The following is a 288358-nucleotide window of genomic DNA, read 5'->3' as shown; positions in this document are numbered from 1 at the left end:
GGAACTCCACGAAAACGAATTTTTCGCTACATCTTAAACGAAATTCTCGCCTCTTCGGTCGACGAGTATTTGCGTTCAACTTGTCTAATAAATTGGTCGATAATGGGTCGATTTTTAATTAATGCATCGAACAAGTACGAAAAATCAACCAGTTTGCCAAGTAAATTTTCATGCATTAAAAAGAATGACAACCACCAATGAATTACAAGCTTGAGACATAAAAAGAGACATTCCAAAAACGGATCTAGCGATTTGGAAAAAAACAAAAAAAAGAGACAGACGAAGGTCAGCCTGCTTACAGACCTTCTCTCTTTGCCGTTGCAATTTTTCATCAATCCTCTTCTATCTGATAAGCATTATTTCGCTTTTAACACTGGGAAAACGAACCATTCTTTAAGCAAGCGAAAATTATACTAGATATATTTTGGTTTGTTATATAACGTGAATTTTTGAATAATAGATAATTTGAATTTTTTTCGCAGCTTGTGCGTGGAACTTGAACATTTTGTGCTGTTTATTCAATGTTCAATGAAAACCGCGAAAATAATCGGACCCAGACTGCTATATTAATTCAAACAAAATGCTGTTTAAAAAAAAATTAAAGACTATAATATCCAGCAACAATATACTCTCAGGCTCACAGCGGCCACTAACTGTTTCACTTGTGTGACCTATGATTAACACCATCGTTTAAATGTTCAATATTACGCAAAGGTAATATCAAAAATACAAGGCTTCAAGTTGTCTTATACCAAAAATTATGAATAAAAAGACATGTAAAATCAGATAAAAGTGTACTATCTAATTAAGCAATTGACCCTACAGTAGATGGTCATGTCTACAAGTCATGTCAGGCTCGGCACAGGGCGATGTATTGCCCAACAATGAACGACGTACATGTCTTGAGCTGATTGATATGCCACTGCAGAAGCTGTCTGACATTACCACCGATCAGACATTGGGGAAGGCAATGATATCTAATATATGTGATATCAATATCTTTAAGGTAACTTAACTAGCTTCACTGTTAAATCAGATCTACTGAATATAATACCAACTGAAGGATGAACAACAGATGAGAATAACTAAAGCCGATTGACATGCATTGTAGAAGCTGTCTGCAATAACCACTGATTGGGTATAAGCAATACGATGGTGATAAAAATGTATTTTTGGTTTCATTAGTGACTTGGGTGTAAAATAGGGTGCACGGAAAATATTAACCAAAAATGAAAAGCGAGGGTAGTTACAGCTATTGATATTCCTCTGCGGAAGCTGTCTGATGGCACACTGGGGGAGCGATGGTTTGTGTCATCAATAGATTTATTGTAACGTAACTAACTATACTGTTAAATAAAATCGACTGAATATACTACAAATCGAAGGACAAACAACAGGCAAGAACAAATAAAGCTCAGATATCTGCCTCTTCAAAAACCATCTTAGATAACCACTAATGAAGCTCCAACAATCATTGGTGTTGTAAACAAACTATCGGTACAGTAACTTTACTGTAAAAGAAGATAAACTGAGGATATTACCCATAGACGGTCGAATCTATAGCGAATTTAGAACAGACCAAAAATGGACAGATATACCTCTGTACCATCTATCTACGATAACCAATAATGGAATACCAGCAACGATTATTAATATAAATCAATTTATGGTATGTTTACTGAAAATGTTATTAATGAAAGGATGAGAAACCTGTGGGGATATTATAAGTAAATGCAAAGAAGATAAGTCATACCTCTGCAGAAGTTGCACACAATACCCAATGATGGTGCACAAGCCAAGTTTTATGATCAACGTTATAAACTTTACTAAAGATCTACTAAAAATATTATCCATGAAAAGACCCAAATTCGTGAGATTATCTGCACCACATTTGCAGCAGATGGTAAGTGGAGAAATATGCCACAATTTTTAAAATAATTTTCGTCTACTTCGGGACTTCTTCAAAATGTAGGAAGAAATGAAAACAGGAGAAACATATTGGCGTTTGCTATTGTCTATAATGCTGGCCAAAATAGTAACAAAGTCAGACTATGATATTGACTGCTGAAGAAAATGAAAACGAAGAAAAATCCACAAAACGTTTTTCTGTACTTTTGAGCAGATCTCGATTGTAAATGTCCCATTTGGCCAGACACATTGGCCGTAATGGTGCCCTGCTGTTCTAAAAACATCTATTTTTCCAAATTACAGCTTAGAGAAAAACACCGGTGCCCCCGAGGACGTACCACCGGATGTGGATAAATCGTGTTACGGCTACCCATCTTCTCCCCCTCCGTTTATTATAAATAAAATTGACCCAATAATCCATCCGCGTACAACGCGACACGTGTTGTGACGCAATAGGTGCAGGTTGTTCACCGGAGTCAAGGGCAGTCAGCCGGACAGAAATACGACCGGCCGTCCTATTCATAGATAGGGCTACGCTCCAGCTGTTTGCCCCACCAACCTGTTTTTACCTCGACTACCACGCCCAAATCCAAAAACAATCATTTGGAATTACCAAAAAACTGGTCGAAATTGAATGTTCTTTGGACTACTCGAAAAAATTTGAATGACATTGAACACGAACTGACGAAAGACCAAATATTCTCCTGACTAGAAGGAGATTCCAAAACTAGTTGGGGATTTTCATTTGAATTATTTAAAGATATTTATTATTCGGATGCACGTTTAACTTCCTTGAATAAAAATAATTGTAATATATATTAAAGGAAGATTGAATAAACCTGGAGGAACGAAATGGGAAATATCAAAATTTCATGACGGCGGTGGTCGAGACATTCGGCTATCCTATTCCGGTGTTCGACAGGTCTATTACACCCCCGGGTCCCAGCCATATGTAGTAAGGTAAGTAGTAAGTGGTTTAGGCCATCAAATATAATCCATAAAAATGAATGTAAAACCACAATACTGGGGGGGGGATGCACCAGCAGTTTGAGGTTTTGTTTATTTGGTGGTTTGTCTGTTGTTTCTTGTGATTTAGACCTTTCAGATTCACAAAAACCAGCATTTAAGGTGGTGAAGAGCCAAAACGACCAAACAACAGATATTTCTTGTTACGGTTCGTCGTAACTTTTAATTCGTAGGCTGGCCGCTTATGTAATACTGGTCCGCACGTCCTCGTTAAATCCTGTCTGTCAGTCAGATTTCTGTATTTTTTTTATTATCTGTTCTCATTTATCAGGTTTTAGATTTGGGTCTACCATTACGGATTATTGCAGTACAATTCTTGGTATGTATTGATATATATAATTTTAACTAATTATATTTTTAGCATTAGGTCTTTGTTGAAATGAAAAAGCTGCTGTAATGAGCAGGATTCGAACCGAGGACGTTTGGCTATACACCCCTACTCTAACCACTTGAGCTATCGTGTCTTCGATCCAGCCGAATGTCCTGGGTTCGAATCCCGATCGTGACAGCTTTTCATCACAATAAAACTCAAATTAAAAGTGTAGTTAATTAAAATAATTAATAGGTCAATTATGACTGCTAAATACATGTATAGCTCTATATAATATTCCACTCCTTTTGAATCAGGAACTGAGAAAACTAGTTTTATTCTGCCAACCTTTTAATCGTAACCTTTTAATAAATATATTTTTTCGGGACTAATTAACGAATGTAATAAACTATTCTGTATTTATGTGTCATAGTTATAAAAATAGTAAATCGTTTCAGGAAAAATGCAAAATCGACCTTTGTATTTTAACCAAACGACACACTAACCGTTTAAGTTTTTTGGTAGACTTGTACACATATTAATCCTGTCGGCGACTATAAATTCGAAAGCAAACGTGGCAAATAAATGCAGAAGGATAATCAAATAAATTATTTATATTTATGTCGATCCAGTGCCCTACCGGCACAGTAGCAGGGATAAAAATGTCAGTCCCAAGAATAGCCATCGGGCTCGGTGACAGGAAGGACGGGATAAAAGGAAGTTGCGCAGGAGAGCCTCATTTGAAATTCCGATGCGATAAAGCTCAGAGGGAATATTGATGGCATAATCCAACCGGATTGTCCGACGGTCCTTCGACCTCCTTCAATGGTGCATCCGACGCACGTCGGAGAACAGGCTTCCAGCAAATGTTCTTTTCTACCTAACAATCTGGGTATTGGCCATTGACAAATTTTACACCCCGAAATATACTCGAAATATATCTATTACATTTCATATAATTCTGATAAATTATAAAAATAATATTACAAGTGGAATCATTAATCTCATCCAGATAATGTTTCTAAAGAGTGTTTACATTTTTTTTAAATCTCTTTGGATTTATGACGTTCTAGATCTTTTATAATATATACATGACTAATCGATAATTCTCAAAATAAATTTTCAATTTCAACTTTTTACTTTGTTTGGGTCCTTACCGATCATTTTCTTTGCTAGGTCGGACTGTCAAACGTGTTCCGGCATTTCAACATCTTCCGTGTGAACAGGCAACAAAAAGTACAACCAAGTGAGAATATGCAGACCAAAGTGAAAAGTAACAAATTTCAGCTTCTCTCACAATTTTTCTTTTATTATACTAATGGATTGTCCAATCAAAATTTGAAAACTAACACTTTTGGATCCACTTTGTAGTTATCTCGAATCCACTTGAGATAACAAGGGAAATGATCCAGTTATTAAAACTTTAGAACTTAACTAACAGGCTACATTCGCTAACTCGCAACTCTCGACTCAACCGGGGGTTCAAATTCGAAAATCGGAACAAAACATACGATGTTTTTTAGACTTTTGATATTTCCTTAGTTTTAGTCCCCCGAATTAGAATTAAATTTTACAATATAAATCGTCATTTTTAAATCTTGATGTCGTTTTGATTATTAATTAAACAAACTAGGATCCACATTTAATTTAGATTCATTTCTGAACAGCTAATTGTTGTTCAAATTTACCGTTTTAGGTTTTATTACATTTGAACTTTCTTGCTCGTTTCTATGATCACTGGTGTAATGACGAGAAAATTAATTCTTTCTAGAGAAGTTCCGAGAATTGGAAACGCGCCGTCTGAATTGAAAATTTATTTTTTCCTTTACTCCTTTCTACCCTTTATGTCATTCTTTTTTGATAAAAGATATCTAGGACAAAGAGAAGTTTTGTCATATTACATGTGACAACTGGGCTTGAACTTTCTGAGAAAATTCCGAGCAACGAGGAGGAATTGGATTGATACGTGAAAAATCGACTCGATTTTTTTAAGAAAATCGTCATCACGTTTTAGAGCACTTTAGTCGTAGCTAATAAGTCGTCTGTTTCAAAAAAGTAGCTAAAATAGCACAAAGTGAAGAACGTTATCCAAGATTATCTAATTGATCAGCAAAATACTGTCAATGATACGACATGGATTGGTATTTTATGCCCAGGAACCTACAAAAACATAATAGTGATGAAGGCTGTGTAGATGCTATCATCGAGGGGGTAAGACAAAATATCGATTGTTACTTTTATTCTCATAACCTAAACATAAGACTGAACGAGAGTAATGAGATAAATGATGGTTATCTATTATGATCCAGCCTAAACTATCAGAACAGTGTAGAAGGTTATAACATTAGTGTGAAAAACGTCGATTATACTTATTTAGGTCACCTAGCCAAAAGTACCATTATAACGAAAAAATCAATTAATTAAGGTTTTAAGTTAAGATAAAAAAGTCAGTGTCACGAGCGGGATTCGGGATTGAAAAAATGGCAAAAAGGAGGGACAATTCAAAAGGTTGGGAAGTTAGTGCCCGAGTGGATCGATGTCACGATAGCTCAAGTGATAGAGTAGCGGCGTATCTAGCCGAAGGTCGTGGGTTCGAATCCCGCTCGTGACACTGACTTTTTTATCTCAACTTAAAACCTTAATTAATTGAATGGTATTAATTGGTCAAGCGGACCACGAAAAATAGTGAATATAACGAAAAAAGTTATGCTGGACTACTTATCGATTGAAATTATGCTGAGTTGAATGTAGTTTGTCACCTAGTCTACACTATCAAAGCAGTGCAAAAGCTATGCAGGTCGATAATCGATGTCGATTAAAATATCGATTATACATAATCGATTATGACTACGGCACCCAGAATAAATTATAGCTTAGTTAGCAGTAAATTATGTTAGGCAGAGTTGGTTATCAATTGGTAATACAAAATATCGATTATCCTTACTCGATTGTGACTTTATGTAACCTAACCTAAACTATAATAGTGTTATTTAGCAATGAATGAGGTTATAAGATCGATTACATTAGTGTTAGAAATATCGATTATACTTAGATAATTATACTTCGTAGAATGTGACTTCATTGTATCCAGCAAAACCTAGTTAGACAGAAAAGTTGACGCACGATAGATTTTAGATTGTTAGCAGCTAAAAACTAGCATGACAGTATAGATGCACCGATAATCGATTGTCATTAAAATATCGATTAAATCCGATTGTGGCTTTATGTTATCTAGACGAGACTAGCGTAGAAATGGTGAAAACAGAACTGAGTATCGATATGGAGTAAAAATATAGATTATTCCAAATTAGTTGCTAGAGACTGTCACCTATCTTAAACTACTATAGCAATGTAAAAGGTTATGCAGGACCAATATTCAATTGAAGCTAAAATATCGATTGTAATTGATTGATTATATTTTATGCCACCTAGCCAAAACTAGCGTAAAAATGAAGACTTTTGGCACGACTGATATCTCAGTTTAGAAAAATATCGATTATAATTAATTAATTGTGCCTTTATCTCACCCAGCCGAAACTATAATACTACAGCTGTGGAGAAGGCTAGGAAGATTTTAGCTAGCATCGATGACCGACTGGGGTTAAAATATCGATTATACTTAATCGATTGTAACTTCATGTCACCTAGTGGAAAATTTTGTAAGACTGATAATCTTTTGATAGTAAAACAAATGTCCATTATACCAAATCGATTGTTACTTTATTACACCTAGCCTAACATTCAGGGGTTTCAGTAAATTCAACATTTTGACTATAATTGCTAGAAATAAGCGATGTTATTTCAATATAACGACTCGCACAGGAAAAGAAATAGACGAAAGCAAGTCTGTTTCTCTGTTGCCAATTATAATTTTAAATCTCCCTCTGCCTCACAAGGGTAGAAAGTTGAGTTCGCTTTCAGCCTGTGTCAAGAGCTGCCACTAAACAACCGGTTTTGTCGTTGATCCGATTCAAAATTGAGCACCGGATGTGAACGACCTCAGCAAAAGTGTTCTCACTTCGCTCGAGTGACTTTTTCTTCTGTCCCACTCAAACAGAAGAACCTTATATTAAATTATAATAAAAAACCTCAAATTATGGAAGAATAATGGTTTATATTATGGTTGCTACTTATAAAAGTCTTAATATTGGTAAACAAAATCTCATGGTGGAGATCTCGTTGCACTTTCTAACCATAAAAATTTTGAAAAGCTTACGAAAGAAGCACATAGAATGCGTAAAGAAGCGGTTTAATCTAGCTAGCAATAAAAAGATGTTAACTAAATAAAAATTTAACACCGGTAGTACCTTCGAAAACAGGAGAGATTTAATAGAACAAAATGAAATATTTTTTTATATTTTTTTTAAAGTTTTTCCAAAAGATAAAATACCAATCGGTGTTGTTATGTACACCAATGAACAAAATAAAGGCACCACCCTTATATTTTAATATATTTTGGTTTATTCATATTTTGCATACAAAAAAAAAGGTTTGGTTGGAAAACTAAGACATTTGAAAAGAAAATACCTAACTCTAAAAAACAATTATTGAGTAAAGAAAAAAAAATCAAAAACGAATAAAAATTTAAGAAAAAAAAATTGTTGTCCCCTTTAATACCGGTCACGACCGTTAAACGCTTTTGCATTCCTGACAAATTTCCATTTCTGATCAAATTCTGAGGAAATCTTTCCCATTCATCATGAACAGACGTTTCCCATTCTTCTAGGGTGTTAGGACCTGTGGTTTCGCCGTCGAACTCGTCGCTTAAGTCGGTGTTCGATTGGCTTCAAATCTGGTCTTCAAGCAGGCCACACCAAGCACTCAATTCCTAGCTCATTCAGGTATTCCTCTAAAATACGTGACCAAATGGCACTACATCTTTGATTATGACTTGTTAGTACCTCTGAAAGTTAAAGGGCTTCCTCGCACAACAACCATTCGGTGCGTGCGTCTTAGGAAATGCCAGTGTACCACTATGGAATACCAGCTGGGAACCATACAGCATGAGGCGAACCTTTCTTCTGTGCGTCTCTATGTCAAATTTCGCCCATCCTAGATTTGAAGCCAACTCTCACCTCATCTGTAAAAAGAACTCGTCCCCAATCTTCCAATTTTCACGTGCGAATTGAGGCCATTTTCTGATGGTATTTTCCTGATTTTCTGGTAAGAAGAAGTCCACAAGCCGGGTGCCAGGCTCTGGGATTATTTTCATTGAGCCTTCTTCTTACAGTCCTGGAGGAAATCGAAATATTTCGGACTTGTCTTATCAGATTTCTTATCTCATTTCCCGTAATGATGCGGTTTTGTAGAGCCTGATGACGGATGAATCTATTCTCTAGTCAGTAGACCTGATCGATTCTATCCTGGCCTTCTAGTGTTAAGCCCTGTGTCCTTGAAAGGCCGAACAACCCTTCCTATTGTAGAGAGATTTACACTCAGTCACCTGGCGACTTCGTCCTGGCTGTATCCTTCCTCTAATAATGTTATGACCCTGACACTGCCATACGAACTCAAATGCCTGACTGTAGACATTGAAAAAGCTTTAAGAATAAAAATATTATCAATTGTTGAGATTTCATTTGATATTATTCTTATTAAAAATGATTAACTGAAAGCGATCTTTAGGCGTAACAAAATGGAAGGGCACCATAATGCTGCTTTTTGTGCAAATGGAATGAATCAATGCAAAAGTAAATAAAGGAAGTAGAAAAAGCATTATTTACTGTTTATTTTCACTAGCTCCTAATTACGTGTAACTAAAGGAGAAGGATAATGGACTTAATTTTAAACTAAATAAATTGGGCGGTGCTTTAAATTGTGAGTTTTATTTAGCCAAAACAATATTATCCGCTTACAGAATGGCCGAAACCTGTTGAGCTGCTGCCAGCAGGGCTGACAAATAGCGGGAGCCGTGTCAGTGACCCACTATCTTATCTGAGGCACAACCTCTACCTACTAACTCTGATGATAACCGATGTTTACTCGCATCGTCTCGCTCTCTCGCTCTCTCCTCTTCATATTACAATTCTGGCCGCTTATCTGTCAAGTGCGGGGTGAAAGGATCCGACAAATTCCAAACGGTACGATGCTAAAAGAAGAACGCGCAGAAAAATAATCTTGGACTTGGATCTCATGAAAATCGGCCTTTTGGTAAATCGAAATCTGAATGATTCTGTTTACACCCCGAGGTGTCGCTGGGCGGATCTTTCGGATGGTTATGAATTTCATATGAACTTTGTACAGCAACTTCCTAATTGTTTTTGTTTTTCCTTCCGCCCGGACTCGGAGCCAGAAGGTACCTTAAAGTCGATTCACACACCAGTAATGTCACAGTGCCGTGACCGGCATTTTGTTCGACCGTCATGTTTGAAAATATTCTTTTTTGAAACTGAACGGCTTTGTTCACTCTCGCCCGGCGAGCGAGCGTGGCGCTGCAGTTGTCACTGGACCGAGATCGTAGTTTTTCTTGTTGACGACATTTTATAGTTTCAAGGCCATACAACATGAATGACGATAAATTCTTGAGTTTGACCACGAAAGCGATGCAGCATTAGGATTGGAATAATCAGTGAATATTTCTTCTACGCGGAATGCATCTGTCGTTGTTTCCTCCCTGTAAATGTAAATTTTGTAATGTTAGACGTTTACTCCTCCTGGGGAAATAATGTAATTTTACGTATGTATTTCTTAATGTGTTAAAAAGTTATGCAGCAAGCAAAATTTTGCCGTCCACTATTTTTGTCTAAAGTGTAGCAAATTCCCCCTTCGTCTATACCTTGTCCCATGCTTGATGGCCCCACTTCCGTTTTCTCGCTTGTGGTTCCTCTACTTCTTCCCAATCAGTGCAATAATCAAAAGTTCATCATCTGTAAACATTGCCATTTTGGCCATTCAAGGCACAGATGAAACACTGACCAGTGTGAACAGAGAGCACTGTATGATCACGGCGGCCGGGAATAAGGGCCGTCACGGCACTGTCACGGCACTGTCACGGCACTGTCACGTCACTGAAGTTGAGAATCGACTTTTATTCTTCCTTCCTTCCGTTTCCTTATTATTGTTTACCGTTCCGTTAATTTATTTTTGATATTGAAGTAAAAATATCAGGGATGTAGGTGATCCCTACATCAATATTTATCATGAATGTCGATATTACACTCAACGATATTTAATTTTTTTTTCTTTCATTTTTCAACTTTTTAAAAAATATATTAATTGTTTTAATTCGGCACCCCGCCGAAATGGATTCATGTAAATAACTTGTTATAATTTTAATTTGGGTTATTAACTTTATTGTTATCATACGTAAAAAAATTGAAATTCGTTAAATGAAAAGTTTTGAAAATCTGAACATCATAATACTAATAACTTGAAATCGTTTTTATTGTGATTAATGATTAACTTTTGATTGCAAAAATCTCAGTCACGAAAAATGCTTTGCTGATATCAACATAAATTATACAATGATGTTGGTAGACAAAATTAAGAACCAGCAAACTTCAAGTTACTTCTTCACCCAAATTACCGATGTTTTAATAAATATTCTCGTTTAACTTCACACCATCTTTTATGAATCGAATCATATTTTATTTTACGCCCATTGTCTATCTCGAATGTTTTATGCCTATATCTCCAACGTTTAACCTTTCCACACAATAATAAAATATACTGAATCAATTAAAATACATATTCAGACTATTAAGACGATAACGTCAGCAAAGTTTACTGGGACTCGAGGGTTATACAGCTGAGACCCAACTCCTACATCTAAAATTATATACAACCTAAACCTATGTTTATTTGGAAATCGTGAGATGCGGTCTGGTGTGATGTAGGTTTCAGAAAAACATTTTCTTTATCGTGCCAACGTTTCGATCTTTATTGAGATCATCTTCAGGGCTGAAATGGACACTCTCAACACGACACGCAAGAATGGCACACTTACGCAGAAAACAAACACTTTGAGCCTTGAAGATCATCTCAATAAAGATCGAAACGTTGGCACGATAGAGAAAATGTTTTTCTGAAACCTACATCACACCAGACCGCATCTCACGATTTCTGACTAATTTATTAATTATGCAAATATGGTCGTATTCTGCGTACTTTTTCAAGTTTGCTTTTGAAAGAGCTTTTGAGATCATCTTCAAGGCCTGGGATTTACAAACATTGTTTACATATAACAATTACATTTTGGATGTGGAAAAGTGCATTTATACAATGCAAAATATATTTTTTATATATTCAATCAAAGTATTTCTACTCACTCAAAGTGTTTGTCTTCTGTGTAATTGTGCCATTCTTGGTGTCTTGTCGAGAGTGCCAGTCAGATTTTGTGTTTATATACGTTGGATTTGAAAGGGGTGGGGAAGGATGTCGGTATAGAACCTATGGTTGGGAGGCCGGCAATTTCACGCCAATAAATACATTCACACATTCTCACACATTAACACATTCAGAGCAACTCACGCATTTGCTCTACTAGTTAACCTAATTAGGGTGGCAGACATTTTGGTTTCCCCATTATTCGTACGCAAATTAATAAATTCACATAACTGGGTAGTGAACAAGGATTTTGATATTACGCCAGTTTCGCCGCTATCACAATGCCATATATACCATCACAACCACCCCATATATACGCCAACGTTCGTGCTAATAAATAATTACTTCAACCAACGTTGAAGGTACCCAATCAACTTATTGTAATCACACTGTTTAAAAGTTTTTTAAACTCTGTAGACAGGCGATATCTCATTCTGTCGGCACTAATTGCTCCCACTCTGATATTATTTGCCAGCTTTATGTGGCCTATCCGCAGGCAAGTCCATATGACTCTTTCTTTTATTCACATTCTCTCCATGGCCCACGATTCACGATAGCTTGTTATGTAACATTATTTTTGTATATTTACATTTATGTACTCGAATCTTTTTAGATATCTAGAGAAAACCGTGTTATTCTTTGGAATTCTGTGAACCAATTGAAATATTCGTGAACGGATGGAATAACAATGATAATTGTTAGATTAAGTAAGGGTAAATTGTTTATGAAAAAAGCACGGTAAACTGTCTTCAATGTCTTCAAGTCTTGTTGAAAACCGCAGAATTTTTCCGATCAATGCACATTCTATACCAGTTTTGAAGTGAAAAGCACGTCGTTTGGCTTCTATCGCTCCAGGAGACTTTATAAAATAATATTTTGACGTGAAATTCAAATGTGAAACTTTTAATTTCAATAGTTAATAAATATGGCTTTAGTGAAGAAAATTGTTTGTGTAGGAGATTGTATTTACAAGTTAAGAAAAAATTGTACTGTGCACCTCATGTGTTCTTAAACAATTGACAAATCCAAACAATGCGTGAACAATCTGCACACTGGAAGTGTATACAGGCACAAAACAACTAGTAAACTGATATAAAATACGTTTCCTATCGATCACGTACGCGGGATCATCGATGAAACTTTGTTAGTGATAGCTAATAGTAGAAAAATATTATACTCGTGTTCAATCCCAGTGGCCCCCAGTGCCAAAGGACCTTAGAAGTCGAGAAAAAGATACTTTAAGATATTTGCCTATTTGTTAAAATATGGTTTTCTGCCTTCGTTATTAAGTGAGCTTGGGTATAATTTTTCACCTCCCAGTCACGTCCCCAAATCCCTCCCCACTAACAAGAACCATTCCATTTCCTTCTGCTCCACTGTTAAAAACCTCGTTACCGTCGACCAAAGCCATTCCAAAACCACAAATTTCCCATATTTCCTGTGCTACATTGCATATCTCATTCAATTCTAACGATCCTGGATCCTGGTATCATTTCTCACGCATAAACTCCTTGTCTCCTCCCACTTCAATTACAGACTCGCATATTTGGACTTTTGGAGGAACGTGATAAGTGTCTGAAAAGAGTGATGAATTAATGGGTGAAATTTATTTTCAGCACCCTGGCATCGTTCAATATTCCAAATGTGATCATGAAACATTTTTTACAAGGTCATATCACTAACACTAATGCAAGCGTTGCACCCGGAGGACAAATGCCATGGGAAACCAGCCAACGCAGGCACTCAGTGTGAAGTGGGGCAACGAGGTCTAGAGGCCATCGTCGATTAAGGCGACTTGGCGGGTTCTCGGTATGGGAAATACGAACAGTAGGGTTAGAATGGATCGAGAAGACGGGGTAAAACTTTTGGAATCGCGAACGGGCAAAAGGAATGTCGAGATCGTTGTGGATTGTGTAGATAGTGAGGTTAATGTCATAGTCAGGACTTTTGATCAGAAGGATTGGATGCGCTGGATGTTGGATGGCTTGGCAGAACCCCACAGTTCTACTCTGCCTGTCCAAGGTAGTCGCAGTAGTCTTGTATAAGGTATGTTTAGTGTTGACGATCAAGCCGGATTTCGCTTCTGGAAGTCTTCGTAGTTGCCCAAGTCTTCTGTTAAATTGTTGTCTCTTAAGTCTTGTGTGAGGATTCAACGTCAGGCTATTGGCTAAATTTAGTAGGCTAAGAATCTGACTTGAATAGAAATCGTTATCTTTTTGTTGTTGAAGTACTGTGAAGGGCAAGACTGCTTTAGCAATGTGAATAAACTCTGTAAATGAATATATTTTTCGTCATTCAGACTTGTTCTTCACTTTTTGCACCAGTCTTCGATTTTGGACGTTGGAGGTACCTTGCATAGGATTCGAGTTCGAAAAATATTACCGGATCTGCGTAGGTGCTGATGATGGAATTAGGGTGTATAATAGGTCAGCATTATAAATGATAAAAGGATGGGGCAAAGAATGGTCCCTTATGGGATTCAAAATTAGGTTTATTTCTCACCCATGACTCGAATTTTTTATTTTAAATCGTTAAGCAGTTTTATATAAAGCATTTTTTTAATCGAATCCTTTTTAATCCTTCACGAAAGGATAGATGAATATTGCATATATTGAATATTGGATATATGAATATATTGAATGATATTTAACAAGGAAAAAACAATCAAATTTGGATTATTTGTTAATTAATTCAAATTAAAGTGCTGTTTATACTATTTTTAAAAGCGAAATCGCCCTCATCAGGACAGCGGCTCTTTTTTTCGATTATTGATGCCGTACTCATCTCTTGTTGTTTTTTTTTATTAGAGACGGTGTGTAGTGAGATTAGAGTGAAAGTGGACGATTTACCGAATTGGGTTAGTTGTATGTTTCACTCTCGTCAAGGGCAAGAGGCAGCATCACTTTCTACACATGGCCGTTTTCACTTTTGAATAAAACCCCCTCGTTAAAAGTCTTAAAAAGCAGGATCAGGACTTGAAACAATTCGGGTACACAAGAATAATTAAAAAAACGTAGACACCCATTTTTAGAAATGGAGGCTGACTGCAAGATTCCGGAAGCAGTCTTTACATCATATCGCCCATACATGGCCAACCATACTTATTAGGAAAGTACTCGGTCTTTAAAGCTGAAATACGCTGCCAACTACGATGGTTCCTTAGAAAATCTTGAAAGGATATACTAGCAAAACATCCTCATAAGATAAAGAGCACATATTAAGCAAATCATATCAAAATTAGTTTGTGAATGCATTCAAAATCTCCAAAACCTGGGCAACATAACAATCTTTGGTACCACGACATGAACATATTCACATATGCCCTGAACCAAAAGAAAATGATAAATTAGAGGTGCTAGATACAGAAAGCTTATGCTAAAATAACCCTAACCAAAACCGGCACATTGCTACAGTTAAACAAGGTAAAACTCAGGGGAGTGATATTACTATGAACCTATCCCTGGCTTATGAGAAATCATCTACAAAACTTGGGTATATTCTATGATGACCCTCATATGTTGATTATGCAATGAGGAGGTAAAAGAATTTAACAGGTACAGTCAAGGACGTAGGTTTCCTTAGGAGAAGGATCGAGTCGATTGCACTGAAATAACGTACCAGAAAAGTGCGATAACCCAGAAGGCTCTAATACTCGGGGAACGAAATACTTCCACTTCTTAGCAGCCATCATCAACAACAAAAAAGCAAATGCTGGTTTACATTTGTATCCGTGATCATCATTACATTTTTACACCGCGTAACACATTCAACAATGAACCCAAACCGATTCGCAAACATCATTTAAATAAAAGAAGAAGTTGTACAGTGTTTAAGGAAAACGAACCAATAAATCTAATAAATAAACCCCTACTCCCTTACGTACAATACATGAGCAAAATATATTTTTAAAAATACGCACAGAACTCGGTGGACTAAGACAGTGGAATCGTGGTGTACTGCGAAAACAGGACGAAATTTGAACAATATTTAATTAACTTAATTTAAAACAGACAAGTTAAAAGTTAGTTAAATTGACTTTGTTGTCTCATACAAAATGTTAACAGTCGTGTTGTCCACTGTATGCGTCGACAGTCTAACGCTTTTCTCGCCAAAATTGTATGGTTTAACGAGTGTTCTGAACCCTTGTTTCTCTTTTGTTACAACTCGTTAATGTTTAAATTTTAAAGACTGTTTAATTAATAATCAGTCAAATGTTTTAATTTTTTACGAGGGTATTTCAACTACTAGGATATTTGAACCCTCGAGGTGCCGGTGTTTTTGAAAGAAAAGCCCATTTGTAAGTACGTCAGGTTCGAATGCAGGGCAACTGGATTCGATCCCAGGACCTTTACCTTACAATGATGAGGGCCTTGTCAACGCCTAAACAGTTGCGGCCACCGACGCCTCTGTTAAATTTTTCTATGAATACTTTCTGAATGTTACAAATCTAGGTAGTTTTAGTAAAGATATTTTAACAAAAATTCACGTTACAAATGACAAATTTTACGTTGGGCCTATGGAAACGGCGTGAACAAACAGTTTGGGCATTGACGCAATTAATAAATACACCTTTAACCCAATTAAGCGTGGCACCTTCTCACCTGTTATTTTCGATACAATCCCTTTAATTATATTCATTAATTCCAGCCGTTCAAACTAATAAAATATTCAATTAACACAACCGCTCTTTGATCCTAGTTCAGCTTTCTTTAGAAACGTCTTGGCTATTAACGTACTGTCTTTTTTAAATAACGGTACCTTTTTTTCCTTTTAAGGATGAAAAAGATTCAACATGAAAGATAAATTTTGGAGATGACAGAAAGGAGGATCGTCAGTGAATAAACGAGATATAACGCGACTGGGGAAAAATCCGCCTAGGTTAAACGCACCTTTCAGTTAAAAAGGAAAATAAAATCCTCAAGGAAGATTTACAAAATCACCTGATTTATTCCCCTCCATCGCCAAAAAACTTGTTTTTTTCATTCTTCTTTTTGACAACAATTGCGACAGTAACAATACTGTAAGAAAAAAACAGATGACAAACGTTGAAAAAAATGCCAGGAGAACTCACCCTCTGGTGAACCTCTTATATAATAATGAGGTATTCATGTTCTTTCTATTAATCCTGTTAACTCTGTTAAGTCGTATTAGATCGAGAAAAATTATGAGATCGCACCATCTTAGGGAGTTGGACTTTTGTTAGCTATAATTCGAATCGAATATCAATGCAGCCAGACTGTTAGTCGTTAGGACTTAAGTAATAAAGCTGGTTATAATTTTTTTTATACACGAGGGTTTGCAGAGATCCTATAACCCTCCGTATGCCGTAAGTATGTCGGGTTCGAATACAGGGCTGCTGGATTCGAACCCCGGACCTTTACCTTACAGTGATGGGCACCCAAACCGTTGCGACCAACGACGCCCCGATTAATTGTTGTTATTACAATATAAATACGAATTACTAAATTAATACAATGTAAATAAAATTAAGTATATAAATCATTGAAAACGAACAAACTATAGGTTCATCATCCTGCAGACCATATAAGAATATAGAATCAAATATGTACTAATAATAATTATTGATCAGGCTAGACCTCAAACAGTCATCAGGACGTGTCTAATGACTCTCTTGGCAGATTCTACATTTATCCTTCTGAGCTGTGTCCATTTTTTAAGGTGGCAAAATCATAAATATATATTGTATAAGTATATTAATAAATCGTGAGCTTGTGAAAGTCCTCCTATCATTATAATTACAATTGTCGTTGTTTATACGGAATATTCTGAGCCTCAATCATACAATAAAACGATTCAGAAACAAACAAATTTATAGAGGAATCGCAAGGGACAAATTGTGACATAAATAATAATCACTTGTTTTCAAATAACATGCAACAATGTTTTATTTTTAGCTAATAACCAAGTATGTAAAAGGGAAAAAATTAACCTCAGTCTCACTCTTGGCCTCAAGGTGACAGGAACAATAGTATTGGTTGACGAGAACGAAATTGAATACTTTCTAACTTTCGACCTTGGCAGCATACCCGATATGCAAGACCGACAGGCAGATGAGAGATGGAATTGTCATTTTACACCCGGGGGTTTGTAAACAGGTTTGACCTAGTGTAACATGTCGCCATCATCGATTTTATGATTAAAGGAAAGGTTGAATATAAATTTGAAAGATTCTAGTTGTTCTTTCCACATGAAGTTTCTCTGGTTTTCCTTGCAGATGTTTCGTAATTGCGCAAATTTTGCTTTTTCCCGGGCTGGATGCTGGTGGTGGATGGTGCATCGAATAGCCGGGGTTCGAAAAGGGTCAAGGCCTGCCAAGGTCGGTGCTGGAATATTGATAGCCTGCCTTCTGGGAAAACGGGTACAAACGGCCAAATTGGATTCTCGCCAAAGCGGCACCCCTCGTCATCTGCCCAATTCACTTTCCCGGAAATGAGTGAATTACAGGGTTTTGAATTTGGTCGGTTGATTTATTTTTTCTACCCGTTTTGTTTAAGTTTACTCAGCATCCAGCATATGCTCATTAATAGTCAAGCAATGACAATTGCTTCGTGTACATTATTCAAATACTAGCGGTTCATGGAAATAGTCACACATGCGTCTAACACATGACGCTCCATTACCAAATATTGAAAATGCATAAATGAACCATTTATAAGATGTGAAATGGTTTTATTTATTATTTCTATTCATCTTTGAATAACTATGCATTTTTAGTTTAAAAAACATGGAATTTTCAGAATTCTTAAGATACCGGTGTTTTAGCCTCAGTACATCGACCAATACCATTTCTAGTAGGAAATTATTTTTAAATGTATTATTATTAAATATAAAAAGGTTTAAGAGATTGTTGCAGGTTAAAAAGGATTAAAAATGCTTGAAGAAGTCTAGACATTATTTTAGATTGTTGGGAATGATTATAGATGCTTGGAGCTGGTTTGGACAGTTGGTGATGGAGGTGATTATGGATGACACCAATTGATGATCTATTGAGATGATTATTTTAAACATTATTATTATCAAATACGTTTGTAAGATTGTTTTTGAGGTTTGCAGGGTGATGAATCAGTAATTTGGTCGTTTGTAATCATTCTGGTCTGACTATCCTCACTGTGTTGGTATATCGGATCAGTTTCACCTTTTGTCATCGTTGGAGATTATTCGTAATTGGATAAAATAGTTAGAAATGCTTGAAGAAGGCTAGGAATGTTTGGAGATAATGAATGACATCACGTTTTACCATTGTTGATCTAGTGATACAAGTATTTGTAGAAATCGCACTGAGTATTGGTAATTGAGAGGCATCCTCTCCGAGGGTAACTACTCTAAAAGGTAAGAAGAATAGCAGATTTTTTGCAGTCGTGTCGGACAGAAGTGACTGCTTGCTCTGTTCCTTAAGAGCTAAGGATTGGGATTTATGCTCTGGTCGGAAAAAATGATGGAGGGGACACCTCTTAAATCTAACAATTTCGCCTAAGGAACCTTACTTCCAGCACCTCGCAGTTGTAATGTGATCACAAAAAATAGACAAAGCTGAGAAAGAAACGTGCCATACCTGTCACAAAAAGCAGAGGCCCCAGAACACGTTTTTGAAACGATAATCTAAGAAATTAGGCAAGAGGCACTTGGAAAAGAAGTTAAGCTGCTTGTTTTGGCACTTAGGAGTCTCGGTTCTTGAAAAAAAAAAAAATCCACCTAAGGCCTGTTACAACCACTACTGCACACGAGCGTACTTTTGTTGGAGGCGAAAGGCCCATCGCTCATCCCAAGTGATACATCGAATGCTTCAATTGCTCAGGGTGTCGAGCTGTTAGGAGCCTACAACCCAGGACGTATGTGGATGCCTTATCGAAGACGGCCGCAGATTCGCCGATTCGAACGCAATGATCTCCTTGTAGGTACACCGACATAGAGTGCAGAAACAAAGGGTAGCACTAGATGGACCAGGTGTTGTGTATAAGTGTAGGTTGTTACGGATTCGATTGAACAAATGCCAGGTCGGATAATTCCTCCACCATAAACTTCGATAAATTGGTACGACCGATAGCCTTTCTAGATCCCGCCAAATATTTGATGTAGGTCGGGTCATTAATTGTGTATGCGTATAAATTGCACAGATTTCGGTTAAATTTCCTCGGCAAATAAAGAATATTGTAAGGCATGCATTTGAAGCTTTTTCTTAGCTAACGTACTTAAGTATGCAGAATAAGGTATGGATTTTCAGCGTTTGCTAGTACGGTTTTGAATAGGCGGTGTTGGAAAATGGTTATTGGAATAGTTGAACAATTGTCTAACGACAAAAGTTTAGAAATATTATTTAGTAATATAATATGGTAGGATAGTGCTATATAGTATAGAATATTAAGTTTAGAATATTAGTATATAAATATACTAGTTATAAAATTAGTAATTATAAAATTCTCAATATATATATTTGTTAACTGAGCTAAGCCGGGTATATTTCTATGACTCCTCAAAATGTATGGAGAATCGGTCACTACTTTTGACGATTTTACATGTTATTTGTGTCTACTACTACTATATTTTTTTTTCTTTAATATATATACAAAGTTTAAAAATCGGCAGTATGTACTACAGAGCAAGAAAGACGTTCCTCGTGGTTTAAAACTGTCTGAGGGTATTTGTGTCTATCTTGTGTAATCTGTCAACGGTAAGTCTTGTTGTTAGAAACTATAGACAAATAATATTTTTTATCATTATCACACTCCTAAATGCCGGGCTTTAAAGACACCCGCATTAGACAGTAGACCAGTAGTGTCCTGAAGGTGAAGTTGACGATTATGAAGGTCCGACTGAACCCTGAAGTCTACGTATAACGTTTCGTTTTTGATTTCGTAACCGATTTAGGAGTGGGACCATAAACGGTTGGTCAAGGCTGGTCCTGTTGTGGGCCTTGGCCGCCGTCGTCCATTTCCCCGGGTACGTTCTTCCTGTTTCACTATCACGTCCTTCACCTTATAGCTTGGCCACACATTAAGCCGTGTTTTTTTACACCCAGATACGGCCACGCGTTAAATGGGTCAAAATCGATTTCCTCTGCACGGAGATAGTTAGTGCGGGGTGATTCTATATTCGGAAGTTGCCGAACGGGTTCTATAAATCGACCTCCTTCAGATATTCCTCAATAAGTCATGTCCAAAAGTAAGGGTATAAATTTTACTTTTGGTGAGACACTAAACCAAGGATCATAATAAAACATTCACCGATCATTCAGGCAGATACTACTCAGTGTTAACTTATGAATGAAGACATTATTCATGAAAGTGGCCAGAAAAAAATTAACTTTCGCTGATTTGTTGAATGGAAAGTACTTCAAACGAGAACATTAAAAATATAAATTCACTAGTTTTCGTGGTCCGCTTGACTAATTAATATCCTTCGATTAATTAAGGTTTTTGGTCGAGATAAAAAAGTCAGTGTCACGAGCGGGATTCGAACCCAAGATCTTCGGCTAGAAAAGCCGCTGCTCTACCACTTGAGCTATCATGACCTCGATCCACTCGGACACTAACTTCCCATCTCAACCCCACCTTTTGAATTTTCCCTCCTTTTTGCCATTTTTCAAATGTCGTGTAATCTATTTGATTCTCGGCGACAAATGAAATGGCCACGGAGAGTTTTAGTGAAGGTATACTTCATTTTAACTTATTAAATTCACTAGTTTTCGTGGTCCGCTTGACCAATTAATATCTTTCAATCAATTAAGATTTTTAGTTGAGCTAAAAAAGTCAGTGTCACGAGCGGGATCCCGAATTTAATTTAAATTAAATCGAATCAGACTACACGACATTTGAAAAATGGCAAAAAGGATGGAAAATTCAAAAGGTGGGGGTGAGGGAGTTATGAAGTGGCCACGAGGAGCTATTAGTGAAGTGATATTCCTTTACTTATTACATGTTAATCCATTTATGTTTAGTGGTCTAATTGACCATTTTAATTATTTCAATTAATTATTCTTTTTATGTAAGGTCTTGGTTGAGATGATGTGTCGGGTGTCCGAGTGGATCGAGGTCACGATAGCTCAAGTGGTAGAGCAGCGGCGTATCTAGCCGAAGATTGTGGGTTCGAATCCCGCTCGTGACACTGACTTTTTTATCTCAACTAAAAACCTAAATTAATTAAAAATATAATTCAAGCGGCATACCCGTTAAGCTCTTTGTGCTTTGTCTTAACTTTTTTCTGTTCAAGATAATCACAGAGACAGCATAACAGTTTATAGCTCGTTACAGACTCGTCTTACTACAAACCCAACAAAGATTTTGTTTTATATTGAAATTAGGATGTAGATTGTAAATTAATTATTGTAACATTTTTTCGTTTAAGTCAACTAAACTGAACATTCCAGAGTCGGACCGATTCGACCAAATGTGTTTCCATTCTCCGTTGGAACCTCACCAAGGTCAAATAGTTACCCAAATGTTTACAGTTTAAAAAAAAACGACTAGACCACCACGGTAAGTCAGTTTATTTCCATAGTTAAACCCCTTTTCCATATGCTGTTTGGACAGGAGGCCTAATTAAACCAAATGCCTTTTTGAACGAATTGACGTACACGTGCCACCGACTTCTAACGTCTTTTCATCACTATCCACCATTTGAGCAAACCGTCAAAAATCCTACTTACATAATCCAATTTGACAATAGGCTGTCCATGTTTTGAGATTTACGGGTTTCCGAGCGTCGGTAAATCCTGAACCTCCTTGGCCCCCAAAATGGCAATTGCATCATCATTAGATCACGCCTATTCGTTTACTAATTCAGAAAGAATTCAAAGGCCTTTTGAAAAAAAGCCAAAGACTGGCTCGGAAGCGTAGAACAAAAGCAGATAATATCGAATGGAGAAACGCGAACGTGCTCGAATTAATGAAACAAGACTTGGCACCGGTGCTACATCGGAGCCATTAAACATCCATTAATTAAATTGCTTTACTACAGATCGGACACGGCTAATTTTTAAATCTTTTTGTCGCCAAATGGACTATAAACTGTACATATATTGAGGATAGGACTATATACAGGTCACTGGCATCTAAGAAAACACCTAAACGAAATTGGACAGACATCAGATTAATGCAAGAAGAGGACAGAAAATTTCAACCGTATTATCTTTCAATACGAAACAACCTCTCAATGGAAACGTGTCAAGTTGGCCCTGTGAAAATGATACTAACAACAATTGATTTCCACTCAGCCTTTCTTCAAAGGAGAATCAAATGTGAAGAAATGAACCCCAGAGCTTGGGGAATACCAAACCCGTTCTTCCTAATACACCCATCATCATCAACTTACCCCAATATCTAAAGAAATTTCTATATCACCTGAGACACATACTTACACAGTTTCGAAAAATGCACTGATGAATTTCGCTATGGAACCATTAGAAAATTCACCTCCTGTCTCAGGAGTGAAAGTAAAACTAAGGGAATAGGTGAAAACCTAAAAATATACAAACAAACGAAAACAGTTATAAATAAACAAATCTACAGCTCATAATTCACTTGATCTAAATGGACAAGGAACTGAACTACTAGCTAAAACTCAAAGACTAACGATTCAAGATGGCGAAAAGTTGGACTTATTCGTTTCTTATGTTTTGTAATCTTTCTTCCCAAATCATATTTGGACTTTTTCATTTCATATGTAGAATAGCGACTTGTAGAAGTTCGGCGAGCCCAGTTTCACTACTTTAGACCAAAGAACGAATTGTCCTCTTCTATAGTTATTTTGCAAAGAAATCAACGCAATTTTTTTAATATACGAAGAAGCCAGATTGGAAACGACCAAACTAAAACTGAATTTCGAAAAGACAAATGACAAATCTTGACAAACTAATCTGCCAAGTCCACTGCCAAACGTCAAAGTACATAGTAATCACTGCGCAACCCTTAAGAAGAACCGAATAATGTAGGTCCGTCAATTCTCGCTGTTTGCATCAGATAGACAAATATTTTTCATTGTACATTCAGAGAAACTGATGATTTCCTAAATGATCATAAACCCAGTCACCTTTCCGTTATTTGTTCTCTTCAAATACATGACGGACAGAATAAAGAGTTCCACTAGCCCATGAGATATATAAAAACTTCAAACAACACTCGTGAATACTTTCAGCTCAACATACCTTTTTTTGCGTGAATGAACTACAAGACCCGACTCAACACACAGAACCAATGAAGATGATGAAAAGAAGATGAAATCGATTTCGTTTTTGCGAATTTCGAATTTTTCTTTTCAATTCAAATTCGGACTTTTCCGTTTATGTATAGAATATAAACTTGTAATTCGGCACGCCCATTCTTGCTGCTTCGGTCTGAAGAATGAAATCTGCGTATCTATCTACGCTGTCTTCTACAGTAGATTTATAAAGAAATCAGCTCATGAGCTGAAAACCACCGAGAAATCATGATCGGAAATGGACAAACTAGAAACGAATATTACCTAGTCTGGCAGAGCCAAAAAGCGAATACGGGCGGACCAAAATGATCGGAAACGTTCAACATACAGGTTTATGTTGTACCACAGACCTCATGAAGAAGCTCACAAAATATCAGCAAAAAATATCATTTTGGGCCCGTTTATTCTCGCTGGTTGCTTTAATGAGACACGGTTTATGCAGGATTTGCCGAATGATCATCAACTTGTCATCTTTCTTGAGTAACCAATCACTTCTCATTATTTCCTGATGTGATTTTCGTTCTATTCATGTAAATCTCAATGTCAAGGTGGAGGAATTAGATTTCTAGGAATCACCATTTTGGGACCGGCTCAGGTCTACGTGACATGACTCGAGAGTCAAGCAAGTTTTCTGAAATATTCCCGCCGCCTTTTGGCCTATAAATTTTTTTTCCAAACACAATTTTCACATTTGATAATTTGTCCGAGTGCGTGCCCGTTTGTTAGCGAGGCCACCCGACCTTCGTTGTTTACCGATTCTGGTCTTTATTTTAAGATAAAATTGTCCAGTAGACACTATTTTCTCGGAATAAGTAAATAAGGAATTTTATCTAAAAACCCAATTTCTCTTTATCGACCGATCACGTGTAATTATTGGAAACATTCCTTTTTTTAAACCAATGTCTGTAAAATGTTAGATTATATATTTGTAAATATTGAATAATTAAATTTATAGAGTTTGTTTAATTTGTATCATTTGTTCTCTTAATTAATGATCATAAATTTAAATAATTTATCCATATACGTTTAGCGGTCGTAATTGACAATTCACTAGTTTTCGTGGTCCGCTTGACCAATTAATATCTTTCTACTAACTAACTAATCCACTAACTTCCTAAAGCAAAAAGGAGGGAAAATTCAAAAGGTGGGGTTGAGATAGGAAGTTGGTGTCCGAGTGGATCGAAGTAACGATAGCTCAGGTGGTAGAGCAGCGGCGTATCTAGCCGAAGGTCGTGGGTTCGAATCCCGCCCGTAACATTGACTTTTTTATCTCAACTAAAAACCTTAATTAATTGAAATATAATTGAGAATATTAATTATTTCAATTAATTATTCTTGTTACCTAAGATCTTGGTTGAAATGAAAATTTTAGTGTCACGAGCGGGATTCGAGCCCACGACCTTCGGCTAAGATCTTAGATAAAAGGAATAGTTAATTTATTTCATTGAGGTACTTATTTAATTTTTTAAGTTATATAGTATTAAACAGATTTTTTAGACAATTGTAGTTGTGTTTTAAGCAAAGTTGTGTTTAGGAAAATATCAAATATAGGGGATCAATTATTACGTTATGCAAATTGTAAGTGGAATACTTTTTATAGACGTTGTTGTTGTGTTATTCAATTGTGTAGACAAATAACAATGTACAGGTTAATCGTTAATTCAGGTCAACTAATCGAAACTAACGTACTAGTGAACTAGTTGCTCTACCATACATACCCGCGAAATAGGTGGAGCAGGACTAGTTAACGAATTGTTTAGACAAATATCGATTAAACTTAATCAATTGTTACTTTAAGACTACAATGGGAAATTAGCATGTCGTTGGTAAACGTTTTGCAGTCATGATTATTGAACCATTTAGAAAAAGAACGGTTATACCGAATCAATTGTATATACATTGTCATAACAATGACGAAAGTTAAGAAGACTTGATTTTCGAATTTGACAAAAATCGACTATACCGGATTGATGCTACCTCTGAGTTAGCTAACCTGAATTTTCAGATCGGTGTAGTATGTTAAGCAGAGCTGATTATAGAATTATTTAGAAAAATATCGATAACCGTATTGAAGCTATCGCTAAGTCACCTAACCTTAACTAGCATAACATTGAAATAGGTTAAGGAAGACCGATTATTTAGTTATCGGGTTGTCCGGAAAATAATGCAGGATTTTAAGTTTTCATTAAAAAAAATCTATATAAAATATTCTGTTTACGTTTACAGGATTACTCATTTGTATGAATGTCAACACTTATTAATCCTCTTCCAAATGATATTGTTTGTTTACCTCTGTAGCATTCCGCTACTTGGAAATAATTCAGTCATCCTTATAATGTCAAAGCGAGAATTTCGTACGATTTTCTTTTACGAGTTTAAACTCGGCCGAAGCGGAGCCCAAACGGCTAGAAACATTAACCAAGTCTGGGGCGAGGGTTGTGTTAATGAGTGCACTGTGCAAAGGTGGTTTAAAAAATTTCGGGAGGGAGATTTCAGCCTTGAAGATGAAGAAGGTCGTGGAAGGCCTTCCTCTCTTAATGATGATGTTCTGCGATCAGTGGTGGAAGAAAACCCCAAAACAACTGTTCGAGAACTTGCAGAGCAACTCAAAGTCAGTAAAACGACCGTCGCTGACCACCTCAAGGCGATTGGAAAAGTGAAAAAACTCGAAAATTGGGTTCCACACTCATTAAACGATCGCCAAAAAATCAGCGCTTTGATGTTTGTGCATCACTTCTTTGTCGAAACAAAAATGACCCATTTCTGGCCAGAATTGTTACATGTGACGAAAAGTGGATTCTCTACGATAACACTAGACGTTCTGGACAGTGGCTCGACAAAGGAGAAGCTCCAATACATTTTCCAAAGCCCCCAACTCATCAAAAAAAGGTAATGGTTACGGTATGGTGGGCTTCATTTGGTTTAATACACTACAGCTTCTTAAATCCTGGCGAAACCATCAATGCTGAATCATACTGTAACCAAATTAATACCATGCATCAGAAATTGGCAGTAATGAAGCCCTCTTTGGTCAATCGGAAAGGGCCCATTTTGTTGCATGACAACGCTCGACCACATGTGTCACGTGTAACGTCACAAAAATTATTGGAGCTTGGCTATGAAACTTTGCCTCACCCACCCTACTCTCCGGACCTCTCGCCTACTGACTACCATTTTTTTAGACACCTGGACCACTACTTACAACACATAATATTCAAAAATCAAACGGAACTGGAAAATGCATTTATTGACTTTATCAATTCTAAAAATTCTGAATTCTACTCAGACGGAATTAATAAGTTACCAACACGTTGGGAGAAATGTATTGAGAGTATGGGAAATTATTTTGATTAAAGAACATTGCTTTAAAGTAACTAGTTTCTTTTTTTTTGTTTAATACCAAAATCCTGCATTATTTTCCGGACAACCCAATAGTTAGACAAATATCGATCAAATATCGGAGACTGCATCTAAGCCTATTAACTTACGCTAGCGAAACAGTTAAAAGGTAAAACAAGAATAATTTTCGAATTACTTAGACGAATATCGATTATATTGGATTGAGGCTAACTCTGAGTCAGCTAACCTAAAGTAGTATAAGAGTGAAGAAGATTCAGTAGAACTTATTATCGAATTGTATTAACAAACGTCGATTAAACCGAACTTAAGGTTACTTCTAAGTCAACTAACCTAAAATAGCATCACACTGAAGAAAGTTATGCAGGCCTATTATAGAATCGTTTTAACAAATATCGGTTATAAAGGATTGAGACAAGTTCTATGTCAGCTAACCTAAACCTCATAACAATGTAGGAGGTTAAGCAATACTGATTATCGAATTGTTTTGATAAATATCGATTATACTGCATTGAGGCAATTCAACGTCAGATCTTTGAATATATCCCGGTGTAAACGTTTTACAGTCTTGATTGTCTTATGATTTAGAAAAATATCGATTACTTAATTTGTATCAACTAGTTAAACTGACAAAGTATAATGGCAGACTTTCGAGTTGAGTAGAAAAATTCCGATTTTACTGAATCGGTTGTTGTTCTGTTTACATATATTAAAATTCAAAAACTATTTTATCTGAGTTGTGAGTTTGTTGTATTAGTTGTTTTTGTCATCAATATGTTTTGTATACAAATAGATAATAATTTTGATGATTTTTCAGAAAATGATTTTACGTAGTTTTCAGGTTTGGCCTCAAAATTTGAGGAATGTGTCATATTGTACTTTTTTCCAGGCAAATTGCGATCCTTTGTTCCTTGAGTGTTAATCTAACTAATTCATTTCAGTTGTGTACTTATTTATTTTATTTATTTATTTATTTATTTATTTTTTATTTTTAGAATAATACCATTTCTAATTATTTTTTTTCGTTTTAACACCTCTGTCCATTATAACCTGCCGCCTAAGTGCATTTCTTATTATTTGAATTTACATTTTTGTACTTGCCTGCAGTCATTCTAGTTATGAGATTTCAGAAGTTCTAATTTCAGCGACGAATGCCATCCCCCGCCGGAAGACACGGTACAAATGGAAAAACGGCACAGCTAACAGACTTACCCTCCAACCCTTTACCAGTAAAAAAATGGAAATTTGGGCTGAGACGAGGTATGAATACTGAACAGGAAATAATTATGCAAATATAAACATATTACTTGATTTTTATGTGTAATATGTTTGTAAAACATTTTTTTTAAATATTAAGCAGATTCTATTTGTTAAAATGATTTATTTCAGCACATTTGTAAACATGTAGAGTTGTTCTAGTTGATATTCATCGACCTCCGTAGTTTAAATTGATGTATTGGATCTTCTTGAGGACCTCAAGAAGATCCAATACATCAATGTAGAGTTGTTTTTTTTAAGCTAAAAACTGCCCCAATATCAAAAGCTTTGATATTGAAAAGTTAATTTGGGGCGTAGGTGGCCGCAACGGTTTAGGCGTTGACAAGGCGCTCATCACTGTAAGGTAAAGGTCCCGGGTTCGAAACCAGCGGCCATTCGAACACGACATACTTACAAATGGGATTTTTTTCAAAACACAGGCACCCCGAGGGTTGATATAATCTCTGCCGTTGCGAACCCTTATTAAAAAAAAAGTTAATTTAATTTTAAACAATTTATTTGAAAAAAAATCAAAAATAAAACGTACGACATGGCATTTTTAGCACACTGAAAGTATATAAGATTAATAAAGGCATAAATTATTAACATAATGTATGTAATAAACAAAGTTGAAGTATTTAGACCTCCCTCTACTAAACACAGGACCAAGGTCGATACCTTCCAATTCTAAATAACCTATTACGTGACTTGGAAGATGTCCACAAACCGGTCAGCGACAATTCAAATGTTATTTTAAAAAAATTGCATGTTATTTTTATTTGCTTTGTTATTTTCTAGAGAAGAAGACATGCTAGTCTGTATAAATAACAATTCATGCAGTGAAAACGTTTAAAACATAATATGCCGAAAACGTCTATACTTATGCTAAAAAAAAGAAAGTAATGTCGGTATTTGTAAAAACTGGAAAAATAACACAGATATACCACTAAAGATGGAAAAATATTAAAATAAACAATCGATGAGCAATACTTTGTGAAAAGTGATCAGCAGTTCAATTAGAATAATTCGACTCATTAACTTTGTCCTATTATGTGCACGAACCATATTCTGGTACGCATATTCCTATTCTGCAGAAAATGATTCTCCTGACTGTTTGATTCGCTTAATTTTATTCGTGATACCTTTAGAGAAATTCCATCTCTCAGTCCATTCCGTTTTATCATCGCTTTAACACGAGGTTATTCGGACTGAGAGGGAGTCAGTGGAACACGCTCAAAATGTTAGAATCATCAATTCTTTTTCAGAAATGGTGGATTTATGGAAAAATTGGTAAATCTACTGGCCTAAAGTACCATAACATTGGAGAAGGATAAGTTGATTATTGAATTTTTTAAACAACTATCGACTGTAACGTATTTATGCAGGCTATAAGTGAAGTAATTTAAACTTGCATTAGAATGAAGAATGTGAAGGACTGATTATCGAATTGTTTTGACAAATATCTATTACCTCTAAGTTAACTAACCTAAACTAGTATAAGAATGAAGAAGGTTAAGACGAACTGATTATCGAAGGATTTTAACATATATAAATTTCATCATATTAATGCTACCTCTTAGTCACCAACCTAAACTAGCGCAAGAGTGGAGAAGATTAAGCAGACTTAATATTAAATATTTTGTCAAATATCGATTATATAAGATTGGGGATGGATCTATTATCTTGGAATACAATCACATAGTTACAACCCTGTTATCAAATGATTTAGAAAAATATCGAATCGATCTTAATCAATCTATGACAACTAACCTAAACTAGCACAACAATGACGAAGGTTAAAACGCACTGATTATCGAATTCTTTTGCCATATATCGATTTTACCGTATTGATGCTGGTTCTAAGTGAACCAACCTAAACTAACATACCAGTGAAGAAACTGAAGCAGAAATTATTATTGAATTGTTTACACAAATACCTGATTGGGGCTACCCTGTCATCTAAAGGCGGCTCCAGACATGCGGTATTCATCGGGTGCCGCGCAAATTTTCCCCGAATTCCGACTAGTTTGGATGGACGCTCGGCTATTCGCCGAATAACAACATACGGTGCTCGCCGTGCTCGGCTTTTTGTCGGTTTCTTGTCCGCTCAAAGGGCACGAATATTCGTGAAGTAACCGCACTTAAATCATTCACACATCAAATATAACTGTACTTACCTTTAACGTACTGTAAACTGTTATCAAAATCAACAGTAAGCGTATTCTTCTATTTAATACTATTTATTTTTCATTAATAAACGATTGTTGACTAGTATAGAAGTTAATTACACAATAACAATTGTTTTTTCTTATTAGGAATGGATTGACCCAAATCAACTGTTTTGGAGTTCCTCGATGTTTACGAAAGAGAACCAATAATTTGGAAAGCTTCTCACACAAATCAAAAATTGTTTTATAAATAATGCAATAATTAAAAATATAAAAAATATAATTAAATGTGCAATTAGTTTATTGCCACTGAACAAACTAGTAACCGCAGCTGCAGCAATGACAGTTTCACTGTTGTCCATCACGACTTGTAGTAAGTTGAGGACGCCCACGGCATTTGGAAAACGTACTACCTGTTTCCGCAACAACTAGGAGGTTATACAAAACTTGCATGTGTGTATACGTAGGAACGCTATTTGCCGATGCAAAGACTAGCAACTCGGGAATTGGCCGCATTTCCGGAATATTCGGCGGCAATCGACATTCGGCTAATACCCGCATGTCTGGAGCCGCCTTAACCTAAACTCTGGTAACAGTGAGGAAGGTTAAGCAGGGCTGATTATCGAATTGATTTAATAAATATCGATTATACAGGATTAAGACAGGTTCTATGTCACCTAACCTAAACTCTCATAATTGTGAACAATGTTAAGTAGGACTAATTACCAAACTGTTTGCAAAAATGTCGGATTGAAGGCTACTTCTGTGTTAACTAACTTATATTCCCATAACAGTGAAGAAATTTAAGCAGGACACGGAACTGTTCTGACGATATCGATTATACAAGATTGGGTTATTGTCTAATTGTTATCGAGTGATTTAAAAAATATCAAATCGATCGAAATCGATACTGAATCAATTTGATTCTATTGTCTAACTAGGACATGAGTAAGAATAATATCAATTATACTTAATTTAATAGTTAATTGGTATAGACTAACTTGAATTGACATAATCATGAAAAATATGACAAGAACAAACTATAAAGTGACTAGAAAAATTTTGAATTTACGAATCGACAGATACTTTATTTCTACATATTTTAAGGTTCAAAAACTTAATTTTTCTGACAATGGGTTTTGAACGTGTTCCATTAGTTTTTGTTACCAATATCTCTGGGGTTTCCCCCCCCCCCAAAAAAAAATATCAATTTTGATGGACAGTTTTTTCGGAAATGTTTTAATCTGACGTCGTTTTAGGTTAGCCAGCAAATTTGACCAACCAGTCTTCAAAAGGGTCTTTGTCTTATTGCACCGCCCTGTCGGACGACGGACGGGTGTCCAGGTCTGGCGAGTTTCAAAGGGGCCGCTGCACAAAAACGAAATTCACCTTTGTTCGAATTGAGGATGTCGGTTAATATGTGGGGATTTGAATATTCGGCCCGCTCGGTTTTTAGAGGACAAGGCTAAACCGAAGGACGACGCGCGGGCCTCGTCTTTTTGCGTCGGCCAAAGTCAGAAACGCAACATTTCGACCTGCTGACGGACAATGAAACAAAACATTCGCTCAATAACAAATCGTACTTGAAAAAGTACTACAATATTTTTGACAAACAAACTACTCAAAATTTTACTTTTTTGAAAATATCGTAAATGAAATGAATAGTTTCGTGTTTTTCTCGTCTGCTTTATGCTTTAATTTAATATATAAATTTAAAGTTTCGCTAAACATGTAATTATTTGAAACAAATTACCCCTTTATTTTCATCAAAAAAATTAAAATTAGTTTTATTAAGTAAAGTAATAGGTAACCGCAGTATTTTATAACCAATCCAAAAATATTTCATTAGAGGTTCTTTTAAGTCTTAGAATCTCTTTACCTACACGGTAATGTTGCAAGTATCTGCCTATTATTTTGGATGAAATCGATTGTTTAAAAAAATCAATTATAGTGAATCGATAACGTCAATTAACATAACAGTGATAAAGGTTATACAGGACCGAATACTTTTTGTTAGTAGAAAACAACGATTACATGGGACAAACGTCTTACGTGACTGGTTATCGAACTGTTTACAAAATATCGATTATACCTGATCGATTGCAAATATATATCACCCATTTTGAGCTACAATAGCAGTTATGAAGGTTATGAATATTCCATTATAGATTTGTAGCAAAAATATCGATTATAGTGGGCAAACTTAACAGTCCCGATAGAATTGTTTACGAAAGATCGAACATACCGAATCGATTGTTACTACAAGGCAACCAACTTGCATTATCATAGTCATAAGGGTTGTGCCGGATTCATTATCTGTTGTTCTTTAAAAAACATCGATTAAAAAGACCATTTACACCTGTCCATCAAACTGTTAGTAGAAACATTAAAAATATCGATTATACGGGATCGATTTTTACTTAGACTCAACTATTGTAAATTACCGTAACAGTAATAAAAGTTATGCAGGACTGATTATCGAATTGTTTAGTTAGATATCGATTATACGGGATGAATTTTTACTTACGGTCAACTAACCTAAACTAGCGTAAGAATAAAGCAGGTTGAGCAGGGCTGATTTTTGAATTTATTAAATATTGATATCGATCATTTTGGATTGAGGTTAGATTCAAATAACGGAAACTTCCATAACATGATTGATTAGCGAGTAGTATGTTAAAAATATTGATTAGGCTGAATCGATCCGGGGAATATAAACGAGCGTAAGTTTACATTTCGCTGGCGAAGGTTATGCATGACTTATGCGGCATATTGATTATGCGGCATACCATAAAATCAAGAAGATTATTCAAGTTTATTTATTGTTGGTAAAATTTCAAAAGGTTGCGCATCGGTTGTAGGTAAGGAAAACATAAATTGCTGTTAACCTTTTGTTAATTTGCTTTATACAGCTATGAAATGGTTAGAAAAATATCGATTATAACTGATTGATCGTGATTGCCTCTAACTTATTGTAACTAATGGAGTTTAATTGTAATGCGTTATTTTAAACCCTGTGGTTTAAAAAAAAGAAAAGTGGAAAATCTTTTGCGGTATGTGGTAAAGACATCGATTCATTTCTGTCATCGATATTTCGATTTTAGTAGTTTCGATACTTTCTGAGAAATACCCAACTAAAAGATTCGCTTTATACACATATATATTCGTTAATAATTAGCAATAAAGGCTTTGACAACAGTGATCCTTCCTCAAAAATGCGCTACGGAAACTTTAAAGAATTTCGGCTTTCTTGTGCCGTTTTGTGCGACGTTAGCCAATGCACGTCTCCCTTTGTTTTAAGCCCGTTCATTTCGATGTTAACGCCAAAAGAAAAAACATAAAACAACCATCTCAACAAGGCCAAGGCTGTTTATTGTCCGCGGCCGTTCCGTGACATTAGAATGCCGAGTGTAATTTTCGAGCAAAACGCTTCGATCGGCCACGCAATTTAGGACTTTTCCATGAGCTTTTTGAAATGAATACTTAATATATCAGAAGAATATTCGGGTATTTTTAATTAATTAATTATTGGAGTCTTCATTTAAACATTATATTCAAATATTAATATATGTTTTTAGTTGGTCATAGTTAACCAAAGTGATTAGTTAAATTGAATTATAATGTTTATGTAAAGTATGATTGAGATGAAAAATTAGTGTCACGAGCTGGACTCGAACCCACGACCTCCCGGACTATACCCCGGCGCTCAAACCACTCGAGATATCGTGACTTCGGTCCGCCGAGGCATCAACTCATCATTCTACATTCAAATTTAGGTAGATCATGTTTGGAGATAGCCGCATATCACGAACAGAAGTATTTCAGTGAAAGTGTCTGGTTTAAAATCCCCACTGGAAAAAGAGATCGACAAGGGATAACCAAAGACATATTCAAATAAAACAGCCTTCAAAATTTTCGTAATTATGTTCCATACTTTTTTTATTGTTTTAAGTTAATCTTTAGCGATAACGAGATCGATAACGAGGATTCCAATACTAAAAAAAACCTTTGTGGCACAGTATCTTTTTTTCTTTTACAATTAATTACATAACGCAGTCAAGGCGAGGTGGAACTATTTCAAGCCGTGATAAACAAAGACCGTTAATTTCCTCCTATAACGACTGACCTTTTTCGCGTTCACACCGGCCAAAACAATTCTCCGGATGACCCAAGCTGCGATGAAAACCTGTCCCATGGTTCTGCATTTAATATTTTTGGTCGAACTTGTAGAATTTTGGGGAATCCTTTTCAAGGATTTCATCTGTCAGTTTCGGTCGCAGTGGGTTTACAGGGCTTCGTAGGGGGCTTATCGGGTCGAAACGATCCGCGCTTCGTACACGGCTTTCATTGCACTTTCACTTGCAGAAAGTGCAAAGAAAAAAATTCAAACCGCGTCCCTCTTGTTACCCAATCCATTTAAACAGAAATTAAAATTAAATAAACTCAATCGGGTATAAATAGTTTCAAGTTTTTTCTAAATTAACTGAAACGTAATTTTATGTAACGATTTTAGCGCATATCATGTTCTTACAAGATCAGTTGACAACTTAAAAAATAACTTTATGCCAGCTAAATGCTTTATGTAAAATGAGATGACTTAAATTAGAGGTAAGGTCTGTCAGATCAAAATGTTCGACAACCACCAAACGCTTTATCATAAAACCGCGAAGAGAAATCTCAAAATTTTTAATTTGAAGTAATTTATCTTAACTAGAAAAATAGAGAATTTGATAGGCCATTTCGTAGCCAACAGGCCATCTCTCGATCACGATAATATGCTTTTTGTTTTCGGAAAAGCTTTATGGAATCTGTGGAAGCTGTGCAGTTCCAGATCAGTCGTCCATCTTTCATCCAGGACAATTCAAGAATTGCTACTCAGGAAGCACAGTAATTTATGGGAATCACGAAGTTTAACCCTTACATTGACACATTTTAAGTCATATTTTACCAATAAAATCGGTCTCAAATTATTGATATTTTTCAATTAATTAAGGTTTTTAGTTGCGATAAAAAAAGTCAATGTCACGAGCGGGATTCGAACCCACGACCTTCGGCTAGATACATTTATCTAGGCTTTTTATCTCAACTAAAAACCTTAATTAATTGAAAGGTATTATTGGTCAAGCGGACCACGCAAACTAGTGAATTATTGTTATTGCTTAAAGATAAATCAAAATTAAAACAAAAGGAAATTTTTTTAATGTGTGTTAAAATCTAAAAAACAAGCCAGTTTTTCGCGGGGTCTAGGATATCAAGGGTTCTGGCAAATTATCACACAGAGATATTTTGGGCTATTATATATATATTTTTTTAATTTGCCAACATTTTTCTTACAATCTTTGCCTCTTAGAGTTTTAATATCCTGATCACGACATCAGAAAATGTTTGAAATTGAAGCTTCTTAAATTAAAAATTCCATTAAAAAACGTTTTATCTTAAAACACAATAACATATTTAACACGATGCAACGAAATTCTGTTAATACTATGATAGGTGGCTTAGTAAGTGTTGTGTTGTAAAAACGTCTAGGATATTAGTTGGTTTATTTATATAGTAAAGTCACCTTTTCTACAAGATTTCAATACAGATTCGTAGGATTTACATATTTTTGATATTTGGTAATGATGAAATTGTTTATTTTAAAAAATCGCTTAAGGCTTCATATATTCTTCTGGGTAGAGAAGATAAATTTCTATAAAACTGATACAATTGAAAGGGTGGGTGGTTTTTTAATTAAAATTCTATTCCAGCACAATTTCATCTTAATAGCACAATTTCACATTCATACGTTCCACATTTGCGCGAATACCGTGTTAGTGACTAAGAAATTATTTTGTTGTAAAAAAACGTTGTGACAACGACATTTGTACATGTTTGAAATTGTTTATGTTATAAAATTGTTTTAATCTTAAAAAAAAGACTTCTAGCCTCACACTTCAGACCTTATTACATATTTTAGAGAAGTTCTAAAACATCGATAATGGCCATAAAAATTAAGTTTGATAGTTATTCAGATATCGTGAGATGCGGTCGGGTGTGATGTAGGTTTCAGAAAAGCATTTTCTTTATCTTGCCAACGTTTCGATCTTTTATTGAGATCATCATCAGGGCCTGGGATTTACAAACAATGTTTACATTTAACAAATACATTTAGGATGTGGAAAAGTGAATTTATACAATGCAAAATATATTTTATATTCAAGCAAAGTATTTCTACTCACTCAAAGCGTTTGTCTTCTGTGTAATTGTGCCATCCTTGCGTGTCGTGTTGAGAGTGCCAGTGAGATTTTGCTGTTTTATTTTTATATATGTTGTTTTTTACATTATATATATATTTATATATTAAGGTTTGACTTTTCAAATTAAAATTCCATTTCAACTAATTCAGTTTTACCTTAATAGAAAAATAAAGCTTTTAACAGGATACAACGTTTGCTTGAATGCCTTGTTTGTGGCTTAGGGGTTTAGAAAGTGCATTGTCGAAAAAAATGCCGAGTGATATCACTATGATATTTATGTAGTGATATAAAATATTTGTATTCTTTACTTATATGGCAAAATTACCTTTTATACCAGATTTTAGGGAAGATTTGGCTCTTTGGCTTCGGACATTTTCGAATTAGTTAATGACAAAAAATTGTTGGAGTCGTTGAAAATTCTCCTGCGAGAAATTTGTGAAATCTTCCCTATCTAAAACTAAAATTAAATTCCACCCAATAAATTATACTAATAGCAGTATTGCGTGAATATTCATTTGTGAATATTCAGAATATGTTTCATTGTGAAAAATGTCCAGTGATACGTGTTTGATGAATTTAAAGTTTTGGCTTTGGAATTTTTGATGTTGTTTATGTTAAAACAAAAAAAATAATTGAAGACTAAAAAAATCTTTAAAAATTTTCTTAGTTCGGACTTTCATCCAGAAGAATTTTTATTTTCATGCCGATGTGCTGCCCCCAGTGCGGATACATCAGGGACTTCGTCCACTCCGTTATATAGGCGGGTCGCTGTATCCCCCAAAAGCCAGATGCCCAGGAGATCGTCGTTTCCCTACCAACGGGGTGCTCCGAAGGGGGCTATCGTCACCTAGGTCATTTCAGTCCCAAACGCACGCAACCTATAATCTAGCCTAATACTAATTAAATTACTTAACTAAGTCGCACAAATGAATACAATCATACATATAAATTCATGTTTTGCCCTCAGTCTGATTAGTAGGTGGAGTATTACTGGATACTCCATTGACGTACGTAATAGTATGTATTAATAATCTAACGTAAATTAGGGCCAATGGTACTTTTATATTCAGCCATCCCTAAACACTCACACTGCTGAAGGGACGATGGTGATGCTATATTTACCATCACCCCGCATCATTCGCAATAATAAATACACGAATTCAAACCAAACATATAATGACAAAACATAGAATATAATTTAATTCAGTGAAAAAACGCCACTTCCTCTAAAAAGCGGACATGGAATCTAGGAACCGACTGCTGTGGTCGAGAACTATTCTTAAATCCGGTGTACACGCTCTCTATATGGAACCAAGGCATGAAACGCATCTATTATGTGGGACATATCTAGCAACCTTTCCCTGCGTAAGGGCACTTGCGCAGACTTTGGCCCAGTAGCAGTCCATGTGTCAACCGCGTTAGTTGCTTAGTAGCTTAGAGAGTGTTTTGTTGAAAAAATGCACAGTACCAACTATAATTTTTTTGGGTGATCTAAATTATAAAATTAAATTGTATACAAAATTTTACAGAAGATTCCAGATATTCATTACGACCAATAGTGTTTTAATATTTATATTTATGTGTGGTGATTAGTGACCGTTAATCGATAATTATTCAGAAATCGTGAGATGCGGTCTGGTGTGATGTAGGTTTCAGAAAAACATGACATGAAAAAATACCTAACCAACATACTGAACATCACAGATAACACATATAATGTAAATGATTCATTTAATTTCATTAACAAAATTAATAATATCCACATCCCCTCACACTACTCTCTCATATCCCTAGATGTTTCATCATTGTTTACCAACATTTCAATAGACACAACACTGAACATTATTAAAGATAAATAGCCCAACATAACACCACACACAACACTATCAAAGAACACGTTCGTAACAATGATCCGACACTGCTGTGTTACGGGATATTTTACATACGACAATCAATTTTACAAACAACTATTTGGTATAACCATGGGTAGCAACCTCGGCCCGATACTGGCAGACATAATCATGACACATCTACTAAATACAATCACATCACAACTTCCATTCACATAACCCTTCCTCACTAAATACGTAGATGATATATTGACAGCAGTTCCCACACATAAAAATTCAAACTACTTTAGATACATTTAATAGATTTCACCCACGCCTACAATTTACACATGAAATCGAAAACAACAAAACAATACCATTTTTAGATACACTCGTAATAAAACAACCAAATGGCATATTCATCACAGATTGATATCAAAAACCAAGAAACACAGATCGCTACCTCAACTTTACAACTCACCATCCTCTTCATACAATAATAAACACGGCCAAAGGGTTACTTCAACCCTAAGCCATGAATCATTTCACCACAAGAACATAAAGATATACAAACAGATCCTCCATAACAATCTCTACCCTAAACACATTATTAACAGAATAATCAACAATTACAACTCAACACTAACACCATCCACTATTACTAATAATACTACATTAAGTCTATCAAATACAAACAAACCAGCACACATTTCCATGCCATTTATTCAAGGCCTATCACATAAATTAAACACATTTCTCTCGTCCGATAACTTCAAAATAGCTTTCAAAAATTATAAAACAATCCAAACACTTTTTTCCAAAATTAAAGATCCCACACCAATAACAAATAAATCTGATGTAATCTACAAGATCAACTGTTTAAACTGTCCGGCAACGTACATCGGCCTTACATCCCAATATCTGGACAAGAGAGTAAAGCAACATATCTATGATTGCAAAAAACCCAAGCAAAATCCTACAGCACTCGCTACCCACCATTTTGAACACCAACACAATTTCGACTTCAAAAATCCAAAAATATTACATACAGAACAAAACAAATATAAACGTAATTTCTTAGAAATGGTTTATATCAACAGAGATAAACACAGCATCAATTACAGACCAGATACATGTAAACTCAGTCGCAGCTACGCCAATATCATTAATCAAATTCAACATAGATAACATACATATATCATTACATTACATTCCACACATCAAATATTTTTCACATAGTCTAATTGTCCAACAATTTAGCTTTTCTTTTCATATTTATCCTTTTCTATATAATCCTGAAAGGATTATCTGGCCGAACCATTATCAACACATTGTTTCCCTTCGTCAGCTCTTTTCACCTCAAAGAAGCCGACGCCTTATACAAAAATGTCTTTTCTATACCGACTTCCTTCCCCACCCCTTCAAAACCAAACATATATAAACATAAAACAGCAAAATCTCACTGGCACTCTCCACACGACTTGCAACAATGGCACAATTACACAGAAGACAAACACTTTGAATGAGTAGAAATACTATGATTGAATATAAAAAAAATTTTTTTGCATTGTATAAATTCAATTTTTCCCACATCCTACATGTATTTGTTAAATTTAAACAATGCTTGTAAATCTCAGGCCCTGAAGATGATCTCAATAAAGATCGAAACGTCGGCACGATAAAGAAAATGTTTTTCTGAAACCTACATCACACCAGACCGTATCTCACGATTTCTGAATAATGATTTATATTTATAAAATTTGTTTATATATGAAATTTTGTTTAATATTTCACAACCTTTCAGTTAAAATTTTCAATTTCAACAAATTGAGCCTTGAATGTCTTAAATTATGCTTAACAAGCTGGCATTTTGTTTTAAAGAAAGTAAAACTCACTACAGACATGTGCCGGCGATAAACATTCTAGTCTCTTCCTTGCCATTCTATACAACTGGGGTTTTGATAGAGACGGCCTTATTCTTTTATTAATTGAAGGCCGAATCTTGTATTCACTGAGATAAAAATAAGCAAATGGGCATGACAGACTTGACAAAAAAAGAAGACATTTCCAGAGAATGTAATACAAAAATATCTGTCGGCTGTCGAAAGAAAGTTATAATAAACAATATGTTACAATTTGGGAATTTATCGAAATAGGGCACAGGTTGAAATTATATTATCTTATATTCAAGCCTGAATAGTTTTTGTGTCGTCTTTCCCTGTCGGAATTAGATTAAATGATAATCATCCCTTCGGCTCGAAACGTTTGTATTCAAAAGTCAGAATTAGTTAGTGGTCGCGTTGATTCATCAACAGGAGAGAAAAAAAAGTCTGGAAGAAGTGTTTATCCCGACTAATCCATATAGGATCTGTTACGTAAAACGGCGCGTTATGCAATGTAGAGACAGGCGTAAACATAAAACTTCTATCTCTTTATCACATCTTTTCCTCTCTCGTCCTTCGTCTTGTATCCCACCTGGAGAGGATCCTCGGGGGAGGGGGCTTCACCGGCAGTAGAAAAAATCGCCAAACGGTTAAATAAATAAAATAATATTATACAAAATTGAAGCAATGTTTAATTGACTGAAAAGATCTGTGTAATCTAGGTTTACTATATCATAGTATATTACCTTGTCAAGTTTTCTTGATAATTGTTGTGTACACTAAACATGCGATAGGAAATAATTTATGAATCTAAAGAAACAATGATAGTATCAATTAATTTTTTGTCGATAAGGTTGAAAAGGGGCGACCTTGTGATCAAGGTTTTTCATAATACTTCACACGACTTCGTTTATGTCTGTTGATTATTGACCATGTCTATGTCAATTATGTTTATTGATTTTTTCGACATGTCTTACAGTAAATAATAAATTACAATTAATTAAAGTTTTTAGTTGAGATAAAAAAGTCAGTGTCACGAGCGGGATTCGAACCCACAATCTTCGGCTAGATACGCCGCTGCACTACCACTTGAGCTATCGTGACCTCGATCCACTCGGACACTAACTTCCCATCTCAACCCCACCTTTTGAATATTCTCTCCTTTTTGCCATTTTTCAAAAGTCGTGTAATCGGATTGGATTCTCGAGGACAAATGAAATGGCCACGGAAAGCTTTAGTGAAGTATACTTCTTTTAAATTCATTAAATTCACTAATTTCGTGGTCCGCTTGACCAATTAATATATTACAATTAATTAAGGTTTTTAGTTGAGATAAATGAAAAATGGCAAAAAGGAGGGAAAATTCAAAAGGTGGGGTTGAGACGGGAAGTTGGTGTCCGAGTGGATCGAAGTCACGACAGCTCAAGGGGCAGAGCAGCGGCGTATCAAGCCGAAGATCGTGGGTTCGAATCCCGCTCGTGACATTGACTTTTTTATCTCAACTGAAAACCTTAATTAATTGTAAGTAAATAATTATTATTATTATTATAAGTGGGAAGTTTATGGGCCGACAAACAGCTGAGGTCATCGCCGGCCCTCTGTGTGTTTTCCATATTTTTCGTTTCTTTCACGCATATTTTGTTTTAAACTGCAGCCATTTGAGCGTCTCGATCTGGTTACTGACTCTCTGATTTCAGATGTATACTACGTTGATATTCTAGAATGCCATTCTCTCGTTTGTAACTCAGGTTGTCAAATACAGAATAAAAACAAAACATACAATACATATATATATACATCACCACAAACATAGATGTCTGGTCACATTCATTCCCCAGAGTACTCGATATTCCTCGGGGCGGGGTTATAAGCCACCCCTTCCATTCACGCTAATAAATTACTTTTACTCTCCAGACGTCATACCCTCACCCAGAGTACTTGATATTCCTCGGGGCGGGGTTATAAGCAACCCCTTCCTTTCACGCTAATAAATAACATTCATTCCGATAAATTAACACAAACAAAACACTCGATAGAAACATAGAGGTCTGGTCACTTTCACTCCCCCAGAGTACTCGATATTCCTCGGGGCGGGGTTGAACCCTCTTCACTCTCGCTAATAACTTACTTTTACTCTCCAGAGGTCACACACACTCACCCCAGAGTACTCGATATTCCTCGGGGCGGAAGTAAATAATAAAATTCAGTTTCAGAAGTATTTTCTTTATTAATAATTCTGACCGAGTCATTATTAAGCCTGACAAAAACTCTCGTTTTTAAAGTGAAACTTGACCAGAGTTGGCTTCGCTGGTTGATATTTAATAGATAATAGTGAAACGCGTTGCTTAGGGTGTGATTAAAGAGAACTCCCGGTTTCACTAGTTCTGATGATGATTTCTCTTTATTTCCAACTTTATTAAACCGCATTTTTAACTGAACTTTATTTAACCATACGAAATATAAAGAAGAAACATTTATTAACGAAAATGCAGTCGTAAAAGCTTGATGTAAGACAAATATATAAATAAGATTGTAAAAAGAAATGCTAAAATACACGAGAAAAAACTTTGCTATTGATTTTACATGTCAGTTCAAGACAAATGATACACCACATGAACTGGTTCAAGGTTAAAAGGGAAAGGATAAAAATAAAACTGGGTGAAGTAGCAAAAAAAAATTTGTGTAAAAAGATGAAAAATTGTACTAGATAAATTTGATTTGATGCTTTCCCGTAAAATAAGATATCTTTTTGTTTAAAGTTTGAAATTACGTACTCTATAAGAAAACACGATTTCAAAAATATATGATTCAACAAACAATGTAAAGTTGAAGGAACTGCTTCTGAAAATAGGGACAAAACTCACGTGTTAACAGAAAAAACTCCAAATTTTTCTCTTCTACAATTCATTTTGGTTACAATTCGATCGGGGTTGAAAATTCTTAAATATTCAAAACGAATACTATTGTTTAGATTAATTAAGGTTTTTAGTTGAGATAAAAAAGTAGTGTCACGAGCTGGATTCTAGCCCACGACCTTCGGCTAGATACGCCGCTACTCTACCACTTGAGCTATCGTTACTTCGATCCACTCGGACACTAACTTCCCATCTCAACCCCACTTTTTTAAAATTTTCCCTCCTTTTTGCCATTTTTCTTTCATGCCTTTCACCTTTGCGGTGAAATTACATTTTTTCTATTGTTATCGGGCAATAGTTAATTTATATACGCATAAAAATATAATTTTCTTTAAAACATTTATTTAATACTATGTGTACAAAAATATTTATTGAGCAACTAGTACACGTACTTGAAAACTAAATAAATATTTTTCACATAACTCTGTTTGATATTGATATACTAAATATATTGTGTGACAGGAATTTCTTGGCCGTACAAAAAATTTATTTCGTCTGGATTTTCATGCGAAATGTAAATTATTTCATTCCGTTAGCCTGTCGGGTTTTATATAATCCAATAAGATCAATAAGTAGTAGGCAAAAACACCTATTTTTATAGCAAGAAATTGATAAGCATTCCAATTTTTAACCCCCTTTCTCTACCGTTCCCCTTGGTTCCACAAGCAATAAAAATTATCTGCGAGTACAAGATTATAAAATTCCAGTTCATTAACTTCCCCAGGAAGTTTCTTATCTTAAATTGTTTTTTCGTTATTATAATGTCGTCGCCACCGAGTGCAGCGGCTATCGTTACAACCTTGTTAATTGAAGGACGAGTCCGGGGATTTAATCGGAATTTTTTTTTTTTTTGCTTTCGCCTTCACAAATGACTTTGAGATGGATGCATTTTTATTGGTCTGTCTGTTCTTCTGTGCTTCCAAAATAACGGGTACAACGTCCGAAAAGCGGGAATTATAACACAAGTAAATATTATTATATAAATCAATTGAATTAAAATGAAGTATACTTCACTAAAGCTCTCCGTGGCCATTTCATTTGTCGTCGAGAATCCAATCCGATTACACGACATTTGAAAAATGGCAAAAGGAGGGAAAACTCAAAAGGTGGGGTTGAGATGGGAAGTTGGTGTCCGAGTGGATCGAGGTCACGACAGCTCAAGTGGTAGAGCAGCGGCGTATCAAGCGGAAGATCGTGGGTTCGAATCCCGCTCGTGCCATTGACTTTTTTATCTCAACTAAAAACCTTAATTAATTGTAATAAAATCTATTATATTATTAATGCATTTATTTCCATGTTCAATTTTACATTTTTTAATTTCAAATTTCTCAAACCAATCAAGTTCTCTCCCTTTGCTGAAATTATGAAAGTATTTACCATTATAATATTTACTTGTGTTATAATGTTCAAATTGAGCGCCCATTAAAAAACCAGCTTTTCATTGGAACGTCGCGTTGGCGGGGGTATCGGCGGGTTCACTTTTGCAATTCATGTCGAGGTGGTTTTAGAAATCTTTTAACCTGATGATGAGCTAAATGCTCAAAATCAGGATCTTTGGAAAACAACTTACTATGAGTAGGAACTATCTTTTTTAAAAAAGACAAAGTAAACCTGTCTATTCGGATGTTGTTGGATTGCTTATTTAGCTAAGAGAAGAATGGAGTGTTAGACAATATTGAGGTGTCGTCCGCGTAGATTGTGAGTTGTGTGTTTGGATGTGTAGGTATATCAGCGGTGTAGAGGATTGAACGAAGGATATTTTCTTGTGGAACGCCAGCTTTTATTGGTGAGATGGGTGAAAACTAAAAAACTACTAAGACAAAATATTGGCAAAACCAATAAAACACCTTTGACATAAATTGCTTAAACGAATCCTTTTGAAAATAAAAATATGTTTTAATTGAAGATCGTATGAAGTAGATTAAATACTCCTTATCACATTCTTTTTTAATAATAACCTTATGCTATGATCGGAAATCTTTCAACTGCTGAAATATTTTCGCGTGGTAGTCTTAAAACACGATATTCGAAACATAGGCAATAAAATGTGACCCAAGAAGGTTGTGCAGTTCATAAAGATTTCCATAACTGGCTAAAATTATTGTAGCACTTAAAATATCTAAAAATTAAGCAAATTTGTCTAAGATCCGTTCCATATTTGATTGGTAACATGGTTCGGCTGTACCTAACCAATTGGAAGCTGGAATTTCTTACAAATACAGGCCATTTTGGTTTGAATTTTTAACGTTACCAGTTGCCTAACTTTTCGCGATAAACGAACTATCGTAAAGGTTAATAATAAATAAACGATTACCTAATTGAATCGCACCCGTGGCGATTTCAAATCGAGGCACAATCTGTCTGTTTGACTACGATACACGAACTGTCCTTGTAGATATCTGGAGCAAATATTGTCCGAGTAAATCATGTCCAAATATCAACCGTTCGGACGTTGCGTGGTTCGTTTTGAAAACGCTGTAAGAATTTTTTTGGACCTTTGGCGGTTTCGCAGAAGGTGGCAGCTTTCGAGACGGAACGGCATAAAATTGCGCAATCAGGAATTTCGTCGTAACAGAAGCAATCACTTATGAGGTGTCCCTTTACGCCAATCCCGGCTATAAAACAATAATAATTTTTTTCAGACCGATTTAGTAATACTGGTAAACCATTTGGGTATGATTGCATTATCGGTTGGAAAACAACATACTGCGCCAGTCGCTTCGACACCTGACAAACGAATTGATTGCTGGAACATGAAATGGAATGATCGCTGAAACGTTCAAATCCACAAATGTACTTTATTTAAAGACAAAATTGAGCTATTCAAAATCTAACCGAATCTACGATGGGATGTATGAAAGTACGATGTCTTCAAAATTATGGTGCACGCAGATAACAAAAATTTACCAGAGTGCATAATCATTTCAAATCTCACCAACACCGGTGCTCAGCCCCACACTACTTCATCCTTTTGATAGATCGGGGGGATTTTGAAGATATCCGACATCTATTCAGAAGGAGATCCTAGCTGGAGAGCCACAAGCAGTGTATAGTAAGCTGCACCGAACCACTGGAAAGCGTGTAAAATACGACGGCAACATTTGCGTATATGCGCATGGGTGGTGTCCGATTGGTATTGCTAAACTAACGGTCCTGCGTTCGGATCTCGTCATGGAATTTTAATTCTGAATAATATGTTAAAAGTATTATAAAATAGTTTGACTCCTCATCCGCAACACCCGACGGGTAGGTGAACTTTTGCCCCATGTAAAAGAGGAATTACTTCCCTTTTTCATGACTTGTGGGAAGCAAAGCTGAATCTGAAACCTGTTTCTTGGAGTTTTCCTATCATAATGACCGTTCTATCGTCTCTATTTAATAAATATTAAGTGATTGAACCAGGCAAGAGACGGTCTGATATGGTTTGGTCGGTTCAAGATCGTCAGGGATGGTTGGATAAGATAAGAGACAGGTTGAGAGTTTTTTTCCATCGTTTTGGTATTTTGAAGGTACCAATCGACTATTCTGAAGCCGTCTACAAGGCAGCGGATTAAGTCCTGTTCTGTACATGAACATCACTACCGAATAACCAAAACCAAAGAAAATCTCTCGACAACATTTGCTGTACAATTATAGCAGTTTGAGATACCCATGATAAATAGAAACCTGAATCTTGGTATTTTCCTGTCTATTTTCCTGTTAGGCTAGAAAAGTTGATTAGTTTGAAAATGGTTAGAGACGATTCTATAGGAATATGGACGGTTGAAAATTGTAGAGAGGTTTAAGGAAGGTTGGGTTTGGTAAAACAGGTTGGATATAGTTGTGAACGGTTTAAGATGGGTTTAAAGAGATTTTCGAAATGTTGGATATGGCGAATGAAGTTTCACATGTTTACAGAAGGTATGGGTAGGTTACAAAATTATAGTTTAGTATCTGAAACCTGAATCTTCCGAATCCATAAATGACCGCAAAGGGAAACTGAACAGAATGAATAAAAAATCTATTTGTGTCGACTTCTCCAACAGAACATAGAAAAGTTCAATGAATATAACCAATAGTTCGCTAGTTTTTGTGGTCCGCTTGACCAATTAATATCTTTCAATTAATTAAGGTTTTTAGTTGAGATAAAAAGTCAGTGTCACGAGCGGGATTCGAACCCACGATCTTCGGCTAGATACGCCGCTACTCTACCACCTGTGAGCTATCTTGACTTCGATCCACTCGGACACTAACATCCCATCTCAACCCCACCTTTTTGAATTTTCCCTCTTTTTTGCATTTTTCAAATGTCGAGTAATCTATTTGATTCTCAAAAATCAAATTTGATTCAAATGAAATGACCACGGAGAGCTTTAGTGAAGATATACTTCATTTAAATTATTAAATTCACTAGTTTTCGTGGTCCATAACCAATAGTCTTTAAATCTCGTACGCCAATAAGGCAAGTACCTTGCCATGGCTTTAAAAACACGCTAAAACAAACACGACAAAAAAAAGTGTATCGAAGTGTACCAACCATGGAAGGCATAAAAGCCTTGCCAACAAAGAATCGAGAAACTAAACACAGAAGACCTAAATAGACCAATCAAACCCGTCAAACCACATGATTTACCTCTCGCACAGTGATTGTGGCGAAGGTGTCATTAATTAAAAGCTAAACAAAATAAAACTTCATTATTTACAAAGTTTTGTTCTTTAGGTACCAATTATCAAGTAAAAAAACATTTTTTCAAACAAAAATTAAAATAATATATAAATAATATCAATAATTAAATGCTAAATTTAACGAAATTACGTTAGAATCTTTATTCAAATCAGTATATTTTGAACTTGGTATAGCGTGAATGAATTGTCTTAATAAACAGCCCGTTTATTTGCCGGAGTTCTTTGTCAACTGGAGAAAGTTGCCACCCGCATCGTTCAATGCCCTTTGAACTTGAACTGAGTATTGTCGATTTCCATTGAGAAAACATTTTGAAGATCAAAAAATAAACGTCTAAGTCAATAATGAGATCAATACGCACTCGTGGGTGAAAGTCATTTCCGAGCCTCTTTCCAATAGAGGCGTTCAAAAAGATGCAACTTGCATAAATAAAAGAAAATACCGTACGATGTTTAGGTTTTTTTAAATCAACAAAGCTTTTTCTTGACGCATACTCTTGTGCCAACTTACCAACGTGATTGATTAAATGATTTGATAGATCTTTATAAAAAGAAATCTCGGAAATTAAGATGCATTTAAAACAAATAAGCCTTGGTGCTTTGATATGAACCATGGTGTTTAAATTGGATAGGAAATAAGCCAAACATTTGATAAAGTTAGGTCGATTACGGATAGGTCCAATTCAATTCGCAGTTTTCCCAAATCAGGCCACCAGGGCCATTTTACGTCCGCTTCTAGACCATTGCCTCCGGATTTATTTTTGAACTGATTTCCTCGGCTAATATTTACCTCAGATACCACCAAGGTTGGCGGAGTATCGAAGACAAACAGTCAGATTATGAATCTATTTCCAAACTTCTTCGAGGCCGTCTCAATATGCAGAAACAATTTGTCGATTTATTGAGAAACACGTGCCCATTGCTTAAACAATGCGCTTTCTTGGTTAACAGCTTTAAAATATATCTTAACTATGTATATCTAAACATTCCTAACCACCTTCAACTATCCCTATCTTAATAATCTAAATATGTCTATATAGCAAGGTGTAGAAAAATTCCAAGCTATGTGTTCCTCTCTCCACTAACGTTAAGAAGTATACATATTGTAGATATAGTTAGGCAGGTTGGTTACGGACATATAAAGTTGTTTGCCTCCAATAATTCAATAATGATGGCGATTAAACTTTTTATATCATTTGCCAAAGTGACGATGGTTAGGGAATGGTTAAGACCTTAAATGGTAGAGAAGATTACAAATGGTTACCGAAAGTTAGAGAAGGTTAGGAACGAGAGACTCTGCCTACGGAAGGGTACAGTTACGGAAAGTTAGATGTTTAATGTTTTAAGAACATTTGCCTATTCCTAAACACAGTAGGAGAGGTTAGGAATGGTTGTAGAACTTATTGCTAATTATTTGAAATAGATGTAGATTGTTAAGGGAAATTTGATGTGCTTAGGAAATATTGGAGATTGCTGTGAAGAATTGGAATAGATTATGTAGGGTTGGAGGTATTAGGGAAAGTTGATGATGGTTACGGACAGTTAGCAATTGTTTGGGATTGTATTAACGGGTCAGAGATAGATGTCTATGGTTAGGGCAAGTTGGAGAAAGTTACGACAGGTTGGAGATGGTTAAGAATGTTTGGCTATGGCGCTAAGGAGGGTTGGAGTTACGTTAAGGTGGAGATAGTTAGGAATGAGTAGAGCTCTTAAGAACCTTTCTTGTTAATGATTAGAGATACACGACGAACAATTTTGAATATAGTGTCAAAACCAGTCAAAACAATTGCTCAAAGATACATAAAATACGTAAAGAGGATGCCAGAGGAGGAAAATGAAACGGTTCACTGCTAAATAAGTTTCATAAAAGACGCCATAAACAGTTCGCCCATGACCTTAATATCCTGGAAGTAGGGATAGAAAAAAATGTAAACGTTCAGATGTAACAAAAATTCACCAGCCCTGATGGTCGTGATATATACGCAATATTTTCACTACCGACTGAAAAAAATGCTATTTTCGAAAAGGCAGTAAGTAGGAGGAGGAAGTGGCTTAGTGTGGCATGACATCGGTTAGAAAACAAAAGCAGAAATTCTTTTTGTTTCTGCTAGAATGAACAGTATGAAATATCTAGAATTAATAGAAAATAAATTAACAAAGTTCTCAGAGGCAATACAATTTGTTTCCAGCAGGACAATGCTCCAGTTCATAAAACGAAAATGGGAAAAGGCTTTAAAAAAAATCAAGTTTTGGAATGGCTAGAACCCCACATTTTAATTTTTTTGTAGTATTACGACCAGCAAATTACATTGGTAATTTTGCCAGCCCTCTCTTTCATAGCATTGCATTAGTTTTCTTATCTTCCTCGCGTTTTAAACCTACTAATTGTTTCTCCAGCCATGTTATGATACTTGATGGTATAACGTTAACCATTCTTTTCTTTAACCTATTGCTAACCTCTATGTATTTGTGTATACATTTACACAATTAACAACAAATACACAGAGACGAGAGATAAAAGCAAGATAGTCAGGCACACCGGAGTACCCGATATTCCTCGTGATAATTGGGGATATTCCTCCCCCTAGTCACTCTAATAAATTACTTTTCAAATAATTAAGGTTTTTGTTGAAATAAAAAGGTCAGTGTCACAAGCGGGATTCGAACCCACGACCTTCGGCTAGATACGCCGCTACTCTACCACTTTAGCTATCGTGACTTCTATCGACTCGGACACTAACTTCCCATCTCAACCCCACCTTTTGAATTGTCCCTCCTTTTTGCCATTTTTAAAATGTCGCGTAATCTACTTGAATCAAATAAGCAAAGTAGAAAGCAAAATGAAGTATACTTCACTAAAGCTCTCCGTGGCCTTTTCATTTGTCGCCGAGAGTCAAATAGATTACGCGGCATTTGAAAAGTGGCAAAAAGGAGGGAAGGTGGGGTTGAGATGGGAAGTTAGTGTCCGAGTGGATCGAGGTCACGATAGCTCAAGTGGTAGAGCAGCGGCGTATCTCGCCGAAGGTCGTGGGGTTCGAATCCCGCTTGTGACACTGACTTTTTTATTTCAACCAAAACCATAATTAATTGAAAAGAATTTATTTTGGTCAAGCGGATCACGAAACCTAATAAAATCTAATAAATTACGTTCACACACCTCAGAGTACTCAATATTCTTCGGGGGAATTGAGGACAAACTGCGCTATTCACGCTAGAAAATTAGTTAGTTGTCTAGGCTCATAAGAGATGAAACGCACGATCCATGAGAAATGGAAAGAAACAATTTTCACAAAATGTTCGTTGCTTCTACGATTCCATATCGAATGGTAATTGGGCTGGATAAAAGTGGACCCTTTATTTGAGGTTATTAGAATTATTTTGCCATTTGTTTTGTTTTTAAATATTAATTTTATGTCAGTTTTAGTAGAAACATTCTAAAGATAAGCTTTTTCTTGTCACACCTCAAAAATAATATGCATTATTATTTGAAGGGTGTAATATTTTACTGGCATAGATACAAGATACTTTCAAAATGTGACAAAAATAGTTATGATTAAAACAATTAACGAAAACAATTAAAATTTAACAGAATATAGGGAAAATATTGGGGTGAGCTAGTTTTGCTGTAGGACGCTAGTTGCTTATTTATAAATTTTATAATTGTTTGGGATTTATCCTGACTTAAATTTATTTTCCGATTTATCAAGAAGTTCTATTTCATAATTTGGTAAAACATTATTTTGTTAATCAGCTATTATGATATAATAATTTATTATAAGATTTTAAAATGTGTATTCTTTGTGTAGTACACCGTTTCTCAGGTTACCAGTTATATCCGTAAGGGTCTAAAATAATTATTAGGTGCAAAAACGCTTAATAAATTTGTATAGGAAACGATTATTTAGATTGCAAGTAATTGTGAAATTTCAACTTTTTGTCCGTTTACAACTCATTCAAATTGTAATTAGCGCGTGTAGAAATAGCCGTTAAATCGTTGTTTTCGTTGTATTTTAATCTTTTTTGCCAATTATCTCGGCCCAGTGTTAAATTTGAAATAATGAGAGCCCATTTCGGGACTGAGGGCCGGATCGAGTGAGAGTGAGAGCGGGGGCGGCAGTGAAAGGGGGTGGTCTCCGTATCCGAACCCGGAGTGGGTCAAGGTCAGAATCCCAGCTAAACCAACCCTCAACCCCGAAAATAGCCTTGCCAATCCATACTTGGTTCACCTTCAATGTCAACCCAGTTAGCAACCCCCGGGCCGAAATACTCGCCTTGAATTATTGGCGAACAACAAATTACCTTACAAAATTCAAATACTAACCCATTTCCTAGGATTACATGAAGAAAAGAGTGGAAGACATCGCTCACGTATAAACCCAAATTGATATTACTTTATTTATTACAAACCCGAGATTTTCTTCAGTTTCCTATAAAATAAGTAATAATAATATCAATAATACACCCAAGTATTTACCCAATTTCTCGAGATGTGTAGATGATGAGCAAGTGGCTTGGTCGTTGTCGATCATACTGGTCCGCCTGACTCGTTGCTTTGATAGCTGACGTATGTCGGCATTTAGTCATATTCATTGGCTGTTCTGTGCTTTTCTTATTTTGTCCATTTTAACGTTTGAGTAAAGATAAAGGGGTTATAGTTGTCTATCCGCACCTTCAAGTGATTAAGTCTGGGCATATTCGATTAATGATGTCTGTTAGGTGGTGGTGTTTTGTGTATTTACATGAATCATTGTGTTTCTATACTTTTTCTGTCTTCATATTGTTTATATTTATTTTCATAGAAAATTATTGTGAAATCGATTGTTTGTAGTGCTTGTCTAAACGATATGTTTTAGCCGTTCTGATGTATTTCTCTGCATATTCCTACGTTATTATGTATTCTCTTTTTTATCAATTATCTAATTGTTTTTACTTCAAATTAACCTTTTAAATTTAAAATTAACCCTTCTTAACTTCAAATTAACAATATATTTCCATAATATATTTCAAGTTAACCCTTTATAATTTCAAAGTACTTATAAATAACCCTTTTCAACTTGAAATTACGTTTTTATTAATTTTTAATTAACCGTCTTTTACTTCAAATTCAATTTTCTATATTTCAAATTAACCCTTTTCAACTTCGAATTACATTTTTTATTTCAAATTAACCTATTTAACTCCAAATTACCTTTTAATTTCTAATTTAGCCTTTTATTGTTTCAAATTCACCACTTTTTAATTTCACATTAAACATTTTTGATTTTAAAACAACTTTTTTTAACATTAAAAACTTTTCATTGACTTGATTAATATTGATATCTAGATTACTATCTAATTAAACTGTTTAAATAATTAGGGCTCTTCGAATTCCATATGAAAATTAATTACAAATGAAAAATTAAATAAAAAGTAGTTCTTTTTAAAAATATAAAATCAGTTCTAATATAAAATATAATATATATTCTAATAAATATAAAAATTGATGATAATTAAAATTAAAAGTTAAAGTTTAAAATTAAGTATAAAAACAAATTATACTTGTTTTAATTGGGGATGTTTTAAAATATGTAAATATATTTTATAGACCAATTATTTTATTTAAAAAATAAATAAATAAAAATCTGTTCAATAGAAAAATCATTTGTTTTTATATTTGATTTTATATCACATTATCTCAAATTAAAATCAGAATTCTTTTTTATATTTAATTTTATACAATTTAATTTCAATAGTTAATTATTTTCATATCGTCTTCTAAAAACCCCACTATTTTAAATTTAACAAAAAAAGCTCACAGAAAAAGGAATTTAACTTTAAATGATTATATTTTTATTTTTTATTGCTTTAAAGAAAAGGATCATTTGAAATTAATCATAGTTAACTTCATGTTATTTTATGTTAAAAAGGGCTAAGTTGAAATTTGCCAAGCTTAGTTTTTAAATTAAAAAGGTTTAATTTCTCGGTAAAAGGTATATAAAGTTAGTTTGTTTTGCTTTAATTATTTTAGTAAATTTGGATTTTTTAATGCTGTAAAGAAAGGGTTAATTTGACATTTAAAAAGGTTAATTTTAAGTTAATACAGGTCAATTAGCCCGAAAATTGCTATATAACGCAATTTTGTTATTATATTTTTATTTATATTATGTCATGTGCCTGTATTTATGTCGTATTTTTATTATGTAATATATATTAATTATATTTTATTTATATTATTTATGTGCGATGTAATAGAAGAGAGCAATAAGTTCTCAAGTGAAACTTTTACCTTTCACTCACACAATGGAATAAAATATTACGGTCGGGAGTATTGCTTTTAAGTGAGAGACTTTAAAAAAATTACAGTAATATTTTTTACTTTCAATAAGGAATTATCTACCTATCAAATATAGATAAAAGATATCTATATTTGCTTTACAAAGAAAAAGTAATATTATAACTTTAGTTTCAGACATAACGCTAAAGTTTGATCGACTAGGAACTATTTTACCGTTGTATTCAAGAATAATTATTCTTCCAGAAATATAAATATCAATACTTAATTGCATTCACAGAAGATATTTTATGAATAAATAAGTTTGCCTGCTAAATGTAATAATCATCACTGGTTAGTTATCACATTTAGGACCTGTTCTAGCTTATTGGAATCTTTAAGGACAGTACTTTTTTTTATGGAGAGAAGGTTTTTACAAAATCCAATCGTTAATCCACCAAAGGTTCGGCTCGTGACGTGAAGTCCAGTATTTACTTTCTTCCCAATTATCAGAGGACACTGAAGCCGACAGCGGCGGGGTAAACAGAACCAGGGATGGGCTCACTTTCACTCCGTCCTCCCACGGCCGATGCCGGTGAGAGTGAATGCAGTTGCATCATGCACTTTCCTAACCCAGTTTTCTCCCCGGGATCATCCAGGCGAGTAGAATTCTGTCTAGGATCACATAATCTTTTGTCTGACTTTACGAAGCCCGACGGACCAAAGTTTTGATCCGCGACGCACGTCAAACTCAAACAAAGCGGTGGCGTGTCGACTTCGTCCGAATCGGGTTCCCGATCTCTAAGCCCATTCCTGCTTCGATCCGGGTAATATTTTGGTCATGAAATGGCCTTGCGCGCTATTTGACGATTTGGAATGTATTTCGTTGTAATGAAAAATGGCAAAAAGGAGGGAAAATTCAAAAAGGTGGGGTTGAGATGGAAGTCGGTGTCTGAGTGGATCGAAGTCACGATAGCTCAAGTGGTAGAGCAGCGGCGTATTTAGCTAAAGGTCGTGGGTTCGAATCCCGCTTGTGACACTGATTTTTTTATCTCAACCAAAACCTTAATTAATTGAAAAAGAATTTATTTGGTCAAGCGGACCACGAAACTTAATAAATGTAATTTCGCTATAATATTTGACCATAGTTTCATCTCCATACATAACATTAAGACTAAACTATGCCAGAAGATGAAATTCTAGACATAAAAGGGGAAAAAGACCTGCCTTTATATCTAGATTCTTCTACCTAGGAAACATTTTATACGAAGTAACTCCAAGGCCTTCATCAAACTGAAACTACATGAAGCTACATGACTATATGTTATGTCTTCTCTAGTCCTTCTTGGCTGACCTGTCTTTCCAACCATGCCCGCTACAAGCTTATACTGTTTTGAAGAGGTACAGGGACATATGTAGAAAAAAGAACTGATTTGGATTCCTAGAAAATAATCTTTGAAAAAATTCTGAAATTATTATTATTCTAATTACTAAACAGCATCATATTTAGTTAGTGTTTGGTAGAATTAGTGTTTTGTTCATGCAAAGGTAGTATACTTCTGTTTAAATGAACACATAAAGAATATAAAAAAAATATGTCTAGGGTAATTTTCATAAATCATACTTAGTTACGTGTTTAGGTAAAGGTGCGACCCCGCCCATTGCGTATTTTAGTACACACCCGTCTCCATATACTACTTATGTTGAACTGCGGGTTTACGACCCGGAAAGTCGTGCCGGTTTTCTCAGAAAGGTCGCGACCTTTCACCGTCGGGAAAAGTGAAAGTGTCCCTTGAAAGACCCTTTCCATTTCAAGAGAGCTCGGTTTACTGTAAACGGGATTCTCCTTTATGTTTTTTAAGCGTTTAACGTAATTTCCAAAAATCCTCGGCTGAAAGGAATGCACAATGGTAAAGAGATGTAAATCCAAAAACAATTCCAACATGAATAAAACATTTCGCCTGCTTCCTTCAAAAAGATTTTAAACTTTTTTTTTATTATATAAACTTTATTTCATATCACAAATATTTGATAAACATAAATGTTCTTTGAAAAAACACAAAACTATTAAAATCTAATGTAACAATTAATTAATGTGACTTAAATTAAATCCAATATAAGCTAACCTATAAAAAAGTTTATTGCCTAGTAAAAACATATCAAAGCTTATGATTTTATCGATTTCTTGTTCACTTTACAACCAAAATTTTTATTCTGTGTATCATCTCTTTTTATATCGTTAATTATATTATTGGCCTTCATGATAAATATTGAAGTAATGTGATCAGGGATGAAGCCATGTAGGTGAAAAAAATCAACTTGTTTTTCTGCTGTCGATTTTTCGGCTGTATTTGACGACTTCCTCAGGACTTTGAAAAACTATTTAAAAAACTTTACTTTCAGTTCGGACATGTGCCATATAAAACCATTTATCCAACCATCTCTGACCTTCTCTAATCATTACTAATTTTTTGCAAGTATCCCTGTTTATCTCTGACCATTTCTTAACCTTTAACTTCAATCTTAAACCATTCGTTATCATCGCCGGCCTAACTTTCTCCAATCGTTCTGAACAATTTCAATTTTTTTAAATAAATACTATTAATCATTGTCAACTGACATTAACCATCAACATCCATCCCTATCCATTTCCAATCGTTTTTAACCCCCTCTCAGATTTTCTAAATATCTTTAACCATTGCCAACTCTCATACACATCACAAACCATTCCAAACCGACTACAATTGTCTTTAACCAACTCAAATATTTCCTAAATATCACTAACATAGCCAACTGTTAACTTAACCATCATCAACCTCTTTCCTTACCATCTTCTACCTTCCCACACCATATCCAATCATTCTTATCTATCTCAAATTTTTTCTAAATATCACTAACCATTGCGAAGTAATCTTAACGTTTCTAACCCTATAGAAATGATGAAAATGGGGTGAATACGTAGATTCATTTTTTTAAAAGATGGTTCTACTTACATATTTATTAGATTTATTGTTTACAACTATCCGGGTTTCAAGCATTAACGGTCATCATCAGCCTACTGATCTGTGAGTAGAACCATCTTTTACAAAAAGTGAAAAAGAAAGTATCTGCAATCCTTCTTTACCTTCTCCAATCGTTCTTTGCCATCCCAAATATCCCAAAAATACCAAGGTTTTTTCATTGAAAATATGAGTATGAAAAAGGGCACAGAGCGTAATTTGGTAAACTTCATTTTCATGGAGTGCCAAATATTATCTCATACTTTGGACCATTAATGAAACTTTTTTGGTGGTACTAGGTACTCCGATCGTTATTGCCAATAGGCTCTAGGAGAAATTAAATTAAGTACATATATTGAATGTATTTAAGAGTGTGAGTGTGAATGTATATGTAATGTCGAATATATTTTAAAAACTGTTTTTGGGCTGAAACGACCTGCTGTTGATACCCGAGGATACTAAATGCGCAGGACGGATAATGCCTAGGTCTGTCATTAAACAGGAGTAGGTAATTCCAGGTTGTGAGAATTATATTATCAATAATGTGTTGTTCTAGGACGCGTTCGTAAATGAGCTGGAGTGTGAATAGAGACCTTTCATCTTCCTCGTATCAAGTTCCTATTTTGGAAAGTTATATTAATTATCCTCAAATCAAACGTAGGTAGTTGTTTCTTAGTACGAGAGAAGAGTCCATGGACGTATGGAGTTACGGCATGACGGACGCCCTGTCATAGTTCACAGAGGAGAAAGTCAAAGAAGCCGTTGAAGAAAAGTAAAATTCGGAGCCCAGGAGGGGAGACCACGTGGATGAGATCTGGGTCATCCGAGGCCTCCTCGTCTTTCGAGAGCCCACTTTCGCTTTCTTAGCATTCCTCTGTTTTTAACTTTTACTTCGGCCGAAGACTTTTTTTATTTTACTCTGTTAAATTCTGATCAGCCATTTCAGATTAAACGTATAAAAAATAAGAGTAAATAAGAGTAAAACAAGATAAAATAAGACAAAAGTATAAGTATGTAAGCGGGTTGGATATGTGATGAGATCACCAGAAGAAACGTGAAGACAGCAACAAAATTCACCCAAGCAGAAAACGCTCGAATCGAGTAAGATCAAGGGCTAAATAGGAAAACGATTAAACCAAATTTTCTTGATCAAATTGGCTTGTAAATCCAAGGAATTGGAATTTTTCGTATTCAGTAGTTGATCGGGGTTTGAAGCAGGGTGTGACATGCATTAAATTTATGCTAATTTTAACTATTTCCCCTATCTGATTAATTTTCGCTTTAGAATCCTTGCTAATTTTGTCTATCATTCAATCCCTCTTCAGTTCTTATTTCTTTTAGACTTTTCATGTTCAAATTTTTATCAGGGTAATAAGCAGGGTGAGGTAAGCATTTAAGCTCATTTTAAATCCGTATCCGATTACTTATGGCCAGCATAATTTTTGTCTACCAAACGATCACTTTTCGGTTTCTGCTTCTTTTCGACCTTTAATTTTCAGCGGTTGATCAGAGTTTTAAGCAAGACGAGTCAAACATTATATTTTTGATAATTTTAAATAGTATGGCCTTTTTGATAATTTTTGGCCTTAGAATCCTTGCAGTTTTGTTTAACCAACAATCACTTTTCGGTTTCCGCTTTTATTCGACATTTAATATTCAGTGGTTTATCAGGGTTTTAAAAAGGGTGAGGCACGCATTCCATTTATGCTAAATTTTAAATAAGTTGGCCGCAACTCATCATTTTTGGCTGCCTACCATTGCTGTTTTCATCTATCAGACGATCACTTTTTAGTTTCTGCTTCTTTTCGACTTTTCATGTTTGGAGGTTGATCCGGGTGATAAGCAGGTGCTGGGGAACAAGCAACCATTCTATTTGTGCTCATTTTAAATAGTTTGGTCGGGTCTTATAACTTTTGGGTTGGCTATCCTTTTCTTATCATCAGACGATTTTCAGTTTTTGCTCTCCTACGACCTTTCATATTTAATGGTTGAACAGGGTTGCAAGCATTTATGTATGGTTATTTCAAAAGTTTGGCCATAACAGATCCCTTTTGCTTTCAAATTTTCATCTGTGGTACGTATTTCGGAATTTCGACATCATCAGTGAGATTCCGAATTTACCGGATTTACATATTTTCTTCATTGAAAAGATATAAAAACCCATCTCGAAATATGGCTCAAATCCAAAACTCGTCTATTAGACCAAAACAACGATGATCGGCAAAGTTATCCGGATCGGACACGACCAATCTACAAAAATTATTGTTTTATTTATTGATTTTGTAAAATATTTATAACGTGAAAACTTATGAAATGTAAAACCGTTCAAAAATAGTGGTAAATCGGAGGTGTATACTTTTTTTATTTTGCATACTGGTTCAAATGTAAATTTGTAGTATAAAATAGTGAGATAAAAACAACCCGAAAAAGTAAAACATATAGACCAAGCATTGTAAAATGCTGAAAATACACCTGACAGAACAAGAAAGCGAGGGCAGGCGGACCAGGATCTTCGCGGAAACGATAAGTAGAACTAATTTAATGTTCGTCTCGTTCTAGACTTTATTATTTTATCATGAGGTTTAAAATATTAAGAAAATAATTCTAATTGTTATAGATGTAACTAAGTTGCTTTCTTGAACCTCTGAACCCAAATCTCCTTGTGACACACTGATCTGTCATCTGAAGCGAAGAGCGTTGAAAGGATTTAGGGTTGGGGGGTCCTTCGGCTTGCACCTTAGCTGACGCAATCGCCCCCCGGATCCCTTTGTCTCCGGATGGAACGAGGAAAGAGGATCTGTTCCGGAAAGAAGAGTGAATGGGCGAGGAAGCGGGTGAATGGGGGCCGTCGGTAGCCGTGGCGAAGGGGCTATGCAGCACGTGCCGCACACAAACAAATGGGGCAGAAAAACACCCACGGCCACGGCCCCCTGCTTCCTTCCAGGAGTGCACCTTGTCGGGACACGTGTACCCGTTTCAGCTGCTTTCAATCACCTCACCCATCTTCCTGTAACAACTGTTGTCTTTATCTGGGCCAGGTTATTACGTGACTTCCTAAAATTTACCGGATTTGATTAAATCAATCTTTCCAAGGTCGAGGTGGAAAAATTGGGGTGAACCATTCACAATAAAGCGGAACAAAGTGAGGGGGAGGAAATTATTTGCCATATTCAATCCCCTGTTCAAACATCAAACAAGGTACCGCATAAACGTGAGATAATCGATTTTCCTTCTAAAACCTGGATTGGTCAATAATGACAATAATAAAAAGTCAGGTAAATGATGTTAGTAGTGATAACGAGAACGGAAGATTTTGTTAGGAGGGTTAGTACTAACCAAACACTGAAGCATATTGGCGTATTGTTCTGTTTAGTTCCCATTGGCGCAATTCTTTTTACCTGAATTTCATGGTAGATTATGTCTCCAATGCATTACGTTTGAAGATAGAATGGATATAAATATACTTGTATCCTCTAATTACATGTTATAATTTTAAATTGCACATTGCAATAAAATTATTATAAATTACTTCAGAAGATGGGGAACACTATAGATAAAAGTACAATATAATCATTCTCTCAACAAGCACAGTAGGATTTGTCCAAATAATCTATGATGGAAAACTATGAAATAGTACAATTAATTAAGGTTTTTAGTTGAGATAAAAAAGTCAATGGCACGAGCGGGATTCGAACCCACGATCTTCGGCTAGATACGCCGCTGCTCTACCACTTCAGCTATCGTGACCTCGATCCACTCGGGCTCTAACTTCCCATCTCAATCCCACCATTTGAATATTCCCTCCTTTTTGCCATTTTTCAAATGTCGTGCAATCGGATAGGATTCTCGGCGACAAATTAAATGGCCACGGAGAGCTTTAGTGAACCATACTTCATTTAAATTCATTAAATTCACTAATTTCGTGGTCCACTTGACCATTAATATATTACAATTAATTAAGGTTTTTTAGTTGAGATAAAAAAGTCAATGGCACGAGCGGGATTCGAACCCACGATCTTCGGCTAGATACGCCGCTACTCTACCACTTGAGCTATCGTGACCTCGATCCACTCGGATACCAACTTCCCATCTCAACCCCACCTTTTGAATATACCCTCCTTTTTGCCATTTTTCAAGAAGGATTTTCACTAAGGGCGAAACTACATGGAGTACTCTGATATGACAGCCTACGACGTGTCTGGTCTTGAGGGCGAGGGGTGAATTACTTCAACTGAACTGCCAACCGTGGAGACGGGACCGGGCCATCATTTGCTCCTTATGTAACCTCAACGTCCCGGAAGACACTCTCCACTTCATGGGAGTGTGCCCCGTTCTGAGAGAGTACCGCCAAAAGTACTTTGGGAAACTGAAGCTGGATGTAGAAGAAGTCATTGCAATCCTCAACGGAAGGGATAACTGGAGGAAGATTGTGGTGTACCTCACTCACGCCCTGCGGTACCGAAAATACCTGGTTGACCAATTCAATTTTTAAAATCAAAGGTCATTCTAAAGATACAAAAATAGGGATTTATTCACGATTCAAAAATTGATAAAGCAACTCGACAGACGGCTAAGGCCATTGTCAATTTAGCTTTTTCTTTGAAAATGTAAAGTTAATGTAAATACTTTGTGTAAATAAAGCCTTTATTCATTCATATAAGCACAGAAGTATTTGTCCAAATAATCTTTGAAGGAAAACTATAAAATTGTTTAGATAAACTAGGAACTGATTCAACCTAGGGTTATATCAACCTTGGGTTATCGGTGTGAAATAAGCCAATTTGTAAGTTTGTCGGGTTCCAGTGCAGGATTCGAACCCCGTACCTTTACCTTAGAGTTATCTGTTGCGACCTTCGCACCAACCGCTTAAACCGCGTTTAGACCTAGGTGAATTAATAATATTTAATAAAAATGTAGACAAAACGTTTCAAATTTGTATACGTAAAGTGAATTTTTTAAATTAAGTAAAGGTAAAAATAATCTAACCTATTTGAAACTAGATTCGTTTAAGTATTTAAAAAAATGGATCTATAAATTTCTAGACCGTTTTATGTCCATATGAAAAGTTTTTGAAGGTTGCATATTACGAGCGAAATCGATTAGAAGACCTCGGGAGTTTCTAAATAGATTTCAAGATCACAAAACTCTCCCTACTGTCTATTTAGTAACTTGACTTTCCATATTTTAGCAATTTTGGGTGTTTTGACCGGTTTCACCTACACAAAGGACTTAAAAAAGTAAATTCCATCGATATGAATAAAACCGTTGATATTTGCATAAAAGATGTTTTCTCTCAGTTAAGGATGAAAATAAAAGAAAAAACACTGAAACTTGAAGATAATGGAAATTGCTGGAGGCGTCCGGTGAAAAGACCGAGAATAATCGTTGGAGGTTCGATCCCTTTCCCACACTTTCCATCTTTTCGCGTGAGTCCGCGACCCGACCTACGTCCGAATCCGCATTGAAACTGGCCAGAAACATACTGCATAAAAAACGGTACAAAAGACTTCAGACTGAGACAAAACCAGCATAATTAATCGGCACACGTTGTGTACATAGAGACACGGTCTAACAACCCAAGCAACACCTGTGAAATTATCCCCAAGTAACTACTGGCGCAGATGCCCGTGTGAACCAGACACGACTCGGTCGAAAATCGTATACTAGAAACAGCTGTATAAACATTTCCTTCGACCAACAACATACAATTTAATTAATTTAAGGTTAATTTAACCTATAAGATTAAATTTCAAAACGAAAACATTCTATATGTTTTTAGACCAAACTAAAGAGTAAACCAACTGGCAAACAAAAACGATCGGGAACGTCTCTATGGCCTACGGTTAGGCAAGAAGTACGCTCCTGAAAAAATTAGGAACTATGTTCATGCAAGGACTGAGATCAGTGACAGGCGCGTTTTGGTCAAGCTCTATAGCATATGAGTAGAGATAAAATAAATAATGATGAAGTATAATGTGACCAAATGGGCAAGGCCGGATCATTGCTTAAATAAGACCCTTTTCAATCCTAGCTCGACCGCTGGACAAAAGAGCCAAGGAGACGTTAGCAGGGCGACGGTATAATCAGATGGAGGCAGGTAACCTACACCGCCGCCCTGGTTACTTCATTGTACAGTGGGATATGGCAAAGTTAAAGAAAAACACTCCACTATGCATACAAAATAATGTTTGAAGCGGTTAAAAATATAGAGTTGCCAGAGAGGCAGCCAAAAAAGCAGCCAGAAAACCTCACGAAGCTTGTCAACTTGAATGCACAGTGGTTTTAAAACTATTAATAGGACTAATAAAGAGTAATAGGAGAGTGAAAAAAACTGCTGGGTTCGTAAATTTAGAAATAACCCTACCAGACGAGGAAAAGAAGTACAAACGCGTTCAGGGCCGGCGATGACCTCAGCTGTTAACGATCCCTAAAATCCCACGTGGAGTATTGACCGATACGTGCAGATTAGGTAATAGAGTAAATTATTTTTCCTGGTGTACGCTTGTATGATTTGTCTATCCCCACTCATTAATCCAATTTACATATAAAATATAATCTAACTTGTAATGAACTAGTTTTCAATGTACACACAAGACAGTTAAATAGCGAGAGAGAAGGAAGTCTAAATCCAGTTTATATCACATCAAACTCGCAGATATAAATTCCAGACTGGAACGAGTATTGAGTAAAAAAGGTTCCGACTGTACAGCCAAGCATACTACGCAGCGTATCAAGGTTTAAGGTTCCAAATAAAAAGTGCCCTTGAGTGAGTCGGGACGTCAATAAAGCGTGGTCAACCGTCGGTAGCGTTTGCTCGGGAAAAGCAGATTAATTGACAAGAACGGCAATTCGGCATTCTCCCTTCTAATGTTAGGGAGGCGTAGAACATTTTTTTATCTGTTTCTCTCTCCCATCTTCCCATGTTAATCCCACGAGTGAGTGGGCCGGGGATAGAGAGTTTCACGCTTCTGGGGCAAGCGGGTCAGCACTTTCTAAGCCGGCGGATGAAAGTGAAGCCGAAATTTGATCGTACAAGCAGTACTACAAATCTGGGAAAAATAACGACGAAAACAAACCCTGGCTTTCACCTAACGATTATTTATTATCGAATAATTTCAGGTAGAGGTGAAATATTATAAATATAACGTTAATAATGCCTTTCCCCCTCCATCGAAACAAATATATCATTGTCCACCATTATAATACATGTACACGCATCTAAAAAACCCTGCACAAAGATAACCCATACAAAATACACATAAATACAGTACCAATAATCTATTGACTATAATTAACATAAAATGGCAAATAAAGAGAATTGTCTTATCCCTCGGGAGCATAGAGCAGAAAATGAAGAATTTGACAAAAACTAGCCAAGTTTACTAAGTTTCAAAACTGCCATAAAAGCCGAAATGGTCAAGTTAAATGGTACACCTATAAAATGAAAGCAGAAGTTTGTATGAAAAAAATCTAAGGTTTGAATTCAAAAATGACCCTTTAGCAGTGCACAAGGGTCGTTAGGAAAGGATTATTTTACTGGTTTAAAAAAAACTGCAGTTAGAAAAGTTTCGTAGTGGTATTTAGAGGCTTGCTTAAGGAATGTGTAAGTCATACAAATTACGCCGTGCTAAGTAATCACTATTAGCATTAAAAAATACCTAATAGGTGGTGGAATCCGGATTGGCTATTTATTACCATTACTCCTCGTTTGCTCAGTTATTTTTAATCAAAAGGAGTCAACGAATCAAAGTCAAGGTGCAAAGGGTAGGATGACTTAAACACGAGATAGATGAACTTACACCCCTTCTTTCCTAAAATGTCCATTATCTTAACTAAATTTATCAATAGTGATTCCTAGGTATCTCGTTCTGAGGATATGTGTTTGGGAAGGTCCAGAATGTTAATTCTAATTAACTACATTTCCTTCTTGGTGAAAATCATATTGACCAGTGGACATAAACGGACACCTTCGGTTAATGAAGGCCGACTGAATCGTGATTAGGACTTAGGGCGCTAATGTTGAATTGGGATGTTTGTTTGGATTATCCGAGGGTGCATGGTCCGATATCGGTGGCTTGATCATTTCGGATCATTGGTGACTCGGTGTAGTCATGCCCGTTTCCACCAACATCGTTTATTACGCAGGGGATTGTTTTTGTTCAACTTGAGCATGTTTTAACATTTTTCTTATAAGGGTTTGAAGTAAACAACATACTTAAATGATGAAAAAAATAATAATCAATAAATAAAACTAAATTAAACCAAACTGACGCTTTACAGTAGGATTCGTACAAATCACACGTGTGTATTTTTTATACGAATAAGCACATATTACAGTTATAAAATGACAGTTCAAATAAACATAGTTCTAATTTTACGTAAAAAAACAACTCAAATTTAAAAAAAATCAAACAACAATAATCCATTAAATAACGTGACCTTATCGAACTTATCAGGTAAATAACTCGACAGATAAGAATTGCTTAATTGCGTAAATTGTGGGCATGATAAAAGAAAAGTTGCATCCGAACAAAGATTACAAATAGGACAGCCAGATCCAGTACAAAATGCATAATGGGAGCCAAAGATGCGAACAAACGTTGTTTGTCAGCGGTTTGATCGTCCCTGGTTCTGATACAATCGAACTGCTGACGAATAATAGTCTACAATCGATCTGCTCTATTATATTCTGTATACCTTTTTCAAAAAATAATTTAAAAATAAAGCAGGCAATATATGTTTCCGGTTGTTGCATAACCATCTGGTTGATTAATAACCAATACATTTCATTTTTGTTTTTTCTTTGATGGGTGAGCAGTAAAAAGTATTCTTTAAAGGATTTTTTACGCTAATTTTGAAAATATAATGATTGATTACACTAATTATTTAATAGACTTACAGGCAACAGATCTAAGCTCTCCCTCGATAACAAAATACTCATTACAACTCAATACTGAAACCAGTATGGCCATAGGCTGTACAGCTATGTGGCTCAAACAAACTAACCAATCTCCGCAGAATCCAGATCCTACAATCAAGAATCCAAGATCCATCTACAAAAAATCCCACATTAACCTCAAATCGAATTGTACTCCTCACTTCCCACTCGATCACTTCACAATCAACCTCCTCGACGTCTAAAGAGACAGAGGCCCTGTGATCTGTTTTCAAGGAGTCATAGTAATGATAATTATTTCAAGTTTTAGAAATGGTATCGCTTCTTTCCAACTTGTCTGTTCTATCTCACAGCGACCGATGCACAACAAGCTTTAGTAATTAAAAATAATAACAATCAATTAATTAAGGTTTTTAGTTGAGTTAAAAAAGTCAGTGTCACGAGCGGGATTCGAAACCACGATCTTCGGCATGATACGCCCCTGCTCTACCACTTGAGTTATCGTGACCTCGATCCACTCGGACACTAACTTCCCATCTCAACCCCACCTTTTGAATTTTCCCTCCTTTTTGCCATTTTTTTTTCTCTCAACTAAAAACATTAATTAATTGAAAGATATTAATTGGTCAAACGGACCACGAAAACTAATGAATTTAATAATAACAATAATAAATTGCTAGGTGTGTGGTGGTTAGGGACCGTTAATCGATGATCATTCAGAGATCGTGAGATGCGGTCTGGTGTGATGTAGGTTTTAGAAAAACATTTTCTTTATCGTGCCAACGTTTCGATCTTTATTGAGATCATCTTCAGGCCCTGGGATTTACAAACATTGATTAAATTTAACAAATATATGTAGGATGTGATCTCTGAATAATCATAAATTGCTACATTCAAATGATTTAAAAAAGTAGAACATATTTTTCACAATTTTTAGTATTTGGGATTCTGATTGTTATTCGGCAATTCTACTACTTGACTTTAAGCTCATCTTCGCGTGCTTAGTGAGCCGTTGTTTTATAATGATAAATCCTATTATTACCAAGGGTTCTTATATAATATTTTTGATTCAGGAAAGTGGTTTTCTTTAAGGCGACGTTTCAACAACTAAATTTTTTGCCCTTGCTTGTCTATTCTACTCATAAAAAAACATGAAAATTTTGTGAGCCCAGACAGTTAGTCTAGCAGAAGCCCGATGATCTTAAATTCCCAACATATTCTTCAATTATACAATTTGTACCAAAACAAGCCTTTTAATCAAAAATTTCGATTAAAAAAACGCATGCAATACTGATTAAATTGCAATAATTTGTTTTTTAATTTTGAATCGGTTTTCATTGAAAAATTCAAGGGGCCATTTCTGAGTGTATTTGTCAGTTTTTAATATTTTAATTATTAAAGTGACTCAGTTCATAACAAGAATGTGAAAATTTAAATTTCCCGGAAATGTTAGAGATAAAAAATAATCCACGACTTTTGTTTTACTCCAAATGGCCATGAAGTCGACGTAAAACTTTTTGTCATTTCAATTCATTCGCAAAACAATTAAATATTTCTGTCTGTTGGAATTCAGAGAGTACAGTAAAATTTGGCAATATATTACGTAACAATTAATCTTTTTTTTGTCCGTTGGCCAATATTAAATAAAGTGAAGTAGCGAAACCGGGTCATTGAACGATTTCTGTGGGGTAGGCTCCCATCAATGACTCACTATGACTCAAATCACTTCCCAGCCATCCCTTGAATAAATCAACGTAATTAATCAAAAAGTAGTGTAACCCTTGTTTTTCTGTTCTGTAATAGAAGGTTTTAAATTTTTGAATGATATTATTCGTCTAATAAATCTTGTTTGCAACTTTTTTTTAACTTTAAATTGTTAGTATGATGATACAAATACATTATATGAAAATAACCTGAAAAAACTTTCTTACAATAAATATTTTTTATAGTTATATCAAAATTTATTTGTTTATTGTCAATATGGGTTTATGCTTCATTCAACACCCTTCGTAATTTCTTGGTAGCAATATAAAACCTAAAGCGGTCCATAGACGGTCAATATTATTGTGCAATATAGATTGCACAATAATTTGACGGTTGCCCCTTAACGTCTAATAATATTGTACAAAATTTTGTTTGTGCAATGAACTTGAATAGTTTGAAGGCGATATTGTTTGTTCAATATTTTGTGCACTTGTTGATACTTCACAAACTGACTGATATTGCGCAATAATGCCAACAGACGGTGCAATATTTTCCAGGTTGTACAATATATTTTCAACTTTTCGTCAATCATGCAATGTATTGCACAAACTTTCAATATCGTCTACACACGATCAATTAAATTGCACAACCCAAAATATTGTGCAATAATATTGATCGACTATGGGCCGCTTAACGTATCTACGTTTTATAATAATGCAATATAGTATGTTATGTACAATAACACAATATATATTGTATTTTTATATTATGTTGGAAACCTGAACGTTTCAAAGGAGGTTTTTTCATTTTTAATGAAAAATACTTCTGAACGGTTCATAATTAAATTTTCTAACGATTTTGACCCTGCTGTATTGGACACGTTTATCAAAATACCAGTTTTCCTATTAAAAACATAATAACATCAATTGACTAACATTTTCGTTATAATTATTTTTTGCTAAGCCGTAGTGGGAACATTGTGTCTTAGACCATTTCTATTTTTTCTTTGTACATCTTTTTTATGATGTATTTTATTACAATTAATTAAGGTTTTTAGTTGAGATAAAAAAGTCAATGGCACGAGCGGGATTCGAACCCACGACCTTCGGCTAGATACGCCGCTACTCTACCACTTGAGCTATCGGGACCTCGATCCACTCGGACACCAACTTCCTATCTCAACCCCACCTTTTGAGTTTTCCCTCCTAATTGGTCAAGCGGACCACGAAAGTAGTGAATTTAATGTATTTTATATTGAAAAATGTAGAACATCAAATTATGGTTATGAGTATGGAAATGAAATTAACATTGTCTGGCAAACAATTTGTATTAATAGTCAGCATTAATAGTCACCAAGTATTAATGGCCAATAAACAGTCATTAAGTGTCTAATACGTCGCCATTAACGAAGGCTATAACTACCAGGTAACCGTAAAAGTGCATTTAATTTTTCGTTTGTTATCGGTAATACCGTTAGAGAACATATCTATTCGCATAGAAGTATTAGATGTTTACATCACGAAATACTATGGGGATAGTGGATCAGTTTATGGAGAAAAACTGTCTTGAACAGTTCACTGTAAATTATAAACTATTTTCTTCCTTATGGATCGAAAACCAATAATTCGTACGTGCATATTGTGTTAATTTAAGCTCGGTACTAGGATGATAGAAGCAATTCATAAACCTTCACTGCATTCGGGAATTAACAATAAGTGAGCCCACTGCCCAAAAGTGGTTGAAAAAGTTTGCTTCTTGGAATGAAGAATCGAAAATTAACCTTGGTTGCCCTTCTTGAATTACGACACATTGGGAGATGCTTTAAAACTTGATTCGAGTCAGATATAACAGGAGCTCACCAGAGTTCAACTAGGCTAGGAAACCTTCATCACCATCTTTATTAATCAACCGACGGTATCAACGTTCACCATCTAAACATTTGCTTTTATTGCTGCCATGACACAAAATAGATACTTTTTGACAGGATTGTAGATAGATCGTGTACAAGAACATACTGTCTGTCACCAAAGGACCCCATTAACGCGAAAACTAACTATTCACCAACAAAACGATATGCTTTGTGTTTGATAGATTACGGCAGGCATGACGGACTAGGAACTCCTGCCATATGGCCAGACCATCACCGCAGAAATCTACGTAAGCCACCTGCAACGATTATCTCTTGCCCTGGCCCAGAAACAACCTGCTCTCTTGAACAGGAATGAATTATTTTTCGCCAGACAACACGAGACCTCATACAGCCAAGTGCTACCATACCTTTTCGTTAGCAATGGACAACCACAGGCGCAGTTCGATAATCTCCAAAGCTGGGAAATTATTGTATTTAGTTAAATTATTGTATTATTAAATCCGAACAAACATCTAACAGTGAAAAAACGGTCATGTTCCAGACCACTCCAAAACACTTAGCCTATCAAGGTAATGATATCTACACTGTGACCAAGTCCGTTATTTTATTAATCCACAAACTGAGAAAACTCAAAAGGAAAGATAAAAAAAATCCAGACTCCTTCCAAAAAAAAATGAGCGTATCAAAGTAGTCGTATCTACACTGGGTACGCCATGTGGTATATCAAAATTATCCAAATTTATTTGAACTCTCATGTCTATACGCTTCGAAAATTGTTCGTTCTCTGTATCGATTTATTATTTTAAAAACAGTAGAATTGGTTTACGAAAGAATGTAAAAATTTTTGTTGACGATTTTTGATGTACTAAGGGGTACTCTTTAACATAAACAAATAGAATTTTCCTAATCTCTTATTACCTCTTAAATAAAATTAAGTTGCTTGCCTTTCTTGCCCAAAGTTGCCTCAGCCAAATTTGCTAAATATTAGATAATCCATTGAGTTTGGGGTGGGTGCAGTGTTTTTCCTTCAATGGTTCATTCCGTATATTGGCAACATTGTTTTTTTTCCATTCTCAAATCTCCAATATGGCTCTTCACCACAGCAGTGCATCTTCGATGGATAGTTATATTTGCCAAACATTATTTTCGATACCCAATTTATAATTTAACCTTTCTTGCCCAAAATTGCTTCAGAGCAATGCCAACTTTAGCAATTTTGTTTAAGGTTAATCCCGTGAGTTTATGGCGGGCGCAGTTCCCTTAATTTTTCATCCCATGTTTTCGCAACACTGATTTATTTATATTATAGCACTGTATTATATACGGAATTTCCCGCTAACCTTTTAACCAAATTGTTAATGTTCGTCTTTCTCTAAGACTACATTGTGCCGTAAAGTGGTAAACAGTATTAACTCTATTAATGCCTGAAGCCAATTTTAATAGAGTTTCTATTGAAAAATATAAATTTTAATGAATGACAGAGGTCACCTATTGTTTCTAGTGACAGCTTAATTTCACCCAATTCATGAAAAAAAATTCGTCGTAAATTGAAGCGCATTAAGAAAATCTTCATGGGCACGGAAGGCCACGGTTTTTGACAATTTTATCACAAATCATTGTAAATTTAATGTATGCTTAGACCTCAAGAAATATCAATTTACAAAGGAATTCTAAGCTGGAGATAAATCCAGGTTGATTGTTATTGATCATTTTAAGTGTTAGATATATCGACCATTTTTACTCACGAATCATCTGGATCAGGTATGGTCATGATGAATAAGCAAATTCTATTAGTGCTGCCATGCTTTCGACCTAAGGTCATCATCTGGGAAATCTTAATCATGCCAAAAAGTTGGCATAATTAGACATTGGGATGTGGGATTGAGTCAGTTTTCAGAGAAATTTTAAATTGTCTATTAAAAACCTAATTATGTCAATTTATAAACATATTTAGGATTTTTAGCACTGATGAAGACATTAAACTAGATCGAAACCTTGGCAGTAACTTTCAATTAATTAAGATTTTTAGTTTAGATAAAAAAGTCAGTGCCACGAGCGGGATTCGAACCCACGATCTTCGGCTAGATACGCTGCAGCTCTACCACTTGAGCTACCTCGATCCACTCGGACACTAACTTCCCATCTGAACCCCACCTTTTGAATTTTTCCTCCTTTTTGCCATTTTTTTTAATCTCAACTGAAAACCTTAATTAATTGAAAGATATTGATTGGTCAAGAGGACCTCGAAACTAGTGAATTTAATAAGTTTAAATGAAGTATACTTTCACTAAAGCTCTCTGTGGCCATTTCATTTGTCGCCGAGAGTCAAATAGATTACACGACATTTGAAAAATGGCAAAAAAGGAGGGAAAAGGTGGGGTTGAGATGGGAGTTAGAGCCCGAGTGGATCGAGGTCACGATAGCACAAGTGGTAGAGCAGCGGCGTATCTAGCCGAAGATCGTGGGTTCGAATCCCGCTCGTGACACTGACTGTTTTATCTCTACCAAAAACCTGAATTAATTGAAAGATATTAATTGGTCAAGCAGACCACGAAACTAGTGAACTTGGCAGTAACATTTGAATTTGCCTTTTCATAAGGTCTGTATGGGGATCCAGATTATTCCTGTTTATTTATCATAGCCTTTATAAAAGCAAATAATTTTGAAATATGTACTTTCACGAGACAAAGAATTCCCTGGATTGACGAGAAAAACGTGTTTTCTTTGATTTAATTAAGTTTAATGGTTTTTAATGCGAGTTTTACGGCTCATTTGTATTGATAGGTTTGAAGCAAACTTAGTTCGACCACCGGAACTTTGGTTAATCTACGATTTTTCCACCATTTACAGATGGAGGGTATGAAGGTATAATTCAATGTACCACCTCCTGTGGCCATCGATGGCCAAAAGGCTCAAGGTGTCTTGTTCTGGATTATGTTTCAAACGGTCGGCTGAAAAAGTGGGCTTTTTACCAATGTCAATAATATTAATAGAAAATTTCAATGTGGCTATTGTAAAATATCTCATCTCGCTGTCGATGTAAAGAGGATAATATAATTTAGCCAGCTGGTGCTATTCTTCGGTTTATCAATCAGTCGTGGCGAGTGGATTTCATAAAAAAAGAGGGGGCGACTATTTCGAGACCCCGTACAAGGTTGTGTACTTGAATCTACTTTCCATTTCCTCCCGTCCATTCCACTCTCATTACCCCACATTTAACTTCCAATCGAAAAAGGCCATCTTCATAACGAAACGACATATGCGTTTTCAAAGATAATTATTAACCCGTTATTTTTTTACAACTGGTTACGACGGCTGGACCACCTTGGTTCGCATATTATCGCTGTGCCTTCCGGCTGTTGTGTCTCGGAATGTCGCCAGACACAGTGAATCAGAGTACCAGGTACATATCCAAAATCCCTAACTCGTCTGAGAGGAAGATACAGAATAATAATTGTCGATAATAGCGCGAATCTTGCATGATAACGGTTTATGAAAATGCAGATGTTCAAAATAGAGCGAGTTGAATCAGGCAGACGAGAGTACCAAAGCTTCAAACTTTACATTTTATCAAACGCAGCATACAAACAATTGTCGTTACTAGGTTGTAAATCAGCCATAACTTTGTGTTCTAACAAAATGTCCATCTCTTCAAAATAATTTCGAATTATCTGAAGATTAAGCCGTATGGGACAGACAGAAGGGATCCATCTACTGGCATATGTACATGTCATCCAAACTTCACTCTTCCGTAATCAAACTCAACATGAAAATAGTCGATAGTAACTAGTAACTCCACTAGTTTTCGAAGTCCGCTTGACCAATTAATATATTTCAATTAATTTTCTGGTTGAGGTAAAAAGTCAGTGTCACGAGCGGGATTCGAACCCACGATCTTCGGCTAAATACGCCGCTGCTCTACCGCTTGAGCTATCGTGACTTCGATCCACTCGGACACTAACTTCCCATCTCAACCCCACCTTCTGAATTTTCCATCCTTTTTGCCATTTTTCGAATGTCGTGTAATCTATTTGATTCTCGACGACAAATGAAATGGCCACGGAGAGCTTTAGTGAAGATATACTTCATTTTAACTTATTAAATTCACCAGTTTTCGTGGTCCGCTTGACCAATTAATATCTTTCAATTAATTTTCTGGTTGAGGTAAAATGTCAGTGTCACGAGCGGGATTCAAACCCACAATCTTCCACTAGATACGTAACACAGTGAATGAAAGCAGGCCGAAGAGTACAACTCCTGACAAGTCTGCAACTAGCCACCAAAACTTCATATTTTTCCTTTTTACCACACGCAATTGACAATACTCACTGTATGGCCAAATTTCTGAGTCTTGAGTTTATAATGTGTATTCTTCTTAAGATAGAGCGAGGGTGGCAGACCTAAGACTGACACGTCTTCACCAAACCACCAGAATTTCACACTCCAAACATTCGCAAATATATACACACACCCACATCGCACAACTAATTTTTGAACCTTAATTCTTGACCTGGTTGGTCAATTACGAGAAAAATGAACTGAACAATTCCTAAACTAATCGGAAGCGAGAAGCTGGCATAATTTCCAAGAAACGCGACATCGAGGCGCAACTAACTACATTGGTTCAAAACATACGAAAATAAAAGATCCAACTAGAAACAGATTGTTGTTTTCCTGTCGATGTCCAACTTATTCAAAAAACTTGTTGACAAACTTTAAATTATTATAATAATATTTAACATAATATTTATATATTGTTTTTGGCCAAACAATAAGTTGTAACTTAATAATCGACATTTTATTATTGATGAATTGCTTTTTTTCGTGTTTTTTTTTAAATTGGTTCATGACGACATTTTAGACATTCCAACCTGCCCTACGCGATGTTGAGCTAATGTACCAGCTATCTAAACAGGGCAATTTCAAAGTAAGTCGAGTAAGTCGATGATACTTGATTGATTTTAAACGTCAGCAAATTGCCTGGAGACACCTTCCCTGATGGTTAGATAACTGTTGACTGCCGGGAGGTTAAATCGGAAAATTAGCATTGATTAAAAGGAATTAATGGGGGATTCAACAGGTGACCGCTAATGATGATAGATGAGTTTGTCGCAAACAATCTTCTACCTCTTCTCATATATTATTCGAAATCCCTTTCTAAGAAAGTATTTTCATAAATACATTTAAAATCGTAGAATCAAAATTCGTAATAAAAATATAAAGGGGTTTGAATTAAAATGTGTACAGGCCACACATTTTAATTTGTTTTAACTGGAAAATGCATATTTTGTTCTTCATTTTGCAATGAAAATTACTCAGAGCCACTGTTGATTAATAATTGTTAATTATGAATCATGATCAATTAATAATCATTTGCGGAATTAATAAATCATTCCAGTCAGAATATAGAGCGAGACTAAGAGCTAGGCCAGGCGGACCAGATTTCATCAACTAGCAGACCGCCCAATTTCACAAGTTACACCAATAGGCCGACCTTTGTGGTTTACTCTATTCCGGTTAAGCATTGGATCTGAATCGTATAAAGGAGAGCGAATAATTCCAACTGTCTCGAATGGAAATTTAAGCACACATCGTTTTTAACTGTCAAAACAAAAATAACCGTAATAAAATTTTGAACGTTTAACCGTGAAAACTTTTTTTTGCAGACTTTTTGTTGAAGTAAAAATGAAAAAAGAGTTTATTGTATCATTTCGTTAATACATTCAAAAAAGAAAGATTCATGTTTCAATTTCTGGACGGTTCAAAGCGAAAAAGTTTTCTCTGACCCATTGAAGCTTTGGTTTGAAAACAATAAAAATCATTGCATTCCGTTAAAATAAGGAAATCTTCTTACTAGAAGATAAGTGCGGTGAAAGGAGAAAAATAGTAGAAAGTGAAAAGGCGAAATAAAACGTTGACTTTTCCGGCGGTTTTCTGGCAATGAAAAGAAAGAAAGTGATAAGGCGTTAAAGATCCGAAACAAATGAAATGATGATTTTTATCATTTTTCCCAAGGCGATCAAGGTACGTCTATATTAAAAATAAGAAATAAAGAAAAATAAGGAAATTGGCAATAAAGTATCAAAAAGAAATAACCAAAAAAATTTTTACTTGTAACTCAGATGCCTATTGACACTTGAAAAATTCCGCTAAACTACACCCCTACTGAATTTTAATTTATAAAATATAAATCAGCCTTATTGTTCTTGGTCCAGTTAAAAAGGGTTGAAAATTACACTTACACACTGTAGTGTGTCCGTCATTTTCCTTCTTTCACGAGGAATCCGTGAAAACAGGAAAGGGTTAAACGACTGAAGGTAAAATTCGACGGAAAAACTTTTCTTCGTGGTGGAAATTATCAACGATTCTCGGATGATCCAAAATTCAACATAAAATCAAGAACAACTCCTAAGCCAAAGCTACAAACAAAGAAATAACAAGCAAACTAAATTCTAGGGACTTTCCAGGAGTTGACTTGATAGAGAAAAGTTGACAAAGCTTTAAGCAAAATTGAAAATTTACTAATTTATTTAACGCAGCTACACGACTTAGTCCCTATGCCCCTAATATTTGGAAAGTTACTGAGATCACCATGATGGTAAAACCAGCTAAATCACCAAACGAAGTGTTCTCCTATTTACTTTTATAGGCTTTCCTTTTTGGGAGGGAGTCTGAATTTTTTTACCTTTTTTAGTTCTCTCAGGCTAAGGAGTTAAAAAGAATAGGCACAGTGTAGATATCTTACATTAATAGGTTAATTTTTTTGGATGGGCATGAAACTCGAGCATTTTGTCACGGTTAGATTTGTGTTGGGATTATTACCATCTGTATAACAATAAATTTTGTAATTTTATGGGATATCATACATATTTGCATTACACATTGTCATGAGAAGAGTTAGCAAACATTGTTTTTCTCCCGACTTTACAAGGGGGTAGTCTCCTTTTTAAAAAGATAGTTCCTACTCACAGTAAGTTGTTTTGCAACGATCCGGATTTCGAGCCTTTTAGCTCATCATCAGGTTGAAGGACTTCTACAACCACGTCTCTCGACATGAATTGCCAAAGTGAACCCGCTGATACCTCCGCCAACGCGACGTTCCAATTAGCAGCTGATTTTTTTAATGGCGCTCAATTTGAACGTGCGAAACGCGGAAATTATAACACAAATAAATATTATACTAGTAAATACATATTTGGATGTTTGATATTATTTATGTACATAATTAAAATTGGAGGTAGATCAAAATCTGTTATATTATTAATGCATTTTTCACCATGTTCAATTTTACATTTTTTAATTTCAAATTTCTCAAACCAATCTAAGTTCTTTCCCTATGTTGAAACTATGTAACACTCTTGTATGTAGCTTTGAATTGAAATTATGTTTTGTTTCTTTTAGTTCCGAAAATTTGCTCGATTTAGGCAAATGTTCTTTTACTCTAATTTTTATTTCTCTACCGCTTTGTCCTATATATTTAATATCACAATCATTACAATTGAGTTGGTAAACCCCGCTTTTTGCCAAGTTGTCTACTTTGTCTTTAGGTTTTGAGAGGATGTTTTTAAGTGAACCCGTACTTCTAAAAGCTATTCTAAAACCTTCTTGTTTAAAAATTTTACTAACTTTTTCCGATAATTCACCAATGTATGGCAAACAACGGAAACCTAATGATTCATTTGTGGTGGGGTGGCTGAGTCCTATTGTTGATTCGTTTAAAGTTAATTTTTTTATTCTTTTAACTAGCAACCTATCAATAAATATTTCTTGATACCCGTTGTTTTTTGCTAAGGTTTTAATAGTTTTTAATTCATTTTTATAGTTATCAGGTGTTAGCGGAAGTTTTATCATCTGGTCTATGAGCCAAATAAAACCAGCAGCCTTCTGGTACCATAGGTGGGAAGAATCCGCTGTTATCATAGTGTCTGTAGTTGTGGGTTTTCTATATACGTCTATTTCTATTAGGTTGTTTATTATGGACAGTTTTAGGTCTAAAAAAGGATTGAACACCACACTCACTCCATCATTTATCATTTCTACTAGGGGGTCGTCTCTGCTTTAGTCGTCTGACGGGATTATAGGGATGGATTATGTTGGACATGGATTGGGCTAGTGGGTTGGGGGAGTGGAGAGTTTATCGTGGAACTTGGACGATTGGGTGGGGATTCATTTATTTGCACAATGTATTTTGAATGCGTTGTGGAAGATGGTATTGGAGACGTAGTAGGGAGGATTATCTACGATTCTGAAGACTTTGTATAGGAAAAACTGAATTCGTTGGATATTGGTAGGTTTAACGGCTCCTCACAGTTTTAGTCCATATGTCCAAATCGGTTTCTGTAATGTTTTGTAGTGTCAGTTAATTTTTTGTCAAAATGTTAGACGTTCAGTAACTGTTTTTTATTTGTACGTGTTGGTTCCAATTTAAGTGTGTGTCAAGATAGAACCCATCCCTCATAGTATAAGCGGACGGAAGGATTCCCTTGACAATTGATGACTGATGAGCCTAGCTTGAATTTCCCCCTACTGTCACTAATGTTGCCATTCCGACTATTGCGGGTAATTTAGATACTTATAATTCACGGGGTACCAGGGTGATCACTTTTTTGTGGGTAGCTAATACAAGTACTGACCCCACTCAAGAGAGTACTGTTGGACATTTGAATGGCAGTTGCGATAATTTAATTGATGATCGGAAATAATTTGTTTTAAGATTGATTATTCTTGTTATGTAAGGTATTGGTTTAGATGAAAAAGTTAGTGTCATGAGCGGGATTCGAACCCACGACTTTCGGCTCAATACGCCGCTGCTCTACCACTTGAGCTACCTTGACTTCGATCCACTCGGACACCCGACACACATCTCAACCAAGACCTTGCATAAAAAGAATAATTAATTGAAATAATTAAAATGGTCAATGAGACCGCTAAACATAAAAGGATTAATATGTAATAAGTAATGAAATATCGCTAACACCTCCTCGTGGCCACTTCATAACTCCCTGAGTAACGAATTCTGATTACACGACTTTGGAAAAATGGCAAAAAAGGGAAAATTCGAAAAGCTGTAGGTTGAGATGGGGAGTTGGTGTCCAAGTGGATCGAAGGCACGATAGGTTAAGTGGTTAGAGCAGCGGCGTGTTGAGCCGAAGGTGTGGGTTCCAATCCCGCTCATGACACTAACTTTTTCATCTCAACCAATACCTTACGTAACAAGAATACTCAATACTAAATTTTTAATTATTTTATCAGCTTCTATTTAAATATATAAATACTCAATTAATTATACACAATTTTTTCGAAATGAAAAAATTGAAAAAAATCGGGGAGTCGAGATGAGAAGTTTGTGGCATGGGCGATCGAAGTCACGGTAGCTCAAGTGGTACAGCAGCGGCGTATTTAGCCGAAGGGGTTCGAATCCCGCTCATGACACTAACTTTTTCATCTCAACCAATACCTTACGTAACAAGAATACTCAATACTAAATTTTTATTTATTTTATCAGCTTCTATTTAAATATATAAATACTCAATTAATTATACACAATTTTTTCGAAATGAAAAAAATTTAAAAAATCTGGCAGTCGAGATGAGAAGTTTGTGGCATGGGCGATCGAAGTCACGGTAGCTCAAGTGGTACAGCAGCGGCGTATTTAGCCGAAGGACGTGGGTTCGAATCCCGCTCATGACACTAACTTTTTCATCTCAACCAAGACCTTACATAAAAAGAATAATTAATTGAAATAATAATTATACCACTAAACATAAATAGATTTTTTTTTTAATTGAAAGAATTACAAAATAGTTAAAGTATTAAAATGGTTAAAACAAACCTCTGTGCCTGTAGGTTATTGAGACGATAGCTTATGTAATGGAACGAAATAAGGGTAATGGACAAAATTAACCGTAGGCTTTATCTATTTATACGAAAAAGATGCCAGTTTAAAGGTGAAGAAATTTTTAAAATAAAAATTTAAATATTGACCTAATTCATGGGCGGGGGGCGGTGGTGAGGCCGGGCAATAATTGTTGTTGTTTTTGTGTGTGTTTATGGGGCGGGAGGTAGTGCGGGAGGAGAGCGCGGTGCGTTGCGCGCGCAAGCCCCCACCCGGCCCGATTCGAGAGTTCATGAAACCTTTTCAAGGACAAGGGCAGCAGATCGACGGAGCGGCTGCTAGGCAGAGCACTCTCGAGCCGGCCTCCCTCAGTGTTAGTGCGAGAGAACGAATGTGCTATGCAATCGGGACTTGCTGCGAGTAACTCGGAAGGCGACTTCAGGGTGCCACAGGCTCCTCCGGTCGTCACGTCGACCACCTGCCCCCCGCCCCCGCCGATGCTGCCTCCGCCGCCGCCTCCGCCTCCCAAGTTCAGGACACAGCACGAAGAACCTTCGAGCTCCATGCCCGACCTAGGTGAGTACCAAGCAACGTCAAAACGATATTTAACAGTGAAAGTGTATACTCCGATAGTGCGTCCGTCGCGAGTTTTCACCCGAATCCGAATGTCACCATGGTTACACCTCGACCACCGGAAAAACAGCAAGTTAAATACAAATCATCTTAACTGAAATTGACAAAATCTGGAAAATTCCTGCGCCGGCTGTGTAAACAAAACATCGCATCTTTCAACGGGACTGGCATCTCACAGTTTGTTTTGACCCGCGGAGAGTGACAGTCGTTACCATCGTTACGCCCTCGACCGACCTTACAAAATACCATGCACTCTAATCTTTATTGCTTTAGACCGATGACTTTCCTATGAAATCGATTTCTGGTATTTATTAAATTATCAAGATTACAGTGCTATCGTTTATACACTTTAAGACAAAAAATGAAGCCACCCATTTTTATTTGTTTATTTACTGGATATGTTTAAAGAAAAATATAAGATATAGCTAAATAAAAAATTAAAGTGAGTAAAACAATTTTACCAAAATTTTTGCTAAAGAAACAATAAACGAAATATTAAATTCGGAGTTTTTCCTCCTCTTGCGTTGATCATCGTTACAATCGACGTGGCATTGATTTTATGAGGTTTTGAATTTAGTGATATGGAATATGTTCATACTCCTCCAACAGCGCCATTCTTAATCCTGCAAATTCTCTGGCATCACTGCGCGACGTTTACCATCTTTTGACCACTCGTCTCAAAGGTGTTCGATAGGAATTAAGTCGGGACTACATGCTGGCCACTCCAAACAACGAATTGAAAAGCCTAGTAGTCTCCAACTTTGCTAGCTGTGTTGGGCTTTTCATTGTCATGCAAGGATATAAAACCGACGCCAATTAGTGGCATATAAGGAAAAACTTCTTCTGATAGTGTTATCTTCAACGCGCAGCTGTTAGGGAACCCTCGATGAAGATCAAGTTTTTGTGCGACAGAAATTACTGTCCAACCATCGAACAAATTTGAAACTTATAAATAGTAAAACTTTAAAAAAAAATCAAACCACCGGAACGTTAGAAAGAAGCTTTACAGAAAAACCAACAAAGAAGAGATTTACTATTCAAAGATTTATTTACAAAATCCAATTGTAAACTCAAATGGGAGGTTTTATCTGTGTTTTATTTACCTGCGATCCTTTTTTAAAAGGACCAAATATTGTTGTAAGATGGAGGATTGTCTAAGAGGTAATTAAAAATATTAAGCGTGGGCACTTTTTGCCTCTCAGTGGTCAATTACCGCACTAGAATTTTGTTAAAGGTTCGCCTTGACCTATCGCTTTTGCTTTATAATGTGTTTTGAAAAGAAATTCTAATCCTAGTTCCTCCTGTCGTCGTTACGTCCAAATGACTCAGAGTCGCATAAAAACTATCTGGCCATGGGAACGATTGGAAATTGTTTAAAACTATCCAGTGTGAAAAAATGTAAATAGAAAAACATCAACACTTGACATCATGCCGATGCTTATGTTTTGAACCGAGTTCTTCTGTAATTATTATGAACTAACAAATAAAACAAATAGTGAGTTTTTGTACATGAGCTCGGGGGCGAGATGAACGTCAGTCTTATCAGTCTGTCCTAGCTGTTTTGTTCTATCGCCATCAACAACTAGTCTGCTTGTTATTTGCACAGTGAAACCTCCTGCTAACGGACAGTCATACTTCACTTTTGTCCTCCTTCGCTAGGTGTCCTTTAATTTATGATTATCATCCAATAATACATAGCTGTCTGTACATATACTAGATATTGCATATACTACATTGTACGCATATTAGATACTACATAGTTGTATGTTAGGATGTACATTTTCAATGACTTTACGTTCTTTTAAAATTTTACCTCGTAGCGTTTTTCGAAGCTTTATCAACTAATTTTTTTACACTAGTCTTTCAAATTTTCTATAAGAATCAAATATTTCTTTATTTTGAAGTTAAAATTTGGTGGGTCGGAGAACTTTAAACTTTTCAAATTACGTTGAAATCATGTAAGCAATATCAGATAGAAAATTGATTGTGAAGGGTTGTAACATATTTAAGAAAAGACTCCTATTCAATTAATTAATTATTGTACAGTCGTAACACTGCGATCACTAATGCTTCTCAAGAAAAAAATATAATAAACCCGTGCCCCTCTCACGAATTCCATACTGTTACAGACTGTAGGGCGATACGACAGTGTCCTTGTCTTTTATGTATAATGTCCCCTAAATGGAAGAGTTAAATACAAAGAAAACGAATCTCCTATGCCCGGTGCATTAGTAACTGTCCTGTAAACGAAGTTGTGCTTTATCGGAGGTTTCACTGTAGGTTGTGCCTTTTTTATAGTAGGGACAAAGCCGCCACTTATTACTCCTAGTCTAGACTGATAACATTCAAATGAAATAACAACACCCAAAGGAATTAATGAAATTGATAGTTGGTCAAAGTGTCGTTTATGGATCTACCATGCTGATTTTCTAAGTATTTCGCCTCATGTATTCCTAGTCTGTAGTATGTGGTTTATTGCAAGCTGTATCCTTACCATTTAACGTAACGCAAATGCAATAACAACACTCAAAGAAATCAGTGAAGTGGTTCTGAAGAATGTAATTTTCTCGTTTGATTCAGGTCATTTTCGTCTATTCTTGCTGTTTTTCTATGTCTAATGCGTCACTGCTTTGGAGTCAGTGCTATGTGTTTTACTGTGCAGATTTTGTTGCATCAAAGATAATGCAAATACAATGACACCAAAGAAAGAATGACGTGGATCTCTGGAAAGTAATTGGATCATTCGTTTCAGGTCATTTTGGTATAATTTTCTGTCTGAAGCCTCATCACTTCGTAGTAATTTCTGTGTGTTTTGCACACTGTATCCTTTATTAACATCACCCAAAGAAAATAATGAAGTGAATCTGTAGAAAGTAATTGGTCATTGTGGTTTAACCTTGCTGTTTTGCTTAGTCTTACGCCTCATGGCTTCGTACATTACCGACAATTCTTCACTTTTAAAATGGACTGATAAAACAACGCAAGTCAATCACCATTTTAAAAAAACATTAAGGATGTACGTAGTATTTGGGTCTTTTCCATGTCTGTCGAGCTTCGATGTTTTGGCCTTTCAGAATTTTTTGTAACCAATTTACAAAAGACACTCGATTAATATGGTGAAACGCCAAAGCTTCCCCCAAACCAAAACAAGATCAGACAGTTTAGATTGATTGGAAAAGATCAAAAAACCAAAGCAATAACGTGAACTGGGGACCAAAGTCAATTGTCCCAAATGACTAGTTTTATCGGCTGTTTATCCTGAGTCGTAAAATGGAAAATCCACATGTAAGAATGATGGACTTTTCTGTTCGACAGTTGCCTGGTACCTAATGCCAAAATTCATGTTTAACCTGCGTTTAGCCCGCACCACGGTTACAAACAGTTAGTATGAATATGCGGACCGTTCACGCATTTCAAGTTTAAAAAAATTAATTAATAAAAAAAATATATGTTAATTTATTCGGTTTCATTCAGCTCAGTATCAATGTTTGTTTTGACTCGAGAAAAATTTTATCGGTTCAAATCTAGTCGGTACCAGGGTAACATGCAACATTATTTTATAAACAATCCAACAAAATTTATTAAATGTGTTCATTCAATATTTGAAAAACGAAAGGCATATATCAAAATATATATAAAATATAATATATTTTTACTCTTTCTCTAAAGTTACCAAATTTAAACTTTTAAAATTGCGAATATATTTGAAATAAATTTTTTTGATTTTTTGTGAGACAAAGCCTTGAAACTTGGTTCTTTCACGACTCCTTTATCATCGTACAAACAGCGTCAAGCCTTGACAATACTTCTCTTTAATAAACGAAAATTGAATTTTCTTATTGAATTTTTCATAAGGATCTCAGTTAGAATTCTTAGATTTTAATTAATTAAAGAACAAACAGAAAAAAAACTTCTATAACTGATAACAATTGCAAATAAATAGGAAGTGTATCCGAGCATAAGTTGTTTAAGCCGTTGCCTTGGTTACGCCCTCCGTTTTAACACCCCAACAAAAACGCAAGTACGTTGTGTAAAATTATCTCAAAGAACTTTATGAAAGTGGTTACTTCGTAGTTCTTGCTAATATTTTCAAGAGCTCGACATGCAAGTTGTACCTGTTAAAAGTTTTCAACGATCAAAGGTTGTTCTTGAGAATTTAAGAAGCATTCCTTACAAGTTTTACAAGTTCGATGTACATTATTTCTTAGGACATACACTAAAAAGCAGTTCAAGCGGTTGTTGTTTTTGATTTGGCAATAAACTGGAATTCTGTTGTGTATTCGTTTAAGTACATTCATGCTAGTAATTGTCTCCTGATTTTTAAAGGACAAAACGAGTGTCGGGGTCGTTGTGGATAGTCAGGTTATTGCATGTATTTTTGACGATTTGTCTGACGACTTTTGATTTGAAGGATTGGATGCGCTGGATGTTAGATGTCTTGCAGAACACCTCAGTTCCACTCCGTACGTCCAAAGTGGTCGCAGTAGTATTGTATAAGTTTAGTTTAAGAGTTAATCGCCGTCAGATTTAGGTCCTAGAAGTCTTCGTAAGTGTCCAAGTCTCTGTAAAGTTGTTGCTTTTTAAGTCTTTTGTGGGGATTCCATGTCAGTCTGCTGTCTATGTATAGTAGTTGTTGATGTACAGTGGCGGTCAAGACATACCTTTTTTCAATGTGAACGGACACAAAATGAAAAATTAAAGTCCTCAAAGTTTATTTTTATTTCGAAAAGTTCTAAACAACGATGTTTTCTTTTTCTCAATGTTTGCGGAACGAACTTGCTTTCGCCGTGTTTTATCAGGACATTTTTCCCATTTTGGACCTTAAATATGTTCCTTTCAAATTAAAATTGCCAGTTTATAACCCCACGAGTTTAAAAGTTAAAGATTTCGTTACAAAATCAGGGCGTGTTTTGTCGGTTTGTTTGCCCAAGTTCAAAACTTGACAAAACGAGATATTTGTCCAGCCATCATTTTTTAAAATTTACTTACTCAATGGTTACCACCACTTATGATATCTAGAAACTTGTAATATTTCTGTGAAAGGCAATTAATAAATAAAGTGAATAATTGTCTTTTATTTTGGATATTTTATTTCTAAACGGCTCGGAATGAAAGTCTTGTTTTCGAAAATGTCATTCCTGCTTTGTTACTGGGCGAATGGAGATTGTTTAAAGCTGTTGTTGCCATGGCGACGACCTGCCCTCCAAAATACACTGCAGTCGGAATGCTGTATACAACGCGGCAAAAGAAAGTTTAATGAAAACCAAATAATAGAACTTTTTCAAAACTGTTTTGCTCGAGTACCTGATTGTCAAATATTTTATAAGCAAACTAATGTTATTAAATTAGTTCAAATTTGAAATTGATAGGACAAGAGATTAAGATGCATGAAAACTGTGGTAATCGTATTAAGTTGGTTTAAAGTTGACAGTTTATGTGACGCATTTGTGCTATACACGACACTAGCACGTCTGGTGGGCAGTGTACTACTTTATGATTTTTTTACCTTTTTTCTAGGTTATGCTTTGTTTATTTCGTGTTAGCTTTTTTTTTATTAGAAGCAATAAACATGATAGAATGATTAAAGAAAAACAATATAGCCTTCCTGAGCACATTAAAAAAATCAAAATCAAAAGCTCATTTATGTCACCTTAATAGTTCAACCATTTAACACGATACAATTATTTCTTGAATTATCATAAGTGTGTATTAGTGTGAACAAATAGATTTTCTTGTCACCCGAGTTTCTTTTAAACGATACCCTGCGTTTTAAGCACATACGGAAATGATCGGTTGAGGGCCGGTGACAGGTAGTGTGAAGCCTTGTTTCTGTTCCTATGATTGCTACGTTCTACCAACATAAAAACACGATAAGTGTTGCTCTTTTAAATAGATGAAGTTGTTGTCAGATTATATTTTAAATGTATTCTTTTTTTTATAGCAATGTTCAATTCATTCTTATTTTTGTGATTCGGTGATAGTTTGCTCGAAATTTTGTTTTCATGTGAAACGTCTGTATAAATTCTACAACGAGGCCGTTGAAGAGTGATTAAAACTATGTGACATCTGCTGTGAGTAATTTTTACTAGGTACTCAAATTTACTAAGAACTAAAATAAACGCCGTTGATACTGTAGGTCACAGGTTCAAGATCTTAGAAACAAGCTGATAAGATCTACCCTGCGTGCGTGTCCTTGCAGCCAAAATATATTTCTCTTAAGGTCAGACTCCTTTAAAAAAAGTATGTTTGTCGTTAAAATTGCGATGAAAAAATTCCATACTTATGGTGTTATTATTTTTATGTTTATCAGGCATATTTGAAGGGTTTTAATTTCTTAGAATCCAAGTTGTTAAAAAATTAAAAGTTTCTGGTATGAATGAAAATATTTGTATATATTTCATCTATCTCAGCAACTCGGCCCCGAGATATAAACTGCTTGAGCCATCTTAAAAGAGATATTTGTGAAGGCCGGTTTGGCATTATCGGACGGAATGGTTTACCATTTCTGAAACCTCGTCTTTACGGAGGAGCAATAAGCGTTATCAGAAGAAATAGATTCACAGAGAGATGTAGCGTGACAATAACCGGTCGTTGCCATGGTTATGACCTGAATCTTCGCGTTAATATTATTCCATGGAGTTGAATGAATCTTTGGGTAACAGGGTTGCATTTTTCTCAAATCATATGAGATGCAGGATATATTTTATTAATAAACTAACCGGATGTTTTAATAGTTCGGAAGAGGATTTTCGGAAGGAGGAGGTCCAACAGGTTGCTACATCCAGCAAATTTATATGAACTGTATGAATTATTTCTAACGAACAGTATTCTTTCTGTTACTTTAGTCGTTTCAGACTCATCCCGGTTTCGATGTTTTGGTCTATCAGATTTCCGCCTCTTTACTGTTTAGCTTTCTGAACTATTTACGCCTGACACATACAAACGGAACAACTTTGAAGACTAAACCTTCTTAATCGTTCTAATGAGATATGTAATGAGATGATAATAAAATAAAAAAAGATAAATCGTAATGAGATGTTGGTCGAGCTGGGAAGAATGGTGTCACGCACGTTCTGATTCATTCTGTATGTTTTGACTCGTAGTTGTGGTCGATCGATGAGCCGTTTTTCACGGACCATCCTTCATCAATTATTATGATACTAAAACGATAAACAATGAGTTAACAAAACCTCGTCAAATGAGAACAAAATAATTCGGAATTCGAGATAAACTAAAGAACTATACACAAAAAATAGTTATCCTTTTAAAAGTGAAAGGGAAGGTCGATATTAAAGAACGTTTCACAGGTTGATATTAAACTGGGAAGTAAACATATCTTTCTATGATTCATGCATTTGCCCTGTTTTTCTTTAATTTTTCAGTTAGAACATTCTGCTTCAATCTTAACTGAATTTATCGCCAATAATGATGACACGTGTACACATGACTAGCTTACTTCTTATCACGTTTAAAAATAATGACTATAATTTTTAAGTTAGCACAGATAGAGGATGACTGGATGTAGATAATGAGAATCAATCGGGGGGAAAAAGATCTCTGCCATGGAACACGAGCCAGTTGTAACTATGATATATATCCTGTACTCATGCTAGATTTGGTTCATAATATTATTATGATGGTAAAATTAAATAACATGAACGTGAACCCCTTAAAAATACAAAGAAAGGAGCCGAACTGGTCATAGGACTGATTCAGTAACTCGGGTTATTCTTCAAGCGGTGGAATCCTTCAAATTATGAAGAAAGGTGGTGAAATTGTTCTTTCATCTGACAGTAAGGCAAAGTGAAAACCTATTACGAAGTAAGTCCCTAAACTGCGGAACTGTATTCAACTTTAACATAATAACGAAACCTTGATCCTCCTGGACATGAAGGAGTAGAAAAAAATGGAGCAGCAGACGAACTTACTAAAGAGGGCACCTTATCTATCGTTCATTGGAGCAGAACTTTTCTGTAGGGTAACTTTAATAAAAACGACCTAAAAGCCCCATAAAGAGCATTTATCACTGGCTGAAGAAACCAGGAATGATTCAAGAAAAAATCACTTCTAACGAAAAATGTATAGATTTAAGGATCCTAAGCATAGGCCAGTATCTATCATAATTAGAAGATAAGAATAATTAGTGATGCAAAGGTTTTGTTCATCTAAATAAAGAATTTTTAGGTATAATGCATGATGAACGATGAACTCGAGCTCCTGAGATATAAATGGACGAAGGTGGAACTCAAAGCGAAAAAAATTCAAAATAAAAGAACAAACAGACCAACAATGAGGATTACTGACAAGGGAAAGATTATTTTACAGGCCCCAAATGCAACAAATAATTAATGGAAATACTGTTCACAAAAGAAACTGTAATGAGATAAGAGTTGGCTCATGTACATAATGCTTTCAACTCCTATCACACCGAGGCATTCGAAAAAGGGAGAAGGAAAAGTGAAATTCCCCTCTGACCCAGAAAGGAACTCTTACTCTTCACTTTTACCGCTCAGCCAGCGAGGAGAACTCACTTTCTGAGCTTTTTTCTCTTTCGCTCACTCTCTCTCTCCCTCACTCAATTCTTTCTCTCCCTGTCGTTCTCTCTCTCTCTCTCTAGTCCCCCCTTTTTAAGCTGCGGCCGCTTTTTTGAGCCAGACGGATTTCGAGGACAGGTAACAAGGAAGAGCCTCCGGGGCCGGCAAGGTCAGAAACAAGAGTCACACGCAGCTACGAATGGATTTCTTCCTGATTTCAATACGCGCAAATCTCCTTTCTACGGGGCCTTGACACACTCTTGAACGCCAATACGCTTCGCACTTCCTGGTCGCATATTTATTTTTTCATACATGTATATTCTACCCGCGTGCCACTATACGTATTGGGTCAGAAATTTTAGTGTACAAAACGTCTACTGGTAAAACATTTCCACGAATTCTCAGCACTCGTGCTTTTATTTAAACGCCGTTTCTATTAAACACAAAACAAACCCGAGGGAAATATGTCTAATTAAGTTTTAAACAAATAGAACAAATATCTTGACAGTAACAAATGTATCAGTAATAGAAATGGATGGCTTATTTTGATACATCGTTGGCTCATTGATTTGCTTAGACGACACATTAACTTTTCACGAACGAAAAGGCACTCGCCTGAGAACAATAACAGACAGAATAACCATTGAATATGGCATTTGACTTAACAAGTCAGAGAGGACGGGCGGACCAAGATGATAATAAACAATTAATTATGCTCAAACAATTAATTATGGTCTTTCCTCCAAAACAAATCATGTAGTTTGGCATATTGAAATAATAATGGTAGGAGCTCCTCGTTCATCAGAAACGACTAAAATACAAGGCCCATTTCACCCAATCATTCATGTTTACAACAACAAGCGAACATACATGAGAAACTTATAAACATAAAAAATAATGCGTCTGAATACCAAAACAGCAAAGGCAGGCGGACCAAAATGATCAGGAACGACGAAAATCTAATCACATTGCACACAATCATGTAGACAGTATCAAGTAAACATGCACAAAGAAAGGAATACGCAAAAAATAACGCTTCTGACATACAACAACAGCGATAACAGGCGGACCAGAATAAATAATAACTATGTTTATTAACTAACCATCAACTAACAAACTAACTACAATTCTCAACACATTCAATCAATTTATGTCGGCAATAACAAATCAACAACCCCATTTGCAGGCTATGATTCACTTAATACTGTACTTTTTTCGAACACTTTTGGTTGGTTATTTTGCTTATACAACTATGTCATAATTCGTTTTATAAACATTTTTCAAAAAACGCGTCAAAACAACAAGAGCAGTCGGGCCAGGACCAAAACAGCGAGAGCAGGACAACTGTAATAATTCGTTTACGAAGAACCTCATGAACACACAAATCAACAAGCATTATTACTCATAATTTAGTAAATTTAAAACAATGTAGATAAATTAAAAACACGGTACTACGGTGGCCCCGTGATTAAGTCGGCTGACTTCGTATTTGTCACGTTAGAGATCCTGTGTTCGAATCCCGGCATAGACCTTGGAATTTTATTTGAAATTAATTTGGAAAAAGTATGGTAAAGTGGTTCTGACCCCTGGTCGCGTGACACCCAACGTGTTACGCGACGTAAGCCCTCATGTATGACAGGGGCTGTAATTTGATCACTGTAATTGTGTGAGTTAGTAGTTAGTAGGTAGTTGTATTGTACATGTAAAATCCATTTTGTAAAACTTACGTTGTTTTTGTTATGTATCGTTATTGGTTACACAAATAGTGAAAATTAGTTAAGTTTTTTTTTATTAAACTCTGTTGGGCAATGTTGTGTACCTATGCTGAAGTTTCATTCCACTAATAAAAATGATGTGTTAAAATTCTATAGGGGAATTCGCGACGACAAATTCTGGCAGGTTAAATCTCAACATGGGCATCCGGCCACGTCACCTGTGCCCGGCAGCTGCCGCTTAGAAAGGGAGAGTGGCTAGACCTATTCATCCCTGCACCCGCCCTTTTATGTCGAAAGTAGGCCAGCCGACAACCCCGTCTTTCCCTTTGCGCAACCCTCCTTACATCCCGGCGGAAAGATTTCCTGAGCGTCCGGTGATTGTTCACCCCAAGGAGGGTCGATTTCGCTAATGAGCGGACAGACGTTACGTGGCATTCCGATTCGGGTTTAAAATCGACTCATATACGTTTGACGATATGACGATCCTAGAAAAAGAGAATAATTACGCAGACATTGGGTGGTTTTTATCTCCCCCAAGGGCAAATTTAATGCCCGAGCCACTTTCTCCGAGTGCTGAGATCAAATCGTACAAGACGACCGTCGACCCTGACCGCCGTGCTGTCTAGAATCAGTTTAGGGCTATAAAGAGCTTCCGATTACACAGGGAGATAATCGATAAAGTGTTTATTGTCAGAACACAAAATGAAGTCGAAGGAGGGTGATATATTTTGATGGTTTATTGATGGGTGTCATCAGGATGAACTTTCACCTTCGCGAAGAACACTCAACTACTTTGCCATAAGTTTGTATAATAGCTTTTTTTTCACCACCTGTTTTAATGGCATTTTAACCGAACTTCAAGTTAATTCCTTTCTGTTACGAGAAAACTTAAAGAGGGCTCTGTGATTGAAGATCATTTACGTAATTCTGCATCATCTGGAAAACTGATGTTTTTCAAGTGTCCTTAGGCCTGACAGACTATATAATTGAGTCATTCGAGAAGGAAACCATTTCCTTTTAAACGCAATGTGCCTTTTTAGACATCTACAAATTTACGACGTCATTTCCATAATTTTACTTGTCTATTTGTAAACTGGAATATATTTTATTTGGGTACGACTTGTATTTGCTACACTAGCAGTTCTGGGTTTGAATCCCAGCAGGGATCATGGCTTTTTAAAATTGATATTGGTATAAATAAAGGGTGAATTGCTACTCGTGCTACAAACTTCTCCAGTAGATTCTTCACCCTAAAATGAACAAAAAAGTTCATATTGTCCATGGTCCGATTCTCAACNAATGGTTGAGAATCGGACCATGGACAATATGAACTTTTTTGTTCATTTTAGGGTGAAGAATCTACTGGAGAAGTTTGTAGCACGAGTAGCAATTCACCCTGTATATATCGTAAAGGGTTTGATCCCTCGTGCGCGACAGCCAACTGGTCGTCGGGCGATAAGCCCTCCAAGACGGAAATTACATTACTTTTACTCACTCGATAGAGCCAACATTGAAGATGGCAAAATATCGATGCGAAAAACAAGTCTGACAGACTGACACAACAAGTCGCCAAATTATCTGAGCGCATGGCAGTGCGTTGGCCATGTTCCAGCAAGTTGCCATGTGTACTTACTTCGAACCAATTCACCCAATTTTTCTCACCCTAGTGTTTCTTCTTCCTCGTAAGAATAAAAGAGTTAACTAATCTATTTATGTTATTTTAAACTTACTGAATTTGTGTTAAATGTTGAGAACTATTATAATTAATTAAGGTTTTTAGTTGAGATAAAAAAGTCAATGGCACGAGCGGGATTCGAACTCACGATCTTCGGCTTGATACGCCGCTGCTCTACCACTTGAGCTATCGTGACCTCGATCCAAAACTGGCAAAAAGGAAGGAAAATTCAAAAGGTGCTGTTGAGATGGGAAGTTGGTGTCGGAGTGGATCGAGGTCACGATAGCTCAAGTGGTAGAACAGCGGCGTATCAAGCCGAAGATCGTGGGTTCGAATCTCGCTCGTGCCATTGACTTTTTATCTCAACTAAAAACCTTAATTAATTATAATATATTAATTGGTCAAGCGGACCACGAAATTAGTTAATTTAAGTTGAAAAATAAAGTTATTACAAAAAATGGATTTAACTAAAAGTCTACAGATTAAAATGACAATCCTGAAAAGTTCTGTTTTTTTCCAGTTTTACCCCGAGGGTTCAGAATTGTGTTGTTTAGTCTACTGAATTCTGCCCCGCTAGAAATTCTGGGTTCGAATCGAGACATGGACCAAAGCTTTTCAATTGAGAATATATGAAAACCGCATTGTAAAGTGGTTTGCCCCTTGTTCGCGACACGCAACGGATAGTTTGACATTAAGCCCTCCTGCTTGAATTTACTTTTTTTAATTGACTGGGTATTAGTGTTTTATAGTAGGTAAACATAGTTTGGCAAAAACTACTTTAAAGAGATCAATAATGCCATTAAAAACTAAACATTTTTTATTGTTAAAGTGGCCTACGAGCGGATGACAACTACCACTTTATTTAGTCCGTCTGTTCTCGCTGGGTACCTTCAGTGTGTACATTGTACCAGCAGTAAAATCATTATCAAGCTAAACATTTTTCTCTGTTCGCCCGAAAAATCTATTTACTACGAACTTCTACCAAAAGTCTAAAACTTTAATAATCAGATCCTAACATTTTTGTTTTGCTTATCCAGTTTTGCCCGATGTGCTGAATTAACTGGGTATGAACTACTTGCAAAAGAGTAATAATGCCATTAAATACGGCAATAATCTTTTTTCTGTTAGAGGTTTTTGTTGGCTTACGATTGGATGAACTGATTGATACGTTAATGGTACGTCTGTTCTCGCTGGTTACACTCAATGGGTGCAACGTCAAAAGCAGCAGTTAGAGGATCAGTTAATGTTAAGTCCAAGGGAGTTCGTCGTACACGAACACAAATTTCTTTGTCTGTCACAAGTTTTTTTAATAGTATGTTTGCGTGTAAAAAAGTACATTATTTTAATTTTTTTTGCATTTATCATTAATCAAGTGTACAACCGAAATTACAGTGGCAGTTACACGTATGAGGAATAAAGTTGAAGTATATGTACCTATTATTATAATGTGTATTATTTCCCGATAATCTTGTTTCTCCATTTGAACGATAAACAGTTTATATATGTAAATATGTAATATTTGTGGATGGGTTTTGGACGTAGCGTTTATCGAGACGCCCTTGAGATAAAAACGGGTGATGGACGTGGCTCATTCCTGGGTTGGCCATGTCAAAACTGACACAGTTTTTTCCCAGAAGCCCTCCGAAGCCAAATTACTTCTTGCTCCTCCTTCTCATCACGGCATCTCGGAATCATTCGGGCAGTTTTCGGTTTAAAACTACTTCATCTCCTCTGAGAAGAATCACTCGGCGACCAATTGTCTCCGTCTGAGAATCGGTATGAGCAATTTAGCCTCCTTTTTTTCTTTTTCTTCCGATAGGATCCCCGTAAATAATAAACCTACATTACTATTCGGCGAGCGTATGTTTTGCTTGCACTTTACGAGTTGAGAGAAAAGAAATCCCCGCTTTTGACCTTGTTTGCCCGCCCTTGACTCGATTCGAGGCCTAGCTGTGGAAAAATTTATTCGATCGAATCGCAACCGTTGTAGGCTCACGAAAATTAACTCCTTTTTCTCTTTGTCCCTTACATTCGCCGATCTTAAGGTCAGGACAAAAAATTGGACGGCTGCTCCTGGTTCGGCCGTTTGTCCTCTCCCAGTCGACGAATCGCACTCGATTATATAAAACTCTTTGGGTCAGACGATTCAAGGCGAAACGACCGATTTCAGAGCCAAAAAGAGAAATAAATCTGGTTTTATTTAATCATTCGACATCTTGATTTTGTTGTTATGGGACAACTTCCTCGTTTCTCTTTATCAACGAGTCATTTTTCATTCATAACAAATATACAGGTTGCTAAAAAAAATAAAAGTCGCTTTAGCTCTTATGAAATTTAAGTATATTGTGTGATTTCCGCTTTTGGTCCTGCGGAGGATAAATAAACGTATAGTTTATTATTTACCTATTATCTTGGTCTATCACCCTCATTCATTTTGATGGTTAAAACGCGTCTGAACCAACAAAAATTATTCCAGAAGAACCAAAAGAAAGCAACAGATTAAGTATATTATATTACTATAGTATATATCAAGTTTCGATATAATACAACTAGTTTGTACATTTATTTGCCGAATTATAACCAAACCGATGAAATTTAAAATGAGTTGACAATTCTATTTCACGGATTTCTTTGCTTACAACTAATGACTTCAAAGCTCAAAATCTCTTTTGTTAAGATCATTTTTAATCATGTTTGTAAACCTACTATGTACTTATATGACGAAATGGTTTCGATTTGATTTGAACTAGAGAATTGTTTCAACAAAATCTTATGACTATTCATTGTAAAAATAGCACACATAATAATTAATAAGTAAGGACTGGATTTCTTTGTATTTTTAACCAATATGCAATTAAAAAATAAAAATATGTAAAATAAAAAACATTTAATTACGCATTTTTAGAAAAATATGTTTATAATTTACATACCTTGATTGAGAAATGTATTTAAAAAATAGTATAACAAGTTTTTAAAAAATAAAATAAACCATTAATATTCAAATTTATTTGCAATAAACGTACACTTGTAATTTTCGTAAATAAAAATGTACTTATCCAGTGATAAAAAAATTCTATAAAATAAAACTGCGTTAAAAAAAGATTAAAGAATTATACAACTGTAATTATATATATAATATAATAATGGGAAAAATACAATAAAAATTTAAAACTTTAATCTTCAAAATTATTGGAAACAATGAACATTTTTAAATTTTCTCGAAATTGATTATTTTGGTCTTGAAATATTTTGTTTCCGAAACCTTTTTTCAAGCACATTTACTTCAATTTTCAATAATTTAACAGTGGGCCAAATAAGTAAATTAAGGTAAAAATATGTAATTACATGTAAAATGTAAATTAAAATTACATGTAAAATAAAAAGGTTTATTTTCTTCTGCTGCGCGAAACATGAAATAAAAGTTTCAAAAATAGAGTACGAGGATCAGAAAAAAATGTTATACATATAAATCTGATCATATGATACTATATTCTCACTTTTATGTAAACTGTATTAATTTTTTCCATAAAACCAGGTAAACCAACACACGAACTATCATCTCATTAATATCAAAATTATTCGAAAAAGTTAGGATTCAGAGTCAATCACTTAGCCATATATCGGATACATTGAACCACTGATATTATAGAAAAAGCTCTAGAAGATAAAAATATATGATCAGCTTTATTTCCAGACGTGTCGCATCCTTTGACAAGGTTTGGCATAACGATTTAATACGGAACCTTAAAAAAATATTACCAAAACAATGTCTTGTTTTGACCTCCTACCTTTCGGAAAGATTGCTTTGTTCCATGTTAAACAACAAAACGAATACTCTGAATTGTTTGAAATCAAGACTGGCTACCACAAGGTAGCATCCTAGGCCCCGCGCTGTACTTGCTATATACGAATGACCTACCACAGATGGAAGACATAATTGTCGCATAAGCACTACATCTTAAGTCGACTGTAGAGGACAAAGCCATTCGAGTTAGTTCTGTAAAAAGTTACGAACTGAACTGTAATATATAAATTATGATACTAATAAGTGGTTTAAAGTTAATTTATTACTGAATTAGCCATTGTAAAATCAGTTAGACTGTCTCATTCGACTAGCATTTTAATATATAATAAAATGTATGTACAAAACAACCTTGTATTTTCAGTGCTGTGCACACTTTTTCTAATGTTTTTTTTTTGAAAAATGAAAACTCCGACTGGTAAAAATTGCCTCAATAAAAATAACAGTATTAGCTGATTTTTTCACGAATGGTAACATAAAGCTACTTTCAGAAAATGTTGATTCTTGAGAAGAAACAAGTTTGTGTGTCGGATTTTTTATTCGAGCAATAACATAGAAAGATCAACACACAAATACACACAAAAAATTTGTTAACTGCTAGTAAAAAATACTTGAATGGCCGTGAAAAGGGCGGAACGTGTCGGCCCACAAGTTAAACGATCGTCAAAATATTTACGAGCCTATAAAACCGAACGGTCCTTAAGATTATTTAAAAAAATCTACTCTAAAATATAATTAAATCCGATTGTAAGACCTGTCACGCTTTGCCTAGACATTTGTAAAATTAAATATTGTCCGATCATCCTAAATGGGTCAGGAGAAATAACAGTTTATTAATAATTTGGCATAAAGGGGAAACATTTAAAACTACAAATATGTTCATGATTTTATACATACGCGACCAAGGCATTAATTTTATCTTGATATGATTGATATCAGCCTTAATATTATAATTCTATATAAAAAAAATCAGGGATAAGGCGGAATTTAAAAAAAGAAAAACACTCAGTTCTTTGTCAAGCTTACGAGGAATAAAGCCCCATAATCAGTACTCGACACTATTTCTCATGATTTACACGCTTAACAAAATAATTAGTTGCAATATTAAAAATTATGGCCAATCATAATTAAACTATGAGTTGCGCTTAGCTAGAGGGGATGAGATCTACCACCGTCGATTTTATCATATAAGCATTTGTATTGTGTTAAATGTGTTATTATACTATAATATGTTTATAATAAGTACTAAAGAAATGTCAAATATTTGTTTATAATTTATCTGTTACAAATAGTTCCACGGTACTGAATTTTATCCTAAGGTTATGTGAACCATTATAAGTAATTCATACGTGTTAAGTAAAGCTCAGCCCAAAATTAAAAACGTTTACCAAATAGCACACTGGCTTATTAAAACACCAGATCTTATTAGTTCCAAAATAGCGCAATTGAGTCATGAAACACACTAATCACCATTTAAAATTAGAGATCCTTGAGTTTTGAGGCTTCAATTGTGATCTAGAAATTTCTTCTTAAAACAAACCGACAAAATTTTCTGAGTTGTCTGTAAATTTATAGAAAATTCAAAGACAAAACTCTTTTTTCATATAAACTATTTAATTCATTATTAGGAGCTTAATCTGATTTAAATTTTATTTTCCTTCTTACCAGCTTCTCGTTCGTCGAATATTTTTGTGGATATTAAACTAATATTGTTACTTATAAAATATTTCATTTGGTAGCAGCTTAATCTGATTTAGATTTTCTTTTTCTTTCTCCCAACTTCCAACTTCTTGTTTGTATATTTGTGCAGACATTAAACTGGCATTTTTTCTTATCAAGTCTGTATCTATGTACTTTTCATTTAGATACGAATAATTTGTTTTTACAAGTTTGTTTATGAGCTAATGTTACCAGCAGTATGCTATTAATAGGGACCGATTTCTATGTATTAACATTCTGAGCCACCTACACAGTTTTTAAAACTTATTTCCTGTTTCATTCTATTTAGAAGGAAAAACCGTACTTCATTTTAGATTTTTATAAATATTTACAGGAATTTACTTATTTTGGTCCATATTTAATAAAATAAACAACATGATTATTGAAAATTTAAAATGTAGCAAAAAGTGTGCAAAGGGTTCCAGAGAACTTAAGATTTAAAAACGTCATTTTTGAGAAAATACGTTTTTATTTACGAAAATCTAAAAGTATAAATAAATTTGAAAACTAAACGCTTATTTACTATTGTATGAACTTACTCTTCTTTTTAACACACTATTCAATTAATATGGGTACATCATAATTAAATGTGTTTTGTTTTACATATTTTTTACTTGCATATTTGTTAAAAAAATAAATGCATAATATATACGTACAAATATTAAATGTACAATATATGCACATATAAATCCGGCCCCTATTTATGAGGATGAATAACTACGTAGATGAATTATTTTGGTGAGGATTATATTCGCCTTTTCACCACATTTTTCTCTGTGCAGTGCTTTTCAATTTGAGGGACTAATGCTATCTATGGAACAGTTGCTTATTTAAAAAAAAACAATGGAAGTAGGCATTGGGTGAAAACCGGAAGAGTCGTAAATAAAAAACGTGAATTCTATCGCTTTAGACGAACTTGAACGTTTACTCGCTTCCTGGATTTCTAAACTTTGGAAACGTGTAGGAATCGGTCAAGGTTCCAGTACGTCATCAAAGGCTAAATAGTAGTCTACGTACTAATATCGACAGGTACGATGGAAGCCGGATAAGAAGGCCTCGCGCGGCGTTTCACATGGAAATCCAATGTAAAACGATTATTAAATACGCGTTTATCCATTTTTAATGGTGTTTGTCCGTTGATATCGGCCGAGTTGGTGGGGGATTCGGTTGACATTGAAACGTTCCACTCGGGAGTATTGTTAAGGGGGGAAACGTTTCCGCGTGATCGTTCGACCTTAAAAAGCTCAACTATCGCAGATTGCCTCCTTGTAGGAATGAAAACAGTTGGGTACGGCGAAACCCTCCAGTACTGGGCTTGACCCGCCCGGAGTGAAGCCGGGGTCCGGTGACGCAACCCAGGTTCAAGGTTTCTAGGTCGATAGTTTTTCGGGTGTCGAAAAGGTAGAGGCCGGGGGTAAGGGGGGCAGGTGGCCACCAGCTGACGAGTCTCACATATGCCGCTTTCCTTTTCAGGTAACGAAGACGCACATTCACGTAAGGGGCTGGGAAAAAAGGGCTCCTACCTGGCCCTGATTTCACTTTCGGACTTTCACTACTGGGGCCGATTCGATGTTTCCGGGCCGATTTGCGGTTTCGCGTGCCGAGAAAATAGGGATTTGCCTGCTGAGCCGACTTTTGCTTTTTCCAGACCTTGGTGGTACAAATCGAAAAAGGCCAAGTTCGAATCGGCGAATCGCATTCACCATAAAAAATGCGATTTTGTCTGGAGATTTCATGGATTATCATACTCTAATTGTAAACAAAATCTCAACAGGCCTACAGATATTACTGAAAAGAAAAAAATATATACTATCATTAATAGTGAATGGTCAGTTGTGTTTTACGGTCTTGAACTAGTACTGATACTAGTTCAAACCGTGTTTTTGCACTTAGGTTTTGCTCAATTACACAGATTTGATTATATTTTTGGTTTATTCAAAATTACATTATATACCCGTTGAAATCAGTATTGACTAAAACAGCCAGATGTCATGTTGAATTACTCTTCTCAGTCCGTCACTGGTTTTTACTTTCCACCCAACGCGTTTCGGCTTCATGCCAGAAAGGTTGTTACACTGTACTACATAAATGGCATGAAGCCCAAATGCATACGAGTGAATGGTAAAAACTAGCGAAAACAGTTGAAGTCAGTAAGGTGATCAGGGACGAGGACAGTTCGTCCAATCGCAGAGCAACCGAATTCAACAGCCAAAAGTGGTGTGAAAACATATGGTGGTACCCTCAAATTCACCACGATCGATTTGTCTCATTATAACAATATTTGATAATAATTTGTGATAACAACTTTATCCAGCTTAATCTCGTCCGAAAAATCAGTTCGATCTCTACTGACTAAATGAACCTTTGATCGTAATTACTCTAATTATATGCTGTGATTTTCAGATTTTGAAAACTAAAAATGATTTCATGCTAAACCACCATTACGTCTCTTATTGGGTCCGTCTTGACTCGGGAGTGAAGACAGACCCACCCAAATGACAACAGTTCAGCATGAGCTCACGGGACTCGCACACCAACATCCAGCAACAACGTACAAATGATTTATTTGTTACCATGGCTGAATGCAGCTTTGCTCTGCAAAATAGACATAACTGTACTTACATTAAGGTTAAGTATTAAGCAAATCATAATTTCCTGCAGTCATTCGAGGTTACCAATTTTTACATCAACTGGCACTGTTTTATCTTTTTGCATAGTCTTTTCCTATTTAAGACGTAACATTTATCATGTTATGCTTCGTATTGATCAATTATGAAAAAGATGCACCTACTTCCTTATGAACGACAAACAATATATTCGTTATGGCAAAAACTATCTTTAGTGTTGCTAGTGTTGTGTTGTGCTGCTTTAGTGTTTTGAAGCTGTTTTAGTGTTACCTAAAACCACTGGCAACATTTTTTCCTTTATATAGAGACATTTTACCCCAGTGGCCTATTTGAAATTTACACATCCCTGAAAGTGTCCGTACATATCTGTGCAGACCTTTTCCCACTCAGCTTACTAAAACCCCTCCGATCCTTTAATGCAGTTGGTTATGATTTAGTTTAAATCCATAGCCATTGAGACATAATAATTTTTGCAGTTTGATTGTGGTATGTTTCTGATACCATTGACATAGGTGGACCGAGTAGTTATGCTAGCTGTTTTGGGTTCGAAACCCGGTATAGCCCTTGAAGTCTATTTGAGATTAATTGTGAAAAAGTGATGTAAACATGTCCGCCTCACCCAATAGTTTAAGTTAAGACTTTCTATGACAGGAGCTACTTTGTTTTAAATATTAAGTTCATTTTTTTTAAATATATTTTCTCGGTGGATGGAATAATGTAGAGATTATAGAGCGTCCTCAAAAAGGCTGGCAACGAGGAAGGGCCTTCGGCTCGCTTACGTCCTGGCATCCTTGTAACGGCCTAGAGCCGCCTTTGGACGGATTAGGAATAGTTCCTCGGTGAATATGAAATATATTCGAAGCTGATTAATAAAAACCGACGTGTCAACGAACATGGTACGAATTTAGGATGAGGTAAAGTGTAAAAGATGACCATTTCGCTTTAGATGACCTACTAGATGAAAGTAAATCTGTAATTTTCCGTAAATCTGGGCAAATTTTGAAACAGAACTATTGTTTATGAGACTTACCAATTTATATGGAAAATAGAATAGAAATCTTGTATAGAGAGTATAAAACTTACACAGCAACAACGTCCATGATGACATGCGCCTGTCAACTTGGTCTTCTCACCTACAAAGGCAAAAACATATAAGGATATAAATGTCTATGTCATCTAGATTACAGCCTGGCAAAATAGATTAGAGCTTAGAATTGGTCAATCCTTTTCTATATGCAAAAACCAATATTGACTAAAACGTTTGAAAATATACTTAAACTTAACAAAAAATCTCAAAACAAAACTTGCATTAGAACATTTTCTGTTTAAAATTCATAAAATAATTCACAACATTAGATGGTTTTGATATTTTCATATATAACATCATATACAATAAGTAACATTGATTGTATAAAATTAAATAAATAAAGTGGAGAAGATATCCATTGGGAGTACTCCTACGTGGTGGATATACGCCCAGAAGGGATGCCATTCCCTGATTTGCCGACCCTGCGGCCTATACCTCGCTAGTATTCATTAAGCCAGATCTCCAGGAGATGGTTGCTTCCCTTGGGGTTGGAAGGGAATTCGTCGGGGTGAATGATTTCATATTTGAGGATTTATGATGATTGTGAGGTTTGTATGTAATTGGCGATAGTATGGACTACACTGTGGACAAATATTCCCTTTGGACAAAGGGACTATTTAGGCCTGTATGGGTAGATTCGTTTGACTCATAAAAGGGAGAATCAAGGATTTTTCTGAGTACTGGACTATTTAGATTTGGAGGATATTGGAATGCTCGCTTAACCCCATCCTTCAGTCCGTAAGTCCATATAATAGTAGTGTGAAGTTTAAGAATCCGAGCAGAACTTCAGGATCACAGAACTACAGAGGATCGCTCTGCATCGTTTACAAATATGAGTGTGGCAGTTTAAAGATGTGACGTAATGTCAGCTGTAAACCTGGTATAGTACTGCGGCCAGGTCGCTCCTAAAAAACCCGTTAGTGAGGTACTGTGCAGTTAGTGGATGGAAGTAAGTATGCCTTGGGAATGAACAGCAGATCCGGGTGCCAAATTCGATCAAAACCTTGGCTTACATCAAGAAAGGCCCCAAAACAGTACTATCCCAACTGAAGGGAGGATGGCCGGGGATTATATATATATTNATATATAATATTATATATAATTTTATTGTTTTGTTAATACCAGGACTACGAAAGTGTTCTTGAAGGTTTTTAGTGGAGATAACTGAATTCATGTTGAAGGGGCACAGGTTCACTTAATTAAAATCATAATAAATCGAAAGAATCGTATCTTCTGCAAAGGTGGTGGATTTACAATGGGACGAAGGGTCAGTTGTGTACACCTGGTACAGTATTGGGGCCAAAACGCTGCCATAAGGTACATCGGTAGAGATACGGTAGTTTGTGGATTATACCACCCTTCAATTTGGAAGTACCAGTCCGTGAAGTAGCTTCGAAGGATAAGGTAGTATATAGTGGGAAGAGTGCCCTCGAGGAAGAACAGCAAGCTCGGCTGCCAAACTCGAATCTGGGCCACATCAAGGAAGACTCCTCGAACTATACTGCCCCAATTTACTTGAAATTGAACCTATCGTTCACTTCAAAGCAGGAAGTGTCGAATATTTAAGATAATCTCAATGAAAAGGTGAATGTAATGATAAAATCATGATAAATAATATTGAAACATAATTAAAATTAAGCAGTCAAAGTTTTATGGTATTTATGAAAATTTTTCAGCAATACGATGTTTATGCTTTTCCCGAACGGAAGGACTTTAATACTTCGCTTTTAATTCCAGCCGGTCGAATAACCGTAAATATAATTCGTTAAAATTGCACACTTGGCTTTAGAACTTCTGAAAATAATTATAACTTGTTATATGTTGTTAAATTTATGATTCACGATAAAGACGGATTTATGGAATATAAATTTGCTTGTTAGTCTGCGTTTATCCTCTAGTAATGAATGCAGTTTGATCAAATAAAATTCGAACAGAGTAAAAGCTTGCTGACCGTGAATAAAAAGAAAGATGGCTTTTGAGATTCTGGAATTTTATCAGAACCTTCTCCCTAAAATATATCACTAATTATTTATGAAACCTTCGACCAATATACACACAAACGATTCTCCTGGTGATTATTGATTAAGTTTTACATATTTTATAGAAAAAAAAACTCCTTTTCCAAACAAGAAGACCTTGATAGCGTCTGAAAGGTCTTAATTCGAAGTCAAATTAGATAACGCCGCCCCTGTTTTTCTGATATAAATTTAAATCTTCCTATATTTTTTTAAAATTATGTTTTATCTTGTTTCAGGTGAGCAAATGTTGATTAATGAGCCGTATTACAATATAGTGAGTACAAAACTATTTCAAAAAGTTCCATAAAAAAATCAAGGACCTGATAAAGGCAACAGCCTTGTTATTTTGTTTCATTTTCGATGATAATTTTTTGAAAATATAACATGCCAAAAATTTGCTATAAATTATATTTATCTATTAGAAAGTTTTGAAGTATTTTCTTTGCTGGTTGGCCATGGATCATTTTTTACAGAAGATTTTATGATGAAGATAAAACCTGGGTGAATTTACACTGGTCCAGAACTACTTATCCAGGAATTACAAGTTTAGTTTATTTGTTAGAGAATGTTACCAACTTATGATTATATTTGACGTTTAGGTGAAAGCTAAGTGTAAACTTCGACCTTATTTCGACCGCAATCGCGACCAATATTGGTTTATCATGCAATATCCGTTATTAACTAGAGCTCTTTATCATATCCTAAAGGTTTGTTAACTGCTACCGTGTTTACCTTCAGCCTATGACCTTTCTTCTACTAGGAGTAAGCTTTTCAGCCTGTACATAACCTCGCACGAACAAAGATGGTCTGCAGTTTCTTTTTCTGTATATGCTGCTACTTCTCAGTCTTGTTTTAGCGCCCTAACCAGCCATTGGTTTGGTGGTTTCTGCCTTTGAGAATGAGATATGTCAATTTGATATATTCAATTGGAACCGCTCCCCCTTTAATGAATTTTAGAACCTTTTCAATATATTTGAGGGTCAGGCTTGCTGCAAAATTATTGATCTTCATATCTAGTGAATTCAGTCAGGTGGTAACTGCGATTGTATGACTTCGTAAACATTCGAACCTTTTAATGATATTTAATGATCAGGAAGTGCAATCAAAATTATATTATTGGGTGACACCTCCTGATCTTGAAATATCGCTAATTTATTGGTTAATAACTAAATATTCCTCTTGCAAATTATAATTTTCTTGGATTGGTTTTCCCTGTTAATGAATTATACGTTTTTCGCGTTATTTGTTGCCAAATATGTATTATTACAACCACACCCCTAATCTTCAAATCCAGTGAATTTAAAATTGTTTTGGGTTATTTGGGCTATACTCCATGATATTCAAATATTGTGAACTTAGCTGTCATTTAATATATTTGAAAATCATAATTGAGGTTAAAAACTGGTCAATAATAACTACTCTTCTAGCTTGCACAATCTTTTGGTCTGGTTTTGTAGACATTAAAACCTTGCGAAGATATTTGTTGAGAAAGGATATTGTCAAATCATAGAATTTGGACTTAATCCCCTGAAATTGAAGTCCTGAATTTACTATCTATTTAAATGCTGAATCTCTTTTATTTTATGAAAATTAAAATCTTGTTGCGATATTTAAAGAAAAGAGATTTTGTTCAAATAATTCATTTCGGACCACAACTGTTGATCAGCAAATTTCATTAATTTACACTGGTTGATTACCGATTACTATGTTTTGCCTTCGTTTTTCCACTTAATAAAAAGTTAAATTATTTCGAGTATCCCTTAAATAGAAAGAGAACTACTCTTCTATTCATCCACAATGGTTTGGCTTTTTATGGACATATCCTCGGTTTATTCGGATATCTTTCAATTCATTAAGGTTTTTAGTTGAGATAAAAAGTCAGTGTCACGAGCGGGATTCGAACCCACGATCTTCGGCTAGATACGCCGCTACTCTACCACTTGAGTTATCATGACATCGATCCACTCGGACACTAACTTCCCATTTCAACCCCACCTTTTGAATTTTCTCTCCTTTTTTGCCATTTTTCAAATGTTTTATCTCAACTAAATACCTTAATTAATTGAAATATATTGTCAAGTGAAAACTACTGAATTAAATAAGTAAAAATGAAGTATACCTTCACTAAGCTCTGCGCGGCCATTTCGTTTGTCGCCGAGAATTAAATAGATTACACGACATTTGAAAAATGGCAAAAAGGAGGGACAATTCAAAAGGTGGGGTTGAAATGGGAAGTTAGTGTCCGAGTGGATCGAGGTCACGATAACTCAAGTGGTAGAGCAGCGGTGTATCTAGCCGAAGGTCGTGGGTTCGAATCCCGCTCGTGACACTGACTTTTTTTATCTCAACTAAAAGCCATAATTAGAAGATATTAATTGGTCAAGCGGATGAAAACTAGTGAAGTTATTCGGGTATTTGAGGATCAGAGATTTTATCTATGTATTTCAATTTGGACCACACTAATCCTCAAATATCGTGAATTTACACTGGCTGATTACTACTCGTCTAGTAATAACTATTTTCCAGAATGTGTTTTTATGAAATTGCTACCTTGCTAAGGATTACAATCCTTGCAGGCTCGACGATAAAAAAAAATTATAACAATCATACGGATTTTACGGCTTTTATTGGATTTTTTTCGGCCGTCGACCCATCCGTGGTGGCCAGCTTGCCTTCCCCCCCGAGATCCTGGGAGAAAGTGAGAGCGAGTGAGAGGGGAAAAAGGATTCAATAAAAGGAGGAGTAAACAATGAGCTAATAGCAGGAGAGATACCAGACTTCCTGAAGCAATCTGTTCCGTCGGTTCCGAGATGAATGGAAAGGCCCACGCAACTTGCAGGTAAACCCTCCTAGCCCTCACGAACCCCTTTTGCTACCAACTGCGCCACTTTTTGCCCCTCGGGGTGTCTACAGAGATTCAGAAAGACGAAGAAAGAGGGGCCCCAGTAATCATAAGTGTACTTAAAGAATTGAAATTGTGGGTGTAACATATGATTAAAAAGTTCATGAATCCTATAATCTGAATAATGAAGAAAATCTGGCGAACAAAGAAACATTATTAAAACCAATTAAACACCAGTTTTCGTAGTCCCCTTGACCAATTAATATCTAAATATTAATATATTATTATTAAAACCATTTTTTAACGGCAGCACTAAAATAACACTAAAATCAGCACCATTTATCAATTGGTAATACAAATTGAAAAAATAAATAAATATTACACAACAACGATTACAAAGGAACACAGCAAAAAACTAGTAAACAACCAAATCAGCATATGTTGAAAGAAATACATGCAAGTCAATCTTATGAAAAAAATTAAGCATAAAAACCACAGCAAACACAATTGAAAAATTTTGGAGTCAAACATCGAATATAGTTCACTAGTCAAAGATATAAGATATAGTAGTATTAGCGATCGTGACATAAAACAACCATGAACCCTCAACAGTACAGGCAACCTTAAAACTACATGAAGCATACAACGGTCGAAAGCAGTGCCTTCTTGACAAGCTAGATATATAAATCCTTAACACCACTGAAACTATTAATTTAGAATAGTTTATAATTTACAAAATAAAAAGTAAGAGCCAAAATATGCAGTATAATCGGAAACAGAATAACACCGACTCAAATTTCACCATTGATAAGCACTTAAAAGGGTCTCGACTAAGCAAAACAACACAGACCAACTACTGAAAATCCCAATCTCTTCTATTTACTTCACTATCACGGACCTTCAACAATACGGAAAAGTTAAAACTATTACATATCGTAAAAAAAGACCTAGAAATATACACCATCGAGATCATTTAAACCAGCACTTAAGCACAGTTATATAATTTTCACAAGGAGAAGCCAAATTATGCAGAATTAATCGGAAAAACCAAGGATAACAACGATTTACGTTTAACCGTTCGGGAACCTCGACCAAGCACAAAACAACGCACCAACCACTATAAAGCTCTAACGCTTCCGTAAGAACTGAACAACAACAATAGGCAATCCCAAATTTTAACCTCTTAACCTTTTTCTCTCCAAGAAATGTACTTTTTTCACAAATAAAATAAAAATAATTGTGTTCATCATGTGTAATTTCATTTCATCACATTTTTCTCGTCGTGCATCCTTAATAGTTTTAAAAAATTGACTTCTGGTTTATGTATGAATGCCGAATTAAGCATGCAAGGCCGTTGTTTGTTACTAGTACAAGAATTGCATCGACTATTTGATTTACAAGCATGTAAGAGGAGATTCCCCAAACAATTTAAGAATTTTCTGAGTCCTTTTACAGTTTCCCAACCTTCTTAGATTTAAAAAAAATGTGCACCTATGTAGGTTTTGCCTAGGAATTCTTTTCCGAATCCGATGAGGTTTTATTCTTTTGGATGTTAGAAGTAAACTGTTCAACAGAAAAAGTTCATCCACTCTTTAAAATCCCCCAAAAATATGTTTATATTAATTTTGGGAAGTTCGGGTTTTTTACGTCATCCAAATAGTCTTGCCCAAGCCCTGTCCAATAGAACCTCCGTACAACCCCAAAAGGCGTCTCAAGAGGAAGGATTCTTCTGAATTCTGAGTAAACTGTAAAACAACATAAACAAAGTGATGAGGGAGGATAACATTGATTATTTGCTCCCCTCAATGTACATAGTTGTATATAACATGTATCCGCAAATTACATATTTTATTACGTAATAATTATGGAAATTTGTTTTTTATCTGCTAAGCGTTACAAACGAATTGAAAACTGTACTGTTTATTTGTTTTGTTTTTGTGGATGACTTTCCAGTTGAAATAGAAGGTGGAACAAATAAAGGCCTGTGACGATTGTATTCTGGATAGAATCATTGACTATACGATTCGCCCGCTATCCTAATTGTTGCACAACTCCGTTTCCTATATGGGAATTAACTATTATTTTTTAATGGTCCTTAGGCGGAAATCCCCCTGCCAAATTGGCGTATTCTCAGGGTCGGAACCGAGACAGCCTAAGGACGACTTTACACGGTATAATAGAAGAGAAATAGTTTTCCTACATTCAAAACTAACAAGATTTAGTTTAATCAATTAACTGTATTTTATGATATTCTATTATATCGAAACCTTTGTGGACAATCTGTAAAATAACTCTTAGTCGATAAACTATAGAAACATGCACATTTCAACGGAATTAAAACTCCATACGTGATAAATATGCGACGGGACAAGGAAAATTGACCTAAAGAAGTTCCAGGATTGTAATTCATCCGATGACTTCAAAAGCATACCATATTACATTACGAATTCGATCTGTGGGAAACATTTCACATCTCTAATAAAATAAAAATGTTTAAAAAATATACAAACTAAAATGGTTAGATGTAGATGTGTATTAGTCGGGGTGTTTAATATACTGCGCCCTTTAAGAGCTGTTGAATTCCCCTTCAAGCACACCGGTGAGACCTAATTCATCAATATCATCAAATCAAGGAACTAGAATAGTAGGCCCGGTTTCAGCGGTTCAATTTCTTCTACTGGTACATTAAAGCAGTTCCTTCTGCGGGCAAGTGTAGCGCCACAGAATCTCCACGTGCCGCATTGGGTTATGCCAATCTTCTAGAAGTGTCCATTTAGTTTTCACCGTCCTATTAAGAATTCTTTTAAGATTCGTAGCTTATTCCTGCTTCCCATACATTCTATTACTTCCTCCTTCCGAAAATAATTAGGAGGTCCTTGAATTGTTTGTGTTCAATGTGAGAGTTCCATTGACTAGGTCTTATCATCATCGTGTACATCGAAAGCAGGGTTTCCAGTCTACATCCCCAGTTTTCCCCGCTATTCTTCTGCACATCATCAAAGCTCGTGTCGCCTTCATGATTGTAGAGCCGATAAGTTTCTTAAATTTCAGTGTTTTATCGGTTTGAAGCCCAGATATTTCCTCTTTTTTAATTTCTGTCACAGTATTATTGAGTTTATTTGCTGCATGTGATCAAGTAAAATGGTTAAGGCAAGGTAATTTATTGCGTTTGCATGTGGAAACTGTCGTTTAACTGTATCAGGTCGAATCAGAAAGATCTTTCCGTCTGCTTTCCTTCCTTAATTCTGGTTCTACCGTGACGAGTTTAATAGGTTTCCTTGCAATGCGGCAATAGACGAGTCTTTATGTATGTGAGATTTCTTCTTTAGATTTGCGGGTTGTTGTGCCTATTTGGTCGTTTGTGTTCAACCTGGTCCGTCTATCCTCGTTGTTTTTTTTTGTTTTTTTTTTCATCGACGTATCGCCCTCTTCAGGGATGGTACTGGGTTGTGTGAATTGTTTATTAAAAATGAATGAAAGATGGAAACAATACATAGACATACAGACCCTTTTATAGGAGCTACCTTCAAATTTCTTTGGGTGTTGTTCTTGCTTTTTAAATGCTAGTACCAAATCAGGGCACAGATGGCAGGACTTGTTCTGATGTCTCTGTAACTTCTTGGCCGATTCTACAACTAACTGTATTAGTTTTAGGCTTGCTTTTGAGGTGGTATTAGAATGGGAAATAGTGGTAACGAGGCACATGTTTTTTATTCAATTCGTTCCTCAAGGTTTATAATTTAATTTTTCCCAGCTCGTAGTAAAGTTATATGGACGTACCCTGGTTGTCTATCTATGCAGGTCTATCTATATCTATGCAGGTTACGAGTTCAAATGAGCTTATTGTTTGATTCAGTTCTACTTTCTGCAGCCAAAACGTAGGCTGGTTCATTTCCCGGCAGTTATTAACAAAAAACAAAAAAAAATTAATCCAGGTTGGCTATCTGACTATACCTATGTTGCATGTTCAGAGACCAAATGCATTTCCCCATTGCTTCAGTTCTACTGTCTGAAAACTAAAGAACTGTCAAACGTGCTTCTGGCTCTGTCGGTTTTTTTTATTGTTATTTCTACCGCAAAAAATGTAGGCTATGTACCTGCATTATGGTCAGCTTATTTTTTACTTTCTACAAGCTTTGGAGATTTTCTACACTTCCAAACCAGTCCAAAGCTAAAGTAATAGAACAGGCAGTTTGAGAATACATACATACGTTTCTGCAATTGCCGTGTCCCAAAGTGTATGTTCAATTCTGCCGCCTCAAGCATTGCTGTGCTTCTGGCCCTTATCGGTTTTTCTATTGACCTACAAGTTTGTAGGCTAGTTCGTTTCCTCCCAACTAAAATATAATCATCGGCTTATGATGATTATATTATCATAATCTTCTAAGCTTCTGAGATGTGTTATAATCTCTTGAAGGCTGAATATCTGGGAATATTGATGTATGTCTTTCGACGTTCAAAGTCCAATTACATTCCCATTTTTTCAATTATATTATCTACATATTTTGCAGAATGCTTTCTGGGGTTTGTTAGCCCCATTATTGTTTCTGCTGACCCTCTGGAGCTTATTGGTTTCTAAGTTAAAGCCCAATGTGTAATCATTCCTAGTTTCAATTGTACCTTTTAACATACAGAATATATTCCATTATCTTTTCGCTTTCGTGATCCTTGGGTGTTTGTTTTATTGATAAATACAACCTACAACTTAATGTTGATGTCTTATAGTAAGACCTTAAATGATGTTTTATATAGTGCACATTCTTCATTATAATTACTATTGATAATGAAACATTTTTATTGTTGAAAAAAAAAAAAAAAAAAAAAAAAAACATTTCAAACTGTTTAGACCTATAATTTGTTTACACTACGGGATAGAAGATGGTCGGGACTTGCGAGAACTTCGTCACTTCTCACTTAAAGCACTCCACTTCGATTGACTTTAGCGATATGGACGAGGTTGGAGAACTGGTGGCGAAGTTAACAAGTCCGCGGTGACCTTAGCAGATGAAACGGTGGGGAGGCGGAAGAGCGGAGGGTCAAGGGCCTCGCGGGGGTACTGGCCTCGGAGCATTGCACTCTTAGCCGGATCCGCGAGGTGGGGCGCCGCAAGGCTTCGCTTCATCCCTTCTGACACGAAGGGGTGGCACCCTTATCGGTCCGTAATTTCTCTCGAAACGAATGAATACTCAGAAAATTGAGCTTGGTTCATATTTGTACGAAGTACGCGGTTTTTGCGAAATCTCGACGTTCGGTCGGGGAACTTTTAACTAGAAAAGAGTTTTCCGTTGAGAACCACAGAAATGTTTGAATGTCTGTTTCGAGTGAATGCAGTATTTTAACACTTCCAGAGCCCCTGTTCCTAACTACGTTGGCTTTTTATTTTGGAATTGCTCTCGTTCGAACGGGACAAAAAGGGGCGCATTGACACTCGTCGCCCTGCCCGAAGAGAAATTAACTTGGAGGTCGTCGAGGCGCGTCTACCCCACATTTCGTCTGGTGCATCGCGTTAAAAAAAGAAATGTAAAAGGGGTCTCGGTTCAAACTCCCAACTCGGGAAAAGCCTTTTGTCCTGACTGGAATGAATTATCAGAACGCCTTTTGCCCCTGTATTTTTTTTTAAATACTTTTTTTATTTAGTATGTTCAAAAACCGTGAAAATTAGAATACTAAATAGTATTTACAACAATTATTTGCATAATTAATTAAATTGTAAGAAAAGTTCTGAGCTACCCTGAAGAAACTAATAAACTCAATTATCCCTATTTATTTATTGATGTTTGGCTGTTATGTCACTTCTGACATACCATTTCTGTCGTATGCTATCTACATAATAAAAAATAGTTAAGTTCTTCTTTGCAGCTATAACATATGGAGCGTTTATAGTTACAGGGTAATACGGAAAGAGGCTTATATACGGCTGATAAGACCCGAGCCCTTTTGTGGCATAGGAACCCACACTATCAACGAGTACCTCAGACAGAACGACAAAAAGAAAATGAACAATGGAATTCACTCACTGGACACAAACAATCCGAGAATCTCCTAACAAATTTGGGAAGTAAAGACGTGAAATAATGTGTCAAAGGAAGCAGGAAAAATCGGCGAAATCCTGACAGGATTCTTAAGAGGACACTGAAAGTTAAATGTACATTTAAAGAAGAGTGGAATAATACAAGACGGCACATGCAGATTCTAAAAAGGGACAGAGGAGACACCAACACACCAATTAACAAAACATGGTGCTACACTTGCCCGCAGGAGGAAATGTTTTGGGATGTACGATGTGTCTGTAGAAGAGATTCAGCCACTGAAGCCGGGCCTACTCATCAAGTTCTTTGATGAAATAGGACTCACCGGTATGCTATAGGCACAGAACGTAGGATACAATAGCTCTTAAAGGGCACAGTATATTACATCCATCTATATCTACATCTAGTTCCAGAATTGTTAGAGGTGACAACGTTATATCTTACCTTACTATCCAGAGGATGTAGTGGTGCCCTAAATCTGGAGTGGACAGGTTAAAAAACCACAGTCTGTGATAAATTTTGAGTTTTGGCTTTAGTTTTACTTACCCTATTATTAATTTCTTATCTAAATGACGGGAATCAGTCAAACTATGCATTTATTAAATAATTAAAAGATAACCCAAAATACAGATATATGAATGTCTTTTTTTTTCTAAATTTAGAAATTTAATTTAATTTATTTTTTGTATTCCAATTAGCCTCAATTAGCATTTGGTTTTATTACGATAGAAACAAAATCAGAAGACCCAAATATTTTCAGGAAAATTGGCCAGGCTTATATTAAAAGTTATTCCGTTAAAGATGAAATCCATACATCACCATATGTCATAACAATTGAATGAGAAAGCTGAATTCTGATTGTTGCTTACATCGTAGTACAAATTGTACTATTCCGGACGGAGAGGTTTATTTTTAATGAGGATATAATTATGTCAAAAGGCAAAATTAACTTTAGCGTCGATCCTCCAGGGGGAAATGACCACAGGGGGGTGAAACTGGGTGGAAGAAATACACCCCTTTTTCAATTAAGGCAGACAATGAGTCCGAAGTCGTGAGTCATCGGGTGCTCCCAGGCACATGCTTCATCCACTTGTTCCGAGCATATTTCAAGGGGGTGCGTTGAAAAAAGGGGAAAACAAATGTCGATCCGGTTTTTCCACCCTTGTGGAACGTGGCAAAAAAGGCATGGATGCTTATCGATTTTGTCAATCTCCGGAACGCGGTTTAGGTCAAGGTCTGCAGAGTTCTTCATTTCCAGTTTAATAAGTTACAACGCGCAAGAGGCGACCCCATTCGAGGCTAGCCGGCATTCTTTCGCTCTGAATTAATTAAAAACCCCTGGGACCGAAATAAAACCGAAAATGTTCAGAGAGATATTGGTATGGGGTCGTCTGGATTGGAAAAGCTCAGACTGGGGGAGGAAAGGCGAAAACCAATGCATCACATGATGTAAACCAGCGTAATCCATTCATCAAAATATTCAACTAATAATAAATATTCGCAATTTTTTGCTTGGGTAGAATCAGTCCAATATTTACTGAATAATCTTTCACTGGCATCATGTTTATCATTCGCAAACTGCATAAAAGTGAAAGTACATAAAGCGCTTTAACAAAAGCTCTTAAAACTAAAGACATTCGGAACCTATGTGTTAACTGTGTGGTGATTAGTGACTGTTAATCGATATTTATTTAGAAATCGTGAGATGCGGTCTGGTGTGATGTAGGTTTTAGAAAAACATTTTCTTTATCCAACGTTTCGATCTTTATTGAGATCATCTTCAGGGCTTGGGATTTACAAACATTGTTTACATATTACAATTACATTTTGGATGTGGAAAAGTGAATTTATACAATGCAAAATATATTTTTTATATATTCAATCAAAGTATTTCTACTCACCCAAAGTGTTTGTCTTCTGTGTAATTGTGCCATTCTTGCGTGTCGTGTGTTATCGAAGTCACGATAGCTCAAGTGGTAGAGCAGCGGCGTATTTAGCTGAAGGTCGTGGGTTCGAATCCCGCTTGTGACACTGACTTTTTTATCTCAACCAAAACCTTAATTAATTGAAAAAAATTTTGTGTTCTGTTGGTAAACCCGCATGGCTGCCCCGGCTGGTCGAATCGCTTCGCGCTGTGCCCTCTTGTAATTTTTTTTCACTTTTTCTTCTGTTTTCCACTTTTCCCCTCTACCTCTTTATCACTTTTTCTTTATCATACCGCTTCAACCTCTGTAATGCCGGAACCCGAAACAGATTTAAATTTAATTTTATTCAATTTAAATTTATTTGCTCTGGAAAGTTTATTTTTAAGATTAACTTTGCTTCATTAAATGGCCTGAAGATTAAAGGAACGGGGTTTATTTTACTAATTATGATAAATTCTTTTGTCTTTTAATTAATCAGCGTATTAGAAATGTTTATTTTTTCAGGGTTTATTAGTAATGTCCAGCAGAATCTAGGATCTTTATCTTGTAGAGAAGACTGTTTTATGTTTTTATGGGCGTACACCGATTTATATTTATAAATCGGGTTTCAAGGACCGCTTTCGTTTTCTCCTTAGGTCAGTATCACTCGGCGTGTTCTGGCGTTGGGCCCGTCATCGTCGGGGGATGCTGTGCTATTTACGTCCCTTTAAATCCGACTCAATTCGAACTCTGGAGACGCTTTGAAAAATATGGCCGCGAAAAGCGCAGGGACGCGGTCTCGTTCCACGGATCCGTTGACAACTTCCTACCTCTTTCCTTGTCTCGCATCCTTGAAATGCTTGTTTATTTTTCTATTCCGAGCCGCCCGCGGAGCCGAGTTGTTGCGGAATTATTCATTCTCTTTGGGAATAACGGTACGACTCGGATCGCGGTAAGGAAAAGTACACCGAGTGGGTAAGTTTAAAAAAAGAAATCGATAGCAAAATGAAAGGGATATGATTTCTCACCATTCAACGAGCCCACACTCCTCCGACCTTTTAGAAGTACAGGGAGACAGATAGTTTTTAACAATGTAGCTGTAGTTGCAAATTCATCACATACAATTTTACTGCATCATTCAGACAGAGATGGGACAATTCTTTAAATTTTTGTAGTTTTATAATTATTTTTCGACACCCCTGCACCTGTTGGGCATTCGACCCATTAGTTTAGTTTAAATGTATTATTCGTTATTTAAAACAAATATAAATAAACAATAAAAATAATATAAAAAATGTAATACTTTTCCAAAGTTACATTGCACTGTTTTACGATGTCTCTCTGGATTGAACAAGCTCATTCTTATCTCTTGCCCCCTCCTCAACCCATTACCAAATACTATAATCCTATATTTCTGGCTCATTAGGAAGTAGTAAGGTTCTGGATACTCCGAGCTTCAATTTCTAAACTCGGGTGTTTCCCAAAGTAGCGCCATTGGTCCCATCCTCTTTAATATTTCCGATGACCCAGCCTCTCTCTCTCTCTCTCTCTCTCTCTCTCTCTTCCTCTCTTTCCTCTCTCTCTCTTTCTCTCTCTCTCTCTCACTCAATTTCACTTTCTCTCTTTTTCTTTCTTTCTCTCTCTCTTTCTCTCTTTCTATCTCTCTCTGAAGAATGTTAAGAAACTACAAAACTACTTTATGTAATTTAAAATTGTAGTTGTAATTAGTAAATAAAGTAAATAAATTACTTCGATTAAAACCCTTGGTGTGGTCTTAAGTTAATTGGATTTGGTTTATTCGTTTTCTAAAGTAAAGTAAAGAGCTAGCACACCAAATTGGAAGCAGCCAAATTAACGGCGAGGTTGGAAAAGGGAAAATCGCGAATTAAATAAAGCAAAGGGTATGTAAACTCGGACACAGCACTTTGTCCGGGGTGGTTTCATAGGGGGTAGTTTTCCCCACTCCGTAATTAGTCCACTTAAAATAATTCGTTCGAAAATTCGACGAACATCTAGAATGAGTAGGCCAGTCTGGATTTTTCATTGTGGGGAAATTTGAAAAATTTTAATCTTCAATTTTTCGCTATAATTTACTGCCCTTTAAAACCTACCATGAATCACCCACCGTTACATATTATCATCCGGTGATTATTTTACTTACAATATCATCACTATTTCCAGGACAAAGTGATTTTATTCAAAAAACAATCGAACAAAGTCCTTATCGATTAACAATATAAGCTTTTGTTCGGCAGTTTTTCACTATAAGTTGCAATTCTCAACTTTTTTTGAATCCCTTTAATATATACAACATTATACAATATTGCATTTAAAAATGTATATATCCACATTCCTGGTTCTTCTGCAACTAAGTGATATAAAAGTAAAGCGATATGGATCCTTTCAGTAGCTTCCCGGACTTGATTATCACTTGATAAATACTGAAACATTGTCTGAGGTTATTCAGAAACATTATTTTAAGTTTTTTACTAAGATTAAAAATAATTATTCAGAAATCGTGAGATGCGGTCTGGTGTGATAGGTTTCAGAAAAACATTTTCTTTATCGTGCCAACGTTTCGATCTTTATTGAGTTCATCTTCAGGGATCAAAGTGTTTGTCTTCTGTGTAATTGTGCCATTCTTGCGTGTCGTGTTGAAAGAGTACTCTGAACACAACACGCAAGAATGGCACAATTACACAGAAGACAAACACGTTGAGCCCTGAAGATGATCTCAATAAAGATCGAAACGTTGGCACGATAAAGAAAATGTTTTTCTGAAACCTATCACACCAGACCGCATCTCACGATTTCTGAATAATAATTATCGATTAACGGTCACTAATCACCACACATAAGATTAAAAAGGTTTGTTATTTGGAATTATACAATTATTTTTTTTATGGAATTTTTATGAAATTGAAGTTACGTGACTAACCGCTTTTTTATATCTGTATATCATGAATACAATGATGTATATTTTAAATATTGTTATAAGTAAATTTTTAGAATAGGAACGGGAAGAAACGGGAATCTCTTAGCCTGTCGGACGATTTTTCAAGGGATGACAGAAAACGGACCGATATGTGAGGAAGAAGAGCTTCAGCGGAGCAAAGCTAATTCCGGTTTATTTAAAACCACCCCCGAAATACGCTCTATTTGAACCCCTTGAATTATTTTAAGCCCGTTCAACCCCCGAGCGGGGAGCGCGTTTCCGCCTGCCGGGTTATTTCCGCGCGCGACAAAAACGCCCGCTGGTTAAAAACGTTTCTCCGTCGAAAAGATGGAATAGGCGATCCCGTTTATGCCGGCTCCGAGGACCTTGCACTTGCTCCTGTCACGGAGAACAAAGAAACGCCCGTTATGAATTAAACATACGCTTCCCGTTATCCGTGAGTGGCCCAGTGCCACCTCGAGTGCACTCTTGCGCAATGACATCTTATAAAAACTTTAATTTTACAATTGCAATGAAATACACTCTAACGCTGGGAGATACTTTGGTGTTCTATGAGGTAATCACGGAACAGGCTCTACTTGCATTTTTCATGACTAATAGTTGTATAGTCGAGAATGGTTTTCTTCAACTCCCATGCATGTTTCTGCTGTTCCATTAAAGAGGTATGACTTCCACTTCAAAGCGCTGGTGTTAAAAAACCGTTGTGTTTTCTTTCAGTCATCTTTTGATCAACAAGTCACAAGACAGCAAGCCAAAGCCACCGTACGAAAGGGCCACCATATGGGCTTTAACCATTGAAATGACCCCTCTGGGTACTACAATATAAGTTAGAAGTAAGGTAGGATGAAAATGTAGCATTCAGGAAAGAAAAAGAGTTAAAGGATGGTTGAGTATTACTGGAGCATGAGAACTGCTATCAGAGAAGAAGTTAGTTAGATGCACTTTGGTTCATTAAAGTACGTCCACAACATCAAACAATTAGAATTACAAGGGAATTTTAAGTGGGTGTCCAAATTTTCTTAAAAGAGGCTGGCATTTATTTCATATGTAAAGCATGCCTGTGAAGAACACTGTGCCTCAATCTTTTGATTTATATTTTAGTCATAACTCCTATCGTTTGGTCTGTTATTGCTTTTGTACTGTCTGTGAACACATCAATTAGACTAAGAAATTTCGTTAGTTGTAAATAAATCGTCTAACAAAAGAAATATTTGTTTGAACTGTTTTGAAGGTCTTTCGCGCAAATCACACACTAGCTTTACACTCATAAGCCCCTATATATCCCAAATATAAGCAGCTATAGTACTAACCTTTTTTAGGTATCCATTTCGATTGGCTATTTGACCTGCACCCATCCGGGGACTTGGAATTTGAGCATGCTAGATCCATTATCAACAATGAAATTTCTAGGAAACCGAACAACCATACATTCTAGTCCCGTCCATTCACTTAACTCACCTATTTGCTTACGTGTGCAAAAATAATGTAGTATGAATAAATAATAATAAAAGAACTATTTTTTTTTTTTTTTTTTTTTTTTTTTTTTAAGAGGGTTCGCAACAGCAGAGGTTATATCGGGTTCGAATGCAGGGCCGCTGGATTCGAACCCGGGACCCGTGTCAACGCCTAAACCGTTGCGGCCACCGACGCCCCCCCAAAAAAGAACTATTATTTTCAGTGTTATTATTATTAGTTTTTAATATTATTTATTCATTCTACTTTATTTTTGCAATTATTAATTTTTCTCGAAGGTCGCCGCTTGCAACAGGACCACCATTTGGGAAATAGTCTATGGTAACCAAGCTGTGCTGAAATTACAGGCTTCATCCAATGTAACATCATCCTCCATTGGTGAAATAAGAGAAGAGAACGAACCGCCAGTTTCTCTGGAACCCAGGGCTGAGGGAACTTAAGACAAAAATATAATGAAGAAAATGACAGGATGGGACAGTTCTGTACTATTGGCAACGTGGTGACATCTACACGTCCTAGCTTACTCTAGTTGAAATTTTTTTAATAAAGTTAAATTATGAGATTAGACATCCGTTACTGTATATCGAAAACCCGAAGTCTCAAGTAAGAGTAGAGAAAGTGGCCGTACTTTCACCTCGGCACACGATCGCCTCCTCTGTGATAGACAAGCTTCGCCGCCTCGAAAGGTCGCCGATAGCACGACCTCGGACCAAAAATACAAAGCGAAACGTTTCCGAACGATAAAATCCCAAGTTCGTCGACACAATTTTATCGACGAGGGACTGCTGACTCGTTTGACAGTTACAATTTACCGAACAAATTAATATTGAAAGGTCGATGTTTTGATGTAAATTTATCAACAGATTTCGTAAAACTGTAGATTAGCCGTTTCCGATTCTGGTTCCTGTTTAGCTGTTTTTGACAGGCATAGGCGTTTTCCCTTATTCATAGGATGTCTGCTTGTTACCTCTCGCGCTCGGTCCTGTTGTGAAACAAGGCAAGGTTCTACGTACGAATTGTCAATTTATGTCACTGTTGACATTATTACTTTGTAAGAGCCATGTAAATGTAGATGTAGATGTAATTTTTCAGGGTATGGTATGCTGCGCCCTTTAAGAGCTATTGTATCCCCCGTTCTCTGCCTAAAGCACATCGGTGAGTCCTATTTCATCAAGAAACTTGATTAATAGGCCCGGTTTCAGTGGTTGAAGCTCTTCTATGGTCACATTATACATCCCAAAACATTTCCTCATGTGGGCTAATGTAGCTCCGCAGTTTGTTAGTAAATGTGTTGGTGTCTCTTCTGCCTCCTTGCAGAATCTACATGTGCCATCTTGGATTGTTCCAATTTTCTTTACGTGTCCATTTAATCTGCAGTGTCCTGTTACGAATCCTGTTAGGATTCGCAGTCTGTTCCTGCTTCCTTTGACACATTCTGTGATTCCTTTCTTACTAAAATTGGTTAGAAGATTCTTGGATTGTCTATGTCCAATGAGTGAATTCCATTGTTCCTTCATTTTCTTTTTGTCCTTCTGTCTGAGATATTCGTTAATAGTGTGGATTCCTAGCCACAGAAGGGTTCAGGTCCTATCAGCGGTGTGGCAGCCCCTTTCTCGTTGCCTTCTACTCCCATGTGTCCTGGGACCCAGCAGAGGTTGACTTTATTCTGCATACCTAATATGTTTAATTTGGTTTTGCAGTTCAGCACCATCCTTGAACTAATGATACGTGAGCTTACTGCTTTGATGGCTGCTTGGCTATCTGACATGATAGCTATTTTCTTGTTTTTGTACCCTTTATTCAGATTGAATTGGGTACATCTTTCAATTGCATGAGTCTCAGCTAGGAAGATACTGGTGTGTTTTCCCACGGGTTCTGAGTATTTGGTTCCGGGTCCAAATACTCCTGCCCCCGTACCTTCTTGTGTTCTAGACCCAGATATATTGGGAATTTTTGGTTAAATTCAAATATCCTGTTCATGTCGTCTCTTGCAGTTGTAAGAGCCATTTTAGAAGTTAAATTTATCAAAACGTTTTGATTTTTTGGTCATTTCGATCATCCTGGTCCTGAAAATGCTGGTTTATCCAAATACAGTAACGCACGTACCAACTATTGAATACTGCGAAATGCGTCTGGCAGACAAAATAAATTTAGAAAGAAAATAGTGTTTGGTAAAAGGTCTTGTATGTGTTTTGGCTGATTTTGACATATTTTATGTTGGTTATATTNTATATATATATATATCTTTTAATTAGATGTTCCAATGTATTCATTCATTATGAATTGTATGTAAATATGATTTATGAAATGCTTTGTTAATGTATGCAAGTAGAAAATGGATTTGGAAGTTCGTTGATGTTTGTGTGCTAGTAGACGTGTGTCTTGATCGTCTTAATAAAAGCTCACAAGATGGAATATAAATTAAGAAACGAGTTGACAGACCAAATTTATGAGGACTGCCGGACTAAACTGTAGGTCAGCAGACTTCAAAGAGAAATCTCACGACTGTTGGGGAAGGTTCAACACGATGTGTTTGTTGAACAGATCTTGTTCTGCCAGATTATCTCAGAAGTAGGTACAATGCAAACCACCAGTAGTAAAACGTTGATATAAAATTAATTTTTTTTGGATCCAGCCTCTGTATATTTTGAAATTTAAGCTTTTTATCATAGGTTTCGCTAGTGATGTTCCTGCCCCCTGCTTTCTGTTTACACACTGGATGATTTGTGCGGGCGTGGCCTGGTGGATTTTACGGCCCCTGGTGTGCCTGTGGGGATTTGGAGAAAGAGGGTCGAGGGAGCCGTGGCGAGCGAGGGTTACGTTCAGAAGGGTGTTTCTATGGTGACCGGCGACGCCGTCTAGAGTGCACTGCCCTTGCCTTCTCAATCAATACCATGTGCATAAGCTCACGTTGCACTTGGGTTGAAAAGTCGAAAACGTTTCTGCCTAGAAGAAAAAGTTTCTGGGAGGGAAACGTCAGCTTTCGCCTCTTTTGCGCATAGGAAAGCAGAGGCGAAAGGCGGCTTTCGTGCCGGCAGGCAACGCTGCCCTCTTCAGTTCCTCCCAACGCCTCCTCCGGATTTCAAAGAGCCCATTCAACGTAATGTCACATAAGGAAACAGGCATCTTTGTCCTCTACTAGGTATAAAGAAGAAATGCAATGATTCAGTGAATAAATTACTAAAATAATTATTACATTATGGAGGCATTTTCTAAACCTCTATATACATGCCGCGTCTCATCGTGTTTTCCGGGATCTATTAGGAATTAAACATTATAAATTCATGAAAGCTGTCTAATTTCTCTTATAAACAATTAAAATGGTAAAACCATCATTCCCTCGATTACGTCAGTTTTATCGATTGTTTGGAATTTTTAATAGGTTTTGTAAAATAATACGCAATTGTTAGTGTACAGGTATACGAATTTGATTTTTACGCCGTCCCAATTTGGAAAAAAAAGATACAGATAGAACGCTTTCTAATGGTGTAAATTGCATGAGAGGTTAACTTTTAAAAGTTTTACCTTACTCACTCACCCCAATTCCTTTTAAAATTTGTCATAATGTTTAATGTTGTTTTTAATTGCTTATTTAAAAAAAATGTTTATGAAAATTTCAAGTCTTCATAGTTAACGACCAATCGCCCATTGATGCGACGACACTGGTTTTCCACCATCTCTTCTTTTGACAACACTGAGGGCATCACTGATTTAAAGAAACAAGTCTGTGTTAGTCACTTTAGTGCGTCTTGGTTTTCAGAAGTGGGTTAAAATGTTGTTGAATGTTAATAAAGGCTGTAAAATCCGATTTTCTTAGGTGAGATGCATCACATTTGTTTATATACTATTATGTGCAATTACTGTGTTTTATTTATAATCACAAAATATTTAGGACAAAATTTACTAACGTTTGACCCGAAAATAAACTCCAATTCAAATTTACCTTTGTGAAGAACGGTCATACGTAGACTGCAACTTATTTTTCTCAAGAAGCATTTCTAGCTAGTAATGTACAATGTTTAATTTTTTTATTGCTTCTTAAGAAAATGTATTTATCGAAATTTCAAAATTCTTAATAGTAGCAGAGAAATCGTACTTGCATGCGTTGGCAATGTTTTTCGCTCCATTCTGTGTGTTGGCAACACTGATTTCGAGAAGCAATGTTACATTAGTAACATTACTTCTTCTATGTTTTTATTTAGTAAATTCACTAGTTTTCGTGTGTAACATTGTTGCTTCTATGTTTTTATTTAGTAAAGTCACTAGTTTTTGTGGTCCGCTCAACGAATTTATATCTTTCAATTAATTAAGGTTTTTGGTTAAGATAAAAATGTCAGTGTCACGAGCGGGATTCGAACTCACGATCTTCCGCCTTCACGAGCGGCCGCTGCTCTACCACTTGAGTTATCGTGACTTCGATCCACTCGGACACTAACTTCCCATCTCACCCCACCTTTTTGAATTTTCCCTCCTTTTTGCCATTTTTCAAATGTCGTGTAATCTATTTGATTCTCGGCGACAAATTTAGGACAGAATCTGTTTATAGTTTGGCCAGAAGATGATTAACTTAAAAACAAAATAATCTTTGCGAAGATCCCTAATAACTAGGCTGTTCTCGTATTTTGATCTTGTCATGAACCATTTCTAGGAATTAATGCGAAATTTTTAATGCTATTTTGTTATTGATTGTTAAGAACAAATTAATAAGTTAATAAAACATGCAAACCTCCTCCCCCGGATTTCTTTAGATGCGATACACCACATTTCTTTATATACTGTTATTTATATTTATTTATAATTGCGTTTTATTAATAATCAAACAATATTTAGGACAAAATCTTATTATAGTTTAACGTGAAGTAAATAAAGTAATTAATTCAAAATCAAATTTATCCGTAGACTGTAATCATTTTTTCTCATTAAGCATTTCTAGCAATTAACGCACAATTTTTAATGTTGTTTTTCATTGCGTGTTTTTCCATTTTCTTTTGTTGTTTTACTGTTTTTTTTTTTGTGTGTAAAATTGGGGATAACACTGATTTCGAGTAGTGTTTGAGTTATTTTACATTTTTATTTAGGCCAAAATCTGTTTATATTTTCACCTGCAGAATTTGAATAAAATCAAATTTATCTTTTTGAAGAACGCTCACTTGGCTGTGGGTGTACGTTTCCCTTGACTTACTCATTTCCTAGAAAAATTATAGGACTAACATCGCCTAATTTATTATACTGCTGAGGTAACTTTCATTTTTTATTGTTAATAATATGAAGTGAACGTATTGTGTTTAAAGGATTAATGCAGGTGTTATGTTAATTGGAAAAATAATAATTTTTAAACGTACGAAATGTAATAAAATATAACAAATATTATTACAAGCTCATGAAATATTCATTATAACCTGAATGTGCAAGAGCATGTCTAAAATAATAATCTCAAGTAATAAAAGTTAAATTATTATTCGAAGAACTAATTCTTTCAATATATGAATATAAATTAATTTATGATTGAGAGAGAATCATAATTTTATTGAGTATTCAGTTAGAGTGTATTGTATAAATATGTTGTAAATATATTGTTTTACAAGAAAATTGTTATTTCAATGTGAGTCAGGTCCTGAAAGTAAAATCTGGGATTTTGTCCATAAATAAATATGCTACCTGCTTAGAAATTTCAATGCAATGTAAAAATTAAGGAAACCACATTAAATTAATTGATATGAATAGATTTAACTTGATAATCCCGGTCTGCATTGTCTCGCTGGTTGCCTGTATTTCCAACTTTCGCTGGTATAACAAAAACAAATATACAATCCTCCATCGCAGAATGGATTCAAACAAAACAAAAGGAGAAGTGGATAAAGTCTAGCAGTGCTAGACATAGTAAACTTATGATGAAACAACCCTCACGAAGACTGGCAAAAGCATTGCTGCAATTGGAGAGGGCCAAACTCAGAGGAGTGATAGGACTACCGGTCACTGGCATCTGAGAAAACATATACACAACATGGGCATACACAATGAAGAACCCATCTGTAGATTATGTAATGAGGAGGAGGAAACAGCCACTCATATCATCTTCGACTGCTCAATGGAAATTCAAACTAATATACGAAAAAAAATTCGGGAATGAAATTGTACCAGTGACATTCAATGACCTGATACTTCTAAGGAGAAGGATTGAGTGTATTGCACGGAACTTAGGAACTAGGAAGGTACAGTAAGCCAGAAGGCTGCATGCAGTGCCTGGGGAGCGCAAACCCCGCTTCCTAGTATCCTTTTTTACCATACCATCCAACTTTCGCTATATTTCCTTTGGTGGTCCGATAGTGAGAGGGTGAAATTTATAAATTTCTCCATCGGTTTAACGTTTAATCAATGTGTTTACACCTGACCGTAATTAATTATTGTACATAAAAGGTGGGTTTGAAACGTTTGAGCCGTCACCTTCTGAAAACTGTCACGAATTCCGCCGCCCCCTGTTCTTCGTCCGCGGTTCCAGGTGGTGTTTTCCACGAGAAAGTGCGCCTTTTGGAAAACAATGTTCGCTCACTTTGTGGATAAGGTGAATGTGCGCTTTGGAAGTCCACTCACCTTGTCCCCCCCCCGGCCATCGCGCACCCCCTCGCGCCGCCCCCACTCGAAACCACGAGTCAACGCTCTTCAACGGCTACTGCTTTCCATTAACAAATAATTCCCTAACTTTATTTCATCTGAATTCTTATCTAAATAAACTAAATTGTGTAAAAAAAATCTATATTTTTTATTTAGAAACGAAAGTCTTTTGGCCGTAAATAATTCGATGGTTGTTATATTGAATTTTCAATATAACGAATGTACAAGATGAATTGAATTTTTAATAAAATGCATATACAAGTTTAGAAGATTTTTTGATACCAAAGTGAAAAACACGCTACTAATGATTATTCAGCTTATTTTAAGCTTTTACAAGATCACTTTTATCAGGCATCCAAGACAACTTTTGTTTCTCAGTTAATTCCTATAATTTCTGTTTCATGGTGACGGGGGGAGTAAATTGCAAAATGTATCGAACTTTTTAGAAGCAGACACATTTGCTTAAAGGTTAGGCTGATGGTTGAGATTCATGTTGACAACTAGATTGAGGTAGGGTTAAAACTGTTTGATAGAACATGATTTTGGAGTTGTGCCTCTATTCGTTTCGGTTGTTACCTGTGTGATTGTCGTTTACCTACCTTGTTGTTTGTCTTTTAATAGTTAAATTGCTGGTTGTAGTTATGACTAGTATACCAAATATTCAAATTTGAGTTGAATTTTTTGACAAATTGAAAGAACTGCCAGAGTGTGGCAAGCCAAATCGGAAGTGTGTAAGCATAGACCAGCAGCAGCAGTTTGTACCTGGTTTTTTCCTGGAATCAATTTCATGAAGTATGATTTTTCCATAGAATAGGAGATAAACGCCAGATAGCTGAAGCATTGATCTACTCCAAACACGACTCATTGTGTGCAAAAGAAGAAGCAGATCTTCGATTCTCCCAGAAGGGCTAATATTATTCTGCCTTGCTTAATGTTCGCCATTGGGACATAAAATTTTACACTGTCAAGTCCGACGAGCAGCCCTTTTTGCTGTGACGTCCAGTTGAAGCGTGTGTCATGGGTTAAGCAAATTCTTGGATGTATATAAGATTCCATCGAAAGTGAGGGTGTATTTTAAGTAGAAAGATCTAGAATATTTCCAAGCAAAGTTTAAGACTTGAATCCGTTCTAAAATATTGCTTATGTGGACCACAGACGTAGCGGGCGTATAAGGAGTCCTGAGGATGAGTACTGCAGGCGTATAAGGAGTCCTGAGGATGAGTACTGCAGGCGTATAAGGAGTCCTGAGGATGAGTACTGCAGGCGTATAAGGAGTCCTGAGGATGAGTATTGACAGTAAAGGGATCCACGGCGATGGTGCGTGCCTATGCCTGGGAGTGAAGAATGTCTAGCAAGATTTTGAAATTTCTATTGTCTGCTGTTAAAGTTCACTGTTTTGTGAGTTTTACTAAGTGAACACCATTTATGGTCAGTAATCGAAAAATATATATTGCTAAGAAAACTTTAAAATCCAAAATGACAATATTAATGTATTACTAATAATTACGTAATAACAATAATGAAGCAGAAAATTTAATCTTACGTTAATGCTAGGTTTTTCTTATTTTCCAATTTTCACTCGTTTTAATTTTAGAATATGTATGGACTGTTCGCTTTTCATACTAAATTATCATATTTAATATGAACCTTTATATGAATTCAGCCCGAATCTCAATAAAGGGCAGTCTGGTAGTAAAAGTTTGCGTTTTTTGGTGACAACAGACAAGATCTTTTTTCCAATTTGCATTACAAAAAATTTAAAACTATTAAGTTTGAAAAGAGGTAAATATTTTTAAAAAATAAGTTTGGATGAAGGTTTCCAGCTTTTTATGTTCTCTACGGTTGTTGAAGGAAAAATAGTGCAAATTCACTTTTCTTTTAAGAATTTCAGGAGTGCAGATAATTTTTCGGAAGAAGACCTAATTTTTCTTGTATTACTTTTCTAAAACCACTTACACTCGATAGATTTTCGTCTTGATACCTACGGATTAATATTTCTGCTAAAGCATCAAATTTTTAAAATATTAAAAGTATTTCAGCAATTTTTCAAGTTTATTTAGTTCAAGAAAAAGATATCCAAAAAATTGGCATTTTATTTTTGCTTGTTTTTTTTTTAACTTTTTAATTTTTTTTAAATAGTGTTAAGTTAATTTATTACGTTAACCTGTAGTTGTAACATGTTATACTTTTTTTACAATCAAAACATTTTTCTCAGCTCCTTGGTTTTTGTAAACAATTGCTTCGTAAGAATATTTAAAATATTTTGCTCTACATGATAAAAAATTGATTTCAATATGAAGATTTAAAGTGATAAAAAAGCGAAAAAATTCTACTTTTCAGAGAAGCGATATTCTGATCAAGTTCGAATGTTTGTAAACAAGGTTTCTCTTGTAGTTTTTATTTTATTTTATTGTTTTTAAATAGTGTTAATTTATTACGTTTACCTGGAGTTGTGACATCTTATACTTTTTTTTAAAACCAAAACATTTTTCCCAGCTCCTTGGTTTTTTTTAAACAATTGCTTGCTAAGAATATTGGAAATATTTTGCTCTACAAGATAAAAAATTAATTTCAATATGAAAATTTAAAGTGGTAAACATATGCCATGCCAAGTAGTTAGGAGTTGATAAGGAGGACATAAGGCATAAAAGAAAGGGGGTTCTTTCAATAGAATAGATCAGGCGAGGTAGACAACACTTGATTCCCAACATTAAAAAAATATTTGAAGCACATCTAAAGTTCGAAACACATGAGACCAGTTTTATGATCATAAAAGGTTGTAGTTTAACTTAAAATAAATAATAATAATGAACTTTTTGGGGAAACTTTCTTTTCTTCAACTTTCTTTTCAATTAAATTCACTATTTTTCGTGGTCCGATTGACCAATTAATCACATTCAATTAATTAAGGTTTTAAGTTGAGATAAAAACGGGTTCGAATCCCGCTCGTGACACTGGATTTATTATCTCAACTTAAAACCTTAATTAATTGAATGTTCTTTTCAATGTACCATGATTTCTTTGCAGCCATTAATACTTTTCTATTTACATTCTGATTTTTTCGATTTCTTTTTGTGTGTTTTTTATGAAAAATACGTTAAAAAACGTGCCTACGAGCCTTTACATCCAAAAAAGACAATACATTTTTTTTCCATTTTTTTTTTCGTTTTTCATGAAAAATACGTAAAAAGGTGCCTACGAGCCTTTTATATCCAAAAAAGACAATAAAAAAATTTTCGATTTTTTTTCGTTTTTCATGAAAAATAAGTAAAAAAGACAACAATTTTTTTCGATTTTTTGCGTTTTTCATGAAAAATATGTATAAAAAACGTGCCTACGTTGCCTTTTACATCCAAAATAGTCAATAAATTTTTTTCCTATTTTTTTTTCGTTTTTCATGAAAAGTCCGTAAAAAAACGTGCCTAGAGCCTTTTACATCCAAAATAGACAATAACAATTTTTTCGATTCTTTTTTCGTTTTTCATGAAGAATACGTAAAAAAACGTGCCTACGAGGACGGGTAGGAGAAAAGGTAAAATAGACATGACATCAGAGAGGGGTCGTGAGGTGGTTGCATTGTTTACATTCGTACTTGTGGCAAATCGGAACGTCAGGGAACTTGGTACAGTCGTCGCGATCCTCCCCTACAGCGGGCCCCCACCCTGTAGCGGGCTCTACGCCGTTTTGCACCCGACTGTATAGAGCCCTTGAACTAGGGCGAAGTGCGCCTGCCTACAGAGTTCAATGTCACTACCCCTTCCCCGGGGAACACCTCCTCCCCTGGAATAAATGTATCCAGATCCCCCCGTCCTTCCAGGGGCTCCGCAATTCCAGGCCCCCCTCCAGCAAAGCCGAATAACACCATTCTTTACCCGGTCACCTGTAAATATTTTGGCCGCAGAGTTCTTACCCAAAGAATTGTTTTTACGGTCAGTCCTCTTGTAACTGAATAATTTCATCTTTATATCTTCAGCCCTTCTTTTATTAGACATCTACAAAAAATGCTTTTTTTCCCACTCTTTGTGCCTATTTTGTTATTAATATCTTTCAATTAATTAAGGTTTTTAGTTGAGATAAAAAAGTCAGAGATAAAAAAGGATGGAAAATTCAGAAGGTGGGGTTGAGATAAGAAGTTAGTGTCCGAGTGGACCGAAGTCACGATAGCTCAAGTGGTAGAGCAGCGGCGTATCTACCCGAAGATCGTGGGTTCGAATCCCGCTCGTGACACTGACTTTTTTATCTCAACTAAAAACCTTAATTAATTGAAAGATATTAATTGGTCGAGCGGACCGCTAAAACTGGGGATGATCACGAAATAGGGATGATGTTTATAATCAATAAGTAAAACAACAATGATTTACTCATTAAAGTCGGTTACTGCCCAGTTTCGACAATGTGATCTGGTGATGAAATTGAAATTGAAAAGTAGTTTGTTCTGTAAAAGTAGAGGTTCCGAGGGAGGCATGGAGGATAAGGGTCTGGTTGAGGATCAGGTATGTCATTTTGGGTCGCCCTTGGACAGTGAATTCGATAACGTCAATACCCTAAAAACATCCGTAGTTTGCCAGATGAAAATTTACTGGAAAATATTTCTTTCTATATGCTTCTATTTAAATTTGAGTTTGAAGATATTGACCTTTCATCTACATAGGATACTGATTCACATAGAACGTATTCATCAAGGTTCATTACGGTTTAATAAAAAATGGCTATTGTTATGGTAAAAGTGCCCAAAAATAGTTATTACGAGTAGTGAGAATGCTGACAATACTTTCTGAAAAATCTATACAAATAATAATAAAGAATAAAAAAAAGAAAAATAAGAGTGGACACCGAAAATGTCACCAAATCTTCCACAATAAAAATTATTTAATTTTGTTTCCATTTGTTCTGGAACAGACGCTCACGTGCATAAAATTCCACTTACGTATGTAAATATTTTTCAAAAAATTCATATATAAATTTGTATATATTATAAGTGTGATCTCAGTAGTTTTTGTTATCAGACGAACACAGCATTAGCACTAATGGCTAGCGTTTCAATCGTCGTAGTGCTATGAGAGAAGCCAGCCTATGCTGGTACACAAGAGGAATTAAGGGGCAAGGAAGTCTCGAGGATTAAGGCGACGTGACGGGTTGGTTCTTGGGATGGGGATGTGCAAAGAGTGCTCGAGCAGTAGAATGGTCCTAGAATGGTAGAGGAGGTTGGTATGAAATTTTTGGAATTGGCAACGGATCAGTTCGTTGACAAAAGGAATGTTGAGGTCGCTGTGGATAGGTTAGAGTCCGTAGTAAGGAGCTTTGGCGATTTGTCTGAGGAATTTTGATTGGATGCGCTGCTGGTTGTTGGATGTCTTGGCAGAACCTCACAATTCAACTCCGTATACTAAAAGTGGTAAATGCTGTATAACGTTAGTTGAGTCTTGACGGTTAAGAGGGATTTTGGTCCTAGGAGCTTTGTAGTTGTCCAAGACTTCCGTTAAGTTTTCGCCTCTTAAGTCGTGTGAGATTCCAGTCTGCTGTCTAGGTATAGTCCTAGGTATTTGACTTTGATTCTGCGGTCTTGGGTTCTATTCCCACCGTCGTCTCTGGGTTTTTCTTAGTTAAGGTGGTCGATGGCCGCAATGACACGGCAATTATCAATGGAAGGTCTGGCGCGATCGGGTCTCATAGACCCTAAATTCGGTTTCGACCCTCTTTGAAAATGAGTTTCGCGCTCAATTTACACATGTGTTCCCAAAATGGTAATAGTAAGTACAAAGGTTCAAAGATTTCCCTGAAATTGTGTCGATTTTGAGATCCAAACGGATTCTCAGGTTAAAACATATACGCGCCAAATTTGTATGACTTAATATTTAAAAACCATTCTGAGTAATCTCTTCGATTTCCATGAAAACTCGTGTAACCGAAATTCAAAAATTGAGGGGAGGAGAACAATTTGACATGTTTTTGTTTATGATTAAATTAATCAAATTCTTATTTTTGTTCATGCTTAATAAAAGGTGTTGGTAAGTGATAATTTCAAATTTAAAACCTTTTCTAAGCACATGGACGAGTCAACCCATTTTTTTAGAAACATTGCATGACTCCCATGACTCCCTTACATGTGTCGGATGTTTAATATTTTAACTCAATCTTATAATATTACGTCGCAATGCTTCTCACCGCTGACATCAGCATGGCTTTGGTTATAAAAGTGAATTAAAAATTTTTGTTATTTGTGCAAGCCGACGTCCCACAAGGCAGCATTCTTGGTCCCAACTTTGTGTCATCTGTACTCCTGATCTCCCTGCACACCCCAATTCCATCATCACTATTTACGTGGATTATATCGCAATTTTGTCCTCTAACTTGAATATACATCTAAGATCCCAGAACACCTTGCGTTATCGGTCTGGCACAAAATGTCGAGGTCAAGACTGTGAGTTCACATTAAAAAACAGTTTTTCCCTGCATTGTACAACAACAAAGAGAAACAGATTTTCATTCAAGTCAATACTTAGGACTATACCGAGACAGTAGACGGACGTTGAATCCCCACACAAGAGACAACTTAACAGAAGACTTGGAAACTTCGAAGAATTCTAGAACAGACATCCGTCTTGACCAACGATTGCAACTGCTTTGAAGTACGGAGTACTGCAGGGTTCTTTCTGCCAAGCCATCCAGCATCCAGCGCATCCTGCCAATCAAAAGACCTTACAAAAATCATCAATGCTCCTTACTACGTCACTAAACTCATTATCCACAAGGACCTCAACATTCCTTTGGTCAACGAACTGATTTGTTCACCATAATACATTTCACACTTAGCTCTCCATCCATCCTAACCGTACTGCTTGAGCGCTCTCTACATATTCCCTTCCCGAGAACTTTAATCGGCGATGGTTTAGTGTCCTTGTATCTTAATCCTTCACACTGAGTGCCAGCATTGACCGTCTTCTCATGATAGTGTCCTCCGAGTGGATTTGTGTGCTGTGACCGTGCGAGAAAATGCAGTGTGGTCACATTTGTAATATGTATTAATATGAATAGGTTACAAATAACTAATGGCTTCAGAAACTCATTTAAGTTTATATTCTAGATGGTTTTGGAGTCTGTTTTAAGGATACTAAAAAAACCTCGTAGGATTTTCAATGCTGTTTGTATTGTTGTTCTTTGTAAATCAAATTTACAGTAACACTAAAATTTTATGGGATAAATGGGACATTATGTAATTAATTTGGGATATCTTGAAGAAAGCTGAAAACTGAATAATCTCGAATACGATTGTGTATCAATCTTTTGAACAATAGAGATTGGTTAGTCCAATTTGACAAGGATATCCTCCTGAATTGGTGTATTTTCATAAAACACTAGGTATGTATGATAAGTGGTAAAAAAATGTATAATAATAAATAAAATAACTTGTAAGGAGACTCTTTAATCTAAAAATTTCTAAACGTAACATAACAATTTCTTTTAAAATATCATATATGCCAAAAACTTTGCGACAACTCTGATTTGTACGGATCGTATATGATCATTCATCTTCATCATATTTATGTAAAAGCTTAGAGTAATAATGTCTTACCTTTAAGCCTAATGAATAGCCTCCCCTACCTAATTTTTCCAATATAAACCAGAGTAATAAATTAATTATTTAGTAAATTAAATGAAGTATATCTTCACTAAAGCTCTCCGTGGCCATTTCATTTGTCGCCGAGAATCCAATCCGATTACACGACATTTGAAAAATGGCAAAAAGGAGGGAAAATCCCAAAGGTGTGGTTGAGGAGGGAAGTTAGTGTCCGAGTGGACCGAAGTCACGATAGCTCAAGTGGTAGAGCAGCGGCGTATCTAGCCGAAGATCGTGGGTTCGAATCCCGCTCGTGACACTAATTTTTTTCAACTAAAAACCTTAATTAATTGAAAGTTATTAATTGGTCAAGCGGACCATGAAAACTAGCGAATTTAATAAATTAACGGGTTTGTATATTTGAGTATGATCGTGGCGTTATTCCGATGAAAATTGTTGTATTTTAGCTGCAGAGTTACGTAATAAATTTACAAATTGTCATTACTAATTGAGAAATTTGTTAGACTAAAAAGCTCAGAGATAGGAGGTAAAACCATCATGATACCAGAGAAAGTTATGATACAATGCTCAAATTCAGTCAATAGTTTAAGAAGATTAAGAACGAAAACATTAAAAAAATCAATTGAAACCGAAATAAACAAAAATTAATTATTAACAGATACTATTAAAACCGCCAAAAAATTAATAGTGGATATCTTTTGAATTATTGGCGAGAGAAGTGGTCGGCAGTTTGCCTGGCTTTGCCATCTAGCGTGGAATAGTGGAACCTGACGGGACGTCGGTCGGCTTTTGTGCCGTGGCGCTATCCTGCGACCGAGCGGAGAAACGCGATCGATCTCGACCTTGCGAGGGGGATTCAAGGGCGACCACCATTCATCCCTCTGGAGGGTCCAATCACGTGCTCCACCCTTACAACCCCCTTGCACAACACAAGGCATTAAAAAAAATCTTATTAAAATTTAAATTACAATTTAAATAAACGAATTAGGAATTAAAACAGCACGAAATATCATAAAACATAAAACATTGACGTAAATTGTAAATAAGTATACTATAAAAAAAAAAAAAAAAAAAAAAAAAACGGGAATGTGGAGACAAATTCATCGGACAGTCAAACAAATTAAATAAAATACAGGTAAAAAGAACATTGTGAATAATTCTTTTCAATTAATTAAGGTTTCGGTTGAGATAAAAAAGTGAGTGTGACAAGTGGGATTCGAACCCATGACCTTCGGCTAAATACACAGCTGCTCTACCACTTGAGCTATCGTGACTTCGATCCACTCGGACACTAACTTCCTCCATCTCAACCCCACCTTTGAATTTTAATAGCTTCTTTTGAATAGCTCAAGTGGTAGAGCAGAGGCGTATTTAGCCGAAGGTCGTGGGTTCGAATCCCGCTTGTGGCACTTACTTTTTTATCTCAACCAAAACCTTAAAAAAAGAATTTATTTGGTCAAGCGGACCACGAAACCTAATAAAATTGTGAATAATACAGTAGAGCGTGAAATTTCAATAGGAAGTACAAACAGGAAAAAATGCCGACATATGCAAAAGACACATTTAAAAATAAGAACACAAATAAGCACGCAAATTAAATGTTCACATAGAACATTTATACGAATTAAAATACTGTATTAATTCAAAAGCAAAATGACTGACGATCACAAAGACCAACCAACATTAGACTGAAGGCACCAATAGATAAAGAAAACTTAGACAAAAACCCCACCGCCTGACTATATTAGAAAGATTTGATTTATATAGAATCACAAAGACACCCTGACGATGGCGAAATGCCGAAACATATTAGACTAACTCACGCAAATTTATATTAATACCTTTTAAGAAAGAGAAAAAATATTATTGAAGGATTTACCTTACAAGGTTAAAACTGAAATGGCCACAACCTTGTTTCATTTCTTCACAACATATTATAATAACAGAAACTGCTTTTATTAACTAATATTGAATATAGGAAGAAATAAAAGAACTAATAAATATACGATTTTTTAACATTCCTTATTCTTTATTAAAAAACAAAAACAAAAAACAAGCAATTAGTTAATATTTGCAGAAAGAAAAAAACAAATTGTTGAAGTATTTATCTATACTAAATATATCGTATAAATTCAATACGATAGGCTAAGTATTTATCTATCAATTTATCCTCCTGAACTGGAGTTGTTTTGTTTCCTAACAACAATGTTTAGTGTCAGAAACTCACGTTTATTTGTAAAATTAAAATTGGTTTTAGCCAAAAAAGATTTTTTTTTCAAAAACTTTTTGAGTTTGGATTATGGGTTATTTTGTTTATTTTTTAAATATTTTTTTAAATAATTTGTAGTAAATTGCAACTACTTTCAAGTAGGAAACAAGTAACAGTGAGCAAGGTAATATGTACAAAATTGAAACCAAGAGTGAAGAAAATACCCACTGGTATTACTCCAATGTTACTACAATATTGTCTGTTTAATTGAGTGACATCACTTTCACTGTCATCACCATCATTTGATCATCACCTGGAGATCCCGCGACTGTTGGCTCTTCAGTCGTCGGGGAGGGTTTGAGGGGATTCGTCGATCCACTCGGAAAATTCAAAAGGTGCGGTTGAGATGGGAAGTTAGTGTCAGAGTGGATCGTGGTCACGATAGCTCAAGTGGTAGAGCAGCGGCGTATCTAGCCGAAGATCGTGGGTTCGAATCCCGCTCGTGCCATTGACTTTTTCATCTCAACTAAAAGCCTTAATTAATCGTAATATATTAATTGGTCAAGCGGACAACGAAATTAGTGAAGTTAATAGAAATGATAAATGATGGAGTGAGTGTGGTGTTCAATACTCTTCAAAAGGATAGTTGGGACGTTTTTTTAATGAAATTTACGGTAGCAGGAGCGAATTTCATCTTGTACAAAAGGGATATGTAAATCTGTATGTAGTTTGTTTTACTAACCAAAGTTAGTAGTTTGGTTCGATACATAAAATGGGCATATAGTATTTTTCGTTGTATTAAGGACTGGGCAGTTTGAATGCGGTGGATGTTGGAATGTTTGGCTTACCCCACACTTTCCACTTATTAAGGCGACAAGATGTTAGCTTTTGAGAAAAAAAAACACTTGTTGAAGGATAAACCTTGGCAGTAACTTGTTTCATTTCTTGACAAGAAAGTTTAATGACAGATGTCTCGTGTGGTAAAATTAATACATTATTGGTTTTATCTAACAACGAAAGAACAAATATTGGTTTATAAAATAAGGCCGTACCGTTGCTATAATTTGATTTTATCCCTCTTGTATTTTTAGGCAATGCTTATTTCGCCATTATTGTGTTCACGCATTGAAAAAATACCGTTTTTTTTTTAAATTTAACATCTATTTTGCAAGGTATTTTTCTAATTTGAAATAGAGGGAAAACGTCGCATTTTGTTCATTTAGCGGGGAATTCATTTAATTACCAGAAAGGAAAAATCGCATCTCACCCTGCTAGAAAAATTTGTCATGTTTAAGGAGATAACAAATTAGCAGAAAATACAGTCTAAAGTGGTTTGTTTAAAATGTTGGATGTATGAACCACTTTTAACTCGTGAATAATCTGGATCTCGGTATGGTTTAAAACAATCGTCAACAATATAGTGACAAGGCGATTTTTGAGAATGAATTAAAATTTGATCGACAATTAGCTTCCTTAATGCCGGTTAAAAAGAGATCATTAGTCCATACGCTATAAAAAAAAACTTGAATATGGTCATCATCAACGGCGTCTTCCAAATAAATATTTTTGCTTGACAGAAAGCGCTTGTTTTTTTAAGTATCTTACTTCTTTATCAATTACAACATTAATTTCATTTAATAAATAGTCCTTTTTCTAAGTGATATAAACACTTATCGTATATCAAATGATCAGTTATCAATTGACTGAGTAGAGTATACTGAACCGCATCTCCATTTTGATTCTCTGCTAAAAAGCAACGTAAGCGACCCACTTTAAAAAAATAAAAAAATAATAACATGGTATAGCATGAGTGAGTCCTTTACAACGATGCTCAGAAATAAAAAATCTTGAGAAAATGCAGCGACTCACTAATTAACGGCTCCAAAGGCCGGAGTACACCCCAAAATATTAATATGCATTTCCTGGGATAGGTTGCCGATTCTGTTGATAGGATGCTTTACTATAACTATTCAGAAATCTTGAGATGCGGTCTGGTGTGATGTAGGTTTCAGAAAAACATTTTCTTTATCGTGCCAACGTTTCGATCTTTATTGAGATCATCTTCAGGGCTCAAAGTGTTTGTCTTCTGTGTAATTGTGCCATTCTTGCGTACAAGTGTATTCTTGGCATGATCTCAATAAAGATCGAAACGTTGGCACGATAAAGATAATGTTTTTCTGAAACCAACATCACACCAGACCGCATCTCACATTTCTGAATAATCGATTAACGGTCACTAATCACCACACTTTACTATAACCTTCTTCCGATCAACCAGGATGTAAATTCTAGTATATACTGTACACATTTGGTGTGATCAAAATCAACAATTGACCAAAACAAATGGGTATTGGCTATTCCCGAGGAGACTGTGAGCCGTAGGATAACTCGCTCGCCCCAAGTGCCTTTGCGGACGGGATGTTCTACTCGGTCTGTTGGCCTGGGTTTACCACTTAAAATTTATTTTCAATTATTCCGGGATCTGCAAAACTCAATTTTTGGAAAAATTTCATTCCCATCATTAAGAAACTTGAGACTTTCAGGGAGGATGGAATTGCAAAATCACAAAACAGTAGTGGAATATAATTATTCGAATTTTGTTGATTAAATTTGTTTACAAGTACTTTATGGACTTACCTTAAGATCCGATATACACAAGAGTTCTAATAATGAAAACGTTGGCTATTGCACCGCAAAATAGTAGATACTCTAGGTGGGTAAACTCGACCAGACTTGTGTTTTTATAAGGTGGTGATGTATATATATGTATTGTATGTTTTGTGTCTATTCTGTAGTTAACAACCTGTGGTACTAATGAGGGGCTAATTTTAGGATACTTAGTTTTCATACAAAACCTGAGAGTCAGGAACAGATCGAGACACTCAAATGGCTATACGTTTAAAATATGCTTGTAAGACCAGGAAAAGGTGTAAACACGAAGACCATCTTACTTGTTTGTCTGCCCCTAAACTTCCCCTAGAAAAGAAAACACTTTATTGAAGTTAATTAAGGTTTTTAGTTGAGATAAAAAAAGTCAGTGTCACAAGCGGGATTCGGACCCACGACCTTTGGCTAGATACGCCGCTGGTCTACCTCTCTCAAGTGGTATATCGTGAGCTCGATCCACTCGGACACTAACTGCCCATCTCAACCCCATCTTTTGAATTTTCCCCCTTTTTTCACATTTTTTCTTATTTTTCGGCGTTTCTAGCCGAAGATCGTGGATCCGAATCCCGCTTGTGACACTGACTTTTTCATCTCAACTAAAAACCTTAATTAATTGAAAGATATTAATTGGTCAAGCGGAACACGAAAACTAGTGACTTTATTGAAGGTTGAACTTTTACATAATTCTCAATGTAATGGCACCAGTATTTTTTATTTCTTAAAAACATAATTAAAGAAACTAAATTTGTTATTGTAATTATAACATTTACGTTAACTAAAAATGAAAACAGTACTTGTTATAGATTTTTTCCGTAGGAAGGTATGAAATATAAAACCAGGACCATTGCTTATGCCTTGAATACAACGTCTACTGACAACAATTCTCGTGTTATTGTTCAATTATTATTTCTTTTAGGCAAAAATTAAAGGACAGATAAATACAAGTCTCTTTAATATTGGAATATTGGCAATTATGGAAACAAGTTATTATATGGAAAAGCAACTGCTTGAGCTTTATCCTTAGCAGGCTTTCAACGTAGTTTTATAAATTACTAACAAAGTTTAATAACAGAGACTCATTTTATTGCAAAATTAATATAGATTGCAGAAAGAAATAAAATAATTATAATTCAAAATTCTTTGGGATTTATCCTTAACAGAGTTTAAAAAAAATGGTAGCAACATTGTTTTATTTGTTGATAACAAAATTTAATAATAGAACCTCACCTATTAATAAAAAATTAATATTGCTTTTAGCCAAAAATGAAGAAACAAATAAATTAAAAATTTTTAAGGTTAGGATATTGGTTATTACGGCAAGAATCTATTAGTCAATATTTTAAGAAAGAAAAAAAATTGAAATCTTTAAATAACAAAATCGGCAGAACCAGGTTATAACAAAATTGGCAGCAATGTTGTTCATTTCTTGACAACAAAGTTTGACGGCTTACACTCTTTTACAATTAATATTGACTACAAGAAAAAATAAATTGAAGATGTTTAACGTTAGAATATTATTAGGCAACAAGCTATTAGTGAAAATTTTCAGAAAGAAATTTTTTTTGAAGGCTTACCCTCAATAATAACAAAATCGGGGCAGCAATGTATGTAGTTTATTTCTTGACAACAAAGTTTAATGACCCTTTTTTTATGAAGATTGGTATTGATGCAGAAAAAAGAACAAATAAATTTGTTACAATCGGATGTAAAATATGTTTAAAATGTCTCCTTTTTTTAAAATTGTTATTGGAAGTAATAACACTTCCTGACTTGCTAGGCGATATTTTACGGTTCGTGAGTCTTACTCACCCTTTCTGACTCACTGTAAACCACGTTTAGTCGATGGCATTATTTAATTAAACAACCGCTGGAACGGTCTACGGATAGGATTGCTCGTTCTCTGGAAACAAAAAGTGTGTAAACGACTGATCTCGCTTTCTGGAAAACGTTTTTATGACAATATCAATAATTTATGTTAACCCTTTTACATCATCGGTGAGTGTTGAGTGTGTCTTAAATTTGAGACTCGCTTATTGACACATGATTGAAAGGTGTTCATTGTCGTGATTGGCCAACGTCGACGCAACGGGCAAACATCGTCGCGGTTACGTGAAAGTGCCGTTTGCGACTGCGTCGTCTTTTGTCTAGATGCCCGAAGACCTTTCTTCTCCGAATCCCGTTCTGCGGTTTCTGCGATAAGTCGTCGGCCGTTTTCTCACGCAAATAAATTCCCCCTTCTCAGGTGAACGGTGAACGGTGCAGCAACCGCTCCGACTGGATGACATTGCGTCACCCCTTGGGGAAAGTCAACAGCTACCGCCGCGTGACACGTGAGACTTGCAAAACGTCCGTCCGCACGTGTCGACCTCAAACCGGATATTTCTCGGGAGGCTGCCACATGACAAACGAAAAAAGACAAACGAAACGAACTAGAATTTCATTTAATACGAATTGCTACTTTATTACTTTGACAATTCAAGTTGACGACCTTCCAACTAAACAGATAAAAATTATATAAGAAACACTTAAAAAGCCCAGATTAAAAAATTAGTTATTTATAAATATTACACCCACAGATAACTCTAAACAAATCAAAATTACGTTAATTATTGAGATTTCTTCGGGAGAGATCTGGAAGATAATTAGCCTCTAATGCCTAGTCAGCCAAAAAAAAAGTCTTTTACAATATAATAAATATTATATTATTTAAGTACAGATTCCAGATATGGAACGTTCACTGACCAAAACAGCTAGGCTAGACGGATAAAAATGATAATAAACTATTAAACTACAATGCCAGGATGTCCAAATAGCTTTAACACTTTAACCTAACTTTTGAATATTATATAACATAAATATATAAATCAACCTACAAATAATTCATATTTGATTAGAAATCCCCCTTGAATATTTAAAAACTAGAATATTCAATTCGTTTTAATTTATAATATGGAACTTCCGAGCTGAAAAGTAGCAAAAGTGGTAGATTCCCTTCAAAAGGAAACATATTTTGGTCTATATTTCATGATTCTATTTAAAATCGACATAAATTAACAGATTCGAAAATCAAAACTGAACCCTAGACTGGAATGGTTTCCATCCAGAAGCTGATAACAAACCATTGATTTTCGAATTTAGCCTTAATGTAAAAAACATTCATTGTGGAACATTCTTATTGAGTCAACCAGCGAGAGGAGTTAATTTAAAAAAAAATTAATTTCAACCAGGTACTAAATCCAAACCGAACGTAAAATAGCTAATAAATTGGAACTATTGCTCAGGGATGCTTTGAAAAATAGCTAACAACAAAAATCTTCTTTTTGGCTAAAAACTAAGTTTGAAAAAGTGAAGTTGTAAAACGGGGTGCCCCTTTTCCGGCTAGATCATGAGTAATGTTCATGTGTTGTTCATAATTTATAATTTGGTCGTTTCCGATCAATTTGACCAGGCCATCCTCGATATTTTGATCTGACAGACATATTTCAGCCAAAACAGAAATGAGAATTTGGAAATCATGAGATGCGGTCTGGTGTGACGTAGATTTCAGAAAAACATTTACTTACCGTGCCAACGTTTCGATCTTTATTGAGATCATCTCCAGCGCCTGGAATTTTCAAACATTGTTTAAATTTAACAAATACATGTAGGATGTGGAAAAAAAGTGATATACAATACAAAATTTTTTTTTTATATTCAATCAAAGTATTTCTATACTTTGTCCTTATATTAAAATGTCTTCTATACCGACTTCCATCCCCACCCCTTCAAAATCCAACGTTTATAAACATAAAACAGCAACATCTCACTGGCACTCTCAACACGACACGCAAGAATGGCACAATTTCGCAGAAAACAAACACTTTGAATGAATAAAAATACTTTGATTTAATATAAAAAACTTTTTTTTGCATTGTATAAATTCACTTTTTTCCACATCCTACGTGTATTTCATTAAAGGTCGAAACGTTGGCACGATAAAGAAAATGTTTTTCTAAAACCTACGTCACATCAGACCGCATCCCACTATCTCCGAATAATATTTTTTATATTCAATCAAAGTAGTTCTACTCAATCAAAGTGTTTGTTTTTTGCGTAATTGTGCCATTCTTGTGTGTCGTGTTGAGAGTGCCAGTGAGATATTGATATCTAATAATATTAAATTCAAAAAACGACAGTCATATGGATAGGCTATGTTGTTTTATAGGTTTTGTAGGAATGAAAAGATTTCTGGCAGAAGTAAATTGTTTAAGTATTTCAGTGTGAGGTTTAAATCCTTATATAACAATTACCTTCACAAATATAAATAGTTGGTTAAATTTAACGCTTCGACGTAAATGGTAAACATTTAAAACAGCAATTAAGGTCCTTTTCCAAAATAAGATGTTACATCTTTTCATTTTTTCACTTAATCCTAGGTTTCCTGGAGATCTAATCAAACTACGCACTGACTGAACACTACCTATTTCCAATCGACCATAAATTAGGTGTTATGATATTAAACGATAGTTTTTCTTTAGGAATTTGAACTTTTTCCGAGTGGCCACATCTATTTTTTGTTGTTACTGTCTTGCAGTGTTCATTTCTTTTCATTGTAATGCTAGCTGATGTACTTCTCTAATGTACCCATTTTTCTAACTGGTATTTCAATGAGAAATAGCCAGAGAAAGTTATATCGTATACATGTAGTTCCTTAATTTCTACATTCTTAGCGACGATAGTTTTTGTTACGTTTCACTTAACATAATTTATAAAAAAATTCCTTTGCAGTTTAATCGCGTCAATCCCGTTGTGCCATCATCATCAAGATCATTTGGTTTATCCCTTACATTCGACTTTTAAACACTCCATTGTATTTGTGAACTTTGAGCACTTTCATGAGTAAATCGTGCTCATATTGTGTGGTTCTTTCAACTCGGAGGGTATACATACGCTTCACAGGTTTTCCAACATTTTCTTATTCCTTATTCGGATCCACTATTCCAGGTTAAATAAAGCTCTTCTTTCGTTATCGGCGCAAAGTACTTCTCTTGGCAGTACTTGAAAGACTATCTTCTGCCACTCCAAATATTTTCCAAATGCTGATTGAACACGCAATCTCTAGTAACCAGACCTGCCATGCTAACTTTGTTGACGGTTTTGGTGTTGAAGGTCTGTTGTAAATTTGATAGAAATTTGCTTGTCGAAGTGCTTTACAAGCTATCTCTATCTATCTTGGGATGTTGTTCCACCAAGTATGATCCTTTTTTTTACGTTATGAAAGGTTACAGATTGGTTGAACCTCTTTAGATTGTTGCTTCTATGACCAGATTATCTGCTTCTTCAGCTCAGAACTGTAATGGACTGGATATTATGAAAAATGTTAACTTGTTCTATGTTCTTACTTCTCTCTGCCTATTCACATTGTTCTATCTTGTCCGTATAGTTAGGTGAGGTTAGTACACTGAGCGAGCTTGGCTATCAGAAACGATGTGCCTATCATTTATACTCTTTTATATAAGCTCTACCGACCGGTTTCTGAATCGTGCTTTGGTAATACTTTTCGTTTTTGGCTGGTACGGCTTTATCATACGCTGTTCATTCATTCTATGATTTGTTCAGTTATGCCTTGTAGCTATGGCCTCTTGCTTGTCCAAAATTGCTTTGTTTAGAAGTTCTTTTAGTTTTACTTGTTTGGTGACATGGAGATGGCTTATAGGGATCTTGTCCTTGCATGAGACACTGGCTGTTCAACATATGCTACAAATTCAAAATTTCCGTTTTGTACGAATTTCCCACGACCTTTTTGGCGTTTCGGCCCAATTTTGGATGGAAGAGCCTAGAACGATCGCTGGAGATTTTTCGTGATGAGAGAGAGTGAGTGACGCAACGTATCGTTTCCTAGTTTCACGTCGAGGGTGGGGCGCTCGGCCGGGGGGGTGGTGGGAAAGGTGAACGCACCCTCACTAGGTCATGACGTCACTCATGCGCAATCGCTCCCCGCCACCCCTCGCAGGCCCATGCCGCCTCCACCGCCGCCGCCGTTCGCGAAACGGGGTTTATTCCTGGAAATCCGCGCGCCCCCTTTTCCCACGGCCAGCTTCAATCAAAACCCTTTTTCTTTCCATTTGCCCCTTTTCTCAAACTTGTAACACTGGCCGTTCAACCGTCGAAACGACATCCTTTACACCATAAACCCAACCATTTTATTTTGTAACATCTATGTAAAAAAATCCTACTTTTAATATAACAAAAATTTACAGTTATTACAAATTTGAAATATTGGAACTAAAAAAATTTAATTATATGTGTGGTTATTAGTAGTGACCGTTAGTCTATGATTATTCCGAAATCGTACATTTTCATTATCGTGCCAACGTTTCAGTCTTTGTTGAGATCATCTTCAGGGCCTGGGATTTACAAACATTGTTTAAATTTAAGAAATACATGTAGGATGTGGAAAAAAGTGAATATATACAATGCATTTAATTATATGTATATAATTTTATACCACAAAACAACCTTTTAATTATTGTAATGTAAATTGTAAATTTTTGTCGACAAACCACATAAAAAATAACATTTAATTTGTTATAATTCAACGGTTATTACAATTAATAGGTAATATAAATTTGTATGTTTTGATAATAATTTTATTAGCGTTAAAAGGCCCATATTTGTACCACCGTATAGAAAATCAAGAAAGACAATCTAAACAATGATTTGGGCTTAGAAACTTATATTTAGCACTTCGACGGGTAATACTTGTTGCTACATGATATTTTCAACAAACCCGATTCCCTGGGTTAACCAGCGAGACTGGACGGACCCAGAGAAATGCAATTTGTCGAAATTTTATCAATTCATTGTAGTATAATATTCGAAGATAGTCTGTAAGAATTTATTATTACAAACAAGGTTTGTAAACAGGCTATTTTGCTTCAGAACATTTATTTCAAACTGACTAACCATTTTATTATTATTATTACTAAAGACTACATATTTTTCAAATGGCTACCATACAAACGTTCTACGTTGGCTTTGACATAGAAATCTTAGTTTTATATGCATATTATGTTATTGACCTGAAAAATCTAACCTATCTTGTGTAACAACTAAAATGTTTGTTTTTTAGCAATTGCAGACATTTCTGTCTTTATTTTTTGTAAAATTAATCTTGAAATATTTTAAATTATTCAAAAATGCTTCTTTCGACTATATATTAAGTCAGAACATTGCATAAAACACAATCCTGAGGTGAATTAAAGCGCTCGGGGTCTTTGACCAGGAGAAAGTTGTTCGCTTTCGAAAGATTCTCATCCATCGATAGTGTTGAATATGCTCTGTGGAATTGACGATTTTTAAATGTTTAAATCAACGTATTTTACATAAAAATCTAATTATAAATTAACTTTTGTAAACATTCAACTGAAATTATCAATATGGGATATAATAAGATTAACCAAAATACACTGTCCGGTATTGCAAGGAAAACGAGCTTAATATTTACTGTCAATATTGATAAAATCCGTAAAGAAAGACTAATTTTATTGGCACTTTCTTTCAAAACCCAATTTGGCATCTTCCAATGTTAAAAAAATCATAGTTATTTCCAAGTCCGATTATTAGGACTAAATGATGATTATTTAATACATTAATAAAGTCCGGCTGAAATATGATCATTGCCCTATTTAGATAATTTGTTAGTAATGCTTTTAAAGTTTGTCAAAAATCTACTGTTTTGGTCATCGTCTACTCCAAATTATTTTTTAAGATGAGAATCGAAATTAAAGAGTATTAAATTATGCGCATTTAGAATAACTACAAAATTTTGGCTCCAAGTATATCAGTACTACTGCCCGAACAAAAGATTGAAGAAAATCTGCCTTTGAAAGCAAACTGCAGAAATTAATCGAACGGTACGTTGCAATTTAACTGTTTATGTTTATGAGCTTCTGTTTTCTATTGTCGAGGAAATTATTTCCCAAAATATTCCATATCGACAATGTTCAGTTTATATTTCCCATTATTTATCGTCTTCATTTCAGAAGGATTAACAATCTAGGTCTTGGAGAGCACTACGAACGAGCATTGATCATTTGATATTAATCAGCCTGATGAGAATATGTAACTTAAATAATATAGACATCTAATAAATAAAAGATAAAAATATATAGATAAATAAAATAAATAAATAATAAATATAGATAAATAAAAAATAAATAAAGAATAAAAAATACATCCTCGAACCTCAGATGTTCTGCTCAATTTATAATAGAAAAATGTAATATCATTACACAATTTCCGCTTAATTCGTCATGTTTATAATTACTAGGGAAAACTATTAGGAAAAAATGTTTTTTGTATTTCTTTCATCTATTATGCTCTAAATCATTGAAAGAGGCTAATGATTTGTACAAGTTTGTAATTTCAGGACTAAAACTGAGACCTTTTATTATAGTATAATTAGAGTACCATAAAAGGCTAATTTATTTAGAAATCGTGAGATGCGGTCTGGTGTGATGTAGGTTTCAGAAAAACATTTTCTTTATCGTGCCAACGTTTCGATCTTTATTGAGATCATCTTCAGGGCCTGGGATTTACAAACATTGTTTACATATTACAATTACATTTTGGATGTGGAAAAGTGAATTTATACAATGCAAAATATATTTTATATATTCAATCAAAGTATTTCTACAATAAACAATGTTTGTAAATCCCAGGCCCTGAAGATGATCTCAATAAAGATCGAAACGTTGGCACTATAAAGAAAATGTTTCTCTGAAACCTACATCACACCAGACCGCATCTCACGATTTCTAAACAAATGTCGATTAACGGTCACTATTCACCACACATAAAAGGCTAAGTTTAACATTATTTTCATTTAGTGAAATTTTATTTTATTATTAGTTTTTTACTTTTACTTATTTTTCTCTGAACAGAACCCGGGATAATTTGTGTTTTTCCTGTTATCTTTAAATTCTCTTCACCTATTGCCGGGTTATTCTTCTTTTATATTTATGATTAGCTTTTAATATAGTTATTAGCGTGTGTGCTGATTAGTGACAGTTAGTCGATGATTATTCGGAAATCGTGAGATGCGGTCTGGTGTGATGTAGGTTTCAGAAAAACATTTTCTTTATCGTGCCAACGTTTCGATCTTTATTGAGATCATCTTCAGGGCCTGGGATTTACTAACATTGTTTAAATTGTACAAATATATGTAGGAGGTGAAAAAACTGAATTTTTATGCTAGAAATTTCCTTTTTTCACATCCTGCATGTATTTGTATAATTTAAACAATGTTCATTATTAATTAAAAAATTATATAACATATCGCACACCAACAAGAAAAGTGACACAAGTTGAAAAATTATAAAAACAGGATTATTTAGTTTTTTATTTAGAAATCGATTAACGGTGACTAATCACCAAATTAATTAAGGTTTTTAGTTGAGATAAAAAAGTCAATGGCACGAGCGGGATTCGAACCCACGATCTTCGGCTAGATACGCCGCTACTCTACCACGAGATATCGTGACCTCGATCCACTCGGACACTTATCTCAACTGAAAGCCTCAATTAATTGTAATATATTAATTGGTCAAGCGGACCACGAAATTAGTGATTTTAATGACTTAAAATGAAGTATACTTCACTAAAGCTCTCCGAGGCCATTTCATTTTGTCGCCGAGAATCCAATCTGATTACACGACATTTGAAAAATGGCAAAAAGGAGGGACAATTCAAAAGGTGGGGTTGAGATGGGAAGTTAGTGTCCGAGTGGATCGAGGTGACGATAGCTCAAGTGGTAGAGCAGCGGCGTATCTAGCCGAAGGTCGTGGGTTCGAATCCCGCTCGTGACACTGACTTTTTTATCTCAACTAAAAACCTTAATTAACTGTAATGTACAAATATATTTTTCATAATATGAAATTAATATAGGCCATGATAATGACCTTAAAATAGGTCGAACGCTTTGCAGTAACAACTGAATTTCTTTTTTTCTTCGAGACCAAACCTCGATCTACAGTGTTCGTTTAGTTTCATTTCTTTTATTTTAATAACTTTCTCAATTATAATATTGTTTTTTCATAATTTTTTAACAATGTTGTCTTCCAACCTTTAGATTATTTCAACGATTGTTTTAATTACAATATTTTTAATAATCAATAAAACCTTTTCAATAATTAATTTTGTTTTTTAAATTACTAATTAGACCTGACTCCAGGAGGAAAGCACATTTGGTATATAGATATTTATGCTCGTTTGTTAGGTCTGTATGTTGTCTGTTACCATCACAAAAAAATAAATACCCTTACAGTCATTCATTGACCACCATTATCGTCAGAACAAACAAATTTAAATTACTGAGAGCCAATATATGCAAGAAAAGTGTAACAACTCAAAAATGGGTAGTTTTTGGGGGTAGTACAGTGGATTTTTAAAGTTTTGTGTTTTCGCTTAAGTCTTGGAGAAAGGAAAGACAACACTGATGGATCATGACAGTTTTTATTTCCAACAAACGTAATAAATACTTGATAAGTAAAAAAGAAAACTTCCATTTGCCTCTCCTGTAAAATTTAGTCGAGTTGTGTTACTTTTCTCGTGGGTGTGCGATATATACTACGGTTATATTTATAACTTTTTGATTTTGATATTAATGTACTAATTGATTTTTTTTTCTAGGTGAGTAAAATAAATGAGACAGCACATTGAACATTGAACGAGTCGCGTAAGTAATACATAACTTGCTATAAAAATTCCTGCGCCGGTACGGTTTTTCTCTAGGATCGCCCTGGCCTAGATAAAGGGGGTGAACGACCCGCCCACCCCCGCAAAAACCTCGGTCAACCCTCGCCTCTTATTAGACCGTACTAGACTCACCAACCCGATTTCCACCCCCGCCCACAGATTTATTTCACCCTCACGGAATACTCTTTCTTTTGTGCGTAAACCCAATTTAGGCTTACTCAACTTAATAGGATTATTAATTTTTTTGTTCAATTGTTCCGTAATTTGACATGTAATTGTTTCGCCCTCCACCTTCGGAAAGAAACAATACGACAAAGATCTCTGTTATTAACTTTATTTTATTCTTGAAAGCTTGATGATTTAATATAAATAAATTTTCAGAATAAAGTAATATCCATTGAATTATAAAATTACGAACGGTCATTGATGGGAGGGTAATTTAATTGGTAAAAAAAGAACTAGGCGTGGAATGCAAACGTTTTTGCTAGTCCATTGCATGCCTGTTGAGTTTGTTGAATTAACAGAGGACCCCAAAATCCAGTTTGCTTTCTGATAAAATAGTCGGGAAATGAATGCCATTAATCTTCTCGATAGAGAAAGAAAAAGCGCGTTAAAAAAAGAGAAAAAAGAAGGACGATGAAGTGCATTGTTGAAAAATCACCACTGCTATGATACACTAATCTTCATTTGAACACTAAGACAATTGCTTAGTGCAAAATTCTAATAATATTATCTTTCTTTTATTGCTTACGGTTGCGTTTAATGGCGATATACATCAATTAACTTTCCAAGCCATAGCTGAGAGTTAACAAAAATACAAGCATTATTTAAATTAATCAACAATTTACAAAAAAAAAAGTTAATTTGAAAATCGGACCAATAGGTTTGTAAGTACTTATTATTACGTTCATTTACCGTTATAAGAGCTTTTCTTTGATTGAAAAATCACTTCTATAGCTCTATATATATTCTTTCAATACACTAAGTTTTGATTATTTATTATTTACATTTATTATATTCTTATATTTGATTATTTATCAAAAATATTTCAACGTTCTGTTTTGATGATAAGTTGAAAATCTGAAACTCAGCCTCGAACCGCTAATACTCTCTGTTTTTGTAGTCAGTTGCTTTCGCATGCCGTTCTTGTTTATATTAATTAATAAAATATAACCAGGAGGTTAGAAAAGGTTGGATACAATTCGGAATTGTTACAGATGGTTGTGAATGCTTAGAGATGGTTAAGAAGTTTTAAATTTACATACATCTAAGAAAAGTGTAGGAATTTTAGATGGTGGGAGATGTGAAGTTTTAGAGATGGTTAATAATGTTTAGAGATGGTTAAGAAGTTTTACACGTAATTAAGAATAGTGTAGGATTTTTAGATGGTGGGATATAGTTAAGACGTTTGAGAGATGGTTAAGAATGCTTAGAGATGGTTAAGAAGTTTTACACGTAATTAAGAATAGTGTAGGATTTTTAGATGGTGGGAGATAGTTAAGAAGTTTGAGAGATGGTTATGCTTACAAATGGTTGGGAAGTTTTATAGATGGTTAAGAATGCCTAGAGATGGTTAAAAAGTTTTACACATAATTAAGAATAGAGTAGGATTTTTAGATGGTGGAAGATAGTAAAGAAGTTTGAAAGATGGTTAAGAATGCTTAGAAATGGTTGAGAAGTTTTATAGATGGTTAAGAATGCTTAGAGATGGTTAAGAATTTTTACTAATATTTAAGAATAGTGTAGGATTTTTAGATGCTCGGAAATAGTTAAGAAGTTTTGGATATGATTATGAATGCTTTAATGCTTTCGATGGTATTAGATGGTAGGAGCTAGTTAAATAGTTTAGGATTTGGTTAATAATACTTGAGGTGGTTATAAAAAGATTTTGAGTAGTTACGAATTGTTTTGGTCTGTCAGGGTTTGGTGGCAGATGATTAGGGAATATTTAAGTGGTTAGGCGTAAATTAGGGTCGTTGAGATGGTAAAACGCAAATAATTTTAATTAAAAATAAGCCTATTATTAAAGGATATTTTACAGACACAGATTTCTCAATTTACGTTGGTTTGGTTGTTTCCTGCGTTTAGGAGTTTCACTGCCATCATTTTCTCGGTGATTTTGCCAGTACTTGTAATTAAAGTGAAAATGTATCGGCTTTGTTTTTGGTCTAACATAGCTCATTTTGATTTGCGAAATAATACAGCAGAAATGCGCCTGACAGTTCAAATCTTCTGGCAAGCAGTCAGAATGATCAGAAAACAAGCGATTTACAGGCTAATCATTCAATATTAAATGTAATCTTTTGTTTTGACTTCCTCAAATCAATATCTGTTCTTTCTCATTCTATAATACTACCTATGGTGCTATATAATAATTTCTTTTGTTTAAAAACGTATTGGATAAAGGTCATAAAGGCCATTGTTTTGTGCTTATCTATTCAACAGGATTAATTTGGCTTTTGTTTGTTCCAATTATTTTTCAGGGTTTCAGTCGATTCAGTTTAAAATATTTTATGTTGTCAGGTTTTGTACTGGAACTGTGAAGTCATAGTGCTTGATCAAGCAAATATGATTGAGACGTAGAATACCCCTTGTGTTGTACTTTTTGCTGATTGAATGTCGTAAGCATTGTTTAATCGACAGTTTTGTAATTTAAAAAAGTAAATCCGGTCGAGGAATCTTGCGTGATGGGGGTCAGTCCCGTTCGTACAGAAAAAACTCACTTTTTCAGGTTAGCCTTCTCAGGTCGTTGTACCCGGTCGGCTCTCACTTTCCGTCCTTCGCTCCGGGGTCTTTTCCCATTCGGCCCCTGGCCCAAAACGGCAGAAAACCCCCCTCGAAAAGCTCACAGGTCAGAGTCGTTCTTCGGCTCTAATTTCCACGGCGGCCCGTTTTGAAAAACCCTTTTGGAAAAACGGTGAAAAACGTTTTTTTTCTTCCTCACCAACTCTTTCATAAAGCCGGACGGCCGTCGCGGTCTGGGAGGGATAGACGCGAAGAGGGGGCGACTCGGGTTTCGGGCCTCCAGTGTTCCCCCAGCCGCCGTCGACAGAGTGTTTCCTGTGTTCTCGGAACAGGCCCTTTCTGGACACATTTCCAGCCCGTTGCCACCCCCGAGGGACTCCACCCCCGACGACAACCGCCTCCGACTACCAGGACCATGACTGTGACCAACTTCAGGCCTCTCCAGGCACCCCCGCCGACGGACTTACTCGGAAGAGTTCTAGCAGGTAAACAATCGCCCTTTGTTTACATCAACAAATTTCTCTTAATTAATTATAATTGTAATAATTATTTCATTACAATATTTACAACCTAAACAAATATTTTTTTTTCATTTAAAAAATTTATGCAATTATTAATTACATTGCTAGCATGATAGTTTGTAGCCATACCTAGTATGTTTGTTTCAACTTTTTTTTCTCAATATTACACCTTAATTTTAATTTGACATTTTTTTAAATTTCATTTTATAAACAAACAGGTTTTTTATTTTGTTTGATTTCCTAATAGTAATTTAGACCTATTTTTCCTAATAATTCCTTATAATTAATTTAGACAAAATTTGTAAAGTTTATAAATATTTATGTTTTTTTATCTCAATGGTTTTATGCCCTTTTTTTGAGACCATTCGTGTTTTGACATTGTATTTTTGCTTACATCATTTGTTTACTGTTTCTGCAACGTCTACTGCCTTCATTAAGATTTCCGTTGGTCTGGAACTCATCTTAAATGCAACTATGATAAATCATCATAAATCGTCACTGCTTGTTTGTTGGCATCGCTTTTTTTTACATTACAAACAAGCTTCAATTAAATGCATGGGAAGTGTTTAGTTTATTTATGTTATTTTTTAGTTTCAATCAAATGTCCAAGTGATCATTGTGTCTGAGTAATGTAAGAATTTTTTTAAAAAGAAAACATGCTGGAGCATAATATTTATTTAACTTGTTTACCAGACATATTAAGACGGGGCATGAACCTTACCATTCCGTCATATTAATGGTATTAATCTGCTCTACGAATCTTCAAAATATCCTCCGTTCCTATTTTCTTATCATGGAGAAAATCAATTGTTTTTAAAAAGTTCTTTCAATTTCCATCCCTAAATAATTTGAAGAGTAAAATAACATCTAATTTTAACTGTACAGGCTTTCGATTTGAACCGACGAGGATGGAATCATAAGTCTAGTGGTATCATGTCATGAAAAATTTAATTTTAAAAATTCAGATCAAATACTTAACTCTATCATCTAGTGTGTGAATATTTAAGATGGCACGACAGTCATCAGGCTTAGAGCGGTCCAATTGAGATCTAATAACAGTCAATAAATCTTTACTAGGTCGCATTTACACCATCTTTTATACAACATTCAAAAAGTTGTTTTATTACAATACTAATAATTAATTTTAAAAAATAACGCGTTGAAGATGAAAAGGTGGGTCAGAAAGGGGTGAGTAAAGTCGAGGGTTGTCTAAACATACAGTTTATCGTTTAATCATTATAGATAATGATTATTAACTATTGACGTAGACAATTTCAATTTATGTAAATACATTAGAAACTACAAGAAGAACCGTTTGAACGAAATTGTTTGATATCGATATTTTGTTTTGTTATCGATTAGGCGGGTATGTTCGGTGATGAATCAAAGGTTCCCGGGTTATTTAATTTTTTTAATTCTGTATAATTTTTTCCCGATCCTATAAAATATTTTAACAATTTTTTAAGTATCCAAGTGATGAAAATTTGTGCTGAAATTTCCAAGTTCCAAAATTTGTTATATTTTTCTTTTTTTAAATGGGCTAATGAAATCCGGTAATTGTGCCTAATGTTACTATTTAGGAAATTTCAGAATTCACGATTTTTTGATAATTGTATTGACGTATGGCTAGGGATGGATAAGAAGGGTTGGATATAGTCAAGGAAGGTTGATTAGTGCTTTGGAAAGGTTAGAGATGTTAAGGAAGCTTGGAGATGGTTAGACAGGATTGGGGATGGTTAAAAAAGAGGGCTGTGTTTAAACGGGGTTGGATAAGTTTTGGGAGGGTGAGACATGTCTCGTGAGAGTCAGAGTTGGGAAGAAAATATTGAAGATGATTTGGGGTGGTTGGAGAGGGTTAAGAAAGATAGCTGAGGAGGATTGGGGATGGTTAAGGAAGGTTGGAGATGATTAGATATTATTGGAGATATTTAAGGGGAAATGGATCTGGTTAGAAAGGATAAGGTATATTTTGGGAGTGTTGTAGATGATTAGAGATGGTTAAAAAAGGTTGTAGGTTGTTAGAAAAGGTTGGAGAATAGTCGTAAATTGTTAGGGATGGTTAAAACCGTCTTTATTATAATTACAATTAACGCACATCGGAACAGGCAGAATGCCATGTCTCACGTTCATACACAGCCTAGTAGAAATTTTAAAATACGTTCATTCTACTTGTTTCTCTGGATAATACGATAAGATAACATTTAAATCATATCTTTACTTTGGGATATGTCTATGGAAAAAAGGTCCATGATAAATGATAATGGAACTACCTGTGTTGGCTTATATGAGCAGCTATTAGCTGTGTCGATCTAGTTATTAGCAAGCAAAATCTTTGAGATAACAATTTGCCAATAAACAAAAACATTGAATTGATAATAGATATAGTAGAAATATGAACATTGCTTTCTTCTCCTGGTGGTTTTGTTGCATGTTTTATTTGTTTTCTTTCGACATGGTTAATTTTTTCCTGAGTTTCTTATGAACGTCATTGGAAAGCCGTCATCTCCGGAAGTTCGGAAAGCGCGTTTCTATCGGAAACGTAATGGAAAATCGGGTCAGATAAGTGACCCGGCGCGGGCCGGCTGGTGGGGGCTGTTTTCACTTTCGATCTTCCTTGAGTTTTGGTCTATGTAGGCCAGCTGTGGCCAGGTCGTTCACCCAACTCCCTCCTTCGTCCACATGCCCCAATTATGTTATTCGATTATCTCTCCTATCGCAAGCACCATTGATAACGGGCCTCGTCCCCTGTCACAACCGAATCTAATAATAATTCAACGAGCTTCCCTCCGATATCAAGCCCTAAAATCAACAAAGGCACGGCATACTTTTTATCAAAGAGGGAAAATTAAAAGTAAAACCGCACAGATTGTTTTACCAAAGGACAAGTGGAATTTTAACGATTCAAGTAAAACGCTTAAACGAGCTCAAAGCTCTACCGATCAATTTTCCCATGTTTATTTGGAGACATTGCTTTTCGATTTCTGTACATGAAAAAAACATGTCTTAGTTAATCCAAGATTTTTCTTGTTTTAAATTTCAATTAATTAAAATAAAAAAGACAATATTTTCAATGTTCATCTTTTACTAATAAATTTTTTAATGGATCCTTTAAAAAATATTTCTAAACTTTCTTCCAAACCCCTAATGTTACGATCAATTTATCAACGTAATCTATAATTTATACAATTTTTTCTTTTTTTATATATTTTTTTTTTCAGGCAAACTTTCTTTCTCCCACAAAGATGAATCACAGTCCGTAATCTCCCGAAAAGAGAGTGGAAGTCAAATTTCTTCTTTGTTCCTTGCGATATTTATCTCACACATATGTACAGACTCGGTTTTCGTTTCGGTCTAAAAAAAGAAACTTTTTTTGAAGGAATTGAAATTTTGTAGGATACTTGACTCTATTAAACAAACGTTTAATAGAGTCAAGTATCCTACAAAATTTAAAAGATTGAATAATCAAATAGCAGCCTTGTTTTTTTCTTGAATAAAAGTTAAATATGAATTAACATATTTGGTCAAAATAATGCGAATACATGATATATCAATTTATTTCATTGCCATGTAAGTTTATAATGTATTAATACAATAAAAAAGAAACAAAAAATATCAATTAAGGTGTATATATGCTGGGAGGATAAATAAAATTGTTGCTTGAAAGCAAGATAAAATATACAAAGCAAAAAAAAAGACAATTAATTAATTGAATGGTTCACAGGAAGGAAATTGTAATAAAAGAATAACAGAATATTAAAATTTGTAATTGTAAACATATGAGTAAAAAATTTTCCGGTCGTTTTCCTTTTGACCGACGGATCTTACAGGATTCTTAGGTTAATAAACATAGTTTAGCCAAGATTAGTTATTATTTTTTTTCAAATTTCAATTCATATAATTAAAAAAACGATATTTTCATATTCTGTCTTGCACTATTTATTTATGATTTTAATGGATTCTATAAAAAATACGGTTTAATCGCAACTTTCTCACATCCACCCTAAGTAAAATATGTTACATGATCAACTTATCAACGGAATATATAATTTATATATTTTTTCAGAGAAAACATTCTTTTCCCAAAAATGGTGATCACACTCCTTAATTTCCCGAAAAGAAAGTGAAAGTAAAAGTTAAAAAATTCTTCCTTTGTTCCTTGTGATATTTATACCACACGATCACGGGTTCGGGTATCATTTCTATATAAAACAAATTTATTTTATTTATTTATTTTTATTTTTTCTTAATGGAGTGAAAGTATCTTACATTACAAATATTAAATAATCAACTAGCACCCTCGTTTACCTTAGCGTATTGTGAAAAGGGGAATACAAGATATATTGATTTATTTCTTAGCCTTATAAGTTTATAATGTATTGATACAATAAAAAATTTAAAAATAGCAATTAAGACTAATATTTTTTGAAGGATAAATGTAAAACTTTTAAGCAGGATGGGGTAAAATTGTGCAAAGGTGATAAAAAAAAAAACCTTTATCATTTATTTCTTAACTGAGTTAACAGGGGTTAATTCCGATAAAGAATGGGAATTTGATCATTTATAATTTTAAACAGCTGAATTAATACATTTTACATTTGTTTTCCCCTTTGACCGACCGACAGGCGAGTAAGCCTCGGATTCTTCGGTTTCACTTTCGTCCTCGGGCGACTAGAATGTCCGAGGAAAGAGAAGGGATCCGTACCCAGTACACCTCTTGCTCTTCCCATTTTTTCCCAACGCTTATAATACCCCAGGGCATTTTTTTAAGTATGATTTCGGTAAATCTGGCTTTTTTTTTAATACAACCATAGAGTCGTAAAAATATGCCTACAATACAAATAATAATAATGTTTTATTTGAAAATAGTTTACACCTTATTTATTCAAAAATCGTGAGATGCGGAAAAACATTTTCTTTATCGTGCCAACGTTTCGATCTTTATTGAGATCATCTTCAGGGCTCAAAGTGTTTGTCTTCTGGGTAATTGTGCAATTCTTAAGTGTCTCAACAGATGAAGATGATCTCAATAAAGAGCGAAACGTTGGCACGATAAAGAAAATGTTTTTCTGAAACCTACATCACACCAGACCGCATCTCTCGATTTCTGAATAATTATCGATTAACGGTCACTAATCACCACACATAGTTTACAACGTTTTTCAGCAAGTAGGTGCGGCATGAACAATATCCATCCAGATATCTTTTGTCATTGGAAATAAATTTTGTTATTAATATATTAATTGGTCAAACGGACATCGAAATTAGTGAATTTAATTGGAAATAAAAAGAAGGCGTAAATAAAATAATAATAAAAATAAAAGAAATATCTAACATGAATTCTTAAAAAAACTCAAGAAACTAAATTTAACTAAGCATAACTAACTTAAATTAAACTTTTACACAAACAATAGAAAGTGCATAAAAAATAAGCAGTATAGAGAGGAGTAATTACTTTATTTTTTAAGGTTATTTTTTAAGAAATGATATTACTGCACAAGCTCGTACAGCCAGTCCTGATGGGCGTACCGTATGATAGCCCGAATACTTACAATATTTCAACTATTCAAACTATCTACTAGTTTTGATTTTGTAATACTAAAAGTCCCAAAATTTAATCATCTTATTCAATCTACACATTTCGCAAAAACATGAATGATACATTACTAATTTTGTGAATTACTGACCACCACCCGTTATCTCCTTTCCACCTCGCACCTAATTTTGAATAACCACCTAAGATCTGATATAAAGAAACCATCGGATATGAGAGTCTTTCTTAAAATTAAATAACCCGGAATGTATCGGGTTGTCCGGAAAATAATGCAGGATTTTAAGTTTTCATTAAAAAAAATCTATATAAAATATTCTGTTTANGTATGGGAAATTATTTTGATTAAAGAACATTGCTTTAAAGTAACTAGTTTCTTTTTTTTTGTTTAATACCAAAATCCTGCATTATTTTCCGGACAACCCAATAGTTCTCTGCAAAAATTCAGAGGTTTGATCGCGGTGTAACTTTCTTCTTCTTGGTGGCTTTGGGCTGTATTTTTAAGTGTTTTGAAATGCCCATACCAGCTTGAATGCACGGCATTTATATTTCTGCAAAAAGACATGCCACTGTGCAAACTAAAAAATATTGGTGGATATAATCTTTAAGGCCGTTATTTTTTCCAGTCGCGTCCTATGGGACATATTAGATTTCAAAACGAAGGAGAAGTAGAGAGTAAAAGTATAAACAAAAAGTAAATCTGTGGCCTGATGAAATGGGAATAATAATAATTACAAATACGGCACGATTTGCATTTTGTGTATATTTGTCTGGGCTTTATTTACGTTTTAGCAGTTTATTTCACTCAACGCTGAGCAGATATCCGCTGAAAATGGCAAATATAGGTCTACAAGAATAGATCTGGTTTATCATTAGCGATCAATACTGCTGTCGACAGCTTTGGACGAATTTTTTTCTCACACAAGTTACATTTGTTATTCGACAATAAACAGAAACAAAGTTATTATTAGGCGAATCAGTTTGGAAATAATAGATGCGATAACGAGATAAACTAAGGCGGCGTGATGATTTAACAACGGTGAGAGTCAATTTTTCACACCAGGACCCGGCGATAAATAACCTGGGCTGCTTGTTTCTCTTCAAAAAGCAAACAAAAAGCTCGGAAAAATTAAAAACAGATATAAGATAAAACGAGATTGTCGCCCCCCCCCCCCGGGGTTTGCCCTTATTTCGCGCTCGGGTATTGGGATTTCTGTTGAGGCTGTTTCGGGGCATTGCCCCTCTCTGAAAGTGGGGCACGGCGAATGGCCTTGTTCAGCCGGCCGGGTCGTTGCCCCAAACGCCAATTGGGTCACCCCCCCCCCCAAACAAAAAAACACCAAGAACAAGACGGTCACTCAATACACTCTTATTTTTCATACTCTCTCATAATATGTATTTACGTAACTGACTTCGCTTCTCGCCTTTTAAAATACTTTCCCGATTGTTTTCATTCACAAAGCGCGCCCGGCTCGGATTTATTCTCGGATCCTTGGGAATAGTTCGAAACTATCCGACTCTTATTTAACAACATTTTCTCATAAGAATAAACTAACCTTAACACACAAAAAAGACATGGAGGAATTTTGAGGTTTAATTGCTCGAATTGTCCTTCAAAACATCAAGCCCTTTACCACAAAATGAAAAAAATTTGTCCACCAAACGACTCATTCACATGATATTGCAATTTTCTTCCTTCATATATTTTCATCTACAATTGTATATGTATTATATACAACCAACAGATTGGATAAAATATAACATAAATTTGATATGAAAGGAGAGCAAACTGAACATTACAGGAAGTTTTAATAATCGGAAATTCAGGAAAAAAATTATTTTCCGACAAGCCTTCGGGTGATTTCATAAATGGAAATTTTTGTAGTTATTTTTTATACATCTGGTCTGTCTGTTGAATGCGTTTCACCTTCCTCAGAATCGTTTATGATATGCACAAAGAAGTCCAAAATATCAAAAATCTCACTAAGACATCACGGCGAAACGCGTCTTAAGTTTCAAGATTCATGAAGTAGCAAGTTCATCACCCCTGCAGGCGTTATGAAAAATCTACCACAACAAAAGACACGAAAGTTCTTCATCTATAAACCAACTGGAAATAATTTAAGGGTATATTCAGGAGCAGGCGCTCAAAGATCAAAAGCGCAGCCTATGGACTGGCGAGTACATCCTTTACAGTATTTTTATTTCCAGATGTGCCTTTGGGTGTTTTCAAAAAGTGAATTTTCCTAGTCCTCTCTTTTTATCTGGCCTGTCTGTTAAATGCGTTTCACCTTCCCCAGAAGCGTATATCATATGTAAAAGCAGTCCAAATAATCAAAAATCACACCAATCCATCTCAGAGAGAGGAACGGTCTGACAGACCAAGATGGTTAGATTCGACCAAGCTGCGTATTCATCACCACCCCAAAAGCGAGTTCATCTGAAACAATCTACCAAAACAAAAGGCCTAAAATTCATATAAATCAAGTCCCGATAATTAAACAGGTAATTTAATGGGGTCAAAAGCGCAAACTCGCAAATAGCTCGATGTGTTACGTTATATTCTCCTTTTCCAGGATCCCTCCAGGCCACTACGAAAACTGGAATGCCACGGGCGTCGGGATGAAACCGAAAGCCAGAAGGGAAAGTCGGCCCCGTCCACTTTTCCTTTCCCCAAAAGAATGAAAAGAGCCCACCCAGACAGGAGCCCTGGTCTACGCGAAACGCACGAACCCCTTTCTCTCGGCAAAAAATTGTAATTTTATTCAATGTTTGGTATAACAAAAGTCCATAAATTTTGCCGAAATATTTTACACATTAACTATCTTTGAATAATTAACATTTCAATGTTTTCCTATGTTCTTACTGAAAAATTTATTAAATTTTTATTTGCGGATACTCGGTGATATAACTATAGTTGATTATTTACAACTAAGATAAGGAAAAAGTTTATAAACAACACAACAAGAGAGTCACTGATTATCAAAACTGTACTTATTCGAATGTATGTCAAAGAGCCACTGGGGTAAGTTTACAAACTGACGTAACACGTAAATATGATAACCTTAGGCGCGTTGGCTGTGTATTCTGCATATAATTTAAATATTTTACATACATTTTAATTTTTTGGGAGGGGAGGGGGTTGCATTACTTGATATAATGTTCGAGTAATGAATTTTTTAGAAATATGCCTACAGTTTTAATGTTTAAGTTAATTATTCATTACCTCGAGGGTGTAAATAAATAATAAAAGCTCAATATTTACCCGAATCTGCTGGGTTAATTAGTCATTAGATTTCGAATAAAAACGACTAATCGAAATGAAACTAATTATTGCAAATTGTGTCAATTTATATTGAATCAAATAAACTAGTGCCAATATCTTTGATGATTAGAATGATGGTTTTTAAAAGAAAAATGCAGAAAAATGCAAATTTTAAACAGTGTACTTAATCATTCTTATTCAAATTTAATTTACTCCGCCATATCTGTACATTTATTAAATCTAACTGTTTTTATAGTACGAGTACAATTATGAACAAAATTATTTAAGAAATTTAAGAAAATTTATTTATTCTAATGTTGTGTTCTTCCATTTTTATAAGAGATTTACCAATGCGTTGTAATATCGGTTTGAAAGTCTGAACGATCCAAGTCCCAATATAGGGCAATTTATTTACTTTGTTTTATTTTTCTTTTACGAGGGTATTACAACTACGAGGATATTTGAACTCAGGGTGCTTTGGAAAAAAGCCCATTTTTAAGGATGTTGGGTTCGAATGCAGGACCGCTGGATTCGAACTCGGGGCCTTTACCTTACAGTGATGAACGCCGGGTCAACGACTAAACCACCGACGCCCCAATCATTATCTTTTTCTAAAATAAAATAAAACTGTTTTAAAATAAAGCTCAAAGTAAATAAGTAAAAATTATATAAATGTATATTTATAAATTATTGTTTTTGTTTTGTCTAAACGAAATATTCGTGTTCCTGATGTGTTATAATAAATTCCACATCAAATCTATTAAATCTTTGTAAATCATACTATTGAAAATAGTAAAATTTAAAATATCTCGGTTTATCTAATATTTTATTGCAGACTTTAATATTTGAGTTAAAAGGACCTCTAAAAAGTTGAAGTAATGCGAATGCGTGCAATTTTAATTTATATTTAGCATTTTAATTTTATAGCTTTTATGATCTTATTGTTGTTAATAAACATCTCAAAACGGTTATTATTGAGAAAAAGAAAGTTTGAGAATTTAAAAAAAATTGCCGGTAGAATTTGTTTTAATGTTTAAGCGAAAATGGTGACGTGACAATGGCGATGGGGTCATAGTATTGAAGCAATGGATAAACGTCATATATTCCTAGTGATTTTTTCCCCTTTGGTGACCAGCTTTCACGTCGTGAGAAAGCAAAAATTACCAGTCTGTGGTGCAAAGAGCGTAAGTGTATTGTATGGACTTCTTTTTCGGTACTACGGCGGGGGGGGGGGGAGAACGGCTTAGGTAACGCGTTACGTCAGCATGTACTTGAGCTGGCAGACTCGGGTTTATAGCTTTCTATCTCGATGGAAAGAGGTCGGGTGCAACGTCCTACGCGGCCGGTGCCGAGGGGTGGGGGCCTGAGCGAGGCTAGCGCGGGCCGGGGCAACGGCCGGATGACCCCGTTCTCCGGGGCCCCTCGACGAGGCTAGCAGATTTAAAGCCCTATACCAACCACTTGGCCCAGATAGGACACATGGGTGAACGGACTCTTTCTGGGGTAACCTTCTCTCCCCAACACACATACAGGCGCACATACGCACACACACGCGTGCGCGCACGTTTAAAATTTATTTTTGCCTCGAGCCTTATCTCTTCTTCTTGGCCAAAGTCAATATCCATAGTAAGCAGTTTTCCTGAGATTCAACTCCCATGAGTAAAAAACAAACAACACGCATTTTCCTTAGAATAACCTGAATAAAAAATTAATCAACACTAAATCCATTTAAATGTTTTAATCCATAATAAATCGATCTACTGAGCCCTCATCTTCAGGTGCCACTTAGCAGGTTTATGCCTACTTTGTACTAATACTTTTATACATTTTTCTATATCTTCCCAATGATAATTGCTTAATTTTTAAAAGATAAAAAGTGTCAGTACGTCAAAATCAGCAAAGAGAAAGGAGTAGAAAGTTTTCTTTTCACACATGTAGACACGGATTGCATGTAGTTTTTAAATAACGAGAAGAGGTCATTTGCAAGGAAAATTTCGAAGTTATGAACTGCCAAAACATATTCAAACAAAAGAATAGGTGAAGTACAAAGTTACAGGCGTAGTATAAAGACTTAGTGCCTAATAAATAAATCACAATAATACGTCAAGCATATTTAGTCATCATGTATAATCTCATTAAACGAAACTAATCAAGACAAAAAACTTGAAAACTTCCACTTCTGTTCAATTGTTATTGGAATAAGATTTTTAGCTTTATTGCGTTCTCGATGGTCTTCTGTCAATAATTTAATACATAATCTGTTAAATATTTAATTTGGCCTTTGTTGAAATTCTGGGCAGAGAGTTTTTTGATAGGGAGAGCGCATACTCTAAACTACAATATAAACACAAAAATCTATAGATGACTGCTTCATGGCTGTGTTTTTTGTTTTTTTTTAATTATTTTTCTTACTTTTAAAACCCCTTTGTATGTCTGACCGCTTCTTTGACCCGTTTTATTTATAAAAGTCGTATAGGTAAAAGTGTGTCGGACTGAAAATAGAGGCGGGGCTGATTTCTGGTCATTCACCGGCCCAGGTGCCTCCGTCAATTTCGACGGGGGTTGCACTACCTCAATAACGATTCACTTTCGCCTTCGACTGATGACCGTCGTACTTCGAACCCTTTTCAAAAACAGTGCTATAGACTTTTAATATATTTATATAAAATTCCAAACGTGCATTGCTTTTCCCCAGATTTGCGATTATCTTAATCGGCACTTTATCTCCTTCCTTGACCCTGTTTTTATATACTTACTTCAGCTGCCTATTTATTTTTCAGGTTATTCTTTTTAGAATCTTGTTTGCAACGCGAATTTTCACTTTATTGAGTACATGGAAGTAACCTGACACTTTCCATTAAGCAAATTGACGCAGTAGATTTACGTAAGATGTGTGTCGAAGAATTGCCCGGAATTTTTTTTATCTTTTATTTTCTCTTTTAAGCTTCACTCGTGACTGTATGAATATGTTAACCCCGGGTAATCTACTCTCGTTTTTTGGTATTATTATGACGTATTTTATGTACTAAATGTATCCAGGAAGTCAAACCGCTGGCCCAGTTTCCCTCTCGGAATCGAGTCGTCACGTTTCCTTCCCATCGTTGTTCTGCTCCGGGGACTGGGTTACTTGTTGCTCGTCATGGCGTTACGTCTTCTTTCACCAAAAGTAAAAGTGGTTCTCGCCCGGTCTCCTCCACTTTCTCTACTCCGCGCTCTTTCCTTCCCATCCACTTTCTAATTACGGCTCTACTTTCGTTTTCGTACACGGAGATAATTATGGGAAATGCCGCGCAATAGGAATAACACTTGTTTTTTTATAACCTGTGAAAAGTTAAGTTCCATAATTAATTGGATTGCCGCCGTTGGAAATTTAAAGTTCTGCGTCGGGGTAGGAAATTGGGACGGTTCAACAGTCGAAAATGTCATTTTTCCCTCTACAAATAGGTCCCGGGTTATATTTAGCCCCGGGCTTAGCGCTTTGGTAAAATACCGAACGGGGGCGGCAGGGGGTGAAATGCTAGAGGTCGGAGTTGAACGACCTCCCTTTCCTCCACCGACCCGGTTAATTCTCACCATTTCATATCTTCAACCCTTTTGAATAACAAACCACCCTCTTAAATTTGAATAATTTGCTCTTTTAACCCAGATTTTCACTAAATGTTTTTCTTATATTTACCACCGTCCATAAGAACGTATTTATCACAGCTTTAATCATTATTTCAATGTAATTGAATGAACGGATGGAACTGTTTTACTATGATTGTTGCTCCCTGATCTGCGGACAGGGTTCGTGCATGTAAATAGAAAGGTGAACGACCCCGGTAGTTGTGGGCTTGCGCCCTGCGGGGACGGCAGTTCGCGGGGGCGGCAGTGGCTTCAGTACGAATCCATGGGGCGGCAAGGCCAAGTCTTCATTGCTTCAGGTAAAGTTCCACCATACCTACAAAGAATTTTTTTTCGACTCGAGAATTTATTCTTTCGGGTCGGGACCAGGCTGGTAATTGATTAAATTGTACTCGGGAATGGAGGAGGTCGAAATCGAAGGAGTTGGGTAATTGGGCGAACCAAGGTTTACCCAAGCCGTCGGTCGTTACCCCGGTGGTCCAGATCCGACGGAGAAGTCGAGGCCCTTCCACGACATGTTTACACACTTACAAAAAGCAAAAGAAAAAAAAATTCGAATTAAAATAAAATCTAACTCAGCGGCCACTTCTTCCCTAAACATTTTACAATCACTTTCAAATAAAATATTATCATAATCGAGTACATACAAAAGCTCAGGGGGAACTTATTTCTCCCATATTCCTTCAAAATAAATTTTGGCTATTCAAACTTCCCGCAAAAAAATTGTAAAAATTACAAGTACAGATAAATCAGAATATAAATCATACAAAAATAGTATTTTATTCGATATGTACTTATTCTGAATCTTATAAATTTATTATGCATATCCTTTTCAGAAATTATTTGATGATTTATTTGCATATTTTTGTTATTGCTTTTTCAATTTGGATGTCTTATTAAGCGTTCATTTTTGCAAATTTGTGTTATTACATTTTCGATTTGGATGTCTTCCATTGATTTTGAGGAAGAATAAATGCTCAGATGGAAAATAAGCTATGCTATATTTAATCACAATTTCTTTTGACACTCCCTACAAAAAAATATTAAAAATAATCTTAAGAGTGCTGATAAATAAAAATATAAATCATACCAACAATGTTTTTTAATTATTTTATTCCAAATTTATTTATACTGAAACTTATATATGTATTAAACATATACTTTCCATTAATTATTTAACGGTTATTTTCTTCTGTTATTGTTTTTTCAATTTGTAAGTATTCCAATGAATTTGAGTTAGAGCGAAAGCTTCAGGAGAAACAATTTTTCCCATATTAATTCAGATTATCTTTTGGCCATTGTAATTGTATATTATAAGTGCCGATAAATCACGCCCAAAATTTTATTACTTTATTTTAAATATTTAACCTACATTTATTAAGCATATACATTTCATTAATTATTTACCCGCTCATTTTTGCAAATTTTGCTAAATACTTTGTTGATTTGGATGACATTCATTGATTTTGTGGATAAGCTCAGGGGAAAACCAGGTATATTCACCCACAATCACTTCTGGCCATTGAAATTTCATGAAAATATTATCGTAGAAGTGGTTATAAATCAAATTTATCTACTGTCTTCTAATATAAATTATAATATTATTTTGTTATTATTTTATTCGATATGTATTTATACTGAAACAAAGAATTGTTAAGCATATACTTTTCATTAAATATTTAACAGTTTATTTGCGTATTTTTGTTATGGTTTTCAATTTGGAAATCTTTCATTGAATTCATTGACATTCCGACGATAAATTTACCTTAAAATTTTGAAATTTTTAAGGAATAATTTTACAGACATATGCAAAACTCATTTTAGTAAAAATAGAAATTAGTATTTTAAAAAAGGGCTTAATCTTAAGCTATTTTTAAATTTATAGTAGTATGTATTTTGGGTATGTATTTATATATCTATACATATACATCTATATCTATATCTGTATATATATATATCTATATTATATATACATACAATTTCGTGACTGATTGACAGACAACGCACAGACCAAAACCCTGGATCAAAAGGGCTGAAATTTCGACAGTGCATTCCTATAACGACATGACAGCCGCTTAGAAAGGATTTTTTTAAATTCTATCCCATCAGAGATCATATGGACATTTTTTTTATCATGTATAGACCGGAGTGAACTGAAGAAGAGAAGAAAATCTGAGAAAGAAGAAATTATTTTACAAAGGCAAACTAACCGTCTGCATCGCATAGGAACGATACATTAAAACATAGTCCCGCGTGGACGATGTTGCGGTTTAAAGCCAGTATTTTTATAAATTGAAATAAATTTTCGTCTTTTGTTTGACTACAAAGACTTACAGGAAGAGTTACGATTATTTTGGTTCCAATCAAAGGAATATTGTTGAATAGTTCATTTAACCAATTGAAGTAATATCGAGAGTTATTTTTTAAATTAAAACTTCCATCTGAATTGAATCATTGTTTTTCCTTTCTTTTGTCATTTCTCTCGATTTGTTTCACTTTCCATCTGGGCATGCGTTTGGTGCGTTGTCGGGGACGGGAGACGCGAGGCCGGGCACCCTCGGGAGGCGGGGGAAACGCTCTCCGGATAAGTGTTGTAAGGTTAGCCTGACACGGTTAGGAGTCGAAGACCTTAAGTCGTCGAGGGCGAGCTGGAAGCCAGTCACCGGCGTTGCACCATCGCAAGGGCGGTGGGCAGACATCTCGGAGGGCGCGCGCCCCTTCTCCGAAGGCCCTTCGGGATCTGGGCCACCGGGCGAACGACCCCGCTTGGGCAAACCTTGGTTCACCCAATTACCCAACGCCTCAGAATCGACCTCTCTCCCTCCACATCTCACCGTTTACTATTAATAATATACAACGGATAGTGTTTAAAGGGGGAAAAAGATTAAAAAAAAAAGATTTTTCTTATTGGGAAAATTTCACGGTTTTTTTGACATTTTTTTCGGTCAGCAAGAAAAGATTATTCTCGCCAAAGAGGTCTTAATTTCAAAATCAACCTTGTAAAAAACAAACTCGGTTATCATTTTTCTTCCAACTTAGAACATTGGTTTATTCCATCGCACTCGCCCACCAAACCTCCTCGGGATTTATTTCTATTCGTCTACTCTCCTCTACCGATAGGTTTGAAAATTGAAATCCGTCCATAACTCGAGTGTTGAATATTGTTTGCCAGAAGATGCCTGGGGAAGGGGAAGAGCCAAGGGCGCACCGTCCCAGATAAAGGTGGAGTCAGTGAACTCGGTCCAAGGTTTTCACTTTCAGCCTTCTCCCCACTCGGTCCTCCGCCAAACCTGCTCAGCCCCGCGCTCCGGGAATAACCGATTCCTTAGTCATACGGACACACGTAACAGCAGATGTTTGAAATAGGAAATGCCTACTAATTTTAGACGACGACCTCCTTTTTGGACTTTTTCGATGGTGGGGAAAAAAAATCAAAGTTTCGAAAAAGATCTTCTTCTCAACTTAAACCCCTTCCAGCAAAGATCAACTTAGAACTGTTTGAATCTGGTTCTAATTTAAGAACAACAATAAATCGAAAACACTCGCTTTGTTTAGCATGGGAAACCGCCAAAACCTATCTCTCTACGTCTGGGCTTGTGTACTTAACATACTTAAACTTGTGGTAGGAAGTTATTTAAAAAAATCAAACGTAAGAAGACTTTAAAGTATGAAACGGCACTATGTATACCTAAACTCTGAAATTTACGATTTTAATTTGAAGATAATTGTAGTATTAGTGTGTATCAACTTATATGGTCCACGTATTTAATGCGGAAATGATGAACGTTAGCAAAAAATATTCAGTTAATTTTGGCTAGGAATCGCGTGGTTTTAACAGATTTAACATAACTTTCTCACCTAGCTGGGAAATGACACTAACTTTGTCATTTTAAATGAGAATCCCATATTTTTATAGTACAATTAGGCTCTAGAGTTTATTTTATGCCACTTTTATTGAAAGGAAAATTTTGATAGGATCGACCATTTCTGAGTTACGCCCGACAGAAGACGCGTGATGGGGGTACGCTTTTGTAACAACACGGTCCATCCCCTTTATTTCGAAAACGATTAACTTTAGGGAAAAAAGGGTCTTATACAAACGTCAAGTTAATTTTGGGTGGAATCGCGTGGTGGTAAAAGATTTAATGTAACTCTCTCATCTAGCTGGGAAATGTCACTAACTTTGTCATTTTAAATGAGGATCCGATATTTTTACGATAGAATTCGATTCTAGAGCTTATTTTATGCCACTTTTATTGAAAGGAAAATTTTGATAGGATCGACCATTTCTGAGTTATGCACGACGGAAGAAACCTGGGCTTTTATGCTTTTTGTAACATGATGGTCCTGCCCGTTTGAGATTTAAAATGCAGGGATTTATAGCGTGCCTTTTTGCGAAGGGAGCGTATTTGGGCACTTATTATAAACATAAATTTTAATAAATGGTCAAATCTGCAACAATACGTAACAACAGCAGAGAGTCATTTTAAAATTAAAATAAATACTTTTTTGTAAATAGTTCTTTTTTTCTAAAAATTAATATAAGCTAAGCGTAAAACCAACCTCATTATCCCTAACCTATTTGGAGATTATTCCTATCGTAAATTCACTTGGTAATACTAATCGTTTTCGACATAAACGGGGAGTGATATCTTGTTACAAAAAACATACCCCCCTCACGCGCGTTCCGTCGGGCCTCCAAATACACTTCATTAAAAACTAATCCCCAACAATACATATTCCATGAAAAACTATGCTCATCATTTAAACCATTAGCCCGATGCATGTCCAATATCACATCCATGCTCTGGGACCTCCTTACAAATAGTGTTCAGAAAGCTGGCAGAGCAACAGTGATCGTTGCCTCCTCTCAGGATCTATTTAAACGATAAATAATATTCTTCTCATTAATGTATGTAAGTAAAAATTAGTAATAAAAAATATTTGTTTAAATAATCTACTTTTGTAATGTACAAAAAAAAATCTACCTTTAACAAAATGAGGAATTTCATCTTGGGGTCTACGATATGATGGTCATTTCCGATCATTTTCGCTGTTTTGCTCAGTGACAGATGAACGGAAACAAATTAACTTGTTCAAAATGTACGAAAAACCAAATAACTGCGGTTAATATTGCATGTAATATATCAAATTTTCCAAAAATATTAGGGTAATAATGATGGAATACTTCTATTGGTATAGAATTTTATTAAAGTTTAGTAATTCCTGTCGTACAAGAGGACTTGAAGTCCAACTTTAGGGTGGCCCGGATGGGTCCAGCAAGTTTACAATTCTTTATATGATAATTCTGACAAATAACTCACTAGTGAATGTGTTTGTTGAATAAAATTAAAATAGTTTGAAGAAGTTCACTAGATATTTGTCCAAATCTTCACCAGAGCAATGGCAGTGAACCAAAAAATGAATAGGAGTACTTTACAATTTTTTCAAATAATTATTAAAATTTCACCGTATATGCTGGAATTGGAACCTTGAAATGTGGCAAAACGTGGTCCTAACTACCCGACTTCTCAGTCTACATCTTTAATAAATTAAAGACAAAATATTGAATTATTGTATAATACGTGAAGAATTGTTTTGTGTATTAATATTTTTTAAGGAACGGTAAATGTTTTAAAAGATTGTTTATTCTATGGTGTAGGTGGATGGAAAAGAAGTTGAAAGATTGTTCTGTAAATTAATTTTTATAGAACAAGGTTTTACGCGCAAAAGTACCTTATGAAAATGGTATTTCTTTAAACAGTTAAAAGAGTTATTGTTGTTTGTTCAAATTTTGAAAATGTAGGAGACTGAACAGGCTTTAGTATCTATTTTAATCGAATGAATTAGAGAAAATGGTTCATTTATGAAGCAAATTGAGGGAAAGAGCTGTTGCATAAAATACTTCCGTAGTATAAAAATAAAAAGGGCGTGCATTGTGCCGTCCGGGGGCGGCGGATCGCACGTGGTCGTGGGATATGGCGGCGACCGCGTGAGTCTAAATTTACCGCCGGTGCGCCGTGTTACATTAGCCTCCTCGTGGTCTCCATGCCCGCAACGCCTTCCGGTCTCGAGGGCTTAGCATAAGCGGAGCCCCGTTCATAACACGTGACGCCGCCGCCGCCTGTTCACGTGGGCCCCCGCCCCCGGCGCGCCCGCGCACTCACCCCGATCCCGCCCCTATGCACAATCCCCAGGTCAGTTAATATTTACAAATAAACCTTTGGGATAGGAACGTTTTCCTTTTCTCTCGTTTGCCATTTTGGTCGCAATCATTTTATAAGTAAAATAAATTCCCAAATCTGTTTGAAATCTGTTTTTGAGAATGCCATTACTCTACTCACATTTCCCAGGTATGTTTTTAAATTAAAATTTTTAAAAGTATGCTGTTTTTACGATGTTAATAGTAATAAAATATATGTTTTAAAGTTCAAACAGCCATTCAGGAACACATGAACAAACTCCAAACTAACTGTCAATACAAAAATATTGTAAACAAAATATTAGTGTTTTTGGTTGATTGGCTAGTCGTTTCACTATTTTTCTGCAGTAAAGTGAACATTGTCAATAAATTTAACATGAAATATTGTGTTTATTTATTTAAATTAAATAATTTAAAATGTTGTTTCAAATTATTGTATATCAGTAGGCATTAAAATTTATAGAAACCTAATTTACATGAAATTAATTGTTCATTACAAATTTATTTCATCCTCGCCTTATTTTTAATGGGAAAAAGCTTAAATTTACATTTTTTTGGATATGATATTCTTATCGAATTAATTTATTGATCAGCTATGCAAACATATAGTAAACAACAATAAAACTTTGCGGAAAACAAGTCTGTACATTCTAATAACTAAAGAAATGAATTTTTTTATCAATTATCATTTTCTGTGGTATCCTCGGCTTTTTTGTAGTGAAAAAGTTTAGGTAGTTTAAAAAATTTATGAATATGATGTTTTTCCATAATTTCTTTATTGATCATACATGTAGTAAACACCAATTAAAATTGTTAGGAAAGTAGCCAGGAAGTCCATGTAACTAGAGAAAGAGATTGTTTTAATCTTCAATCAATTGGGGCATCCTCACCTTACTTATACTGAAAAAAATACGATTAAACATTTATGGATATGATATTTTTTATACAATTTATTTGTGTGTTAACTATACTTAAATATAGTAAACATAAATTAAAATTGATGAAAAAGTAGCGTGGACATTATAATAACTAAACATATAGATTTTTAGCATCCTTGGCTCATTTGTAGAAGAAAAATTCTGACGTTTAACAACATTTATACGATAAGTTTATAGATTTCATTTATTTTTTGGCTATTTATACATAGTACTTTATAAAAATAGTAAACACAAATTAAAATTTATTGAAATTTATCCTGGATATCCTGGTAAATAATTGAACATCGGCTTATGTGTAGTGGTAAAAAACTGAAAAAAAAACTACTAAATTATTGGTTATATGGTTATTCGTTTAATAAAAAGGTCAAAGGAGAACATGTTAATCAATTTCTGTTTGTATTTGCAATACTGACGACAGGGAAGCTTAATTTTTTTTAAATTGATTCCCATAAATTGTTCTTGGCCCGTCTATTCTAGCTGTTTTCCGTTCCTCACTGCGCGTATGAGTGCATCGTAAACCAACGAGATTAAATTAACATTTACATCATTTTTTTTGTTTTTGTTTTGTACTTTACAAGGAAAATTAGATCACTACAATCTTTAATTATATAAATTATAANACATGTGTGGTGATTAGAGACCGTTAATCGAAAATTATTCAGAAATCGTGAGATGCGGTCTGGTGTGATGTAGGTTTCAGAAAAACATTTTCTTTAACGTTCCAACATTTCGATCTTTATTGAGATCATCTTCAGGCCTCAAAGTGTTTGTCATGGCACAGTTACACAGAAGACAAACACTTTGAGCCTGAAGATGATCTCAATAAAGATCGTAACGTTGGCACGATAAAGAAAATGTTTTTCTGAAACCTACATCACACCAGACCGCATCTCACGATTTCTGAATAATTAAAAGAATTATTTTGCACCCTTGTAAAAACGATTCTCGAAATATCTCAACACTAAAAGGTATCTGCATATGTACTTTGTTATAGTAAATTCCAAAATAAAAGATAATTTGAATATGAGGACCTAAATAATCGATCAGTGTGGATCTGTTGATCCCTTCAAGTCCAAACTAAAGGCGAAATTAAAGGTAATCGTTTTATTTGGTCAGTGTCATGGCCTATTGATTGTTAATATCAATAGAAATAACAATGATTATTCAGAAATCGTGAGATGCGGTCTGGTGTGATGTAGGTTCCAGAAAAACATTTTCTTTATCGTGCCAACCTTTCGATCTTTATTGAGATCATCTTCAGGTCTCAAAGTGTTTGTCTTCTGTGTAATTGTGCCAAGAATACACTTGTACGCAAGAATGGCACAATTACACAGAAGACAAACACTTTGAGCCCTGAAGATGAACTCAATAAAGATCGAAACCTTGGCACGATAAAGAAAATGTTTTTCTGGAACCTACATCACACCAGATCGCATCTCACGATTTCTGAATAATTATCGACTAACGGTCACTAATCACCACACACAGAAATAACAATAAAAATAGTTCAGGCGTTGAAACATCAACTGAAATGGTTCGAATCACAGATATTGAGTTACGGGACTGATTAACATTTTCCTTCAAATTCACTGGCACCCTGTGGGTTGAAATGACCTCTGCTGTGAATATCGTAAAATTAAATAAAAATAATAATAATAAAACATAAGTATATCGCAGTTTCCGTTCATTTCCACTTTCTCTAAATTATTTGTTATAAGGAAAATTGTGAAAAATTCACACGTTACGGATGACTGATCACATTTCAGATTTTCCCCGTCTTACTTTCCAAATTAGACTAATCGCTTTCAGAGTATTACCTACATTCGCTTGAATTTAGGTTGGCCAGCTCGGAAAATTTTTCCCTTAATCCGTCCTTTTGTTAACTTTCAGGACTCCTAGATAATCTTTCCATACTGAGGAAATTCTTCGGTTGAATTCCTCTAGAATCATGCCTTTTTATTATTTTTATTTTTTTTAGGTTTTTCACCCTTCTCTCTTTTTTTTCGACCTTGTAGCCTATCGTTTTAATTAGCGACGGGCATAACCGAAAGGCCGGATGGGCAAAAAATCAAGCTGCGGCCGAGCCGAAAAACAAACAAAACCTGCGGCGAAACCTTGGCGTTTATTTTTCCCACTCGGGCTCAAAACAGGGTCCGAGGTCAAAAACCGCTCCAGGCAGCGGTCTCGCATTCTAGCGGAAGGCGCTCAATCGACTCGGTCCCAGGTTTTGCCGCCAGATGCCTTCCAGTATGACCCAATCCAGTCACACAAAATTATACTTTTAACTATTATTTGTTAATATATATATTTGTGCCAATTTTAATTTTAATTATTTTTTTTCTTAATGCGTTTGGGTGGTGTTTCGGTTCAAGACTGGAGGTAGGGTGTTTCCCCCCCAAGCTTATCCCTCTCATGGGTCAATTTCGGTTTTTAAACATAGGAAAATTCCAATCGCTGATAAGCGAGGTGATCGACCCGGTGTTTTTGTCAAGTCGTGAAGCACTTGTGAAACAGCGGCCCGGGCCGAGGGCGGGGGCGGGGATCGCGTCGGCCCGTCGTGAAAATGGACGAAATTTCGAGAGTTCCCACGTCTGAATTATGTGAAGCGAGTGAAACGCGCTCGCTGCTGGGTTGTCGGAGGGGCCGCGGCCGTTGCCCCGAGCTAGGCCAAGGACGCATCCCCACCGCCGAGAGCCGCGCCGCGCCGTTCCCGCGGGGATCGTTCCCACCCGTCCTGCCTCATCCCAATTTCGCCATTTCCATTCCGCGGTCTCGAATAAATATTTATTTTGAAATAACTGTCGATTTCTCGGAGACGAGAAGAAAGTGGAGAGGTTCGGAAAGTGGATGCGCCCCGGACCCATCCGAACAATTAAAAAACGTCATGAACGATTTATCTGTCAGTTTTCCATGTGACATCATACCTAAAGAATAAACTGAAGTAAAATACTGACATGATCCATCAATTTGCTCGAATCCAACCGGAAGAACAAACTGAGCGATTAACTAAAATGCGCTTTCGCACGGCCATGTGTGACAACATTCTTAACCGACTAACTTCCAATACTGGACAGTACTATCCAGCAAAACGGAATTTTGGTCCCATTCTCTCACTTTTACCATAAAATCTTAAGTATCACAAGACTCCATAAAAAACTCAGTTGTTTCGACAGTTTGCCCTAATCTAGATATATAACTGAACGAGAGACTAAAATGCGCTTTGCACCTCACGTCCATTATGACAACATTCCTAAACGATTAGCATCTTGTACTAGTCAGTTCTATCCAGCAAAACGTTCGGAATTTTGGTCCCATTCTCTCACTTTTACCATAAAATCTCACGTATCACAAGTCTCCATAAACACTCAGTTGTTCCGACAGTTTTCCCTAGTTTAGGTACATAACTGAACCATTGACTAAACTGCGCGAACATAGTTGTATTCAGCAAAACATCCCGAATTAAGGGTCCCATACCGCCCGCTATTTTCTCTTGTAATATTTGAACGATTTAATAGCTAAATAAACTTATCAGTTTGCCTTATCCAGATCGTAAGAATAAGCTTAACGGTTAGCTCACGTTCATGTGTGACATTATATCCGAATGATTAACCACAATAAACTGGGCCTATCCAGCGATCTCGTATAATGTCTGAACGATTAAATGACTGCAAAAACACTCACTTTATCCTCAGTTTGCTCTATCCAGATCGGAAGAATAAACTAAACGATAAAATGCGCTTTCTAGCTCACGTTCATGTGTGACAAGTACAAACTGTACAAACTGCAGCAACTGGTCAGTTCTTCACAGCGAACCATCCAGCAGTTCGGACTCAATACAACCAACTTTCCCATAAAAAGTCTGAACTCATAAGAGGCTTCCTTAACACTCAGTTGATCCTTATTTTTCCCTATTTTAAATCAGAAGAATAAACGATTAACTGCAATGAGATTTGATTGTATTGGTTGATCTACGATTAGATAACACATTCATTTGTTTACGCTTTACTTGAGTTCCATTTTCACGCTAGCTTCAGCGGGAAACCAGGAACCTAGGCTGGATGAGACATAATCTAGCGAGTATAGGCAGAATCCGGCATAGCGATCAATCCAATATGTAAAATAAATGTAGCTACGGTTCCGTTTTTCGTATTGATTCTCCGTTGCCTGTTTTCTTCAGTTGCCAGTTTTTTATGTTGCAAAAAGGATGAGGCATAGTTGGCACTAAGTTTCCAACCTTCGGTAACTGCCTCAATTCTTGGAGAAAGTTGAAGTAACAGAGGAACTTGACTAGAGGTACATGCATATCTGGTAATGTAAACCTGTTTTTAAGAATTGCCCATCACAAAAGAAGCACGTATAAAGGCTGTTCTTTTTTGGGTGCAGCATTCTCTACTGTTCGTTGATCGGACAAAACTAAGGAGAGCTACAAGAAGTAACTGCAAAGTAGTCCGGTCTGTTGAATGGTAAATTTTTCAGGAAGGGAGAGCCTTCTTTCATTAGATGGAAACGCATATACTTATTTTGTACAGAAGCGGTTCTTTAATATAGAATTACATCACCAGAAATGCTTCTTGCTATTCTTTCGTTTCTCTTCCTTTCTTTTGGCTGGTTTTTATCTTCCTCTTTCTTGTAATCTTCTAGTCCAGTATATAGTAGTATGGGATCTGTTTATAGACATTTTTTCTCGATGAAATAAAGCCACATTTTTTGACACGAAAGCCGTATTTTGTAAATCCCAGTTATGAACGGTGAAGGTTAATCAATTTCCTTTCCCCAACTGCATGACTTGAAAATAGCCTATTTCGCCGAATAATCCTTTCATTTGTAAGTCGGAAGGAAAAAGGTTACTTTCAATCCAAATTTGCCAAATGGATAAAAGAGGAAGTTTTGGAATATTTAGTCCAAGGAATAAAGTCCATTGTTTGTTATATTAGGCTGGTTTTTAGAAGGTATTTTGTATGTACAAAATATCTCAATTTGAATGAAATCAATCGTGTAATTTTTTTAGTTCACGAACTGATAAATGGCAAAAGCTCATCGTCCCTTATGGCGTAGATCAAACATATTTCTGATTGGTTCCTTGGGAATGTTATGTCTTCTGTATCTACATGTCTAATAATAAAATGAAGTCTTTAACATTTGTAAACTTAAAATAAATCAACTTGTTATTTTAGAATGATCGTGTGTAATCACTTATTGATAAGCAATCCTTGTTTATTTGACGCATGTATATTATTTTTTGTAACAAAATTTAAGGGGTGTAAAAAGTATTAAATTAAAAACCATGTTAAAAAATATTTTGGTCTTTGTGTCTAAATGCGGAAGGCAAGAAGAGGTCGTAGCTCATCGCGTATTAAAAGCCCATTTGTCGGTCGATAAGGGTCGTTATCTTTGGGCCCGGGGGCGAAAAACCAGTACCGCACCCCGGATGTGGGTCAGTTTATCGCGAATGGGTTCGAGACCGAGATGCTCTGTTTTGGTTCGGTTTCAGTTCTGAGTCGGCGGTCAGTAAACTCAGCAGTAACGGTACCAGGCCGGTTTGGTCGTTGACTTATGAACCCTCTCCTCCACCCGCACTTTTCGCGCTTATCTCGCTCGCGATGCGAAACAAAGAACACGAGCCCTAAAGACGGTTTTATCTCTCCTCGGTCCCGCTGGTTTTGGGTGAAGAACAATCGGAACTTAAAACAACACAACTGGAAGTTTAAATCTGTTTCGTCCTGGAAAACCAAATAGAGCACGTTTTCAAGGCTCAATTGTCTAGCTCTGAAAAAAATAAAAATATATTTTTTTTAAATATAAACATGCTATTTTATGCAGAACCGGCTTAGGGTCACTTATTGCGGCTTTTTCACGAGTTAAGACTGACCCATTAAGTAACCCTACACTAGTCAGCACTTGATTACCATCACCCATCATCATGTTCGTTTGTTTCAAAACTGACAATATATAAAATCAAGAATATCAGGTGGGAACTGTCATTTAAGTGTTGATATCAAAAAGCTTTTGGAAGTTATTTTTTATAGATCTGAGGACTGTTAACTAGTGTGCTAGTATGCCATTTCATAAATTCTTTTATAGTAAGATTTGGTTTTGCTAACCACGTCTCTCGTAATGAAAGAGACCACAAAAGAATCAGAAAGGAGAAAACAAGCTAGCTCGAGAAAGGACCAAAAGGTCATCAAAACCTATAAATAAATCTAAAATTCAATATTATTAGTGTATTTACAACACCACACTTAAATATGTAATAAACCTACGAATAACCTGAATACAAGCACATCTAAATCTCGACAGAAAATGACACATTTACAACCAAAAACGCATAAATACCTTTATGATCGACGAAATGAGCAAAATTCTAAGAACTGTAGTCTGTGGATCTAACTTAAATTTGTTAGCTTTGACTTTTGTAAACAAATCTCCTTGATAAAACAGAAGAATATCACATTTAGCAAGATACAAGGGTGGCTTGAATATCCTATATGTTATCCATTAATTAAAATGACTTTTGTTTTCAACCTTAACCGAATTATTTGCAGACTCAAACCAACGTTTGAGCTTCTTACAATTTAAATTGCTATAAAAAATAATAACAATAAAAGTGTCATAATAAATAAATTAAGTTTTATATCACAATTCGAGCTTGTACAAGTAAACTTTGTCTTCTCAGCAAATGACACCATTACATCCGAAATTCTTCAGCTGTCTGAATTTTCTGTTTTGGTTTTTTGAGATAGCAGCGAAGCAGTTTTATCAGTTCAGCTATGAGTTAATTGATAAATCGGTCAGCGTCAGTTTTAAATCTAGTCTGTTTTTACCAAGTTCTTCGGTTTTCAGGAAGAAGAAGACCTTCTCTTCCGCTATCGGTTGGATCCGATTCCAAAATTAAAGCCTAATTGTTTTTCCCAGGTATTGTTCAGCTCACGTAGCTCCCGTGTGTGCGCGGGGGGTGACACAAGGCGAGATTGTTCCTAGAAGCCGATAGCTTCCTTTCTAATCTTATCAATGGAAATGTCGAGCGACAATGGCCCTTCTGGGAAGCCGATGTAATTATTCTCCGACGTCTTGCGGACAATGTGAAGAGCCAACGACCCGGCCGAGTCTAATTTTTTCCCACTCGCCCCCCTCGGGCAAATGCTTTACGAGTCCCTGACGCAACTTTTTTTAAGGAAACTAACGGGGAAACGGGGCACCGAGTCGGATTTATGACGCAACCGTTTGAGCCTTTATTGCCGCCCTTGTAAATGGGCCGCTCCAAAAATAAACAGCTTCAGAGGGCCGATTTTTTTTTACGACGGCCGTATTTTCTAATTTAAGCTGTTAAAAAAGGACAAATAGCTTTCCCTTTCGGAAGGCATAAATGCTTAAAAAATTTCGCATAAATCAAAAATGGACGGTTATTGCTTTTAGGGCTGTCGTCTACTGGTCAACGCAAATGGTGAACATAGGCTTTTTTTTTAAATAAACAAAATTTCTTTTTGATCCATAGCTTTTTTTTTCATAAATAATAGAATTCATTTTACCCCCTGAAAATCGATTTTCTCGCAAGGTTATAAAAGGCTTGTAAAACAAAATAGGACCTTATAAATCCGCAGATCGATTTGGCGGTTTGTGAGGGGAGCGAACGCTTCCTGAAAAGGGGTGAGGGACCTGTAAATTGGGGGTTGAAGTGGAGACCGTCCACTGTTATCTGGATCATTAACGCTTAGGTGGCATCGTCCCTCGTTTATAGGTAAACGTCCTCTCTTCCACCGGGTAAACATCTACGTCGTATTTCCCACCTCCTTTATTTTTTCTCGGTTGTAAAATATTTTCCTGGCTCTAATCAACTCGGTGAGAAAGGAAACGTTGATTTTATATTTTATTAAAAATTGTCCCGTCTCTTGGCGTTCAGTTGTTTGTTTTTAACTTTTCTATTTATAACAAACAATAACATGGTTTAATTAATGGAGGACAACAATATTGTTGTTGCGTTCTACAAGATTAACACAAATAAACTTTAAATATTGTATTTTTATAACAACGTAGTTACACCCCTAAGCATTCAAGTAGAATATAATATACAAGGCGGTGTTGTCAGCCAGTCTTGATTATAATTCATAAACCAAATTTAAAATAGAGGATTTTTTTTATCATTTTGAAAAATAAAAATAAATAAATAATAGTTTTGCTTCTGCAAAGAAATAAAAGAAACTAGATTTGAATACACATATAAAGTGGTTCAGGTTTGACAGGTTATCTTGTATTGATTATTTTTAAATACTACTAATAACTAAGTATATTTAAGTCGTTCTGGCAATAGAAGTAGTACAACCTCCAAAACCGGAAGAAATCATTTGCTTCATGACCTATAAAACATTTACCTTTTTCTGGTTTCGGTCAAAATACATACATTTGGCAAAGATATTATGGTGTACAGTTTCTTTTACATGCATATTACAAAGCAAACAAATCTTTTTTTTTACGAGGGTTCGCAATAGCAAAGTTAACCCTCGAGGTGCCGGTGTTTTTGAAAAAAAAAAAAAAAAAAAAAAAAAGAAGCGCAATTGTAAGTATGTCGGGTTCGAATGCAGGGCCGCTGGGATTCGAACCCGGGACCTTTACCTTACAGTGATGGGCGCCGTGACAATGCCTAAACCGTTGCGGCCACCGACGCCCCCAACAAATCTTATTGTTCTAATAATGTCCGCTGGAGAATCCCTTTAATACTTGACAGTTAACTAGCCTCAACTGAACTAATAATCTTATTTTCCTAATAGATAAACTCAAAAAGAAATATTGTTCAGCGGAAGTTAAACAAGATATTATGTCAAACATAGGGTTATATCGCGAGTTCGTCATTTGTCAATATCCTTTGAATATTTTATTCTCCCATCTGTCAACTATATAATCTTTCTTACTAAAAAGGTATTCCGAATAGAGAGAGATGGATTTAGACCCCAGAGTTAAGGCACATAGTCAGGCCATCAGATCAATTACCATTTTCTGGCCGCTAAGTATCCAAGCTTAAGCGTAAGTACTGTATTGAAGCGATTGTTTCGGATAGACCTAATTGTGTCATTCCCCCCGGTCATTCCCTCCCCATAATAGAGTTAATGGCGCGTTTTCCCATAAACTAGATCAAACACAAACGCCGGTGTTTATCGGAGGCTAATTCGGCGAGGAAAATTTACATCGGTCAGGTATTATTCTTGAGAAATCCCTAAGTGTAATAAGGTTCATTACTCCTTGTTTTAAAAATAACTGTATTGAAATATTTCTAAAACTAGGCCATGGTATTATTAAGTGGAGCTGAGAAACGCCTAGTGATCGTTTAAATTTGGAACTCATTGTCGTCCGGGACGGTTTGCTGTCAGAAACCCCCTTCGCGACGGTTTCCAGAAATTTGAACCCGTGTGTCAATTTGAGATTTTTGTTATTATTTTATTAGAAGCGGAATCAGCCATGGGAAAATCTGGTTCAGTGTTTACGTTTGGACCGTCGATCATGCTTTTTCCTTATTGGACGTTCCGATATCCCCATTGTTTCGGCAGGTCCGAAAAAAGAGCAGGCCGGCCGATATGTCAACGACCAATTTGCGTATCGGCCGGCCCGGATCTCGGGCTGACTAAGGGGTTGACTGAACCGCTGCGAGAAGGCGTTGATCCTGCCCTATCGCACGTGATAGCCCGGGACGAAAAACGTACGGCCGTCGTCGTTGGTGGGGACTCTGGAAGGTTCTGGATCGTCCGTTGACCCAGGGTTTCTCCGCTTACACAAACCTTTCTTGTTTGTACACAGACACGCTCCCATTCCAACGATATTTTCCGCGTTCGGGCAGAGAGTGAAACCGGCCCAGAGTGGGAAAAGCGTTTCGACTTTCGAGCCGGCTCCTTTTCCGACCTTTCGACTTCTCGACTAATGACTGGATCGCTTTTAGTCATTTGCTTTCTCCGCATCTTTCCTACTCTGATGAAAGCCACCTTCCTCACCAATTAAATTTCGCACGAGGAAAAACCCGATTTAATTTAGTCCAGTACCTCAAATCAATATTCACCATTAAAAGTTTAACCATGGATTAACGAGGAAAGCTGAAATTACGAATATATGTGACGACATAAATACCACAGAAGCGTTCCAAGAAAGTAAAACCATATTTTAGATCGTATAACTTACTATTTTCATACACTAATGCCAGATAGTTTGGGGGGTCAGGTGCTACCATTTTCATACACTAATTCCACATTTTTTTGGGGTGTCGGGTGCTGATCTTTCCGTTGTACCGTTTCAAGTTCTACCATTTTCTGTTCAATTAGATACGAACCTTCGTCTAACAAAACCGCCTCAGAACTCGAAGAAAACAAGATTTCACACGCAATGAATATGCACTCTTCAAAATCAGTTAGTATGTTGCGTTTATGGAACCGCGGATTCGACGGTTTCTTGAAAGTTGATAATAATTTGCCTTCCGTTTTCACTTAGGCGGACAGTGCAGAAGTTCAGTTTCGCTTTCCTTATTATCTCAATTGCGTTATTTCTATCGAAGGGGAAACGTCAGGGGGTTCGCCGTTCGCCGTAACCGACGTGAGATTTCTCCCTTGCACCGCGACGTAATACTTTCATCGGTTGTTTTCTTTTTTTTTAACTTTTAATCTGCAGTGGTTATGACTGACGTACTTCCTGTAGTAAATAGTGAAAAATATGATAAATAGTTATAACCTATAGTTTTCTTATGAGTTTCAAGAAATAAGATGTTTTAACCTCGCACTGTACAAAATTATATTTTTTAAATAGGAAGGAATGAGTATCCTTGAATATTGTCGGTTGAATATGACTCATTTCTTTGTTTGCCTCACTGTTTCATATTTAACAAATGCTAAATATGCTTAAATGCATGCGATTCGTTGAAGTATTCTCAGTATTCCTTATAATCCATAATTATTTACGCTTCGGGCTTCGGTATCGTGTTCATTTAGTTCTTTGTGTCGTTTTGCGCCTGTGTTAATAATGTTGAATTGGGCTGATTTCATTGTTCACAAGCTGAAATAATTTGTGGAGTTGTTGATCCGTGGGCAAACCACCTTGGCATTCCGACATTTCCTCCCCCGCAGGCCCGTCGGACGGGAGAAAAGGGAAAAAAGGCGGTCTGTGACGGCTTAATGGTCGGCGGAGGTTGGTGTGGGGTAGTGGGGCCTGTCCTTGGGGGCTATGACCCCCATCCCTAGGTCGACCACCCTCTTTGACCCAGAGGCGACTTATTTTTTCTCCCTGGAATTCCATCCCCTCTCGATCCACGGCGTAGTTTCCATTTCGTTGGATCACAACTAAGAAAATTTACGACAGACGAAAACGGCGAAAATCCGTTATGCAAAGCCGTTGTCGGTACGTCTGGGGTGACTTACGACCCTTTTGACCCGTCGTTCGACAAGTTGTAAATCAAAACTACCGAAAACGAAAGTGCAGGCATATTTGCCTTTCCCTTTTCCTCGCTGTCAAATACGAAGAACTTCCATTGTTCCGGAAAAACGTTCAGAGTGTCTTCACCCTGAGAGTTTGTCGATAACAGATAAACAACCCCGGTACAAAACACGTTCCGCCGATTTTCGGTCCGATGACACCCGTGAAAAAAGCAAAACAAAGCCGTTCGAAACATCAATCACGGGCAATCGTGGCAAAAAAAAGCGATTTAAAGCGAGCGAAATAAAATTTAACGAGAAGTTTTTGCAAGTGTCAAAAGTAAAAATACCTCCACCACCTTGAAGTTTAATGACCACGTTATCAGAAAGGTTTTTTTGACCGGTTATTCAATAATATGTTAAAGTCGTAAGGTGTGGTCAGGAGTAAAGTATTTCAGAAAAGCACCTTTTTCATTTTTTTGCCGATGGTTTCACCTTCATTTGGGTCATCTTCAGAACATAAAGTGTAGTGATATTCTTGTGGGGTTATATTTGTGATTCACAACTACTTGAAATGAAACAATTATGTCACACAAGAATAGCACCACTCTTTGTGCCCTGAAGATGAAGATGACCTGAATAAACGTCGAAACGCTACAAAAAAATAAATAAATAAAGGTGTCTTTCTATATTACTTCATTCTTGACCGCTCAATCCAACAAATTATTAAACAACCGTTCACTAAAAAAAAACACAAATAAATCTAAGATTTGATTGGGGGACCGCGGTAGCCGAGTGGTTAGCATGAGAGACTCTCACGCCGCGGTCGTGGGTTCGATTCCCACCGTTGCCCCTGGCCCTTTTTTCCCAGTAACCCCCCAAATTTGAACACACATATACGAATTTGTCACATGGCTAATATGCATAGTTCATAACGCCAAAAAAAAAAAAAAAAAAAAAAAGATTTGATTGAATATTAAAAAAAAATATATTTTGCATTGTATAAATTCACTTTTCCACATCAAAAATGTAATTGTTATATGTAAACTATGTTTGTACATCCCAGGCCCTGAAGATGATCTCAATAAAGATCGAAACGTTGGCACGATAAAGAAAATGTTTTTCTGAAACCTACATCACACCAGACCGCATCTCACGATTTCTAAATAAATAAATCTAAGAGTTTGCCAGTCAAATTTTTCTGTCTGTCCTTTATGAAGAGGTTGTGCACTCGTTTATGTATGGAATGATTTATGTGAAATATGTACAAAACAAATGCCCTGAAGATAACCCCTAATAAGGTTGAAACGTAAACAAAAAAATGAAAAAGGTATTTTTCTAAAATACTTTATTCCTGACCACTCCTCACGACTTTAACAATCTTATCAGAAAGATTGTACTCGACATACCTTTACGAAAAAAATTCAATTCATATTTTAAAACTTTTATATTAATCGTAAAATTATGTTTTGTACTTTTTAAAACAAACTTCATAAAAATTATACAAATTCAGTTCATATTTGCTGTCCTTGGATAAGGAAAAATCTGAATAGCGAAGACGTAACGAATAGCGTTTTTGCTAAAGATTTACTCATTGGAAATGCCTGTACCTACCCCGGTCGGTGGAGCACTTAACTCTGAAACATAACAGTTTTTTTTACAATGTTTTGAACTGTTCATCGCAGGTACGAGTCTATTCCCAGGATGGCAAATGTGAAAAGGGCTGGCAAAAGTTGTCTAAGTTAGGAGTCACGTTGGACTATTTATAATAACGTTTCGAAAAGGCCGTGACTTTCTGGAAAGAAGGAGGTAAATTTGCTTTGAAATAAAAATTCAAAAGGATCGTCATGTTGAACTGTATATTACTGACTGGTGGATTTCTTTTTATATTTGAAATACTCAGTTGTGTAATGTTATTTTCAATTTTGATGTCAAACTGAAGTGATTATTTATAGAATTTTTTTGTGTTTCTTTGTATCAGATTTGTAAGATCAAGGTCAGGTTGTTAACTGGTGAGCACCCATCTCCCACCCGGAGACCCAGGGGTTAACAGCATGAGAATTTATTTTCGAATCCGACTGGTTTTCCCTGGCCAAAAATAAAAACGCCGAGTGTCCAAGGGGGAGGCGATATCCGACTGACCTTGCCCGGTTATTTCTGCCACGTTCGTAAAAGGGATGAATATCCTCCCCTGGGCCCGCACGGCCGCGTCGTGTCTCCTCGGAGGTGTTTTGATGTGTTTTAGAGTTGCCAAGGAACGTGGCCCAGTTGCGCAGAGCTTATTGATCCCTCGGAGGGCAACGACTCTCCAACCTTGAGCCGAGCCCCACTCCACGCTGTAGTCGGCCTCACATACCCAGAGATTTCCACATTTTTTCTCTTTTACCACTCCCCCGCACCCTGGCTAACTTATGATGAAATATTTCGTATGTGATCCAGTGCCATCGGTGTAAAATATAACAAAAACTGGACCAGGTGGTTCCCCCCCCCCCCAAGGAGGTTGTTTGGTCGTTTAAGTCATCAAAATCTATATCCTATAATAGACTCGATGATCAAAAATTGGTCTCCTTCTCAAAAAAATTATTTGAACTATTGTGAACAATTTTATTTATCAACAATTACGTCCAAATTGGAACTCTTGCAGAACACACTGTTTTGAATCGGCAACTCCCAACCAGTTTTAAACTATAAAACTTGCAAGGAAAAAATAATTATCCATCAAAAATATTTAAATTTCCGGTTCAGTATTGGCTTTTTATATTTTAAGCAAAAAATTGTATAATAAAACAAAACTTTTTTTCTTAGAAAACACAAACGTCCTACTTTTATTTAAGGATCAACATTCTGCATTAGGCGAGTAAGTAATGATCAATTATAGTTTAAAAATAACTATTTTAACTGCCATTAGGTTTTAATTGCTACTTAGAGATACTTAATTAAAGGACGAAATTGAAGAAGAAAAAAACTATTTAGAAGAATCACCAATTTACTTAGGTATACAACTTTAAAATGTCTCTTTATGCTTGTTAATACATTCATTACTATTCATAGATATGATGATAGGCTTTGGAAAAATAAAAAATCGTAAAAAAACAATAACATTTTGGAAATATATCTTAAAGTGTTTTTCATTGAGTCTAACCCAAGTTAATTAGAATGTTTATCTTTAAAGGGTTGAAATATCATGAAGTCTAATAGATGATTGGTCGAAAGAAATGTTGGCGGTAAAATTTGAATAATTAAAAAGGTTACAGTCCATGCAATGTTGGGACTGAGTCGGCCTTCAAAGAAATTTGAAAACGTCTGTGAAAAATTTAATCATGTCAATCTGTAGTCATATTTAAGACTGTTTTGCTATGATGATGACGTAAAAATAGGTCTAAAGCTTTGTCGAAAAAAACTGAATTCGATTTTTCATCAAGATCATATCGTTGATGCGGAGTATGCGTGAATAATCATACAGATAAATTATTTTAGCATTATTTTTTATTTATAAAAAAATAGAATACTTATAAAATTAAAATAAGATTATTATAGTAAAAGAAGATGATTAGAGAGAATATGTTGAAGTGAATATGACCAGCTGTTTGTATCGGGTGTTATTTTTATGTTAATTTATTGGATTGAACGTAATTTATTAGTGTGAAAGTAAGGGGTTTAACCCGCCCCGAGGAATACCGAGTAATCGGGGTGATTGTGTGTCGTCTGGAGTGAAAAAGTATGTTATTAGCGAGAATGTAGTGGGTTTAAACCTGCCATATAAAGTATGTTAAGTGTCTATTCTGTCTATTCTCTAGTTTGAACCCTGAAGTACAAATGAGTGACTAGTATTTTAAGGTACTTAGTCTTCATACAAATGCAGAGAACAGTAACAGATGGAGACGCTAAATTGGCTGCACGTTGAAAAAACGCGTGTAAGACCAGCAAAAGAATTACAAAATCACAGAGGGCCAGCGATGGCCTCGGTTGTTTGTCGGGCCATAAACCTTCCTTAAAAATGGATTGATTCTGCTTGTAAAACTTTCTGTTTGTGGGCCACGGATTTGGTCGATTTGTTTCAATTATCTCAGATTTGTGACTAGTGAGTGAAGTCGTACGAGTTTCTAAAAAATCTACTACTCCTCGAGTATAATTTATTCTTTTATAAGTTCGAAATCGTCGGATTTAACTTTCTATGGGACGGGAGAGAGAATAACAGGTGAGTGACCGATCGAAACTGTGCACTCTTAAAGCGCAGTGAAACTTATTTTCACCGGATCACAACATCAACAGCCGGTGAAAACTATTACGGAATACTTTCGATCTTCGCCGACGGATTAGCTCATAAATTTAAAATAAACGGCAAAGAACGAATAAAAAAAAGTAAAAACGAAAGTTATTTTGTGAAAGCGCCCAGCCCCGATGAGATTACACCTGATACCGATATCTTAATTGTTTCTCCTTTTTATTATTATTCGACGCCTTTCCCCGGGAGATGATTCCATTGTGCGTTTTCCGCTTTATTCCCCTGTCCAGGTGAAAAGTGGGTGAAAGTGCTGCGTGAAGAAACGCGATGGTGTGTTTGATAATAATCCCAGCCCGGTTTACGCCAGGTGTTACCGACCGCATTAAACAAAACGGATTGTTCCTCATATTTATAGTTTCTCCAATTTCCCCAATTTACCTGCGAAGAAATAGAAAACAACAATAAATCTGTGAGGTCTCTTCTTGAGGTCTGAGGGCTGATGAACTTGGGCCGTTCCTGGAAGTTCAGATCCTTCAATGGCTCGTCTAATTGTTATGTTTACTATTAGTATTTTTATTAATAGTAAAAAGTGATGGGATGAAAGGTGTGTTCGTGTTAGCTATTTTTGGTGTTTTGGCAGTTTCGAGATCATTCTGGTCCGCCTACCATCGTGTTAACCTTCAACCGTTCAATAAACATTGTATGTAAGCAGCTAGCATAAGCTGATTAAATAAAATAATAGAACACTTTTTTTTTTTAAACAAGGATATAATTTTTTTTTCTTTCTTTCAAGTTAATTCATTTAAAAATTTCTGTTTCCTGGATTGCGGACATGTATTTTACTTTTCTGAAAAATAATTACTCATTAGTCTTTTTCGGTTCAAATTGAGATGGCGAATCACTATGAAGAATCTATGTATAAAATTGATAAGTAGAAGAAAAAATAAACACACTCGCCAAAAATCAGCCTTTTGGCATTAATTACAGTTAAATTATTACTGGTTGGGGTAAATTTTCTTTTTTATTTAATTAAATAATTTTTTTTTTTACTTTTGGAAAAATCGTTTTACACGTCCCACTTCAAATGAAAAAATGCAACTAAAACTAAGTTATGTTTATCCTTATGTTTAACTCGCTTTTGTCTTTAGTTTGGTCTTTACTTGTTTGGTGGCCTCTTGTCCAAAAAAATGGGTTCAGGTAAATACTTTTTTGCCATCACTCTCAAAGAAACAAGGAAAACTAAGTTGAAAAAGTTTCTAGTTAGGTTCAATCGTGCAATCGATAATTATTATCATATTTTATTATAATTTTATTACCGATTATTATTATTATTAATTTATTATTCATTATATATCTGAACAATCGAATTAGGCACGATTCCACTGAATCATTGAAGGATTTCGGCCCGAATTTCGACTTTTATGCCGTTTTTTTGCGTCTTCTGAAAAATTGCGTTTTCACGCATAATAATACAGTTTTCTCGGAATGTTATAGACAGATTTTTATAATTAAGAAGATCATAGAGACGAGTTATAGCTAAGGAATTACAAAAATATTGCATATTTTGGTCGAAAAAAATAGTTTCAAATTTGAAAAAAATAACTAATTTTTTTACATTCAAATCCTTATCAAATTAAAGCTACTCACTTACCTTACAGAAATTTTAATAGCCAGTAAATCTTTATGCATTTATTAACAGTCATGAAAAATATAAGCCAAATTGATTGAACAGATTTGAGAAAAATGTACCATGTGAAGGTGGTGTTTTTCCCATGTGGATAAAGTCTCATCTTCCCTGATCCTGTCAACAAATCTAAAAGAAAAACTGTCACTAAGAATCAAATTGAATACAACTAATCATTGATGATATTGATATGTAATATATTATAAATATAATATCAAAATACAAATATATATTACAAATTGATGATTTCTGCTATTTTATAGTCGAAGTGCTCAGATTGATTGATATAGTTTATTATAAATTAATTATTTCGTATATAAATTACTTATTTCAGTTATGGTTTTTATTAAAATGATGATCGAAGGTGGTTTTTTCCATGAGGAATCTCTAGGAATCGAATTGATTAAAAACTTTTTTTAACGAGGATTCGCAACAGCAGAAGTCATATCAACCCCCGGGGTGCCGATGTTTTATAAAAAAAAATTCTAAGTATGTCCAGTTAGAATGCAGGGCCGCTGGATTCGAACCCGGGACCTTTCCCTTACAGTGATGAGCGCCGTGTCAACGCCTACCGTTGCTGCCACGGATGCCCCAAATATTGTACATTATATTTCAAATTTCTGCTAATTTATAGTTGAAGTGGTCAGAATGAGATTATTATAAATTAATTACTTCCTATGTAAATTACTCGTAAATTGTTTATTTCAGTTATATGGTTTTTGTTAAAATGATGACCTTGTTTAGTGTTTTTTTCTTTTCTTTAACTTTTATTAAAGGTAAATATTATTTTGTGCCAGCAATTACAGTCCCTTATATAATTGTATCTGTAATTACAAATAAATAGAGTATTTTGTAAAAGAAAATATTAAAAACATTTTCTAGATGGACTACTGACTATCAGACCTGGTCGTTAGGTGTATAAAAAAGTTATTTTAATTGCAAAAAACAACCTGAATTGTCGTTAATGTAAAATCCAAAAACTGACATCTTTATAATACTGTTTAGTCCAAAATTGTGGTCAGTTGGAGATTGTTTCGGAATGTTATCGTGGTAGAGATGTTACACTGAGTAGTATTTCATTGTTGGATGTGGGGCATTGAAGGGAAGGATCAAAGGATGAGCAAGTTGTATTTTGTGAGTGAAAAAAAGTCACTTTCATCAGGATGAGTTGGGCGGGAGCGGCGGTCGGTCGGTCGGTCGGGCGGCGGTGGGGGCCGGGTCGTGGGGCAGGGAGGCTGTCCTTGGGCCAAACTAAGTCTGGGTAAAGGAGTCAAGGTCGATGACCGTTTTCTGAAGAGTGGGGCCCCAATGAGAAGTGGCGGATCTGCCCGCGGCCCCCCCAGCCGCCCGGGGTCAATCACCCTCCCCCACCGCCGGCCCCCCAACCGTACGCACCCTTCTATCATTGAACTTGGGACCTTTCACTCTCGCAGTACACCTCATCGTCGACGGACTAGAGTGATCTCGTGCTCCTGTTTTCAGTGTGTTCCGTTTGTTTTTATGTTGTGAAATTATGTTGTTCGACACGCGGGTGCCCCAGTACCACGGGCAGTACTTCGCTCCCGGGCTTCCCCCACAGCTCCCGGAGGCCCAGCCTCAACAGGCCGACCACCAGCTCAACATAGGTCCGACAATTTTCTTCACATCCGTCACTTTTACTTCTTTTACTACGACACCAGAGAAACAGTTTTTTCTAACTGTTTTTTTTACCTCTGTTTACAGAATTCGACGGTACCACCGTCCTCTGCAGAGTGTGCGGTGACAAAGCGTCGGGCTTCCACTATGGGGTCCACTCCTGCGAAGGATGCAAAGTAAGTACATTATTTTTTCTCTAAACTTCTTAATTATCAACATATTCCACTGATTCAATATTTCAAACGCTTCGAATTCGCTCCTAAATCGACGAAATGCTTCTCTTTATTATAATTAATGATCAGGATCAACAAAGGTACAAGTTTTACCTTTTTACAATTTTTGCCACTCATGTAGATTCGTTATTTAATTAATTAGTTTAAATATTTAAAGTAAATCATTCGTTATTCCAAGTGGATCTGTAATAAAACAGACATTCTCCTGACCTCACACAATTTGTTTTTTTAATTACACCATATAAATTCTTTTGAAACTTCTTTATCTATTAAATTAATCGAATATGATGAAAAATCAGAAAAATTATTTATAGAAATTTATTTACGTATTTTAAAGGGGGTTCGAAGAAGGTAGAGTAGGATGGTGTGAAACCCAATTGACCTATTCGTCATCGATTTTCGTAAATAACCCATGGTTTATTTATGTATTTTTTATACAAAGCCTTACGACGCTATAAAAATAACTTGGTCAATAAAAAAAAGGCCACAACGCAGTTAAATTAACAGCAATGCCAATTTTATGCTACTGATGTGTATCATCGCCTGGACTTGATATGCTTCAAAATATTATTCTTGGAATATTTGTCTAATCTTGAGTTTTTTATGTTAAAAGAAGACAAAAAATGTTTGTAAACCGTTGTCCTATGATTGATTAGATCTATATTTTCGGTGTTTTCGTCTTTTCTCAAGGTTCCCGATGATGGGACTTGACCCTGGGATTGTGCTGATAATAGTGCAAGGTTGCAGTCAAATCAATTATTCAAAACTGCTGTAATTTTTTTTTTTCGAGTAAATATCTTGTTTTTAATGTTTCCTCTTATTGAAATTGAGAAGGAAAATATCATGGGGTTGGACAACAAGAGAATTAGTATGACAAAAAAATTTGTTTTTATGAAACAATTAGATAATTTGTTATCTTGGTAAATGTTAAATATGGGAGATCAAACAAAAAATAATTTGTATCGTGTATTATTTGTAGTTTGGATTGTTTAAAGATTGCTAAATATTTTTTTGTTCTTTTACGTTATCCTTTTGCGTTACGTTCTTACGTAATCTATGTTTTCTCGTTCATTCTATTACGCTTTTCTACTTCGTTTATGGAGTTTGAGGATTTGAGTTATGCTGGATTCGTTTTTTGGTTTTTCTTCTAGTAGACTTTATAAAAGGCAAAATTTTCGCGGAATTACCCATAAACATCCTGGATCTGAAAACGACCGGCCCTGAAAGTAAAAGTGGAGAAATTCCCACCCAGCGGACCGGGGGTTGCTGTTGCCAGATGTGACGTCAGGTACTTTCTTCCTGGAGTGAAAGCCAGCCCCTTTCTCAACTTTCGTTTTCGCCCGTGCGGACGACTTTCACCGCGCCCCGGCGTCGACGACCTCGGTCAAGCCTTCCCGGAGTTCCTCGACCCCGTCAGCGGTGGTGGGGTTGCGCAGCCCCACCCTTGCCACCCCCTCGGAGGGGGTGGGAAAATCAAGTTTTCCTGTTTTCATTGGAAAACCATAAAAAATCCACTTGAATGGATATTTTAATCAGATATTGAATTATTTTGTGAGATCTGAGTGGTGATGGACATGTATTTAGGTCAATTTCTGATCATTTTGATCATCACTTCTTTGTTTCAGTTCTACCATTTGTGGTTCGTCATTCAGTTCAACTCCTTATGCTCGTTGATTTGTAAAAAAGCTATTTCTCAATATTAAAAATTCAAAAGTGTTTATTTTATTTATTATTAAAACGTATTTTTATCTAAATATGACTTTTAAGTTAAAAAATTCTGTAAATCGTCAGTAAATAGATATTAGTGGAAATACGACTGGCAGATGAAATGGGAATGAGTCGACGTAGTCAAAAATATCCAATCCGGCCTGGTGCAAAATATGAAAATCCTGTTCGGTATGCCTCGCGACGTATTTCCTCCACAAGGCCAAGGTTTTTGACCGCGGCTGGTTTGTTAAAAAAAAATAAATGCGAAGGTCGTAATTTTGACCTTGCTCGGGCCAAATTGAAAACAAGAGAACCTGCCTTATCTCCGCCGCCAGCCGGTTTTTTCTGGAGATTTTGTGGAATAAGAAGAAAAAAAATCTCCCCCCAGGTCACGATTAAAGGATTGCCATTAGAATAGCTCCGGCCGAATAATCTGTGACCTTTTAATTAATTCCTTTTACCCAAGCCAGACTAATTTTAGGCTCTTAATACTAAATTTCTTTAAGAGATTTCCTCTTTTGGTCTGCGGGATGATAAACTCATTAATTAATACTCTACAAAATATCACCCAAACACTGATGGTGGCGAAATGCCGATTATGACAAGTAACTATCAGACAATAACTGAATTTCTTGTTGGAAAATATTCACGTTCCCAGTGCTCCGATTGAAAAATCACAGCTTGTTGAAAATAAAGGGCAAAGTCAGTTGTAAATAGATGCCTTTTTTCTTTCTCTTTGTTCAGCAAGACCTCAATACAGTAGAATTATCTGCGCAGCAACTTGTTTTTGAATTGAGGCCATTCTTATAACGTACAAACATTGTTTTCCTTAATTTATTTTTTTTAGAGGACGTTTAATTATAATTGGGTTATTAATTGATATCTTACTACACGACCGTCTAAGCTCTATTTAATTGCAAAATTATTGGGCCACAATCTACCGATTGTGCTTTCGGTTTCAACAGGTGCCGAAATTGGAGGTTTCAAAATAGAATCATACATCATCATAAAAGCCAGCTTAGACTATAAGTATTTTCGAGAATGTCTTGTGTTCAAAGTTGCCCTCATCTCCCTTCACTACTAAAAACTGAAATGTTAAATTTTTTCTTGTGTTAAACATATAATATACGTACTACTTAAAAATGAGTGAAAAAAGGAATGGAAAAAGCGTTATATAAATTTTTTAAAGAAAAATTGAATGTGTTGTAATAGGTTTTGTGTTGAAAGAGAGTACATCACCAAACCTCCTGCATTTTTCAGTCCGTTTGGGTATAGAATTGAAGCTCGATATAGTTTGGCTTTAACGTATAAGAGGAGAAAAGATATTTTCAGTTCGTTTATCTCAAAGAGCACGTTATTTAAACAGCCAAATAAGTACGCGGTGATAAAAGACTTTCTCTCGTAGTAAAAGTAGATTAGCAGTAGTCCGATTTTTTAAATGTTATTTTCCCTCGAGATCAGTGGCTTTTTATGATAATGGCCCCCAATGATGGTGTAAAAGGCGTGATAAGAGTCATATTGTTTATATGTGTATTATTTAGCTTTTTGCTGTCGAGGTCGATGACCGCTGCATAGTTGCAGCTTGGTGCAGGTCCTTGTACTCTGCGTCATAGCTCCGGGTGTCCGTTAGGGTCACTAAACCTTGTTCGCTCGTGATGTCGGTCTCTGCCAGTCAAGTTGGAGGGGGCTTCGGAAAAGGCGAAAAGAGGAACGAGAGGAGGGAGATTATCTAATTGGCGTGAGATGTCGGGTTGCACAAGATCGCACTTTCACCACGGGGGGGCAGCGCCCCCCCTGGGGCCGGGGATCCGTCGGTCGTTGCACCCCGCGACTCACCTACGCCTCCTTCCGAGAACCACGGACAAAAGGCCACCCGTTTTGAGAAATACGGGGTTGGCCAATTTGGCTTTGAGCAACCCTTTTTTTCTCTGTCCGCTCGCCCCTGAGGGAAATCGGGGTGGCCGCCTCGACTTCCTTACCTTCGTCGCATTTTCTTTCGCGAGCCCCTCGAAGAAAAAAAAGCTCGTTTATGTCACGTCGTCGCTCGTGATCTTAACATACGCCAAAAAAAAAAAAAAAAGAGTCTGAGCGATTTCCCGATCTAAACAGAAGTCCTTCCTTATATACTGTACAACAGTTGACTTGATATTGCCCATGGATGTTGATTAACCGATAACGGCCTTTGGCTGTTATAGGGGTGATATACCTGTACACAATATTATAAATTGAACTTAATTCTAAATTTGAGTATTAGAACAAGGGTAGACATCCAAACAATAATACTTTCATTTAATTATTATTTTACCTTGGCTTATTATAAAGACGTTGTTGCTTCTTCGTTCTCTTGGTTTTGATTGAAAAGTGTTTTATTTTTATTATTTTATTTTATTACATTGACCATTTCACCTTCGCTCTCGATATGTCTAATATATTTATTTATATACGGATATAATCCTTGTACAAAAATGTATGAATGTATTACAAGTAATTACACTAAAAAAGAGCTCATCATGCTAACAATATTCGTATTAATAATCATTATAATGTTTGCACTTGGTGTTATTTCCAATTTCCTATGGATAGAAGCTAAAGAAATAAATTCATTATGTAAACACAATGGATTTATCTACCGAGATTGTAAAGATTTGTTTAGTGAATTGTCAAGTTAGTTCTGAAAAATATTTATAGAAGAATTAAATAATTTTAATTGAGAGATGTCATTTGCGGACCACATTTTTCTAGTATTGTGGTATGGATGTAGAAGGTCCTCTACTGTCCAAACTGATAAGGAGTAGTGGAGAAGTTTAGGATGGAATAGTGGAAGGGTTAATATTGCTTAGAAGTTGAAGACAGGCAATCTATAAATTAATAATTAAAAAAAATTATTATTTGGAGATCGTGAGATGCAGTCTGGTATGATGTAGGTTTCAGAAAAACATTTTCTTTATCGTGCCAACGTTTCGATCTTTTATTGAGATCATCTTCAGAGCCTGGGATTTGCAAACATTGTTTAAATTTAACAAATACATGTAGGATGTGGAAAAAAGTGAATTTATACAATGCAATTTTTTTAAATATTCAATCAAAGTATTTGTACTCGCTCAAAGTAAAATGTTAGTAAAAGTTAGTTAAAAAATGTTAATAAATCAAAGTGTAATCTACTTGTTTTTAATGGGATTTAATGTTCAAATACTTGTTTTGATTGTTATGAAAATCACTCTATATTACTTTTTATAAATAATTATCATATAGATTTCCAATAGTAAAGCTGAGATTCGAACCCAGAATAGCCATCGGAAATAATGGGTATAACATCCCTAAATACTTATAATGAAATTAATGGATATAAAAAGTATATTTTATCCGATAATTTATGAAGAGCCATAAAATATGATTTTTAGGATGGCATCTTGTTTTATGTACTTTGATGGGGTACAAGCGACGTGTCAAATTTCGGTTGAAACTCCCCCCCATATGCGTTATAATTGAGGTATTCGCCGGCGGATGGGATTCCTGGAATTAATTTACCCGGGACCGCGTGATCATCCGCCAATTTTTCGCCCTGACTCAACTCCATTAAAAATAGCAGGACCCAGAAACCTTAATAAAGACCGAAGTTCAGCGCCCTCGTGTCGATAATGGGCCTTTTTTCCCACCTGTCACACGGTCGTGAATTTGTGGCCGGATCACCCTCGGCCCTGATTTACGACCGATAAATATATCCTGGGGATCCCTGAAAAACGGAAGACACAAAAGTCCCAGTCTGACGAAGCGGAACGGGCAGAATTTTAAAAATTTTCCCCCCTTTTGTGCCGTTTTGTACTGTGACATTTTTAAATGCGAGGGGGGGAGCGGCGAGGTCTCTGACCCCTCAGCTCTAACTGGGTGGAGGCTGAACTGAAAACTGGGTCTCTCCTCTCACTGATGTAACGGGTCAACGAACCCTATCCTTATTTTCTTATCCACTGTTTACCTCTCTTATCGCCCCCTTGGTCAGTACAGGCCGTTATCAGCCAATAAAACAACAATTAAAACGATTCATCATAAGAAGGAGTTTAAACAAATCCATAAATTCGCCCGTTATCTTTGCTATTTTTATTCATTTTCATTTTAGTAATCGGTCATGATTTGCTGAGAAAACCCAATTCAGCCTTAAATAACATCGTACATTTGTCACTTTTCGAAATTTTGAAGGGTGGAAAGTATATTGTACATTGGTAAATATACAAATTTACTGTAGATCCAACCTGTAAATTTTAAAGTTCATTTTCTACAATAAATCTAAGAATTTGTTGGATTCGTAACGAGTGGTCAGGAATAAAGTATTTTAGAAATACAGTTTTTACATTTTTTTTGCAGACCTTTATTCGAGTCAAAACAACCTTAAAAAAAATTCGTTTGTTAAATTTTTCTGTCTGTCTTTTATAAAGAGGTTGTGCATTCGTTTATATATGGAGTGATTTATGTGTAGACTATGTATTAAAATCGTCAAAGCTGATAGATCTTGTTTGAGTTCGATATTTATAGTTTATTTATTTTTACTCCAGTTTAAAAAAAATGAAACTGGTAAGTGAGGGGTTGGGTATATAATATGTAATACAAATCACGAGGTGCTCGGCAGCGCGTGTATTGCAATAGAGTAAGAGGTAATGGGGTTGCGTTACGACAGAGGCGAGCGCGCTGTGCCTCGAAGGGGGGGTCTCTTACTTTCGTATGCCATCGAACTCAAACCGGGTCCCTCGGCTCTCAGTAGGTCGCCAGACCCGATAGCAATAACATGGGATGTCTTTGTGACCAGGGCTTCTTCAGGAGGAGCATCCAGCAGAAGATCCAGTACAGGCCGTGCACCAAAAATCAACAGTGCGCCATACTCAGGATCAACAGGAACCGCTGCCAATACTGCAGACTTAAAAAGTGCATCGCCGTTGGAATGTCTCGTGACGGTGAGTACTGTTCTTTCTGTTTTATTTATTTATTTTTTTTTAAATTCCCATTCGAATCCATAATTGATTTATAATTAAACGAATAGTTCATTTTTGCATTCAGTGCGTATCTTTTACACGGCTATAAAAATAAATTGTTTAATAAAATTGAAAGTAGGCGAAAGATTGTTTATATCGTTTCACCTTCTCAGAATGGGATTGGTAGAGTTAATATTTTCAGACCCATAATCAGTTTAAATAAAATCTTATCTAAAAGTCCTTTAAAGGGGGAATATAAACACCTCCAGCTGTGAAACATTAGATGTTTTACAGCCGGGATTTTTCCAACCCTACAATTTTTTTTAAAACAGTCTCAAAACCCGTGGGGCCTGGTTATATAAAAGGGCGCCGGTGTGGTAAACTGAACTGTTGCAATGTAGGTCACTCGGAGAGGGCGATGAACTCTTTCCCTTTTGTCTGATCTGCTCCACTCCCCACCCCGGTCGTCCTTCGTCCCTGGTGGGGCTGTGTGTGCCAAAATCCAGGCGCGACTCCTGGAGGGGGGGCGAAAATCGGGCCGGTTACATCAATCAAAACCTCCAGGGGATGCTTCAATCGGAAAATGGGTCCCGTCGGGTGTTATACCAAAAAGGGTATTCAGGGCAAGGCAAAAAAAAAAAAATTTGGATAAGTTGCAGAAAGACACACATACACAAAAAACGGCCATCAGATTGTTAAATAGTTCTTAGTTTCTGGTGGATTTTAAAGAAAACTATTTCAATTCATTTTGGATTTCGGTAATCAAAGTACCCAATAACCTTAATATAAGGCTTTAAAAATAAACAATAACCCTTTCAATCTTATAAGACAGTTTGTGCAATCTGTGATCAAATTTTTGGCCAAATGTACACAAAATCAGGGTTAAAGAAATAAAAGTCCTGAAAAAATGTACAAAGAAAAATCTGTCAATAACTTGTGTTACCAAACTACCTAAACATCATCCCTTCTTACCAACCTTCTTCCAACATGGCCATAATAATTCTATACAAGATTACTGATGATGTATGTAAAGTCCTGAACGTCCAAAGTAAATGTTAATAAGTTATGATTTTACTTCATTATTAAAAAAATGGGAAAGTTGTGTGACATAAAAAAAAAATCAAGCGTCAAAAGTGTCCATCCTTCACAACTCTTGTCTCTCAGTCTTTGTCCAAAAAAAAAAGATCTTATAAAGAAAAAAGTAACTTTTGCAAAAGGGACTACTTGGGCAAAAGGGGGTATTTTTGTACTTTTCCATTTTTTTTCTATTCTGCACTAATGTTGTCTCAGTCTTTGTCGAAAAAAACCCACGCAAAAAATATCACATCTTAAAGGGGCTACACAGGGATTATTTTTGTACTTTGTCATTTTTTTTCTACCCTGCAAATCTTCTTTCAGTCTTTGTCGAAAAAAAAACGCAAAAAATATCACATCTTCATATAAACAAAAAGTAACTTTTGCTAGCTTTTTGGGCCTAAAGGGGCTACACAGGGGGTAGTTTTGTACTTTGCGCCATTTTTTTTCTATACTGCACAAATCTTACCTCTCATTCTTTGTTGGTACAGGAAGAAAAATACCATTTACAAAACAGACACTTAAGGACACATACAAATAGGACAGATACACACCTCTGGCTGTGGTTTTTTGCAATTTGACGGCGTCCGTTGAACCGGAAAATTTGCTTTTCAGGGAGAAAAAGTAGATTTTGAATTTTTCCTTTTCTTAGGTGATTTTTTATTTGGAAGGTGGTATTGTTTTTGTGCGCGGGCGGGGTGAACGTCCTGGGAGTCAACGGCCCGGCTCGTGGCTCGATCTGGCCGCGGAGTGCCAAACCTCCTGGCGAACGAGCAGCGCCGGGCGGACCACGCCTGGACTAAACCATCGATCCGGGTTCCTATTACGCACAATCCCGCGTGTACGCGTTTCAATTTTAAACATTATCACGTTAATACGAAATGACAATTTAATTTTTTAAATTCTATTTGAATATTTCCTTTTGTAAGGAAGGCAATTTGAAATTTCTTGAATATATTTTTGTCGTTTAATTATAAACTTTGGCCTTTAATGACCGGCCTTGTCTCAAGGTGAATTTATTTTGCGCTTGATACACAACAAACATTTTTACAAGGTGATTCCGGGCTCATTAAATATAATTATAAAACGGCTTTCAAAACGATCGTCCCCCCTCTTTAAACATCAATTTAAACTTATTTGTCGTCAAAAAAGCGTCATTGGATAAAGCGGATGAATGTGTTGTCAGAATTTTTTGAATTAAATTTATTATAATTGTTACCTAAATAAAATTGATATTTGGGCGAATTTGACTTACACGATGAAATCTGGTGACGATTCGGAGTCAATACTTCTACCCACTTTAGGCAGACGTACTCCAAAGAGAGACGAGCTGAAATAGCAGTCTGTATAATTGTACAGATACGGAGAGGTGTAGATTTAGATAGGTTTTGCCCTCCTAGCGTTTATTAAGCTTTAATTTATCAGCTAATTTTCTTACTAGGTCTTCCATACTTTTTGTAAGAAACAAGCACTTTTCATATTTGAACGTGAACCATTGGTTGGCTAGAAAGAAAATTAATTGGTTGAGAGTGAGCGATAATAGCAAAAATAATTAGCCATTTTAAGCCCACGTGATAGGTTTTTCCGCCGCCACGTGGCATACCAAATGATCCAAATTTATTTGACCTCTCATTTCCAAACACTTCAAAAAATTTTCGTTCTCAGGACCGATTTTTTATTTCTAAAATCATAAAATTCGCGCTAATTAGTTTAAGCTAATTTTAACGTTTTAAGGGGTTGTAGAACACAAATAAATAGGATTTGCATAAATAATAATTATTTTTTAAATCAAATTAATTGTGAAGTGCCTATCTTGTTCAACAAGAGATCAATTTAGATTAATTGCGTACATTTCATATCAAAATAATATAAAGATATAAGAAAGTAAAACAATATCTGTTTAGCCCTTTCTTTCCTAAAGTCGCGTCAGGGCAATACCAAATTTAGTACATCTGCCAAATCTTAGGAAATCCCACGAGTTTGGTGCCGGTGCAGTGTTTTTTCCTTCACTGTTTCTTCCCATTATTGGCAACACTGATTTTTTTGGCGCCAATCTCAAATCTCCAACGTGGCACTTCATCACCCTAGCAGTGCATCTATGTCGACATATTTGCAAATATATAATTTTCCATATCCATTTTATAAATAATTAAAACCTTTCTTGCCCAAAGTTGTTTCAGAACAGTGCCAAATTTAGCAATTTTGTTTAAGGTCCAGGAAACCCCACGAGTTTAGGTGTTGTCCCAGTTTTTTTGCCCGTGCATTGGCAACACTGTTTCATTTAGCCCCAATCTAAACTGTCACAAAACGAAGATTACCCGCTAACCTTTTAACGAAATTTTTAATGTTAGCCTTGCTATAACACAATATTGGGCCCAAAAAGGTTTATAGAATATTTTTCCCCTTTAGTCGATATTGCAAAATGTTGCGAATGTTGCAAAATGGCGAAGTCGTTTTAAAAATAAACTCTAGATAAACCAAGGGGGTGAAAATCGCTCGGTGAAAGTGAAAGGTGTAAGGAAGCGGTAGAAGAAAGAAAATGGGGCCACCGTTTGTAGAGAGAGAGAAAAAAAAAATAATACAGCAATTAACCACCCTCCCCTGAACCCCGTGGCTGTGAATAAAGCGTGAAAGGCGTTGTATTTCAGTGGCGACCTTGTGCTGCGTGGGGGGGTTGTTGCTGTATGTAGGTCGATATGTGGTGGCAGGTTCAAGGGCACGGTTGGAGTAAGAGCGGGTGGCGGGCGGTCGTCCTGGTGGGGGCCGGCCTCCTCCGAGCGGCGGTGGGGGTCCTCGCCTCCGATTCGGGCTCAGTCTTCAACCGACTTCAGATATGAGAACAGTTCGAGCCGACGCGCACCCACTGCTTCACGAACGTCTCTCTTGACTTGTTTCCGAAAAGAGTGGACAACAACACGAAAGATTTTCAGCAGCCTCCTTTCAACAAAAAACGCCCAGTCATGATGACGGAAGAGTTACCGATTCTCAAGGGGATCCTCAACGGTGTCGTCAACTACCATAACGCACGTAGGTGTCCTCTCCGACATCGGGACGAGCCTTCTTCCCTTTTTTGGATTAATTGTGCCTAGTGTATTGTGCCCTTTTTTTGTTGTTTTTCTCGGTTTCGTGTTTTTTGAGGTCACGCTCCACCGACGCCCACTACTTTCTCTTACTTTCATTTCGTGTGTGAAAGTGAAAAGGTCCGGTTTCTCTTTCGAATCGGATCCCGACCTATTAAATCCACTTTCTTTCACCTTCTCCACTTGAAATTGTGAAAAATGCGAGATGAGAAAACTGCCGTTGGATCGCCGCACGTGGCCTCCGGACGGCTCCGACGCTGGAGGTTATCGTTGGAACTTCCCCCAAGGGCATCCCGTTGCTCCACAAACTTCCGATTCATTCAGATCCCTTCTCTCGAAAAGTTTGAAACACAGTTTTCTCAAAACCCAAATATTAAATTCTGCTCCATTACGCTTTCCTCGTGAAAAAACCGTCACGCGTTGTTATCAGTGTTCCTTTTTATGATGATTCGAGTAAACCAGTGCAATTGTTCCTTGATACATAAAAAATTGTTCACGCATTTGTGAGTGTTTTCTCAGATAGGTGTTTTGTTTTGTGTTGCAGCGGTGAGATTCGGGCGAGTGCCAAAGAGAGAAAAGGCCAGGATTTTGGCCGCTATGCAGCAAAGTACAAACTCAAAGTGCCACGAGAAGGCTTTGGCCGCAGAACTTGAGGACGACCAGAGGCTCCTCAGGACAGTGATCAGGGCCCATTTGGATACTTGTGACTTCACGAGGGACAAAGTTGAACCTATGATACTCAGAGCGAGGGAACAGCCATCGTTCACCGCATCACCTCCGACCTTGGTAAGCACATTTTGCATACCTCAATTCGACTCTTTTTTTTTCTCCCCAATTTATATTTTGCTAATAATAACGTCAAATTGCAGGCGTGTCCTCTTAATCCTAACCCGCAGCCTCTTACGGGCCAGCAGGAACTCCTCCAGGACTTCTCAAAGAGGTTCTCACCGGCTATCCGCGGAGTCGTCGAGTTCGCCAAAAGGATTCCCGGATTTGGGATCCTGTCTCAGGACGACCAGGTGACCTTGTTAAAAGCCGGCGTCTTTGAGGTCCTCCTCGTCCGCCTCGCCTGTATGTTCGATACACAAAACAACAGTATGATCTGCCTTAACGGCCAGGTCCTCAAGCGTGAGTCCATCCATAGCGGATCCAACGCACGCTTCCTCATGGATTCCATGTTCGACTTCGCCGAAAGGCTCAACTCCCTTAGACTCACCGATGCCGAAATCGGACTCTTCAGCTCCATTGTCGTCATAGCACCTGGTGAGTCATCGTTTTTTCTCAATTTAAAAAAAAATTGAAGTGATTCAAAATTAGAATTTGTGATGTTTAAAGTTGTTATAAAATTTTAATGGAGGGTGTGTTGATTCTGTGTTACAGATAGGCCCGGTTTGAGAAATACAGAATTGATTGAGAGAATGCAAAATAAATTGAAGGCTGGGCTCCAACTAATGATGAGTCAGAATCATCCTAATCAGCCCTGTTTAGCTCAAGAACTGATGAAAAAGATCCCCGACCTGAGGACGCTCAACACGCTACACAGTGAAAAATTGCTCGCGTTCAAGATGACCGAACAACAGCACCTGGCGGAGCAACAGCAGATGTGGGGCACCGTAGTGAGCGAAGACGAGAGCAAAAGTCCGAGTGGTAGCACTTGGTCGTCCAGCTCCGACGTCGCGATGGAAGAAGTAAAGAGCCCCCTCGGATCGGTCTCTAGCACAGAGTCCATGTGTTCCGGTGAAGTGGAGTACCACAGCAGCCACGCCGCGTCCGCACCGCTCCTCGCCGCAACTCTCGCCGGAGGATGTCCAATGAGGCATCGCGTCGGGGTGGAAGACAACAAGGATATCAAGCCCATCATCATCCACAGGACCTTCAGGAAGTTGGACTCCCCCAGCGATTCCGGGATAGAATCCGGCACGGAGAAAGTGGACAAACTGACGAGCAGCGCGCCCACATCTCTCTGCTCCAGCCCGAGATCGTCGGTCGAGGACAAGGAAGACCACCAAATCGAAGATATGCCAGTGTTGAAAAGGGTACTCCAAGCGCCTCCTCTCTATGACACCAATTCCCTGATGGATGAAGCGTACAAACCGCACAAAAAATTCAGGGCGTTGAGAAAAGAGTGCGGAGACGAGCCCGATAACACCACCTCGACGTCTTCCCTCTCGAGTACGCATTCCACCTTGGCCAAATCCTTGATGGAGGGCCCGAGGATGACTGCGGAGCAGATGAAGAGAACGGACATCATCCACAACTATATCATGCGAGGAGAGGGCTGCGGATGGCAGCAGCAGCAGAGCGTCATCACGACGAGCAGCGCCGCCCGCGGTGGAGCCTACGTCATCGTCAACAACTCCAGCCCGGGACCGTCCATCTATGTGCCCGCGGGTTCGCCTTGCCCCAGCTCGACCTCCCTCGTCGAACTGCAGGTTGGGACGCAGCCGCTGAACCTCTCGAAGAAGACGCCGCCCCCGTCGCCGAGGCCCAAGGTCCTCTCGCTCGAGGCTTGAGACCACCCACCATCCCACGTTTTCTTCACTTGTGAATAGTACAAAGTCGTCTCGGCGGCAATGTGGTACAAATCAAAACCGCTCTTGTGATCTCTCCCTCCGTGTAAATATCTCTCTATCTCTCTTTTGTAAATAGGACTCTCCATTGTTTCGGAGTGAATTTTTTGTATAATTATCGTTCTGAACGAACTATTCTAATGGTGCCACTTTTGAACCGTATTAAGGAGAAAAACCAAATAATTTATTATTGGATAATCAATTTTTCATTCATTATCGATTGAGTTTTATTATTATGATGATTCATTATTGTTTTTTTAAGATGATTACATGTGTATTAGAAGCGAGGAGGAGAAAAAGTTAATCAGTTTTTTTTCTTTTCCGATCTTGTTATATAAGTGTTTTTAAAACGATGATGTTGTAGTATGTTAGTCGTTGTTGTGTATTCTTGGTATTCTTTAAAGAAATTTTAATTTCATTTTGGGGCGAGTGTATTGGCCTATAGCAGACCTCAACTACGGACATCGGCCATAATCACTACCCTTCAAAACATTTTTTTGTTTCAAATTTTGAAAACGTATATAGATTTATATATTTATAAATGTGATATATTTCGATATAGTGGGGCTTGCATTTTATTTGTGTGTGTATATTTAGTCTCATATATCATTAATTAAAAAAAAACTAAAGTTAAAAACGAAAAAAAAAAGTTATACAAGTTAACACTTATAATAATCGGTCCCTCGTGTACATATAATGTCGAGGTTTTTGAGACTGATGGAAGGCACGCCAGCATCTGAGTCGAGAGCCTAAAATAAGGCCAGTATATATCTAAGCCCACCCACTTTTAAAAAAAATCTATTTAAACAACCAAAAAAAAGGCAAAAAAAAAATAAATGTAATATATATATTTACTAGTTGTTAAAACTTAGAAAATGACTCCAAAGTTTATTATTTTTGTTAATATTAAAAATATTTGTACATAATAAACATAATATATATTTCGCTGTGTACATATTTTAGCAGATGGGCGTGGCTTCCGATGCATATTATATTATATCTAATTGTCGTCCTATGTTTTATCTAGACTTTGGGTATGTCTGTTCCTCAAAAGGCCGAGGTACGAGGTCTGTTCAGCCGGCAGACTTACAATTTTGTTTTTTAATTTTACAAAAAAAAGAAAAAAAAAAAGAACCAGCAATCAAGACAAATCAAGGCTTTTTGCCTAAATTCCCAATTATGTATATTTAGGCTGGAGTTGAATTTTTTTTTTTTTTAATGAAAGTTATTAATCGTTTAGGAGAATATTTATATTTTTTCTCTGTTTATGATTAAAATAATTGATAAGCCCAGTGATAAGTTTTTTTGAATGTTTAAATAATGCGTTTATTGTTATCAACCCACATGGTGTGTGCTTGTATGTATTGTTTTGTAAAAGCTTGGACGTTTTTTGAGGCAGTCAGATTAAACAATGTCTGGTGAAAAATTAAACAAACTAGTTTTCATTTTACAATCCTAATTTTCACATTTGAAAAAAAGCCGCAAAATTGTGGCGTCGCCGAGCCAGAATGGTCTCAGAAAATAATCGCAATGTCAAGGATAAGTCGAGACGTCACGGGCCGCCGCTGCGCGACACGTCACCATGCCAGATAAACGGCTATTTTTAACAATTATTCCATTTTAACAAAAGGAGAGGAGTGGCCATTTGCTGGGAAAAAGGACAAATCGTCAAAATAATAATTAAAACGAGCCGGACAACCTTTCTTCAAGATTTTCCCCATTGTCAGTTCGTTCTGAAGCATAATGTTCACAGGTCTTGAAATTGTTCTGAACACTGGTACGTTTATAAAACGACAAATGAGGAAACTCCGTCATAATGAGGACGCTCATGATGACCTTGCCCCGCTATGACTAACGCTCGACCTAATAAAACAATGATTGGTTCATTCCAATAAGGCGTTTTGGTGTTATTTTTAGCTTGCTAAAACAAAACGTTAGCTATGGTTTACAAACTGAGCTTTATTGCATAATTTCTAAAAGGCCTTGAAACCCTGCCCTAAAAAATATTGCAATGTCACTTCCTTATTAACGAGAATTGCAACGCACAAAAATCAACATCCCATCGAGTTTCAAGTTATAAACCAGATTTAAGGACTTAATAGATTACCTCACTTCAAAAATAGCTCAACTGGGTATTTATAGTTACAAATTGGTTTTTCACATGTCAAGATCATTAGAGCAATATGGAAAGAAGATGACGACTATAAGCATATAATATTATGTAAAGGATCATTATATCAATACTGTGAAAATAGTATGTGATTTTTGATGCACCCACGATTTGTTTTGATCCTGGTCCGCCGATAGTCGCTGGTTTGTTATGTCATACGCATTTAATCACGTCTTCTTCATATCTGCACCCTCAGAGCAAAACTGGTTAAGAAACTTTAAAATCGCAATCCTGAACAATTGTGTTTTTTATTTGTGCAATTCTGCCCGACGGTGGAGAGATGATAGCAAAAGCAAAAAGGACGAGTTTTAAACGATATTTTTCTTAGCATAGTATTATAATTATATAGTATATATGACCTTGTCAAAACACCAATCGTTCCCAACCATAATAAACCACCCGTAGCCATATTCAACCACCACTTATCTTAAACTACCCCTAACCACCTCTAAACGCCTCTAAGCAACCCCAACCAACTTCAACCACCCCATCCATCTCTAAGTGCATCTAACCGTTTGGACTCTTTGTTTGAAACATGTGACTTAAACTGCGGGCTCTACCATCGTAAACCACCCGTATTCGTTTTCAACCACCACTTGCCATCTTAAACCATTACAAACCATCTCAAAACGTCTCCAACTGTTTCAAACCATCCCCAACTATCAAAAACCGTTCCCTGACCGTAAACCAGCCCTTACTGTTTCCAAGAACTACTACCCTAACCATCCCTAACCAAAACTAACGTTACAGAATTGTAATATACAATTGACAAAGCTATAACGCGCCTGAAAGATCAAAACAACATGGACAGGAATGGTTGACGTATGAAATATCTTGTGGTTTCGTTGAGTTTGTAATATTATCATGGTCAGGCTGCGGGATTTAATGAATTATAAAATGTTACTGGTTACGTTTCTCCTTTAGAAATTCAAAGCAATTGTTGAAACTTGGAATACGGCAGAAAAATCATGAGCCTTTTGGTAAATTGTGTAAAGCAACTTCCAGAAACCTGCGATCAGATTTTAAAATTTCTGAAATTTTCTAATAAATAGGGCGAGTATTAGGTAAGATTGAATTTTAAAAAGTTATGATCGCTGATAAAGATGCTCTCCCATCCTGGCAAGCCCGGCTTGTAGAAAAGATCCTCTGATAATAGAGATAAGCTGATCCTCTTCGAGATCTCTACATCAACTGGTCGTTCATTTCACCGGAGAGAGCCCGGGAGGAGCTCGTCCCCGTTACATATTCCGAAAGGATCGAGGGCTGACTTTCTCCTCCGCCCTGACCCTTGCCCCGAGACTAAGACAATTGAGGCCATTATTAAAATACGGGTACGTTCCGAGAGGTCGGCTATTTTCGTAAATTTCAGACTAAGGAAGCGCCTGAGGCCGGACGTTTTCAGTTCTGACGAACGAGGAATCCTTCCGGGTGGATTGTGAGTTTAGACATCGTTGTGAAATGTGCAAAACATCTCAACAGATGAGGAAGAGAGTGAAATAAAGATATCCATAGGTCGTTCCAATTCTATTTAAAGACCCACCCTCGCCTATTCAGTCTAAGACAAGGGCTCCGTTAGTCAATAACGAGTCTATTAAATAAACTAAAATTTAAGGATAGAAAATTGCGCTATTTCATTTCTTAGCATTATCTTATATTCTAGAACAATTTCCAAGAAATGGGAAAATATCAGGTTTGCTCTAAGGTCATGAGACTTGGGAAATATAAATATCTCAGTCTACTTAGGTCTGCCAAATTAGGACAGTTATACCGAAAACTGTTGTAAGTACAAGGAAAAGAGGTTTAAAAAGTGATTTATACTAGCTGGCATGCAAGCCAAGAGTACTTTTTAGTTTTGTTTGTTCATTGATAGAATCATTTGAGGTTCATTTCATTTTAATTTTTTAATTTAATATGATAAACGAAAATTGCCAACAATCTTGATAAACAGGGATCATTTATAACCTTCAAAACTATTCCGCAGTTATCAAGAAAAAAAAATTCATCTGGTCGAATGTTTCTTTTCCCTGGAGCAGACTGAAAGTGATCGGTGATTCGGTACTGGATTTTGCCAAATCTCGCTGGGTGAAACTGGTGAGAGTGTGTCAGGCTGCAGGCCGCCCCGGATGAAAGGTCGTGAGCTATCTAGGAATATAAATTACTTTCACGTTCAGGGTGACTTGCGCTTTTCACTGTTCTACGCTCTGAATGTTCTGTCGCCCGAGGCGAAAACGGCAAAACAGAACCCGATAGAATCTCGTGCGATTTCGAAAAATCAGGGCGAACTCAATGAGAGCCGGAAAAACTAGATGAGGACAATGGATTGCGAATTTATTCACGTTGGAATCAATAGGCTGTCACGGTCATCAATTTAAATTTGTCAACATTCAAGAATTTTGTGTGTTATTGAGGTCTGTGGGGATGAACCCTTCCTGGTCCTCCTTTCCTTGCTGTTTTTGTTAGGCTGTTTAGACTATTTGCCATTTTCAATTATGAATTCTTGTGTTTCTTTTGTCCAATATGAAAAAATCCAGACATCCTCTAAAGGATAAATATGACGTCTTAAATATAATTAACAAATAAATTAAGTAAACTAATGAATGCCGTCAAAAATATTATTTATGAATTTATTAAAAATATATCCTGTACTGATAGTTTTTAAGCATGGGTCCTTATTCACAACAATAAAGTCGTGGCTAAAACTATTAAACTTACACAATGCAGTCGTAAGTTTTTAATGACTGTGCTCTTCAGTTGTGAGTAATTCAAGGGAGTGGGTGTGGACCTTAAGGTCATTAAGCTCATCACTCACCAGTTTACAACGACGATAGAAAGGGGTCTCGTACACATTTACTTCAATTTTTCGCATACATAAGAGATTTCAAGAGTTGATGACCTGATGCATGGTCTTTTTTTAATCAACTTAGGGCTAGCAATTAACCTAAACGTGTTTGGACTGTCAGAATCGTTTCAACACCAAGATCAGTGGTATGGATTTATGGCCATTATAACGGATTGCGCTTTACCATCAATAACTAGCTCTAATCTACAAGCACTCCTACATCTTCAACAATCTTAACTCCCTCCTAGCCGTAACCAACCGTTTTTAAGCCCTCTTAACAGTTAGGACTACTGGCGTTTTCAATCTGTAACTACGCCGTTAGGCACTACCAGGTTTTTCTTATTGGTTACAACGGTCCCCCTCAACACCAGGCTTAGGCTCGACCATAGGTCGCGTCCAGGATGGGCCACTGGGAGGTACCTGTCATGATGATGAAGGGAGAGATGATGCTAATATTGTCAACTTATTTTCTTATCTTCTCGCCCATCATTTTTTGGCCATTATTGCGTTAGAGCCAGCTTTGGGAAGGAGAGCCCTTCCCAACGAGTCCATTGTTGCTTCTTTTTCTCGGGACGGTGCTCATCCAATTTTGCCTTATAAAAATTTGGGCATTGAAGGTAGACTGTTTTGATGTCTCATCCGCCCCACAGCGGCAAAGGGGGCTCTTAGTCTAACGCTGTATAGCTTATCGGCGAAGTCGACGTGGCCAGTTGGCATCTGTGAGACGTAATGGTTACTTCAACATGTGTAGCCTTCAAGCGGTCTCGAACGTTGCTGAGGATCCTGTACGTGTATCTTCTCTTGCTCGATATTTGCCACTTATGTTGCCATTGCGAGAGGTCCACTCCCGAGCTTCATCCTACGAGCTTATCGGGATACTCGGAGAAATTCCATTTCGCATGTTATGTTAAAGGGAAGGATAACCGCTATTACCTGTATGCTTCTGTCGACATTTCTTGTATGCCTGAGACAAGGCCAGTAGCGCCACTAGCCGTGCTCTTACAAGACAACTCCAGCCGACACTTCCTAAACTTCGCCTCCAAGCTGGGGCTGCGTATAGGAGGTCACACACGTCGTAGAATAATTTTCCTGTTCTTGTTCGAAGCTCCCCACGTTGTTCCGTATATGGTCTTGATCAAGAAGATGCGTTGGAGAGTCGGCATTAATCGCAGTTGGAGAGAAATTTATTCCATGCGCCATCTTGATCAAGATAGGTGACTATTTGAGGGCTCGTGATGTTGTCGCTGTCTAAGTACACTGGGTGAAGATCGCATGTTAAATCGTCCATTCAAGAATATCGTTTTCGTTTTCTCTGCTGCTAGCTCTAGCTTACTGATCTTTGCATCATCTCTGAACTGCTCAGACAGCCACCGCGCTCCTGCGTTCCGACTCCATTTTTATTTTCCCAGGGACGACTGGGATTTCCGTGTTTTCCATGATCCTTAGTACATCATCAAACAGAAAGCCCCACGGACCCTTGTTGTTTGGTAGATATTAATAGTTGTAGTTACATTATAACGGTGTAATTAGCTGGATTTTGAATTTTATGTCGACTAGTGAAACCAGTTCAGTATGCACCTACCACATATGTACAAAGATTGCTTTCGTACTGTAAAAAAAATTTCTTTGTCTACTCCTAAGATCAACTATTGGTCACTATTTGTACCTTAATTTTAAAGTTTCAATCATTTTGGTGACAGATGGATCACACTGCTTTCTACCGTTGCTGTATAGATCTTAAAGTCGAACAACAAAAGAATTTTGATTCGTTCATCAACCTACTAGCACTTTTACTTTCACACTCAAACTCGTTTCACATGAATATAATCAACACTTATTAAAAGAAAACATTTCACCTTGGTAATAAAGGGATTTTTAATGGGACGAAGATGAAAGGATTCTTCCTTTTATTCATAACCGTGTCTCGGCCTCACGTCATCGTATGTAGATGTTGAAATCCGGGCTATTCTTATATTCATACCTAACAGCAATGATGACCATGTCTCATATGATGATTATGAGAAAGTGTTTTCATTTTATTGAAAACCTAAAACACCTTCCAAATCTAATTTAAAAGTTTAAATGCTATAATAACAGTTTAAGAATTATAAACTGCTCAAAAATAAATAGGGATACTTTCCCCAGCATTATTATTTTTATTATAAATTGCATTAAAATTTATTAGAAATTATGTTTTTTTTTACTGTAGGAGAATGTAATTAAGGGATTTGGAAAAATAACAAAATAAAAGGTTTTAATTCAATAATTTTGTTTATTAGACGCAATAAGTTTTTTAATACTGTGTATAAATGTCCTCTGTGCAGCTAAAACCTCTGTGCACCTGTTGGGCGTACTGTTAATAAGGTTTCACCAATTTCGTAAGAAATTTCACTCCATAGATGTTACAAGGCTGCACTCAGTTGTTGTATCGAAAAGCCTTCTCTGCAACTCATCCCACATGTGCTTTATGGGATTGAGGTCTGGAGACAATAGGGAAAGGGCAGATGGGAAATGCCCAGGTTTTTTAAACATTGATGAACAACTCTGCCTCTATGAGGTCTGGCATTGTCATTCAGAAATCGAAAATTCCTGCCAATGGGATCCCTGGTTGATGGATGTATTCCTCGATAACTCTTGGATATAACGAACTGCGGTGAGGTTGCCTTTCAACAATATGGAGTCGAGTTCGTCCTCCCAGACATCCCAACCCAGAGCATTACACAGCCTCCACCAAACTGCACTGAAGGGAACACAAACTGGGGCATTGTATGCTTCCCCTGCTCTCGGTTGACACTTCGCCGTCTGCTATCACTACACAGACAGAAACGTGACTCATCAGTAAACATAACAGCATTCCAATCGGTGTTCTATTCTACGCGCTTGCTGCGCCATATCTTCCTGAGTTGCTGGTAGCGGGCTGTAGCTGCAGGTCGTCTCAAAGGGGTGAACGATGTGAGGCCAACTTCCCACAAATGACTACGAATCGTTTGTGTTGATAAAAGCCTTTCCAAAATAACTTGTACTTCATTTAGGATCTGGCGGGCACTATGAAAAGGGTTCCGTCTTGAAGCAATGACAATTTTTCTGTCGTCCTTTAGCGACGAATGCGCTGAGATCCACTACCAGGCCTCCTATTCACAACCAATCTCTCGGACCACGCTCTGAGAAACGCCAACTGCCTCTGCGATATCCACTTGCCAGTGACCTCGATGACCCATTCTCACAATAATATTGCGAACTTCTGGTTCAAGACGATGCCTTTCCATTGTTAAAAAGAATACAATGGAAAAAAGACGATAATGTGTGTTTGTTTATAAAATGAGTAATCTTTATGTTTACTATTCTTAAGTAAAATCGTTGTTAAAAATGAGGATTAACATTTGTTTTTGGTTTGTATTTTCTATTTTGTTTTATCCAATTAACAAGAATATATCGGTTATTTTAATTAAAGTTAATAGAATAAGAATAAATTACAAATATTCCTATCCGTTTTTCAGCAGTTTATATGCACTTACCGGCCAGAAGGTGCCCGTATGTTATTCTTGTATGACCTATGCGTAATCTTGTCAATATATATGGCCTTTTCATTTTCGACCTGTTCTCTTTGGCCGCACTGTCTGCTTCTTCGGTCCTGTCTATACTTATATGGCTTCATACCCACGCCAACACGACATTCTTCCCAACTTAATTTTTGTTGTTAGGGGGTCCACGGAAGCCTCTTTACATATATAGCTTACAATTTTTTGACCATATGTGAAGTTAAAAAGTTTTTAAATAAGATAAACTATGCTTTAAATCTTTCAATTAATTAAGGTTTTTAGTTGAGATAAAAAAGTCAGTGTCACGAGCGGGATTCGAACCCACGACCTTCGGCTAGATACGCCGCTGCTCTACCACTTGAGCTATCGTGACTTCGATCCAATCGGACACTAACTTCCAATCTTAACCCCACCTTTTGAATTTTCCTCCTTTTTTGCCATTTTTCAAATGAGGGAAAATTCAAAAGGTGGGGTTGAGATGGGAAGTTAGTGTCCGAGTGGATCGAAGTCACGATAGCTCAAGGGGTAGAGTAGCGGCGTATTAGCCGAAGGTCGTGGGTTCGAATCCCGCTCGTGAAACTGACTTTTTTATCTCAACTAAAAACCTTAATTAATTGAAAGTTATTGATTGGTCAAGCGGACCACGAAAACCAGTGAATATGCTTTAAATGTTTATGTAAAATTTGACATGTAGTGCAAATATTTTTTTGGGCAAACAGCGTGTGATGCCGATGCTCTATATATATACCAACTCTAACCACCCCACATCCAGCATTGAAACGCTCATGGCTAGGCTGATAGCCTCAACCAAAAATAAGAAAGAGAGTTGGGATTAATATAGCCTCAAAGTAAACAAAAAACATAAAAATATTTACAGTCATAAAACACAAAATCCAGTAATAAAATACACAAAACTAAAAACTCGTAATCACTTTTTGTATTCCTAACATTAAACCCTGAAATAATTGTGTGGTGATTAGTGACCGTTAATCGATAATTATACAGAAATCGTGAGATGCGGTCTGGCGTGATGTAGGTTTCAGAAAAACATTTTCTTTATCGCACACAAGAATGGCACAATTACACAGAAGACAAACACTTTGAGCCCTGAAGATGATCTCAATAAAGATCGAAACGTTGGCACGATAAAGAAAATGTTTTTCTGAAACCTACATCACACCAGACCGCATCTCACGATTTCTGAATAATTACCTGAAAGAATTATTAAAACAATTGAAAAAGACAAATAAACCAAATACCAAGAAAAAATATCACCTCCTAAAGAATAAGCTAATGCACCAAAATAGCTTAAAAACCAGACCCTAAAAAAACTAAAAGTAAAAGAAGATTTATCACCTCCCAATAAGCAATCTAGAAAATCGTATCAAAAACCATTAAAATCCTTATGTAGATAAAGACATCAAATTTTTCCCATGACAACGAATCAAACTCACCAAAAGTGAAAGACCTCAAACCCACTCACAAACAGAAAAGGATAAAAAGATTATAATAAAATGTCATATACCACATATGTATCATTTTTGAACAACAGTGATCTTTTTGAAATTATATTCATTCGTGTGATGGCTTCATTTTACTGTTTATATATTTTATTTACTTTCATTAATTATATATTTTGGTGTTTTGGTATATTTAGCATTATTGGTATTTGAGAGCTTTACTCCTTTTTACACCGGGGAGCTACTGATACTTTGGCCACTTTTACCCGGGGAGCTACTGACGAAAATATGTAGCCTCGGGTAGATAACGCCGAATTTGTATGTATAAAACTGTAATTTTTTTAGGTGAAATTAATAACTGAAAATGGCAACGGTTATAAGACAAATGCCGAAACTTTCTTGAAATAATAAGACCGTTAATTTATCTTCCAAACAAGCGATAATATATAATATTAATAGGTCCAAATAAAATACAACCAGAAGGAAAAAGAAAATTTCAGTTGTTTTGATGCAATCAAGTCCAATTTGCAGTTGATATAATGACATGTCGGGGACCTTGACGTTTTGTCAGGGGCATGGCAACTTCGATCGTCTCCATTCAGGGGCATTTTAGTCGTTTCATCACGTATATTTTTTCGTGTAAAAAAAAACTATAAATGAAAAAAAAAACCGTGATGAAAACTGCATCGCGAGTTTTAAATGCAAATGTCCACCCAGCCCTGTATAAATCAGTCTGGCTCCAAGGACTCGGTTTCTACCGGCGGAGGTGGCACAGTGAATCATCCCACCCACGTCCGCGGTTCGTCGTCGAAGTTGGAATTCGAACAAAACGAAGAACCGGCCAATTGGAATGGAAAATCGAATAAACTCACCTGCCGATGATTAACAAAAGATAAGGCTGAGGGATTTAACAATTTATCGAAGTGGCTTTGCGTCAGCGGAAAAGAGCTTTTGAGAGTTTCCTATTGTATATTTCCACAGGAGATACTCCTGAAAAAGATTTAGTTGGTTTTAAAAGATTATGTCATACGGTAAGGTTTTTATGGCTTGTTTATAAGGTTACATATGAAATAGGATAGTAATTTTCATACCAGCCACGAGAGAAGGACTGTTAAGTTTATCTTTTATCTAAAGGTGATTTAAAGGTGTAATATAAACAAATGGATGATTATGGTACAAGTTCTAAAACGTACACTTCTTAACTAAAATAAAGAACTTAAAGAAAATTAACAGTATAATTGCTTATCATCTAATCATCTTAAGTTTTAAAAATTAATTATTCAGAAATCGTGAGATGCGGTCTGGTGTGATGTAGGTTTCAGAAAAACATTTTCTTTATCGTGCCAACGTTTCGATTTTTTATTGAGATCATCTTCAGGGCTCAAAGTGTTTGTCTTCTGTGCAATTCTGCTATTCTTGTGTGTCGTGTTGAGAGTGCCCATTTTTTCGTTCGTACTCGTGTTTTAGTTTTAAAAGCACCTTACGAATAGCCTAACGACTGATTTCAAAAAAGGAGTATGAAAAACATAGAAATACAGGATTTATATGGACTGACAATTCAATTTCATTGGCCGCTCTATAAAAACACAAAAAACAAAAGAAGAGAAAAAACAATTGAAGAATGGAATCAGGAATTGCAAAACAATACCGGAGGTGTATGGACAAGGAGATTCTTTCCAATAGTAGCGTCACTTCATATGAGCTAGGAACTTGGTTGAGGTTTTCTAGGTTTAGGGATTATCCAATAAACGAATTTTCCAAAAGATGAGAAATGGATTGTGCGTAACCTGATGTTGAGAAGGTTAGGAGTGCAGTGATGTAGTGGGAAATGCTTGGAGATGGTTAGGAACCATCAGGGATGGTTGGGGATTGTTACGAATAAGCTACAGATTCAACAGCCCTAGTATCTTATGCAGAAATCCCTTAAAACAAAAAATATTTTAATAATATAACAATTATTTGGTATTATGGAAATAACGGCTATTTATTGTCTCTGTCTGTTGACCGTTGGTTAAGGGGAGTGAAGATGTTAGGAGTGAATTGAGGCGGTAGGAGAATGCATGGAGATGGTTGGAGATTGGGGTCGGTTGGGTATGGTTAGGAACGATCAAGGAAAATAGGAAGTAGTTAAGGAGGATTGGAGTTGGTTAGGAACTAGGAACTTCGAGACTGTTGAAGATAGGAGTGCATGGACATGACGGAATATTATTCCGTCTGAATAGTAATAAAAAATGAATCTACATGTTTTGAAAGATTTGCATTTTTCCCATTTATGATTTTTTTTTTAATTTATAAGGTAAACTTTATTTAACATTTCTGTCATATACAGTTTCGCTAACTTTACAGCAGTACAATATAACACTTGCTATGAGGGATCAGCCCATTGGCTGTCCTCAAAATTTGTATTCGTAATATATAGTAATCAAACAATACGATATGTTTTTTTTTAAATTTTGTAAAGTTCATGACAATCTGCCAATGCAGCACTGAAAATGGTGTTTCGTCACTCCAGTTGAACTTCACACCGTCGGGAATCGCTGTGATGTTTCCGTTTTAGTCTTCGCTGCTGTCTTTTGGGGGTATGTTATTGGCTGCTGCTCTTGCGGTCGTGTTTTCATGCGTGCACATTAAATCGTGGAGTTTTTGATAGCGTTCTTTTATGATATCAGCAACTGATGGTATTTCAAGATGCTTGTGCAGTATGGCATTTCTTACATACCAGGGGGCGCCTGTTATTATGCGGAGCACTCGACTTTGAATTGTTTTTTATCCTTTGGATTTGGGTCCGTGACGCAGAACCCCAGATCTCACATCCATAAGCCCATATTGGGCGAATAACTACAGTATATATCAGGCGCTTTAAGTGGAGTGGTAGTTTTGAAATTTCAGAAATAAGGAACTTTAATTGCTTTATCCGATATGTAAATTTTTTGATTGTTTGATCAATATGCGGGGTCCACGTCAGCGTTTCATCAAGGGTTATTCCTAAGTATTTTTTTATTGGTCCAGAAGGGAAGCTTTGGCCATTAATTTCTATCGGGATATCCGTTACCTTTCTTTTTAATGTAAACTTAACCAGTCTAGATTTGCTGACATTTAATTTCATTTGTCAGTCCTTGCACCATTTTTCCACCATTATTGCATGCGATTTTATGTTTTCTGCTGTGTTTTGGCATGTACCTTTATTTAGGATCGCAACATCATCAGCAAATTGTGCCAGTGTGTTATTAGTTTTCATGGGAAAATCAGAGGAGTATATCAGTTATAGATAAGGCCCAATGCAGCTACCTTGTGGTACTCCAGCTCCAATATTAGCGGCAGAGGATGATGCGTTTCCACATTTGACGGTAAAAGTACGATTTGCTAGGTATGACTGAACTATCTTGTACTGTCTGGAAGTTGATCTTTAATTTTGGCAAGCAATCCTTCGTGCCACACTCTATCGAAGGCTTGATGTGTTTATGATTATGGATTTGGATTTATTAACTCAACTATTGTGAGGATTAAGTTTGAAAATATCCCGCACATTAATATAAATTCACTTTTTATCATGGGTGAGAATAAAAGTGTTTACAAACGTTTCTTTTACGCGGTTTTCGAACTGTCCATTTTCGTTTAATCGGGTCCGTTTTTCCTTTCACCTTAACAGGCATACAAATCTATTGTACATTTCTGATGTAGATTGTGACAGCCGGGCATTTAGCCATCTTCAGAGGTCAGCTTGTCTCTGCCGTTACGCAAACGAATTACACAAACACTTGTAAGTATTTCTATTTCCCGGTGGATACATGGAGTAGATAAATATTTGCGAACAAGTTAAATATGCGAATAAATCTATTAGCAATTGTTCACTTGCATGCAAACTCTTTCCATGTTGTACGATATGTCCTTTGGATCGTTTTGTCTTGATTTGCCTTCAAGTCAACGCTTGTAAGTCCTTTCGTGGTCAGCGGTTAATCTCGATCTGATGACGGAAAAAAGGCCCAGGGACCGACCAGACGGTTTTTTTCATAGCAGACGGTGACCTTAGACTCAGGAAATACCGATCCTGGGATGCATTCCTACTGCAAAAACTGCCAAAATAAAAGACTACATCTCAGATTACCTCTCTTAATCCGCCCAACTTTTTTTTTAAATTAATTACATACGTAAATGACCTCTTTTAAATTGCTATTCCAGCTATGGTTATATTTTTCGCAGAACACTTTTTTCAACGATGCTATCAGTGATAAATTAAGAGTGCAATGTTAATGAAATGACAACGTAATGCTACTTAACATAATTTGATTGAATTATTGAACCATTTAATGTACTTGCTCTGAGCACCCAAAACAAATAGTTATTTTTAATAATTTCTTCTCACTCGCACCGATATAAAAATTATTAAAATAATGTTTTAATCTGGGATTACAAAGTCTGGAGAAAAATTGAAACGAGGGAGGCTACGGTTTTTCCACCCCGCATATTTCGGGAAGAAATTTCACAAGATTAGAAAATGTTTTTATTAAATAATTGAGTCAATATTTTACATTATGGAAAAAGTTGTAATCTTGGGATTCATAGCCTGGAGTAGAATTGAAACATTTAATTACTTTTTAAGGTGAAAGGGGGGAGGGTTGATGGTGGCCAGCATGATTGTTACAATGAAAGCGTTCTACATTTTGTCCAGCTGTTTTAGTATCAATGATTTTGGAAGGATCGTAAATTTTTAGGAAAATTAGGAAGGATGGACAGTCTGGGAGCAAAATAGACAAACGAACCGGAAATGAGTTCTGAATTAATTTTGCCAATATTGTAGTACAGCTGCTTCAATTTGAAAGATAGCATCGAGCTCAAACTGAGCTCGTTTCACCAGAAGCCAACTCATAGTACAAAGTCCAGTTTCACACCTTTCAACATCTAGCTTGAGAAGTTTATAAAGAAGCAGCTTGGAAGGATAGAAATTGTCACAAAAATGAGAAATATTAGAACATAGGAAATGAACTAGCCAAAAATTTAATATACCGGGAAATCTGTCAGCCTCAAACAATAAAAGAAGGCTTTAAATTTAATCAACCAATTAAATATGACTGAGCGGAGGAGTCATTGAAACTGACCTGTACAGCGATTTCCATCATTTACAGATGTTTTCATAATTATAGTTCTGGTTGTGATTCATGTTACAATTGATGGCTTAGAAAAGATTTTCTTCGTCTTTAAATTCTAGATGTGTTGTACAGGAGGTAAAAATCCGAAACGTTTCAAGATCTTTGAAAAAATGTAGTGATAGCAGTAGAAACTCCGTTTTAACGTTGCTGCCGTTTGATCCTACATAAGGGAGTGCGGTTTTACCCCATGTACTTTACTTTCCCAATGGCTCGTACCATGTCGTCTTTACGGCGTTGCTAATTGCCCCTCGAGGAATGAAGACGATTGCGGATGGAAGGCTACTTGCAGTCTGCACCTGCGATGTGCGGCCGTGAACTCTCGAAATTGGAGCCGTCTCAGATGACGTCTGCTCCCTCTGAAGGCCTTGAAGGGCCCTTTGTACTGTTCGGCCGCAGGATGTGCGTTTTACAATCTAAAATGGCCGGCCTCTCGTTGACCGTTGAACGGCCGAACTGACTTCAACCGAAATCGGCGGGGGTCGAATGCGGCTATTGCTCATATGGTCACAACAGCCGAAGAGAAACCGTGGAGGCGAAGATGGTGGAAGATTTCACCAAGTATGCTTCAGACGTTGTACATAGCCCAAAAAATATTATGGAGACGTAGAAACACTCGACACAAGACAAGGTCGCTTCCGGTTTTAAAGAAACCGTTGATGATCATCAGAAATTTTGGTACTTCGTGGTACTTGGTATCTGCGTGTGATAAGTGTATTTTGGTCGTTTCTTCGACCATCTATCCTAGCTTGTCAATTCTGATAGTAGCGTTTCAGCATTTCTCCATCTGAAGTTTAGGATTTATTTTATTAAACTTAGTAGACTCAGCGTTGATAAAATCTTTTCTCTCACTTCATCTGTAAAGATTCTGTATCGAAAACCGGTACTTGTTAGAACAGCCGAAACAGAACTATAAACAACAATTGGCCAGAACCAAAAGTTACTAAATCTTCACCCCTCAGACAACAGATGAAAACAATACAGAACAATTTGGGATTGAGGATCAATAGAACTTAAAAAATGATTCTAAACTGCAGGAATAGACTTCACAAGTGATCCTTAACAATAAAAGATTAATATGTGTCAAACTGGCATGGTCCTACTGAATGGAAATATGGGGCTCAGCTAAAACAACCTAGTCCAAAATTACCGTGCACCTTCAACCCATCTTCAAGTATTCCAAACCATCCTTAACGGTGTCAGCACTCCTAAACATTTACAACTGGTGGTTGACACCTGATAGTCCATTCTTTTCCTCTAACCTCCAGCTACGCAACGCTACCATACTCAACGCTCTGCGTTCCCCACTGTCCAGATTTTCGTCGGGTAGCATTGAGTACTGTATGTATTATTGTCGTTATAGTAATTACAACGTACTTATTTTAATGTAAACCAAATTTACCGAGATCAAAAATTTATTAGTTTTTATTTTTAAAAAAATTAATTTTAATGGTTTGGTAGAAAATTGATCAAAAACCGGAATACCATTTTTTGATAGAATGAATTTAACTAACAATGTATTACACTGGTTTGCTCATAAAATTTAACTAAAAATTTATTTCATGGTTTTGCTAATAAAATTGCACCATTTTCGTCGAGTAGCGTCTGAACGGGACACTCATATTTTTTGAGGTTTATTTCCAACTATGTATATGTAATTTTGTCGTTATATTAATTACAACATTCCTATTTCAATGTAAACAAAACTAAACGAGATAAAAAAATTCATTAGTCTTTTTTAAAATTAATTTTAATGGTTTGGTAGAAAATTGATCAAAACACCGGATACCATATTTTGATAGAATGAATTTAACTAACAATGTATAACACTGTTTTGCTCATAAAATTTAACTAAAAATTTATTTCATGGTTTTGCTAATAAAATTGCACCATTTTCGTCGAGTAGCGACAAAACGGGACGCTCATATTTTTTGTAGTTTATTTCAAATTATATATATGTAATTTTGTCGTTATATTTATTACAACATTCTTATTTTAATGTAAACCAAATTAAACGAGATAAAAAAAAATTCATGAGTTTTTATAAATATTATTTAATTATGATGGTTAGGAAGAAAATTGATCAAAACACCGGAATAACTTTATTTAAAACAATTAAGTGTAACAAACAATTTATTACATGGTTGTGCTCATAAAATTTAACTAACAATTTATTACATGGCTTTGCTCAACATAATATATTATTTGGTCACTCTCAACACGACACACAGGACTGACACATCTACACAGAAAACAAACATTTTGAGCCCTGAAGATGATCTCGAAAGATCGAAACGTTGGCATGATAAAAAAAATGCATCTCACAATCGTCAAATAATCATTAACTAACGGTCACTAAACACCACACTTAATGCGTTAAGATCAAAAGAGGCGTTGCGATTGCGATACTGATTTGTCACGCTGTGTGACTGTACATGGCGTGCGCTTGACGTCGCATAGATGTGTATGCCCTACCAAAACGTGACAAGGCGTCAGGGTAGCGTCGCGCAGCGTTAGCTTTAGTATTACTAAGGTTTTGGAGTTTAAACTATTTAACTACTTATTCCCGGACACGACAGATTCCATTTCGAGGTTTTTGAAATTTTTGTAGAACAAGCTGGTCCCATAGATATTAAGACGTAAATTGACAAATTTAATGAAAGGCCCACGATCTGGCCAATTCGGGCCTTGGTTTTGTTTTCAGAGGGGAGGATGAGCCGGCCATCGAGACAAACAAGCGGAGCGAGCCCGGCTCATCCCGTCCTTGAGACGGCCCCAAGGCCAGCTTAGGCTTACATAAGCGAGCATAACGCCCGTTCTGAAAAGGTTTTCATTCACCCTCATTCACATTCTCGGCACCCAGATGGATTTCATCCCCGACCACACCAACGTAATGACCTTTCAATCCCCCATGTGCTGATTCCGAAAAGAAAAATAAATAAAAATTTTCCCCCCAATAGTGCAGTTGATGCAATAGTCAATACTGTTACAAATCTCGCCGTCCTTGAATGCTAATATGCCAGTAATGTAGTTTTAGTAAATAAAGATATTTTTGCGTTGTATACTGCTTTAAACAATTTCCGGGTCGTTTCATGTTGGTATGGAAGCTCACACAGTAGTTCAATTCATGAAGAATAGGAAGTATAACTTCTTCGTTTTCGGTTATTTTGATCTACTTATCTGTTTTTGTCTGTCAGACGTTTTTATTTTTTTTGTCATCTTCAGTGGTGAATTTGTCGATTCTACAGGGTGTCCCAGTTCCTTCTGACGAAACTCAGGGAATCGATTCTACTCTTCGTTTGGAGCAAAAAATTCTCAGGAGAAAATTTTCGGAAAGTTCTCTATTTTGAAGATATTCGTCAATTTAGGTTTTTTCAACTTTTCACTACCTAATCACATAAAAACGCTTACAACTTCCAAAATGTTGAGACTACAATAAATCCAATTACGCCATTTGAAAGAACGCTAAATTTGCTTAAGATACTTCTATTTGCAGTAATCTGATTGAAATAAAATGTTAACCAATATCAGTTGGAACATGTAAAAATTACAAATTTTAAAATTTTGGTGATGATTGCACGTTCTACTGAGGTTACAAAAAAATACCTACAACTTGTCAAATTCTTCATCTAATATGCTTTACGTTGATATATTCAGGTTTTTAAATCACGTTCTAATAGAGTTGAAAAATCAACGTAAAGCATATTAGATGAAGAAGTTTTTGTGAAATTTGACAAGTTGTAGGTATTTTTTTGTAACCTCAGTAGAACGTGCAATCATCACCAAAATTTTAAATTTTGTAATTTTGACATGTTCCAACTGATATTGGTTAACATTTTATGTCATTCAGATTACTGCAAATGGAAGTATCTTACAGCAAATTTAGCGTTTTTTCAAATTGGATTTATTGTAGTCTCAACATTTTGGAAGTTGTAAGCGTTTTTATGTGATTAGGTAGTGAAAAGTTGAAAAAACCTAAATTGACAAATATCTTCAAAATAGAGAACCTCCCGAAAATTTTCTCCTGAGCATTTTTTGCTCCAAACTAAAAGTAGAATCGATTCCCTGAGTTTCGTCAGAAGGAATTGGAACACCCTGTATACTGCTGTAAATTTGGTTATGGTTAGAATATATCCTTGGAGATAAGATAAATAAAATCCCAAACCTATGCGGACCAAAATGGTCGGAAACGAACAAGTTAAGGTAATGTTTTAATTAAATAATTCAGTTAATATTGTATATTATGGAAATAGAAGTAAACATCTATTTACCAGGCTGGTTATTATACCGTTTGCTTGTTGACTGGTGGAAGTGCGCATTGACAGATGATTGGACGTGATCAGGAGTGTGCGTAGATAGTTGGAGATGGTTCAAAGAGCTTGGAGATGGACATAGACCATGCTGCAGGTTCAACTCCCCGAGGATTTTGAGAAGAACTATCATAAAAATAGAAAGTGTTTTAGTTAAATAATTTAGTTCGTATTTTGTATTACACAGGGTGTACTTACTTATTAGATGCCCAGGCTGAATTTTTCTTTAACCAAAAACGCTAAAAAAACGAAAAATACGTGTTTAATATTTTTAGTATAGTTTCAAATTTTTACTTTTCTTTGGAGAAAAATTATTCAAGGTACCTCAGGCCCAGTTCATAGTATCAACTGTCTTCTATATCAACTTCTCGGAAATAAATTAATTGGGCCTTATTTCTACGAAAATAATTTAAATCGTGCTCAGTTTAATCAACACTATTAGATGATGTTCCTCTACAACAAGATCAAAGAACGATTCTCCAGCTTGATGGATGCCCCGCGCACAATTCTTTGCAGGTGAGTCGTTAACTGAATCGTCATTTCCGGGATAACTGGATAGGACCTCATGGCCCAATCTGTTGGCCTCCTCGGTCATCCGATTTGACTTCACTTGTTTATTTTCTGTGGAGCCATTTAAAAACAGTGTCTCCGCCAAATTATAACACAGCTACCTCAGCTGAAGAACTGCGGAAAAGGTAGAAAATGCTTGTCAATCCCTCCCTGACTCTGACGTTCTGAGCACCGGCGAAGAGAGGTTAAAAAGACCAAACTTTTTTGTTTTGTTTTTGTTGTTTTTTGATAAATCATTTTTGTATAATTGAGTCCCTTTCTTCTTTCACCTTTAACAGGCATACAAATCCATTGGATATATACAATCAGGTTGGAGCTCACTGGGAACGATCACGGATAGTTGGAGTTAGATATGACCAAAACAGCATGACTTGGTAGACCAAATTGTTCGGAAACGACCAAGGTACTTATTCTCCCCCCCTCCAGATTTGTCTCACAAGAATAGAAAGTTTTTATTAAATAATTGAGTTGATAGTTTGCATAAATAAGAAAATACATATTTACAGTCTGGCTAGTGATAAAAAATATATGAGCAATTTTTAAAGGACTTGGATTTTTCCATGAATAATAGTACATTTGTATTTATGACTCAGCTGTTGTGAAGATTAAGTCTGTGAATTTTCCTCAGATTAACATTAGTTCATTTTATGAATGGGCGAGGATAAAAGTGTATAGAAACGTTTCTTTTCTGCTGTTTTTCATATCCCTTTCTCCTTTCAACTTTATCGCGCATACGAATCCTTCGAATCTACTGGTAATAAATAATAAAATAATAAATTAACAAATAATTTGCAAATTACAATTATCATGTTCCATATAGATCGGGGCTTTTGATGCCATTTGTATTTGAATCTTTTTCTTCTTTATAACTCGAATAAAAGTGCTAAAGATGTGTCTTTTCAAACCAAGCTTCACCTTAAACATCCCCAACCCCTTCCAATCATTCCGAACCACCTCTACCCATTCGTAACCATCTCCAGCCACTTGTGACCATCTTCAGTTAACTTTAAGGATTACAGTGTTTCTTTCATATCAAATATGATGTTCGAATAAGAAACTGACGACGGCGGGAAGCCGAACGGTCTGAAAGAGCAAAACAGCGAGGATGGATAGATCAAACTGATTGCAAACGTCTCTTAACAAAATTATAAATATTAATGCTTCTGTAGTTCATGATAATGAAATGAATTATTTTTTACACATTTAAAATAATTATTATACCTGAAACTAATCCATAGAGTTGTAGAAAAGATATTGAAGTTTTCCTTCAGGTAATTTCACGATAATTTCAATTCATCGTATAAACGTATTTATGTTTGTTTAAAGTTAAGTAATAAAAAGCCAAATCATTTGTAAAATCTCTCACTGTATACCTGAAAGTCTCTCAGAAATGCGGTTTTTGTGTGTGACCAGTTGTTTACGTTTTAAAATCAGTAAGCCAATGTTCATTCTAACAAACTAAAGATCAAATTTAAAATAATTACTAAATTACTGTAATTTTTGGGCTAGAGATCCAATTTTTACTTTTGTCTGCAATGCAGATTTATGAACGCTTTGAAGGCAAAAATATGCCCAAGAATAACAAACTGTACGAAATTCCACTTGCCGATATATAAACAGTTATATAAATAATTGAAAAAAAACTCGTCGTAAACCCCGATGGCACGGATTGAACCCGTTTAACCTTGACTTCAAATATTTGAATAGGGATTAGTCTAGAACGTTGAACCCGACGATCAAAGGCGTCCCCCCTGGGCTTTTTGACAAACAAAGATAAACCGTCCTCTACGAAAATAAATAAAACCGGGTCCTACAGTAAAATTTAGGCTTAAAATTTAGGAATAAAATATCTAAAAATTGATATTATTAGGATTTTAGTGTATTAGTTTAGATGGTAAAACATGAATGAAATGATACACAATAGAAGAGAACGTGATGATTTGAAAGCGAATTAAATGCCAGAGATGTAAATATTATTAAAATACATTTTAAATTAAAACAAGTCGATCGTCAATTTAACGCAATTTTAAAACAGAATCAATTTGAACTCACAGATATTTCTCGTATATTGGTTTTAGGAACACACTGGCTTGAGGTATGATTTCGATTAAAAACAAATTCCATTTTTTATTGGTATATCTACTTGGTTTTTTATTTTATTGGATCTGGCAAACCAATATCCACTTTAAAGTGTTAGATGTATCGATCACTTTATTACTCAGGAATACACTTGATATCCGTATGGTCTGATGAAAAAAACAAATTAATTTTTTTTTACTGAAGATGATCTCAATAAAGAGCGAAACGTTGGCACGATAAAGAAAATGTTTTTCTGAAACCTACATCACACCAGACCTCACCTCACGATTTCCGAATAATAATTCAATTTTTTTATTGGTCACCTTGGTTTTTATATTATTGGATATGGCAAACCGATATACTGTTTGAAGTGTTAGACGTATCGATCACTTTTTTACTCACAAATAATCTGGATTTCGAGATGGCCTGGATGAAAAGACAAATTCCATTTTTTATTGTTATCTTCTTGATTTTTTATTTTATTGGATCTGGCAAACCAATATCCACTTTAAAGTGTTAGATGTGTCGAAGAAAGAAAATGTTTTTCTGAAATCTACATCACACCAGTTCGTACCTCACGATTTCCGAATAATAATTCAATTTTATATTGGTCACCTTGGTTTTTTATATTATTGGATATGGTAAACCAATATACTCTTTAAAGTGTTAGATGTATCAATCTCTTTTTACTCACGAATACTTTGTATCTCCGTATGGTTTGGAACGTGAAAAAACGAATTCAATCTCTCAAGCTTTCTATCGATTTTAAGATCAGTGCAAGGCAATCTTAAAGATGTCTACGAATTGACATAATTAAGTTTTTATAAATGTTTTCTAATTTGTTTGGAGATATAGTCTGTTCTAACATTGTCAAGGACCTTACCACTAATGCACCTCAAGGTAGATGATGACCTTAAAATAGGTCGAATGCTTCGCAGATAAAAATGAATTCGTTTTTTTCTTCCAGACCATACCGAGATCCAGAGTATTTTTGCCAGATGCAATAATAAAAAATAAAAAATATGTACTGATAACAAACAACAATGACAATATTTTAAGAGACTCAAAGTAAACGTAAGTCTACTAGAGGGAAACATCAGAGTTTTTCCGACTTATTAACACTTTCAAATATTCAACACAATCTAACATGACAAAATGATAACTGATAAGTATAAAATCTAAATTTTTTACATTTGCTGGTATTATGTAGCAAAATATGATCAGTTTTAAAGACAAATTGTAGGTGCATTTATCCGCAGAAAAATAATATTGTTAGATAGTCATAAGAGAGTTAATCTGGAACTCTGTAGTGGCAACAAATGAGGAAATCTCTTTCTTCGGCTTGTGGGACGAGTATATTTTTCTCACAATGGACATAATCTTTTCCTGATCGGGTCGAATGAAACGAGCCATAGAATCTCCTTTCTTTTTGATCCGTCACTTAGGCTTTTGCACTTGCTTTTCGAATATTCCCGCGTTAATCGACAAATATTTCGATACAGACGGATAAGAGATTCTATATTGTTCGCAAACGCCCCGAATGAAAAAGAGGGAAAAATATCTCGATAAGGAAAGTAAGATGGAAATAAACGCCTTTTGCTACTGGCGTTTTGTCGGGTAAACAAGTCCGTACCAGCCTTGAAAAAAGACCCGATAAACAAAGGTGTTGTCTAGAATTTCATCCTTCGAAATTCTTCCTGACGCTAATCGTCTATTTGTTTCCCATTTTGTCCGTACGATTAGCGATTATCGGGTAAATAAATCGCCAGAAATGAGGCCGGCAGTGGAAAAAAATCCCCAGGTTGTATCACCCGGAATAGTGAGACATAACAGGATCAAAGAGGAAAAGAAACAATTTAACATAATTTAATAACAATAGAGGAACTATGAAAGAACATCCATCGCTGGTGAATGTCAGTCAACGATAGAGGTTCACAACAAAAGTTTCCGTACATACTGTGCTAACCGTCCTAAATGTGTTAAACCAGTGCAATAAAGTAAAAAAAGAAAATTCTATTCTTACAGGAGGGCTTACTTAAGACCGTTGGATGTCGCGGACAAGAAGTCAAACCAATTTGTAATCCTTTCTCGATATTATTCACAATTAAAAATTCGTTGGCTTTGCCGGGATTCGAACCTAAGACCGTTAGCTGGCAAATGAATCGGACTAAGTAGCCAATCGGCCACCTCTGTCTTTTGTAGAGGAGTATTGTGATTTACAGCACACTCGACTTTCCATGTGCTTATCGTTGGATATTTACTGAAAATGGCCTCAAATAAGAAAAGAAAAAAACTCCGATTGAAAAAGAAAAAATCAAATTTTTGTCACTGGCTGTTTGGGTTCTTCTAAGTAGTTTTATCAGGTTCATTTACTATGTGTCCGTTGCTTGTTAATTATTAATCTTTCTCCTTATTTTTAGATACTAGACGGCTGAAAAATTTCTAAAGGCGTACACGTATATCCACGAGGAGATTGACAGTTTACAGTTTTGCGATTGTTTGGTTGGCAAATCTAGTTTGTCGTTTCTGATCATTTTGATTCAAATATTCTTGCTATTTTGGTATATGAGACGATTGGAATTTTTGCTTTCGATAGTGATTTGTTTGTGTTACGAAATGAAATGAAAATATAAATTGTAAACGGGGCAAACATAGAAAAGAGATCGGACTAAACGAATCGACCTTATTGCGAGTTCATCACCGCTCGAAGCTCGATAAAACCTCATAAAATAATACGGTTATGTTGGTGTAGTATTTCAATAAAAATAGTTCCTGAAAATGTCAAAATGCAGAAATGCCTGTGTTAGACAAAACCAACGAGATAAGGTGGACCAGAATGACTGAAAACGACCAAGGCATAGGTTCACAATTTCGCGAAGGTCAAGAAAATCCTCACAAAATTTCGGAATGTTTCAGTCTGTTTTTGTGTGAAACAGGAAAATGAAAATGGCAAGATGAAGAAATGATGACGAAAACAGCGAGACTAGGCGGACCAGAATGATCAGAAACGACCATGGTTCAGAACTCCGCGAAGCCCGATAAAAATTATCAGAAAATTTATGGTTGTTTCGGAAGTGTATTATTTGAAACTAGCCCCTGAAAATCGTAAAATGAGGAAATGTGTCTGATAGACGAAAACAGCGAGACAAGGCGGACCAGAATGATCAGAAACGACCATGGTTCAGAACTCCGCGAAGCTCGATAAAAATTCTGTATCTGGAAGGTGAAAACAACGAGGCTTGGTGGACCAAGATGATCGAAAACGACCTTGTTCCGAGTTCATAACCAGGCAAAGCTCAAGAAGTAATAACTCAAAAATTTGGTGTGGGCAGTTGCGTCGGTTATTGCTACGTCCTACCTTCGTATAAGGCAAATTCAGATGTATCACTGATCATCGGAGTAGTTGCTTCTAAAAGAACATGAATGATTTCACATCTGATGATGACACTAAGTCTAAAGGTTAAATATTGATTTTGTAGGTTTTGTTGTTAGGTTTAGTGATACGTAAAATGAATTGCGTCTCATTTATACTTTTTCGTAGAAATTACGTAATCTTTAAAAACATAAAGGTTGATTTCGAATGGCGTCCAGTGTGTACGTAATGATCTGAAGGACCTTATACCTCGAGACAAATGCCGTCAAATTTTACAAGGTACAGCTCTTGCAGACAGATTTTTTTTGTTAACGTGTCACCCGGCGGATTCTTTTGTCGTGGGCGCTGGAGTAATATTAAATATGGTGTGAGAGCAATGTTGTAAACGGCGTCAAGGACGGCAGGTCCCATCCCACAAAGGAGGAGGATGCCCCGTGTTGTTAGGTGTAACGAACTCTGGAATTGTGCGTAGTGCCCTCGGCCGGTATCGCTGATCCGGATAGTTTTCTGCCCGCCCTTCGCCTCCCACCAACACCGACGCGAGCCTACGTCCTAAAGAAACGCATAACTATTCCGCAAAACAAAAAACACGATTCTAGGCGCAACGGCTCAACAGGAATGCCATGGATTACCATTGAATCACTTTTCATTATTGGATGAGTCAAATGAAATATTCGCCATTGGTAACAGAATCTTTAAGGTGGCTTATCTATCGCTATTCAATGTGATACATTTGGGCTTTTAATTTTTCTTACTTTACCCATAAAGTACGTTTTCTTGGTGTACTTCGAAAATGTGCTTTTTTTATTCGGTTTGATTCGGATTAAACTTAAATTAACTTAAACTTTACGCGTGCGCGTTTGACGATCTAACGAAGACCTACCTAGCTGCTCCAACGTCAGGTACAGTGCAGAGATCAAAGGTCAAACGGCAGGATGCTTAAACACAAATAAGTCAACCTGTGGCATTAAACAAATCCGCGGTTTTATCTATTTATTCAATTGTGTAATAATACAGCGATAAACGATTTTTCAGCCTCGTTTTCCAATAAAATCGTGAAATGTTTTCTCTCGTAGTTATTTCTGTTACTTCTTTGTTCTTATTTATTTTCTTGAAGAAACTTTATTTCTATATAAATAGTTAGCAATGTAGTTATGTCAAATAATATCAAAAAATTAAGACTAACATGCAAGCTTGGTGAAGATGTCGCCATAGTGGCAGATCTGATTAGAATATTAAGGTAGGTTGAAAAATTACCTTCAAAAACGGCATCGTTAGGTTAGTCGGTTTCAACCATTTTTATTGGCCTCCACCCTGTTTTGATCTGGCAGAAGCGTTTTGTCCTTTTGCCATATTCAGTGATAAGTTTCGTACAAATACAACACCAAAAAACACTAAAAATTTATGTGATTACTGTTTGAGCTTCGCTGGATGATGAGGTCGTACCAAGGTCGTTTCCGATCATCCCGGTCTTCCTAGCCTGGTTAGACGCAATTCGACATTTTCATACAAATACAATCGCGCATACCGCCCACGATTGTTGTTGGCTGCATAATTTTGTTAGTTCGTGGACGTATCTGATTATTCTCGCCGCCTATTCTCGCTGTGTCCGACTATCAGACGGATTGCTGCATTTTACTGTTTTCAGGAGATAGGTTCACAGAAAACAAGACGGAAACATCTACCAAAATTTTACGAAATTTCTTCTTGAGCTGTGTGGAGTCGTAAACGTGTAACTAGGTCGTTTCCGATCATTTTGGTCCACCTAGTCTCGCTGTCTCCACGTATCAAAAGCATTTAGTCATTTCACCATTTTCAGTGGCTAGTTGCAGACAAATAAAACACCGACACAACCCTAAGATTTCGTGAGATTTCTTCTTGAATCGCGGAGTGTACGCTGTTTTCTCGGATCATTCCGATCCGCCTAGCTTCGTTGTTTTCGCCTGAATACGCCTTGTCGGGATGATTACATACCTCTCACAAAATTCGTCGGCAACATAACTTAATTAATTTATTCTTTGGATGGTTCCTGATCCTCTTGGTCTGCCTACCATCATGATAAATTGATTGATTCGATAAGTTAAAAATCGTACAAGCACAACACAACTTTAACATTTGTGAGATTTCTTCTTGAGCTCAACCGTCAACTTGTTCGTGTCGACCTTTCGGAATTTTCATTTGCTAAATATTGAGCAAAGTTATTTAAACCTGTAGGCTACAAAAATAAGTTTTGTGAGTTCTTGTTTGTGTTAAATAAAACAGAAAAATGAGCGATCAAACTACTATTTGACAGTATTTGTTTTCACAGATCTTGATTCTCTAGAAGCATGTTTTCAGGGTGGGGATGTTTTGTTTGAGTGATAGGGAGAACGGATCAATGTTGATAGGATAGCTGTGTCATCTGTGTTTTTGAAGGTTGTGGTATTGCGGTAAAAGTCAACTGCGTAATGGGCGCAAAGGTGTGATGCCAGAATATTTCCTTGAGGAACTCCAGCGTAAATAGGATATTCAGGGTGTAGTGGAAACTGGGAATATAAGAATGGTACAATAATCCAGGTCCGTCTGACCTTGATGGTTTGGTCTGTGAGTCGCGTATCAGTGGTATTTCATGCAATTCAACATCGACAGAATCCCAAAGATTTTTCTTCTTGAATTTGGCAAGAATTATGTATTATGGTAGTTTTCAATCATCATGGTTCACGACTGCGAATACAACTCCCAGGAACTTAACTTATGGCCGTTTCCGATCATCTTGGCGTACCTATCATCATGACAAACGTGTATCTTCATCGATTCCAATCGTTATGGTCTGTTTAGCCTCGCTGTTTTGGTCAGAATACCGCCTTCCACGAAGGATTATATAGTACCTCCCACGTTTATCATTGGCCATACAATTTAATTAATTGGTGAACGTTTCCAAACGTTTTGCGTGATTTCTTCTTGGGCTTCGCGGAGTGATGATCCTATATCGTAGTCGTTTTGATCATCCTGATCCGCCTAGCTTCACTGTTTTCGTTGGCATCATCAGTATACAAATAAAAACTAAAGTTTTATCAGAATTATTTTTGAGTTCTTTGAGCAAAACTCTTATCACTGCAAACTGATGGGTTAAAGACAAATACAGTAAAGCCAGCTCTCTTTCACCGTTCATATAAAAAAAGGACTCAAGTAAGTAAAATAACATAGACCAACTGCTGAAGATGAGACTTTTAAAAGGCTGAACTACTGAGAAAATATCCATTTTCTGAAAGGATGTTCAAAGAATCTGATTGCAGGATTTAAAAGATATTGACTATAAAACTGTCTAGGTCCTCTTAGTCATCATCAACACACGATTCCATTTATCAGGAATTTCCGTACGACGCATTTTTACAGGCACACTTTCACTCGTAAACAGGTGTTTTGTGTCTGTAATAAAAAAAATCTCAAATAACATAAGATTTCACAGAAAATCATAAAATCCACTCTATTTTTATGCGTTTTTATCACCATTCCATACTACTTAATGGTGTTTTATTTTAATACAAATACTAAAAATTTATATCAAATTAGCTTAAAAAGACATGTTTTGGAGATTGAATTGTAGTTTGCTATGTTATTCCTTCAAAAGCGTTCCTAGTAATAGAAGTGCTCTCTAAGATGGGCCGAAGTGTCCTTGGACGGAGCTGACGACCTTTGGCTTATGACCCTCTCAGCGATGGCCTATCGGGAATAATTGAGCTGCTTACAGCTTCATCAGCTTCCTGTCATTCAACGGGAATTGTCCAATAAGTTGACTGAACGTTATCTCCAAGTTGAAAGGTTCCCCGCCCTTGAACACCTTCGACTGTAACCCTAATCAGTAATTATAACTAAGCTATCCCGGCCATTCTAGTTAGTTATAGTCATAAATTAACTCGTTACATACAACTTTCGAACCTGTCGTTTTCATTGTTGTCACATAATGGAAAATCAAATTTTAAAATAATATTACAGAAAATAACCATAAATTTACACAAGAAAATGCGATTTTAAGAAGAAAATAGATTTTATTCTGGGGTTATCGGCCCGTTTGAATAACAAAAAAAGTCCACAATTTGGCACTATTCGGGTCACAATGAATGTATGAATATAGATTTAAATGTAATAGAAAAAAATGAATGAAATTTAATTAAATGTAAATAGGAAAAATTAACAAATTTTATGTTTTTATATAATTACATAAATACATAAATCACTATTAAAAAATTGCTACATGTAAAGCCTTATAACACAAAAAATATACTTGTTTGACCAGACAGAGGTCGGTAAAGAGGACGGAAGAAGACACAAGTAGGAAGGAACACAAAGGAAGAGTTTTTTTCTATAATTTATTCCTGCATATAGAGATGAAACAAACAAAATATTAGTTACAAATTAACTATAAAAACATTGACATATACACATATTCATACATAAACATATATAAGAGTAAAATTATAATTGAGTGAAACATGGAAAACGTTATTTGTTTGGGTTCTGTCCCCTTGGGTCCTGTTGTCTTTTTCATCGTCTGCAAAGTATGAGGTCGTTGACGAAATGAACTGTCAGACAGTTCCTCATTGAAGATGGCGCATAAGTAGTTCAACAAATCCTAAGGGAAGAAGGACACAAAGGCCCAGTGCCATGCCCAATATCAACTTTATAAATGAATTCAATAGTTTTCGTAGTCCGATTGACCCATGATCTTCGGCTAGATACGCATTCAATATGAAAAATGTCAAAAAGGAGGGAAAATTCAAAAGGTGGGGTTGAGATGGAAAGTTAATGTCGGAGTGGATCGCGGTCACGATAGCTCAAGTTGTACAGCAGCCATCTAGCCGAAGATCGTGCGTTCGAATCCCGCTCGTGACACTGACTTTTTTATCTCAACTAAAATCCTTAATTAATTGAAAGATTTATAAATGAAGTTGCAACATCAAGTTGCAAAGAATTCCCCACTCACCTCCAATCCCGCGTCAATCCTCAAGAACTGTTGTACTCCACTAATCCTTCTCAGCATTTAAAAAAAATAAAAATAAAAAACGGTCGATCATGCTCTCAGAGGGTGCGAGTGATTAAGTGATGATTTATAATTTAGGAGAACTATCACTGTATAGTTGTATCCAAAAAAAAAAACCACAGTTACTTCAGATAGGTGCTCAATATAAAGCATTTAAAACATACCATTATAGTTGACCATGCATTTAAAATATGAAGACTTAAGAGATTCCAGGGTCAACATTCTAAGTCCAAGAAGATCTCAGAACTTAAAGAAGTTCCATTTTAAAATGTTTTACATATCAGGTACAAACCAAAACATGAAATTTATTAAGTGCTGTTAAAGGAGGTAAAGTTAGAGAACAGATGGAAAAAAATCTTGTGAGGAAACCGAAGGGTAATTATTGAGACTAATCCGTTAATTTGGAAAGTTTATTGACCTTAAAGAGTCCTAAAATATTATTAAAAAGATTATCCTTATCAAGAAACCATTTTTTTACTTTAAAAATCACTTTTTTTATACAATAAAAGTAGAACAAAGTAGATTCATTTACTTTATTGCGTATTACCGATATTCGTCGCTTTCTCTTTTCTTTCTAGGACCTTCATTTATCCCGGTCTTTCGGTTAATTACCGGCAGGCACAACAACGGTCTCGCACGTCATTAGACAGCGTATAGCGTAATGGTCCGCTTGGTTTCCCCGCGCACCTGGAAATGACAGATGTTGTGGCTCAACGGTCTCCAGCCCTTTCCCTTTGTCCTTATCAGATAAAACTTTAAGAGGGTGGTATTTCCATTTCCTTAGATTTCGTGATTATTCCGTTTGACTCGATTAATTGGTCTAACCGGACAAGCAGAAATAGTCTTAGTGGACTAATAAAATTTGTTTAATTTGTATAGATGAAATATAAATGGAACATAAATTACGAGAGTCGTTGTTTTATAATATGAATAATTCAGAGTTGAACGAGTTTACGTGAAACCTACCAAAAACGGAAACATCGTAAAGTAAGCAGTGTTTCTCATCTTGTATGTGCCACGTCCCACATAGACACCGACATATATAATCTATAAAATTAAAATGCTTACTGAATAAAGTTAAAAATTATTGGAAAATAACTGTAGAATAATTGATAAAACAAAGTAAACAAAAATTTTTAAAACCTCGAAAATCATTCCGCGTCTAGGGCGTTGGAACGAATATGGGAGTTAATAAATTAATTATTTAGAAATCGTGAGATGCGGTGTGGTGTGACGTAGGTTTCAGAAAAACATTTTCTTTATCGTGCCAACGTTTCGATCTTTGCCCGAGGGCACTCTCAACACGACACGCAAGAATGGCACAATTACACAGAAGACAAACACTTTGATCCCTGAAGATGATCTCAATAAAGATCAAAACGTTGGCACGATAAAGAAAATGTTTTTCTGAAACCTACATCACACCAGACCTCATCTCACGATTTCTAAATAATTATCGATTAACGGTTAATAAATTATTTGATCTGGAACTCATCTTTTGATATTATTCAATTTTTAAAATAAGTTATACTCCTTTAATGCACCCTTGTAGAGAGGCTCAATAAGAATCAATTAAAAAAAAAATAAGTTTGTTGAGACACGGCACCCAAGATTCATTCCCAAATACTTTTAAAAGGGGCTTCTGGTAGATGCAAATTATACTTCATCGCAAAATATTTGACTTTTCGCACTTTAACAGGGGCATCGTTGAAAAATAATCGCTGGACATTAATTAATATCCAGCTAAAGTAAAAAATAGTAACTTTCAGTGAAATTCGAAGATCTCATAAAACCTTATTTTCTCGAATAAGAATTCTCCCATTGATTCGGTTGAAGTTTCCAAATTTAATAAAATATCAGATAAAATGCAGTTTTCCTCGTGTGAATTATAATCTTAGATATTAATACGATTCTCGAATTTATTTCATTATATTTAAATTCCTTCACCTGATAAATCAGTTAAAGTAATCTACAATAGCAAAACACTATTTAATATTATTTTATTTGAAATATTGCGATGTTTAGTTCAGTAGGAAAATCATCACTTGCATTGATCTGAATTATCAAGTTTTGTGCGATTAAATAAATCTGTTTCTTAAATTGTGAGGCTCGGGCTCATAGATTTCATTTAACAGTAATAATTTAAGTAACACTGTTGTATTGAAATTGGAACTGAAATTATGTTTTGCTTTCTATGTTATAGGACACTTGCCTAAATCAAACAAATTTTCGGAATTTAAGCTTCACCGCAATGACATTGTTTTCGCCGATGACACATGTATCCGTACTAACCCTGATCTGATCTGATCACTCCAACAACCATCTCCTCTCTGAAAACAAGGTTTGCGAGGTTGAAATTGATAAAGTTTATTTGATTTAAAAAATTTCTACTTCTAGATTTTACTTTAAAACGGTCAATTTCAACCACCAGTCAAGTTCAGGAATTTTCCTTCTGAAACATCAAACCACAATAATTATGATTTGACATAAATACGGGGTTTAGCTGGACTGTGTACTGAGATACAATACGACCAAACGTTCAATAGACTGCTATTCTATCCTAACGTACAAAACCAAAGAAGTCTGTACAGCACAGTTTACTGCTATAATCACACCCTGTTTCCTACAATCAGGAATGGTGGTATCGTTCATGGATCATCAAGGCAAACGAAAACAAAACCTACCATATAATTTTTACTTTAAAAATGACAAATTCACTAGTTTCGTGGTCCGCTTGACCAATTAATATCTTCCAATTAATTAAGGTTTTTGGTTGAGATAAAAAAATTAGTGTCACGAGCGGGATTCGAACCCACAATCTTCGGCTAGATACGCCGCTGCTCTACCACTTGAGCTATCATGACTTCGGTCCACTCGGGCACTAACTTCCCATTTCAACTACACCTTTTGAATTTTCCATCCTTTTTGCCATTTTCAAATGTCGTGTAATTTATTTGATTCTCGGCGACAAATGAAATGGCCACGGAGAGCTTTAGTGAAGATATACTTATTTTAACTAATTCACTAGTTTTCGTGGTCCGCTTGACCAATTAATTGAGGTTAATCTTTCAATTAATTAAGGTTTTTAGTTGAGGCAAAAGGTGGGGTAACTAAAAACAAAAACTAAAACAGGGTGATGTATTTTCATTCAGTAGTCAAAAAAATGAGTTTTCTTGAGAAAGGCTAAATATAATGGATTTATCTTTTTCCAATCAGTTCATTCCAATAATCTTAATATTTACAATTAGTTGTTCATATCGTTTTCGGTTGAATGTGTAGAAGCTTCTACGCGAACCCGACCTCAAAGGGAATACTTACTGTGTAAATAGTGAATCGGTCCGTTTTCGTCCGAACTTTCCACAGTGGTTTATTTTTAATAAATTTTTTTCTTTCTGTATCATTCAGGTTTCGCAACAGTTGCTCGCTATCGCGGAGACTAAACCTCCCGGCAAACACCGTGATAAGGGTACAAAGTCACGAGAAAAGACCTGTCACAGCACTGTTTTATCGCCCCTTTCCGTTCGGAGATTTCAGGAGGTAGAAGTTTGCCTCTAGGTTTTCCAAACTTTGGGTGTTTTGAGTGTGTGGAAAGTAGTTCCGCCTTTTTACACTACCTCGAATGACGCGGATTTTATGCCTGTTTCCATAAGACAATTTTTGGACAATTTCTTTAAACCCTTTAGACCAGTGTTTCCCAACGCCTACGCCCCACTGGGGGGGCAATTGTGAAACTACCTTCATTAGATTTTTAGGTAACTATGTGAGGATTCTCATTCGTCATTTAGTTGAAAAATCATCGAATATAGTAGCTTCTGTTCGCCATGAATTTATTCGTCGGACTGGGGTTATTCAGATCTACCACAATTTTGTGTCATTTTTCAATATCCCGAAATTATTACTGCTGGTATCTTAGTTCACGGCGTTTCATGTAAGGCTTATCCTCGTCGATGACTAATTTAAATTATTTTCAACATAAATTAAAGTTAAAATCTTTGTAAAGTTTTGCACTTTCATAATTCAGTATAATTTATTGAAGTGCCAGATAAATGATATATATATTAAATTGTCAAGTTATATTTAGTTTTCTAAAGATCCTAATTCTTGAATAATGGCAAACGAAGGCATTTAATATATTAATGTAAAGATACGTTTTTACAGGCAATCTCAAATTTGGTTACAGTCCCTAGCAATGTTGGGACTGAGTCGGTCTTCAAGGAAATTTGGGATCGCCTGTTAAACTTTACAAATGTCAATGTGTACATATATTTATGGTTGTTTTGACCTGATGATGACCATAAAATAGGTCGAAAGCTTGGCAGTAGCAACTGAAATTTCTTTCTTCTTCAATACCATACCTTGGTCCAGAGTGTTCGTCTCTGTTTAGTATTCACGTTTTAGTCGAATATGTAAGTTCTATTTTAAATATTTGCATAAGTAAAATTCTTTTGAATTTAACCATAAATTCCGAATACATCTGGGCACCAAAAAGGAATGGGAAAGAGAGGGAAATAACTCCCTCAAAAATGGCACCATACTTTGGTACNACACTAGCCCGCAGGAGGAAGTGCTTTGGGATGTACAATGTGACCATTGAAGAACTACAACCACTGAAACCGGGCCTATTAATCAAGTTTCTTGATGAAATAGGACTCACCGATGTGCTTTAGGCAGAGCACAGGGGATACAATAGCTCTTAAAGGGCGCAGTATACCATACCCTGAATCATTATATCTATCTATCATCTATCTAAGTAAAATTCTTAGTAATTGTAAGTGGTTTGACTTGGGTGAAGTAACATTGCTAAGTAAGGCAGGAGTGAGGATATTTTTTTAAGGTAAAGATTGTCTGTTTAAAGTGAAATCTAGAAGTAGGAATTTTTGAAATCAAATAAACTTTGTCAATTTCAACCTCGCTAACCTTGTTCCAGAGAGTAGATGGTTGTTGGAGTGATCGGATGATAGGATCAGGGTCGGAAGTTAGGAACATATTTAGATGCATATGTAAATGTAGAAGAGCCTTGTCTATATGAAAAGTATGGGATTACAGGTGACGGATGTATTTTCTTATGTTTTTCAGCAAGCCGAAGTTCCATACGGGCAAATCATTGAAAGATGTCCAGGAAGACAACCGGACAGGACATCTTCATCTCAAAGGTGATGACGATGATGTCTTCAACGCTTTATGTCTTTATTCCGAAATGGTGATCAGGAATGATGTTCGTGATGATTGACAGCTATGACAAGTTTCTCGATCACTTCAATGCTGGCGATTTTGTTGACAGTAATAACTGGGTTGATAGGTTTTTAATATATTAAACGGAATCTAAAGTTAAAAAATCAGTAAAATAAGTTGTCAGGGCAAATATTGGTTGGGTGGCCATCAAGTCATTCCTGAGCCTTTCTTTTGCAGAGTGCAGATGGTCTTAGGGTAGTTTGTTAATTTTTTAATTAAATTTGGCAGTAAATTAAACGTGTGCAGTAACGGTTGTTTTATTAATCGGAAATCAAGTTTTGTCGATACAAGAGAGGGCTGTAGGTGACCTAGAATCGAAACGTCACTGAACAAACACAACAGTGGATTATGAACCGGGAGATATTGAGAAGAGATATAAACTGCAACATAAAACTCGAACTCAATCGATTGAACGCGACGGTACTTTTTGAGCTACAAATAATTTATAATCGACCGTCAACAACGCAATTTTAAAGCGTTAATACCGTTTACAATTCATTTCAAGAATGATTAAAAAATTTTATTGCCTGTATTTTTCCTGTAGAAGGAATAATTGTTGTCAACGGCAAACTTTCCCGTTGGATTTCAAATTAAATCAATCAAAAAATCAAAATAATTTAAATTAGGATATTTATGTGACATGACGGTTCACCTGGACCGGACAAGTTGTGAAAGTATGGTTTATCGCTGAGAAATTTATCGTTAATCGAAAGGAGGGGGATTTGCCGATCAACAAAATACATCGATAAGTCTATAATCCCACACTGTACATTGAAAAATATCAACTTTAGGAAATACGCTCTGCACTTTTTTCGAAATAAAGAGTTGCTCAATGGCGAAGCCGGATGACTCGTGATGAGAAAAGAAAAAGCATTCTTTACAAATCTGAAAGGCGAATCAAAAGCGTTTCACAACTCACCTATGCACCCACTGACGTGTTTTGATATATGGGTCTTTTTGTGAAAAGAATCCATCGGTCGTTGCAGACAAATACGATAATCCTGCGAAACGGAAAAGAACAGATGATATTTTTATCAATTCAATGATTCGCTGTACGGGCAATACTTCGATATGTTGTGCAACTAGATTTTTAGTTTATTTTCTTTGATACTATGTCATCTTGCACAAATGACAGATACCTGTTTCGTGAAAACAACTCATTTTTATGGAGATATTTCCAAGTTAGTCCCCTGATTCAATTTTCAGACATCAAGCCCATCGAGGCTTTAGGTCTCGCAGCAAGAAGTATCCTAGGACCAATCCTGTACACAGTTTACACCGCTGACCCAGTTGTACACTTTAACACCCAAATCACAACCTTCGCGGACGTAGCGACAACACACTTAGACTTCTTTACACTCAGAAGACAAACTTGGTCAATAATGAATATAAATCAAATAATAACACCATATTAAAGTTGAAAAGAACCCACACTAAAAATACGAGACCTCAACCGAAGGTGCAGACATATTAGAGACATACTTAGAACTAAATCCGCAGTAAATAAACTTATGTAAAATATGTTGGCACCAACAATATGCGTGGTCTTATCTTAAAAGTACACTTTGGTATGACCATAATTTGTAGGGATTCTAGAGTATTTAGGTCGTAGTGGAGGAAGGATTTTTGTCATTTTTCATCAATCTCCCAATCTAATTTAAAAAATTTAAAAACATCCGCTACCTTGAATTTTACAGGGGCACACTTTCATGGATCTCTAAAAAGACAAACGTTCCAACTTCCCACGAATCCAACCCTTTCATACAAAGTTCTTGATCATATCCGCAAAACTACACCACAGTATCACAAAGAACTAGATATTCCTGGTCCTCAAACAGATTTCATAGATAGATAAATTTAAAACAAAGAAAGAAACAGAACGTAGTGAATATTTATAAAGTTTTATACGTCATGGATGGTACGATTGCCGATAGTTGGCTATGAACTATCAAACTATTTAACTATCAGACACGCACTAAATTATATAAAAACACTGAATAGAAATAAATAAAATTTTATTACATATGAATAATTAAATTAGTTAAACATTACTGAACTCATATCTATATTGCAAGGCATGACGTGCATGGAGTGTTTTCAACATCTATGATGTTTAAGACTTCAAGCAGGTGAATCCTGGTAAGTCTAGATACAGAATTCGAAACTCCGAGCATATGAGGCGCAGGGAACAAAATGAAAAAATATCCTCCTTTACTCTTATGTTACAGAGCGTACAATGTAATTTCCATCGTGCTTCCATGGCACAGAATTTAAAAACACTTCTTCGCACCTAGGTTTAAGTAGTCATAGAGTTTAGAGTTTCAAAGAACTAGCTTCGTGAACGTTTAAGTTAAACGCTAGCTCAGAATGGTCTAGGTCTTTAAAAAGGAGATACGTGTTTGAGGAGTGCGTGCGAAGTTCACAACTCTCACGATGATGATCACCTAACTTATTCAAAAGTTCCGCGATGTATTTGGGCCAACTCCAGAAATTTTCTAAAGAAAAGTTAAAATTACAACCAGCATTAAAAGCCTTTGAATCCCAATGCCGAAGCCAAAAGCAATTAATTGAATAATCTCGAGAGCAGTATTTTAGTAATTTGAGTAACAGATCCCTTAAGTACCTGAGAATAAACAAGAAGTGCAAGCTAAGTGTAAAACGAAAAATCGTATCTACTGCTGTCCTAGTATATTATATAACATTTATTAGGTTTCGTGGCCCGCTTGACCAAATAAATTCTTTTCAATTAATTAAGGTGTTAGACTTTTAGGGTATTTTTTATGAACAAAAATTAAAATACAATTTTAACAATTACAATAATAATTGTAATTTTTTTTACTATTACTATTATTTTAATGAAAGGAAAAATTTAAAAATAAAAGGCACTGTAAGGGAAACAGAATTTATTCAATCCAATGATTTCTTTTCTAAAATTATATTTACACTCTTCTTTCTTTTAAATTGAATCTTCAAACTTAAATTTTTACAAAAAAATAAAATCAATTCTTCTTGAAACAATATAAAAAAAAACTTAAAATATAATTAAGAAGTATTTCACCTATTGTTAAAAATAAATGAATTCATATTTACGTATGCGCAAGCCCCAAGGAATAAAATTAAGGAAATATGGAATAGGAAAACACTCACACGAAGAATGTCGTTTTCCTGATGTTTTCTCATAAGATGATTTTTCACAAGCCAAGTTGAAGCAGCTACGTTCGAGGTGGTTTGTTCGTAGTCTCCCACCGGAATGCCTCCTGTCCACCGCCTTTTAGCCTTTCTGCACTTTTGTCTCCCACGAGTTCCAAAGTCCATCACCTCCTTCACGTTCATATCAATTTGTTTGTTACAAAATTTGTACACCCCAAAAAATGTGCGAACATACATGACGAAGTCTGTGGGAGCACATAATTGGTCTGCGAGATACATAACTGGTTGTTGAAGATGAAGATAGTTCTATGTGCTGTGGATGCAGACGTAGATTGTTTTGAGTTCCTTCCAGATGGTAATCGAATAGGTAGTAGGATAGGAGAAGAAAGGAGTACCACAGTGTTTTTTTTTGACCCTACAGAAATTAAAATAAAAATATAATCTTGTATTCTTAATATAAATTATAATTTTATGAATTTAATACACTAGATATGTACATATTATTATATTTATAGAGTAGTTACAGAGTAGTTTATAGAGTTATATTTACAGGTGGTTTGTTCGCAGTCTCCCAATGGAATGCCTCCTGTCCACCACCTTTTAGCCTTTCTGCACCCCCTTTTCTGTCTCCCGCGAGTTCCAAAGTCCATCACCTCCTTCACGTTCATATCAATTTGTTTGTTACAAAGGTTTTGGGTGAGATAAAAAAGTGAGTGTGACAAGCGGGATTCGAACCCATGACCTTCGGCTAAATACTCAGCTGTTCTACCACTATCGTGACTTCGATCCACTCGGACACTAACTTTGAAAAATGGCAAAAAGGAGGGAAAATTCAAAGGTGGGGTTGAGATGGGAATTTAGTGTCCGAGTGGATCGAAGTCACGATAGCTCAAGTGGTAAAGCAGCGGCGTATTTAGCCGAAGGTCGTGGGTTCGAATCCCGCTTGTCACACTCACTTTTTTATCTCACCCAAAACCTTAATTAATTGAAAATATTATATAAGAGAAAATCTTTATAATAAAAACAAACGTTGAACGATCTCATCGTAACGCTGAAACCACACACGTAGCATAAAATTAGAAAGGCACGCTGAATTAAATAATTTAAACATTGAAAAAACAGGGATTAATGTCTGGAGGAAAAAATCATACATTCTATTCAAAGCAACTTCCGCCAATGAAGCTTTATTCTTTAGATGAGTGGTTAGGAGTCTGCGAGTTAGGACAACACCAAGATATTTATATTGGTTTACCACTTCACCTCTTTCCCAAAACACGATTCCATAACTTTTACACCAACCCATTAGGACAACTTTCTTCAACGTCTCACCCTTACAACCCCCACGGTGTTTAAGAGAACCTCCTAACACAACCTAAACCAAACCCCCTAAATATAGAGAGCCAAGACTTATTTCTGTTATTCCTCATAAAGCCAATTTTGTTCTAAAGGAAATTAATAAAATTTTAAAAAGTTGTGAAATGCTCACTCAAATTTTTTCAAGACTGCATTTGTCTTTTTTTCAAATTCTTAAAAGTTTATGAATTTCACTATATTTTATTTGGTTTTTGGAAGCTTTCGTTTAAAATTTTTCCGTATGTCAGTTTTTACTATTCATTTTTCAAATATTAAGTATGTAACTTCTTCATTTACTATGTAGGCGCCTTTTATTTAGCTATACAGTGATATTTATTTTTATTTAAATTAATGCTTAATTTCACTAATTTCGTGGTCTGCTTGTCCAATTAATATATTACAATTAATTAAGGTTTTTAGTTGAGGTAAAAAAGTCAATGGCACGAGCGGGATTCGAACCCACGATCTTCGGCTTGATACGCCGCTGCTCTACCACTTGAGCTATCGTGACCTCGATCCCTCGGACACCAACTTCCCATCTCTACCGCACCTTTTAAATTTTCCCTCCGTTTTGCCGTTTTTCGATCGTGGGTTCGAAGACCGCTCGTGCCATTGACTTTTTTATCTCAACTAAAAACCTTAGTTAATGCTTAATGTTGAAGTTGACGACTTTGGATTTTTTCCAAGATCCATCTAGGTGTTTATACGGCAGTGCTAGAATTTGAAAACGAAGTCCGAAATAAAGCGTGGTTGGATTAGAAGCGACCAACAATTTCCGCGAGGCCTCGCCAGAAGGGCATCGAACGCCCTCCGAAAACGGCCAAAACGGCCTTGAAAGCAAAAAAGAAATTTGGCGGAACCCCCCCCCCCCATCGGTGTACGCACAAGTGACGGCAAACTGTGAATGAACACCCGTTCACCTTCCGAGTCCGAGGGCACGCACGCTCGACGCCTTCGTCACGTAGATCCAGTGAACTCGCATTCCTTGCCCAGGGCGATCTGCGAGTTTCGCAAGCACGCGCTCGCAAATTTCCCTTCTTAAGTTCCTACCGGCTGCAAAAATTTGAATCACAAAGAGAGGTTCATTTATCCACATCGTAACAAGTAAAATCATGTGCGATCAAAACGCCATACCTAGTTTATACTTGGCATAATAGTCTTTTACGCTGGGTCTTTCAGGTAAGGTTATTGCGCTACATAAAGCTCCTCCAATTCGATTTCTCATCTCAATGAAATATTTCACTTTTGAAGTTTCGTCATTCACCACATATAATTATTTAAAGAAATCTACAAAATATTTTTTCATTAGAAAAAAGTAATGTAGTAGGTTGTTTTGAACCAATTCAACAATACTCAACATCAGAAGAAAAAATGTTTCCTCGCACTCGCATTGCAAAGAACCAAAATTAACTCGAAACACACAATCAAAATAATATCTTAAAATCTTTGGGTACACCAAGCTAGAATGGGCAGAGATGGATTTTTTTAAATTTCTGAACGAAGTATATATAACACAATGAAGTTGGTTGATTTCAATGAGAAACACATACTTCGTACTACTATATTTTCTATGCTACATGTAAAAACATTAAATCATAGATATGTAATCTAACCGTAGCTCTAGTCCTATCGTACCAAAGGCGATCCCTAATAATCTAACCTCCTAAACCCAAATCCTAACACTAAACATACATAATGTAACCTAATCTAACCTGTCCTTAACCCTAATCGTATCACTAGCCCTCTCTAGCTAATTCGCCTTTAAACCTAACTCTACATAACCCTGACCATAATTCTAACACTACCCCTACCTAACTTAACGTGACCCTAAACCCACCATACTGTAGCCCTTCTTAACATAACAAAAACCAACCGACGCGCGATACTCCCCGGAAAAACGAAGTAGGTCACACCAAAAACAAATACACGTTGTGTATCCAGACCAAAACATATCCATGTTAATTGTTTGTTTAAATAATATCGCATTTGAAATTCAACTATAAAACTATTACTCATGAAAATCTTCGAGGCGCTAGAGGTCTAATTAGGCGTGATTAAGAGATTTTATTCGACCTCTTTTTAAAATTTAGAAAAAGAATTTTAGAAAGAGAGAGAGAGAGAGAGAGAGAGAGAGAGAGAGAGAGAGAGAGAGAGAGAGAGAATGAGTGAGTGAGAGAGAGTGAAAGGTAGAAATTCTTAGTTAGCCGATGTTCCTTCCTTGAAGATGGTGTGAACTAGAAGTAATCAACTGTCAATATAATAATTACTTTCACTAGTTTTCGTGATCCGCTTGACCAATTAATATCTTTCAATTAATTAAGGTTTTTAGTTAAGATAAAAAAGTCACTGTCACGAGCGGGATTCGAACCCACGATCTTCGGCTAGATACGCCGCTACTCTTCCACTTGAGCTATCGTGACCTCGATCCACCCGGACACTAACTTCCCATCTCAACCCCACCTTTTTTATCTCAACTAAAAACGTTAATTAATTGAAAGATAATAATTACTTATATTTTCGTATTGGTAGGAAATTATACAGTTTAAAATGAAATAAAAATAAATAGCAATGCGCGCTATTTATTTTTATTTCATTTTTACACTTTTTTTAAAAAATCAATCGAAGGATTCGTTGACAATTTTTCTTTTTAGATCAATATCGCGTTTATTGTTTAATATGTATACTGAAACGGATTAAACCGTTGTTGAAAGGAATTTCAAAATAATCGTTTTCAAATCCTCGGCACTCGTCAAGGTTGTGTTTCTGTTTATTTTTCATATTGAACCACGTTGTTTTACTTAATACTTGTTATGAATGACATCATTAATGCGTAAAACCTGAAATATTCATTTTTTTTCTTTTCCTTTGAATTTTAACTATTGGTAATTAAGGACGACCTCCTTATTTTCATACTGGTAAGGAATTAATTTGGTATCTATTTTTTTCTTTTGTTATCGGTTGACATTCCATTTCAATCTTCGTTGGATTCAAATAACTTGCAGTTTACATAGACAGGTACGTCTTGACTATCTTGATAGAGGAGCCGTATAAATTGCTAATTTGAATATACTTAGAGTGACTCTATATTATTTCATTAGACAGTATATATTTGAAATTGATCAACTTTCAGCCATTAGTTGTAAATAATAACAATAGACTATGAGTTTTTTTTCTTGGCGTCTGTGAGAATTATAAACGAAGTAGAATTAGACAATTAAATTTGTAAAATAATTCTGCTGCTTTTAAAGAGTTTAAGATTAAAGACTACCTATCAAGATTATTGTTATGGTAAACAATTAATTCTTAATGTTTTCCCCCCCTTTAATATCTAGTTTTATCGTATCGCCTACTTCTGGTCCGTCTGAACTCTCATGTTGTGATTACTTTGTTAAATAAATATTTTGAATTTTGTCATCTCTGTATGAAAATGGTATTGTGAATATTATAATATAAAACGTTTCTTTTCCCCCGGGGATATCGGTTTTATCGCAGGCCGCATTCGGTTGTGTACCAAAGGAAATGAAAATCCTTGGGCTTGTGTTTGTGATAAGGTGGTGACCTTGCGATTTATCTGAGCGAGTATTTTTAATATCACAAGGACAACTGCTCCATTATCTGGTCCCCCACCCTGGCCGTTTCCCTCCGGATCAGGCACAGAGACAAATTTCGAGAAAGAGAGAAAAAGAGAGAGAAAAAGCATGCAAATTAATGGAAAACCCGATTTTGAAGCCGGACATAGAAGTTTCACTTGGGAACGCTAAACTTGGTCGCACCCCTTCTCCAAATTTTGACGGGTCGAATTGACTCCGTGTACTCTATGATTTGTGGTTCTGATGTGAAGCGGTGTTTAATCTTTTAGTTAATAACGTGTACTGACGATTCAAGTGACCGTTCGCCGTCAATCGCGAATCCGATGGCCTTGTCATACCAGTTATCACAGATAATGGCGTCGAAGGAAATTCAATTAAACAAAACAAAAATTAAGAACATCTTACGTCATATCTGTCTAACATCGTAACATAATATTATTAAGAGGAATTTTAAAACATAAGGTATTAACTGAAAAATTACATGTTGAATCAGAAATTTGCTGAATGTAATAAAATATTGAAGTTTAGAAAAAAATCAATCGAGCGAAAGGAAAAGGTACAGAACACAAACGCAATGCAGAAAACGAGAAATATGGATAGATAGATAAAGAGCTAACGGATAGATAAATGTAGAGAAAGATCGGAAGAGAAAAAAAGGAAAAGAGAGAAAAATAAAGGCAGTATATGAGAGACAGGGAGGAGAAAGTGAAAAACAAAAAACAATGACAGAGAAAAGAACCAGAGAGATAGAGATAAAAGAAAGGGAAGATAAAAAATTTTGAAACATTGTGAGAGATTGATATTAAATTGATATTGATATTGATATTGAGAGACAGAGAGAGAGAGAGAGAGAGAGAGAGAGAGAGAGACCGAGTGAATCAGACCGAAAATATTGTAATCTCGAACATGTACGTGTTTTACATTGAACATACATTTAAAATTCCATATACAGTTCTAAAGTCAACCCATTTATTTCGGAAACGGTTAACATTATCTAAAAATGGTCTTATACAAACACCAAGCAAATATTGGCGATGAATCGCGTGGTGGTAACAGATTTAACATAACTTTCTCATCTAGCTGGGAAATATCACTAGTTTTTTTATTTTAAATGAGAATCTAATTTTTATTAGACAAATCGATTTTAGAGCTTATTTTATGCCACTTTTACTGAAAGGAAAAATTTTATAGGAAACATTTTTGAGTTCTGCCCGACGGAAGAAGCGTGAGCGGGTATACTTATGTAACAAAGATTACCAAAAAATCGTTTCCGAATTAAATGGGTGAACTATAGAAATTGATACACTCTGTAATATTATAATAGGTTTTGTGCACTAAGAGAAAGAGAGAGAGAGAGAGAGAGAGAGAGAGAGAGAGAGAGAAAGTAACGGAGAGTGAATGAAAGACGAATGTACGAAAAATGAATGTAAAAGAAAGATAAGAAGGCGAGATAAATTCTCCCATTCATCATACTTGTCTATGTACACACACTTTTCACGAATTTTTACAATTACGTCTTATTTGCCCCAACAAGTAAATCTAACTGACATGTTGATAATTTACCTGGCAGGACATGATAGTACTTAGTCACCGACCAGTGACAGCCGACAACGGTCTCATCGAGGTATAAGGTTAAGTGAAGAGTGACGTGGGTGGATCTGATTTCAATCTATTTGTATTTCCCTTTTACGAAACCTAGGAAAAGCTGGGAGTGTCATATGGATCGTGTGACAAGCGGCCATCAGCATGAGTACATATATAATGTCTTCAATTATTATGAAAATAGTAGTGGCCCTAGAATGATCCCTGTGATAAACCCATTTTAATATCAACTTGAGAGTGTAGTATTTGTTTTGATTATATTAAAAAGTAGATTGCTATCAAGTAGTATTATTGTCTTTTTCCTCTCACTGTTTTATTCAGAAAGAATATTTGATTTATTAGGCATTTTAAAAAAAATATCAGAGCTCTATTAACGCATAGGCTTATTTTTGGTTACTAGAATAGATTTGTTTTTGAGTTGGCAAAAGTTGCTTTGTTCAGTTGCTTCAGGGTTGCAATTAACCTTCATCTCTTTAGCTATGTTTGCTGTATTTAGATTATCTTTGCCGTGAGTTGTAACTTTCTACTTGTCAGGCTTTTACAGTAACATAATATAGTAGTACCATAGTTGTCACTCTGAGAGATCCGACAGTGCCAAATAAAAAATTATGAATTAGAAAAAATGATGAAAAAAGGAATTATTTGTCCTTGCTTTATACTATTTAAACAGCCTCTGGCTAATAAAAATGGAATCTTTTAATAGAAACACTTGTCTTGTTGACTGACGTGACGAAGGTTAAAGTGGTTCCGCGAGTATGGAATTCTCCGGCGCTGGCGAATTCACGACCCACTGATTGACCTAAAGCTCGACACTTCTTTTGGACAAAAGGACCAAAAATCGAATATTTCTTTCCAACCCTGCAGGTTAATTGGCCAGACGCGAACCGAGGTTGAATCGCGAATCTGTGTGCGTGAATTACAGTGAAAAACATTTATTGTCAATCTGGGTCACTTTCGTCGTGTTGTTTATTCATGCCGGAGATGTTTTTGCAAATATTATATTTTTGAGATGTTAGAAATCACCTGAAAAAACAATGACGTAGAGTCACAATTTTTATAGCTAATTTTACAACTGCAAATATGAATCAATTAAACCAATTAACCAAAAATATATTATAACTTTATTCTTGCTGCAAGGATGGAACCACATTTCAAATATTTAAAGGTGATTTCCTCAAACTTAGATCAGTACACTAAGAGGTAAAAAAAATTTCTCTGTCGGATCTAGGATGGTACAGAATCTGCTGTTATTTTTGGAAGGGTATATCGTTCCCGTCTGGATCATATTGAACTAGTTTCACCTTTGACACTACTGGCTATACTAAAAGCCATTAACTAGCTAAATCCAGACAAGATATTTTTGTATGATTAAACCGACACCAGGACCAAAATGTCAAAACATTATTCAAACAGATTCTTGTCTATGCTGGTATAAGACAAAATGAGAAGCTAGGCCGCGTCATCTGGTACTTCTTGGGATGGGGTGGACGTTACTGACCTCTGTCATCTCTTTAGACTGCTCTGCACAAAATGGGGCGCCTGATACAAGTTCTTTGCAGTAAACAAAGATGAAAAAAATTCGAATGTTCCTCCAGATATTTCAGAAAACAAGCAACCCTTCTCACAGATTCCTCGTTAAAAAAACCTTAATCCCAATCCCCTTTAAGTCCAATCTGTACACCTCCCCACATCATACTTGATTGTTCTTTAAACAACTGTGCCAGGAACTACATACTAACATTTAACGTGAAGATCTCCACTTCATACTAACATTTAACGTTAGTAAACAAAAATTTCAAGAAGTACGTCATAATACACATAATTAAGTATAATACACATCCTGTCAATTCTTGTTTTCTCGTTTCCTCTCATGTTGGCCGGGTGGCTTCGAGTGTCGAGGAAATGCTTCCACGTACTCTGAAAGTTTCTCCCATAGGCTTGGAAGTTGATGATTGGCTGAAAGCACACCGTCGTGCTAAAGCAGTACTGCCGAAAGGTAGGTCGATTATACAATAAATGAAATTGCAGTTCGACCGTCTGGGTTTCGAGTTTTATGAACAATTGCAAATGATCTGTCATGAAGATCACCCGGTTCGAAATCTTGATCTTGTATTTGTTCAGTGACATTTCGATTTTAGGTCATCATCTGTGGACGCTTGTATCGGCAAACCTTCATTTACGATTTGCGTAATTCCCTTCCACATTTTGTTAAAAATTAGTAAACTATCTCAAGAAGTCCAGAATATGAATTGTTGACCAGAATAGCAATTTGCTCTGACGACATATTTTAGTGATTTTCCACCCCTCATCCGACGACTTGTAGACATCATAAACCAACCCACTTCCTACCTTAACAACCCCCATCTTTGAAGTGATCGAAAAGACACATGATGATTAACACTCAATGTATTATATTAACCCTTCCTCCTCAACATATATACATATACACCCATGAAACCTCCTGACCACCATTTCGGATTACGTCATTATTACTCCACACGCCGAGTACTGTCCGAGTGTCTTCCTGGACACCTATCAAGCATTTTGGCATTGCACATAGGCCTGCTATCTAAACATAAAAGAGCATGTATTACCTCAACAATGAATGTAGCCAAAGGTTAGTTTATTTCTTCTGCTATTTATCCTATCTACATTGGCGTTCCTCAAGGAAGTATACTGGTATCATTCATCAACACCTTGTTCACGGCTAACCCTTCATTGCAATGCCCTATTCGCAGATGAAACGGCTATCGTACACTGGTCCTATCCAACACAATTCTCGAATATTCATATCTTGGAACAATTATTTCGTAATTTATTCGGTAGAGATTATTTTGGTTTCACTGGTTTCGCCTATCAGACGTGTTTGGACGTGCATTTTGTCATCCTTACTGCCCCACTACTGCACCCATACGACTTACGACCTAGATCTTTACGAAATAGAGAAGACTCTATTGCCGCTACTGCAATTCATATGGGCTCAGAACAACAATAAATGTCTCTTTATTCAAGAAATCAGATCACCAACACCGACCTAATCCTGGCAATGTCAAATCCCGAAACCTTCAATTCCAGACGACATTATATCCAAATCCATTAAAGAATCTATACCATCGTTCTCTTTCTTCGACCCCCGACTGATACGACAGAAAGATGTCCAATTCGAATATCTTATACGGATGCACATTAGGCGACTGGGGTTCAAGACATTCATACCTTGTACCTTTTAGCAGATTTGCATATAATTTCTGTGCATTGGTCAAATATAATACATTATACATTATTTGACCTATTCGTCGGGATACTTCCTGGTACTAATGCTTGTCACCCTCTATGCGGCTGACTTTCACCAGGCACACTACCTTCTTAATCAAAGATGAGACGGCTATCCTATCAACATTAATCTGGTGTACTTAATAAATCTACACCTTGGAAACATGTTCGTGGAGAATTAGGGCTAATGAAAACTAATCCTATTATCTAGCAATTGGTATCGTATTCACTCCTTCGAATCCAAAGTCCTCTGCAAAATGCCAACGGTCCTTTCAGTGTTATGAACCATTCCATTCACTCCGACCTAAACAATCCATTGAGTGTTAATATAATCGTGAATCCATTCAATTTCGCATAAGAAAAGATGTGTATGTAGATGTGTTGGATGTGTTCTGCACAGTGGAAGGGGTGGAAGGGTTTTGGCTCCACATAGGGAGCGAGGAAGAATGCCACTAGATTTGTAATGCGTTCATAGGTTAGATAGATTTCATTGTTTTTTCGCAGGATCTACGGAAGAGGTCAACACAGAGAAAACTTCCTTTCGGTTTTCGCCGAACTTTCGACAGTTTTTATACGGTCATCTTCAGGGCCTGTTTTATTATCATATAAAAATACAACAATTAAAACATGAAAAACAAATTGCACAAAAATTGAAATATCTTACTTAAACCTTAATGGGAAAATAAAAAGACATGGTGTTTTGGGCACAGAAGTACATTACGTTTTTTTGGGGCTTATTATTATTACATTATTTAAATTGAATAAATCAATAATTAAAAATTACAACTAAAAGTACAATAAAAATTATAAATTAAAAAACGTGTTCGAGAAAAGGTTACCTCATAAAAGACTAAAAAACTTTCTTTGTTTTCAGGTACATGCGATCACAGCGCGTTTCTTATANATTGTTTTTGATAATAAATTTGTTTTAATGTTTTGTGAATATTGCAAAACCGAAAGGAAGTTTTCTCTTTGTTGACATCTTCCGTAGATCCTCCGAAAAAACTTCATGTTTCCAGTAGGTCGATAATCTAGCTCATCGTTAGATATCATTGTTTTTGATAATAAATTTGTTTTAATGTTTTGTGAATATTGCAAAACCGAAAGGAAGTTTTCTCTTTGTTGACATCTTCCGTAGATCCTCCGAAAAAACTTCATGTTTCCAGTAGGTCGATAATCTAGCTCATCGTTAGATATCATTGTTTTTGATAATAAATTTGTTTTAATGTTTTGTGAATATTGCATTGAATCCATTATGTTTAGTGGTCTGATTGACCAAATTACTTCTTTCAATTAATTTTTTTTTTATGTAAGGTCTTGGTTGAAATTAAAAAGTGTCACGAGCGGGATTCGAACCCACGACCTTCGACTTTGCATTGAATGTTGAGCCTTCATAATGGGTTACATTAAGGTCACCATGTAAACATCAAAAAGATACCTCTTGTAAGTCAACATAATTCACAGTGTTCCAAATAAATTTATTTTAGGTAATAGCATCAATGAAAACAGGATTAAAAAATGCGTACTGTCTTGTTACTATTTGATCAGCGGCGATCCATTGACCTCGTCAATACGGCCACATCATCTGAGCCGATCACCTTCAAGTTTTCACGGAAGCAATTATTTATGTTGAAGCGAATCCGTTATTGCGGGCTGAGCCGTTCTAGTTTGTACGGGAAAGGAGGCCTTTTTTGACCGAAGGCCGGAGGAGTAACACAAATCGTCACGTTCGTTCAATACCGTGTGTTTAAATTAACTTCCGATTATCACTGTGAGATTCTTCATAGATCGGAATGCCGCGGGAAATAAAAATTGTGCCAAGTTGTATGAACAGCTTTTTAATCGACCCTGATAGCCCTGACCCTTTCCAGAGTCATCAAAAACGTTCAACGTTATTAAAAAGTGGAATTCGGCCGTTTCCTATCTTTGGTGGGTTTGGGACAAGTACAACACCGGCAATACACTTTCACCGATTACTAACGTATAAAATGTACTCGCATGGTGGAAATAACACAGACCAACCGCTGAAAAAAAACCCGACACCGTTTGAATAAACCGAAGGACCAAAGCAGCGAGAGTAGGCGGACCACAAGATCGGAAACCACCAAGCTACGGATTTCTCACCCTGCACACCCAAAGAAAAATCTAACTAACATGTTTGATGAGGATTTATTGAAAAACATCATTAATAAATGACAAAGTCTTTTACCTAAAATACCAATTTAACAGAATTATTTAGTGTTTTTCGCATAACGCAAAACAAAGGTTTTTGTATTCTTTTAATAAAGCACCTAGAATAAACAAAAAAATTATCATCTATATAAACCGTACTGATTCATTATAGGGTTTATCTCCACTAATGCTCCACTTTTAGCTTATTAAACAATTTCATTGGCTAAACTTATTCTGATTTGTCAAATATTGGATGTCCCCTTCTACTTATCCGGCCTTGTTTTAGTTTATTTTGTTTGATAGTGACATTTTCCTGTCAGTATTACTCAGAAAATCATAATTATATAATAATTATACAATTTTATGTTTTAAGAAAAATACATGTACAGATTGTAAAATGCTTATTTTAGAATTTTTATGTTCATGTTGAACCGGCACACGGGCACTACTGGGTCTGTCTTCACTCGCGGGTTTTTGTTTGAGTTATTCAAACGCGTTTCGGCATTACGCCATCTTCAGTGAAAAACTTCACGTTTTCACTGAAGATGGCGTAATGCCGAAACGCGTTTGAATAACTCAAACAAAAACCCGCGAGTGAAGACAGACCCAGTAGTGCCCGTGTGCCGGTTCAACATGACTTCGCCAACTCGCAGACCAAACCCCATCATCTACTATAATTTTTATGTTGTTTGGCATTTCAGGTGATAAAAAGGACAGAAATTCTTTTTTTTTTTAATTTATTTACTCTAATAAAAAAATCATAGGGAGAGGGAAAGGGTGAGAGAGAAGGGGGAAAGAAAGAGAGAAAGTTGTGAAAGAAAGAGTGAGGGTGAGGTAGAAAGTGAAAGAGACCCAAAGGCAGAAAGATTGAAAGAGAAATACAAAAACAGAGAGGGATAGTGAGAGACAGACAGAGTCAGAGAGAAAGACAGAAAGAGAGAGAGAGAGAGAGAAAGAGAGTGAGTAAGAAAGAGACTTAGTGGGTTAGAGTTAAAGAGACGGGAAAGAAAGTGTGATGGTGAGGGAGGGAGTAAATCAGAAATAAAGACAGAAATATTGAAAGAGAAAGACAAAACAGAGAGTGACTGTGAGAGATAGAAAAAACAGAAAGGGGGAGAGAGAAGTGAGACAAACAAATAAAGGCAGGGAGATTATAAGGAAGACAATAACAGGGAGTGAGTGTGTGTGTGTGTGTGTGTGTGAGAGAGAGAGAGAGAGACGTTTATAAGAGAGACACAAAGATAGACGACCTAACTATCAGCTCATCCCTTAGGTCAGCAATATTTATATTCTCTCTCAGTGCATGAAAGTAAAATGCTGTTATGTTACTTACAATACAATAGAAAAAAATTCAATGTAGAAATCATACAAAATACAAAAAAGAAACAATAAACTTTGTGAACAATTAAATTACATGGACATTTTCTCTCGTTACGTGTTTTTTTGTATTAGGTTAAAGTTGGTTTTTACAACTTCATTCTTGTTGTTCTTTTTTTTTCTTTTGTCTGTGTTTAGTGTTGATTTTTGTCCAATTTTTCTGCTTTCGTTGTTCGCTATGTTTATTGTCTCTTTTGTGTGAGTTTTATTTCATTTTTCTTTCTTTTGGTGCTTATTTATTAAGTCAAAGTTGGTAAATAATTTTGCGGAGCGCAAAAAGTTGATTTACAACGTTAACCCCTTTTTATACAGACATCGCTTTTTACCAATTATCATAAAATTTCTGCATTTTGTTACCATGTAAACCAAGAAAAGTGTAAACCGCTAGAAAGCTTATTAAATGAAGTTGTAACGAAATTTGCCAAGTACTACCGTGAATTTCTCCAATGAGATTCCAAATTTAATTTTTTACACATTTTAAGTTTAGCTGTTTGGAAATATAGTGTTTTTTATCAAACATTAAACTGAAATTCTTTCTAATTAATTAAATTTTTTAGTTGAGATAAAAAAGTCAGTGACAAGCGGGATTCGAACCGACGACCTTCGGCTAAATACGCCGCTGCTCTACCACTTGAGCTATCGTCATTTTGACCCACTCGGACACTAACTTCCCATCTCAACCCCACCTTTTGAATTTTTCCTCCTTTTTGCCATTTTTCAAATGTCGTGCAATCTGTTTTAATATCGGCGACAAAGGTTGTGGGTTCGAAACCCGCTTGTGACACTGACTTTTTTTCTCAGCCAAAACCTTAATTAATTGAAAATAATTTATTTGGTCAAGCGGACCACGAAACATAATAAAAAATTAAACTCAAAGTTCTAGAAAGGTGCGTTCTGAAAGGAAATTTAATGCCCTTTGTAATGCTTTTTTGGATTTCCCCAAAAATGAATAATTCAAAAGCTACGAGTAGACGTATGACAAAATAGATAGTTGGAAAAAATTGAGTATAAATAAAAGGTTACAATTAATTAAGTTTTTTAGTTGAGATGAAAAAAAGTTAATGGCACGAGCGGGATTCGAACCCACGATCTTCGGCTAGATACGCCGCTGCTCTACCACTTGAGCTATCGTGACCTCATCCCACTCGGACACCAACTTCCCATCTCAACCGCACCTTTTGAATTTTCCCTCCTTTTTGCCATTTTTCAAATGTCGTGTAATCGGATTGGATTCTCGACGACAAATGAAATGGCCACGGAGAGCTTTAGTGAAGTATACTTCATTTTAAATCATTAAATTCACTAATTTCGTGGTCCGCTTGACCAATTAATATATTACAATTAATTAAGGTTTTTAGTTGAGATAAAAAAGTCAATGGCACGAGCGGGATTCGAACCCACGATCTTCGGCTAGATACGCCGCTGCTCTACCACTTGAGCTATCGTGACCTCGATCCACTCGGACACTAACTTCCCATCTCAACCGCACCTTTTGAATTTTCCCTTCTTTTTCCCATTTTTCAAATGTCGTGTAATCGGATTGGATTCTCGGCGACAAATGAAATGGCCACGGAGAGCTTTAGTGTAGTACACTTAATTTAAATTCATTAAATTCACTGCTTTCGTGGTCCGCTTGACCAATTAATATATTACAATTAATTAAGTTTTTTAGTTGAGATAAAAATGGCAAAAAGGAGGGAAAATTCGTAAGGTGGGGTTGAGATAGGAAGTTAATGTCCGAGTGGATCGAGGTCATGATAGCTCAAGTGGTAGAGCAGCGGCGTATCTAGCCGAAGATCGTGGGTTCGAATCCCCCTCGTGCCATTAACTTTTTTTCATCTCAACTAAAAACCTTAATTAATTGTAATGATTCAATTGGTCAAGCGGACCACGAAATTAGTGAATATAAATAAAAGGGCTGAGAATCAGGTACATACAACTTTTTGTTTCTATGGAGGTGTGAAATGCACTGACAAAATTTGTGATGCGACACCCTGTATAATAACTGAGTAGTAATAAACCTTCTTTCACTTACTTTTGAATTGTTTAATAGCATAGGGTGAAAGAGGTGTGTGATCGAAAACTTAATGAGTTGAAGGATAAAGAACCGGACCGGCTGTTAAGGCATGAAGCATATTGGTCAACGGTTAAATGACGTGTTGAACATTTGAAAATAAACATGAAGAAAGGTGAGTCATTCTTCAAATCGTTCTTTGATTTTCATCTACACCATTTTAATCATTCCATTTTATTTATGTCTTTTGTTCCGTTTCAAAAACAATGATGACGTTCGGGGGGACGGCGATGAAGAGGTGGTCGATTCTTAAACTCGGAGTTGATAAAAATCACGGCCGTTTCGCAATTGTCAAACTTTGACTCAGCGTCTCCCAGTATCTGGGCGGAAAAGAGCTAAATCTGCTTTCGGCGAAACCGTCATTTCCGATATCATCGTTGTGACCCACATCGCTCACGTCACCGGCCTTGAGTCAGGCGCTATCGCGAGTCGGGCAGACTTGCGGATCGGCTTGAAAATTTAAATCCACCAGAGCGAAAAACTATTCCGGAACAACCCTCTCGATTTTGGCTTTATTTTTCGATAAAGTGGAGAAAGGGAAAGCCGCCTGCCCCGTCCTTGTCCCACTTAACTACCCCGTTATAGGGCTGATTTACCGTCCCTCGGATTATCAAATTGAGCTCACTATAAATCCAAGTTATTTAATTAAAATTTTCTCCCTTGAAAGTTTATATTTAATTGTGGAAATTCCTTGTTACGCACTGGAACAATTTCTACGTTATTAATTTATACAGTACAAAAGAGGGCGGTTTAACATCCATTGCAAAACAGGGAATATTAGAAATGAACTATTTTTATTACAACTTAGCCTAAAAATTTAAATTATTTTAAAATTAAGCGTGTTTCTTTTACATCGCGAGGCAACTAGTTGAACAGGATAATTTAGTCTAGTCGAGGCACTGACCTACATAATAATCAAGTTATGCTAGTACATACAATAATTTTCATAAACACAGTGAAAAACCTGTAGGCAGAATTACAGAAAAATGTGGTGCTTTTACGTTTGTTCAATGTTTAAATGCATTATTTCTTGTTGGAATTTAACAAAATCAAGGGAAATTAACGGAAAATATTTAATTTTTGGACATTCTAATTAAATATTATCCTATGCAATCGACTTAGCTTCTATAGTAGTCTCGTGGATGAAGATTGTGGGTATTTGTTAAATTATTTTTTATTTTTTTTATTGTACAAACGCCGAGCTTTCGATGATATATTTCCTCTTTTTCAGGTCTACGGAGAAAAATATTAATTTTATATCCATATAGACATATTACAGATTCTTGACAACTTACTGGTACGTAGGCAAAATTTTAAAATATGTATGCAACGTAAGTCTAATAATGAATACTGAAATATATTTAACAGGTGTACATATATATGCATATCTCATGAATGGTGGCTAGAACATAATTAAAGTTTTTCGTTCCATCACTGGATTTATTATATAAATAAATAACTTTTATTTTTACTTTTATGTATTTTATTACTAATGTGTATTGTTCAGCTTTTAGGACGGGGGCTTTTCTTGTTTCAAAATCCTACTATAAGTTACACTTTTATCATTCAGGCCAGTTTTTTTATTACTAACTTATTATCTTGATGAATGTACTACTTTGTTTTAATACCCTATGACCTATGTTATGCTCCGAGGTCACATTCTCAACTTTTTTATTTATTTAGAAATCGTGAGATGCGGTCTGGCGTGATGTAGGTTTCAGAAATTGTTTATCGTGCTAACGTTTCAATCTTTATTGAGATCATCTTCAGGGCCTGGGATTTACAAACATTGTTTACATATTACAATTACATTTTGGATGTGGAAAAGTGAATTTATACAATGCAAAATATATTTNGCCCTGAAGATGATCTCAATGAAGATCGAAACGTTGGCACGATAAAGAAAATGTTTTTCTGAAACCTACATCACACCAGACCGCATCTCACGATTTCTAAATAAATATCGATTAACCGTCACTAATCACCACACATTCTCAACTTCGTTACAATCGAAGTTATGATTACTACCATGCTTACGTTTTGATAATGCAGTTCCTGGTCTTTCGACGACATTACAGTCATACCGATGCTGCCTAATACACTCTGAGACATGCTGCTTGGTTTGATCAAAATAAACAATTGGACATTGATTGCAGTTTATAATTTGCACAGCATTAGAGTTTTTTTTAACAAAGGTTCTTTACATTTCAATTCTGTATAAGTTTTTCTTACATTGTTTCTAAATTTAAATGCTACATTTATATTGTTGATTTTTGTTTCAAATAATCGTTTTAATTTGTTTGATGTGTCTGCGATATATGTTATAGGTTTATCTCCCTCTGGTGGGGATGGTTCTGTAGTTACAGTCATTCTGCTGTTCATTAACCATTCATTAATGACTTTGGATATCCATTATCCATTACCTTAGATTGCACCTTCATCTTGTTTTCCTTATGGACACAAATATCACTAAGTTTTACTGCCAATCCATCAGGTTGTACGCAATATTAGTGACTAAGAGCCTTAATCCACAAGACTATTATATTCTGATTAAAATTAATTCCTTAAAATTAATTTAATTATTTATTTATTATTACTAAATTTTAATTAATTCAATTTAACATAGTTTGTTTAAATTTTGCTTTGTTCCACTCAAAAATTAATTACACTTGTTTCTATGATTTAAAATTATATTTGTCAACTCGCCAGAGAAACGGAATATTCATTAAGTGTTAATTTTTGTACATAAGAGAAATATGATTTATAATTTGTTTATTTTAATAATAATTATAAACTTTATTTGTCTGAACGAGTTACCCTCCGAGCAAGAGTTTAGACCCTTGTGAATTCCTTTAATTTAAATTTTAGTTATTTACGCTTTAAAAAGCAAAAGAAAATATTAAAATTAATGTAATTTATAAAATTTAATTTTTGTTTAAATCTACAAGATGCTACAGCTGCATGCCCTTCCCTGAGGAATATCGCAGACTCTGGGGTGAGAGTGTGACGTGTCGATAGTAAATGAAATTTATTAGCGAGAATGGAATGGGCGCAACCTCGCACAGATATCGATCACTCTGGTGGTGTGAATTTGACCAGACTTATAGGTTTGTATCGGTGTTTGATGTATACAGGCTTTGATGTATCAACTTCTATAGTCCACCCATTTAATTCGGAAACGATCAACTTTAGCAAAAAATGGTCTTATAAACCCCAAGTCAATTTTGCCTAGGAATCGCTTAGTGGTAACAGATTTAATACAACTTTCTCATTGAACTATGCATTTCCTTTAAAAGGCTTGTTTTTTTAATGCTAATCCTTTTCGAAATAAACGGGGAGGAACATCTCTCTCTCACGCGTCGTCCGTCTGGTATAATTTAAAAATGGTCGATCCTATCAAAATTTTCCTTTCAGTAAAAATGGCATAAAATAAACTCCAGAATCGAATTGTATAATGAAAATATGTGATTCTCATTTAAAATAACAAAGTTCCCAGCGAGATGAGAAAGTTATACTAAATCTGTTACCACCAAGCGATTCCTAGGCAAAATCAACTTGGGGTTTGTATGAGACAATTTTTTGCTACAGTTAACCGTTTCTGAATTAAATGTTTTCTGTGATAATTTCAGGTTCAAATAAGGGGTTATCATTTCAGAATATCAATGCACTGGACATATAAAAACAGAGATTCAGTAATCAGATCGAGACGCTCAAATGGATGCAGTTAAAAAAGAAAAAAAACACGCAGAGGACTGTTTATTGGCCCATAAACCTTCCATATTATATCCATTAGAGTTCGTGGTCCGATTTACCAAAAAGTCAGTGCCACGAGCGGGATTCGAACCCACGACTCTCGGCTAAATACGCCTCTGCTCTACCACTTGGAGTGGATCGAAGTCACGGTAGCTCAAGTGGTAGAGCAGTACCTTACCTTACAATACTTTACCAATAAAGGCTTCCATGTTATATGTAACTGCTTTGTATCCATGTATTGAGTAAACATGATTTGCTATAAGATTGAACGCAAAACGGCTAACAAAACCTAAGGTAATAATTTAGAAACGCTTTTCTCTGTGATTATTAATAAAAATCATAACTCACCAAAGCATCAGGACTCAAATCTCACTATAGTAAAATTTCAGTAAGCTATAGAAAATTTTGTTTCACGATATTTGGAAAATGGTTTTGTTCGTTCATTGCGTCTGTTATCTTTGTACATTTTGTTGTTTTGTCCTCTGTCTCCGGAAAAACGAGAAAAAAACAACCGGTAAGCCTCAAAGACGTACCTTAAAATAGGAAGAGCCTCATCCGTGTCCCGGCGCAAGGTCTTTTAGCGGGAAAGGTCGGGATGTGTGGCAATGTTTGTCACCTCAGGGGAAAGCGAAAGTCAACAAAACTCACGGAGATAAGCTGAGGAACACAGCCCCAAATATTTTACACCGCTATCTTACGCGCTGACTGTCAAAAAATAACACCCTGAAACACTTTCCGCGGTTTTTACCGCTCCGAGAAAAAAAAAGAACAGCTCAAATCAATCAATTATCAATTTATCATAATTGATCATAACACGTTGCTTGTGTTAATAAGCAAAATTGTTATACCCTGACAGGCCAAACTGCTACAGTTAAGAAAAAAGACAAAAACAAAATTCAAAGCCTGCACAAATCCGAAAATAAACAAAATCGCTGTATTAGACCTGAAAGTTTAATAATGAATCCTGTACATAATCGATAAATACCCTGTAAAAAACTCAACATGCAAATATAATTGGATAAACTGGTTTAGGTAGAAATTAACTCCAACTAACTCAAACTCAACAAATCAATCTATTTCTTAATTATAGTAATTATTAGTACAATAGTTGCAATTTTACTTTTTAATTTCCAATTTACGACATTGATTAACAATGACAAAACGGAAGATAATAAATCATCAAAACAAGAATTAATGTGGCTTAGAAGAAAAAAAACTTAAATGCAATTGTATAACAATAATTATGTATTTTTGATGGTGGGCGTTTGTCTTCGACCCGGGGAACACATTATGAACCAAAACTGGGATATTTATTGGGTCTACTCTAGCTGGTTTTGGTATTGGTCAAACGCTTTTCAACTTTGCCCTACCTTAAGTGAGCAATTGTGGAAGGGGTTACTGGTGACAGTAGCCTAGCTTTCTTCCATTGCGACGTAAAAGATCTACCGTGGGCCCCTTCGTGATTTCCATACTCTAGAAAGTGCACTACCTTGAACTGGCAATGGCTCAGTCATTGGGTTACGATGGGCACAAAGACTAAACCCAGTAACGGTTCAATGATGTTTCTTCATTTATATGAGTTACATAAATTTCAAAAGCCTATTTGAAAAAGTCCGCAGAATACGGCCATATTTGCATAATTAATAAATTATTCAGAAATCGTGAGTTAGGTCTTGGGTGATGTAGGTTTCAGAAAAACATTTTCTTTATCGTGCCAACGTTTCGATCTTTATTGAGATCATCTTTAGCGCTCAAAGTGTCTGTTTTCTGCGTGTGCCATTCTTGCGTGTCGTGTTGAGAGTGCCCATTTGAGCCCTGAAGATGATCTCAATAAAGATCGAAACGTTGGCACGATAAAGAAAATGTTTTTCTGAAACCTACATCACACCACACCGCTTCTCCCGATTTCTGAATAATTATCGACTAACGGTCACTAATCACCACATAATTAACATAATTAATGTCTTATTTAAATACAGTTCGCGATTCCATACAACGTTCAGAGAAGTCTATTTTTAAATCGAAAAACCTCAAATTTCTTTACTGTATTTTTAGCCTTTTTACCTACGAAAGCATTTGTTCCGTCCGTAAGCTATCTACCCTCTCAGGTGTGATGGATTTGCACTCACTAATACCTACTATTTTACCATCTTGGAACGGCTAAGAGAATTACTTCAGTGACCACCCCTTCTTCCACATCTGGGCCAACTGTAACCTATAATCGCTAATCCATTTTCTATCCATACTATTAGGGCAGTAGGGGGATCATTTACCACCAGGTTCAGAAATCGTTGAGTAGGAGTTAATTGATGTTTTTAGTTGAGATAAAAAAGACAGTGTCACGAGCGGGATTCGAACCAACGACCTTCGGCTAGATACTCCGCTGTTCTACCTCTTGAGCTATCGTGATCTCGATCCACTCGGACACTAACTTCCCATCTCAACCCCACCTTTTGAATTTTCCCTCCTTTTTGCCATTTTTCAAATGTCGTGTAATTTATTTGATTCTCGGCAACAAATGAAATGGCCATGGAGAGTGAAGATATACTTCATTTTAACTTATTCACTAGTTTTCGTGGTCCGCTTGACCAATTAATTAAGGTTAATCTTTCAATTAATTAAGGTTTTTAGTTGAGGCAAAAGGTGGGGTTGAGATGGGAAGTTAGTGTCCGAGTGGATCGAAGTCCCGATAATTCAAGTGGTAGAGCGACGGCGTATCTAGCCGAAGATCGTGGGCTCGAATCCCGCTCGTGACACTGATTTTTTTTTCTCGACTAAAAACCTTAATTAATTGAAAGATATTAATTGGTCAAGCGGACCACGAAAACTAGTCAGTTGAGTAAAAGCTTGGTATTCTTCTCTCTCTCTCTCTCTCTCTCTCTCTCTCTCTCTCTCTCTCTCTCTCTCCTCTGGACAGTAGTGAAGACGGAGGTGCCTACTGTTCCGTGAGCTCTAAATACTTTCTTTTCTGTTAAAGTTAGTATAACTGAATTTTCATATCTTAATTATTTGAAGTTCAAAATTTAGTGAAGTTTGGATTTGGTAACCTTACTTCGTCTCGTAATACCAGAAATCACCTTAAAAAGCCCAGAGCCGAATTTTTACCAGGGTCGGTCGGAAACGTAGAGCTCCGGACCCGATTTGAGCGTCAAATTAGCGACTACCTCACCGCGAAACTGGACGGACCCAGGTCGAGCGACCTCCATCGTTTGCACGGCTGAGCTCGGATTTTCGTCCGTCCCACCGAAATCGGCCTGACCCCGCAGATATAAATTCGCGTAATTAATTTTGCCGATTCCGATTCCGGGATGGTTGAGACACAAGTTACGCCCCCGGTTGACCCAGATTTCCTTTCCAGCTACGTGATCGAAATAAAAGCCTTTTTTCACCCGACGCGACGTAAACGTCACGTCTCTCGCTTTTTTGAACAACGCCGTGGATTTGGAGTTGCGGGAGTTTAACGTAAATAATCGAAGGCGAAACTCCGCCGAGGCCACATCCTCTGGTTTATAGTATAAACAAAAACTGTTTGCAGCCTTTTTTCTGTTTACCCAAACAATCACGGAATTCTGCGGGCTCAAGGCGGTGCGGGGTCCTATCAATTCATAATTTATCCGAGAAAGGCCTGTGAAGGTGTTGTACATATTCATACGAAACTGCCCATAGTGGAGAAAAACGCCCGATAAATGTTAAAACCGTCCTAAAACAATATCAGTCAACATATTAATTGTGCAAATTTTCATGAATATTTTTCTGCTGAATCTAATGGAACAATTTTCGAGTTGGTAGGGCCTTGTGCATACTATAAGAATTTATTTAATGTTCAAGAGTACTCGATATTCCCCAAGTTAATTTGGGATAAGCCCTTTCATTCATGCTAATAAATCACATTCACACATTCATTATCACTACCCCAGAGTACTCGATATACCTTGGGGTAATTGGGGATATGCCTCTTCATTCACGCTAATAAATTACATTCACACTACCCCAGAGTACTCGATATTCGTGAGAGTAATTGGGGATAAGTCTCTTCATTTACATTAATAAATAACATTCACACATTAATTCTCAATACCCCAGTGTACTTGATATTCTTTGAAGTAATTAAGGATAAGCCCTTCCATTCACGCTAATAAATTATATATACAGCACAAATAGTTTGCATTACCTCATAATACTCGGTATATCTATCTCTGTGTACTTGGGTGATAAGCCCTTCCATTCACGCAAATACTAAATTTTTTATGTTGTGAATCTAATAGAAATTAGTTTTTTTTTAGCAAGAAACTTGGGAATGTATAATAAAAAAAAATAATAATAATGTTTTAAAATTAGATAGAAAAGATAATGTTTTATACAGGGTAAAATCTATACGTTTATTGAGCTTTGGATGGGTTCTGATTTTTGTTCATGTTCCTGCTTGGAAAAAGTAGCATTTTCCTTTGGCCTTTGGCGTGAATGTATTAAGCCAGGGCTTAAATTTAGGACGGCCTAAACGGATTTTTCACGTCCTGTACATTTCCTCGAAAATATTTGAGGAAGGCACCAGGTAAACAATTTGGTAACCGTCCAAGGGCGCATGTATTGACCCAGAGCATAGGCCTTCTCTCAATTTTAGACGGAAGGACAAACACTCATAACACACCTAACGGGTGTCCGACAGTAAAACGAAGCTTACAAACATTTCAATTGTCCATTAATTTCTATTTGCTGGATTTCTCATTTTACAGAGCGTTCAAACACTTTTACAATTCAATCGGGATCAGAAAAATGAATCAAATCAACCGGAAATGAAAAGATATTGAATTAGGGACTAAATTAATAATTCAGCGGATTTTTAACTCTCTGCAGCAACAGATTCAGATAATAAAATTTATTTCAAAGTATGAATGATTTAACTATGTTTAACTCCTCAAATTTTAATGTTTAATAAAAATTATAATTGATGGTTCGACTTAGTTACTGTAAGAGGTAAATACCGTAAAAATTGCCAAAAAGAGAAATAAAGAAAAATCACTTCAGGTTCGAGATAGGAACGGTTGGAATTAGAGATATTTACGGTTGCTTGAAGATAGGTAACAATGGTTGGAGATGATTTAGAATACAGGAAGAAAGTTGGGAATTACTTTGGATGGTCATAGTCGATCGTAGATGGTTAGATATGGTTGAACATTATTAACGTCTCTATGTGAATGTTACCATATAATTCTATTACTCAATACTTACCGTTCCCGGTCGCCGACTTGTCGTCCACGTTCCGTACAATGCGAATCAGTTTTTTTTTTTTTTTTTAATTCATCGAAAAAGCCAGAAATGATCGGTTCTGGTTCTGGTCCGTCGGAGATGGTTGAAGATTGTTTGGCAAGTTTGGAGAAACTTACGAGTACAAATGTTTGGAGATGGCTATGGTTGGTCGGTAAAGGTTGGGAATGGCTTAAGATTGTTTCTAATGCAGAGAGAGAATTAGAATTTATTGGAGATGGTTATGGTCAGTCGGAAATGGTTAGGATAGTTGGTTAATCTTTGTAATGCTTGGGCTTGCTTATGGATGGTTAAATATGACTAGGAATGCTTGGAGATAGTTGAAAACTGTCGAAAATTGTTTATAAATTAATTAAGGTTTTTAGTTGAGATAAAAAGTCAGTGTTACGAGCGGGATTCGAACCCACGATTTGCGGCTAGTTACGCCGCTGCTCTACCCCTTGAGCCATCATGACCTCGATCCACTCGAACCCTAACTTCCCATCTCAACCCCATCTTTTGAATTTTCACTCCTTTTTACCATTTTCCATTGATGGATTATACGACATTTGAAAATCCGAGTGGATCAATGTCACGATAGCTCAAGTGGTAGATCAGCGGAGAATATAGCCGAACATCGTGGGTTCGAATCCCGCTCGTGACACTGACTTTTTTATCTCAACTAAAAACTTTAATTAATTAAAAAAGATATTAATTGTTCAAGCGCACCACGAAAACTAGTGAATTGTTTTATAGTTCCAATGATTTTTTAACGCTTTAATTACAGCATTTTAATAATCAATAAAACTTTTATTTCAATAATTAATTTTCTATTTTAAGTGACTAATTAGCCCTGACTCCAGGAGGAACGCACATTTGGGTCAAAAATAATCTTAGTCAAACATTATTTATTATTCATGATATTTATGCTCGTTTGTTAGGTTTGAATGTTGTCTGTTACTATCATAAAAAAATTAATACCCTTACAGTCATTCAATGACTACCATTATCGTTAGAACAAACAAACTTAAATTACTGAGAGCCAATATATGCAAGAAAAGTGTAACAACTCAAAAATGGGTAGTTTTTTAGGGGTAGTACAGCTGAATTTTTAAGGTTTTGTGTTTTCGCTTAAGTCTTGGAGAAAGGAAAGACAACATTGATGGATCATGACAGTTTTTATTTCCAACAAACGTAATGGCGTGTACTTAATACATAAGTCAAAAAAAGTTAACTTCCATTTGTATCTCATGTAAAATCTTTTTTGTTGAGTTGTGTCACCGTTGTTGTGGGTTTTGCGATATGATCTATCCCCCTAGCAATTATATCAAATAAACATCTCCTTACATTGTAATAAATAATTTTTCAAAATATCACACATTAAATAAACAGTCGAGAAATAGATACAGAGATTAGATAAATACAGTCAAGTGGTATAGCAGCGGCGTATCTACCCGAAGATCGTGGGTTCGAATCCCGCTCGTGACACTGACTTTTTATCTCAACTAAAAACCTTAATTAATTGAAAGATATTAATTGGTCAAGCGGACTACGAAAACTAGTGAATTGTTTATAAAACTCACGGTACACCCCTGGAAATGGTGTAACGCTAAAGAACCAGGTAGATGAATATGATCGGATAGGACCAAACTATGAAAAAGAAAAAATGCATAAATGAGTCTAAGAAAAAAAAAGATAGATGCATAAAGAAAAATTATAGTAGTGTACATACAGGTTAATACGTTATCAGACAAAGCACCACATTCTTCAATTGTGATGCATAGAGCATTTGTTATTTGGATGACTACTTTTAAGTCCGATTTTCGTTTTTCTAGTTGTTAATTATTCGCCGAACCATTGTGAGGATCCAAAGCTGGTATGATAAACATGGCCGTAGAGTATGAAACGGCGTTTATTATGATAAAATAACTAGTTGAATAAAAGTGTATTTTCAAGGTTCTTCAACTTAAAAAAGTCGATATTTCAAGGTCAATAGAAGAAACTTTATAAAGTAGCAAACTTCGAGCACTATGAAAAGTCATCATTTTCAGAACAGAGGGTATATTTGAGAAAAGTTGAAAAGGAACTCGGATGAGAGTTTATTACGTTTATTATTCGCGCTTCTAAAATTCCAGAAAGAGACAAAAGACGTCGGGGTCATTTTACATAATTGCGTGTTCGAGATGGGGTGTCTGCCCGTTCAAGGTGCTCCGGTAGAGTCGGAAAAAAGGAAGAAGTCTTTTCCAGGTCTTCTTCAAAAAAAGAGAGCAACATGGTTGGGCGTCTGGCCGGCAAGGACGAGCCCGCTCACGCCCCGTTCGCCAAATTTCATCCGGCTCCGTGCCCAAGGCTGTCCTATCCTCGACCTTTCTGTGAACGACAGGGACGATATTTAAATACACTCGAAATCAGAGGAGGAAGACAGATGTTTATTTCCTGACTAAATATTAAAAAGAAACATTTTCAAGTTCAATACTTGATTTACATATTTCAATTTAACAATTTTTCATCCCCTCGCGAAGTCGACTTTTACTGACCCATTCATGTCTTTTCTGAATGATAGATATTTTTTAAATAGTCAAAGAATTGTCGTTTTCGGAGAAATTGATCCTTTAAGGATGCGCCCACAGCATTTTCCGGCAATCATGACATTACAAGAGTGCAGTAGCACAATCACGCGAGTGGGCGTCCCCTAGTTGGGCAATGATCTCTAAATAAAGAATGTTTGAACTTGGGGGAGCACACGTGTCCCCGGCGGCCTTCGCCTCCACGTGGACAAAGTCAAGGTCCGCCCCGCGTCGCTTCGGCAGGCCCGAACCGCGCCTTCCTCGAGGAACTTGACGAAGAACGATATCTTATTAATGCGCGTTTATGCACGAGAAATACCCGGATTTTCATGTCGTGAGTCAACGTTGTTTGTTCGTGGTCGAGTTTGAAGCAGAAAATTCAAGGACGGTACTACAGATTTTTTTTAAACTATTACAGAAATACATATTTCTGGCAAATTTTCTCGTACGAGAGGATGAAGTAAACAGACGAAAATTTGTAATAAAATATTACTATGATTTAACAGTTTATGGCCATTCCTTGTTTTATATGAATTTCAAACAAATCAACTGGCCTTTCATTTTGTCATTCAGCATATCAAGGATTTTACTCCATACGATAGAGCAAACTAAAGCTTATAAATTCAATTAATTAAATAAGAAAAAACTTTCACTGACGATTATACACACTGAAAAGAAAATTTTCTGGAAGTTCATCTTCTATCATAAAAAAACAATTAAGTCAGAAAACAAAGTCACGAGCTCGAAACCGTCGAGGTTTCAAGCAGCACAGGACATCAGCAGGACAATAAAACTGTTATCATTAATTTATGAAGTAACAAATATATATTCACAATTTTGAAAATTACGGTACATTTACGATCTCTCTCTCTCTCTCTCTCTCTCTCTCTCTCTCTCTCGTACTGTCTGTTTTTATCTCTTATATCGAATTATTTTGTATGCAACATACATTACAGGGACAATGTTTTCATATTATATATATCTATTATTCGTTTTATATCTATTGTTTTATTTCTATCATCGAAATTGAATATTAACTAAAATTTGAATTATATAAATGTACCACAAATTAATATAAAAAAAGTGAAAAATATATGAACATTAGTTGACATTGTATAAATTTATGTAATTGAACGTAAAGGTCGTCAGAACTTGACCAAATTCTGATACACAAAATAAAACGTCAATCATTCATTCTCTCTCTCCCTTCCTCTTTTTTCTCCACTTTTGTCGTCTCCTCTTCTATCTTCTCCTCTCCTTTCGTAAATTTCCTTTCCTTTCTTCAAGGTTCAATGTTATTCTTTCTATCTCAATTTCTTTTATTTCTCTGTCTTTATCTTACTGCGTATCCACTTGTTTTTCAATGCATCTTTTTTCTATTTCTATCATTAACCATCCTCAATTTCTCCTCCACTGTCTCTTTCTTTCTCTCTCTCTCTCTCTCTCTCTTTCTCTATTAAATATAAATAGATGATATATTCCGTTATAGCGGTGGGATGTTGTGGCCTCAGCTTTGATACTCTGTTTAGGAGGTTGATGATGTCAGGCCACATTAAAAGTCTCTCTCTCTCTCTCTCTCTCTCTCTCTATATCTNATATATATATATATATATAACTTATTGTACGTTTCAAACCTTATCTAGAATTATTTTTTTGCTAATTCTTTTTTCATTTTATTAAACGATTTATTTATTAAAACTAAGCTAGAAATACAAGTTCAACGTTAATTTTAGTCACTCTCGCTCTCTTTATCTCTCCATATCAATTTAGAATGTAAATTCATACCTGGATCATTTTTTGGTAATATTGTTTGTATTGGCTGTGATTTTAATTTTTTTTTTCCATTGACAGAGCTGCTGAGTCCTCGCATGTTGCTAAAGTGTGATTACCGATGACAGATTAACGATATAAACAAAATTGGACCTAGGACACTTCCCTGGAAATCACCAGCCTTTGGAGTGAAATAATTAACGAGCAAACAATAAATGAACGAGTGACAGCTAACACGAGTTTTTATAATCAATTTTATATATTTTTTATACTAAGTTATAAGTTATATTACCTATGTCTTTGTACCGATAGACTAAGGTTATATATTTTTTCCGCATAAAACATTTTACATCAATAAAACAATAATAGAAAAATCATTTACTAACTGGCAGACTAAAATTGACAAGGGAATACCATTTAAAAGTATGTATATTAATGTGCTTTCTACTTCATTAACATGATAGTATCTAAATACGAGAACAACACCTACAAATGCGTTAGAAACTCTGCTAAACCTACCTCCTTGGAAATATTCTTACAAGGAGAGGCTAGGAAAAGCTCACTTAGGCTCCAGAAACAATTAAATTGGAAAGGAACTAAACAATTCGGGCATACAACCATAATCAACAAAATCAGACACCCATCATTAGAAATGGGGACTGATTATATAATCTTGGAAACATTCTTCACAACTTCCTACAAAGTCTCAACGGAATACAAAGGAGAGGAAGAACTCAGGAGAGCATCAGTTACAATGATATGGTATACAGATGGCTCCAAAACAAACGAAGGAACCGGATTTTCTGCCCAAAATATGAGCAAACAAACTCATTAGGGAAATACACTTGGTCTTTTAAGCAGCCATCAATGCTTGTGACCTGGAAAATCTTAAAAGAGGTTACACTTGCAAAAAAATCCTCATAAGATCTGTTTACCAAGCAGCCATTAACATTAAATTACCATTTAACCTACCATTAGCATGTAAAAGAATCACATCAAAATTAGTCAGTGAATGCATGCAAAATCTCTAAAACCTGGGGAAACACAACAACCTGATGATATCTTGGGTGCCAGGGCACAGGGGAATTTTTGGTAACGAGAAAGCAGACAGACTGGCCGGAGGAGGATCTGCAAGGCCCCGAACCTATACTTGGGATAAGAAAAACAAATATAGAATCCTCCATCGCAGAACGGATCTGAATAAAACAAAAGGAGAAGTGGATAAACTCTAGCAATGCTGGACATAGTAAACTTATGATGAAACAACCCTCACCAATGAGCTAAACTCAGAGGAGTGGTAGGACTACTAACCGGTCACTGGCATCTGAGAAAACATCTACACAACATGGGTCACAACGATGATCCCATTTGCAGATTATGTAATGAAGAGGAGGAAACAGCCACTCATATCATCTTCGAAGGCGAAGCAACAGCTCAATGGAGATTTAACCAAACTTACGGAAAAAACTTAGGGAATCAAATTGCAGCAGCGACAGTAAATGACCTGATACTTCTAAGGAGAAGGATTAAGTGTATTTCACTAAACTAAGGCCCTAGGAAGATACAACAAGCCAGAAGGCTGCAGTGCCTGGGGAGCGCAAACCCCGCTTCCTAGTATCCTTTTTACCATTCCATACCATCCAAATACGAAGACCTGAAAAACGTTGAAATCCTTTTAATCTCCAATTACAATTTTTAGATAATAAATGTATTAGGATAAATATTTATTTAATATGTATATATTGTTGACAAAATTCAAAGGTGAATATTATTTTCTGCATTAGTTTCTCCTTAATTGGTTATCGTTTGTTTTGTATTTCATTTTAGACATTTCCAATTTAAACCTTATGTGATTAACGAGTACAAAAGTTAAATCGCCAAATCTGCAAAACAAGGAGAAATATCAAGAAAAAAGCAACATACGCAAGCGTTTAACAACAATTTATTTAAAAAAAACAACAACTATTTGTCTTTTTTAAAGAAAACTAATTTTAAAGTATCTATGGAGATTTATCTTTATCATTTTGTGCATTGTCAACAACTGGTTGATTATTTCAATTTAACACGGATTCCGCACTTTTCTCCTCATATGAAACGAGATAAAGTTTTAGGCATTCCCACATACACGAGTCAAAATGCAAAATTCAAATTGCATTTCTAAATACGGCCAGTCTTCTCGACCGAGTCGGTGGAATGTGAAAAGTTACTAATTGTAAAATTTTCTAAGCCAGGGATTCCTGGAAGAAAAGTATTATGTATTAGAAATACCGACCAATTTTTAACTCATGAACACTTTCGACCTATTTTAAGGTCATCAACAGGGCAAAACCATCTTAGATATGTCTATTTACAGATCTAAGAGGTGATAATTCACAAATTATTCCAATTTATACAAAACTACATAGGATTGAACAAAAAAACTGTTTAAACAAACAAGCTTTTTTGATGTCATCTTAGATATGTCTACAGATTGACATATTTGAGATCGCCTGTAAAAAAAACTTAAATATGTCAATCTGTTGACATATTTAAAATTGATTTGCCCTGATGATGACCTGATAGGTTGAAATCTTGGCCGTAACAACTGAATTTGCTTTCTTCAATACCATACCTTGATCCAGTGTTAAAAAAAAGCTTGTTTGTTTAAACAGTTTTTTTGTTCAATCCTATGTAGTTTTGTATAAATTGGAATAATTTGTGAATTATCACCTCTTAGATCTGTAAATCTAAGAAAAAAATGTAAGAACAGTTTGTTGTTTCTTCTCCTCTCTTAACTTTTGTAAAATCATTGAAATTCTAGAAGCAAAAATGTTGTTTTGAAAAGTAAAACCGCTATATATGTTAATTATAATTATGATAGGCCAGAAGTCCTTTGTGTCTATAGTTTCAATGGTCTCTCTAATTCCGGATTTGTGTGTAAAGGCCGTGACTGCTCGACGCGGAAGGAGCAGATTGTCATTGGTATGCCGGAGCGACCTCAAAATTTCTGAATGGAATTGAGGTAGTCCTCGTCCTCCTTGGCCGGGCGTCGACCATCCCGAGGGATTCTCCTGGATTAGTGGGATCCGGGGATTAGCGGAGGCCGGCAGGGCCGGATCGGGACGGCCTTGCGCCATTATCGCAATTGGGCGGTTGCGCAACCGCCCTTGACATTGATGCTTCCGTCATCCGTCGACGTTTCGCCTCTCGTTAACGGCCGGTGGATCGATTTTCCTCGAGAGATGACGATCCCCCTTTTCTCCTGATCCGGGTAGACGTACGACGGAGGGATGCACGTCGAATCGTTTGAAAAGCGTGCGGTCGCAGCCAAAACGCCCGATTTATCCACGCTGATTGCCTCTTATCCGATCAGTCTCACGTCCGGTGTAAAGAAAAAAAAGACAAAAAAAATTCGGAAAGTGATTTCCTCTGAAAATCAGTGAAAACGTGTCCTGCTGAAAGACTGATGGTGATAACAGCCTGTGAATAACATTTGTTTATCAAAGTCCAACGACACGCGCACGCTTGGTTCACAAGTAGGATAAACCCAAAAAAAGTCTAAAATGGATTCAACTCTAGTCATCTGACGAAATAGTCATGCATATGTAGGTAATTTGTTTACTTTCTTCAGGGGATTAGCCTGCTTGTCAAGTTTGACTAAAAATTCCTTAATGTACCATATCTGATGCTTAATGGTATTGCAAATATGTCTCTTTAAATTACTTTTTCACATGATAGGGTATAGGGATAAAAGAGGTGGCTACAAGGCCTTCTGCACTCGACCTGAATGGATCTATTGTGCTCCCCTGTTTTTATAACTCACAAGCCGGCTTCAAGTTATTAATCAGCCTCCATACATTTGCCGGCGGCTCCTTAGTGTAGGATCTTGCTTGAGGTTTTTCCTGTCCTAGTTGCAAGAACCTGAACCTACATATACCTTCACAGAAACATGAAATGTGATATGCGGTCTCCTCCTCTTCCTGGTAGTATCTGCATGGTGTTTCTTCTTTTCCTTCCATGTGCTTTCTTAAGTGGCAATGTCCTGCCAGGAGTCCAGCCATAATCCTAGTTCGGATGCGGTTGCCTTCCAGTAGTTCTTTTTTAAGTTTTTCGGATGGTCCTTCTAAGAATTTCTTCGCGTGCCTCATACCTGGGGTTATTGTTCCACCAGGTTTTGGACTCATTAAGGATCCATTTTAAGATGTATGTTCTTTTGTGGCAGGATGCTAAGCCACAGTAGGGTTCAGGACACAGAGACTCCGTGTTGGCCACCATGTCAACTTTTCGTTGCATCTATGCCCCTAGTGCCCAGGAACCAGGGTCAGGTCATTTGTTCCACTGACTCCCGTCAGGGCCTCCATGCAGTTCCAGACAGACCCTCTTTGCCCCACCTCCCATGTGGCTAGGACGTTTAGTGCTGCCTGACTGTCAGAAGAGATGGCTATCTTCCGAAAATGTATTCCTAACCTTTTTATTTCCCTGGCGCAGTGTTCAATCGCTATGATTTCAGACTAGAAAACTGTAGCATATTTACCTAGGTTTACCGTCAGTTCGGCCTTACACCTATGGAAACAACATTAAAAACCTTATGAGATTCAATTGGTTTTTGATGAGTTTTTATTGGAACCTAAAGCACAGAAAATACAAAATCATTTAGAAGATAAACTTTGACGACTTTACAAAGTTTTTCCGTTCTTCACGAATTTTGATATTTCCCCCCGACGTTTTCGGGGAAATCACCCAGGCTCACCACTGAAAATAGCAAAGGGCCGAAACACGTCTGACAAACCAAGATGTATCTATCAAATTATTGTTCAAAAAGGTGAAAATTTTGATTATTTTATTTTATGTGTGGTGTTTAGTGACCGTTAGTCAATGAGTATTTGGAGAATCTACCAGACCGCACCTCACGATCTCCAAATAATCATTTTATTTAATGTTTAACTTTGTATCACAGTATTTTTTGTTTAATTTGTATTACTTATATCATTTTTAATAAAACTTTCAAAATCATAATTACCTACATTGTTTTAAACAGTTTGTAACCAAAAATCAAATGTCGGGTAATTAAACATACTTTTTACATTGGTGATGTAACTGACCATTGTGAAATTTTTGAATTGAGAAATTGAAACAGCAAAAACCCTGAGATTTATTTTTTTATTGTTGGAACCTTAAGCATACAATTTTTTAAAAACTATTATATGTATTGTCATTGATTTCCATAGTTAAAACAGTTTTTTTAAAATATTTTTTTTTTTACTTAAAAAGTACTATTTCAACAAAAAATTGCTAAAACATAAAAGAAGAACAAGTTTTTCAAGTTTCAAAATTTATCTACTTATCAAACTTCCAGTTTTTTATTAAAATAATTTTCGAAAAAGTTTCTGCCATTTTTCGAGAAATTTTATGCGTAATTAAAAATAAAAATGAAATAATATTATAAAAAATTAATACAAAATTAAATTTTTTTTCCAGAAATAACCTTAAAAATTTGTGCTATTTTTGCAAAAATTTTATTTATTATTTATTTTATATTATTATTTTATTTACTTAACATTTTGTATTAAAGTAATCTATTTAACGTTTTCGTCATGGTAAGGGAAATATTATGATAAAATGAATAAATTACCAACAAAATATATTCAATGTTTTAAAAATAATGCAAAATTAAACCTTTTTCCAGAAATAAACATGAAANTATATATATATATACACTCGACGAGAAATTCACTTCGAAAACACAAAGGAAGGACACAGACATGGGATTACCAACTAAAATGAATTTTTTTTATGTTTCTCTCTAGACATTCACATTTCACACTCGTATATCTTTCCGTTTCACGGGAAAACATAGAATCATGGGTTGTAACATGTTCGTTACGTAGCCTAGCCCGTCTCTAACCAGCATAACCCCAAACCTAAATCTACAAAACCTTACTGAAATATAGCCTACCAAGATCGTGTCTAGCTCGTCTTAAAAGAGCCCATCTTTAACCCCTCAGAAACAAATCTAATCTAGTCATTGCCAAGATTTTTAACAAGTTCACGTTTAAATTAGTAGCGAGACATAGCTTAGTTAAATTTGATAGGATACTTTTATTGAAAGTCATAACTGAACATTTGTCAACACGACAGCCAATGATATACATATGATACATCTACACAGAAAACAAACATTTTCAGCCCTGAAGATGAAACTCCAGAAGTTGCTAGAAAACTATGCGACAATATCGATTTTAATTTTATTTCAACCCTTCGATCTTCTAAATAGGTTGCATCTAATAGTTATCATGTATGACCATTTTTCATAATTTCTGTAGTAGAATCGTATGATGAACATTATCAAAGGCTTTTGAAATGTCAGTGTAAATACAATCAACTTATAGTCCTTCGGAAATCATCATCACATTTTTTCATAGTAAGCTGCGGCCATCTTTTCAAAGCTACTCAGAGAAACAAACCAGAGGCAGTGTTACCAAATTTTGAAGAAAAAACGTATAGTAAACCAAAATTGCCAACTTATTATTTTTCAATTTGTTATTATCAAGGTATTATGTTATTAATGTTCTTTAGTCAGAGTCAGAATGAAAGACTTGCCGATTGGCAAGTTTCATGTAATGTTTTCTTTCATTTCGACATATTTTAAGTTTTTAAACTCAAATACAGTTAGGAGAAAAAATTTAATGAAATGTTATTATGTATTTTAAATGAACTAAGTATTTAGATATATTTCACAATCGTTAATATGATAAGATTTTAGTAAAATGTGGTGAGGACTTAATAGCTTTAGCTTAATAGCATGGACTGTACAATCATTTCTTCATCGAACAACGATTATTTTCTGCAAGTAGAAGTTGCATTTTATAATTTTTAAATAATGGTTAAATTAAAATAAAACACAACTCGCGGCGGATTGTTCGGAGGAGATTTGGAATAAAAGGTCCAGGCTGGAGGATTTTCCGGCCTAACGCAGACCTTGACCCGGTAACCTTTCGGGAGAAAAGTCTTCCACGCTTTTCACCCCGGCCGATCCATACTTGAAATAATATCTCGGCTGTTACAACATTTACAAACAGATAATCCGAAGCAGCGGATAGAGCACCGCTGGGAAAAAATGCCTAATTTAGTTAGGTTTATGAGAAAATTTTCACACAATTCTCATCTTTTTCATCGTAAAAGTTGACTATAATAAAATGTAATTCATCAATAAATCAAGAATTCTAAAGCATTGGCCACAGTAAAACATCAAAGCCGCTGTCCAAAACTATAAACAATAATATAATTATTCAGCATACATGAAACCAGAAGACACTTCCCAACTTGTTCGGAGAGCGGATTTAACGCTATTACTTTCAAATGTAATAGAAAAATAGAGAAACCGCTGTGCTCGAGAAAATATTAATAAACCGGCCAAACTTTGGCTGGTTAATAAAGACGTCGGTCCGTCGCCATCGGAGAAGGGGTCTGAAAGGGAAAAGGCCGTACTGACAAGTCTACGCATAGGTCATACAAGAAGAACGTACCATCACCTTTTCAATTGTAGAAGGCTTGTCGTATATATGACGTAGAAAATATTTTGGCATTTCATCGGACAGGTCGCTATTCCGATGCCTCAGTGTTATAAGAATAAGGATTTTTAAATATATATCGTTACGTGTGTTTGTATTGTGCCTGTGTTTTGGTTGTTGTGTTTATGTTAATTTATTGGAATAATAAAATTTATTAGCGTGAATGCGCAGTCTTGGGGCACGGCAGCGGGCACAGATCTTAGTTCCAGTACCTCAGGGGTATAGGGATTTTTAAATGTACATTTTTATGTGTGTTGTTGTGGCTGTGTTGACTTTATGTTAATTTATTGAAATGAATGTAATTTATTAGCGTGAAAGGAAGAGCTTATTTAACCCCGCCCCGAAGAATATCGAGTACGTGAGTGAATGTGACCAGACATCTATGTTTGTGGTGATGTATATACATTTATTGCATGTTTTGTTACTATTCTACATTTGACAACCTGAGGTACAAAAGAGAGGCTAGCATTTTAGGAAATTAACGTAGTATACATTTAAAAGCAAAACGTCAGTAACCAAATCAGAGCAGTTTAAAACAAAATACGCGCGAAAGAAGAGACGAAGAAAAACACTCAGAAGGCCGGCGATGACCTCAGCTGTTTGCCGGCCCAAAAACTTCCCTCTCCCTCTCACTCTTTCTCTCTCTTTCTCTCTCTCTCTTTCTCTCTCTCTCTCTCTCTCTCTCTCTCTCTCTCTCTCTCTCTCTCTCTCTCAGAGTACTCTGGAGGAGAGAATGTGACCACCAGACGTCTAGGTTTGTATCGGGTTTTGTGTTTGATACTTTATTTGAATTAGTGTAATTTATTAGCGTGAAAGGAAGGGTAGTATAACCCCACCCCGAGGAATATCGAGTACTCTTGGGTAAGTGTGATGACTGGAGAGTAAACGTAAGTTGTAGCGAGAATGGAACGGGTTCAACCTCGCCCCGAGGAATATCGAATACTGTGGAGGAATATAGAATAATGTCTAGACTACTGTGTATTAGTATGTAGATTCCGTGTTTTTCCTTGGTGGGGTGCCGAGGTATGGTGGTTCTTGGATGGGATGCCTGGACTCTCAAAAAGAAATCCTGGTGTCACGCTGGGTGACTGTCGCCTTGCCGTGGCTCGCCACTCGGGTTAGGGCTTGAGGTTTCGGGGTTACGGTCAGCCGAGGTTGTCTGGAGATAGGGTGCGCATCTTAATATATTTATGTTTTCGTTTGCATTTGATAGTCGATAATAAACGAGGGGCTAGCATTTTAAGAAATCGACGAGGTATATATACACATAGAAAAGCAGAGAGAAAGTAACCAGATCGAGAAATGACTGCAGTTTAAAGAAAATACGCCTTAAAGAAAAGAAAAAGAAGGAAAAAAATAGGCCTGCGATGACTTCAGCTGTGTGTAGTCCCATAAACATTATATAATATATTCACTAGTTTTCGTGGTCCACTTGACCAAGTAATATCTTGAAAAATGGCAAAAAGGAGGGAAAATTCAAAAGGTGGAGTTGAGATGGGAAGTTAGTGTCCGAGTTGATCGAAGTCTAGATAGCTCAAGCGATAGAGCAGCGGCGTATCTAGCCGAAGATCGTGGGTTCGAATCCCGCTCGTGACACTGACTTTTTTATCTCAACTTAAAATCTTAATTAATTGAAATTATATAATATAATTGAAACTATTCTATGCTATCTTGATCTTGAGGCAAATTTTATGATAAATACAAAGATCCATGTGGTTGAAAATTCTGTCTTCATATATACATATAAGCCTGTTTTATCAGTAATAAGCAAAAAGGGGATTGTTTTTTTCTTTTACAAGAAATTAAACCAATGACGAGTTATCTATTATCTTTACAATTATAGATTATAATAATGAGAAAAATATTTTGATTTTGCAACCGTATCAACAATTCATCGTCTGAGAAGGCTATAATAAATTTATCAATCGAATTTTTTACCCCCCTTCACGGAATAAATTCAAAAAATCCTATAAAAATCTTGCCCAAAATGTCGCAAATCGCGGCGGCATTGTTTGTTTATCGAACCGCGGTAAAAACTGCGCAGCTGAAAAATTCTACGCCGGTGTTCACTCTCGTGGGGGTTTGATTTTTACCCGTGCGACCTTTGAACTTCGAAGAAAGGTCAAGGGTGCGCCCTTGGGCACCCTGTGTCGCACATCCCTCGTCCCCCAAAGTCAAGGATTCCCCTTATCGCCGGGGACGAGGGGGGGCGGTTTAGCCTTGTAAAAATAATAGATAAGGCTTCTCTTTGTTTCGTTTTGTTATAAAACAGAAACGATGAAGGAAAAACTGTTTTAATACGATAACATATCGCTTGTAATTAATCATTTTTCTCTTTTTTAACATTATGGTATTGAAATCCACAAAATCCGTTTCTACGTGTCTGCAGCTAGTCAGAGTTTAAAGTTTAATGAAGATAATTTTTTCTAACATCCCGAACCAGGTTTACGACGATTATCAGGTCAATCATAAGCTACGTAAAGCTCTGAACAAATTTCAGTGAGAACTAGGCAGACTAATGCCCTAATGTCAAAAAACCAAATCCACCTCAGCATATAATCAACCAGGAAGAGATAAGAAAGACTAAGATTCTATATGGGCCTACCCCTTTGATTACAGTTCATATGGAAAAATAGTAAATAGGAACACAAATAAACTGTCTTTGGTCCCTGGGCTGTTATATAAAATATTGGGAGTGGCAGTATATTCTATTTAAATACTGCTACGAATAAGAGGAAAATGCTGTTCAATATATGCTACTGGGTGGACCTCGTGGGGCAAGTAGATAAGGGGTTAAATATATTTGCAAGGGTAGTGGTACTGGGTTCGAATCCCGGCATAGCCCATAAAATTTTAATTGTGACTAATATAACAAAAGGGTTGTAAATTGGTTTGACCTCATTTCCTCTCACTTAGCGAATAATTGGGCGTTAAGCCATCCTGTACGACAGGAATTACTTCACTTTACTTTATTTTAAACTAGATGTTAATATGAAGGCTCAATAAATAAAGCATAGGAGAGCTAATTCCAGCAAATAACTGACAAACCCTGATGAATGATGTGATGATTAAGAACAGCTAGTTAACGTGATATATTTTCTTTGGTGATTGATCAGCCTTCTCAGTTTAAATATACTTTCCAAAAGGTAGGAGATTGTTACTCAAGGATAATAACACTATACTTACAAAATGGTATAAAAAACAATCATCATCAGACAGGATCCTAAATTATAACTCCCTTCACTCTTTTAAATTGAAAATAAACGTAATATAGGGGACCGCGGTAGCCGAGTGGTTAGCATGAGAGACTCTCACGCCACAGTCGTGGGTTCGATTCCCACCGTCGCCTCTGGCCCTTTTTTCCCGATAACCCCCAATTTGAACACAAGAATTCGTACTATGGCTAATATGCAAGATCATAAGGCCAATTAAAAAAAAAAAAAAAAAAAACGTAATATACAACCTAACAGATAGAATTTTAAAACTTAGCTCTCCTCAATTCCACTATGAATGTGAAGTATTAGTTAAAGATATTTTAGTTAAAAATCAATAGCCTACCTCTTGTAAATAAATTAATGATAGAATTTTAACATATAAGAATATAAGTAATGAAATTGTAGTACCTGTTAACAATACCGTTAAATTATACAGAGGTATTACATATGTGAAGGGCATTACCAACAAGCTCTCTGCCATGGTCAGAAATAGAACTGTAAACTGTGATATACCGACTGTGATAGCCTTAAAATATAAGAACAATTTAGGAAATATAATTTTTTAAAAATTGAAATCAAAAGTGCCAACACAAATGTGTAGCAATGTTGTGTATAAATTGTGTTGTAACGAACGTAGTGCTGTGTATTATGGTCAAACTAAACAATTATTGAAAAATAGATGTAGACAACACGCCTACGACGTTAGAGATGTAAATAAGCAAGGGACTGCGCTTTCCCAATACAGTCAAAAATATAACCACACGTTTGATTTTAACAATGTTTCTGTTATGGATAAAGAAAAATTTTTAGGTAGAAGATTGATTAAAGAGATGGTAATTCGTGTAACCTTAGAACAGATATATCAAATCTAAGTGTAATTTATAGTTCTATCCTTAACCAATAGCTTTAATAGTATAATATGTACCTGAATGTTTATATGTGATAATTAATTTATTTTAGAATTGTTTCAAATTAATTTATAGTTTCTTTCAATTGTATAATTTGTGATATTTGAAACCAAAATGTTAGGGAATTTTTTATAGATTGAAGATTGATCCAGTTGGCAATACTGTCGAGTTAGGAATATTTATTATCTTCGTTTATCGAAGGTGGGCTCTACCGGCTATCCGTTATCCACACATGTACCTGTTCATATAATATAACGATTTTTTTTCGAGTTAGTAATTAAGGAAAATTTAAAAATTGTATAATTGTAAATTTACTTATGTTAATTTGTTAATACAGAGTCCTGATGAAGGCGATATATTCTGCCGAAAGCTCGACAAGAAAATAAATGTTGTTTCTGTCTTCCTGGCCTCCAATATACCTTTTGGAAAGTATATTTAACGTGATATATCTATGATGACGTCATTTGTAACTTATGCATTGAACTTGAAGACACCAACCGTATCATCTTCGAATGGGAAGCAACCATGATAACTATAACCTAGGATTTCAAGAATTTCGGGGGAAAATTGATACATTGACAGTCAATGACCCACGCCTCTTAAAAGTAGGCTCGAGTACAGAAAATAACAGTAAGGCCAAAAAGTTTCACTGCTTGGGACATACCAAACCTAGTCTCTCGTTATCAGCATCATCATCTGCACCCAATATATAGCTAAACCTTCCTGAAATCCAGATTTTTCAATTGCTTCGGATTAACGAAATCAAAAGCAAGTGAAACCCTCTGAGGTAAATCCCCGCAGTATTGTCATACCTAAGTCAAACTGCATTCCATACCTAGCTGGACTCACGACTCACCTGAATTAGTTGGTTAAGACCTCGGATTACTTATTAATATCCTAAAAACAATTTAGATGCACAGACTAGAACTTTGAACACCGATGAACCTTCTACCATCAAAACAGTATAGACATGAGTTTAGTGACCGTTAGTTAATGGTTATTAGGAGTTCGTGAGATGCGGTCTGGTGTGATGTAGGTTTTAGAAAAACATTTTCTTTAAAAATGACACATCTACACCGAAAACAAACACTTTGAGCTCTGAAGATGATCTCAATAAAGATCGAAACGTTGGCACGATAAAGAAAATGTTTTTCTAAAACCTACGTCACACCAGACCTCTCACGATCTGCAAATAAACAGTTTAGACATTTCAATCTAAAGTCCTCAGAACCATAGTCAATGCTCTCTGCTACATCTCCAACCCTTAATAATGATTTTAAAAACTTCTAAAATAAACTTTCCAACCCTCACCACTAATCGATTAGCGCAACGTTTATCCAATAGAAACCACCCCTATAACCTCATCCAGCGAGTAAACAGGATACCCTTGCAACCTCCTTGTCGAAGTGTAACCATTATGGAATGTTGGGAGTACAACAATGGTTGTTAACTTCCTTTAGGACATGATCGATATCAAGTTGATAATGTTATTGTCCGGAAACGTTCCGAAAATAATTTTATCTATTCATTTTTATAAGAAAATTAATTTGCATAGATTAATAACAATCTGGCCGGATAACCCTAACGTCCCTCCAAAAAACCATCCAAAAAAGACAAATGCAAACATTGACGAAATTTGGAGTTTTTTGAAGCGTAGGGCGCTACTAAATTAAGTCTTTAAATTAACGATCGTGGTTATTTTTGCTCAAGTTCAAGGCGTTCGAAAATAAATGGAAGGTCGGCATTGAGCTCCCCGCGGCGCAAGCTAATTTTTGCACATTTAATTAACTCGGGCATCCTCAGCCGATGTGTTTTTCGTCTATCTTGACAAACTATTTTCAAAAATGTGACTTTACATGACTGCCTTAATTTAAAATAAAAATATACATAAAAATGATCTGACATTTGCAGGTTTTCGTAAAATTTTTAAAATAGCCCTAATCCTGGCTGTGTAAAGGATTGCCGGCCTCGACCGAGCTTAACATTTCATCCTCCGCCCATTTTCGTCGGGATTTTGATTCTTTTTTCTTTTTCCTCCACGCGACTTATGCGATCGGTGAAAACAAACATATCTAGGCTACAATTGGAGGCCGGGGCCTATTTTCAATCTGAGAGGACATTAATATTTAACATCCAGGAGAGTGGAACGAGGTGTGCGCTCTTTCCTGGGCATCAATCTCCTGTCATTGATCGGAGCCAATCACTCAGATTGAAAGATACGGCTCTCATTGATTTGGAAGAGCGCGCGTTCCGTTTAAGCCGGCTAAAAAAACATAACTACATCCGTATGTTAATGTGATCGATCGATTTTGAGGGACCCGGGGACAACTGAAAATTTGTCAACGAGGCCGATTCGGACATAAAATAATTGAAGCAATTATCTTCAATGGCAACAAGAACTAAATATTAGATTTCGAAGTAGGGAGGTTAAATTTTGTAGTATTCTGTTTTTCAGATGTATAGATTTTTTTTTAAATAATTGAGAAGGACTGTAGTATGTGTTGAGAGTTTTGTCAGACCTGGATTAAAATCTGCTAATCAGAAGTTGATATCACAAGTGTAATCATAAATTCAAATTACCGTGATATAAAACTTATTCCAAAATTAATATCGGCTATACCAGAGAAATATCGAGTACTCTGACGGACTGATGGAGAATAAATTGCGATGTGTGGATGTAATTTATTAGCGTGATTGGATAGTTTATTTTTGATTACTCCAAGGTTTGACGAGAAATCGGGTAGTGTGAACGAGGTCTGATTTGCGAATGTAATTTATCAGCATGAATAGAGGGGTTTGTTCCGAATTACCCGTTAAAAATGAGTACTCTGGGGCAGTCTTAATAAATTATGGTGTGAATGTAATTTATTAGTGCAAATGGGGAGGCATATCCCCAATTACCCCGAGGAATATCGAGTACTCTGGGGTAGTGTCTGAATTAATTTATTAGCGCGAATGGAAAGGCTTACCCCCAATTACCCCGACGATTATTGAGTACTCGGGGCATTGTGAATAAATTGAGGTGAGAGGCTTATCTCACAATTAATTATTGATTTCTTTTTAATTCAATTCTTTTCAATGTGTTTGAAGAGTCAGTTTTCTTCCGGATTCGCAAGTGGTGAACCTTGTATGTATATTTTGATCAATCCGGATCCACCTTGTCTCAATGCTGATCCGATAACAGAATTTTTCTCTCACTCAAAGATTGCATGAAGACCTTGGACGCTTAATTTAAAAAAAAAAAAAAATCGGCTGATAAACCCGTCGGTTTCACAACGAGGGTAAACAATATAAATTGCACGAGGATTACGAGCCCGCGTGTAAGTAAACATTTGGAAAAATCTATTTTATTTTTTTCCGAAATCGGATCGTGAAAATGCCAAAAAAGCCTGTTCCGCTTTTGAAATATTTAAGTTATCCGCCTGGCTTGGAATTTTATTGTCTAGTTCGTGCGGTTATGCGGCGGTCTTAAAATAAATTTCAATTCTCATGCCAATAGGCAAAACAGCGAGACTAGGTTCATCCAAATTTGATGAGAAACTGATGAAAATTAAACATAAATACGATAAATATGACATGATTACATAATTAGTGAGGATTCCTCTTGCGTCTGCGGTATGAAGAACTTTTAATTTCGCCTTCTTCAGTGTTTGGATTGGATGATTTTTCACACCCAAAACACATGTAAAAAATGAAAAACTCGACACAGAAGCTGGCGAAATACCTCGTCTGACAGACCAAGACGATCAGTATTAATCAAATTATATAATTTGTTGAAATCGAAAAAAAATCTAATGTTGTCTTTGTAATTTATTCTTTAGATTCAAAAATGGTAAAAAAAAAACTATTATAAAAAATGAGGTTGTTTTGCCTTACGAGTATAAGAGAAAGTAAAGGTTTTCAGCAATTCAAGCAGGACATTATATTGAGTCATCATTTATATTGAGGTGTTTAATGATTGAACGACTTGTAGTTCGGATCGGGTTTATTTCTAAAGTGCTGTCTGTGATGATTGATGCTCTTCAAACACGGATGGTGAAGAAGAATCTCCCTGCGAATCCGAGAATGTTTTCAGATGAAAACTGATCCTTATTTATGGCTTGTACCAACGATTTAAAGTGAAATCCCTGTTCTAAATCGGAATTCTATTTTAATATTTGCTCATCGTCTTTGAAATTTGTATTGAAAAAACTAGCAGTTATTGCAGGTTTTTAGAAATCCATTCATGTACTCTCGTATTGAGTAAAACGCAGTTATTCGATTCGATTCGATAACCGTGCCCGTCTGGAAAATATTTATTGCATCGATTGCGTTTAAATCTGAAGAAGACCCTGAGGTCGCACCGAGGCCACAGAATGGCGCATGGCAACGCAATACGGTCCGACGTCTGTTTATTAGACAATTGCGACCCGGCTTGCCAAAACGGTGCTATTTCAATTTTTCGCCAATTTAGACCGGGGAGGCCTTGACCTTCCTCAATCCCAGGGGCATCGATTAAACCCCGTGAAGCGTAAATATCAAATCCGTTCGACGTTTCAATTAGGCGTCGGACGGATTTTCGGAGGGTGGTTCAACGTTTTCTTTTTCTTCGGATATCTTCTTTCGACCACTCACTTGAGACTCGCCTAATTTTACTTGAAATCACAAGTATAATTTTGCGTCAAATTGGCAAATCTATTATTTTCTTATGGGAAACATTATTTGTAAGGAAATGACAGACTCCTTCAAAATAGATTAACATGAATTACAGATAATACAGAGAGAGTATGGATGAAAGAAACAGGAAGAAATAGAGTTTTATATATACATATATATGCGAGTAAAAGAAAGAGAATGGGGAGAGCGAAAGAGATACAGAGATAGATAAATTCATGTCCTCGACTGTATTTATCTATCTCTCGACTGTTTATTTAACGTGTATTTTTTTAAATTATTTATTACAATGTAAGATGTTTATTTGATATAATTGCAAGGGGGATAGATCATATCGCAAAACCCACAACCAACGGTGACATAAGTCAACAAAAGAGATTTTACACGAGATACAAATGGAAGTTAACTTTTTTTTTACTCATGTATTAAGGACACGCCATTACGTTTGTTGGCAAGAAAAACTGTCATGATCCATCAATGTTGTCTTTCCTTTCTCCAAGACTTAAGCGAAAACACA

The 288358-nt window shown here is 35.9% G+C and overlaps 1 protein-coding gene and 1 non-coding gene across 5 annotated transcripts; one reads left to right on the top strand and one right to left on the bottom strand.

The window, feature by feature from the left end:
• Positions 1-21025: 21025 nt before the first annotated feature.
• On the bottom strand, positions 21026-21098 carry Trnae-uuc. Its single transcript has one exon. It is a non-coding gene; the product is annotated as a tRNA-Glu (tRNA).
• Positions 21099-79951: 58853 nt separating this feature from the next.
• Positions 79952-205285, top strand: LOC106661472 (ecdysone-inducible protein E75). 4 transcript variants are annotated; one of them, XM_014384893.2, is made up of 6 exons: positions 79952-80222; positions 190317-190405; positions 196968-197112; positions 201829-202070; positions 202154-202547; positions 202665-205285. In XM_014384893.2, exons 1-6 carry the CDS (start codon positions 80045-80047, stop codon positions 203795-203797), a joined length of 2181 nt encoding a protein of 726 aa, XP_014240379.1. In that variant the 5' UTR covers positions 79952-80044; the 3' UTR covers positions 203798-205285. The 4 variants fall into 4 exon arrangements, with proteins under 4 accessions (XP_014240379.1, XP_014240381.1, XP_014240380.1 ...); XM_014384895.2 differs by lacking the exon at positions 79952-80222 and adding an exon at positions 151496-151694; XM_014384894.2 differs by lacking the exon at positions 79952-80222 and adding an exon at positions 190027-190219.
• The last annotated feature ends 83073 nt before the right edge of the window (positions 205286-288358 follow it).

This window comes from Cimex lectularius, unplaced genomic scaffold, assembly GCF_000648675.2.
Source record: "Cimex lectularius strain Harlan isolate CLEC.00 unplaced genomic scaffold, Clec_2.1 scaffold17, whole genome shotgun sequence".
Lineage (NCBI taxonomy): Eukaryota > Metazoa > Arthropoda > Insecta > Hemiptera > Cimicidae > Cimex > Cimex lectularius.
Note: the sequence above shows the minus strand (reverse complement) of the source record. Positions and strands in the feature narration are given on the sequence as shown.

Excerpts from the sequence above, each read along its gene's own strand:
- LOC106661472 (XM_014384893.2), top strand. The coding sequence starts at position 80,045 with ATGCAATCGGGACTTGCTGCGAGTAACTCGGAAGGCGACTTCAGGGTG. Across the intron at positions 197,113-201,828 it reads CGTTGGAATGTCTCGTGACG|CGGTGAGATTCGGGCGAGTG; the intron begins GTGAGTACTGTT and ends TTTGTGTTGCAG. Across the intron at positions 202,548-202,664 it reads CATTGTCGTCATAGCACCTG|ATAGGCCCGGTTTGAGAAAT; the intron begins GTGAGTCATCGT and ends TCTGTGTTACAG.